Source organism: Dama dama, chromosome 9 (assembly GCF_033118175.1).
Source record: "Dama dama isolate Ldn47 chromosome 9, ASM3311817v1, whole genome shotgun sequence".
In the NCBI taxonomy this organism is placed as follows: domain Eukaryota; kingdom Metazoa; phylum Chordata; class Mammalia; order Artiodactyla; family Cervidae; genus Dama; species Dama dama.
In genome coordinates, this window is record NC_083689.1 from 55297694 (window position 1) to 55549358 (window position 251665).

A 251665-nucleotide genomic window follows, 5' to 3' on the forward strand; every position below is an offset into this window, starting at 1 on the left:
TTATACGCAGATTGTCCCCCCCACCTCCAGGCTCTTCAGTTTACACTTATTCCACCCGTGCCCCCATCTGGAACCCCTCCCGAATTCCTTTCCCAACCTCATTCAAACACCTGTCCTTTACTCTGCCCCCCTGGGAAGTCGAGGCACGGGAAATGTCTCCCGATGCCTTCTCTGGGCATCTGCTCCTCCAGATCCACCTTCTTCCTGCCCAGACCCCCAGGGCACCCCGAGTGGCCCTCCCTTCCCACTGCGCTCTGGGGAAGTCCACCCCTCCCCCTCTGGCCGAAGCCGCAGAGCGGTCAGCGTCGGTGGCCGCAGCAAGTCTTGGGGGTGGGGCTACGGAGGGGACCGTGGAAGGGGGAGGGTAATGGGACCCGGAGGCTCCGCTAGAATGAGGACTGGGGAAATATACAAGTGTGAGGATGAGGTGACGCGCCTAAGCTCGGGCTGTTAGAGGGTCCCCCAATCACCTGTCCTCTGGGCGGCGTGGAGCTGTGGCCCCAACACGTTTACCGGTGACAAACATATTCACACTGAGTCACATGGGCCCCTACCCCGCGAAGCCGCGCGGTGTCACGGCCTGTGTCACACGCCCTCGCAGTGCCACACTCTCTGTTACACTCACACCGACTCACACACGGTGTCACACGCAGTGTCTCACACACTCGATAACTCAGTTTCTCCCACTCAGTTTTGGCTCTCTGGCGCCATCTAGAGGTGGCTGAGCGGCCTGGGAATTCCTTTTCCTTCGCCCAGGGTTTGGTACTCGAGGCTCTTAAGTACGCCAGTCCAATACGACCTCCAGCCTTTCGCCATGGATAAGCCAATGCAGAGGGTTGAAGGTCAGAAGAGTGAGAAAGACTGTGTTCCTGGCAAGGCCTGGCATTGGGTGTGGAAAGGTCTAATACGGGATGACCGATATCTGTGTCTCTATTTACCTTGGCCTCTGACTCCTCCTCCCTATTCACCGGCGTTTTCCCATCGCTATCACTTTCTACCCCTTGTCTCTTTCCTCTGGCACCTCCCCTTCTGACACCTGGATTCTCGGTGGAGCCCTCCTCAGGGTAAGGGTGGGCTCTCAGGCCAGCTAAGGGCTGGCCAAGATCTCTCCGAGAGCAGCCCCCTCTCCATTGGACTCCCTTTCTGGCCTGGGCCCTGCTCTAGTCTGCACCTCTGGCCCTCAGCCCTAGAATCCCAGGTCCGGGGCTCTGGGTGGGAGATGGGGTGAGCTAGTGGTAGGCAAATCTGCCCTTTAGGTGATTTCTTTCTGTCCCTTGCAAAACTCACACTATCCCCGTCACTGAGCACAGCTCCATGGGAGGAATCAGTGACCCAGAGACAAGAAATCTTCCACAGAGGAGCTGCCCCAGCCTCCCTGCCCCCAGCATGTGCCTGCTCCCTGCTGCAGCAAACCCTCCCCGGTCTGCTTGCTGGGAGCCATTCAAAGGCTCCTCTGTTCTCCTCCCTTGCTCAGGGCTGAGCAAGATAGGCAGCCGCAGAGCTGGGCAGGAAATGCTAATCTCCCAGATGTTCTCCTCCGTCCTCCCTACTCTACCACCATCAAGCCCAAATCCTGCACCAAGTGGTGGGAGCAGAACTGGGCCGGCGCAAGGCCAGGGTGTGTCTACTCTTCTCCCTGCTGTCTATCCCTTCCTAACCCTCTGCCAGGCTGGGCACTCTGGGGGATCTGAGCATGGGACAGTGTAGAAATGAGGAGGAGGCTGTTTTCCCAAAGAAGGAAGGCAGGCAAAGGGCAGAGACTGGGAGGTTACATTTGAGGAGAGAAACCAGGTTCCTGGCCCCGTACCAAACTGGGAGGAGGACTTGACTGACAAGTAGGATATGGGGTCAAGTTCTAAACTGATGGTGCCTGAGATTCCAACTGAGACTATGGCTGGGGATTGGACCCTGGGTGATGCTTGGTGTGGGAGTGGTTGGGATGCTTGGGGCCTAAGGCTCTTGCTGTGATATGTATGTGCCTGGGATGGACTGTGACTAAGAAAGTTAGGATGGTGTAGATCCTGGTATAGTAACACAAAAAAATTGTTGCCACTGATAGCAGCTCGGACACTGTTGTGATGCTATGATGCTGGTGTGCCTAGGCTATCGCCAGAACAATCAGATTATCAGAGAGGCTGTTGTGTGTGTTCATGTGGAAAGGAGGGCTGTAACTGAAATGCTGTAAGCCTTGAAGCTGAAGATGTGCAGCTGGCGTACCTGAGACTGGCTATAGCTGAGAATCTGTTCTCTGTTCATATGACGTAGGTAGAACTGTAGCTGGATCCATTGCTTAGGTCCTAGGAGATGAGAGGCTGTTGCTAGGAGCCTGTACCTGAGAGGAAGGTTGTTACCTGGGATAAGAGCAGAGCTACTGTTGTGTATAGGACTGTAGCTGGGATGCTATTGGTCCTGAAACTATAGCTGTGATGACAGCATACTGGGGATTGGCTATAGCTAAGATGCTGTTGCCCAGGCTTGTGGCTGGTCTATTACTGTGTGCAGGACTCTAGCTGGGATGCTGTTATGCCTGCAGCCATAGCTCTGAAGCTCAAATGTAGCTGGGAGGCCATTTCCTGGTAATATAGCTGGACCACTCTTGTGTGGGGGATGGAGCCCAGACTCCGTTGCCTAGGAGATGAGAAGCTGTTCCCTGGGAAGCTGTTCTGGAAGGCAGGATGCTACCTGAGATGGGAGCTGATCTTCTGTTGGAGCTGATCTACTGTTGTACTTGGGACGGCTCCCGAGTGGCTGTTGCGTCTGTGGCTGGCTGGGTGGGGGAAGGCAAGTGAGTTCTGCCTTGAGGTCTGGGAGATGCCAGGAGCCCAAAGCTAGGCGGGGGCTGCTGCTCTGGGAGGCTTCAGCAGCTGCTTTGCTGTGAAGCTGGGAAGCCTGTTTTCATTACTGTTTTAACTCTTTTTTTAACCTTGTTTTTCTCTCGGCTGCACTTTTGCTCACTCATTAATTTTGGTATTTTTCTCACGGTGCCTCAGCCCCTGTCACGGCTGCCATGGCAACAGGAGGCAGTTTGCACAGCGCCAAAATATCTGATCAAAAAATAACCAAAATAAGCAAACACCAAAACGACTGTTCTGGGGGCTCCGGCCGAGGGAGAGCCAATGGCTCAAGTCCAGGAAACTCTAGGCTCCCAAGGGACCCTTTTTCTTCCCCAGGGAAGCTTTGCCAAACCTTCTGATAACCTCGGAGGCCCCTTCCCAAGGGAATCTCCCCCAACAAATTCTCTCAGGACTCTGAGATTTCCAATGGTCCCTGCCCAAGAGGTATTGAGAAGATGTGAGGACTGGGGTTCACTTCCCAGGAGCTAAGTCAAACCTCTAAGAAGCTCCTTCCCTGCCCTCACGTCTGCACTACTCCACCCAGCCCTCTTCTGGCCCTCCCTCCTTCCTCAGGCTTCTTTTACTTTCTCTCCTCCCAACCCCTGCTTGCCCACCTCCACTCTCTTCTTTTCATGCCCCAGCATCCGGACAGGTTGGATAGAGGGGAGAAAGCTGCAGCCTCCAGACCACCCCCAACTCTTCAACGGAGATACGAGGAGAGATGCCACAAAAGCAGCTGACACTCCTAGGCTCTGGCCACCTCCAGCTCCAGCTGCCTACGGGAAATTCCTGAACAGCCCCGAAAACCCACACTCACTCTGATTTCCCCCCAAGAGCATTCTAGTTTCCTGGGGACTTCCTTCTCTCAAGTGGGCATGTCCCCAGGAGGGGTAGAACAGTAGAGCCTCAGGTGGAAAAGGCGGGGCAAAACTCTTGCTACTACCTGTTTCACTTCTTCACCCACTAATTTCACCTCTGACGAGGCTTGTCTAGATTTCTAGAGCACTAAGAGCTGGAGCAACAAGAAGGTGCTCTTCAACTCTGCCTGAGTCACATCACAAAATTATATTTCTGGCTTCTCTTCTTCGTGCCCCTCCAGAAGTGAAAATCTCACTCCCAACAGGTCTTTGTCCCCCTCTGAGAGCTAGAACTCACCTTCTGCTCCTTATGTTCAATTCCTATAGCCCTCTCCCCACCAAGAGCAGTAGTGGCCTTGGCCTCCTGGCAGAGCCTTCCTGGGCCTGTTTCCATAGAAACCAGATAGTCTGTGCAGTGTGAGATGGGGAGGGGAGACAGGAGCAGGGAGGAGGGACCAGACCTCAGGGACCGCCCTAGAAGAAGGGACCGGGGCACTGAGAGGAGGAGGCTGCCCCATCCAAAGGGAGGGGGGACCTTGATTTGGAGAGGGGAGAGAGAATCTTTGTAGGTTCTGTCCCTACACAGCTTTCTCTGTTGCCTCCCAAGGAGGCATACAACTGTCTCCTCACCTGGCACAGAAAAGGGGAGTTCCTCTTTCCCCACACCCCTAAGACCCTTCTTTACCAAGAGCTTTCTGATCTGGGATGATTCTCTTTCCCAGGAGGCACCAGTCTTAGTCTAAGACCAGGATCATAGGATACCTTCCCTCCCCCAAGAGCTACGCAATCGCTCCAGACCAGTGACTCTGTGCTCTGAAGGCTGGGCAGCCCTGGGACCCGGTGGCCGCTGCTGACCCCGTGGCGTGCGGCTCTGAAAGGCCCCATTCATCTCTGGGGGCTGAAGGCACCATTGTCCCTGGCGGGGGGTGGTGGAGGCAGTGGGGGGTCTCGACTCAGAAGGAAGGAATGTGTCTGGAGAAGTTGCCCCCAGGGCTCCAGTCTCCAGGTCCCCACCACATCTCCATAGGGACCCCTTCACGACCCCAAGCCCTCTCCCCCACTGCTCCCGGCAGCCTTCACGCTTCTCCTAAGGGTGGGAATTGCCGCGATTTGGGGTAGAAGCCTCGCCCCAACCCTCTGGCTCTCTCTGGAGAAATATTTCTGGGGCTGGGAGCTGTCCAGCACCTCGGGTCCTGACGGACCAACGATTCGCCTAGGTGCCATCACACCAGAAGGGGCTCAGAGCCAGACTGAGCTGGCTGGGAGCTTGGGAGTTCTCCTCCACCTAGGCTAACACTGCAAACCACACCTAGCCTGGGTGAGCATGGGTGCAGCTCTGGACATGGGCATGCGTGGATGCTGAGAACTGACCCAAGGAGCAACTTGACTCCTGCCCTATCTGAGGAGAATTGAAGGGTCAAGTGCCACCAGGCCACTCCCCTGGAATGCTGTCTCTGATAGAGTTAAAGAAAAAACTGGGAGAGGTCAGGCCCTGCCTCCCTTCCCCCCATCTCTGCCTTGCCTCTGTTTCTGTTTTCCTAACTCTCTCCACCCTCCTCCTCTCTTTCCCTCCCTGCTGGGTTGGGGGCTGCTGAATTATCATTTCCCAGCTCTGCTAATGTGCTCCCTGCTGCGGGGAGGGATCATAATTCTGGGAGATGATTAAGTTTCAAATTGTTTTTCTGTGTGTTGTTGAAGATGAGGCTTTAATATGGTCCCTCCCCAGATAGGGAACCTGGCCTGGCCCCAGCTGCTTTCCCTATCCTCCTTTGCCAGCCCTCTCCTCTCTGATAGACCAGGTCTGGGAACATGTCCCTTTGTGTGCTCTCTGAACTTATACAATGGGGTGGGGCGTGGTGGACCTACCTTTGACTCAAACAGGAATACATATAATGTGGTGGTGAGAAATACTGGTTTTGAAGTCAGACAAGTCAGGATTCAAGTCCTAACTCTGCCACTTACTATCTGTGTGATCTTGGATGAGTTAAACTGTCTGAGCCTCAGTTTCTTCATCTATAAAATGGAGATACTTTAACAGTTGCCTCATAGAAAGCTTTGTGTATTTAAATCCATAATGCATGTCAAATGCTTAGCAGAGTGCCTGGCTCATGGTAAAACTTGATAAATATTAGTGGTTATAAGTATGCACATACCCCATCCTCTGTGATCCTGCCTCCCCCATCCTTCCTAACTTTGTTCTTCAGTTTAGTAAATGTATATCTAATGCCTGATATTTTCCAGGCACTGTGCAAACGAAATCAAGTTATTCAGGAGTGAGGAGGTTGGTTTTCTTGCTTATCTCCCCTTAAGTACCCCTTCATTCGCCTTCTTTCCTCTTTTCAATTTAAGTTCACTCCCAGTTTACTCTCCCACATACTTCCAGCTCTTCCTTCATTATTCCTACTTCATTCTTTCTCTGCAGTCTTATCACTTCACCTTGATTCTTATCCTCCTAACACACACACACACACACACACACACACACACACACATCTTTTATCTTCTACATGATTCTCCATCTCATTTGGGGCCATCATACTAAATAAAAGGGGCTGAATTTTCAGGCTAGGAGAGAGAATCCCAAGTCACGCTCTGTGTGTGTGTGTGTGTGTGTGTGTGCGCGCGCGCGCATGCGCGCGCACGCGCATGTGTTTGTATCTAAGGACCACACGCATTCAGTGTGCATTCAATGGTGGATCTGTAACAGACTTCTGAACTCACACATTTGAACTGTGTACTTATTTGCCTTCTATCCCCTTTGTATAAGCCTTACAGCCCTTGAAATATGTCTATTTCTTTTCCTACTATCTACCTAATCTGCCTCGCCTCTATCTTTGTTATAATCTAATTGGGAAAGCCTACTGGTTGTCAGTAACAGAAGCTGATTTATGATAGTGTATTTTTGTTTTTGCTTGACTGGTTTCCTACTTACCCTTCATTATACTGACCAGTTTGTCCAAGAAGTCATTCCACAACTCTTTGAGAGCTTGATTCAATGCAGGAAACAGAAACTACTCTAGGTGTTTTAAACTGAATGGAATTTAATATAGGGAATTGAGTCCTTACAAAAATATTTTAAAAGACTTGTTGAGTGGACTCCTAGAAGCTGTACCAAGAGGGCTAGGACATATTCCATAATCAGAAATGGGGACTCAAAAAGCCACCATTGGAACTATTGAATTAAAGAACACACTGCCAAAGTTTGCTGTCTAGGAATTAGGAAGAAGAGACCAGCAAGCTGGAATAACTATTGCAGGAGAACTGCACCTCTCCAGAATCCTGCTTACCAGCAGAAAGCCCAAAATAGTAGAAAGAAGGTCTTTTCTACTTTTCTGCCTTCCAGTCACACAAGTGCACTTAACTGTAAGGGAGTCAGGGAAATGTAGTCTAGCTTTCTAGTCTCTAGAACACAGTAGAAGAAAGTAATAGGAGAGGATGCATGCCCACTGACCCTATTCAGCACTAATTTGGACCTTGCCCTTTAGCAGTTCACAGACTAGAGGAGAAAACACCAGGATCAATGCAGGCTAAAAAGATGAGCCAGAAAGTATCTGTGACAGACCAAATTTCAGCCACATGGGGTCTGGGACCTTAATGGTCTTAAACTGAGTCCAGACCTAATTTGGAGCTCAGGCTCTGCTAATCATTGGAGGAATAAAACTGAGGTGAATGCATGAGGGAGAGGTGGGGAAAAAAGAGACCATGACCCAGTGTCCACAATAGTTCTCATTTTCTAGACAGGTCTCTACACAGTAATCCAGGACCCTAAGTGAGATTCCAAGAAAACAGAGCCCATGCTCCATAGTAGATCCTCCCTCATACTGGCTGGTTTGGGTTTATGTGACCCTGTCTGGCTCATCTGTCACTTACCTCAAACCATCAGTCTAAAATAAGCCCTCAGGATCACCACTGGGAGAAGAGAAGTCCAGAGGGGAGGCTAAAATGGGCCTGACTTTCAAGCAGGAGGCCCTGAACCCGGGCATGTTTTCCTGGGGAATATCCAGGAACTGGCACCTTCCAGCAGTATGTATCTGCTTCCTCCTACAATTCCAGATGTTTTGGCATCTTTCCTCTTCTTTGACTCTAGGAACCAGGAGCTGAGTCTAGGTGCTTCTAGGACAAGATCCCAAATAAATCCCAAGTTTATAAATAGTGTCAGTTTCTATCTTCTGAGTAAGTATGAAAGTCTAAGGATAAGGGGTAGGCTGGCATTTCCTCATGGGCTTAAAATTGTTGTTCAGTTACTAAGTCGTATCTGACTCTTTGTGACCCCATGAACTGCAGCACACCAGGCTTCCCTGTCCTTCACTATCTCCCTGAGTTTGCTCAAACTTATGTCCATTGAGTTAGTGATGCTATCTAACCATCTCATCCTCTGCTGCCCCCTTCTCCTCTTGCCCTCAATATTTCCCAACATCAGAGTCTTTTCCAGTGAGTCGGCTCTTCACATCAGGTGGCTAAAATATTGGCGCTTTGACATCAGTCCTTCCAATGAATATTTAGGGTTGATTTTCTTTAGGATTGACTGGTTTGATCTCCTTGGAGTCCATGGTCCACTGAAGAAGGAAATGGCAAACCACTTCAGTATTCTTGCCTCGAGAACCCCATGAACAGTATGAAAAGGGCTTAAGATGGAAGGTAGTATATCCCAATGGGTAACAAATTGGCCTCTAGAGTCCTGTCCTGACTCAACTGCTTCCTAGTTTGGCCCTAGGTGACCTTGGGCCAATGACATAATCTCTCTGAGCTTGTTCCCCATCTGTAGAAGGGAATAATACATACTTGCCTCTCAAGATGGTTGGAGAACTAATTGAAATAATTATATATGTAACTATTATTAAGTGCTTGATTCAGTTCTTGGCACATAGTAAGCTTTCAGTAAATGCCAGCTGTTAGTATTTTGCTATTATTATCGATGTCGTACATTCTCAGCAACAAACATCTTCCATTTTATTTACCAGGAGACATCTAGAAGAGGGCTTCCTCATACAAGGCTTGCTCTAGAATTATGAGTTCTTAGTCACGATTGGGAAAAGTGGGGAGCCAGACCAGGCAGGATGCCCCTCACGCCTGTTCTTCCAGCTGAGAAGCCTCTGTCACCTTAAATCCTAGTGCTGTCCCTGTGTGGACCCATTCAGACATCTTAACATCACCCAGGGAAGTGGACCTGATGTCACTCTGGCAGGTTAGGAAAGGCAAGACTCATGATATTCACAGGCCCAGGATTTTAAAAGTTTGGAATTATCTGCTGTGACCTTTTGTGCCCCCTTTTCTCCTTTCCTTTCCTCAAACCCTCCAACTTCATTTAAATTTTATTGAACATCTACTATGTACCAGGCAACATGTTAGGCACTGGGGGTACAGTGAAGATCAGAGAGAAAGACAGCCCCTGACCTACTGGAGCTCTCAGTTTTATTGCAGCCACAAACTATGCAACTATAATGACACAAATAATCATTTAATTACAGTTACAGTGATGCATCTAAGGAAAATGACAGAGAGTAATGAGAGTGGATGATGGAGGAACTTAACCTCCCTTGTTAGTCTAGAGGAAGAGGGAGCGGGCAGGAAAGGCCAGATCAGACCTGAAGAGTGAGTAAGAGTCAGCCAGCCACGCAGGGGGAGGTGCCCTGGGCAAAGGGAGTTCCTGCCAAAATGTTAGATGATAACTTTATGGTGTGTTGCCTTGACCAGAGGTATTTGATTCTTGACTGGGGACTCCCAAAGGGATAAATATTTAATGGTGGGAATTTTGAGAGACATGTGACCAGCTGATAGGGTCAGGAGGCCTCCTCAGCAGCCTTCGAACCACACCATGTGGCCAGGAAGCCTATCTCTGGGTATGCGTTCTGTGTTGGAATGTAAATGCATGTTTGAGACTGTGAATGTAGGTGCAGGTGTGTATGAATAAATGCAGAGCTATAACTAATAATTTTGACATCTGGGCCACGCAGCAGAAACATATCCTTAAATCCAGGGATACGCCAACTCATGGGGGAGTTGCAGGAGAACCAAGAAGGAAAACTTACCCTGCATGCATATAGGAGCCCCCATCAGTTAAACCCCGCACCCTTGACCTTGGATATCCCAGATCATCCATCTCTGCCAAGTGTCAGGGGCAGACTAAGCAGCCCTGCTAGCGAAGCATTGGTATTGAAGGTGTGGGGGGAGGAGAGGCTTTAAAATTTGCACAGTCTTTTAGAAAATTGATATTTAGAACATTGGCATCCTCCTTATTTTTGTTCTTGGGCCCTTGGTGAGTGCCATGTGCTCAGTTGTGTCCAACTCTTTGCAACCCCATGGACTGTAGCCTGCCAGGCTCTTTAGTCCATGGAATTTTCCATGCAAGAATATTGGAGTGAGTTGCCATTTCCTCCTCCAGGGGATCTTCCAGACCCAGGGATAGAACTGGCATCTCCTGTGTTTCGTGCATTGCAGGAAGATTCTTCACCTGCTGAGCCATTGGGGAAGCCCCTGGTGAGTGAGCATACCTTTATTGAGACTTTGAATGTATGCATACATCTATATGTGTGTGAATGCTGACTGTACATGCTGATGTGGATATGAATAGGTGTTTGGGACCAGTTTCAATTGTGATAACTAAGAGTCTGGGGCCGGCAGGCATGTTCCTGTGTTCTTCCTCTCCCATTATGCCTGTCTCCACTGATCTCATGAGATGCAGAGGCTAGGATTATCTGCTGGTCAGGGCCGAGTCCTTTCATATTCACGGACCGAAAATGTACTGACCACAAGGCAAGCAGAAATAATACGCTCACCTTCACCTCCATCCCATAAAGCAAGTGGAACCTAGGCCCTTTGCAGTGAATGAGCTTCAATAATTCATCCCAGCTGCGGGTGTGGTATTGACATAAAGCTAATTTAACACTGGGGAAGCCAAGGGAGGTGAAGAGCAATTATGCCTTCACCTGCAGCCTGGTCACTCTGCTAGCTCTCTGATGCTATGTTGGAAAGCAGAATCCTAGAGTCGGAAAAGGTGGGGGAGGTCACTTATCCCTTTCCCTCCTTGTAGGCAGTTGACTTTCTGAGGCTGTTAAGATGATGTTCTGTTTTCTTCTTGAGAATATTCTTGAATAGAGATTTCCCATCCCCATTTCAGGACTTGAACTTCCCAAAAGTAACAGAGATGTTTCTTAGGTCAGACCAAGTTCTCCTGTATCTCTTTCTGATGAATCAAAACCATTGGCACTTTCTATAGGGTGTAGTAGGTTTTGGAGAAGTGAGGTTGAGGGTTTTGCTGGACAGAGAGGGAATCTATGGTTAATGTTTTAAATGACATCCGACAACTCCATTTGATTTTCTTTCTCAAAAATAAAAATCACTCATTCAACATCCAAAAAATGCTCATTGAGTTCCTTTCTGCCTTTATTCAATAAATGCTTAGTAAGCACCTACAGGTACTAGAAGAACCAAACAGTCTGAATCTTTGCCTTCATGTGGTTTTATATGATAACAGGAGAGAGAAACATTAAACAGATACACACATGAATAAGTGCAAACTGTTGCTAATGCTACTTATTTGTATTCATTCACTTATTCAAATACCAATACAATGAGGGAGAGTAGTAGGGAACAGTTTTGGAAGAAAAGGCCTCTCTGGAGCCCTGAAGGTTGAGTAGCCTGGGAAAGAAGGTGGGAAGAGTAAAGCAGGGGGGGAAAGGCACGTGTTCAGTGCTTTGCTTCTTGCTGCAAGTAGATGGTGAAGCTTTCCTGGGGCCTGATGGGAGAAAAGGAATTGGAAAAGAGAGCTGAGTTCAGACTTTGCCTTTGCCACTTTATAGTTAGGTGGCCTTGGGCAAGCTACTTCTCTCTTTCAAGTCTCAGTCACCTCTTCTATAAAATGGAGATGGTAACATTTCCCACTTTATAGGACTGTTGTGAAAAATTAAGTAAAATAATGTTCGAAAGTGCTTACCAGTGCTTGGCATATGGTAAGTGTCAATAAATTACTATTATTGCTATTATGATTATCCTCAAACGCTGCAAGTTCTTTATTACCCCCAGGCTTTGGCACAGTTTGTTCCCTCTGCCTGGATCACACCCCATCCCCTTCACTCTCTTATATGCATCTGTCAACTAACAGCTGAGATGTATTTCCCTGGAAGGACTTTCCTGACCCTAGATCAATGGCTCTCAAACTTTAGTGCATGTAAGAATCAGTGTGTGTGTGTGTGTGTGTGTGTGTGTGTGTGTGTGTGTGAGTACGGCTTATTACAAAGCAGATTCTCAGTCTGACAAAGCCATGGTAACGTAAGATGAAGCATCATGGGAAACTGAAACTGAATGAGAGACACACAGGAACTCTCTACTATCTTTGCAACTTTTCTGTAAATCTAAGATTATTCTAAAATATTAATTAAAAAGTTTATTAAAAAGAAGATTTCGATGCAAGTCACAGAATAATGAGATAACACCACATACTATTAAAAAGAGAGAGAGAGAGTAATAAGCGCTGGCTAGGATGTGGAGAAACTGAAACTCTTGTGCACTGTTGGTAGGAATGTAAAATGGTACATCCACTTTGGAAAATAGTATGACAGTATGACAGTTCCTCAAAAACTTAAATAGAATTACCATGTTCCACCAATTCCAATTCTGAGTATAACCCTGAAAGAATTCAAAACAGGGTCTCAAAGAGATATTTATACATCCATGTTCACAGCAGCACTATTCACAATGGAAGCAGTCCAAATGTTCCTTGATGGATGAATCACTAAACAAAATGTGGTATATACATGCAATGGAATATTACTCAGCCCTAAAAAAGAAGGAAATTTTGACATATACTACAATATAGATGAAACTCGAGGACCTAAATGCTAAGTGAAATAAATCAGTGACAAAACAATGAATACTGTATGATTCCATGTATGCGAGGTATTTAGAGTAGTCAAATTTGTACAGATGGAAAATATAATAGGGTTTCTAGGAGCTTGAAAAAGAGGAAACTGGAGTATTTTTTTCATGTGTATAGAGTTTGTTTTGCAAGATGAAAAAATTTTGAAGAGAGGTTGCACAGCAATGTGAATATGCTTAACACTATTGAACTATACACTTTAAAAAGTTAATGGTAAATTTTTTTTTTTGGTAAATTTTATGTTATGTATATTTTACCACAATTTAAAAAATTCAGATAGCAGATCCATGGGCCCCATCTTCAGAGCTTTTGACTCAGTGAAGAAATGGAAAAGCTGACCCTAAAATTCATATGGAATTGCAAGGGACCCTGATTAGCCAAAATAATCTTGAAAAAGAACAAAGTTGGGGAATTCACATTTCCTGATTTCAAAACTTACCATAAAGCTACAATAATTAAAATAGTGTGGTACTGACATAAAGATAGACATATAGATCAATGGAATAGAATTGGGAGTTCAGAAATAGACTCATATATCTACAGTTAATTGAGTTTTGGCAAGAATGCCAAGAATATTTTATGGAGAAAGAATAGTTTCTTCAACACTTGGTGCAGAAAAGACCAGAGATCCTTATGCAAAAAGAAAGAGGAGAAGAGGGAAGAGAAGAAGAGAAGCTGGACCCCTACTTTACACTATATATAAAGATTAACTCAGTGTGGATCAAAGGCCTGAATATAAGAGCTAAAACTATTACACTGTGAGAAGAATGCATAACAGCAAATCTTCATGACCTGGGTTTGGCAATGGTCTTAAATGTGACACCAAAAACACAAGTAACAAAAGAAAAAATGGACATATTGGACATCATTGAATTTAAAGCTTTTGTGCATCTAAAGACACCATTAAGAAAGTGGAAAGACATTTTGCAAGTTATATATCCAATAAGGTTCTACATGGAACTCTTACAACTCAGCGACAAAAAGACAAATAACCCAATTTAAAAATGAGCAAAGGGCTTGAATAGACATTTTTCCAAAGAAGATTGTTCAAGTAGCCAATAAGTACATGAAAAGATGCTCAACATCATTAGTCAGGGAAATGGAAATCAAAACCACAATGAGATACCACTTTACATCCCCTAGGATGGCTGTAGTAAAACAAAACAGAGCAAACAAACAAACGAACTCACCAAAACCAAAAACAACTGTTGGCAAGGATGTGATGACCTTGGAGCCCCTGTACATTTCTGGTGAGCATGTGAAATTGTGCAGCCACTGTGGAAAACAGTTTCGTGGTTCCCTAAAAAGCTAAACATAGAATTAGCATGTGACCCAACAATTCCACTTCTAGGTATATACCCAAGAAAACTGAAAACAGATACTCAAATACTTGTGCATGTATGTTCACAGCGACAATATTCACAATAGCCAGAAGGTGGAAACAATCTAAATGCCCATCGATGGATGAATGGACAAACAAAATATAGTATATTCGTATAATGGAACATTATTTGTCAATAAGAGGAAATGAGGTGCCGGCATATGCCACAACATGGATGAACCTCAGGAATATTACAAGTTGAAGAAAACAGGCACAAAGTGTTATATGTCATTCATATGTGTATAATTTCATTCACATAAAATATCCAAGATAGGTAAATCCATGCAAAGCAGGTTAGTGGTTGCCAAGAGATGCGGGGAGGGGAACATGAGGAATGACTGCTTGATGGGTGATGAAAATGTTTTGGAACTAAATAGAAGTTATGATTGCATCACGTTGTGAACATGCTAAATGCCACTGAAATGTATACTTTTAAAGCTATTGTTTGTTATGTAAATTTTGCTCCGATGAAGAAAAAAGCAGATTCCTGGCCCCACCTTCAGAGTCATTGACTCAGTAGATCTGGTATGAGGCCCAGGAATCTGAATTTTCTGCAAAGACGTTAGATGCCTGATGCACGTACAGGTACATATTTTGAGAAACAGCACTAAACCGTCTTAAGTCTCCTGTTGATACTTTCCCACAGGACCTAAGCTTCTGCTTTTGTTCATTGCTTCATTGTTCAGTGGCTAAGTCATGTCAGACTCTTCTGACCCTACAAACTGTGGCATGCCAGGCTTCCTTGTCCTTCACTATCTCCCAGAGTTTGCGCAAACTCCTGTCCATTGAGCCAGTGATGCTATCTAACCATCTGATTCTCTGCCGCCCCCTTCTCCCCTTGCCCTTGATCTTTCCCAGCATCAAGGTCTTTTCCAATGAGTCAGCTCTTCACATCAGGTGGCCAAAGAATTGGAGCTTCAGCTTCAGCATCAGTCCTTCCAATAAATATTCAGGGTTGATTTTCTTTAGGATTGACTGGTTTGATCTCCTTGCCATGAAATGATGAAAGTAAAAGAGGAAAGTGAAAAAGTTGACTTAAACTTAACATTCAGAAAACTAAGATCATGGCATCCGGTCCCATCACTTCATGGCAAATAGATGGGGAAACAGTGGAAACAGTGGAAGACATTATTTTGGGGGGCTCCAAAATCACTGCAGATGGTGACTGCAGCCATGAAATTAAAAGACGCTTACTCCTTGGAAGAAAAGTTATGACCAACCTAGACAGCATATTAAAAAGCAGAGACATTACTTTGCCAACAAAGGTCTGTCTAGTCAAGGCTATAGTTTTCCAGTAGTCATGCATGGATGTGCGAGTTGGACTATAAAGAAAGCTGAGCACCGAAGAATTGATGCTTTTGAACTGTGGTGTTGGAGAAGACTCTTGAGAGTCCCTTGGACTGCAAGGAGATGCAACCAGTCCATCCTAAAGAAAATCAGTCCTGAATATTCATTGGAAGGACTGATGTTGAAGCTGAAACTCCAATACTTTGGCCACTGATGCAAAGAGCTGACTCATTTGAAAAGACCTTGATGCTGGGAAAGATTGAAGGCGGGAGGAGAAGGGGACGGCAGAGGATGAGGTGGTTGGGTGGCATCACTGACTCGATGGACATGAGTTTGAGTAAACTCCAGGAGGTGGTGATGGATAGGGAGGCCTGGCGTGCTGCAGTCCATGGGGTCGCAAAGAGTCAGACACGACTGAGTGACTGAACTGAACTGATGGGACCGGATGCCATAATCTTAGTAACATACTTCATAACTGAAATTATTTTTCCTCAGCTGTTTCCCCCAGCCTGCAAATTCCTGAGGGCAGAACCCCTGTCTTCCTTATATACCGTAATATTCCCAGCATTTAGTAAAATTGCCTGGATGTTACATGCACTTGATCAATATCAGGTGAATGGAGTTACTGAATTGGATTAACTAGAAAGGGTCAGAATAAAAGAGGGAAATCCTAAAGAGTCTCTGGCTCAAGAACCCACAGTCTATGCAGTGCATCCAAGGTTTCAACTCCCTTCTCTCCATGAGTTTCACTGCGTGATGAAGTGTATCCTCCCTGGTGTGGAAACCAGCAGACTCTGGTTGGGTAAGGCCTTCCCCAGGACCCAGATTGGGGTCCCCATGGGAAGGCACACAGCTAGGGAGCTCCTGGCCAAGCCTGGGGACAGCAGTTTCGGTTCCAGGACCCTTAGACGTGGCATCTAGAGGCACACACCTCTGTTGGCATCTCTTGGCTGGAAGACTCGGCCAGGTTTTCCCAGCCTCCTGGCTGATCCCAGTGCCTTTTGGCTGGGTGACTGCTCTTGTTCTTGGCTGCCTCCACGGTGTCTTGGAGCACACCGTCAGCAGAATGGCTTCCCTCGCTGTCACTCAGCTGGGCCTGAGCCATCCTCCTGTCACCTGTGCAGACTTCTGACGCCTCACCACACTGCAGGAAGCATGATGCAGCCCAGAAGGTGTAGGTGAGATACCCCAGGAACTAGCCAGAGCCTCACGCCTAGACCTCTCAGATCAGGCCTGCAAAATGCAGTTTTCTCCTCACTGCTGTTACCCCTCCCATCCAGGCTTCCTAGGGTTTCCCTCCCCTCTGTGTCTTCTCTGAGGGGGCGAGTGAAGTTTCCCAGCTCTGCACTAAGCTTATGACTGTCAATTAACCCTAAATCACCAACCACCACCCCCCACAGACTTATATTTACATACCAGATATCACAAAAATAGGAAGACAGTGTGTCTCAAAGGAAAAACCAGAGCGTTTAAAATTTTTATTACTGGCTAATTACATATGTGGCATTTCTCCAAGGCCCCCAATATTTCCCTCAACATGAAAAAAGTTACTTCCTTTGAGCACATACTGTACACTAGGAAACAGAGCTTAATACTTCTGTGCATTACCCCATTCAGTTCTCACAGCACCCTACCAGGTATGTGATACTTTAGAAGCTTAATTGTAAAATGTAACAGATACACAATGTCTAAGATGTCTAAAACATGTATATGAACTGCTTGACACATACTTGTCCCCTATAACATATTAATATAACAATATTATAACATCAGTATACCATGTATTATTATCACCTATATCTGGGGTAAACATTCCCTTGTTTTTCTTCATAGTTTTATTACCCATGTATGTATTCCTAGGGCTTCCCAGGTGGCACTAGTAGTAAAGAACCTGCCTGCCAATGCAGGAGACATAAGAGACGTGGGTTGGGAAGATCCCCTGGAGAAGGGCATGGCAATCCACTCCAGTATTCTTGCTTAGAGAATCCCATGGGCAGAGGAGCATGGCAGGCTGTATATATAGTCCATTGGGTTGCAAAGAGTTGAACATGTCTGAAGCAACTTAGCATATGCATTACTAAATCGTATAATTTTCTTTTGTTTCTTTTAAAACTATACATGAATGGAATAATACAATATATATCCTCAAAAGGTTTTTTCTTATCATGAATCTATGTGGAATTCATTTATGTTGTTTTATATATCTGAAGTTAACTGGTATTCATTGGTATATATTCCACTATATGAAATACCACAGTTTATATTTCCATTCATTATAGATGGACATTGGGGTGGTTTCTCCTTTTCGGACCACACAAGCACTCTTGTACATGAGTTCAGGTGTACGTGGGTCCATAATTCTCTAGCACACATATATAATTAGTAATAGAATTGCTGCATCATAGAATATGAGTATCTTTAGCTGTAATGAACAAGCCCAAAGATTGTTTTTCAAAGTGGTTGTGTTTAGTGTTGTGTTTATCCCTCTCATTTTACTGATGAGGACATGGATACTCATCAGTAGCTCAGGATCACTGGTTCCAAGTGGAGGGGAGCTAGGATTTATACCACATCAATCTGACTTTGAAGATCAGGCTCTTTACCAGCTCACTACCTACCCTCTGCTCTAATTAAGGTATACTCAACTGCTGTAACTAGAAAGCCAGTAATAACTCAGTAGTTTAAAATGTAAATCTCAAAAAATAAATAAATAAATAAAATGTAAATCTCTCAAATAATGGTCTGAAGGGAATGTTTCAGATCAGTAGGCAGTTCTGTTCCACAAGCCATTAAGAAATCAAGGTTACTCTAGGACTTTGTCATGAAATACATGGTTGAGGCCAGATTGCTGCCATGTTCAAGATCCAGCTGATGAGAGAGTGGAATCATGTGTAAACCCTACTGGTCCAGTGGCTAAGACTCCACACTCACAGTGCAGGGGGCCCAGGTTCAATCCCTTATCAGGCAGCTAGATTCCCTATGCCACAGCTAAGAGTTTGCATGCTGCAGCTACAGATCCCATATGCAACAACAAAGATCAAAGATTCCGTGTGCTGCAACTAAGACCCAGCACAGCCAAATGAATAAATATATAAAGATTTTATGTACATGTAAGGTTTTATGAATTTGGCTTGAAAGTGCTCTATATCACTTCTTAGTCACCTGGCTATACCTAGCTGTGATGGATGGTGGAAAATATAGACTGACTAGACAGACATATCCCAGCTCAAATCTATTACCATGGAAGAAGGGGAAGATGGATTTTGGTGGATAATTAGCCTCCTCACCAGTGTATTGCCTCCCCTCCCCCCATTATTTCTAGAGTTGTTTCTTCCTTGCTTACCTTGCTTATAATGTTCCTCTTCTTTTCTATCTCATGGCAATCTCAAGGATAAATTATGTAACCAAGTAGTAGGTTTCAGTTCAAGAAGAAGGTAATGGGGGCTGTGGGGGGTGGAAGGAGGGCTTGCCTGATAGCTCATTTGCTAAAGAGTCCTCTTGCAATGCAGGAGACCCCGGTTAGATTCCTGGATCGGGATGATCCACTGGAGAAGGAATAGGCTACCCATTCCAGTATTCTTGGGCTTCCCTGGTGGCTCAGCTGGTAAAGAATCCACCTGCAATGCAGGAGACCTGGGTTTGATCCCTGGGTTGGGAAGATACCCTGGAGAAGGAAACGGCTACCCACTTCAGTATTCTGGCCTGGAGAATTCCATGAACTATACAGTCCATGGAGTTGCGAAGAGTCAGACTCGTCTGAGTGACTTTCACTTTCAGGTAGTTGCTGAGCAAAGTGAACAGAAGTGCCCTCCTATACCATCTCATTCTCTTTAATAATATTTTGAGGACTTACTTCCTGTAAGGCACTGAGCACATACAGAGACATCAAACATTTCTATTTATCATATAAGGGAGTTCCAAAAAACAGCTTGTGTGGATGAAGAGTCAAGGACATGTGCACCTACAGAGTGAGCTTAGAACCAATCAATCACAGAGTCCCAGATATGTAGCCATGTCCTGCCCTGAGGGAGAGCCCCACAGAGCACATGCAGAGAAACTTGGACTGGATGGAATATACATAGGGAAGGAATGTGCTTCACAAAGGACGTGCTACAGAAAAATCTCACACTGAGTAATCCCTCCCTTCTACTCAGGACAGAGATACAGCCTTGGGTCTTAGCAACAAGGGCTCTTAAGGCGCTTGGTCTGTGGAAATCATGATTTGTTACATTCAAATAGTACCATTCAAGGGTCTGTGGGTTTCCTGATACCTAGAGGCACCCTCAAATAGAAGGGGCTATAAGGAAGTGAGTTTTCTCTATCTGTGGGGAAAGTCTGTATGGATTAGGTGGAAGACAGGATGAGATGCCCTGTAGGTGCTGCCCAAATTTGGGCCTGTGTTCTAAGATTAGAGGGATATTGTTCTAAGATGTCAGACATCCTGAACCATAACTACTAATCTTTTCTTCTGCCTCATGGAAAAGAGGGTGTCCCCTTTCTGCTGCAAATGGCCTATCCTGAGAAACCTGGAGGAACAGTGGGGCAAGAGTTGGGAGTGAATAGGGTGAGGATCAGAAGGACATAGGAATGTGTCCTGGCTCCAAGATAGTCAGGCAAATCTCTTAACTACCCTCAGCATCAGTGTCTCATCTGTAAAGTGTTACTGTATCTGAGGAAGAAACAATAATCATCCCCATTTTACAGGCTCAGAGTAGTTTTACAGGTTCATTTTAGAGGCTTAGAGTAGTTAAGGTGCTCAAGAATCCACCTTACAAAGTGAAGTCAGGATTCAGACTCAGGCAGTCTGACTCTAGAAGTGAAGCTCTAAGAATCACTACTGGTGTGGGGTGTGCAGGGGCGGAGGTGGGGGGGAGGAAGAGATACTCTTTATTATGTTTAATGCAGACATCTACTGTTATATGGAGAATACGTGTCTTGGCGTGAAGGGAGGGCAGTACTGTGGGTTGGCAGGAGGGAGAAGGAACAGGAGTCTCTCCTGCCGTTTCTTTGTCGGGTTTGCAGGCACCAAGCAGGGCAACAGCCATGTTAATGGGGCCTAGGTCTCCTGCCCCGCCCCAATCCCCCCAGAAGAGGACCTGCCGCTGCCTTCTCCACGGGGTGCCACTCACTCCCTTCCTTCTGGCAGCCAAGGTTTGGAGGAGGGGGGGAGGGGTACAGCGGTGGGCACAGTTTATGCTCCTCCAGAGCTTCGGAGCAAGATTTCCCCAAAAAGCCGTATTAAATAAATAAAAGGAAATTCAGCAGATGGAAACATGAATCAATGAAAACTCCCATATGAGTGCAAAGATTTATGTCAAAAAACGAAACATCAACATCTGGGAGCTGCCGCGTCTCCTCTTGGCTGCTCATTTGGAATGGATTCTCGGTGTCGCTTTCCGTCCCTTTCTAGCCCTGGGAGAGGACAGAGAGAAAGAATGAAACCCATTTTTAAAACAGTCATTTTTTAATCAGAAATGAACGCTGTTTTCCCCCTCAAGGCTGGAGGGAACGTGATCCGGACTACGGGGGGCATCGCCGGGAGAGAGGGCCCTCAGCAGGACGCGGAGGGGCGCCCCTCCTTCCCCACACCCCCGCGTCTCTCTGGGGTCCAGTACCTCCAGATTTCACAGCCGCCGCGGCCACGGTAGCATACATACCAGTGCCCACCGCACTGCGGCCGCGCTCCACGACTCCAGGCGCCCGCGCCCCGACCCCTCACGTGGGTGGAGAAGGCCTGCGCAGAGGCGGCTGGGTGCCCGCCCCTACCCGCAGTCCGGCCCACCGCCAAGGAGCTCATCTTAATCTGGGCGAGCCTCTGCGTGAGTTCCTCCAGTTCCCGGGAGAAGGACTGGGGACATGCTGAGAATAAAATGTAGGCTTTGAGAATGAAGCGCACGGATCGAAGACACCGTTTAGCCCATAGGTTGGGCCACGCAGGGATTAAGAGGGCAGGCATTGGCATCCTGATGGTTCAAATCCCATATCGGTCACTGCCAACTGGATGACCTTGAACAAGTTAACCTCTGAGCCAGGGTTTCATCATCTGTAAAATGGGAATTATATCACCAGCCTCCTGGGGGACTGTGAAAAGTAAATGAGAAAACACACATAAAGTGCTGTATTCAGTACAAATATACATAAAATTGAATAAATGTTAGCTATTATCATCAGGATAAAGGCTTAGATTCTCATCATAACCTACAAAGCTCTGCATAATCCATGCTCCAAGCTCTGTGGCCTTGGAGAAGCCACTGACCACTCCATCCTAGGCTCCAGTCATTAACTTCTGCACAGCAGCCTAGCTCCCTTGCACCTCAGGACCTTTGCACATGCTGTTTCCTGTGCTTGGAAGGCTATTTTCCACCTTCCACTTCAACCCAGGCTGCCCATTATTAGGGCTTCAGTTTACTTGTTACATCATCCAGGAAACTTCCTGATTCTCCATTACCACCCTCAAATGTAGTCTCTGCTCTGATACTCTCATAGCAGCTCTGGCTTCTTACTAGCAATGCTCCAGTTGTAATATATCATAATTTTTGTTGTATGTTTAATGTCTATCACTCCCTGGACAGTTCACACCATGAGGCCTGGAGCTCATCCTGTTCCATTCATTGTGGAATCCCCAGCCCCCAGGACAGTGACTGATGTAGGCCCTCTATTTATGGTGAAATGATGGGACTCTGAGACCAGAGAATCTTGAATCTTCTATATTGCTTTACCACTTCCTTCCAACAATAAATGTACTTACCCAAGCAGGGCGCCAAGGGCACAGATCCATACAATTCTGTTGCTGACCTACTAGAGCTCATAGTCCCATAGCAGAGACACACATGTAAATAGAGGACAACACAGATAGGGTAGAGTGTGGGGGGGGGATGGGGAAGACTGTCTACAAGGATGGGACCCTTGGTTCCAGGTGGTCTAAGTGGACTAAACTTCATGCTTGACCTGCATTATCTTACTAAAACTCACAACTATTAGCTAGGCCTATTATCATCCCTGTCTTCACCAATGGCCCAGCAGCTAAGAATCCTCTTGCAATGCAGGAGATGCAGGTTCAACCCCTGGGTCAGGAAGTGGAGGAGCAAGTGGCAACCCACTCCAGTATTCCTGAGTCAAAACTCCCATGGACAGAGGAGTCTGGCTGGCTACGGTCCAAAGGGTCACAAAGAGTTGGACATGTTTGAGCAAGTGAGCAATTATCATCCCTATTGTACAGATGAAGCATAGAGGTTAAACAACTTGCCTGGGATCACAAAGATAGCCATGGCAGAAGTGGCATTCAAAGAGGGGTGCATTCTGCTTCAGGCCCAGAGCTCTTAACTACTTGGCCTTCTGCCTCAGAGCAAAGGGCTCTCGGTGAGGTTCCTCTTCCCGCCCACGACCCCAGTTCTGGTTCTGGACCAAGTGAGAGGGGGGCACTGCCCCTCACCACGTTCCTGCTGGTAGAAATCCCGCCACTCAAGCAGCGGAGAGGAAGGTGGGAGCCAGGCTGAGGGGCAAGTGAAAGCCGTACACCCTGTTCCACACAAGAGCTTAATGAGGAGGGTTCACAGGGTGGCAAAGGAGACGTGCAACAGCTCAGCTAAAAACAGGAGTGCCTCTGGCTTCTGTGCTGCGGAGCCCCAGCTCTGGAGGGAGGCCCCAGCCTAAGCCAGCTCAGCACCCTGAGGGTGTTGTTCTCACCTTTCACACCCACCCTGAAGCTCCACTGATCCTGCTGCTTTTCCTCTCACCACCCCGGGGGCTTTTTTTTTTTTTTTTTTCTTAAAGGCTGGATTCACCTCCTTCATTTGCTTTCTTAAAGGCAGCCCTGCCTGTTCTCCCGGATTCCAAGAATCAGCCAGCTTTTGGAGGGTTACAGGGGAACTGTTCTTCAGTCTTATCTGCTTGAGCCTGGCTGAAGCTAGGTCAGAATTCCTTTGAGGATCTGATGAGACCACTCCTCTTTTTCAGCTTCCCCCTCCTCCAGCTGCATCTTTTCAACCAATGGCTCCTGCAAATTCTGACCGGAGGACCTGAGGTCACAGCAGGACATCCAGTGGAAGAGACTAGCTGGTGATGTTAGGAAAGAGAACAAGGGTAAGGCTGATAATAGCTGCCATTTATCGAGTCCTTTCCGTGTGCAGGGGTAAGCACTTCGTGTGTGCTTGCCCAGTGAATCTTCACATCAACGCTGTTAGGAAGGGACCCATATTATCCCCATTTCACAGACAATGAATTGAGGCTCAAAAATTCAAGCAACTTTCCCAAGTTCACGCAACTATAAAGTGGGGTTGGGGGGTACTTCCCTGGTGGTCCAGTGGTTAGGGCTCTGTACCCCCACTGCAGGAGGCATGGGTTCAATCCCTGGTCCAGGAACTAAGATCCCATATGCCTTGGGGCAACTAAGACTAGATGCAGCCAAAAATAAATAAATAAAAACAAACAACACAAACAACAACAAAGAAAGTGGTAGGGGATTCAAACCCAGGCCATTAGGACTCAGGAATTCAAGCTCTTAACCACTCTACTCCTGTTTAGGAGTCAGCAGCCCAGAAGGATAGTCAAGCAAAGAGCAATGGACAGAGAACTGAAATGTGGTCAATGCTGTTACTCAGTGTCAGGAGGAAGAAGCAATGGCAGAAACAGTAATCAGGAGATAAACAAACATAGGAGATCCAGTACAAGGGAAGCTGGAGAGGAGACAGATTCAAGGACCTGACACGAAAGATGGCAATTTTTACAGGACTTGTGACTTGTGACACTCTGGGGTGCAGATCATCCCCAAAGTCTCCTTCTGGAGAAATCTAGAGAGAAAACTCACTCCATGGACTCCAAGTCTACAGTCCTGGGCTCTCCTGGGATCCAGCTGCATCCTGCCTTTGGGGCTCCATTAGCTGTCCCCCACTCCTCCATATTCTGATTAGACTTTTCTAGAAAGCTAGCTTCAACGAGTTTCTAACATTTGCAGTAAGACTCAAAAGTAATGTGGGGGTGGGCAGAGAAGGGAGCTGAATGAACCCTGAGTTCAAGGTTTATTCCTGAATGGTTGGGGAAAATGATACAGTTGACAGAAATAAGAGAGATGATGAAGCAATTTGGTATGTGAGAGTTAAGGAGTGGATGGTCAACTGAGTCAAATACTCAGGGTCAAGGAGGCTGACTGAGCAAAGGCCCACGGGTGCTTAATGAGGTGGTCTTTGATGACCCTGGTGACAGCTGTGTCAGAAGAACAGTGATGGAAGCAGGGAGGCAGCTGAAAAGTGAAGGAGTCAGGAAGGAATGGGAGGCAATGTGTGTGTTAATTAAGAAATCTGACAGTGGAGAGAATGAAATAGGAGCTGAAAAACACAGGAGGATCAAATAAAGGATGTTCTCCAAGATAGGAAAGGCCTGTGTATATTTCATAGAAAGAAAAAAACTAATAGATATATGCTTGTCATGAGGGTCAGGATAATTATAGAGACAAGGTTCCAGAAGAGACAGGAAGGGAATGGGACTAGGAACAAACACAAAGTTTGGCCTTAAGACAAAGAAAAGAGACAGACCTCTTCAAATGAGTCTGTGTTCTTGTCATTTCCTTCGACTCACATTCATGCCTTACATTTATTTGAATAGCGTGCAGCTAAACATCCACATCTATGCTCATAGCAGCTCTTCAAGTTAGAGCCTCTTCATATCACTGTTTGTTGACCATGTGCCAGTTAATGATGTGTTACCTCATGAGAAGGGTTACAACTATCATTCCCATCTTACAGATGAGGAAACCAAGATAAAAGATTATAATTCACTTGACCAAGGTCACTCAGCTAGTAAGTAGGAGAGATGGATCGGAGGCCAGTCAGTCCCATTCCAGTGTTCTTCTGTGCTCTTCCTGAAATTTTAAGTTGAAAATAGTTGCCTCTAGGTAGTGTAGGATGAGAGGGTAGGGAGCTGTGTGTGGCACGGGTCTGCAGGGTTTTGTTATAAGCTGTATAAGTACCGTTTGACTTTTTACTGGAGTAGGCTTTCCTTTAACAGACCATTTCTTGAGTGAGGGGTAGAATCACTGAGCCTGGCACAGTCCCTGCTCTCAGCAGACGAGCTCTTCCTTAACACAGTTCACATTTAGTTAGGTATGAACTGTTTGACCACCTGGCCAACCTCATGTCCAGATCCTACTGGGAATAGCAGGCTTTCTGTGACATGTTTTTGTTTGTTTGTTGTTTCCCTAATACAAAACAAAATGAAAACAAAAACTTACACAAAGGAACTTCACTTTAGTCCAATGGTTAAGACTCTGAGTTCCCAATGCAGGCGGCACAGTTTCGATCCCTGGTTGGGGAGCTAGGATCCCACATGCCACAAGGCATGGCCAAAGAAAACCAACTTGCACAACACAAAGGAGTTTGCACTTTTTGATAATACAAATTCCTACTAATAAAAAGCAAAAAGAACTGGTATTGGTGCTCAGGTGATGACTCAGCCTTCTCAGTGATGAGGGTGAGGTCACTGGCTAGAAGGGACAGGATGATGATGAGGGCTTGACTTTCTTCAAACCATCCCCCACACAGCAGCCAACAGTCTTTTAATATCCTACAGGCAGGCCTGAACATGCTTATCCTTCCTTCTTTGATGCTCTCCAGACAGAGTTGAGACATGAGGTAGGGGTGGGGACTATATAAGACTTTGTGATCTGGTCTCACTTACCTCTCCAGAGTAAAGTGCTATTGCTATCCCATACCACCCCTGCCCTAGCTATAGCCTATAGATCTTAAATTTTGCTCTCTTTGCCTCCCTGGGCCTTCATACCGGTTGTTTACCCTTCCTGAATTGTGTTTTCCCATCCCTTCTTCATCTGATTAGTTTCCATGCCTCATCATTCAGTTTCATAGTTTAGAGGTCACTGCCTCCAGGAAGTTTTCCTGACTTCCATAACTAAGTTATGAGCCTCCCCTGGGTGTTCCCATAGCACTCTGTACTTTGCCTACATTCCCTAGTATTCATGCCCTTTTGTCTTCCCCTCAAACACTGATGCTCGGATGACCCTGTGAATTGCTTTAACCATCAAAGTGAAGAAGTGACCCAGGGTAGGTTCTAGGACTAAGCCTGAAGAAGCCTGGCAGTTTCCACTTCTGTACATTTAAAAGCTCTGAGCCACTATTTATGAAGTTCAGCTACCCAGCTGGAGAGGCCCTGGGACTACATGGAGAAAGAGGCCTAGTTGAGCCTTCATATGACTCCAGCCCCAGCTGCCATCTGACTGCCACCTCAGTCATGACAGATCCCAAGTGAGACTAGCAAAATTGCCCAGCTGAGCCCAGTCAATTCACAGAACTGTGAGAGATAATAACATGATTGTTTTAAGCCACTAAATTTTGGAGAGTTTGCTGTGCTGCAATATATAACTAAAGGACAATTTGGGATTTTAACTGTCTATGAGTTTGCTTACCCTGCCAGACTATTCCATGAAGGCAGGGGCCACATCCAGTTTTTAAAAATTGTTATATACTCAGGACATTCCCCAACACAGAATAAGGTCTCATATATTTGATGAATGCAAATTAAGAACATCTACAGAATGAAGGCAACAACAAATGTCTAGAACATTCAGTGTGATGCCTATACAATGATATCAACAAAAGGTGATTAACTGGACATCTGGGCAGTAAGTTCCCAATGTAAGTGAGATAGCTTACCTTTATAGAAGGATTTGCAGAGCAACCTTGGGAGCAGAAGAGAAAGGCTAATGGTTTGGGCCTGGAAGTTCAGGCCAAGGTAAAGGCAAGGGAACAAAGGTGTCATCCCCGATAGTACTCCCCTGGGCAGCACTAAATAGGTGATCTGGCATATCAGGACTGCAGCTGCCCTCGCCAAGTACCCCTCACTCAAATGGTCTGTTAGTGTTCACAGGCTTCTAGCGACAAGAGACACCGAAATGCCATTCTACAAATAGGACTAGACATCATCTTCAAAATTTTTCATCTCAATTTAAACACGGAGGGCCTTCAGTGTATGTGGAACGAATACATTTCCGCTCAAATCAATAAATCCCATGACTGAGGTCTGGTGGTCTTGTCTGAAATAATCATCAGTACAAAGTGTCTAGTCAACTCAATGGGTATCTTTCGAACACCTTCTGTAGGTTGACAGTTTGTGTCAAGCCTTATGTGGGACACAAAATGGGAAAATGCCATCCCTGCCCCGAGGGAGAGAACAGGGGAGACTAGACTTACACAAATGAGATAATTAAATAACAGGACAACATATAATTACTGCTAAATTGTATGGTTAGAAACTAAGTGCTACAGGAATTGGGAAAAGTGGAGAACAGCAAGGGCTCCAACAGTTGAGGAGTTGTCACTAAAGAAATGGAGGTGGCTGAGCCTTAAAGGAATGAAACCAGCTCTCCCTCATCTCTCGCTGAAAGGAACGAGGCAGAAGTTCTGGAGGAAGAAGAAACCCGAACCAGCACGCTTGTTATTTTACTTTGATGCAGCGACACAAGGAATGTGAAAGGTGGCTGCCCCAAATTCCAAAGCGAGCATATATCTGAAGTTTCCCAACATTCGCACTTCTAGGCCTTTATCAGTTTCTTGTGCTTGCAAGCCTTTTTCCCTTCTCCCTTCACCTGGTGAATTCTTACTCCTATTTAAAGGTCCAGCTCAAATGCAACTCCTTTTCTGAATTCTCCCACGGTATCCAATAATCCAGTGCTCATGCTTCCATTGGAACGTGTCTATGCCTTTGGCCTACTCACTTCCTCTATTGCTGCATTAACACCAACTTAAACTTACTAGGCTTTTACTATCTGTTGGGAACTAAACATTTAAAATGTGTTATTCAAGCCTCACAACAACTGCATGAAGTTATTATTTTTCCTATTTTATAGATCAAGAACCCAAGGTTTAAAATGGTTAAGTAAACTGCCCAAGAATACGAAACAGGAAGTAAGGAGGCTGGGATTGGAAGCATTTGTGGAACTCCAGAAAAGAGAGGGAAAGTGAAGTCGCTCAGTTGTGTCTGACTCTTTGGGACTCCATGGACTGTAGCCTACCAGGCTCCTCAGTCCACAGAATTTTCCAGGCAAGAGTACTGGAGTGGGTTGCTTCAGAGGCCACTCTTAAAATACTAGACCATGTCTTCCTGGAGGCTATAAATGCCTTTTACTCATCAGTCTTCTCAGATTCTAGGACGGTGGCTGACACATGGCTCAAAATTTGCCAAACAAATCAATACACCTGTCATAACACATGCCTGGGTCTAAAGGTATGTACCCCCCACCCCTGTACTCTTTTACCTCAGATAGAGACTTCTACCAACCCAGAAGTCACCTGCCAGGGAGAAAGGTGGAGGGAGAAAGTGTGAGCAACTTACATTTGAATTTGAGATCCTTTATTTCATGGATTCAACTGTGGGAAAAGAGGATTGATTCTTTGCCCAACAAAAGAATACACAGATAACACTGGCTTAGACTGAAGATAAGAGCTCTGATTAACAGGCGGCCAGGAGGGGGCCAGTCTCCTCTTTGAAAGCAGCAATTCAAACCAGAAATTTGTTCCTGTCAAACCAGGAAGGAACAGGCGAGATGACTCCATCTGACCCTATAATGGGGCTGACTGAGGCACTGACAAAGGAGGGGCTCGGCCGGAGACTACACAGTGAGACAAAGCGGAGCCAGAGCCGAACCGGAACCCCACGTGCAGTTTTTGATCTCCCATCAAGTCGAGCTGGGTCTGCAAATCCAAGCTGATGGCCTTGGGCGGAAAGCTCGGACTACTGTTTTACTCCGACGCAACCTAAGGCTCCTCTCCTCCACCCACTGGGTCTGGAGTCTCCCACCTCCTCTAGCCTCGGGGCATGGGGAAGATTGTTCCCCCTCGAGCCTCCAGGGGTCTGCAAGGTCGTCAAGCACCACGGAGGCCGCTCTCGCCCCGCTTCTCAACGGTCCTGTTTCTGAGGCGGTTCAGCTTCGCCACCGGCCACCCCGTGTCTCTGTGTGATCTTTCTTGTGCAGCCAGCAAATGACACCTCTTCTACAGGATGCTGGGCCCACATCCCCGTGCCCTTGTCGCAGTTCACCTCTCCGCTACCCCCAAATACGCCTACACCCCCACTTCCTTTCGCTGATTGCCGTCCTTCCGGCTGGGCTCCCTTCTAATTGGCTGCCGGCAAGCTTCCTAAGGGACTCGGCCACTCGGAGGGCGCCACAGCGGCCACTCTAGCCGCTGTCCCGTGGTTTGGCCTCCCTCTTTCAGCCGCGAGCTCTATGGTGCTGGCGACGACATGTGGCGGCTGCCGGGACTCCTGGGCCGAGGTAAGGGCCGTCGGAGCCCCGGGTCTTAAACGGCACCTGAGACTTGGAACTGAGGAGGGAGCGGCCAGGAGGACCAAGCTAAAAGCAATAGTGGGCGGTGCTAGAGCGGAGGAGAGGCAGAGTCGTAAGGGGCGGGGCTACAATCTGTGTCAAGGGGTCTTTGGAGTTTGAGGTGTGGTTAGTGGGAAGAAGGTGGAGCGTAGAGCCTAGGAGTTGGTAGAGTTATTGGAAGGGGAGGAGTCAGGTAACCGGAGACAGTGCGCAGAGTCCTGGAAAGACGAGCAGAGTAGGCGGAGCCAATGGAAAGACGCGAGATTATTTTAGAAACCAGGAGCGCCAAACTGAGCGAGAGTTTCTGTTTGAATGAATGGTCGTTTTAGAGCAGTGGTTATCAGGGCACTAGAAATCACCCAGGGAGCTTTTTCAAAACAGCTCAACCCTGAATGATCCTGGTTTGTTTGGTTCTGGGGTGGCACGCTGGAATCTGTTGTAGGCAAAAGATTCTTACGTGTATCCTTGTTAAAGAACCTCTGCAGAAGCAAGTGCCAGTGTTTCCTGGGTTCCTGAGGTGGGGCTCTGTCAAGGGTCAGATGGAAGACTGGTGGATACGTCCTTGCCTCAATCCCGTTCATGTCAAAGTGACTGATCCTTGCTCTGTACAGCTCTTCCCCATCTCCTGGGACCTGGCTTTCGTGGGGTGACCCCCAAGTCCTCCAGCCCAGATGGGCCTCAGGCTACCTCCTCCAATCTGCTGGTTCCTGTGCCCAGTTTTGACAGGTGAGATACTGCCATTCTGTCGTCCATGTGCTCCCTGGTCTCCCTCCACCCTCACTTAGGCCAGAACTTCATAGCCTCTGTTACATCTAGGTCCAGCCCCCACTGCCCTGGCCCAGGCACAAGCAGGGGCCCAAAGTCCCATGGATGGAAGGATGCCTTCCAGTGGATGTCTGCTCGTGGCTCCCGGAACACACTGTGGGATGCCATATCATGGGTAAGGCTTCCCCGGTCCTTTCCTTGACCTTTATGGTGGATGAGAATAATCCTGTTTGGAAGTGTAGCCTAGAAACAAGAGCTAGGGCATCAATGTCCCCACACTCAAAATTTGAATAACCCATGGTGTTGGAGCATATTTGGGGAGATATTGCTGATCCTGTTCCCCCTGCTCCCCATGTATATAATCCTCCTTTCATTCAGTAAACATTTATTGAACACCTTCATTGAGTCAGGCATTTTTTTGCTAGGCCTTAGGGACATAGCAGAGAACAAGGTAGATATGACACTTCCCAACTAAATATTACTAAATAGCTAACTTTTAATTTATTAATAGATTCTCTGTAGATTATCTTATTTAATCCTTACAAAGCTTTACAGAGGAAATATAATATTCATTTTATAGATGAGGAAACTCAGGCTCTGAAAGTTTAGGTAACACTCTTATGAGCACACAGCTATTAAGTAGAAGAACCAGATTTTACTCTGGAGCTCATGCTGTTAGCTACTATGGTCTGTACCTTGGTTGCTGTATCTAGTATAGCTTGTAAAAGCACTCAGTACACATCCTAACCTGTAACAGTACTTAGTAAATATTTGTTGACTCTGATCTATAAAGGCAGAGGTTTAGTAACATGAGCTGACAGGAGGTCTATCAAGGCAGAATCTTTGCCTCTCGTTCTGTTTTTAAGATACCCTAAATGAAGTTGGCACTCACATCATTCTCATGTCCATCATTTCTCATCCCTCTCACTTTCATGCTGTGTACTTTGGGCAGGAGGTTTGACCTCTCTGAGCCTCAGGTGTTTAATCTTTAATTTGGTGTCATCAGCAAAGCTGAGCCTGGAATGTCTCCACACCAAGGGCACTTCTGTCTAGGGAGCTGTGGCCTAGGGGCATAACACATCCTGGAGAGGCGAGTGTTTTCCCATTCTGTCAATGATATGAACCCTAGGGTGATCCTGTAGTGAGTCCTTCTAGAAACTGGGTCTGGATCTCAGGGGTCCTGATGTCACTCCTGAGCTCTGTCACTACTGCCCATGTGAAAAATCCTGACCTTGTTTATTCAGTCACTCACTCATGCATCTATTCAACATTTATTTATTAGTGCTATATATATTAGGTGCCTGTGTCTAGTAGATTATACATGTAGATAGATAGATGGGTCTATATCTACGGTCTACTAGGAATACATAGGTGAGCAAAACAGGCATGGTTCCTGCCCTTGTAGTGCTTAGAGACTAACAGGAGAGACAGACCTTGATGGATAATTGCAGAGATGACTGTTTAAGTACGAGTGTGATCTGCGTTCCACAGGGCAAGTTTGGGTGCTTGTGAGAGTGTGTAGTGGGCAAGCGGCCACAGCCAGAAATCAGGAAAGGCTTATCGAGGGAGTGACATTGGACTGTAGGAGTTGATCGATGGAGAGCTGTGTCCATAATATGCTGTCTTCCCCAGGGCACTCTGGCCGTGTTGGCCCTGCAGCTGGCGAGGCAGATCCACTTCCAGACGTCCCTTCCAGCAGGACCTTGGCGAGTGGAGCACTGCTCTTGGTACAGTCCGCTGGACCGCTTCCTCTCATCTCCCTTGAGGCACCCTTGTTCCTGTGAGTTCTCGGTCCCAGGGATAGGAGGGCTGGGCTGGGAGTTTCTCTGGGCCAGGAAGCATCTCTGGACACACCTCAGGAAAAGAGCCATCAGAGGCTCCTTGCCTTTCCTATCTGCAGTCAGAGGAAGGGGAATGGGAGGAAGTTCTATCCACCCAGGGTGTGGGCCACACCTGCCTCCAGGGTCCTCCCATGTCCTCCCCTCACCTTCCATGGAGGGAGCCATGCGGGGGTCCAAATTCTAGGTATGGCTCCCTGCCCAATTCTCAGCCAGTTAGGTTATTCTCTGGTTAGTCAGTCATTAAAAAGTGAATCTTTGTGGTGGTGGCTTAGTCACTAAGTTGTGTCCAACTTTAGCGGCCCCATGGACTATAGCCCACCAGGCTTGTCTGTCCATAGGATTTTCCAGGCAAGAACACTGGAATGGGTTGCCATTACCTTCTCCAGAGGATCTTCCCAACTCAGGAATCGAACTCTGGTCTCCTGCATTGCAAGCAGTACCCCTGCATTGCTGGTGGATTCTTTACCAACTGAGCCACCTTATTGAATGGCTGTCATGCGCCATGGTACAGAGGCAGTGCAGTGCAGTGTAATGGTTACAGGTCTAGAGTCACACTGTCAGGATTCCAGCCCAGAACTGCTGAAACTAGTTTTGTGTCCCTGGACAAATCACTTAAAAAACAAAAAACAAACTTACTTATTTTTAGCTGTGTGCAGTATTCAGTGCCCTAGAGCATGTGGGTTCTTAGTTCCCAGACCAGGGATCAAATGTGTGTTCCCTGCATTGGAAGGTGGATTCTTAATCACTGGACCCCCAGGGAAATCCCTGGATGAGCCACTTAACTTCTCTGTGCCTCAGTTTCTTCATCTGTAAAATGAGGAAATAATAAAACACACCCCATAGGTTTCTTGGAAGGACTAAATGAGTCAATACATGTGGAGAACTTAGAACAGTGCCTGGCATGTAGTAAGCACTCAGTAAGTATCACTTTAAGTTCTTGCCTTTATTATTATGACTACAATCATTATCAATATTACCATCAAACCAAGTGCTAAGTGCCAGGCTAGAAGAGTGAATAAAGTAGATGCCTCCCTGTGGCTGAAAGAATTGAAGCCGAGGAGAGATTTATGCTTGAGGGATGTGGGTATCAGCAGAAATGTGGGCCCCTTTCCACCCCAGTGGAGGGAAGCCAGCCAAGGAAATGGAGGAGGAGGCATGTGACAGACATTTCTCAGGAGTTTCCAGATTCTTCCTTTGGTCCCTAAAATCTCAGGGAGGGCTCAGTCAGTCCCAGTAGGGTGAACTGATCCCCTTCTCTCTCTTTTTTTTTAAATTTTATTTATTTGGCTGTATCACATGTGGGATATTAGTTCCCTGACTGGGGATCAAACCCACGCTCCCTGCATTGGAAGCACAGAATCTTAACCACTGGATCGCCAGGCAAGCCCTGAACTGATCCCCTTCTAATATGACTGTTCTCACTGGCTCTTTCTAGCACTGCGGAGACACATTCTGCCTAGCTCTGATAGCCCAGCTCCCAAGCACACTGGCCTCGGGGAATGCAGACTGGGCCAGGAAGAACCTTCCACTCAGCCCAAGAGCATCTCTTCACCCAGCTCTTTGAGAGCAGCTAGGCATCAGGACCCCTCTGAGGAAGGTATGGCCCCAGCTACTAAAAACAGAAGGCTGTGGCGGGGTGGGGTGGGGGTGGGGAATTGGGCAGGTGGACTTTTGTTGCTGCGTATGCCAGCTAAGGGAATTGTCATTCTTGTGAGTCCTCATGCTTTCTGGGGCAATTTGGAATTATTTTGGTTTTTGGCAATGGTGCTGGCTGGAAGGCTGGGGGCACTGGGAGAGTGGGAGAAAAAAGAAATAACACCTTCCTCCTTTGCCCTTTCCCTCACAGATCCCAGTGACATCAGCTTCCTGCATGCCAGCAGTAGCTTCAAGTCCAAGCCGAAGCCGGCCCAACCTCAACCCACTGACGAAAAGCAGGTATTGTCCAGATGTGGCCACCTGGATCCCCATAACATTTCCTTAAACAGGCAGCTCCTCCCAGGGAACTGTCCCATGATGAGTCTATGTTTCTTCCCCAGGAACAAGAGAAATCAAAACTTTCCCTCGAGGAGGCCGTGACCTCCATTCAGCAGCTCTTCCAGCTCAGTGTTTCCATCGCTTTCAACTTCCTAGGTAACTGGGTGGACCCTGCCTCAAGGAAGGCAGATGGGAAAATGGGAAAGATATGGGGTAGGTCAAATAAGGTCAGGGCAGCGAATGGTTTAATAATAACATAAATAAACATGAGAGAGTTTATTTTCTCCAAGGTATGTTGACCAAAGCTGGCATAATGGCTCAGTCGTGTCAGGGACCTATTCTCAGTCCAGTGGTTCTGCCATTCTTAAAACAGGCTAAAGGTCCAGTTTGCCTCATACGCAAATACTAGCCAGCTGGAAGGGGGAAGGTGAGAAAGCTGAAAAACCACTCCTTCACAACTTAGAAGTTGCACACATTATTGTCCAGAATGAAGACTTGAAGTTATATGTAGTCTCAGAGTAGCCTCGGAAATGTAGCCATTAGTTGAATGACCATATGCTTACCTGGAAATTCTGTTACTGTGTAAGAAGGAGAAAAATCTTGGGATGACACTTTGATTTTCTGCCATACTTAGGCAAACACAGTCTTCTGAGGTTTGGTGCAGGCCCTCAAGTGCCCTTACTTACCCACATCTGGAGACCCAGATACCTGTCCAACATTTGTCCTACTCTCCACAGTGACCTGGCTTGTTTCAGGCCTTCTCATGTGGAGACCCAGATCCCCGGCAGCATCTCTTGGAGTCTAGTGGGCCTGTGGGTGAAAGGCTGGGATTCATTCAGTACAGATGTATTAGGCAGTCACTTTTGCTAAGCCCTGTTTTAGTTGTTGGAGACACGGTGATTCACAAAACAAAGTCCTTACTCTCATAGAGCTGCTGTGTGAGCTGAGGGAGAGAAAAACAATAAATTGACAAACAAAAAAGAGAATTTCAGTTGATGATAAATCTTACGGAGAAAATTACACAGGGGGATGCATTAGTGACTTGGGCAAGGAGCAGCTCTGATTTGGAAGGCCTTGACCTGACTGAATCACAGATGGAAAGATCCTTGACCTGGCTGACAAAAATAAGCCAGTCTTGTTTCCATTTGGAGAAAGCTTTCCAAGCTGAGGGTATAGCGAGTGCAAAGGTCCTGAGGCAGGATTGAGTTTTGTTTGTTTAAAGGGAAAAAAGCATGAATGTGGCTGGAGCTCTGGGGTCACCAGGAGACCAGAAAGAGATGAAATTAGAGAAACAGGCAGGGGCCAGATCAGATCAGACCTTCTGAGCCACAGTGGGTGAGACAGGAAGCCACTGGAGGGTTTTGTACTGCAGCAGGAAGTGGGCAGTCATGTGATCTGATCTACTTTTTCAAAGATCTCTCTGCCTGTGGAACTTGCCTGGTGGTCTAGTGAGATCAAGACTCTGTGCTCCCAATGCAGGGGACGTGCGTTCAATCCCTGGTCAGGGAACTAGATTCTGCATGATTTAAGTACAGCCAAATTAAAAAAGAAAAAAAATCTCTGCCTGCTGTGTAGACAAATGTGGATCATAGGAATGCCAGAAGGGAAACAGGAAACTAGCTTGGAGCTGATGGTTAAACAAAACATGATGGTGACTTGGTCTAGGTTAGAGGCAGAGGAGCCAGTGTGGGGAATGGAGACAGGGTGGGATCCTTCGCCCTCTGGAGTCTCCTCCTCAAGGACAGAGGGCTCTGTGAACCCTCGACAGTGAGTTTTCAGGCAGCCGGGAGGTGACTCATTCACTGCTGGCTGAATGGAACCCAGCTTCCACCTCATTAGCTTTTTGTGATTTTTGATGGGCAGACAGTCTTCTGAGAATTTTCTTGCCCATTCCTTCCTTCATATACATATTCATTTATTCAGCAAGTGCTCAGCACTGTGGCAGAGCACAAAGGGAGCGTAAGCCATAATCATATTTTGCATTTGTATAGAGCTTTCACCCTATGCAGAGTTATTTCTTCTACATTCTTTTTCTGCTTCTGCCTCCGGGATTTTACAGTCTAATTGAGGAGACAGGGCTTGTACTCTTGAAACAGTTTAGTTCCTAGAGAAAGGCTTATATATGAAGTAAGTGCCAGAAGAGTGTTTAAAGCCTGAGTGTGGTCTGAAGATTCTAGAGCAGAAACAGGTTGGGATGGCCTGATGATGGAGGCAGAAAAAGGCATCCCAGTCAGGAAAAACAGAGTTGAGAGTAGGCTGTGCCCAGCCTTTTCCCTGTTTTCCTTTTTGTTCGGGTAATAAAAAGGACATGGGCTTTGGAGCTGAGCTCTCTTATATTATCTCTCATAGTTTCCTTATAAAGCAGGATTAACAGTATCAGCTGTATCAGTTACGTTATGTTGGTGACAAACAGCCTAAACCCACTTTGGTTAACCTAAGCACAAAAGGAATCTATTGGGATCTATGGATTCCTGCCAAAGAATCAGAAAGGACAGGAATCAGAGAGGCTCCAGAGATCTAGGGGGCAGTAACTGAGCATCAGTGTCTGCAGAGCGCTGCCATCAGAATAACCTGCAGGAGCTGTTCTCTCTCCTGTTGCAACCAGATCAAGATTCAGATTCCTGAGAGAGGGTCTCATTGGTTGGGAAGAGCAGAGGTACATTGATTGACAGCACTAGGGGGAGGACTGTTCCCAAAGGGAAATTAGGATGCTGTTCCCAAGAGAAGGATGGAGTACAGGAGGGCAGAACCCACGGATGTCTATGGCAAATCAGTGAAATATTCAGAGGATGGAAATACATACATGCAAAGCGTCTAGCACAAAAAAGAAAGGAAGGAGCCTCTGGGTATCTGACTAAGGATGTGGGGAAGTTCACAGAGGAAGCTGTGTTTACACCCTGTGCTTTCTTACAGGGACAGAGAACATGAAGAATGGGGACTACATGGCAGCCTTTTCTTACTTCCAGAAAGCAGCGGACCGCGGCTACAGCAAAGCACAGTACAACGTGGGCTTGTGTCACGAGCATGGCAGGGGCACCCGCAGGGACCCCAGCAAGGTACTGCACCTCCTCCTGTGTCCAGGCCCATTGCATGTGCTGCATTGCCCATAGTGACCTCCAGAAGTGAGCAGGGGGCAGGGCTTGGGAAAGTCCAGCTTCTCTCTCCAAGCCAGGAGGGAAAAATAAATGTCTCCAGCTTCTCAGAATTTAAACTCCAAACACAGGAAGGCCAGGGACCTTGTCTTTCTTCTTTGCAGCTATATCCTCATGACCTAGAATGTTACCTTGATGAATGGGTTAATTAATTCTAAAAAGTAGGGTAGGCAAAGCTGTTGTACATAAGAATGTTATTTCTTAGAATTGTATATGATGGCCCAAAAAAGGGAAGCAATTTGAAGTTCCTCCAATAGAGAACTGGTTAGTAACATCTATGTTGGCCTTAAAAATGATGTACTATATCTGTATTTATTTACAGGGGAAGGTATTCATGGTGTATTACTTTTTTTAAACTAGCAGCTTTTTTAACAGTTTTATTTATTTTATTTATTTATTTTTGGCTGTGCTGGGTCTTCATTGCTGCATGGGCTTGTCTCTAGTTGCAGAGACCGGGGGCTGCTCTTTGTTGCAGTGCACAGGCTTCTCATTGTGGTGGCTTCTCTTGTTGCAGAACATGGGCTCTAGGGTGCATGGGCTCCCGTAATTGCAGCTCCAGGACTCTAGAGTACAGGCCTAGTAGTTGTGGTGCATAGGCTTAGTTGCTCTGCAGTATGTAGGATCTTCTCTGACCAGGGATCGAACCTGCATCTCTTGCATTGGCAGGTGGATTCTTTATCACTGAGCCACCAGGGTGTAGTGTTAAGTGAAAAAAAAATAGGTTACAAAAAGTGTAATTCTCTCTATCCCTACACACACACACACACATACACACACACACACAGATATGTGTGTGTGAATACATATATAATGTCTATATATATGTTAATATTATAGCATATGGGGGAAGGCTGTACACTAAAATATTAACAGAGAATGATCTTCAGAAGGCAGGATTTCTTTGAATTTTGTTTCTATTTTTGACTTATTTGTATTTTCTGACTAATCTATTGATATAATGATTATATATTGTTTAATTAAAATAATTTTTTAAAACTTCATTCTGAAAAAATGCAGCCTACAGAGTTCTCAGTTGACTGGATGTTTTTCCCCTCACCCCAGGCAGCCTTTTATTACCAATTGGCTGCCAGCCAGGGCCACAACCTTGCTCAGTACCGTTATGCAAGGTGCCTGCTACAAGACCCTGGCTCCTCGTGGGACCATGAGCGGCAGAGGGCAGTGTCCATGCTGAAGCGGGCTGCAGACTCAGGCTTACGGGAGGTGAGTGCCATTGGTAGGGTCTTTCCTGGGTACTTGGGTCATGTGGAACTAGGCAGTAACCAGAATACCTTTCTCCTTCCTCCTTGACCACAGGCCCAAGCTTTCCTCGGGGTGCTTTTTACCAAGGAGCCCTACGTGGATGAGCAGAGAGCTGTGAAATATCTTTGGCTTGCAGCCAACAATGGGGTATGAGGTCTCCATATCCAGGCATGATGGGGATCAAATTGGATAAAGGAAGGGATTTGGGAATGGGTACCGTGCTTAGAAGAAGGTTGATAGGAGCATTGGGCCGGCTTTAAGCCTTCACTCTCGCTAACTTACTGCGTGCCCCTTGGGCAGGTCCAGTGGTGTGCTGGTGTCAGCTCACACCAGCGTAGAAGAATTGTCGTTAGTTTGAAATCAGCTGTGGGGGGAGCATTAGCACCATGGAGTTGCCAAATGCTACACAGCTGGGCTTTTCCCTTTAGAGAGCTAGTTGTTAGACATTTACTAGCATACTACTGGACTGGTCACTTGTTTTCCTCATCTCTAAGACTGGAGTAATAATGCTTGCCTGACCTGCCTACTGCTTCACAGGGTTGTTGTGAGGATCAGGATCTAACTGAGATAATAAATGTGAAAGCACTTTGAAAAGCGCACACATAAAAGGTGTACCATCACAAGGAACTTAGTCTAGGGAAGTCAGAAGACACGTGAGGTGAAGACATTGAGCAGTTTTGGGGGTAGAGGATGTCTGGTTGTTTATGAAGTAGGGATTGGCATCCAGGTAGCATGACCCAGAGTCTGTTCCAGAGAGTGTTAGCATAAATAATACAAGGAAAAAATGTTCAGATAGGTTCAGGAAATATTGAGTTAAACAGATATTTTTAATGCAGGAAATTTCAAAGCTTTATGTGACTGAATCACTGAAAAGACGTCTGTGGGTCTGCTGTATCCTCAAGTGTCTTTGACCAGTGTATATATTTTTTGAGTTGTATCTTGAAGGACCAGGAGCCCTGATTTAAAGCCAGCAGTGGCCATGTACTAGAATTTCCCTGCATAAGGGCTGCTGCTCCTCTTTGCTTTCTGGCCAACATGGTGATGGCTTCGGTGAGCTCTTGGGCATCAGAATACTTCTCCTTTTTCACTCTGTTCACTCTGTGTTGTCCAAAGTATCTGCGGCGGTGGCATGCATGCTCAGTCATGCCTGACTCTTTGTGACCTCATGGACTTGCCTGCCAGGCTCCTCTGTCCATGGGATTTTCCAGGCAAGAATACTGCAGTGGGTTGCCATTTCCTACTCCAGGGGATCTTCCCAACACAGGGATTGAACTCACCTCTCCTGCATTGGTAGACGAATTCTTTATCACTGAGCTACATGGGAAGCCCAAAGTATCTGCAGTACCTGTCAAAAGGGGACCAGTGTCACCAAACAGTACCAGCCTCTGTGCCTGCCTTTCCATGAAATAACTGCAGAGCCTTCCTAGAGCTGGGTGGGCCTCGGGACCATGTGAGGGACAATCCTGGGGACACCCTGGCCTGTGTTAGTCACCCAGCAGGCCAGGTGGAAAAGTACACAAAGGGATGTTGTATAACACATACGTGCATAACAGCATGGGTATTTTGACCTGACTGTGTTCTAACCTGGCCTGTAGCCACGAGTCTACCGTATTTATTACAAAGATTCTGGTCTACATGTTACAGAACTTTCCAGAAATTTGACTTTAGAAGGCAGAAGAGAAATGGAACCATGATTAGGAGACTGAATATAATGAAAATATTTATTATAGAGAGGGAGAGAGTATCGATGTGGGCAGTGACAAGTATGATAACAATAACACTAATCTAGACACTTTGCATGTACTGACACATTTAATCTTAATCACAGAGTTAATAAGGTTGGTGCTGTTATTAGTCCCACTTTACAGATGAGGAGACAGGCACAGAGACATAGACTGTCATGTCTGAGGTTACACAGCTGGGAAGTGGTGAAGCCAAGACTGGAACTCAGGAATCTGGCTGTACAGACTGGGTTCCTAATGCCTACCTGATACTGCTAGTTCTCAGCGAGAGAGAGAGAGAGGACCCAGAGCCAAAGGCAAAGGGATAAAAGCGTTTTAACCTTTCAAAGGAGGAGGAACACGTTCTCAGTAACGTAGGCTTTGTAACCGTCCAGGTAGAGATCAGGAAGGCATACAGGGCTTGCAGAAGCCCAGCCTCTACCCTCTATCAGGAGAAACAGCTCCTGGCTCTTTCAGGAAAACCTATGGGCCTGACTCCTTGTGCTCCCATAGCAGGACTGAGTGCCTCTCGTAGACTTCGCTTCTGTACCATCCTCAGCAAGTTTCCACACTGCTCTGGCTGGAATCGCTCTGGGTGGAGGGATCCCTGTTTCCTCTGTTCTGGGTCTCTGGCTCTTCAGAGTTGAGATCCCTTGGTCCGGTAAGGGAGTCGGGGCTGGGCCTGACCCTGCAGGCGTGAAGCGCCAGCCTGCTGACTGCTGCACCTTCCTCCTGCCCAGCGTTTCAGTTCTCAGTCCTTCCTGTCCGTGTCTTCCTTTAGGACTCACAGAGCAGATACCACTTGGGAATTTGCTATGAGAAGGGCCTTGGGGTACAGAGGAGTCTGGGAGAGGCCATGAGATGTTACCAGCAGTCAGCAGCTCTGGGGAACATGCCCGCCCAGGAGAGGCTGCGGGCCCTCTTCTCCACGGAGGCAGCAGGTACAGACGAGAATCACAGCCAACAGGTCCCTCCCTGAGCTCCGTACCCTGCGATAGAGAAGCAGGTGATGGTAGCCTTCTGTCTCTCTGTTACTTCCTGCTCCAGTGGTGTGTACGAGCCCAGCTTTTTGAGTCTGACAGATCAAACCTGAGTTTTAACCCCTGCTCTGTCACTGAACTTGGATTGCATGTACTTGCACCTCTGTTTCTTCACCTCTGAAAACTCATTAGGTTGTTTCTGTCCTTTAAGACTGCAGTCTCTGTTTTCCCCAGTACTGTGGAAGTCCTGTAATCAAATCCCACCAGCCTTCAAAGTCAGATTTCCTGGGGATTCCCAGTCCCTTTGCCAGTTCCGTGGGCTGGGAAGCCTGAAGGGGCTCAGAACCTTCACAACAGTGGGAGAACTTCTGTGATACAGTTATTTTCCAGTTTGTGGGCCACCCACCTGGCGGGTATGGGGTTTAATTTTATTGTGATTGTGTCCCCTCCTACCATCTCATTGCGGCTTCTCCTTTGTCTTTGGATGTGGGATATCTTTTCTTGTTGGGTTCCCACGTCCTCCTGTCGATGATTGTTCAACAGCTAGTTATTGGTACTCTCACAGGAGGAGATGAGGGTATGTCATTCTACTCTGCCATCTTGGAATCAATCTCTGGAAACTCATTGAGGATTAAATGAGACGACAGCCAAGGGCTTAGCATAGCCTGGCGCATAGTAGGTGTTGAATACATGGTGGCCTCTCAGATGACTCGTCAGGAGGGACACTCTCCTGAGGCTGCCTCCAGGCCCTAACTTACGGTCTAGGGCTCTGCTCACCCCTGACTCACTCTGGCTGACCTGGTGAACAATGCCAGGGGAGCCAAGTCCTTCAAGAAACCCTTGCTCCAAAGTAGAAGTCCAAGAACACAAGGTAAGAGTTGCTCTCCCCTCTCCTCACAGCCCCAGGGCCCAGCGACCTAGCAGTGAGAGGACTGAAGTCATTTTCTAGCCCCTCTCTCTGCAGCCTGAACAGGAGCCTGCTGGCAGGAGCCTCTTGCCTGCCACACGCCTCCAGCACAGGGAACCTTGGCCTCCTCTGTAGAAGCAGGCATCTCCGAGCCAGCCCTGGAGCCCCCAGCAGGGCCATCCCCCGACACCCCTACCCCTTGGAAAGGAGTCTCGTCAGACTGGGTTTTGGCTAAGGTGAGATAAGATGCAGTCACCAGGACCTCTCACTGGTGCTGGAGGGAGGGGCGGGCAGGGAGGAGGTGAGATGGCAACAAAAATAGGGTGTCAGTATCCCTTTCTGGGGTGGAAATTCCGTGGGAGCGTAGGTTTTTGAGCCATTTCAAGTACATGGCTAATAGATGACTCCGATCATTTCTCAACGGCCCACAAATGAGCTGTGGATGCATTCACAGTCATTTCTGGTCTGTGCATAAAAGATTCCTTCATTGACCTGGGGAAAACATTATACTGAAGGGGCCAGAGACCCTGGTCCTCACCTTGGCCTTTGTCTTTGAGAAATCACTTCCCTTCCCCATGGGCTGGCCTCAGTTTCCTCAGGTTCAGACTACATCATTTTTTGCCAGCATCTGATGTGTGTGCCTCCGGTGGTTCACAAGAGGATTTTAGGTAGCATTCAAACTAATATCTTTTTGTTTTAGTATTTGTATTGTTAAGATATATTATAAAATGTGATTAGCATATTATAGTTTCACAGATATTAAAAAATAGTGAATCAAGTTCGAGAAAAACCTTGCATAAAGGGAGCACAGATCCCAAGAGGTGGCAAAAGTCATGGGGTGGTTCCCCAAACGCCTACAGCTCAGGAAATGCTGAATCATGTTGCTTTTGTTCATCTCCACTGGATCCACGATTGTCTCCATTTCACCTTTGATTTAGAAGGAAGGAGCTTAGTGTCCAAATGCCTGATGTAACTGTTTGACTTTTTCAGGCCTCCACACTTCACTCAGCCCTAAAGATGGAGCCTGCGAGTTCTCAGAGAGATACCACATCTTGAATCCCAAAGAAGAGGCCAGTTATCCACCTGCCTCCCCAAAGAACCTTAAGTACCTGGCCAGCACAGTCAAGAAGAGGGAAGTGTATAAAGACCCAGGTTCTGGCCACATCCCTTCGAAGCAGTGGCCTGACTCGCTGTGTTGTTTCCTCAACTATAGACCAAGGGCAGCGGTGTCTGCCCTCCTACCCACCAGGGCTGAGGTGGGACATTTCACTGCGAAAGGCCCTTGGTGCACACTCAGGCCCGAGGAGGCAGAGTTATGCCCTGTTTCCATGGGTTTGTGAGTCATCAGGCCAGGACTAGGATCCTGCCTCTTGACCCCTGGCCCAGGGCTCTTTCGCACAGTTCTCACTGAAATTTTATGTGAAAGCCTTATTTTCGTCCTGCCGACAGGAGGGAGATTGAGCCCCAGGAGTCTTGGTACCAGAGAGTGTAGATTTCGAGATCCTCGTTTGTGAAAGGTTTGTGCCAGAAATGGATGGGAGTTTAATAAAAGAGATACTGGAGATTATCTCATCACTCTTGCCCTTGAGTATGTTGGGGAAAGCCAGGGAGACGGGCAGGGGAAGCTGAAAGCTGAGGCTCCATTCTCATATCTAAACTCTCCATTAACCAATTTAAAGGGTCTTAAAAGCTTCTCCAAGAGAGCGACATAGAAAAAAATGATTTCTGAGTCAACGCTAATGACTCCAATTACTGAATTTGTGCATAGCTGTTCCCCGGCTTCTGGATGTTAGCCCAAGTTCAATAGCAGAGATGTGGTTGAGGGTGCGGGGTGGGAAGAGACTGAGGACCAAGCCCCTAGAAACTGTTCAAATGGAAAAGACCACCCAGCATGGCTAGCTCCAAGTGGGGAGGATCTGGGGAGGGGAGTTCTCCACATTTCTCTCTCTGCCAGCCGCACCCCCTCCCACTTCTAGTGGTCTCACCACTGGAGCCCTAAGCTTCCTCCAGCTCCTGCGTCTCCCCTGCCCTCTACTCACTTTCCAGGGTTGCCCCGTACACAGGCCTCACCCTCCTGGTCCCCTCCTGTGACTTCCTCCCACAGATGGTTCCTTGGAAGCAGGGACTTTTTCTTTGGATTCCAGTATCCTCAGCACTTAGCATGAGGCCCCGTTGTGCAGGTAAGGGCTCAAGTTAAAGGGCATTGGTTAAAGCTCAGGGTTTGAAGCTGGGCAGCGCACTCATCTCTCTGCCAAAAAAAAAAGGTTTCTGTGGTCAGATAAGTTTGGGAAACGCTGCACTAGACATCCCCTTTTTATAGATTCACAATATACATCAGCATATTCAAGGTTCCAAGAAGTCCTGCAGTAAAGAACTTGGTTAACCGGGTGCTCCCCTCATAGAGCTGGGCAGAGCCCAGCACCCCACAAATAGCTGGTGAGCCTTCCTGGGGCACCCCTTTGTAAAGTGTCACTTCCTGCCTTTCCATGGAGCCACGCTTCCCAGCCTCTTCCCCTCCTTTTGTCCCTGGGGGTTCTCTGATTATCAGCTCCTCTGGTCATGCCTGGGGCCAAGGGGCAGTTCAGACAGTCTGGGGACCTTGGGCCTCCTGTGGTGATGGCCAGGTAGGGCTCTCCCTCCACCTCGGTTGTTACAAATTAAGTACTAATCCAATCTGGCATGCCAAATACAGAGGGGGGATATTTTTAAGCTCCCATTGTGGAGAAGGAAGGATGGAGAGTCTTGAGAGGAATGTTGTCAAGGGACCAAAAATCCTCGGCTGTTTCAGTCCCTGCGGTCTCTGTACAGCCCCAGGGGATGGGCTTCCTCGCAGCCCCTGGAACCGCTGTGCTTTTGCCATTAAAATTCCTTCTATTAATGACTCATTGTCAGTGCCCTGAAAGGAAATGTGAGGGGAGGCTAGGGAGGTGGCCCCTGTTAGCAGGGCCAACCTGGGTCCAGATGACCCAATGTTGGAGCCCTGGTGCCCTCAGTAGTGAGCCCTTTTGCCAAGGCCCTGCTGCCTCAGTTTCCTTATCTGGAGACGCTGTTTTCAGAGGGCCCTGCCGCTGTGGCTTCCCTGGTGGCTCAGTCGGTAAAGAATTCGCCTACTGTACAAGAGACCCAGGTTCAATCTCTGGGTTGGAAAGATCCCCTGGATAAAGGAATGACTACCCACTCCAGTATTCTTGCCTAGAGAATTCCATGGACAGAGGAGCCTGGTGGGCTATAGTCCATGGGGTCACAAAGAGTCAGACATGACTAACACTTTAACTTTTCACTGAAACTGCAGACACTGTTTGGTTCATTCTATCTTCAGTACAGGGCATTTAGCAAATGTTCAGTAAATTTCATTCAGTGAATGAGTGATTCTATGCATTATCTTCTCTCCACCTGACATCAGCCAGTGCCAAGACTACCCAACACATAGGAATTGCTTTAAAATATTTAAATGAGTCTGTGTACCCCTCCCCCCACTGCCATTCCTAGTGCTACTTCTGACCCTTTGTAATTACTCATAAATACAAAATGTTTGTTGAATGAATGTTTCTGATCATGCCTCCCACCCCTGACTCACTATGTTGTACCCACTTACTCAGTCGGGACTAGAAAATACTGACCTATTTTCTAGGTGCACACTGCGTGCCAGGCTGAGCCTGTGCTGAAACTTCCCCTCCCCTTCCTGTCTTGCTGTGTTGGGGATTCGGTTCTCTCCAGAGTACCAAGGGTGGTAGTTGCCATATCCCTCTCATTTCAGTCAGAGGAGAGGTAGGGTCAGTGAGCTGCCAAGCTGAAGTTGGGTGACAGACAGGGAGGCTGCCTGTCAATCTCGAAACTGCCCCCGGGCTCCAAGTGAGCACCGCGTTGTGGCGCTCCTAGTGCTGGAGAATGGCTGACTATTGATAAAAAAGAAATGTCCCCCTGCGCTTTCCAAATTAAGACGACATTTAACCGAGTTGCTCGCTAGCTCGCCTGCTCCTTCAGTCTCCCGGGGGACGGAGCCCATCTTGGTGAAAGATGTTTGAGCATGTCCAAAGCCTCAGCTCTGACATCTCAGCTGATGTCAAGAAGTTTCTGTAACCTTTCCGTTCAGCACACTCAGTTCTATCAGCATACGCACTGTCTCACTCTCAACTGTTTCTTGGGGGAAAGGGCTGGCATCAGACCTTGGAGGGGTTGCAAGGTTTGGGCAAGAGCACCAAGGCTCACCAACGTACACCCCAGCCCTGATCAAAGGTCAGTTGCCTCAGAAACAGCTCTACCTACAAGTTCTCCAGATTCTGTGGGGAATCGAGGATCACAGTGGTCCTTAATCTTATTTAGGTCACAGACCCCTTTGAGAATCAGATGAAAGCACTGTCTCCTTCTCATGGAAAAGTACGCATCCTCCCAATTTTGCATGCCATTCAGCAGATCCTTAGATCCCAAAGCTCGACCAGGAACCTCAGGTTAAGGACCCTTGATATATCAGAAAGAACATCATCTGAATTTCAGATGTAGAAGCTAGCTCTGCCACAAGCCTGCTGTGTGGCTCTGGGCCAGTCAGTCCTTTCTGCCTTGCTATTTCTTTGGCAATAAAGCGTTCAGACTCCTTGTGATTAAAACTGCCTGTCTGTGGAGGTTTAGTGATTTAGAGCAGTGCTGCTTACCGTTTTTATAGGTCACATGTTCCTTTGAAAATCTGACAACTCTGTATCTTCTGCCTAGAAAAAAAGCCTGTACACAAAGTTTTGCCTAGTATGCAGGGGTTCCAAGGACTACAGATTTAGGTCTTTTGAACTAGAGGGAGGCAGTGATCCAATTGTGAGCAATGGTTCCAGTTTCTTTAGGTCATCTCTTCTTCTCATCTCTTCTCTCCGTCTCCCAACATCAGCTCTGCACTGAAAATCCACTAGTGATTGGGGGTGAGCACTGTCTACTACAGTGCTATGGTTTTCAGACTGTTTTCATGTAATGGAACCTGTTTTTTTTTTTTTTTTTTTTTCTCTTTTCTAATGAAGTCTTATACCTGGATCTCCAGTATAGAGAAAAGGGAATCCTGTAGCATTTCTGTACCCACTGTTTCATTTTTTCTTCCATTCAACAAGTATTCATCAAGTGTTACTTTGGGCCAGGTGCCTTGCTGCTCAGATTGGAGACCCTACCTGCTTGGTGTCCCCCAGCCTCTTTCATTGGCTTGCAAATCATAGATCTTGTAAAGAGGTTATTCTGCCCTGGAGTGAGATGTCAGAGACCAAGAGACCCTGCTCCCAGAGCTCCTGAAGCATTTTGGGGGCCCCATTTTATTCATCTGTAAAATGGGATAATGGAATGATGATGCCTCACGACATTCCAAGTATGGATGATTTTCATTATCCCTAGATGGGAGTATGGTTGGCACCTTTCAGTGAACAGTGAACATGTGTTCTGAGTTCCGGAAAAGGACGAAAGGAGAGGCACAGAAATTTTTTCTTTAGTATCAGGGAGAGCCTCCACATTGTTGAGAAGCTGAATAGACTGAACCTTGGGAAAATATTTTGCTGTTTTTTTTCATCCCCTCCTCCCCTGGAAGGTTTGCTGCTGTCAGCGTCAATTTCATAGACCCAGTTCACACACTGTCCTCTAGGGCCTGAATTCACTGCTGTGACAGAGGAAGGTTTACCCACAATCAGTGGGTCTGGAAAGAGGACTTCTGCACCTGAAGGGCTGCTTGCTAGGGAAGGACAGGAGTCTGCAGAGGCCCAGCCTGCATCAAGTCAGTGACAAGTCCCTCTCATTCTGTGCTCAGAAGAGCAGAGATGTGCAGCCTCAGAGGCTTTGGAAATATACTTTTCAATGTTTTTCCTGAGGGGATTTCAGGCAAGTCCACTCTGGCAAAAGCCCACCTGTGGTAGCTCTTCCTTTGTTTTCCTTGGCTGGCAGTCTAGTGCCAAAGTTGAGAGCATGGGTTTTGGTGTTGGACAAGCCTAGTTCCAATTTCTGGCTCTGCCTCCTTTCTCTGCTTGATCTTGGGCAAGACACTCAGCTTCTCCCAAGTCTCATGGCCTTGTATCTGAAATGGGGATAATAACACCTCCCCTCCTTGGGTTGTGAGGAAATGAAATTAAATCCTATTGTAAAGACTGGTGCCTGGCCCCTGTTAATACTCTATATATACTCATGCTTTTCTTAGCTTTAATTTTCAGCTGGAAGCGGATTATTTGGTACTGTAGCAATAGGGGAGTGAGGGTCAAGTGTACCTGTGTCCATCATCGCTGACCTAACACTGTACACCCTCCCATCTTGGCCCACAGTGATGCTGCGGCCAGCGACTGGATGACAAAGAACCCTCACTCTACTCTTCCCTCCTCCCTTGCCCTCCTGACAGGTGCAAACAGGGTAACCACCCACTACTTTTCCTTTATTAGTAGGTCAGAGAGCTTTGCCTGGTGCCCCAGGATCCAGTCCCCAACCCTCCAGTGTGCAACCAGGCCCTCCTTCCTGCTTGAGATGCTCCTTGGCATCTGTTTTGCAAAGAGGATTAACCCTCTGTGCTCTTCTTCCATGTGTTTTGCCAGCAAACACTTAGCCACAAACTGCCTCCCTCCTCCAAAAATTCCACCAGTAGAGCCAGGACTTAACATCGGGTTGCTTTGGTCAGCCAGCTCTTTGTCCTGGGGCTCCCGCCTGCTTTGTGGGGCAGCCTCCGTCACCCTAAAGTTCTCAGGCCACCTCTGGTCAGTGAGTTCAAAGATTAGAGACACCAGTTCCTGTCCCAGAATCCTCAGGGCCTGGGCTTCCTAACATCTCCCGGGGTCCCCGGTTCCTGGATCCACTGGCCCCTGCTGCTGCTGCTGCCACTGCTGGTCCTGCTCTCGGCCCCCTTGTTTCCAGCTAGGCCCGTGGGGCCTTCGGAGCCCGCGGCCCCGCTGGTGGCCAGGTCTAGACTGAGGGTCCTCCCGCAGACGGAGAGCCGCCGCAGCACCTCGGAGGCGGCCTCCACCGGCACGGCGGGGCGCTGCTCCAGCAGCATCTCCAGCAGCGAGCTCATCTCCGACAGGAAGGTGCTGGCCAGCCGCGTGCCTGTCGGGCTCAGCTCGGGCGCCTTGCCGAACGTCTGGAAGGTCCTGGGCTCCTCCGAGGTCGCAGAGTCCGGGGAGAACACGTTGTCACGGTAGTTGGTGGAGATGGGCAAAGAAAGTCTTGCCATCCAGGCCGGATCGGGGACGCTCAGCCGGTCCAGGGCCAGGCCTGCAGGGGGCGAAGGGGACGCGGTGAGGGCGGAGCCCCGGGCGGACGGGCGGGGCGCCAGACAAAGGAGGGAAGGGAAATGGGGGGGACCGATGGGGCGGCCGGAGGGGGGCGGGAAGGAAGAGGCCCTGACAGGGAAGCGCGCCGGGCAGGAAGGCAGCGACTGAGGTTCGCTCGTGAGCTGGAGTGAGGACGCGGCCGCGGGAGGAGGAAGGCCTAGAATTAGAAATTGGCCTCTTTCTCAAGCATCTCCCAGTCTCCGGGGGCGTTTCGGGTTTAGGTGGCCTCCATCCATCCCTGAACAGCCAGGATTTTCACTTCCTCAGGACAGACACCACTAGCTGAGCATGGGGGCGCTGGAGGGATTCCCCTTTTTAGCTAATGCTGTAGTTCCTGGCTTGGTGCTGCCTTCCTTTCCTATTCATAATAATAATATAATAGTGACCGCTTATTAAGTACTTCTGTGCCAAGCAATTTACATAACTATCTCATTTAACCTCCACACACACCTTTGAAGTCAAGAGTATTTTATGGATGAGGAAACAAGTTCCAGGAAGTTCAGTCATTCATCTACCAGGCACCCAAAGCCAGATTTGACCCACAGGTCTGATGATTGGAAGCCCCCTGTAACTGTACCACTGAGACCCACTGTCTGGAGAGCTTGCCCTTCCTCTCTCCCTGGATGCTAGGTGCTCACCTGTGGTTCTGGTTTCCCTGGCCTGCCAAGGTCTGTACTGTCACTCGCTCTCAATACCGCATGCTCTCGACACTGCAACCTTCGCCTCTCAAGCTGCAGGAAACCCTGTGAAGGGGCTGGCCGCCTAAGAGCTGTCCCAGGAAAGGGACGGGGCAGTGAAAAAGTGTCCCCCTGACCCCAAATCCCACCATCACACTTCTCCTTTTGCCATCTCTTCAACAGAAAATCCTGTCTTAGGAAACCAGTCCCAGGCCCAGTGATAGAGGCCAGGGCAGAGGAGACAAAGCATAGGCCTTGTGGTTAAGCATCTGTATCTTTAAAAAAAAAAAAAAGCACAACATTTACTTTAATACTTAAGGTGAGCCGGTTTAAAATCTGTGCATAGAGTGAAAGACTGGAAAGGGATAAGTCAAAGTGTTAGCTGAAATTGCCCCGGGCAGAAATGATTTATTCCCTTTTTGTTTATCTACATTTGTCTCTATTAACCAAATATTACTTTTGTGATTTTGAACAGTTATTCCAAAATACAGCTAAATGCTGTTTCTATTGATAAATGAGTCTTGTTCTTGCCTTGTCAGTGCGGGGTTAGGCAGGCTGTGAGGCAGGGTCAGCCCCTTTCCTACTGGTCCAGCCCACACCCAGGGCTTAGTGAATGTTTATTGAATGATTGAATGAACATAAATATTAACCCTGGACATTTGGGAAATGTAAACCTTAGTTCCCTGAGACTCTGGGGTAATAAGGTTGAAACTCTTCTGGTGTTACAGAATCAGGCTTTTCCTTGTACAAGGGTCAGAGAGCTTCAGAAGGAATGAAGCTTAGAATGAGAAAATCAGTGGAGTGTAGGAGAATGGCTGAAACATGATGGTGAATTCACTCCGAGGCAGGTGGGCACTGGGCAGACCAGGGTTTGATTTCCTAGCTTTGCAGCTTATGAGCAGTGTGAACTTGGAAGACTTGCTTAATCTCCCTGAGCCTCTTTTTTTTCTCTTATAAAGTGGTGCGATAGTCACACTTATCTTGTAGGTGGCTATGAGGATGCAATGAGCTCATGCAGCCAATAAAATATGATCATCATCACATCCTCCGGTGGGGCTTTTATCTGGTGCGGCTGAGACCCCAGTGTCGGGCACATTCACCAGTAGCCCCATCACGGTCCACCCTGTGGGCAGCGCAGGCTCCGCTACGGTTGCTGTGCTGTTCATTCCCCGACTTGTTACCATCCTCCTGTGCTCCTTGCCCTCTGTGCTATGAGGAATCGGGACCACGTGGGAACGAAGCCCACAGGTTCCCGAACAAAGCTGGGGCAGAGAGCTATAACACCAGCACTGAGGTCATCTGAAATTTTCTAATAGCCAGATTTAAAAAGTAAAAAGAAAAGGTGAAATTAATTTATGTAAGTTTTTTATATTTAATATCATTTTATCATGTAATCAATATTTTTAAAATTATTAATGAGATGCTTATTTTTTCATACTAAGTCTTCAAACTCTGGAGTGTGTTTTATACTTCTATCACATCTCAGCTGGTCCAGCCATTTTCACACATGGCTATTGGTTATTGGAATGGACCTCATAGCTCTACATTCTAGACAATGCAGTCCTATAAAGTTCTCTGTATTTGTGCTGTCCAAAGCAATATCCATTAGACACATGTAGTCCTGGAAACATGGCTGGTATGACTGAGGAACTGAATTTTTCATTTTACTTAATTTTAATTAGATTTCATTTTACTTAATTTTAATTTAGAGCCACACTGCCTGGGTTAATAACCATAGGCTACACAACCTTGAGAAAATTATTAAAACCCTGGCCCCTCAGTTTGTTTTTTTTTTTTCCTTTATGAAATGGGGATAATGAATAGTCCCAATCTCAGAAGATTTTCTCATGAGGCACTTAGAAGAGGAACTAGCACACAGAAAGCACGCAATAAATGTTAGCTATATTTTTTTAACCAAGGAAAGGGAAATCCCTGCCATGCCTTCAGCACACAGAGTATGTCCAGATGAGAAATAGATTATTAACTGTGCCACAGAAAACCACAGCGTAGGTCAGACTTAGTGTGTGTTTCTTGAAGGAGGCTGACTGATGTGTGTTGGGGGGGAGGTATGGGGGTGCTAGCAGATTCTTGAGTTCTCATGGTAAAGAGATCTTCAAACACATTAAAGAAATGCAGATGAGTGGCGTAGGAAGTAAAGAGAGGTCCCCTAATGGTAGGTGGGCCCAGGTTGACTTCCATTCCATCACTGATGAGCTAGGTGATTCTGGGCAGGCTGTGTTACCTTTCTGAGCCTCAGTTTGCTGATTTCTAAGTTGGAACTCCTAATGTCTACCTCAGAAAACTGTGTGGAAGCTTAACTTGAGATAATGCCTCCAAGATGCTTCCTTAGTACCTGGCACACACCAAGAGCTCAGTAATTGTTCACTATTCTTTTATGACTTTTTAAATGCATAATCAAAGACAAATCTGGTCTTTAAACAAATGAAGACCTAAAGCTCCAGGGGAACTAAAAAATGTTGCTGATAGTCTTCTCCAGAAATAGACTGGCTCTGTTTCCCTGCAGTGGATTGGAGCAGCCCTCTGAAGCCTGGGCATAGGAAGAGACTGTAGGGGCAGAAGTGCGGTCAGGGTGACCCTGGGAAGTTCCTACCTGTGTGGGGGTCCAGGAGGTTTGACAGCTCTTCTTCTAGCAGCTGCTTCACAGAAAGGTCCTCTTCAGGGTCCAGGGGTCCTTCTTCCTGGTCTGGTTCTGCCTGGCCACCAGCCCTGGTGCTTGGGCCATCTGTGTCTGGGATTGCACTCCTGCAAAGGAAGCCAACCCATTCCACCAGTGAGGAAATTCACACACAAATTCATTCATTCCTGCTTATGAATATTCTGCTATTCATGCCAGCATTCATTCACCTGCAAACTGAACTGGGTTCCCAGCCCAGGCTTCAGAGTCAGACCAACCTGGGTTTCTTGATCCCAGCCCTCTTGCCTACTCTGAGTCTGTTTCTTCTTCTGTAAAATGGGAGCAATAAATAACATCCCCCTCACAGGGCATTGTGGGAGTAAAATGAGGTGTCACAGGTAAAGGCCTTAGCACAGTGTTGTAAGCACTCAGCAAACAGAAGTGACTGAATGCACAGATATTATTCACCATTGTCCCTCCATTCCTTCTCATTACCTAGTACAGAGTAGGAGTTTAGTAAACCTTGGTTGATCCAGCGCAGTCACCCTTCCATCTCTCCATCCCTCCATCCAAGTATGAGTTCCAGTGATGGCAGGGTTTTATTTTTTCTTAGCATTTATTTTTATTTACTTATTTGGCTATTCCAGGTCTTAGTTGTAGCATGTGGCATCTAGTTTCCTGACTAGGGATGGAACCTGAGCCCCTTGCATTGGAAATGCGGAGTCTGAGCCACTGGACCATCAGGGAGGTCTCCAAGGGCAAGGATTTTTGTCTGTGTCATTCCCTGCTCTCTCACCAGTGCTCTGAACAGAGGTTGGCACATAGTAGGTGCTTGATAAATACCTGGTGGACTGAATGACTGAATGTTCCCTCCTCCTTGTTTGAGGCTAAATCCCAGACCAGAAGAGCAGGTCAATAGAGGATGCAGCTGAGGTAAGGCATCCCAAAACTACTAAGAGTCTACTATGGGATCTCTTGCTGTCTCCCTGGCCTTTCCTCCTATGGCCCCTCTCTATCACTGAGGAGGCCAGTTCCTGGGACTACCTCGGCACAGTGGGCAGGCCTGGCTTCTCATCCCAGCATCTGGGAAGGCTCCCTAACAGCCTTTAAGGCCTGGAGTCCTTGCTGCTTTTTCTCTATGGCCATTTCAGCAGGAAGGTGGCAAGTTTGCAAGTAATGACAACAACTAATGTTTATTGAGCAATTACTCTGAGTCAGACATATGCTTTGCAAGGTATATTTGCCTTCTCATCAAACCTTTCACTTCTGTAAGGGCTTCTCTTGTTATCATCCTCATTTTACAAATGAGAAAACCAAGACTTGTAAGATTATGCATCTTGCACAAGGTTTTCACAGGTTAAGTAATGAAGTCAGATTTCAAAGGCAGGCTGAGGTGACTCTGGAGTGTGTGTGCTCACCCCTACTCTACAGCATTTCTAGCTATTTTTGCCAAAAACCAACCAAACAAAATGACTATAAGATGTCACAGCAAGAGCACTGAACTGGAAGTCAGTGTCCTGAGAGCCAGCCTCAGCTTTGCCACTCACTGGTCATTTGACCTTGAGCAAATTCACTTTAAGGGGAAAGGACTTAGCATTGTTTGTATACCTCCTTTGTTCCAGGCACTGGGCCACAGGCTTAGAACACTTGTGGTCACTAAATTCTTACCCCATCACTACAAGGAAGTGGCGACCTCCATCTCACAGATGAGAAACTGCAGGCCTGAGGCTTGATCTGACTTACTCAAGTTTACGTAGCTGGGTAGGATCAAACTACTTAGAGCCTCAGTTTCTCCGTCTGTAACAAGAGGGAGTTAAATTAGTTGTCCTCTTGAGGTCTCTTTAATTCTAGGACAGCCCAAAGAAACACACCCACATACCCATATCCTCAGCCAGGAACCTTCATATTATATTTAAAGGTCAAGAGCAAGAAGGCTGAACGTTATAGATTTAAAGTCCATAGTCTAGTCCCTCTGAAGTCAGAGGACAGATAGAGCCTCGGAGATGAAGTCATTTCCTTGACTCTGGGTCCTGTAAATACTATTAATACAGTAGCTCCAGGACCAAGCTGTCTGGGTGGGGGGATGGATGCTGTTCGCTGCAGTCTCCCAGGGGAGCAGCATCTGGAATGTGATCACCCTTCCTTACAGCACAGAGGCTGCAGGGGTGAGGGCAGGCTGGTGGGGAAGGAGCTTGAGAAACCAGAGTTGGGGCTACGTGCTGCTTACCTGCCGCTGCCAGGCTTGGCCAAGTACTTATTTCCCCGGTGGTTTGGTTTGGGCTGGAATTGGCCCTGATGCAGCAAGGACAGCAGCTGGGAGATTTGCTACAAGACAGGAAAAATCTGTTGACTCCACACAATTCCGACCCAGCACACTTCCTCACCGGATGTTTCCCTCAATGCCGGAGCTTTCTTTTTATAGTCTTTCCTCCAGCTTCAGATGTTTGTGGATTGGTTGGGGGATGGTGAACAGTGATGGTGACGGAGGCAGGGACATGTGCAGGCAGGTTCCCTGCTTGGCTTTGTGTCAACTACACATTCCCGGGACCTGGGTGTCTGAGAGAAAGAATAAGGGTCCTCTGGGGGACCCCATGAGACCTGCCCCTGGTGGACACTGTGAGATTGGTGTGGAAAAGGCATTTCCTGACTATAAATGTATTATTACTTTAATAAGGATCATCTTAAAGTGTTGTATCCCCCTCTTCAGCAGTATTCAAACACTCAGCCAATGTTGGTGGGTCAGATGTAACTATGTTATAAGAAGGCAGAGGGTGTCTTTGAATCATTTATTCATCCTTTCATTCATTCGACAAGTATTTAATGAGGGCCTGCTTGTGCCAGGGCCTGTGCTTGCTATGGAAGTAAGAATGAGATCATGGCCCAGTCGCTGCTCTCAGGGAACTCCCAGTCTGCCTGGGAGGACAGTCAGGGGAGATAGGGCATGTGGGCTACTATGGGGGGTTACATCGGAGTTGGGAAAGGATAGAGGTCAAGTGGAGCAGATGAAAGCCCCTTACCCAATTTAGAACAAGGAGGGAGTTGTGTGTGTTGGGGGCAGGTAGCTACAGGGGGAAGTCATTCACTTATTTCAACAAATGTTATCTCTGTTCATACTGCATCACAGGCCCCTGTACTGAGACCTGGAGTTTCCATAGAGGGTTAGCAAGTGGAGAGAGGGTGAGGGTCTGGGTGAGGGGTGAAAGGTCAGTCAGAAGGTGCTCAAGCTGAAAGGCCAGAGGAGACAGTGGAGTTTCAGAAAGGCTGGTGAATGGAACAGGGGGGGTGGGTGAGATGTTCAGGGCCAGGCCGCACAGGCTCTTATGAGGGAGGCAACAGACCAAGTCAAAGTCGTTTCTAGCTTGTTGTGTGATGACAGGCAGGTTTTTAGAGGTACTCTGATCTCAGTTTCCTCATCTCTAAGGTGAATCTAAAAATACTACCCAGCGCTGGCTCCTTCACAGGCTTGTCAGGATTAATTAGGTGGTTTGAAAGTTTAAAATGCTCCACAGAGTCCAGGGGTTTGGGCTGTTACTCCTAGAAATGTTGTGTCTGCCTCCCGGGCCCAGGTTACCTCCCCTCTGAGGAGATCCCTCCGCCCTTTGGGCAGCTGTGACAGAAAGGGCTGACCTCAGAGGAGGTCTGGAAGGGGAGGTGGCTGGGACTGGGGTTTCACTGTGACTTGGGAATGTCAGGGCCCCACTGCCCACCTCAGGGCCGTTCCCACCTCCTGGCCCAGGCCCAGAAGCCCTCCTAAAGCATCTGTCTCCCTTTTCTCGAGTGACAGTCAATACTTCAGGGACACTCCCTGAGTGCCAGCCCCTAGGTGATGTGCTGTCATTCAGGGTCATTTCACAGCTAGAGTCAGACTCGAGTCAGACTCAGGTTCAAATCCTAAATCTTCCCCTGCTCCATTTCCCATCCCACCTTAAGGAATCCTGAGGCTCAGTTTCCTCAGCAATAAATCAGGGGATAATAACAAGACCCAGGTCATGTGTTGGTTGTGTATATGAGGATTAAATGAGTGAAAGTCTATAAATCACTTAGTAATAGATCTCAGGATAAGCACTCATGAACTGTCCAGTGGTATCTAAAATCATGTCATTCTTTAGTAACCCAAGGAAAAGGATGCTATTATACCCATTTTGCAGATGTGGCACCTGAGACTCACAGGGGCTATCTAGCAATTAGAGGCAGGGCTGGATGGAATTGGAACCCAGATCTGACTCCACTGCAGCACTGTGCTATTGGAAAGACACAAGCATTAGGCAAGCTGCCTCTTACCCTTAAGTCGATCTCACCTGGGTGACCTTCTCTCTTTCAATATGGTCACCCACAGGGCCTGCTCTCTGCTGTCTCTGGCAACCACCAGCACCATATTTGACACAAAGAGTTTATTCAATAAGCATTTGATGAATGAATAGGTGAATGAATGAATGACTCTGGGCAACACTTCTGGGGCTGCATAGAGCCAGGGCAGGACTCCTGAAAGAGCAGCTGGGCCACCTCCAGGTGGCTTCCTGGGGAAGAGGTGGGGGAAGGAAGCTGTGTCCTTGCTCTGCAGGAAACATGAGCTGATGGCCTGGCTCACGACAGAAGTGTGCCTTGGGCACAGGGAAATGATCTGGGGTTCAGAGGAGTTGATATGGGTGTGAGATCAGGCCCCATCCCGGAAAAAGCTTTCCCATTTGTGTCCAGTAAACCCTAGGTCACTGGACACAGCCATTCATCTTCCCATTTAATCTTCAACCCCCTGGGAGGTAGACACAGGTAAGTTTGGTATCACAACTCCTATCTTATAGATGAAGAAAATAATATAAAGTTGCCCAGCTCCTAAAGTGACTGTGCCGAAATTTGAACCTAGATCTGCTGAACTCCCAAGTCCCAAGGTTGTTTCCATTGCCCTACCCAGCAGGCCTAGCTGGCAAGCTCTGGGGTCTCAGGCAGCCCCTGAGACCCGGGGGCAGTAATGCCCATGCCAGCTTGCTTCACAGGGAAAATTGCCCAAATGAGATGAAAGCAGGTACTGTTAATCACTGCCTTTGCTGTGTGTCTGCTTGTGCCAGGTGCTCTGAGTAAGTGCTCAATAGGAATTAAGTGACAATTCTGTGAGGCAGATGCTCTTACTGCCATCCCTGCTTTATAGATAAGGAAACTAAAGCTCAGAGACAGTAAGTCATTTGTCCAGGATCACACAGCTAAATTCTTTTAACTCCAGAACTGAATAACTGCACCCAATGCATCCTAAGGTACTTGGTGAGCCTAAGGAATGTATGTGAGGGTAATGGGGTCTGATGCTGTTCATGGTGGTCCAGGGGTGACCAGAGAGAGAGGTACCTGAACAGGAGGCGAATCCACGGTGAGCTCCTCTACAGGGTTCCTCTCCGCAAAGGCGGCCACAGACAGCCGGACCAGGCTCCGCAGGATCTGACGGGGGCCTGACTCTTTCTCAGGGGCTACTTTACCATTGAGATTCCTCTGCCGCCTCAGGGTTGCAGAGGAGGCTGGCGGGCTCTGCAGGGCCTCCTCGCTGCCCTGGTCTCCAGGCACTCTTCCTGTGGGGCTGCCCGCAGCCTTCAGGGGCCTTGAGCGGGGCTGGCCTACAGCAGGCTGGGGCTCGGCAAGGTTCAGGTTCTCCCGGGAGGCGTTCCTCTGCCTGGGATGGTTGAAAAGGAGGTTGACAGTGTCCTGCAGCACCTCTCGGCTCTCGGCCAGCGTTCCCTGGTTGCCTTGGTTTCGCAGAGTCCTGTACAGAGTCGGTGTGAGATGAAAGGGGGCCTGCAGGCAGGAGTCCCAGCCTGCTTCCATCATTGCTTCCTCGCCCACATGCTTGGGGGGCTGCCCGACTTCGCCAGGCTCATCCACCTGGCCCCTGAGCACAGGCACAAGGTGGATGTCCGCCTTCTGAATGTGTTTCTGGGGCCTCTTGGGCTGGTGACGGTAGGTGGACTCAGCCTCCCGACAGTTGTAGGCCCTGTTGTCCTTTTTCTCCATCCGGCAGATAGACGTGATCAGAGCCAAGATCGACCCAAAGACGGCAAGCAGTACAACCAGGCAAATCACTGTGAGTACCGATGTGCTCAGGGCCCCTGGCTCACGGGCTGAATCCCTCAAGTGGTCCACACTGGTGATGAACAAGACCTGCAGCAGGGCTCCGGTCTGCAAGGAGGGGCTGCCTTGGTCTTCCACCACAATCTCCAGCTCCCACTCACTCCCAGTGAGGCTGCTGGCATTGGTGATGTTGATGAACAGCTGCCCCAGGTGGGGGCTGAGGACGAAGACACCGGCTTCGTTCCCACTCCGAATGGTGTAGAGAAGCTCTCCGTTTGCCCCCGAGTCTGCATCTCTTGCTATGATAGTCACCAAAAGGAATGGCCGAGAGCTGGGGGTGGCCTGTAGTGGTATGTCAGTGCCTGCTGGGCCCAGGCCATTGGGATTCTCAATGGGCACCAGCAAATGACCTGTGGAGGCATTTACAAGCACCGAGAGGCTGGCTCTCCCATTACTCAGTATGGGGTGAATCACCTCTGGGGCATTATCATTGACATCCAGGAGGCTGACCCAAACAGAGACACTGGATGTGAGCTGGGGCTGCCCGCTGTCCTCTGCAATCACCAGGAACTCAAAGCTTGCCATCTGTTCATAGTCCAGTGACCTTTGAGCGGTGACCTCGCCTGTGTCTGAGTCAATAGCTACCAAGTGAGAAACTGGGGAGTCCTGGATGCGGTATGAGATTTTCCCGTTAACACCCAGGTCTGCATCATGGGCCTTGATGGTGATGAGGTGAAGAGAGGGTAGGTTGTTTTCCCGAGTGGAGACCTGGTACCTGCTTTTCTCAAACACAGGTGCATTGTCATTGGCATCACTGATCTGAATGCTGAGCTGTTCCTTGGCTGATAAGGGCTGGGGTCCTTGGTCTTGGGCCAACAGAGTGAGGGTATATTGGGGCCACTGCTCTCTGTCCAGTGTGGCGTTGGTTAGCAGCATGTATGTGTTACCATTGGTCCTTTTCAGCCTGAAGTGGCCTAGCTCTTGGCTCAGCCAACAGTAGACCAGACCATTGTTTCCTGAGTCCAGGTCGTTGGCCATGATGAGAGCAATGAAACTGTCCTTGGGAAGAGCTTCGGACACCAGCAATGGTTGGGAGGCCCACGTGATGTGGATGCTTGGGACATTGTCATTGACATCCAGAACCTTGATGAGAATCTTGCAGTGGGCTGGGATGGGATTGGGACCCAGATCCCTTGCTTGGACATCCACTTCGTAGGCCGGATTCTTCTCATAGTCTAGGTGCTGGAGCAGAGTCACCTGGCCCGTCTTAGCATCAATACTGAAGGTGTTCAGCACCTCTGGAGGCACGTGCTTACTGAGAAAGTATTCCACCTCCCCATTGGGGCCTTGGTCAGGGTCTGTGGCAGTCAGGTTTATGAGGAGAGTACCAGGGGCAGCGTCTTCTTGGATTTCTAGGGCCAGTGAGCTCTCAGCAAACACAGGGCTATTGTCATTGGAGTCTAGGACGCTGACCTTGACCAAGCTGGTGCCTGACTTGGGGGGATTCCCACTATCATAGGCAGTTAACACCAGATCAAAAAATGAGTGGATTTCCCGGTCCAGCTCCTTCACCACCACCAGTTCCGCATGTTTTGTCTGATCGGGCCCCACAATGACATCCAGGGCGAAGTGCTCGCTGGGAGACAGGGTGTAGGAGTGCAGGGTGTTGGGGCCAGTGTCTGGGTCCAAAGCTCTGTCCAGGGGGATCCGGGTGCGCAGAGAGGCGCTCTCAGAGATTTCCAGCTCCTGCTCACCTTTGGGAAACTGCGGCTGGTGGTCATTGATGTCCAGCACCTGGATCTCCACGTGGATGAGCGCCCGCTCCCCTGTGGCCAGCACGTCAAAGGACACCAGGCAGGGATCCTGCTGCCGGCAAAGCTGCTCCCGGTCCAGCCGCCTCCCTGTGCTGAGCACGCCGTCCTCAGAGTCCACCTGGATGGGGAGTCCCTGGGGCAGCTGTAAGACCTGGAAGGCAGCTCCCGCCTGGCCAGGCCCCTCCTCCCGGCCCCGTTCCTGAGGCAGCTTCCCTATCACGGTGCCAGCCGGTACCTCCTCTGCCACCTGATATCTCACAGTGAGAGTGGCCACCTCCTGACAATCCCCTGAAAGGAACAAGTAGCCACCTGGCCCCAAAAGTCCCAGAAGAAGTGACAGAAGTCGCATCATGCTTACCGCCAGAGTGCGCTAGATCCAGAAACCGCTAGAGACCTTCAGGGGCTGGGCGAGTCCTCCAGTGTTTCCTGAGGGGCTTGATTAGCCCCGTTCTCCTGCCCCTAGCCCTGTTGGCACAGCCTTGTCCCATCATTAGCTAATGGAACTAACAGAAAGAAAGGCCATCTTCATCAGAAGAGATGTGAGAGGTGCAAGGACCGATGTGGTAAAATTACCAGGGGAGGCCCGGTACAGGGGCACTGTGGGTCCCCGTCAGCCAGTGATGGACAAGAGTCGGTCCAAGAGGGACTTGACCCAGTGAAGCAGGATGTGGGGATCTGACTTCCAAACAGTTGCTAGGCCAGGGAAACAGAGAAGCAGCTTTTTCCTATGGAAACCCCACCTACAGGAAAAGGGAGGGCTGTGAGTTTCTATGCCAATTACAGAAAGAGAGTTTCCGTGAAGCTGAGTGGCCTGCCGCTGAGGAGGATGCGGCTGGGGACAGGCCGGATGGGAAGGTGCTGTCCATGTGGCAAGGCAGCCGCTGAGGGGAGGGGAGCCCCTGCTGTGGCCAAGTAAGCAGACGGCCTGAGCCCCTCCTGGACGAGTCACGCCTCGGCCTCTCTTCCTTCCTTGTCTCTCCTTGTTTCCTTCGTCTCCCGTTATTCCTCTCCCATTCCTCTTTTCCCACCATTGTCTACCTCTCAGTCTTGACTCTGCCCCCATTACCCATTTTTGTCTCAAGGGAAGCAGAGCTGATTAAGAGAGTGGCCATCAGAATCGAACTGCCTGGATTCAAATTCTGACCCTGCAACTTCCCAGCTGGGTCATGTGGGACAAGTCACTCAGCCTCTCTGGGCCTCATCTTGCAAGTGCAGATGGGAATAAGAACAGTAGACCTCTCAGGCGGAAATCTTGGGGATGAAATGGAATGTGCGTGGAGAGCCTGGCCCAGAGTCATGGGCAATGACATTGTTCCTGGAGGTGGGTGTTGTGGTCTGCACAGTTTGGCCTGCCTTGGGACTGCCTCTGGCTCCTGCACTGGCCGTGGGGCAGTCCCTTGCCCACACAGACGGGACCGTAAAGGTGCCCGTGGCCTTGGCTCCTGAAGCACAATGACCTCTCTGACCCGACGGTGCAGCCTCCCTCCCGCTTCCCTTCTGGCTCCCCAGCCTCCCGGCCCATTGTTCTCCACATCTGGTCCAGCTTGAGCTCCTATCCCGGGGAATCCCCCAGCCTCCCACTCCTTGGTCTTGGAGGTTTTTATATCTTTCCCTCTCCCACACTTTCCTCTCCCTTTCCCTCCCTTCCTCCAATTCTTCACTCCCCACTGCAGTTCTTGTCCAAGAGTCCTGTCACAGAGATGAGACCCAGGAGGGGGCCAAGGGCGCAGCTGGCTTGGGTGGCCTTGAGGTGGCTTGCTCCTTCTCATTTCCTCCTGTCGCTGCTGCCCCACCATTGTCCAGTCTTGCCCTTTACCTTGAGGTTGAGTCCAGAGGTTTGTAAAGCATTTGATGTGATGGGCGTTAAGGGCCAACTTTGCCTAGGTAGGTGTTTGCAGCTCAGCCCTTAGGGCTGGAGGTGCCTGTTGGGACAAAAGTCACTCCAGTCGGGCCACTGGCCTGGAGGCTTGTGGCCATTTGGATGGCGTGATGAGGACCTCCTTGGCCTAAGCATCACCTGTGCTCCCCTCTGTACTTTCTTTTCCACCCCCTACCCCCTGCCCCCTACTCCCTGGAGATTCCCAACAGCACAGGGTCTGAATCCAATCCACAGGGTCTGAATCCTGGCTCTGGAGGCAGACAGAGCACTCACTAGCTTGGAGACAGCACAAGTCACATAACCTCTTTGGGCCTCAGTTTCCTTCTCTAGTAGAGCATGACTATCCTGCATCTCCTGAGTTTGTGGTAAGGATTCGATGAGATGCTATAAGTGAAGGCTCAGCGCAGTGCCTGGTACAGAGAAAGCACTCATTACATGGGTCTAATTTACCTGGTATTATTTGCCAGGCTTTATACCCTGAGTGCAAATGGTAAAGATGGTCTTGCATTTGTCCCTTCACTTTTTTCTCTGTCTTCTCCGCCAGGAAGTCTCACTTCCCGGGGTGTCCTCAGCTTGGGTGCAGGCCCAGGCTACCTGTCCTGCAAAGAGAGCCAGTGTGGGCCCCAGGTCCTCTGGTGGTAGCCTGCATGGTGGCCCCACTGCCTGACCCTCACTCATCCTGCTATGTGCAAGGCAGTGAGCAGGACAGAGTGACCCCCAAGGGACTCGTAGTTTCAGGTCAAGGTGGGGAAATGAAAGAAGTGGGTCCAGTGGAGTGGCTCTGGATCCAGGTCCTCCTGGAGGACCCTTAGATGCACCCAGAAGGATGTGGAGGAGTGAGCCAGAGGAGGTGGGTGGACAGCAGGGAGGCAAGGCGGGGGGAGGGAGCAGGATGGAAGAGGCCTGAGGTGGGTGAGCTGGCTCCTTATGGTCCTACAGGAGGGTCTGTGGACAGAGGAAGAGGAAGTTGGGCTGGGATGTCAGCGGGGGCCGCTGGATGATGGCGGGCCTGGGGCCCTGTGCTAAGGACTTGGACTTTGTCCTATAGGCTATGGAGAGCTTTGGAAGGGCTCTGAGCTGCATGATGAAAACAGCAGCTACCTGCCAAGCCTTGTGCTAAGTGCTTCACATACATCATCCCACGCCACCCTCACAACAGGCCATGGGTGAAAAAGCTGAGTATTGAGATTAGGTAACTTGCCCAGGATCATGCACATTTGCCTTCCAGAAAGCCCCACAGGCTGCACTCTGGGAAATGGATCAAAGGAACGGAGAAGAGGGAGGAAAGGCGGCCAGCTGGGAGTAATGCAGGGGAGCTTTGGTACAGGAAGCTCTGGTGCGGAGAACGTTTGTAGAATGCCATCTGGTGGCCAAAGGCAGAGAGGCAGGGAGGTGGGTGGCTGGAGTTCACAAATGTCCACAGCTCCAGGGAGAAGGACATGGCAACCCACTCCAGTACTCTTGCCTGGAAAATCCCATGGATGGAGGAGCCTGGTAGGCTACAGTCCATGGGGTCGCTAAGAGTTGGACACGACTGAGCGACTTCCCTTTCACTTTTCACTTTCATGCATTGGAGGACATGGCAACCCACTCCAGTGTTCTTTCCTGGAGAATCCTAGGGATGGGGGAGCCTGGTGGGCTGCTGTCTATGGGGTCGCACAGAGTCGGACGCAACTGAAGCGACTTAGCAGCAGTAGCAGCACAGCTCCAGACCCCTGTTCTTGTGCTATGTGCAGTACAGCAGAAGGACCTATACCCGGGTGATAATCATTTCTCCTAGTGGGAAGCCAACTGTGGCCTAACACCCACAGAGATAATAGAATTCAAGATTTTACCTGAGCTTTTTTTTGGCGGGGGAATGCTGCTTAGTTCCTCAACCAGGGGTCAAACCTGTGCCCTCTGCATTGAAAATGCAGTCTTAACCACAGAACCACCAGGGAAGTCCCTTATTTGAGTATTCTTCAAAGGGCATTTGTGTGTGTGTGTGTGTGTGTGTGTGTGTGTGTGTGTGTGTGTGTGCGGCCTTGACTGGGACCCATGGATGCAAAAAATGAACTCACAGGTCATGAAAACCTTTGGATTTCGTAGGTGGTTTATTATTGTTCTCTGTTTGTTTTACTCATGTCGGGGGCAGGAAGCTAAGACAACCCTTTAAGAGTCCAAAGGCAGCAAAGGAAGCACCAGAGCTTTTAAAGGCTATTGTCTCTAGGAATGAGGTCCCCATTTAGTAATATTTCCTCCTCTTTTTTGGCTGCAGGGTCAGTTGATCTTTAGCAGCCACATGTCAAGGGGTAAAACTGGAATTTGTTTGGAAAGCCTACATCACCCTGAGTCTTAAAAATAGATTCAAAGAAGCAGAAGTTGTTTCAAATCCCTAAGTCTGAAATATTTTTAAAAAGAGGGCAGGCTTGGGCTTCGTGCTTGGAGGGCTTGTTCACCACCAGCCTCTGGGTTGCTTACACTTGGGTCCATCACTATAGGGGGAGGTCGGAGAGTGAAGTGGGAAGGGTCAGGGATCAGAGGATCTCTTTAAATACCTGGGGTCCTGAAGAACCTTGAGGGGTCAGACCAGCAGGGTGGGACTCTGACACTTAAGGGACTTGAAGACCAGTTGGACGAAGGCTAAGATCATTTCCCCACATTAGGAATGTCCTGCTGGGCTGGCTGCCCACCCCCAGGGCACCCTGTGAATCTGCCCAGCTGCTGCCGTAGTCACCGTCACCAAATCAATGCACCACCAAAGTAGCATTAGAAGCTGGGAGGCTTCATTCTCAAGACCTTTCTGGTTGGGGAGGTGACTGGACCACCTAAGATTTGCCTCTTTTTTTTTTTTTCCCCAGCAAAACCTTATTGAAGTTGGAGGCATTCTAGCCTGAGGCATTGACTGGGAGACTCAAGGACTTGTTCTGGGTCACCTGTTTCTGCCCCACAGTTTGTGGTCTCTGTTGGGGGCAGATCACAGATGTCCAATTCCACCCAACTGGGTGGATTTCTGGGCCCACTGTAGAGAGAATACTTGGCAGGGAGAAATTTGCTAAGAGAGGACTTTTCAGGAAATGGAAAGGTTTTGTGTCTTGATCAAGACTGGTATCTCTCAAAAGGGTCCACGTATCATAGTCACTTGAAAAGCTTTTCAAAATACCAGGAACAGGGCAATTCATACTTTTCTTTTTTCCAGACTGCCAAAGAGAATTTTATAATTGCCAGCTCTATTTCCCTCTCTTTGAAAATGCTTCATCTTTCATATCATTTGGGACCAGATTGGGTAAGTCGATAGGACCTTTTTGCTGGGAAGAGAGGCCTAATTGATCTATATAATAAAAGGGAAAATAGATGAGGGGGAGGGGAATTGCTGAAGGTTGAGGATATTGTGAGGGGGTACCTTAGAGAACAGCTGAGGCTGTGAAGGAAGTAGGTTGATGATAAGGACTTTCTGATGGATAGTTGTAAACTGTGTAAACTCCTGTTTATAGGAGGAAACTCCTGTAAACTGTTGTAAACTCTTTCATGGTTTTCAAGAAAAGTGCAAGAAAGGATTTATAATTTATTTTGTGCTTTAGTAACCACAACACAGCCCCCAAAACTGGACCACATAAATTCTGAGTTAATAAGGGTTATACTTATGTCTCTCTCCCTAATCTTCAAAGGAGAAGAGGGCTACTTCCAGCATGTAGGTTTCAATTCTGATATACTATAGGTCATTCTACCACACACCCCTTTTCCACCCCAACCTCATTGAGAACCACTGACATAGAGCTTCTTAAACTTGTTATTTATTTTTAAAAAGTTTTGGCTGTGTTGGGTCTCTGTTGCTGTGTGCAGGCTACTCATTATGGTGGCTTCTCTTGTTGCAGAGCATGGGCTCTCGGATGCGCAGGCTTCAGTAGTTGTAGCTCACAGGCTCACAGAGCTTCTTAGAAGCACTAACAGCCTGGTAAGGGCGAACTCTGCAGCCATCAGGCCTTTCTCACCAAGCATCCTCCTGGTCCCCACCTTTCTCCTATATCTGTATCAACGCTCAGCAGAAGCTCTGTGCACACTGGTTCTTCCATATTTCTGCAGGCTCTTCTGCCTGCTTCTCTGATTCTCCCTTTGGTTTGCCTTCCTTCTGACTCCCAGGTGTGGGCATGTCCACCAAATATTCTCTTCAGCCCTCTCTTCTAACTAGGGTTCTTAGCCCAGAAGTAGGTTGCCAGGTTTAACAAATAAAAATATAGGGTGGGGGCGTCCGTGGGGGCTCAGTGGTAAAGAATCTGCCTGCCAGTGCAGGAGACATGGGTTTGATCCCTGATCTGGGAGGATTCCACATGCCATGGAGCAACTAAACCCCTGTGCCACAGCTGTTGAGCCTGTGTTTTAGAGCCTGGGAGCCACAACTACTGAAGCTCAAGCATCCTAGAGCCCGTGCTCAGCAACAAGAGTGGCCGCCGCAATAAGAATCCCACGCATTGCAACTAGAGAGTAGCCCCCACTTGACGCAACTGGAGAAAAGCCCGTGCAGCAATGTAGACCCAGAACAACCAATAAATAAATTTTTTAAAAATATAGAGTGACTGTTAAATTTGAACTTCAGATAGTGAAAAAAGTTTAAATATTTTTATCTGGCAATCCTATCCAGACGTTAAGTATGACCTCACCACAAGTTCTTCTCTGTTTTCCTTTTTCCTCTTCTTTTTATTTTTAGAATTTTGGTTTACACAGTGAATTTGAAAATCTATCAGTAAACACAAAAATCAAACATATTGACTGGGAGCATCATCTGTACATGAATATTCAGAGGCTGACTCTGTTGATTGGCCTTGTTATGTATTCAGCATTTCTGGGTGATTCTAGGATGTAACTGTTCTCACACTAAAAGAACTACCCCTGAGGAAGCTTGGATCACATTCATTAATTTATTTGGTCATCCGGTCACTCATTTATTGGGTGGAATTCAGCATGTTCTTCTCCATTTGCAAGGTCAGTTTTTTTTGGCAAGAGAAGTAGCTAAATAGCTAAAGTTGACCCATATTTTCCTTTCCTCTAAACCATTGGTTTGGTTTTCTTTCTTCACATAGAATCTAATCAGCCTAATTCTCACCTTGCTTCAGAAAGATTCTTGCAGGAAGGAAAATGAGTCTTCCCATCGTTACATAAATTCTCATGGGGCTCCCCTTTATAAGTTTATGACAGCCAAGAGTTGAGCCCGGAGCTCCGAGAGAAGCAGCCATATGCTGATTTATGATGGCAGCTGCTGCTAAATCTCACCCCTCTTTCCTTCTTACAGTGCCATGTTACCTTGGGGTTACAAAACTCTTTTCACTGTTATTCAGGGGAATAATAATAAAGTGCCAGGTTGCAAGTATAAACATGATCATTCTGTGCCTATTATTGTAAATCAAATTTTACCTTGGATCAGAAGCACAGAAAACATTTTTATACTGTCAGCCACTGCAAGCCTTTTTAGGAGTCTGTTTTTATATAACCCTGGGATGACCTGAGGTATTGTTTGAGCTGTACTGACCAGGGAAGCTGGCCACATTGGTTAGTCTGGCTATTTCTCCTTACAGACCTGAGCACTTTCCTTGGGCAAAGTGTTAACCTGATCTAAGCATAGTATTAGGGTTAATAACGTGGGCTCAGGACTCCAATTGCCTGGGTTCAAAGCCTGGCTTTGTAATTTCCTATCTGTGTGACCATGGCAAGCCATTTAACTTCTCTGTGATCAGTCTCCTTAGCTTTAAAATAGGGATGATGATGATGGTAATACGTTACAGGGTTACTGTCATGTTTAGCTTAGTCCTTGCAGAACATTTAGAGTGGGGCATGGGACATGAATAGTGCTCCACTTGTTAATTATTTATAATTATGCTTTTAGCTCTCAATTTTTATTTTTGAGTACAAAGCCCCTGTTTTAAAGAAACACCAGTTTTTCAGCTTTCCAGGTGATAGTGGTAAATTTTTTGAGATCCACAGAGTGAGGAAGTATATAACAACAGGAGATCAGCTATGAAAACTTCTGTACTGGGATGAGGCCTGCTACTATCCAGTCCTGTCCCAGAGTTGGGGCAAGACTTTGCCTTCCACACCGCTGCCCCTCTATATGTCAAGGCTTGTTTCAGGAATGCTTGAGAGAGATGGCCATTGAAAAGGAGGCTGCCCTCCCCACCCAGGCAGGTGGGATGAGCTCAGCAAAGGCTCTGGACACCATTAGATGCCAGTGATGGACGAACCAATGCAGGTCCTGATGGAAGGCCTGCTAGACCCTACAAGACCAGACATATTTTGTGACTCACTTTTGCTTTTCTACCCAATGGCGGGGTCTTGACCTCTGGTCTAGGTCACACATCCCATTCTCTCCTAGCCCTGGACTCCATCATCATCTAGTGTTCATGAGGACAGGGGATGGAGTTAGATGTCTTTCTCTCTGTATTTTCATTCTACCTATCATGACATCATAAACTGTAATCCTGACTTCTCTGGGGCCTTCTCTTTTAATTCTTAAAGCCAGAATGACTTTATTCTGTCTGTATTTCTGTTTCAACAAACCCTAATTCTTTTACAAACTATATGAGAGGGTCAGATTGATGAGGAATTGGTCCTAATATTATAGGTCACCACTGAATGACACTGGTAAAATCATTTTACCCCTTAGCACCTCAATTTCCTCATTTGTAAAACAGGGAGATGTGATTACTTTGGTCATGGGGTCCTAGGTGTTAAAATGAAACAATGCATGTAAAATGCTTAGCACAGCAGAGGATTAGGCATGTAGGGAAAGCTCAATTTAAATGATGCAAAACCAGGCACATAAAACCAAAGCTACAAAAATCTTATGGAGTCTAAAAAGAAAATTAAGTAAAAAATTCTCTTTATCCAAACCTAACCTCCAAAGTGGACTCTGCTTAGTCCACTTTAAACATTCATCCGAACTATTAACACTGCTTTGAAATTTTTCTATTCCCTCTGTCCTGTGACCTCTGACATGCAGCCATGACATGATGTCACAATCACCTTTTACTTTTGACTTTGTGAGAATTTCCTGACTTGGTTCTTTGTATCCCTCGCTTTCAGCAGCTGGGAGATCTCTGGCTGCATTCATGGTCTCGTCTCTGAGCACTCTGCAGTAGGGTTTCACTCTTGGTTTTATTTCCTTTGGCTGAATATGAACAATATTAGTGGATGACTTCAGATATTCTTCTTCCTTCCTTTGTCTTTTTAAGGAGTACATTTCTGGTTTTGATGTCTGTTACAGGGATAGCTAGGTTTCTGTTCTGTAACAGTCAAGATTTATAGTACAGAGGATTAGGACTGATTATTTGCATTTCAAAAATTTCCCTTCTGTGGCAGTCAGGAAGCCCCTCCAGTACCCAGTTTTTTCCCACTTGGCTTTTCCTTTCTTCTGCATGCAGGACCAGCAATGTAATTTGTGAAGCCCAGTGCAAAATGAAAATGCAGACCTCTGTTTTCCAGAGTGGCTACTCCATTTTACATCCTCAGAATCAATATATGAGGATTCCAATTTCTTTGCCACTTCACCAACTCTTGTTATAATCTGGCTTCTTTTTAAACATTCTTTATTGAGATATAATTGGCATACATTATATTATATTATATTATGTTTCAGGTGTATAACATAATGATCCAATATATGTATGTATTGAGAAATGATTTCTACAGTGAGTGTAGTTAATATCCAACACCATAAATACAGGTTTTTTTCTTGTGATGAAAACATTTAAGATTTATTCTCTTAGCATCTTTCATATATAATTATGTACTATATTCACCATGGTTTCCATAACATCCTAGTGACCTATTTATTTTATAATTAGAAGTTTGTGTCTTTACCTACTTGCCCACCTCTTGCCTCTGGCAACCACCAAACAGTTCTCTGTATCATGAGATTAAAACTTTTTTTTTCTTTTTATTACAGCGGTTCTAGTGAGTGTGAAGTGGCTTCTAATTGTGGTTTTGATTTGTATTTTCCTGATGACTAATGACAAGCCTTTTTCACATGCTTACTAAACATTTGTATATCTTCTTTGGAGAAATGTCTATTTACATCCTTTGCCCATTTTTAAATTGAGTTATCGGTCTTTCTGTTGTTGAGTTGTACAAGTTCTTTATATGTTCTGGCTTTTAAACCTTTATCAGACATATGATTTTCAAATTTGTTCTCCTATGGGTTGTCTTTTCTTGATAATGTCCTCTGAAGCACATAAATTGTTAATTTTGATGAATCTAATTTATTTTTCTTTTATTTCTTGTGCTTTTGTTCCTAAGAACTTATTGCATAATCCAAGTTCATGATTTACTCCGACATTTTCTTCTAAAAGATGTTTTAATTTTATTGCTTACATTTAGGTCTTTGATACATTTTGAGTTAATTTTTGCATATGGCATGAGGTAGGGGACATGTAATTTTAATTCCCACTCAGCCTATACGCTTTGGTAAATTCTTGAACCTTTCTCAGTTTCAATTTCCTCACTTGTAAAGCAGGTTATAATGAAGTGAAAATTTACATAAAACCATGAATACAGGACTTGAAGCATCCCTATGCTTAATCAACACGGTAGTTATTACTGTTACAATATGACCAATGAGTGAATGCCTTCATAGTGGAGCTGCCAGAAAGATAGGTAGCATTTCTGAGACCGGGATCCCGGGAGGGGGAAAAGGCTTGCTTTCTCTACTTGGGGGAGCAGGTCTACCCCAGGTATTTCCCTGCCTCATGATTTACCTCTAGTGATTGGTAGAAATTCTAATTCCGACGCACATTCCCAGCAGGGGCCCCAGAATCTGCATTTGTGTCAACGTCTCCACAGGCCTACTTAAGTGTGGTGGGCAGCGATACGGTGACGGTGGCCGCGTCTGCAGCGCCGGTTTGACCCGCGGGGGGCGGCCGAGGGGCCGGGGCGGTCACGGCGTCTGCGCAGAGCCCTTCTCTCTCCGAGGCCTCCCAGCCAGATCCGCCCGGCTCAGCTGACAGCTCCGAAGACGGAAGAGGCGGTCCGCCGGTTGAGCCGGGCGTCTTCAGGCGGGGCCAGCGAGTGGAGGTGAGGGGACCCGGAGCTAGGTTGGAGGGCGGAACTTTTGAGCCCGGCGCGGTGGGGCAGCCGGAAGGTACAGTGGGAACTGCGCTCCAGGCGCGCGAGGCAGAGAAGGGCGGCCGGGCCGGGGCTGCTTGCTTAGCAGGCTTCAACTCCCCAGACCCGGGACCCGGCCCGGCTAAGGTCCCCGGGGTGCCCAAAGGAGGAAGGGGAAGTTCCAGGCCCTGCCCCTTCGAGACCCCTGGGCGGGCTCACACGCGCGCAGCGTCCTTCGTTTCCAAGCGCTGGGGCAGGTAGCAGGGCTCGGGCCTGCCACACAGTTGTAGGTGAGTCGCACAAACAACGACTCCATACGCCCCGCAGTGAGCCGTGGAGACATGGCAGCGGCGTGCTGACCACCCCCGACTCCCCACCCATGGCTGAATCCTTCATGCTGTGGCTTGGGAGAATGAGTAGGATTTTCCCAGGCCCGAGGGAAACCCGGCGGAGGAGGGGCCTCCCTCACTCTTGTAGCGGTTTCCGGTTTGCCTGAAAGTTTAATATTAATCAAGTTTAATATTAAACTTGAATTCTCTAGTCTCGTGACACCGGGGTTTATTCTTGTTCCTGTGTTAACAGCTGAAGAAACAAGGTGGTCTGAATCCCGTTTTATTTTTATATTAGTTCTGTGATCTTGAGCCAGCGTGGACTTAAAATGTCATTTTTCTGTGTTTAGTGGAAATAGGAGTAGGACTTTGTTCATGGGGTTGTGGGAATCTAACGGGTTAGTGCTTTTAAAGGGCTTACCACAATGCCTGACACATGGGAAGAGTTCACTCTTTTTGCTGTTATTGTGACGACCAACCCAACGTGCTCCTGGTGGGATGTGGCGGTGCAGTCCCTGAACCTTGATTCTAGTCTCCCATTGGAGCAACCACATCTCACCCCAGTTCAGTTCTCACTTTTTCTAATGTCTAACCTAAAGCACTGCTAGATTCTGAGAGCAATATACGCAGAGGCAAGACACTTGATCCTCACCCTTAAGGAACTAATTTAGTCAGAGAGGAAGCGCAAGTTCAGAAGAAAAACTGTAATGCAGGATGGGGTGTGATAATGTCATAGGAAAGTTACAATAAAAAAAAGTTTTCTGGATTTTTAAAGAAAGACATGCTAATTGGAAGTTTTACATGGAATAGGGGCTTTGGAGGTGGGTCTTGAAGACTGAATGAATAGAATCAAAGAAATTTATGTCAGCAATTTTAATTAAGGGACTGGGACCCATGGCAGCTTCAGAAGCTGGGGTCTGGTGAGTTGGGTCATGAGGAGCTGCCAATGGGAAACAGCTTGGAGTAGAGCTTCTTAATCCTGGCTGCACATTAGAATAACATGGCGAACTTGGATGACCCATGTTTGATTGAATTGCTCTGGGGTATAGCCTGGGTATAAATTCATTTCATCTCATTTATAATGTTTGAACAGGAAGAAACAAAAAGCTTAATTACTTTATCACCATGTACTACAGGTGGTAAAAAGCATTTACAATTATGTAGGGTGATGTGAAAAGACTTAGTATATAGTACATAATACATAGTAGTGAATGTGAAGTCGCTGAGTCGTGTCCGACTCTTCGCGACCCCATGGACTGCAGCCAACCAGGCTCCTCCGTCCATGGGATTTTCCAGGCAAGAATACTGTAGTAGGTTGCCATTTCCTTCTGTAAATTGATCCTAAATTTTGTTAGCTTATATGGAAGTCACACATCTAAAAATATGGTTTTAAAATTATTGTTTTATATTTTTTGCGTTTTTAAAAATTTTTTTGCATATTTTAAGGTATTCATAGCATTCTCCAGAACCCATCTATGGACCAGTCTCCCTTTCTCCTTTATTCCCAGTTGAAGAAGCCTGGTAAAGCATTTAGAATAGGACTTAAATGTTTGTGTGTGAGCACTTTTATTATTTTGTTTTTAATTACCCTGCTGTCTTGCTTAAATTAACCTAATGTTGAGTGTCCCTGGCAGGCTTAATTCATTAGCGGACAAAAGGACTAACTGGAGGGGTAGGAAATGAAGGAATAGAAGAAGTGGAAGAGGAAAGGAAAAACAAAAACAAGAAAATCGCAGGAAGTGGTTTGTTATGGGGGCATGTTGTGCTGTCATCTCGTATGACCTTGGTCTTCTCAGCTCCTCCCAGGGCTGAAGGCAGTCAGATAAGAAGGGCACTCTGATTACTGGGAACATGTCATTTGAACCACATGGCTCAGTTAGGCTGACCTAGGTGAGTAATATGCAGCTGTAGACTAGGATTGACTGTGTGTTAGGATGTGCTTGATTTAAGTGGTGGTTACGGAAATTCAGAATTTAAATTTGGAGAGGGTGCTAACACCATCTTTTGTATTTTTTTTCTGCAGATGGCAGGATTTCTCTAGTATATCTAGTATGAGTTCTACATCTTGGCCTTTTATCCACCTTCAGCAGTCTCATCTCCATCATCTTAAGAATAAATGAGATTTGCATGAGTTCCAAACTTGGGGCTGAAATACAAACTCCAGTGCTAATATCCTTTTCTTCTAGTTGTTATTAACAGGTACTAACTGACCTTAAATAGAATATATCACTGTGTCTTAGGGACACAGCTTAAGCAGAACCATTATCATCTGCTAGAAAATGTACTTTTTGAAAATGGAATCATTTTAAATGAATTTGAGTTCTGTAGTGTCACCTTTTTATAATGTGAAAAACCATGTCCTAACTTTTCTTTGTGCATTCCAATTTGGAAAATATTTGAACCAAGAGGGAGCATATTTGCAAATACAGTTATAGTCTAGTATTTTAATCGATAGAATGGTAATTTTTGGTGGTTGTTTTATTAAAGTAATTTTCACAGATTCTCACTACATATTTTTTGCATGTTTGAATTATCTGACTGTGGTGTATCTTTCAGTTGCTGTAATTAAAAAGCATTTGTACAGTTTAATTATAGCATATTTTCACTGTTGGTGTTACCTAAAATAGTGGTAAATCATAAAATTGATTTGATATTATTTCAAAAATTTAATGTTATTTTGCTGCTTCCTCAGTTATGTCTCACATGTTTTCATCCTTGTAACAGTCTCTAGAGGCGGTGTTCTCAAGTAGGAGCAATTTTCTTCCCCCTCCCCAGTGGCAGGGTGGTGGTGGATATTTGGTTATGTCTGGAGATGTCTGTGATTGTCACAACTCTTGAGGAAAAGGCGTTGGCATCTAGCTGGTTGGCATCTAGCAGGTTGAAGCCAGACATGCAGATTCATGTCCTCTAATACACAAGACAGCCTCCCACGACAGTTGTCTGTTACAAAACGTCAGTAGCACTGAGGCTGAGAAAACCTGCCGTAGAGATTCCTGTGGATTTAAAAAATTCATGTATTTTTAAGAAGTATATCAAATATACCTTGACTGCTTTTGTGAGCAAGGCACTTTTCTAAGAGAGCAAGTCAAAGTAGTTTGTGAATTGTCCTTGAAAAAATTTTTTATTGTGCTTTCTTTTCTAAATCATATCTAACTGATAAAGTCAGCAATTATAAGAACCACAGCTGTCCTTTTTGAAAAAGGCTGTTACTGTGCTGATCTACTGGAATGTTAGATATGTCTGTCACTTTTAGTTAGATAGAAAAGTGAGAATATTGATTAACTCTTTGCAGTTGTTTTTGAGGAACTTTCTTTAGGGGGGAATGGGGTTGAGGGGGAGGGCCATTAGACTTTTCCAGACTCTGTGCCTTTTCTGTTCTTAACTGACTTGAATGATTGTCTTCAGCTCCTCAGAAAATTAAATGTCGTCAGAAGACCGAGAAGCTCAGGAGGATGAATTGCTGGCCCTGGCAAGTATTTATGATGGAGATGAATTTAGAAAAGCAGAGTCTGTCCAAGGTGGAGAAACCAGGATCCATTTGGACTTACCACAAAATTTCAAGATATTTGTGAGCGGTTAGTTAATATTCTCTTAAACAGATTTTTTTCTAGATAAAGGTTATTCTCAATTTCTTAGTGTACCCTAAGTTATTTATCATCTTGTGTTTATAGGCATTAGTGATAGATGGTAATATTACAGATTTAATGCCTGTTTCTGTTTTAATTGAAAATAAAGGATGAACAATTTTCAATTTAATTCTGCCTTTTTGATCACAAATATTATCCTGCATATTTCATGCTTCCTGATCATCTAACTAGCAGTTCATCAGCTGTGAGTCATTGGCTGTTAAATAGGGGTAATAAAATAGAAAATGAAATAATATATGTGAAAACACTTGGAAAGATTTGGTTGTTGTTAATACTATTTGGTTTCTAGAATCTTTTCAACCACCATAAACACATGACACTACTCCTCTGTGACCTTTTGCTTCAGAAAAAAATTAAAAACTAGTGCCGATACCGTATTCACAGAAGACAAGAACACTTTCTCAATGTTTCTAGTGTAATAGCTTTAAGTAAAGAAAGGAAGTGTGATAACTGAAAATGAAACTTTGATTGTGAGGGTGTTATATGTTGTAGCTTGCCCTCAACCTGAGATCATTGCACTGGCATAAATTCTCCCAACTCTGATTCATTGGAGTTGGCACATGCTTGTCTAAGTAGGTCATGGCTTTTTGATAGAAATAATGTCTTTTTCTCTAGATTGTGTCTTTAATCATCTACTATAAAAAACAACAAAGAAAACATTGTGTATTACTTGCTCACTAGTGTTAGGAATTATACTCAGAAGTGTAGCAAGAATAAGTTGTATATCTTCATTTTAAATTTCATGATGCTTAGTAGATTTTTTTTAAGGGCTTATAAATTTTTTTAAGGTGGTGGCTCCAAAGTAAAATTAAGAACAGAAAGTGCTTTGGGGGAGGGTTTTTATCCCTTCAACTAAAGCATTACGTTTTTCTTGAGCACTGCTCAGCAGTAATGGACACTCAAGTGTTGACCAGCTGATCCTTTCTAATCTTTGTTTTTGGTTCAGGCAATTCAAATGAGTGTCTCCAGAATAGTGGCTTTGAATACACCATTTGCTTTCTGCCTCCACTTGTGCTGAACTTTGAACTGCCACCAGATTATCCATCCTCCTCCCCACCTTCATTCACTCTTAGTGGCAAATGGCTGTCACCAACTCAGGTTAGACCCAAAACTTAATTTCTATCCATTTTTAGAAACTTAAAAAATCATCTTTAATTGAAGACTACCTTGATGATCTTGAATTCAGTGCATGAAGAACAAATGGGCTTGATGTTGTAATTTTTTCCCCTTCATGAATTGTAATGTTAATAAGTTGAAAATGTTTGGTGTTTTAGAAAGGAATGGCAATAATTAGAATGATTAATCATTTTGAATTGCAGTAGGAGTAATTTTTAATCAAGTATATTGTTTCTCTCCTTTTCTTGCTATTTTCCCATTTAATCTGTATTGTAATGGAGACTATAGGTCATCCTCATTTTCCTCAGATGTTGGTATTGCTTTTTATTTTTTTATCCATTCCTTAAATGAAAGATTTAATTGTAATTAGGACTAAAATTGAGTTAATGTAGCTTTAATAAACATTCCTTAAGAACACATAAGAGCGCTTTTGTTTGTAGAAGTCTGTGTATTAGCAACAGTTGTTGACTGTGCTCACATAATGTGAATGCACACAAATAAAAGTGCATATGATTCCCGTAGATATCTCATTAAGGCTTGAGATCTTATATTACGAGCTTTCGTTTCCTCTGAGTCGTATATCCTTTTCTAGTAACAACGTCAGCTCTTGATTGAGACATAAATATGGCTTGAAGCTAATATAATGTATTCTGGAGTAGATAATAGATCAATAGCAGTTACTTTTCTACAAGTCATGATGAAGATTGATAGGCTGATGTATTAAGACAAAAGCTGTCAGAGTTACTTGACCTCAAGGAACAGCTTGTCAGTTTTTCTTTTTTGATCATGTAATTCTCATTCCCACCACTGTTCATCACCAGGCCGATCCTTAGATGAGAGTGCATTTGTTAAATTGAACTTAGAGTTTAAAAACAAAATTAAATTTTTAAAAAAGAATAATACATGTAGAATAAAAAGGAGTTTCACCGTGCATTTTAATATCTTTGTCAGAGGCAACACATGCAAGACAGTGGATTATTTATATTTAGATTACTGAGAGTTGACTAAATTATCTAGACATTTATAGTCCCATTTCTCCAGAGAGCTCTTGATACTTTATGTTCATGCATGTGTACACATGTGGAGTTTCAGATTCCAACCAAATAGCATCTACTTAATGCTGGCTTTTAGGGTGTAGGGAGAAGAGAGTTGCTCATTATTTTATGTTACATAGCTAAAATTATAGTAGGACTCTCTGTCAAGTAAATTTTTGTCCATATAATTGACATTTTAATCTGTTTCCTATGCTCCTTCCTTCAATTCTTGTTTGTTACTGGTCCCTAATTCCTTGGCTTTTTGAATTGCTCCTGTTGATAAGGAAGTTGACGCATGGACCTGTTCCTCACTGAATTTGTTTGATAGATAGAAGTGGGTTTAGTTTTCTAGTATTTTCCCTATTTCTTTTCCAATATATATATACAAATAGTGTCTTTCATGCTCTTCTCTTTCTGCCTCCCTTGTTCCTCACATGTATGTACATCTCAGATACCTCTTTCAAGAAAGGACTAGAGAAGAAAAAAGGATGGAGGAGAATGACTTCTTCCTTGGACTTGGTGACTCAAACATTCAGAGCTTCCCTTTTAGTATTTATTACATTTTAAAGATTTCATCAGGTTTCTTATTGATCATGAAAGCACATTTATGCAAATGTGTAAAAGCATTTGTTGTCCAGTCTTGAACAGTGTTTAGTTTTGTGCCCATATAGAGTTTAGTGAATAGCATTACGCAGTGTAAGGAAGAGAATGTGGTTCTTTTTCACTTCAGATGTCAAATTTACAAAATTTATTTGCATCTGGAAGGCTTATTCTTTGATGTTTACCTAAAAAGAAAAGCTACTTATGAGCCTGAGCTCTACTTAAAAATCTTCTTATATTTGCCTTTCAAATTGAACAGACCAATTTTAAGGAGGAAAAGTCAAAATAGTTTAAACTTTGGTTGCGTAACTTAGGAAATGTGAGCTTTGCCTGTGGCAGTGAAATCATGTTAAGGGCTTGTAATCATGTCCAGGTTCAATATCAGTCTGCTTTCCTCTGTTAACCAGGATCTGGTGTAAGCTCAGATTGCTTAGTTAAAATCAGCTTATAAATTGGAATAATAAGGACTCTGAGGTTAGATTCTGTTAGTGATTTTTTTCACATAAGTTGACTTCTTGATACAGCTGAAAGAATTAATTTTAAAGCTTGGATGGTATTTTTAAATTGTTTTTTGCTAATCTTTATTGTAGGGTACCAACAGTGCTAGTAGTCCAAAGGACTAGAAATAGTTCATTTTAAAACTAGATCTCTTCTGCTACATGAGATAGATAGCAATACTAAAGTAAAGAATAATAAAGAACAGAAAAAGTCCTCCATTTCAGTAGCCCATATGTAAACCTTGTTCTACATCTGGTAGACTCTTAACTGTTTCTCTTGTTTTGTGGGGCTTCTTTTAGCTTCTGACCTTGTGTCTGTGGCTCATGTTGCTGAATAGTTTAAGAAGTCCTTTGATAAGAACACTGATGCTATTGTGCAGCACAGTTTGTCACAGAAGTGAAAAGAATACTTTCTACTTCCTAATAGGAAGTATAAAGGTCTAAATTAAAAAGATTTCAAGGTAAATTAGGAGTTGACAGCATCATCATCTTTCCAAACTCAACAGCATCCTCATGTGTTTTTCCCCTAGCTTTCTGCTCTCTGCAAGCACTTAGACAACCTGTGGGAAGAACACCGTGGCAGCGTGGTCCTGTTTGCCTGGACGCAGTTCCTTAAGGAAGAGACCTTAGCATACCTGAATATTGTCTCTCCTTTTGAACTCACGATGGGTTCTCAGAAAAAGGTTCAGAGAAGGATGGCTCAAGCTTCTTCCAACACAGAGCTAGATTTTGGAGGAGCCACTGGATCTGACATAGACCAAGAGGAAGTTGTGGACGAGAGAGCCGTGCAGGATGTGGAATCATTGTCGAGTCTGATCCAGGAAATCTTGGACTTTGATCAAGCTCAGCAGATAAAATGCTTTAATAGTAAATTGTTCCTGTGCAATATCTGTTTCTGTGAGAAACTGGGTGGTGAGTGCATGTACTTCTTGGAGTGCAGGCATGTGTACTGCAAAGCCTGTCTCAAGGACTACTTTGAAATCCAGATCAGAGATGGCCAAGTTCAGTGCCTCAACTGCCCAGAACCCAAGTGCCCTTCAGTGGCCACTCCTGGTCAGGTAACTCTTCACTCCGCTGACAGCTGCTCCCTAATTCTCTCACAACTCTCCAAAGGGAGGCATTCTCTCAGGAACTTCTTGATAGGGCTCGTCAGGGCAGTCTGAGGCCTTGGAGCCAGCCCACCAGTTTTATTCTGTCCATGATCTTTATCTAAACAAATGTAAATGCTCCCTTTGCTGGCTTTGGAATGGGTGGTCCTTGGCAAGGATGAACATTAAAAAAATAATTCTGGTGATTTACTCTGTATTATCTGTTAAGAGGGGGAACTACTACCCAGTCTGTGTTGAGGTTGGGATCTGGAGGGGTTATCCCTTGGGATGATTAACCAAATGTTTACAGACTTTAAAGATAGCCTGCTTGGTTGTTTCTTCTTTAAAAAAAAAAAAAAATCAGCTCCTTTGAGGCATAAATGTACTCATTTAAAGTGTACATTTTGCTTTGTTTTGACAAATGGGTAGACCCATGTAACCACCGTCTCAGTCAAGATCTATAGACTTCCCATACTAGCTCTGTTGGTAAAGAATCTGCCTGCAAAGCAGGAGACCCTGGTTTGATTCCTGGGTCAGGAAGACCTGCTGGAAAAGGGATAGGCTACCCACTCCTGTATTCTTGGGCTTCCCTTGTGGCTCAGCTGGTAAATAAATCACCTGCAATGCAAGAGACCTGGGTTCGATCCCTGGGTTGGGAAGATCCCCTGGAGACAGGAAAGGCAACCCACTCCAGTGTTCTGGCCTGGAGAATTCCATGGATTGTATAGTCCATGGGGTCACAAAGAGTCAGACACGACTGAGCCACTTTCACTGACTCACTCACTCATACTTGGTTTGATTTTGAAGTGAGATACAGGGTTTTATTTTCTGTTCATCTGGTTTTTATGCTTGCTTCCTGAAGATCTCCCTCAGGATCAGCTGGTTGGGAAATCATCAAACTTAACGATGTTTATGTTTCCCTCAAGGTCAAAGAGCTAGTGGAAGCAGAGTTGTTTGCCCGTTATGACCGCCTTCTCCTCCAGTCCACCTTGGACCTGATGGCCGATGTGGTGTACTGCCCCCGCCCATCCTGCCAGCTGCCTGTGATGCAGGAGCCTGGCTGTACCATGGGCATCTGCTCCAGCTGCAATTTCGCCTTCTGTACCCTGTGCAGACTGACCTACCACGGGGTCTCTCCATGTAAGGTGACAGCAGGTAGGTTGTAACCATGTGAACTCAGTCTCCCAGCCCTCCCCCACCCCCTAGAAAAGAGACTTATCACTTCAATTCTGAATTTGGAAGAATTGTGTTCTTCTCTGTTGGTTCAACAGATATTTTTGTGTCAGTTGCTGCCTACATTCTGGGAACATAGTAGTGACCAAATGCCCTCATGGAACTTACATTCTAATGGGGGAGATAGGCAAACCAAATAAATAAGACTGTTAGATGGTGGTAAATGCTGAAGAGGTAAAAAAAAAAGTAAAGCAGAGACAGTGTGCTCTGAAGTGTTCTGAAGGGGAAGACATTTGGGATTTTATTTAGAAAAACCCAGCGGGCAGAGTGGTTTGAGTAGACTTGAAGGAAGTAAGGAAACAAACCATGCAGATACCGAGGGGGAGCATTCTATGGAAGCAATGACAGGGTAATTTCTATCTGTGAATATGGAATAATGTAGATCCTGGCAAATGCAGATCATCTGAGCTATCACTGTTGTTTCCATGGTGCACACATTTGATCAAGTGCTTTCTCAGTGAGCCCAAGAGGCCTCAGAATCTTCCTCAACACAGTGCTTTAGAAAGCCACCCTCTATTGATGTAGGCACAGGAAGTGAAACCTGTTAGCCATTTCTAATTTAGATAAGGATTGAGAAATCAGGCCCTTGACATCAATTTGACTAGACTTTGGTGACTTAGTCTTTCTCAAACTAACAGGGCTGATGATAATAGCTACTTCATAAGGTTATTGTAAGTTTGAAATGACCTATTGTAGTGCTACTCAAAGTTGTTATAGCTGTTATACTGGTCAGTGACAGGGTAAATACAGAAACTGAGAGTCAGGGTTTAAAACTTTTGTAGCAATTTCATTATTGCTGGCCACTGACTAAATTTTATGTCAATCAAATACAATAAGAATTCAGGCTTGGGGATCGGGATGGGGAATATGTGTAAATCTATGGCTGATTCATATCAATGTATGACAAAACCCACTGAAATGTTGTGAAGTAATTAGCCTCCAACTAATAAAAAAAAAAATAATAAGATAATAATAAAAATAAATAAATTAAAAAAAAAAGAATTTAGGCTTATATTTTTTGTCTTTTTATTCATTTTTATAATAATTCATCTGATTATATTTTGCAAAAGTCCTTGACAGAGTGGGAGGAAAAAACTGGTTCTTCACTGAAGTTTGAGAATGGGCATTTTGCATGTGTAATGCAAAATGGTAACTATTTTTTTTTAATTTGTATATTATTTTTATTTTTAAAGTATAATTGATGTATAATTTGTGCTAATTTTTTCTTTACAGCAATGTGATTCAGTTATACATATATGTACATTCTTTTTTATATTTATATTCTTTTTTATTATGATTTATCACGGGATGTTGAACATAGTTCCTTGTGCTATACAGTAAGACCTTGTTTATCCATTCATATATAACAGTTTGCATAACCCCAACCTCCCCAATCCATCCCACTCCTGGTTTCCTTGGCAACTACCAGTCTGTTCTCTATGTCTACAAGTCTGTTTTTGTTTTGTAGATAGGTTCATTTGTGTCGTATTTTGGATTCCACATATAAGTGGTATCAAATGGTATTTGTCTTTTTCTTTATGACTTTACTAGTAGGATAATCACTAGCTGCATTGATGTTACTGCAGATGGCTTTATTTCATTGTTTATTATGGCTGTGTAGTGTTCCTTTGTACATATGTACCACACCTTCCTTACTCATTCATCTGTTGATGGACATTAGGTAGTTTCCATGTCTTGGGTATTGTGAATAGTGCTGCTGTGAATATAGGAGTGCAGGTATATTTTTGGATTATAGTTTCACGTGGATATATACCCAGGAGTAGGATTGCTGGATCATTTGGTAATTCTATTTTTTGTTTTCTAAGGAACATCCAAAGTGACTTCCATAGTGGCTGCACCTTTTACAGACCCATCAACAGTGTAGGAGGATTCCCCTTTCTCCACACCCTCTCCAGTATTTGTTATTTGTAGACTTTTTATTTATTTATTTATTTTTTGTAGACTTTTTAATGATGGCCATTTTCACTGCTGTGAGGTGGAACCTCATTGTAGTTTTGATTTGTAGTTCTCTAATAATTAGTGGTATTGAACATCTTTTCTGTACCTATTGGGCCATCTGTTTGTCTTCTTTGGAGAAATGTCTATTTATTCATAGTTATTTTGCCCATTTTTCCATTGAGTTGTTTGTTTTTGTTGTTGACCTGTTTTGTTGTATGAACTGTTTGTATATTTTGGAAATTAAGCCCATGTCGGTTGCATCATTTGCAAATACTTTCTCTCAAACCATCTCTTTTTATTGATGGTTTCCTCTGCTGAACATAAGCTTGTTAAGTTTGATTAGGTCCCATTTGTTTATTTTTGCTTTTATTTCTATTACCTTGGTCAGAAAATGTTTTGCCTCTGTTCTCTTCTGAAAGTTTTATGGTGTTATGTGTTAGATTTAAGTCTTTAAACCACAAAATGGTAACTATTAATGCCAGTATTGCTAGTTACTGATTGTTAGCAGAGAATCATCTCCAAGAAAGGACCCTGACAGGAGAATGAGTAAATGGAGTACTTCCAGTCACCTGTGGCAGAGTTTTGTAGAGGTTATGGGCAGATGGGATGGAGAACTCACCAGAGTATAATATAAGCCTTTACTTGAGACTTTGGTATCCTTATCATTGAGAGGCTAAAGTACCTTCCAGGTATTTCACAATGTTTGGGAAAGAAATCAAAGATAGACTTTGGGGGCTTCAGCAAAATTGGGAATCTCTTTCTTAGTCTCTATATCTATATGTTAGATATTACCATACAAAATATATGATACACTAATAATTTTATTATTTTGAGAACATTAGAGCAGCATCCTCTGTCCTTAAGATGTCTCGGAATACAAAAGCGCTTTGAATTAGTAGAGGAAATACAAATGAAAGGATTTAAAAATACATGTCTGCTGCATCTCAGTAGAAGTGTTGAAGTCATGGGAATGAACAACACAGAGAAAGGATTCATAGGTGAAGGAAAAATGCAGATATAATTCTGCTCCAGAAGTTGTCTACTTCTAAATAATATGAGGAAGGTAAAATAGTAAAAGAGCCAGAACATTGTTGAGAGAGGTCTTTAATTAATTGTGTTGAAAAGTTAAGGTAATAGAATTGTGAGCAGAAGCCTTTGTTGACAAATAAAGCCTTTGGAAATAGCTGCCCATTCCATGTGATAAAGCAGTAGAAACCAGATTGTTGAGAATTAAGCAGAAAAGTTGGTAGAAAGGACTTTTCCATTACCTGTTGGTGGTAAATTTTATTCACTGGCTTTTTTCTTATATATGCAGAAGTGAACCATTGGTCTTTGCCCTTAAATCAAAGGTGCTTTTGTTTAGTTTGGCAGGTCTTATTATTAAATGGTGAATGATGCTGACTTAGTAGAAAATCAATGTCTGTTTCAACCTTTGTGTCATTTGATAAGTCAGCCTTTAAACTGTACTACTAGTTGTACTAGTTGCACAAAAATGTCAACATTAATAAGTTAAAATCAAAGGAAAAAGATAAGCTATTATTCTGTCAATTTAAGAAGTCCAGCTTTTCTACTTGGAGAATTCCTGTCTGTTCTTTGTCTTTCATGCATGTGTAATTTTTACCTAGTTACAACCTAAATATACTTTTTGCTGGCTTCTGTAATGAGTATTTTAATTGAGTTGTAGCCATCCTAATTACAAGTTTTAATAACTAAATATTATGTCATTAAGTGGTTCCACACATGATTATTCTCTTGGACATTTAATTTGTTTGCCATTGTTATGTGTGTCTCTTTGCATATAATTTTACTTTGGATTAATTCCTTATGATAAAATCCCAAGAATAACATTATTGAATAGTCAAAGGTTATGATAATTTTTAATGATTTTTTAATGAGCTTTACAAGTTGTATAAAAGTTAATTTTCCATTTCACCTTCTAGAAAAACTAATGGACTTACGAAATGAGTACCTGCAAGCAGATGAGGCCAATAAAAGATTTTTGGAACAGAGGTATGGTAAGAGGGTGATTCAGAAGGCACTGGAAGAGATGGAAAGTAAGGAGTGGCTAGAAAAGAACTCAAAGAGCTGCCCATGTTGTGGAACTCCCATTGAGGTAAAAGTTTGGGGACAGACTTGGAGACCTACCTACTTGCAAGCATGTTATGATTTCCTCAAGAAGCCTTTTAATTTTGAACTAATTAAAACACATTTTGGTATTTATTAAACCTTCTTGGAAGATTCAAATTTACTACTAATTATTGTTACTGATATTAAATATATGTAGACTTCCCTTTTCAGAGTGCTTTCCTACAGTGATGGTTTTTCTCACCTTGTATCCACCTCAAAATTGAAGGAGTTATGAGGAGGCCATACTAGAACTACAGTCAACTCAACTCATCTATGTTATTTTAAAAAAAAAAAAAAGGCTGACTTCTCCAAACTATTTATCCTGGAATTTAACACGTCTTTTTAACAAGTTCCTGCTTATGAAATACAGATATAAGTCAAAATAGACAGATAAATCTATTGCTTCTTGACAAAACCTTAAAAAGGTTTAAAATCAAAATATATGTTTTTGCATTTGATTCTGTTGTTCCAATCCATTATATCTGATCTAACCTGGATGATGATGCCCCAATTACTCCATTGAGGAAACTGGCCTTCTATTTAACCACTTTGACATGCCTCAGCTCTGATAGAATGGGAGACTTGGGTACCAAATGTTTACTTAGATTTATGTAAAAAGTTTAAATACCACATATTAAAGCCAAACATTTTCATATCAGTCTAACTACATAATTCACATATACATGTTTGGATTGTTTTTACTATTTATCAGAAGAGATTTTGCTTAGTATCTAAGTATTTCCTGTATTTCACTTGTAATGCCAAAGAGTTTAGGCATTAATATTTACCAGTGTGTGTTAACCTGTGTTTCTCAACCCTGCATTAGAAAAGGGAGACGATAAGGAGAATGTTGTACCAAATCATTTTGTCAAGTGCATTTCTCTTTTGCTTTTATAGCCTTGATATTTTTCTCTCTTTCCCACCAGAAATTAGATGGATGTAACAAGATGACATGTACTGGCTGTATGCAATATTTCTGCTGGATTTGCATGGGTTCTCTTTCCAGAGCAAACCCTTATAAACATTTCACTGATCCTGCTTCCCCGTGTTTTAACCGGTACGTTTACACAGAACTCCTAGTCTCAGCAGTTTTTGGTCCTTGATTTGCAGACCACGAGCCCAATAAGTTTTAGCTTTGGTACTTTGTTTATTTAGAGGATTTTCTTGTATTTTTAAATATTTTCTTATATTTTCTTTCATATATTTTTTATATATTTTCCCCATATATGCATTTTCTTGAAAATGAGTTTTATGATGAAAATATACTATCTGAAGATTTTCTTTAATTTATTATCCTCCTCAACTTTTTTAGTGAAAAATTTCAAACATACAGAAGAGTTGAAAGGATAGACTATGATATCTTTCACCAAAATGAACAATTGATAATATTTACCATATTTGTTTTCTAAATTTATTGCTTAACTACTTGACCATAAGTTGGAGATATGATGTGTCATCTCTATATACTTCCACACATCTTTCCTAAGATATGAAAAGTCTTGTACATAACAGTAATACCTCAAAAAATTTAACAATGGCATACTGTCATCTAATAAAATATTTAAGACTTATCAACTATTCCTCAAAATATCTTTTAAAGCTGTTTTATTATACCAGGATCTAATCAAGTTTAATTATTTTATTTGATTCTGTTTCATAATAGAGAAAAGTATTACCCACTTTTTGTTTGTTTGTATTGAGTGGAACATTGACCTTTTGAAGAGTCCAGGCTGTTGTCCTATATAACCTTACCTCCTGGAGTTTTGTTTCTCTATGGTGCCTTTTAGTTTGCTTCTCTTTCCTCTCTATTTTCTGTAAAGTGGAAGTTAGCTGTAGAATGGAGTTTGACTAGATTTAGAGCAACATTTTTGACAGGAATACTTAACAAGAGGTGGTGTACTTCATGTTGTATCACGTCAGATCCATAATGTCAGGCTCTCTCACTATTAGCATGATGTTCAGTTCTATCATTTGTTCCATTGTAAAGGTAAGGTTTTTCTTTTGTTATTAGTGAGTGATCTGTGGGGTGATTCCTTGGCACAATGTGAGTATTCTATTCTCCACCAGCTTCAGTTTCAACATCAGTTGATAATCTTTATTAATAGACATCTGTGGGGTACCTTCAATCAGTCCTTGACGTTATGAAACTATGAGTTGAAGAAACCAGCTCTGCCTATGAACCACTGGAAATAAAAGTGTTGAAAATACAAATGTTAAGTAACATAAGAGAAGGAAAAGAAATTGGCAACTGTAAAACATTCTACTGGTGGAGAGTACAAGCACGGTGAAGATGGAAAGGATGGAGTGATTAGTATGTAGTAAAGTTACAGTGTTTTGAAGGAGTGTAGCTTCTAGACTGCCTGAATTTTTCAATCTTGACTTATTCCACATATTATACACATTGAGTGTCAGTTTTTGTGATACCTGTCTCCCACTATTGTTTCTCCTTGGCCCTTGAGAATTGTCTGGATCCTTAAAAAAGGGTTGTTCGTATAAACTTTAAGGTAGCTTGTTTAGAGGGATTCACATTTCAGCCCTTCCCAGTAGAATAATTAAAGGAAAGGAAAAGATATACAAAGATGTTATCAGAATAGTGCAGAAAATATATTTGAAAAAAGGAAAGAAATTATATTCAGTTTCTATCAGGTATATTAAAATGCACCTTGTTTTATGCGTCCAGGTTGTTCCATGCTGTGGATGTTAATGGAGATATTTGGGAAGATGAGATTGAAGACTAATTAACTTCTGCTGCTCAAGATATGGAAGTGGAATGGTTTGCCCTAATCTTTTGTCAAGTATACAGAGTAACTTTGTAGGATATTTAGGGTGCCATTGATTCAGTCTTCCTGTGTAGAAAATATGGAGGAACAAGGTTTTATTTTCACGTGGTACTACTGATTAAGGCACATGTATACATTTTTTCATTGCAGCATAATTGAAGAAGTATTAAGCCAAAGGTTCAGAAAATGAAAAATAGAAAATATTAATATTACGATGTGCCCAAAGCTTTGAGTAGTTAAAAATTAAATATTTATTTTCTTCTCCAAGCTTTAGGGAAAGAGAGACGGGTCAAGAGTTAAAGACCTTTTTATCTCTGAGAAGCATCCCTCTAAGACATTCTGTGGGAGCTGTCTCAGTAGTACTCCTTAACACCTGGGGTGGGTAGAAGCCTTACTAAAATTGTGCCGAGAGCCTGATCTTATTTACTTCATATTACATTCTTTCCAACCTGAATTTCTGCTGATTTTATTTGGAGGAAGCCCTTTACTTTAACTGATTGGATGGCCCAGTGTCATTTTGATCTGCTGCTTTTCAGAATAGAAATTTACAGATAATTTAAAAAATATTTTTTAGTACATAAACACTGTAGGTCACCTGATATATTTATCAGTGGTCTATAGTCCACTGGTTTTGAGCCAAGTCTAGAATTTATTGATAGTGGCTTAGAAGAATTTCAGCCCTTTTAAACTTTGCTGTTTCTTCTAGGCAGTAGAGCTTAGATTCAGAACGACTTGTCTTTGCTACCTTTTGTTCTACATTCTCTCCAGTTGACCCTTGCCCTGTCTTTCATTGGTAAGGACAATTTTAATATTAGCTCCAAAAGCTCATAGTTTTATTTCCCCTGCTGGGATAGGGGAAAGCCTAATATGTTCCCAAGCTGAACTTTAATTATCTGCGTTTTGAACACTGCACCACCATAGTTCCAGTGCTAAGTTTCTGAATTCTTTTTAAAGGGCTTCTCTAATGTGCTATGGAAATTTGTTTTCCTATCCTCTTTTTTTTTTTTTTTTGGCATCAGCACTGTTCCAGGGGATGATTTTGGCTTGATACCTAGATCCCTGTTCTTGGGTTTTGTTGGCTTTTTGAAAAATTGTCTTTCCATATGGTTTGGTGAGTGGGTTGGTAGCAAAATAAGATTTTTGGTAAAAAGGACAGAAGAATTCAGCTATAGCTGTGAACATGTTCTTTTTTCCTACCTTGTCATTGAAAATTGGGGAATCACTTTTAACCATTTTATGTGTGTATCCAAAGAGCACGGACTGTTTCTGGATTGTCAATGAGGATGCTAAATCTTAAAAATAAAAATTATTTAAAACTTGTCTTATAATTAGAGCAGAGTTGCTGCTGTGTGTTCTGTCACCAAGGCAATGATCACATTTAAAAACTATATGGTGTATAACACATATTCTTAAAGTGAGCAGAAGAAAGTGATGGAACAGCATCTCCTCTTTTACCTAAGCTTGTGACTGAACTTAGATTTTAGGGCCCATATTTTGTTTAATCTACATGGACGTTAGTTCAGCACATTTTATATAAGAGCTAAAGTTAACTTAAAAAATAAGTTGAAGATAAATGGAAATTAAAACAACTAATTACGTATAGTACATATTTAAGAAGACTGACTCTTCTCAATGACTGGGTAAGATTGTTCATTTCATACCTTTCACTGGTAGCCTCTCAGAAGCTCTTAGGTTCATGGGCTAATTTGATGTTGCTAGGGGTTATTTGGGGCTGTTGTACATTATGTTCATGATGTATTGAAAGTAGGAAAGACGTCTTAGTTTTGTGAAAGAAATGACAGGATTTTTCTCTATGATTTGAAAAAAACACAACAGGTCCTTAGCCTCAAAGACTTGTTTGTTCAACTGAGTGTTTTTTCTTTAGGTACAAGATCTTCACCCTTTAATTTTCACAAAGACAGTAGGACTTATAAAGTCTTATTTTTATTTATTTATTTAATTTACTTATAATTTGCCAATCTGATAGGGCAAAATGGTGCACAATTAAAATTTTTTTGCATACACATTGATTACTAATGAGTATAATTTTTGGAAATTTTCATTCTGTGAATTGTTGTTAAGTTCCTTTGAATTTTTAAAAAATTTTTATTGGAATATAGTTGATTTACAGTGTTGTGTTAGTTTCAGGATGAAGGCCTTTTTTACAGTTGGGCTGAGATTTGCCATAAATTGATATGGACCTTATGAGTCCTTTTGACGGGAATGAGAGAGCAGAGGAGGATCCCTTTGAAGATTGCTAAAGCAGTTTTGAAGAGGGTGCATCCCTTGATTTTATAGAAAAGGTTTGGATCTAGAACTGATAAATGAAAACAACCTGCAAAATAACTTTTAAAGTCAATATAAAGCTTTTGTGACTTTTAAAGCTTGGGACTGAATCAACTTAAGGGCCTGCTTTTGTCACTTGAGGTAAATCTTGTCTCATTCATTTTTTCTAAAGTAAACATTTTGTTTTACAGTAGTTTTAGATTTTCAGAAAAATTGCAAAGATAGTACAGAGTTCCCACCTACTCTACACCCATTTCCTTACTCTTTTTTTTTTTTTTTAAATGTGGACCATTTTTAAAGTCTTTATTGAATTTGTTACAGTATTCCTTCTGTTTTATGTTTTGGTTTTTTTGGCCTCAGGGCATATGAGATTTTAGCTTCCCAACCAGGGATTGAACTTGCAAACCCTGCACTGGAAGGCGAAACATTTCCTTATTCCTTTTTTTTTTTTTTTTCATTTCCTTATTCTTAACATCTTATATTACTATGATACATTTGTCACACTTAATGAACAGTGTTATTAACTAGTCTCTATACTTCTAATTTCCTTAGTTATTTTTTTTCCTAGACACTTTTATCTGTTCCAGGATCCCATCCAGGATACCACATATTACTTTTAGTCATCCTGTCTCCTTAGACTCCTCTCGGCTATCACATTTTTATTAGTAATATTACATAAACATTGTATCTTAATGCACCTGTATTGGTCAGAAGCCAAAAATTTTTGCCTGAAGACTGATTACCTGTTCTAGGTAGGCTCAGAAAATCAGTGAAATTCTTTTTTGGTTGAGATCTTTTTCTATTTTTTTCTGAGGACACTGGCTATCTCTGGAGTTTTAGGCTGTGTGCCTGTTATGGTCATTTTTCTGCTCAGTTTCATAAGGAAATCATTAAACATTGGACAAGTTGATCAGACTTGTGGGTCATCTGGACTCACAGAGGCTCTGCACTAGTGTGAGAAGATGAGCCCTGCCACCTCAGCTGAATACTGAATTGAATGAGTGAGCATCTAGTGGCTGCACGCCTTCCTGTTGAGGAGATGGGTAAGAGAGAAAACAGTTGGCAGCCATATTCCCAGACCTATAGTATTATCAACAAGGTCATTTTAGTAAAGAGGGTTCTCATTTTTTTTGTTGTTGTTCTCATTTACATTAGAAATTCATTAATATGCCTACTTTTTATTTTTAAGAGAAAATTAATCAAATCTGATAATCATAAAGTCCTTCATATGGTTGCCTGATCTAGAAGGGGATTTCAAAATTTTGACTGGAATTTTGGAGAGCCTAACGTGTATTAATTTTTAAAGTAAGTCATAAGCGTCACCAGCAGGCGGCAATAGTTCCCATGGTATAAATGCAATAACTAGTTATGACAGGGGTGTATTTTGTTGTAGAAGCAGACGTATTTCTGGGATTTTAATTTTTCTCATTGTGTTTCATTACAGTCTGTTACACACTTTGCTAGGTAGAATAACATCTGATGATACCAGCAAGGCAGGAACAGCAGTATTACCAAAGACTGTAGGGCCACTTAAAACTGTACTTGAACCATAGTTGACATCCAATTGTGATGTGATATTAAAATGTCACCCCTGATAGTAGTGCTTGCCTGAAACCACTGAAGTGAAGAAATTAAGTTATATCTGAGTAAGTAAGACCAAGGAATTTTAAACTGTGGTGCCATCTCATATTGGTGAGAGTGGCTAAGTAGTGTGTTCCCTGAATTTTGGCTCATTAAAAGTAAACACTGGCCTGCAGGCCAGGTTGAGAGGTTGTGGTCAGAAAGCTGTTTATAATATCAACTTTGAGCGCCTATAGTCTAGTGTCTGCATAATTACTCAAGTAGCCTGAAGATTTACCACTCCAAATAGTACCATATTTCTCTGAGCCAGAGGATGCTTTGGAGAGCATTGTGCACATTGAAAACTTAGTGAGATCTGATGCCTAAGTTGGTAAGTACAGTCAGCGTAGTTATTTCTTTTCCTTGACTCTCTTATTTTTTTCATTGAATCAACAAACTAAGCTAATATTAATATAACCTAAATGCATATAAATATGAGATGATTGTGTGTCTTAATTTCAATCCCATTCCAATACAAACTTGTTGTGTTTCTTAGTATTTGTTCACTCATTTAATGAATATTTATGAAACACCTCACAATAGGGTGTAAAGCAGATATAAATCTCCTTGCCCTTGTAAAACTTAAATTCTGGTGGAAGGAAACAGACACTAAGCAAATTTCATGATTTATCAGAAGATAAGCACCATAGAGAAAAGTTGGAAGAAGGAATAGGGGAGGCTATTGGGGAGGCTGAGTGATGTTGGAATTTTAAAGAGTGGAGAGGAGTTCATCAGCATAGCCCTTGAACAAAGGCTTGGCAGTGTGGAAGTGAACCTTGTGGACACTGTGAGAAGAGAGTCCAGGCAAAGAGAACAGCAGAAGCAAAGGCCCTTGGGATAGGAGTATGTTAGAGGACTCCGAGAACGGCATGGTAGCCAGTAAGGACTTAGGCAGACTGAGAAAAGGAGAGTATTAAGAGGTGGGATGGCAGTGGGTGGTGCTGCAGACTGCTTGGGCCTTGGGTGAACTTTGGCTTCTACTCTGAGATGGAAGCCCTTGGAGGACTTTGAAGTGTGATAGTGTCTGGTGTATGAGGGAACAGGGTGAGCAAGGGCCGAAACAGATTAATTAGGAAACGACTGCAGTAACTCAGGTGAAACGTGCAGGTGCCTTGGACCAGTGTACCAGCACTTGGAATCTTGACAGATATTCAGATTCTGTACTTGAAGGTAAAACTAACAGGATTTCCTGATAGATTGGACATATAATGTGAGAAGATGAGACATCAGAGTCGATTTCTAGGTCTTTGTGAATAGGCGATATGGAGAAACCTATAGGTAGCAGAAGTTTGCCAGAGGACTTGAGTTGTGGACAGAAGAATTTGCTATGTCTAATGGTTATCTCAGTGGAGATGTTAGGTAGGCAGTTGGATATTCTGCTTTTCAAGGGAGAGATATAAATATGGGAGGCTGGATATGTAAATATCAGTCTGGAGATGTAAATATGGGAGTCAATGTATAGATGGTATTTAAAGCTGTAAGACTGGATGAAATTACCAAGAGAGTGAGTTTTAAGAGAGAAGAGGTCTGAAGACTGCATCTTATGACACTCCAAATGCTAAGAATTCAGGGTGATGAGGAGGAACCAGCAAAGGAGACAGAGTGACCAGTGAAGTAGGAAAACCAGCAGTGTGATGTCCTGGAAGCCACATCAGATGTGAAGGACAGAGTGGTCGGCTGTGTCAGATACTGCAAATAAATCAAGTAATATGAGCTCTGAGAATTGACTTGGCAATCCATTTAGAGGTCATTGGTGACCTTGGCAAGTGCTGTTTTAATGGAGGGGATGAAAACCTGGAGTGTGTTTGAGAAAGAGCGGAGTATTTTCACAGTAATAAATAAAATGAACAAACTGAAAATCAACTTTTCTTAGCTCTACCAGAGAATTGAGGTCACAGGGCAAACTTCCATAAAAACTAGAAAGACAGGAAAATGCAGAAAATACAGATCTGCTTACCCAAAGTAGAAGTTGCTGGAGGCGATAATTAGACTTTAAATGAATTGCTAGGGGGCTGAGTGTGGATTAGTTAGAGTTTAAAAGTATGGGGAGCAATTTGTAACACATACCATATAAATTATTACAACTTAATTAAGAAACCTCCTGGGAGCTCGTTTGAAGGGGACCCACCCATACGTGGGTTTTACCACCAGGAGCTCAATCCCCTTGCCACTCTGAGGATGGCAAACGAATCTGCTTCTGTCCGGTATTGGCTGGTGGGGATGGGGGGTGGGCTGGAGGGACTAACTTTTGAAATAACCCCAGAGATTTGTTTCCAGGACAGAAGCCTGCCCTCAAGGAAAATTACTTTGCTGGTGTCCGAAGAGATGAAGCAAGCACCAGAACCAAACTCAGAAGTGGCAGAAATTTTAGAATTATCAGAATGGGAATTTAAAACAACTAAGATTAATATGCTAAAGTCTTTGATAGAAAAAGTGGACAACGTGCACGAACAGATGAGGAATATAAGCAAAAAATGGAAAACTAAAAAAAGAATGGAAAAGAAATGCTAGATATAAAAACTATCAGAAATTAATGCTTTTGTTGGGTACATGGGTAGACCTAACACTGCTGGAAAAAGAACCTTGCACTTGAAGATATGTCAATAGAAATGTCCCAAACTGAAATTTAAAGAGGAAAAGGAATGAAAGACAAAAGATACAGGAAAGGTACAGAGTATCTTAAGAACTGTGAGGCAGTTGCAAAAGGTGCATAATGTGCATAATGGGAATACGAGAATAAAGAAAGAATTGGAGAGAGATTGAAGCAAGAGTATAGATAATTCCAGGAGTTTCTTATTGCAAAGGGAATCAGAATGAAGCTATTATAGGAGGGGACAAACAGTAAAGAGTTTTGTTTTTAAAACTTGTTTTGTATTCTTGTAGGGGTGATTCAGGACAGTTTGATGCCGTAGGTATGAAAGGAGAGTCTTGCAGGGGCAATGCCTTCAAGGAGGCAAGAAAAGAAGGGATCTAGTGCACAAATAGAGGGATTGGACAAGGGACAAACCACAGGAAGAGGGCAAACAGGGCAAGGCTAGCAGGTGGGTGTATGTGGTGGTGGGAACCTGTGGAAGTTCTTTACCACTTGCTTCTATTTTCAAGGTCAGAGAAAAGCTGGAGGAAGAGGGATTAGAGGCCTGAGACATTATGAGTTAGGTCTCTTTAAGGAGACTGAAAGGACTAGGGGGAAATAGTTGTTAAGGGCACTCTTGAGTTCCAAATTACTGTGTTGTTTTATTTTTCCATTATTTAATAATCAAGGATTCTATCACAGTCTATTTATTGGAAACTTCTGCACCTTTCACTAGCATCTCATCACAGTAAAGATGTTAGTTCCCTGGAAAGAAGCATCAGAAAATATCTCAGAGAGGCATAGGGAATCAGGATTGCTACTTTACACTGGATGACCAGGGAAGATATCTCTAATAAATGACATTTGAGCCAAAGACCTGAAGAAATAAGGGAGTAAGCCATGGATATATTGACCAGGGTTGGGTGTAGATAGTGGACTAGTCTCTTGTATCCATCTACAGTTTCTAAACATGTATTTAATAGGAGGCATGACAGCCATTTGTCAGCATGCTGCTACTTTTTACTAAATGAAACTTTAAGCACATTCCATCCAACCCCTGAAATACAAATTATATATATACTATCTTTTCCTTTTTGTGTATCACACTAAGGGTTTTACAGATAGATTCACCTTTTTCTAGTTAGCTGTATTTTTTTTTAAATTTTATTGGAGTATAGTTTACTTACAATGTTGTGCTAGTTTCAGATGTGCAGCAGAGTAATTCAGTTGTACATGTATTCATTCTTTTTCAGATTCTTTTCCCATATAAGTTATTATAGAATATCCAGTAGATTTCCCTGTGCTATATAGTATGTCCTTGTTGGTTATCTATGTTATATATAGTAGTGTGTGTATGTTAATTCCAGGCTCCTAATTTATCCTGCGACCCTTGCCTTTTCATTGTGTTCATGGAGTTCTCGAGGCAAGAATACTGAAGTGGTTTGCTATTTTGTTCTCCAGTAGACCACATTTTGTCAGAACTCCCCACCATGACCCTGATGCTGGGAAAGATTGAGGGCATGAGGGCAAGAGGAGAAGGGGGTGACAGAGGATGAGATGGTTGGATGGCATCACTGACTCAATGGACATGAGTTTGAGCAAACTGGGAAATAGCAAAGGACAGGGAAGCCTGGCATGCTGCAGTTCATGGGGTTGCAAAGAGTTGGACACAACTTAGTAACTGAATAAGAACCCTGACATTTCCCTTTGGGTAAATATAAGTTTGTTTTTGAAATCTGTGAGTCTTTTTCTGTTTTTTTGTTTGTTTGTTTCTGTTTTATAGATAAGTTATTTGTCATTTTTAAAAATTAGATTCCACATATAAGTGATATCATGTGATATTTGTCTTTCTCTTTTACTTCCTTCACTTAGTATGAAAATCTCTAGGCCCATCCGTGTTGCTGCAAATGGCATTATTTTGTTCTTTTTATGGCTGAGGAATATTCCATTATAAATGTACCACACGTTCTTTATCCATTCCTCTGTCAGTGGACATTTAGGTTGCTCCCATGTCTTGGCTGTTGTTAAGTAGTGCTGCAGTAAACATTGGAATGCATGTATCTTTTTGAATTATGGTTTTCTCTGGATATATGCCCAGGAGTGGGATTGCTGGAATTTATGGTAGTTCTGTTTTAATTTTTTAAGGAAGTTCCACACTGTTCTCCATAGTGGTACCAATCGACAGTCCCACCAACAATGCTGGAGGGTTCCCTTTTCTCCATAACCTCTCCAGCATTTATTGTTTGTAGACTTTTTGGTCATGGCCATTCTTAAAGCATCCTTGTTTTCTGGCAACAAAATATTCCAGGCCTACTGTGGTCGCTGCCCAAAACATACATTAATGATTGCTTCTCTTCAAGAAGCCCTGAGTAGCATCAGAGGCCCAATCTGGCCCAGGAGTATACATCCCACCTGATCTGCACAAGAGCTGGTTGAAGCATGATGACACTGCTGCTGGGAAACCCAGGCCTTGGAAAGACAGATTAAAAAAAAAAAATTATTATTACTATTTTTAAAATTTTTACTGGTGCATTTACTTGATTTATAATGTGCTGTACAGCTGTATAATATCTGCTCTACAGCAGAGTGAATCAGTTTTATATATACATATTTGTTGTTCAGTCACTAAGTCATGACTTTCTGTGACCTCATGGACTGCAGCACACTAGGCTCCTCTGTCTTCCGCTGTTTCTCAGAGTTTGCTCAAATTCATGTCCATTGAGTCAGTGATTTTATCTAATCATCTCATCCTTTGCTGCCCCCTTCTTTTGTCTTGATTCTTTCTCAGCATCAGGGTCTATTCCAGTGAGTCAGCTCTTTGCATCAGGTGGCCAAAGCACTGGAGCTTCAGCTTCAGCAGCAGACCTTCCAATGAATATTGAGGGTTGATTTCCTTTAAGATTGATTGGTTTGATGTCCTTGCAGTCCAGGGGACTCAAGAATCTTTTCCAATACCACAGTTCCAAAGCATCGATTCTTTGGCACTCAGCCTTCTTTGTGGTCCAGCTCTCACATTCATACATGACTACTGGAAAAACCATAGCTTTGACTATAAGGACCTTTATCAGCAAAGTAATGTTTTTGCTTTTTAATATGCTGTCTAGGTTTGTCATAACTTTCCTTCCAAGGAGCAAGCATCTTTTAATTTCATGGATGCAGTCATTGTCCACGGTGATTTTGAAGCCCAGGAAAATAGAATCTGTCACTGCTTCCAATTTTCCCCCTTCCATTTGCCAGGAAGTGATGGGATCAAGATGCCATGACCTTAGTTTTTTTAGTGCTGAGTTTCAAGCCAACTTTGTCAATCTTCTCTTTCACTTTCATCAAGAGGCTCTTTAATTCCTCTTCACTTTCTGCCAGTAGAGTGGTATCATCTGCATATTTGAGGCTGTTGATATTTCTGCCAGCAGTCTTGATTCCAGTTTGTGATTCATCCAGCCCAGCATTTCACATAATGTACTCTGCATATAAGTTAAATAAGCAGGGTGACAATATACAGTCTTGATGTACTCCTTCCTCAATTTTGAACCAGTTGTTCCATGTCTGGTTCTAACTGTTGCTTCTTGACCTGTGTTCAGGTTTCTGAGGATACAGGTCAGGTGGTCTGGTATTCCCATCTCTTTAAGAAATTCCCACAGTTTGTTCTGATCCACACAGTCAAAAGCTTTAGTGTAATGAAGCAGAAGTAGGTATTTTTCTGGAATTCCCTTGCTTTCTCCATGAGCCAACAAACGTTGGCAAGTTGACCTCTAGTTCCACTGCCTCTTCAAAACCCAGCTTGTACAGCTGGAAGTTCTCGGTTCTCATACTGCCGAAGCCTAGCTTGAAGGATTTTGAGCATAGTGCTAGCATGTCAAATGAGTGCAACTGTATGGTAGTTTGAACATTCTTTGGCATTGTCGTCCTTTGGGATTGGAGTGAAAACTGACCTTTACCAGTCCTGTGGCCACTGCTGAGTTTTCCAAGTTTGTAGCACTTTAACAGCAGCATCTTTTAGGATTTTAAATAGCTCAGATGGAATTCTATCACATCCACTAGCTTTGTTGACAGTAATGGTTCCTAAGGCCCACCTGACTTCACACTACAGGATGTCCAGCTCTGGGTTAGTGACCACATCATCATGGTTATCGGGGTCAGTAAGACCTTTCTTGTATAGTTCTGTGTATTCTTGTCACCTCTTGTTAATCTCTTCTGCTTCTGTTAGGTCCTACTGTTTATGTCCTTTATCGTGCCCATCCTTGAGGAAATGTTCCCTTGGTATCTCCAAATATTCTTACAGAGGTCTTCAGTCTTTCCCATTCTCATATTTTACTTTTTTTTTTTTTTTTTTTTGCATTGCTCATTTAAAAAGACCTTCTTATCTCTTCTTGCTATTCCCTGGAACTCTGCATTCAGTTGGGTATATCTTTCCCTCTCTCCCTTGCCTTTCGCTTTTCTTTCCTCAGCTATTTGTAAAGCCTTCTCAGTCAGCCACTTTGCCTTCTTGTATTTCTTTTTCTTTGGGGTGGTTTTGGTCCTGCCTCCTGTACAATGTTATGAACCTCCATCCATAGTTCTTTGCACTCTACCAGATCTAATCCCTTGAATCTATTCATCACCTCCACTGTATAATCATAAGGGATTTGATTTAGGTCATACATGAATGCCCTAGTAGTTTTCCATACTTTCTTCAATTTAAGCCTGAATTTTGCAATAAAGTCTCATGATCTGAGCAACAGTCAGCTCCAGGTTTTGTTTTCACTGACTGTATAGAGCTTCTCCATCTTTGGCTGCAAAGAACATAATCAGTCTGATTGCAGTATTGACCATCTGGTGATGTTCATGTGTAGAGTCGTCTCTTGGGTTGTTGGAAAAGGGTGTTTGCTATGACCATCAGGTTCTCTTGACAAAACTGTTAGCTTTTGCCCTGGTTCATTTGGTACTCTAAGGCTAAACTTGATTGTTATTCCAGGTATCTCTTGACTTCCTACTTTTGCATTCCAATCCCATGATGAAAAAAATATCTTTTTTGGTGTTAGTTCTAGAAAGTGTTGTAGGTATTCATAGAACCGGTCAACTTCAACGTCTGCATCAGTGGTTGGGGCATAGATTTAGATTACTATGATTTTGAGTGGTTTGCCTTGGAAACTAACTGATACCATTTTGTCATTTTTGAGATTACACTCAAATACTGCATTTTGGATTCTTTTGTTGACTATGAGGGCTATTCCATTTCTTCTAAGGGATTCTTGCCCACAGCAGTAGATAGAATGGTCATCTGAATTAAATTTGCCCATTCCCATCCATTTGAGTTCACTGATTCCTAAGATGTCAGTATTCAATCTTGCCATCTCCTGCTTCACCACATGCAATTTACCTTGATTCATGGACCTAACATTCCAGGTTCCTGTGCAATATTGTTCTTTACAGCATAAGACTTGACTTTTACCACCAGACAGATCCACAACATAGCGTCATTTCTGCTTTGGCCCAGCCATTTCATTCTTTTTGGTGTTATTCATAATTGCCCTTTATTCTTCCCCAGTAGCATATTGGACACCTTCTCACCTGCGGTGCGGGAGGGCTCATCTTCTGGTGTCCTATCTTCTTGCCTTTTCATACTGTCCATGGGGTTCTCCAGGCAAGAATACTGGCGTGGGTTGCCATTTCCTACTCCACTGGACCATGTTTTGTCTGAACTCTTCACTATGACACATCTGTCTTGAGTGGCCCTGCACGGCATGGCTCATAGCTTCATTGAATTATGCAAGCCCCTTTACCACAACAAGGCTGTGATCCATGAAGGGGACATATACATCTACCCACTCTTTTAGACATTTTTCCCATGACATATTTTTTAAAGATCCCGAGTTCATATAGACATCTCCGTTTAGCATTCATCACTAAATCCTTTCTCATTTCATTCTGATTTTTTTCCTATCAACATTGCCTACTTATAATGTAATCCCTTCTTTACGAAATAAACAAAATGTGGTATATCCATACAATGAAATGCTCTTCAGCAATAAAAAGGAATGGATGGTTTGCTACATATTATATGGATAAACATCAAAATATTATGCTTAGTGAAAGCAGCCAGACCCAAACGATGTCATGCTGTATGATTCCATTTATATATGAAATGTCCAACAAAGGTAAATCTATAGAGACAAAGCAGATGAGTGGTCACCTGGGCTGGGGTAGGATTAGGGAGCTGTGGGGGATGATGGAAGGGGCTATGGTGAGGAATTGTACAACTCCACAGACTTAATAAAAATCCTTGAATTTATATTTAAAACAAGTGAATCCTATGGGCGCATATATTAATAACAGTTGTTAAAAAAGTAAACCTGTCTCTCAACTTCTATTCATACCTCAGTTGGTTATGTTTACCCAAGATGTTCCACTGTATTGACTTTTAACTTAAAAAAACTTAAAACCTGTTTTCCGTACCTTGCAGTTGATACATCCCTCCTGGTCACAAGTCTGCCTTATTCTATTTAACAGGCATATATTCATTTGGATGTCAAGCAGACCCAGAATCTGACCATTTATTGCTCATCTGTTCATTCCTACCATTTTTTCACACAGGCACTTCATTTTTGTGAAATATTTTGGTTATTTTCCTCTCTGGTGTTTGAAGAAGAGATCAACAGTTGCTGTGACTGTGACTTCCTGCTGAGCTGCTATGAGGAGTGAGTGTGATGCTTTACTCACTAGCTGTTCTCAAAACATAGAAATATCAACCCAGGCCAGCTTCTGACCTCTGGGGGAGGAAGTCCACAAATGACACATTTTACTTGAAAATACTGGATTTAATAGAAAATAGCACATTGTAAACAAGTCCATTGATCCACTAGCTTAAAACCGAATGGCAGCACAATCACGTATAAAAGCTAAAGGTAAAACACTGGTACCAAAAACAGCGCTTAAAGAGAGGCCTGAGCCAGGCTCTGAAAGATCTTTCCCAGAAAAGAGGTGGCAGCAGCTTCCAGCTGGCACAAAAACAGGGAGGAGGAGGCAGCATCCAAACCGTCAAGGCATAGAAGTAAGAGGAAAGAGCAGTGGACTGATTTTGTGATCAAGGAACAGAGGAGAAAGGGGCAAAAGCATTGTGTTTCCTGATGTTCTGGAAACATGAGGCCATGCCACAGGAGCCCACGAGGGTTAGGATAGGGTGTTTTATGTGGGGAAAGAATATTGGGCAACTTCAAAAGAAGTTGGTATGTTTTTGGCACTCAGCTCTTAGGGGTGTAGAACATGTCACTTGTGTGTTTCTAAATTCAACTGAGCTGCTTGCCCTGGCCCCATAACTTTGGCTGAATACAGCTTTGAATTTGACAGTGTCTGTTGCCCCTGTGGACCTCGTCCATGTGTATGAGAGGTTCCACAGTGAGACTCTGGAACAAAACACAGGACTCTGGTGGGGAAAATGTTCCGCCTTCCAGTGCTGGAAGGTCCCTGTGGGAGGGGAGTGTGACGTGGGTGGGTCCCTTTAGGCTCTGAGTTTATCAGAGAAAGCCTTCTCTCTAGCCCCACCCACCCAAATCCTCCCTCAGAGTCCTCTGAGTTCAAGGAAGGGCCAACTCAAAGAGTGGGGGGAAAAAAATGGGGAAAAGAAAGGAAGGGATAGTTTCCTTCCCATGGCCTCTGTTATTGACCAAAGGGACTGCTTCCTCATACTGATTTTAGTTTATTCCTTAATCTAAAACAGTGATTCTCAAATAAGGGGCAGGTCTGTTCAAGGGGGACTTTCAAGACTCTCCAAAGAGGTCCTATCCAATATATATAAGCCCTTAACTCCCTCCCCAGTTGAGAATCAGTGCACATGGTAGAACTTACTGATGGGAATGTAGTATACATGTGAACAGTGTCAGAGACAGAACAAAAAGCTAAAAACCCCTAGTCAGTGGGGCAGACATCAAAATTATGGATTTTTTTTTTCCTGATTAAAGAGTAAGTTACAAACAAGTAGCTAAACTCCATGACCAAACTCCACGCTGCATAGCCAAGAACAGTTCGCCCACTTATCTGGAGTAACCATACTAGATTAAAGAAATACAATTCTGTCATCCTAAAGACAATTTCCAGAAAGATCTGCCTGTTCCAATGAGGTACTTGATACCAGGATTAGCACAGACTAATCACTGTATGGTTTCTTAGAAGACTGGCTTTTCTCTATTTCTTTCTCTTTGATACTGTACAAGGGGTCCACCAATTTGTTATGAACAAGCATTAAACCTACAAAAAATAAGAACAAAAGTTGTTAATGCAGGTAGAGGCAGAGTTCCATTATCAACAGTAACGTCCAGGAGCTCTCAAATTTTGTCCTAGAACTGGTACTCATCATCATTTTTCTGTGGGCCCAAATGATAGACATCCTAAGAATAGGAAAAGAATTTGTTATTCCTATTGAATGCTAGAATCCATGGGACTTTTATAAATTCAGTCTCTAGGACAGTTGGCCATTGTAAGTTGGCCATTTGTTCACCAAAGAACAAATTCCTATTTGCCTACTCAGTAAATGAGGATTTTCATGTTTGAAGCAGTGAGTGTCCTCTTTAAAGTAGAAGAAAAAAGATCTTCATGACAGTTCAGTGCCTTGACTAGAAGTAAAAGGCCTGTATGAGATCTGAAAAGATAAAAAACCTGAGGCTCAGTATCACTGCAAGGAGTTTACCAAATTACCCTAGAACTCCAACTTTCATTTCATTCTTTTCTCCTTCTCAGAGCAAGCAGGTCTCCAAAAATGGACCCTTCCAGTCATGGATGGAAGAAAAAACTGTATTCTGAGAGGAGGGTTTGTTTTTTTTTTAAATCACAGTTGTGAATTACAGTGGCCAGAGCATGCAAGCTAGATCCACTCTTCACTCCTGGCACATCTGAAGTTGGCTACCTACTCTCTGACCCACCTCACCCTCACCTTTGAAATACTTGACGGTCTTCACTTTCAACTCCAGGGTAGCATCCTCGTCACACACAAACACTGTGCGGGGATGCTGCTGGAAGGCAGACACGGTCCACATGTGGTTCACTCCCTCCTCGATGGCCTTGTACAGAGCAAACGCCTTGTGAGCACCTGTGATGAGGATCATTACCTGGGGATCAGAAAACAAGCCTGTGATGGAGGAGAAAGAGCAGCGAAACTGGAAGTCTAGACACCTGAATTCTAGTCTGGCTACCCAAAATGATCGTAAGGACTGTTTTTATGTCACTGTAAGTCATTAGCACAGGACATACTGTGCTCCACCCTCTATGTGCTTTATCATACAAGTAGCCTGAAGTGGGGAGCGTCAGTATCCCTACATTCTAGGATAAGGAAGTAGGTTCTGTGATGGGGGTTTAAGTAGCCTGCCCCAGGTCGTTTCTAACCTAGAGTCCGTGCTCTTGACCACCACGTAATTGTGTCTTCTGGCACCTCTGATGATGTCTGTGAAAGTGCCCTGTGGACAGATGTGCCGTGCACACAGAGGCCCACACCTTATCCCAACTGTTCTGACACCAGGTCCCAGGGCTTCTAGGCTGGGTGAGTTTTCAGTGACAAACTGAAAAAGAGGGGTCACCATTGGCACTGCCTACAAGGAGGCCTTGGAAGCAATGGTGTGAGTTATCTGTATGGCTGCTAAAGTTGAATCCCAATAAGGCTGCCCCTAAGGTCACTTTTCAATTCAGAGTATTAGACCTGCTCATGTGACTTAGAGTAATGCTTTTTGTCTAAGTAAAACAGGCACAGACTCCCCTCGACACTTAAAATATCAAGATATTAAGTGTTGGAAAGTGATTATAAATAGCTCTCCATACACCCTTTCATTGTAATTCACTTGTACCATGGAGTTGTGAGCAGGATCTACTGTTCCTTGCTTGAAAGATGAAAAAACAGAGGCACAAAGAGAAATGTGACTCTTTCTTCAGGACGCCAGAATTCATTTTTAAAAAGAGAATTTCCAGCCCCAGGTCCTTTCTGCACCTGCAGGAAAAGCCCTCAAACCACAGTATTTACCAAAACCAGCAAAATGACCTCCCTAGGTACTGATCAAGGTTTCCCAACAGGAATCTGCTGCCATTGATCATTTCACAAAAGCTCATTTTAGACAGGGAAACTTTTTCACTGATTTACATGTTTGTGTACAGACTTGGGCAAGGAAAGTTGAAGCTAAAATTTCTGTAGCTGCTTCTCACTGAATATATCAGAAATGAAGAGAAAAAGCTTCTAATGAAAGTAAGGAAACTGGAATCACAAAAAATTCAAATGATACCCAGATTTCTATAGAAAGACTCACTAAATTCAGGTCAAGATACTATTTCCATCACACTTCTCCACATTTATGAATCTCTGCACACAGGGCTATAAGCACAAGCATCTTGCAGTTGCAGGGGGAGCTCCCTTCAAGCAGTGACTGACCGCCACCAACGGCAGGGAACCAGAGGGCCCCCTCAGTGCCTGGGCAGGTACAAATTCATATTCTGACATTAGTGGTGCTGGGTAAGCAGAGACTAGGAGCCTGCGGCTTCCTGGGCAGTCACTGCTGAAAGGTTTCGCCTCACACTGGGAGGAACGGTTACTTCCAGAGAAGAAAGAGTACAGAGAAGGGTCTCAGTTGGGACTTTAGCCTTATTTATAATGTCTTCATTTTTAATAAAAGTGAATTCAGGTAGTACTTGTATAGTTAAAATTAACAGCAAAAAGACAAGTCTAGCACCCCCAGTGAAAGGCCTGTGAACCCCTTGCACCCTTACCTCTCTAGCATCCATGACAGTGCCCACGCCCACCGTCAGGGCCATAGTGGGCACCTTGGCAAGATCTCCATCGAAGAACCTAGCATTGGCCAGGATGGTGTCCATGGCCAGCGTCTTCACACGGGTCCTAGACACCAGACTGGAGCCCGGCTCATTGAAGGCAATGTGTCCATCAGGGCCAATGCCTGCCCAAGAGAGACGGGGCAGCCCTGTCGATGCCAGGGATCCAAGACTTCAAGAATGGACAATCTCTCCTTCCTCACTTAGGGTCTGAAAAAAATCCTTGAAAACCGTGTCTCTTACCTCATTCAGTTAAGGTACACTTTAAGCATCTGACCTTCCCCCCTTGTTTCTAGCTGAGGCATACACACACATTGTTAACTTGCTAACCCCCTCAGAAAGCTAAGGAGGGAGCAGTTCAAAAAGCATCTGCCCCCCAGATCATCCAAGTATAACTTTTCTCTCGTCTGCCACTAGTCCTGGGTCCCACTGCTTGGACAGAGTCACACTGAGTAAAACATATACAGGGCCTGGAAAGGGGCTGCCAGGTTTATAATATCTCAAAACATGAGCATTCCTAGCCTCTTCCTCCCCACTTTGAAGTAAAGAAGGGTTAAATCTGGAGCAGTAAAAAAACTGTTCAACTTCAGCCTCCCACCTCCACCCGCTGTGGGTGACTCCAGAGGCCATGACAGACGGAAGTGTAAGAGGGCAACTCAGGGTAGGGACACCCTAGGTCCCCACCCTCTCTCTGCTGCTCTGACTGGCTGACCCAGGGCAAGTCACAAAACTCTGGGGTTCAATCGCTATTTATAGTGTGCAGGGGTTGACGGTAGAGTCTTTTGGAACTACATGAGTCTGATTTTTAATGTCTGACTGATCAGCCAGTTCCCATGACTGATCCATAAAACTCTGTCTAGGGAACAGAAAGAATCTGAGTCTGAATCCAAATACCTCACTTTAGGCAAGACGTTGAAGAAGAGGAGATGTCCCATATCACAGTTTCTGAGCAGCAGGGGCTCCCACTCTGTGCCTTCCCTGCCACCTCAGGCTAACAAATGACCCCTGTCACTGGCACAGAGAGGAAGCTATTTGGGAGACAGGCATGGGTCTTGTCCTCCTCATGTGTTCCAGCCACCCTGGACACCTGCTGCAGTGTCGAGCTCACCTCCAACAAACAGCTCAATCCCGCCTGCAGCCTTGATCTTCTCTTCAAAGGCATCACACTCAGCCTGCAGGTCAGCTGCATTCCCATCCAGGATGTGAGTGTTTTCTGGGTGGATGTCAATGTGCTTGAAGAAGTTGTTCCACATGAAGGAGTGGTAGCTCTCTGGGTGGTCTCGAGGAAGGCCTGTGGGGCAATGGCTGCACTCAGTCATGCCAGGCTGAGCCAGAGTCCACCTCCCAAAGATGCCAGGATACATCCTGACCCCCAGAGACACATTCAGGGAAGAGCCTATCAGGGAGGCTGGAGCCCCAGCCCTCCTACCTCCAGCCACTCAGGATAGGCTGAGCTGGTATCCTTGTCTGCTCATGACCATGGGACTAGGCCCTCATTCTGATCTCCTTTCACAGGGGAATGCCCAGAGGCTGCAGGCCAGGGTCATTCTGGGCCTCTAGAGGTGGGCTAGCCTCCTGGGGGGTAAGGACTGGGTCCATCTAGGGAAGGAAGCAAGCATGCCCCTTACCCTATGCCTCCTACCCCACCATTCATTCCCAGTTATACCCTGCTCAGCCTGAACCCCAACTTGAACACCAGGTGGCTGGCGAGAATTAATTTCAGGGCTTCCCAAAGAGGATATTTTTCAGTCAAGAAGAATGTTTAAAATGCATGTTTCAGGGGCTGGGTATGGAGAAGGAAATGGCAATCCACTCCAGTATTCTTGCCTGGAGAATCCCATGGACGGAGGAGCCTGGTAGGCTACAGTCCATGGGGTTGCTAAGAGTCAGATACTACTGAGTGACTCCACTTTCACTTTTCACTTTCATGCACTGGAGAAGGAAATGGCAACCCACTCCAGTATTCTTGCCTGGAGAATCCCAGGGATGGGGGAGCCTGGTGGGCTGCCGTCTATGGGGTCGCACAGAGTCGGACACGACTGAAGTGACTTAGCAGCAGCAGCAGGGGCTGGGGCTGGGGTGGGGAAATGGGTAGTTGATGTTTAATAGCTAGAGTTTTAGTTTTGCAAGATGAAAAGAGTTCTGGAAATTGGTTGCACAACAGTGTGGAAGTACATAATGCCGAACTGTACACAGAAAGACAGTTAAGATGATAAGTTTTATGTTATGTGTAGTTTACCACACTTAAAAAAAAAAAGAATCTTTCAAGTGAAACCATTACAAGATGATGGTAGGTGGTACAGAGGGTGACAGGAGTCCAAGGTGCCACTTTTCATCAGTGGGACGGACACCAGTCTCAGCTCCCCTCCTGGTATACGTGGCAGGAAGGGGACTGGAAGATGAATAGTAGAAAGTCCAGACACAGACACGGGGGGACACACCCCAGCCATGGGACCCCAGATCCCACCTGCAGCCATTTGTTCCAGAAAGAAATGGCATGGAGTTGGGGAGGAGACAGAGGGGGCAATATGCTAAAGTTTATCAAGTGTCTGCTCTGTACAAGAAGCTTCCACATCTGTTATATCACTTAATGCTTACAGCCCAAAAAGTCAGCTTCATTAGCTTCATGTCATAGCTGAAGAAACCAAGGCCTGGAGGATATGGTATCACCAATTGAGCCTACCACCAAATGTCACTGGTTCCGAGATGTCCCCAATCCTCTCCTGGCTGATCTGTAAGGCGAGGAGTACGACTTTCCTGGAATCAGGTAAGACCGTGAAAGACAAAGACTCACCCACATACTCATCCATGTTGAAAGTCTTCACATACTTGAAGGACAGGTCTCCATTCTTATAGTATTCAATCAGTTTCTTGTAGCAGCCAAGTGGGGTGCTCCCTGCAAGAGAGGCCACAGCAATGAACCCCCTTCAGCCTCCCACTCCTAGAAGCCCAGAGGGCAACCAGGAATGAATGAGGGATGCTACACTAGGAATACCTGTCAGATATCTGAAGTCCTACCTAATGCTCAATCCCAACTGCCATCCATTAAGTTGCTAGTTTAACAACCTATTCTCCCCCTAGACTGTAAGCTCCAGGAGGGCAGGGCTATGTTTGTCTTGTTCACTGCTGAATCCCTAGCACTTAAAACACTGATGATTGAAATGACTGTGATTAGCACCTGAGTGAATGTCAGACTTAATTACCAACACGATATTCCCTGAGCAACCAGTATGTGAGACGTACATTATGGGCATGCAGAGAAGTGACAGACTCAGCAGCCACCCTGGAAAAGCTCACTGTCTAGGGGAGGGGTCACATTACACCACATAATGTCAGCTGTGGTACAGGCTAGCCTGTGGGTTCGGGGAGACTTCCCCTTGGAGGAGCAAACTCTTGTGTGCAGTCTCATTAAAAAGTCAGTCATAAACCCATAAAGAGGCAAGAGGACTGCTGTAGATTAAGAAACTAGATATGCATGAAGCCTGACTGGACATTGGATTAATTTTTTAAAAACTACAAATAATAAATGTGGACAATTAGAGGGAAAATTAATATAGTTTGTGTATTAGATGACATTGTGAAATGATTTTTAATTTCCTTAGGTATGATAATAGTATTGTGGTTATATAAGAGAATGTCCTTATTCTGAGGAGTTATGTGCTAAAGGTCTTAGAGGTAAAAGACTTAGAGGATCTCTGGACCTTTCAAGTCACTTATAAGGAGTGTGTGTATGTATAGAGAGAGAACATGAGCCACAAGAGATGAAAGTAAATATGGCAAAATGTTAACTGGTGAATCCAGGTAAATGGTACCTATTCTTTCAGCTTTTCTGAATATGTGAAACTGCTAAAAATAAAAAGATGGAAAGAAAAAAGCCCCACCCAAACTAGGTCATTCTTTTCATAACCCACTAATGGCTTCTTATTTCACTCTAAATAATAACCAGTCCTAACAAAAGCTGTATATAACCTGGCCCCTGGCTGCCTCCCACCTGCCTTAAGAATCCTGCTTCAAGCAGTTTCACCTCAGGGCCTTTGCACATGGGGTTTGTTCCCTTTGCCAACAATGCTATCCTACCAGTATCTGCACAGCTCACTCACCTCTTCAGGGCCTTTACTCAGAGACTTTTCCTGCCCCCATATCCAACACTGTAACTCCCACCCTTCCTGGACATTCCCTATCACTTTCCCTGCTTCATTTTCTCCTTCCCTCTTATCACCATCCAATCTACTCTGTATTTTGCTAATTCACTTGTTTATGATCTGTCTCTCCCACTATAATTTAAGCTTTAGGAAGGCAGGAATTTGTGTTCTTTTTATTCATTGCTGTATATCTGGCATCAAGAACAGTTTGGCATACAGCAGGTATTCGAAAAATATCTGCTGAATGAATGGCAGCAGCAGCCCCATTCACACAAAATAACCAGCCTGGCCCTGTGACATGGTCTTAGCTATGCCTGAGCTACACAGCTTCCCTGTCCTCCCCCTGAACTTCGTCATGTCCATTTTCCAAACTTCTAGCCTTCCCATCAGCCCTGTGTGTTGTTGTTGATCAGGCACTACGTTGTGTCTGGCTCTTTGCGATCCCATGGACTGTAGCACACCAGCCTCTTCTGTCCTCCACTATCTACTGGAGTTTGCTCAAATTCATGTCCATTGAGTCAGTGATGCTATCTAACCATCTCATCCTCTGACACCCTCTTCTCCTTTTGCCTTCAATCTTTCCCAGCATCAGGGTCTTTTCCAATGAGTCAGCTCTTCGAATCAGGTGGCCAAAGTACTGGAGCTTCAGCTTCAGCATCAGTCCTTTCAATGACTATTCAGGGTTGATTTCCTTTAGGACTGACTGGTTTGATCCTGTGAGCTCCCCATTATCTAGCCAATAAATTCCTTTTCTTCTTAAATTAGCCAGAGTAGGTTTTGGTAGCTTCCACCCAAATCCCTGACTGGTGCTTCATCTAACAGAAGGACTAGTCCAAGGAACCCACGTGGAAATGCTGTGCTAGTTCAAGTGTGATAGTAAGGAAGGAGCCATGTCTTCGATGGCCCTGAATACCACTCTGAGGGGCTGGATCTATTTTGCAAATGACAGGGCAATGGGGAGGGGTTTCAGCAGAAGCCCAGACTCCAATCTAGCCTGGCTGTACAGTTAGAAAACAGGATGTTAGTGTAGCCCCATCCTAGTCTAGGATGTTAGTGGTTTCACATGCACCTGCATATACTGTTCCCATAAACCTCTCCAGCAGAGATGGGGAAACTTCAGCTCACAGGCCAAATCTAGCATACTGCCTGCTTTTGTAGCATTCATAAATTAAAGGACAGTTTAAAAAACAAAAGAATATTATGACATATGAAAGTTATATAAGCTCAAACTTCAGTGTTGGTAGTTTCACTGGCAGTCAGCCATGCTCATTTATGTATTGTCTATGGCTGCTTTTGAGCTACAAGGGCAGAGTTAAGTGGTTGCAATGGAAACTGTATGGCCAATGAAGTGTAAAATATTTATTACTTGGCTGTATATAGAAAAAGCTTGAAGACTCACCCAGTAGTATCGGGGCCACTGAGGCAAATCCACCCCACCTCTGAAAGAAATAATCAGAACATTTGCCTTGATGAGCTAGAGTCAAAATATCCTCTGATAAAGGCAGCATTCTGATTTTTTCTCCAAAGAAATTGGGACTGTTTTTCACTTAGGTTCTATGTTTAATTAAGCCTTACAGAATTGCTTTGAGTGACTATCTTCTCAATTCTTCCAAAGACGGTGCTTAGTTACTAGCACTATAGGTGCAGAGAAGAGAAATTAATTCATTACATAAAATGTATGTCTTAAGGTATTAGGACTTAATTCTGTTAAGGGCACTTGGCTCCCAGGGCTGATTTAGAGAATATAGCCTAAAAATCAAAGTTTTTCATGCCTAACCAAGATCTCTTCTACTCCAGGATTCTTAAGGAGCAGGCAGCAACAAAACCAACCCCAGAGGAAGCTAGGTCCTCTGTTTTGTATGCCCAGGGCGCAGGGGAGTTGTTCACTCATAGGGGCAGTACCTCAGAGCCCTCCTTGCAGTTCCTTGGCTGAATGAGCCTACCTACCTGGACCGTTGAGAGCCCCTAATGCCTTTGCCCACTCTCCCCATTCCACAACGCACCAGTAGGGAGCCCCAGGGTGAAGTACTTGTCTGGCCCTGGGTTAAACTGGATGATGCGGTTCCTGATGTATTTGGCCGCCCACTCACTGGCCTGAGAATAGTGGTCCAGGATGATGAGCTTCATCGTGTCCTGCAGAGGCAGGTGACAGAAAGAATCATTGGTAAGCCATAAGGAGAAAGGGGTGTAGGTGGTTGGGATGGAGGGGTAAGCCCGTAGGCTAAGCCAGGAAGAGGAACGCTCTTTCAGTTCACAGGAATATCAAAAAGCTGGGCCAAGTGGCTCCACCACCCAGCAGGAGGCGCTGCTGCGGGACAGACCTGGGTTCTAATCTCGGTTCCTCTATTTATCACTGCAGGACCTCGGTTAAGGACCCAAGTTCTTTGAGCCTGTTTTTTCTTAACGTGAAAATGGGGACAACAGCGCACCTACCTGAGAGATTTCATGATGGTGAATATTAAATGAGAAAACGCCTGTAAACCACATAGTATTCAACATAATATGTTGGCTAGTATGTTGTAGCTCGACCCAGGCCCCCATTCCCCTTCTTGACGACCCTCACCTGGCTAGATGCTATGCTCTACCCTTGAACAACTCCTCACTAAACAGGTCACGGGATCATCTTCGATCACTAGAGTAGGTGGGGGACTGGAAAGGTGTGTTCTCTCAGTACCAGAGAGAGGTGCTCCTACCGGCCGGCCTTGCTTTGTGAATCCTGTTTCCACCAAAGAACTCAGGAATTAGGGCGTTTACTCCTCCCCCAGCACTGCGGTCAAATCAGAGTGGGAAGGCCCGAGGCTGAGGTGGCTGGGTCTGCGATTCATGGGGTTTCCCCACGACCGAAGTTTTTCCCCCACCCCAATGGCAATCCCATCGCCCTCCCAGGGAGGAGGTCCAAGCAGATCGCTGGGAATCCAGGCCCCGGGGTACCAGAGGCTGGGCAGCGCCCGGACCCCGCCCGCGAAGAGCGTCCCTACGGACCCCGCGCTCCCCACTTACGCGGATGCCTCCCGCGGCGGCTGCAGCGACTGCGCCGGCAGCCCCGCCCCGCGCGGGTCATGTGGCTGCAGGTCACGCGGTGGCGCGCTCGGTCTGCGGGGCTGATTCCGAGGGGCCGCGGCTCAGCGGAAGATTCTGCCCCGCGGGCCAGGGCCGCCCACTCTTATCTGAGTTCCGGGGCCGAGTAGTTCCGGGCCGAGTAGGCCCGGGGGGCGGCGGAGGAGGTTGGTGGGAAACGGAACTTGGAGACTGGTTTGGTGGGAGAGAGAGACGGGAGGGGGATTCCAGCTTGCTCCCAGGGATGCAGTCCCCCGGGCGGGGGTTCTGGGACCAGGTTTTCAGTTTTGGGGGTGAGGCCGGGAAGGAAGAGCAGAATCGCTTCCTCTAGGGCTGAGCTTGGCTCCGACCTTTATTTTTTTAGATACCATTTCTTTACCTAGATAGTACTGCTTTTTGTTTGTTTGTTTTCAATATAATTGGATTTTTTTCTGCCTCTAGGGGAAAAAAAAAAGATCAATCTTTGCAGCAGTATAAACTAGAGAAAAATGTAAACTCTTGGTCTCCTCTATTCCTCCATCCTGAGATAATCGTGTTAACAGTTTAGACTACATCCTCAGTGAATTTTCGTTAAGATCCTTATATTATATTTCACAGAAATGAGAACATGCCGAACGGGCCATCCCAAGGCAGCTGGGCGCCCATGTCTTGCAGTTCCCCTGCCTCGGCTCGCCCCTTTCCTTTTGGGCCCCGCTGCGGCTCCATCTTCTGGTGAGACCCTGATGAGCTGGGACTGTGCAGCTAACACAAGTTCTGGGTACTTGTACTTTGGCTTCACTGTTGGTGTAGGGTTTTTTTATTTGTTTTGCTTTATTTATTTTTTTAATTTAGTTAGAAATCTCATCTCAGCCTGAGGATTGCAGATGTTTCTCAGTGAGGTTCCCACCCCATCTCCAAACACTTATTATTTTAGATAATAAGCTAAAGAGTCGGACACGACTGAGCGACTGAACTGAACTGAGTCAGCAGCTAGTCAGTTGCCTGATAGGTCCAGGAAGTGACCTTAATTGGGCCTGTTTCCACACAGTTGGGCTTCCTACATAGCTCAGTCCTTAAAAAATCTGCCTGCAATGCAGAAGACCCAGGTTGAATCCCTGGATCGGGAAGATCCCCTAGAGAAGGAAATGGCAACCAACTCTAGTATTCTTGCCTGGAGAATCCTGTGGACAGAGGAGCCTGGCGGGCTATAGTCCATGGGATCGCAGGAGTCAGACATAATTTAGCAACTAAGCCACCACCACCACCCCAGAGTTACTCTTTCTGTAGGGAACCAGTGCAGGTGTCTGTTAACTCTGGAGACTCCGGAGTCCGCATGGGGACTAATCAGAAAGGCCTGGGTTTGAATTCTGTTCTTGCCAAATTCCACTTCTTGAGTGAGTGACTCTAACCAATGACTCCCCTTCCCCAGTTCTTAATTTTCTTCTCTGGAACTTGGGAATTGAGTGGAAATTAAGTAATACTGACCTCATGTGGCTATTTTGAGCATTAAATGAAAAACAGCCCTCCATGTCCATGTTTCCACATGCACAAATTCAACCAAACTTGGATAGAAAATATTCAAAAAATAATTTCTAAAAGTTCCTAAAAAGCAAAACTTGTGTTTTTCTGTGTGCCCGGCAACTGTTTACATAATATTTAGGTTGTCTTAGGGATTATAAATTATCTAGAGGTGATTAAAATATATAGGAGTTTGTATATAGGTTATATGCAAATACTGTGTCATTTTATGTAAGAGACGAGCTGGTGTGGATTTTGGTGTTTGCGGGGGTCCTTGAAGCAATCCCCTGGGAAACCGATGGCTGACTATATTATCATAGATCCATGATACCCCTTATTTCCTCCTCCCCTCCTTACAGAGCTCTGAAATACTCTCTAATCTAACCTTCTGCCCTCCTCAGGCTCTGCCCACTCCATGCCTAGGTTTAAACTGTTACCCATACTCATCCTTCCATCCTCTTGTTTTGGAACTAAAGTTGTCTAATTAAAAGAATTGTGAGTGCGCTCCTCACCCCACTTTTTTTGTTTATGAGTTCATCTGTATAGTCTCTGCGCCTTTTCATTTCTTCCTGTCATGAAGGCAGTTGTGATGCCTGGAGCTAGGGAAACCATATTATAACTGTGAGGCAATGAGCATGAAGTCTAGCTTGGAGGATAGAAAGAACTTAAGTCTTTGATATTTGACAAGTGCTAGACCTCCTACTCCTGACTTCCTCTAAGGAAATAATAAATATCTGTGTGGGATATTTATTTAAGCCACTGCTGGTGGAGTTTTCTGTGACTTAAGATCAAAAACATGACTCACTGTTATAGCAGATGACTCAGGTCAGAAGAAAGGAGACACCTTTCTTCTGTATGAATCTTTCTTCTAATAAAATCCAGGGAAGTTTAGAGCTGTCAGTGAGGGATGTAGAACCAACAGAAAACAGACACAAAGCCCGGTTGACATCAGTTGAACTGTCTAGATCTAACCATATCCGAAGCCAAATATACTCTGTTGGGTTTAAGTTGGGTGAATGACTGAATACAAAAATAAATATCTTTTTCCCCCTGAGGCTAGTTATGGGATACTCTGGAAGAATTTTGAGCTATCTATTGCTGCATAACAGATTATCCCAAAACTTAGTGGCTGAAAACAATAATTACAATAAAGGCTAAAAAGAAATATGCTATCAAGTCATGAGACCTGGAGGAAACTTAAAATGTGTGTTATTGAAAAGACTATATATCATAATATTCCTTTTATTCCTTTTTCTTTTCTGATTGCTGTGGCTAAAACTTCCAAAACTATGTTGAATAGTAATGGTGAGAGTGGGCACCCTTGTCTTGTTCCTGACTTTAGGGAAAATGCTTTCAGTTTTTCACCATTAAGGATAATGTTTGCTGTGGGTTTATCATATATGGCTTTTATTATGTTGAGGTATGTTCCTTCTGTACCTGCTTTCTGGAAAGCTTTTATCATAAATGGGTGTTGAATTTTGTCAAAGGCTCTCTCTGCATCTATTGAGATAATCATATGGTTTTTATCTTTCAGTTTGTTAATGTGTATCACATTGACTGATTTGTGAATATTGAAGAATCCTTGCATCCCTGGGATAAAGCCCATTTGGCCATGATGTATGATCTTTTTAATATGTTGTTGGATTCTGTTGGCTAGAATTTTGTTGAGGATTTTTGCATATTATTATAATATTCCAACCATATGACTTTCTGGAAAAGGCAGAAGTATGGAGACAATAAAAAAGATAGTTTCCAGGAATTAACAGGAAACAATGGAAACAACAGGGAGGCTGGGATGAATGGGTGGGGTACAGAGATTATAGGGTAGTGAAACTATTCTATATGACACTGTAGTGATGGATACGTGTCCTTCATTGTACTTTTGTCTAAACCCTTGTAATGTACAAGAGTGAACTCTGATGTAAACCGGACTTTGGGTGATTATAATGTGTAGGTTCATCACTTGTTACAAGTGTACCACTTTGATCAGTAGTATATTGAATGAAGTCTCATGAGAGACCCTGAACCAGAATCACTCAGCTAAGTCAATCTTGAATTCCTGACCCACAGAAGCTGTGAGGAAATAAACATTTGTTGTTTAAAACTGCTGCGTTATGAAGTAATTTGTTATGCTGCAGTAGATATCTAACACTCAGGAAAATTCCATAGGTGGATAGATGTTGAGCAAGAGATCCAACCCCTGTTTTCTCTCCCCCGTGCCTGGAGGTGCATCGGCTGACCCACCAATGACTCGCCATTCCTCAGACCACACCTTCCCACATTGTGCTGTCTTCTGCTATGTTTGTGAATCCCCTGCCAAGACTTCTGCTGTTACTTGCTGTCTTCTCATTATCTGAGGCCATGTCTTAATCTCTATCTCCTATAGCTCTTTCTCACTTTCTTTCTGATCTCACAACTTTCTCACTGATCTTTGCATTTCCCATACCACCTAGCTCAGTACCTTGCATATAAAAGTCAAAGCTCCACATGTTTCAGAGCATTGTCTGTGGAGCCCAGTGGGTTCAGATACTAGATCAGCCACTTATTAGCTGGGACGTTTTCTTAATCTCTGTGCCTCAGTTTCCTCAACTGTGAAGTAGGGAAAGTCATGGTAACTGTTTCATAGGGTTATCATGAGGTTTAAAATAGATTGTCACATGTAAAGCATTTGGAACTATGCCTGAACACGGCAGCTGCTCCATAAATAGCACTTACTAGGTTGAATCATACAAAAATTGTCATTTTTATGGATTAGGAACCAAATACTGTCCATTTTACAGTTTAATTCCATATTATTATTGTTGTTGTTCTTTCACCAGAGTTATATTGAGAGAAACAGTCTGGTGACCAAAAGCAACTAGAATTGTTGTTAAGGTCTCTAGAGGAATATCAAAGACAATCCAAATCAGAACTCAGAGCACCTTTTAAAATTCTCCTTGCCTCATTCCTTTTACTGCTAACCAGGAAATCTTTTTCCACTGCTCATTCTAAATTCCTAACTAAAAAAATCTGCCCCAACACCCCATCACACATAACCAGCCAAAGCAGTGACTGCCTCACTCTTCCTTCAACATCCATTCTCCTTTTCCTTACAGTAAATTTCTCTGTCTTTTTTGATGCAGATACCAGAGTTTGGCTTCCCAGTTATTCTCTTTTCCTCTCTCTCTCATTCCAAAAACCCAGATATGATACTCCCAAAAACTGGCTTCCTAGAGAGCAGGTGAGAGGGGAGCGACCAAGAAGGCAAACGCAAAATTCCTTTTTCTCTGTTTTAAAAAGTCTGTTTATGGTAAAAACAGCATAGAGTTTACCATCTTAATCATTTTTAAGTGTTCAGCTCAGTATGGTTAGTACACTCATGTTTTACGACTCATCTATACAGCTCTTTCATCTTGCAAAACTGAAACTGCATACCCATTAGACAACAGCTCCCCATTTCCTCCTGCCCTGAGCCCATGCAGCCACTACTTTCTGTCTCTACCAATTTGTTTACTCTTGTTCCCTCATATACAAAGAATTATATGGCATTTGACTTTTTGCAACTGACTTATTTCACTTAGCATATGTTCTCTAGTTCCATCCACATTGTAGCATGTGTCAGAATGTCCTTCTTTTAAAAGGTTGAAAATTATTCCATTGTGTGTGTGTGTTGTGTATATACACATATATACATACATATCTTTTAATCTGTTCATCTGCCCAGGTACACTGGGTTGCTTCTACCTCTTGGCTATTGCAGAATTCCTTTTAAGCAAAGAAATGTGAACAAGTTTAGTAATTTCAGGCTCCTTCACAAGAGATGACAGTATAATAAGCTGCATGATTGTGTGGTTCAGATATTAGATGGGACAGCAGCTCAGAGCCCCAAGAAAGCCACGAAGATCAAAGCCGGAGAGACCTGGGGCATATCCACAAATGCAGGCCAGAGCCACTGTTTGACTTTGATTCCCAGCTCTACCACTTACCGATTGTAACTTCTGGGAAGTCACTTAATTTCTTTCTGCTTAATTGCTTCATCCATAAAATAGGAAAAATAACACCTACCTTATGGTATGTACTATGATTGCCAAGAGTAGTTACCTCAGGGAGGAATAAATGATTTAATACATGTAAGGCACTTAGAACAGTGCCTGGCACTGAGTTAGCTGTCACTAAGGTATCGTTATTATTACTAGAGTTTTGAGATGGGCCTTGAAAGAGAGTTAGGATTTGGTCACTGAAGAGGAGGAGGGTGGCATTGTAGACAGGGATGATCAGAAACAGGAAGCCACAGAGGCTGGAAGAATAGTGTTTCCAGATTTAAGAAATATAAACAGGATACCCAGTTAAATTAGAATCATTTCTACTTTCTTATGCATATATACTTTGAGATAAAAGAAAATCCTCCATGAGATATACTTATTCTAAAAGCTTTTTTTTTTTTTTTTGGCTGCACCATCTTTGTTGCTGTGTGGGGTTTTCTGTAGTAGCAGGGACTGGGGGCTATTTTCTAGTTGTGATGCACGGTCTTCTCATCGTAGTGGGTTCTCTTATTGCAGAGCACAGACTCTAACTGCATGGGCTTTAGCAGTTGCAGCATGTGAGCTCCATAGTTGTGGCTTTAGTTTTTTCTTGGCATGTGGAATCCTGGACCAGAGATCGAACCCATGTCCCCTACATTGGTAGGCGGATTCTTACCTCCTGTACCACCAGATAAGTGTCTCTAAAAGCATATTTATTTTTGTTTATCTGAAATAAATTGCATCTAAATTAGAGACCTCTTTCTTTCTTTATATTTCCCTGGTGATTTGGCTCTTGTTTGTTTGTTTTTTATTTTTTTTTTAATTTGGCTCTTAGTAGCTCGTTGTTTTGCAGGATTTTCTTATAAAATTCCCAAAAGTGACAGTCTATATATGTTTCATTTACATTTATAAAATTTTACATATTTATTTTTGGCTGTCCTGGGTCTTCATTGGTGCGCTCTGGCTTTCTCTAGTTGCAGCAAGCAGGGGCTGCTCTTTCATTGTGGTGCATCAGCTTCTCTTGTGGAGCATGGGCTCTAGGTGCTCTCGCTTCAGTTGTTGCAGGAAGCAGGCTTGGTTGCCCTGCAGCATGTGGGATTGGCAGGTGGATTCTTAACCACTGGACCACCAGGGAACTCCTATTTACATTTTAACATGATTTCCTTAGTGGTCACAACCAAGTTAACTTGTCCTTGGCCATTGAACTTTCTCTAAGGAGAAATCATGCTCAGTGTAATGTAAACACAATTATAAATTTAGTTAAAATAGCCAGCATTGAAGATAAAATTGTTCTGTTGTGTCAATAGAAATATATATTTTGGTGAACCACAGCTTCATTATAAAAATGATGTGTTTACTAAATTAGCGATGATCTTGGAATTGGTTGTCACTCACATGTAATTTATTTTTTTTTTAAGAGGGAAGATAGTTTGGATTTTTAAAAATTTTTTTAATTAAATTAAATTAATTCATGTTTTTGTTGTGCAGATTGTGGGTATCTTAGTTCCCTGACCTGCGATCGAACTCATGCCCCCTGCAGTGGAAGCACGGGGTCTTAACAACTGGACCACCAAGGAAGTCCTTCCCTTTATTTTATACTAGAGTATAGTTGATTTACAATGCTGTGTTAGTTTCAGGTGTAGAGAATAGTGGTTCAGTTATACATATACATATATTCATTCTTTTTCAGATTATTTTCCCATATAGGTAATTACAGAGTATTGAGTAGAGTTCCATGTGCTATACAATAGGTCCTTGTTGATTACGTTTTATATATAGTAGTGTGTACATGTTGAGTTTGTTTGGTTTTGAAATACAATTGACCTACAGCACTGTGTTAGCTCCTGGTACACAACATAGTGATTTGATACTTCTGTATGTTACAAAATGATCACCACAATAACTCTAGTTACCATCTGTCACCATATAAAGATGTTACATTATTATTGATTCTATTCCTCACACTGTACATTTCATATTTCATATTTCTTATTTTGTAACTGGAAGTTTATACCTCTTAATCTCCCTCACCTATATCTCTCATTCTCTCACCTCTCTCTGCTCTGGCAATCACCTTTTGTTCTTTGTGTCTATGACTGTTTGTTTTGTTAAGTGTGTTCATTTGTTTTGCTTTTAGATTACAATTCTACATATAAGTGAAATCATACAGTATTTGTTTTTCTCCGTCTGAAGTAGCATAATGCCCTCCAGGTCCATCCATATTGTCACCAATGGCAAGATTTCATTCTTTTCTTATGCTTGAATAATATCCATTATGTATACATATATACCACATCTTCTTTATCCATTTATCTCTCAGTAGGCACTTAGATTGCTTCCAGATCATTGTGGTTTTGGTTAGTATTATTAACTTTTTAATATATATGCAAAAACTACATATATTTAATGTATATATTTGATGAGTATGTATGGGCATATGCATTCCCTGGGGAACAGTCACCACAATCACCTCCAAAAATTTCCTGTGTCCCTTTGGTTTTAGTGTGTGTGTGATTAACTTAACTCAGTAAGACTGTTGCAAAAAATTGCTACTGTTTTTGAAGTCTCATCTGGAAGGCATTCTACTTGCAATTGCCTTATATACAGGTTTTTCTCATGAGAAAAATATTGCACAAAACAAAGATAATTTCTGCACTGTGATTCTTTGCATTTGGTTCTGCCATAAAAGGGGGCTTCTCAGGTGGTGCTAGTGGTAAAGAACCTTCCTGCCAATGCAGGAGATACAGAGATGCCAGTTTGATCCCCGGGCTGGGAAGGTCCCCTGGAGAAGGAAATGGCAACTACTCCAGTATTCTTGCCTGGGAAATCCCATGGACAGAGGAGCTTGGTGGGTTACAGTCATGGGGTTGCAAATGGTCAGACACGACTTAGCAAGTAAACCATCATCACCACCACCATATACACAAAAATAGATATCTGATGATGTGTTAATATTCAAAATATATAAGGAACTCATACAACTAAATAGCAAAAAAGCCTGAAACAATCCCATATAAAAAATGGGTAGAGGATCTGAATAGATTTTTTCTAAAGATACAGATGGCCAATAGGTACATGAAAAGATACTCAATACCACTCAATCATCAGGAAATGCAAATCAAAACCACAATGAGGTATCATCTCACACCTGACAGAATGGCTGTTATGGTAGGAAACAACAAATGTTATCGAGACTGTGGAGAAAAGGGAATCCTCCTGCACTGTTTGTGGTAATGTAAATTGGTGCAACTATTATGGAAATCAGTATGGAAGTTCCTCAAAAAATAAAAAAAAATAGAACTGCCATATGATCCCGCAGTTCCACCCCAAGGTATTTATTTGAAGACAATGAAAACACTAATTCAAACAGATATATGCAACCCTGTGTTCACTGCAGCATTACTTACAGCAGGCAAGATATAGAAACAACCTGTGTGTCCATCAATGGATGAATAAAGATGATGCAGCATAGATGACACAATGGAACATTATTCAGTCATAAAAAGAATGAAATCTTGCCATTGGCAACAAAATGGATGGGCCTTGAGGGCATTATGCTAACTGAAATAAAACAAAGACAAAGTAGCCTATGACACATACTTAAAACAACAAAAAACCAGGCTCACAGACATAGAGCACAGATTGGTGGTTGCCAATCTGTGAAGGAGTGAAGGATTAAGGAATAAGGTGAAGGAGTAAGGATTAAGAGAAATGGGTGAAAAGGGCCAACAAGTACAAGTTTCTAGCAATAAGGTAAATAAGTCATGGAGATGTAATGTAAAGCCTGATGACTTTAAACTTTATCGCATATTTGAAACTTGCTAAGAGTAAATCTGAAAAGCCCTCATCACAAGAAAGAAATTTTTCTAACTGTATGGTGACAGTTGTTGACTAGACTTGTGGTGATCATTTAGCAATATTTACAGATAGCAAATATTATGTTGTTCACCTGAAACTAATGTTATATGTCTTTTATACCTCAAGAAAAAAAATATTTCTGGAAGGTTGAAAAAAGTAGTAAAAACCACTGCAAGAATCAGAGATTGATAATCTCACAGCTGTGACAGACTACATCTGTCATTCACAGGTTCAAACTCTCACTATAAACAGCTGGGTCTAACTGTTAAAGGGGCTGCAAAACTGCAAACTAACATACATTGAATTTAACGTCTGATGATTTTTTTTTTTAAGGTGAACTTCCTGTTTGCCTGAAAGTGGGAACTGCACTTTTAAGGCAAGGTCCCTCCAGCAAAGCCGGAGCTGATTTTATGAAAGCGTCTGGGAAGCCCGGGAGCGGGGTCTGGTGGATTTTCAAAAGAGAAAGTATTTAGGGATGTAAGGACTTTTCAGCTGTGTTAATGTATCCGTGGAGCAAGGCTGCCTTTGGCTGGCTGGCTTTCCAGAAAGGTCCTGGGAGTGAGACGCTTGCTGATTGGCTGTTGTCTAACAGCATGGACACTGTCACTGATTGGCTGGCTTTTGGAGGCTTGGGACAGGCCTGAATTTGCTCACATGCAGAAGCATAGGGTGTCGCTGACTGGCTGGTTCTGAGAAAGAAACAAAAAAAAAAAAAAAAACACTGTTATTTCTTATTAACGGTGGTTACTGTTCACGGCATGGGGCTATGGCCAAAGAACAGTGTTCTCCTTTCCTGAATGTGCAAATAAATACATTTAATTCTCAGTGACCCCTTTTATTTCCCTCCACCAAACCTGCAGGAGATCATAAGAGGTTGCCCGAATCTTTATTTGTGGAGATACGTTTTTCAGCTGGTGTTGCCATTTAAGTGATTCAAGCACCAATTACTGTGGAGGAAAAATGGCTCTGATGTATTTCGGTACTTTATTGGAAAAAGCTGAATACAAGACATTCAGGGTGTCCTGACAGTACAGGACACAGGACAAAGTAATGAACACGACCTGTCTGTATAGGCAACTGTATAAGCAGAGTGCTCAGGGAAGAGGAGGAAGCCACACCTCATCGGAAGGAAGTTGAATTCTCATTTCCTTCCCGAAAAGCATTCATTGTAGCCTGCTTGTTAAAGGAAAATACTGGAAACAGCCTAAATATCAATCAGTTGTGAAGTGGCTGGATAAATCTTTGGATACCTTTTAGATGGAATACAGTGCAATCATTAAAAATGAGATCAAGTTCCGTGAACTAATATGAATACTATCATGTTAGCTAATTTTTTAAAAGAAAACAAGATGTGATGATTAGGGTATCACTTTCTTAAATATTTGCAAGGATTCCTCAGAGAAGCCATTCAGACCTATAGTTGTATTTCTGGGAAGACTTTTTTTTTTTTTTTTTTTGTCTTTTGGAAAAAGGATTTAATTTCCTTAATAAATATTATGGTATTCAAAAAAGAAAACAAGATGCCAACTCCTTGTAAGGTATCATTTATGGTAGAGTATGCGTGGGCGTTATAGAAGGAGGAATAAGTATATGTTCCTATATGAGCAACCTGTCTCTGGAAGGGTATATAGGAAACAGTCATGATGATCTTGCAGGAGAAAAACTGAAAGGATGAGAGGCTGAAGGGCAGGGAGCAGAAGAGACTTCCTTTTCATGACATATTCTTTTATATATTAAACACTTTAAATTATTTTTGAAATAATTACTTTTTAAAAATCAAATGTGTGACCTGTGAGAAGCACAGGTTTGATATGTTTAGGGTGTGGACAGGATGTTTTTTGAACCTAGTGACCCATCTGGACCAGGGTGGACATCTGAGGTTGGCCAACCAGCTGTGTGGGATGTCCCCCACAGCTCCAAATCTCCACATCACAGAGCACAGGAAATAGCCTGAGGCTGGGAGTGGAGCAGTGTCATCCCACGTAGCAAATGACCGAGAAACAGAGCTAACAATAAATGCACTAAATTACTCAGGCAGCCAAAGGGAACAGGAACCGCTCTAATGATTCTGTGTCGGACTCACTTCCTGGGAGTTCTCCACTGCTGATGGAGATTAAAAACCAGGAAGGGTCCTACAGAACATATTTGGAATTTCATTGCTGGAGATGTCTTCTCTGGGGAGTCAGTCTGCTCTGAGGAGAATAGCTTCTTTCCTGGCAGAAACATCTCTGTAGCATAAAATGTATTAGCAAGTGTGATGAAAACTTGAAAATGGAGGGGTTGGAAGCAGTGAACTCACTGTAGCAGACCACCATCATCATTATAGCAGCTGATATTTACTGGGCATTTATCATGTCCTAGGAATTGTTCAAGTGCTTTGCATGCATTATTATCTCACTTAGTCCTTAAAATAACCCTACCAAGCCAGGCTTCAGCAATACATGAACTGTGAACTTCCAGATGTTCAAGCTGGTTTTAGAAAAGGCAGAGGAACCAGAGATCAAATTGCCAATATCTGCTGGATCATCGAAAAAGCAAGAGAGTTCCAGAAAAACATTATTTCTGCTTTATTGACGATGCCAAAGCCTTTGTGTGGGTCACAATAAACTGTGGAAAATTCTTCAAGAGATGGGAATACCAGACCACCTGACCTGCCTCTTGAGAAATTTGTGTGCAGGTCAGGAAGCAAGTTAGAACTGGACATGGAACAATAGACTGGTTCCAAATCAGAAAAGGAGTACATCAAGCCTGTATATTGTCACCCTACTTATTTAACTCATATGAAGAGTACATCATGAGAAATGCTGGGCTGGAGGAAGCACAAGCTGGAATCAAGATTGCCAGGAGAAATATCAATAACCTCAGATATGCAGATGACACCACTCTTATGGCAGAAAGTGAAGAACTAAAGAGCCTCTTGATGAAAGTGAAAGAGGAGAGTGAAAATTTTGGCTTAAAGCTCAACATTCAGAAAACTAAGATCATGGCATCTGGTCCCGTCACTTCATGGCAGATATATGGGGAAACAGTGGAAACAGTGGCTAACTTTATTTTGGGGGGCTCCAAAATTACTGCAGATGGTGATTGCAGCCATGAAATTAAAAGACGCTTACTCCTTGGAAGGAAAGTTATGACCAACCTAGATAGCATATTAAAAAGCAGAGACATTACTTTGCCAACTAAGGTCTGTCTAGTCAAGGTTATAGTTTTTCCAGTAATGTATGGATATGAGAGTTGGACTATAAAGAAAGCTGAGCACAGAAGAATTGATGCTTTTGAACTGTGGTGTTGGAGAAGACTCTTGAGAGTCCCTTGGTCTGCAAGGAGGTCCAACCATTCCATTCTGAAGGAGATCAGTCCTGGGTGTTCATTGGAAGGACTGATGTTGAAGCTGAAACTCTAATACTTTGGCCACCTGATGTGAAGAGCTGACTCATTGGAAAAGACCCTGATGCTGGGAAAGATTGAAGGCAGGAGAAGGGGATGGCAGAGGATGAGATGGTTGGATGGCATCACCGACTCAATGGACGTGGGTTTGGGTGGACTCTAGGAGTTGGTGATGGACAGGGAGGCCTGGCGTGCTGCGATTCATGGGGTCGCAAAGAGTTGGACATGACTGAGTGACTGGACTGAACTGAACTGAACGAGGTAGATACTCTTATTCCTGCTTTACTGATGAGAAGACCAGCATCCAGAGGTTTAGAAATTCACCCAAGTTCATGACGTAAGTAGTTGATCTGGGGTTTGAATTGAGGCTGTCTGTGCTCCAGCTGTTTGACCATACTTCCTCCAAAAGAGGACTTCTCCAACACATGAACAGCATCAAGCATAAGTGTCTTGGGAAACATTTGGTGTTCCTAAGTGTCCGCATAGCTCCTGGAATATGACTTTTTTTTTAATTTAGGTAAAATTCACATAACAAAATTAACTGTGTTAAAGTGAACAATTCAGTGGCATTTAGAACACTCATCTTGTTATGTAATCATCACCTCTATTTAGTTCCAAAACATTTTCATCCCCCCAAAAGGAAACTCCCTACCCATGAAGCAGTTTTTCTCCATTTCCTCCTCCCCTCAACCCCGAAAACCCCCAACTCTTGTGTTCTATCTCTGTGAATTTATGTATTCTGGCTATTTCATATAAGTCAAATCATACAGTATGCGACCTTTGGTGTGTGGTGTCTTTCCTGTATGTTCAAGGTTTATTCATGTAACATGTCAGTGCTTCATTTCTCTTTATGGCTAAATAACAGATTCCTTGTATGCATCTGCCAGTTTGTTTACCCATCCATTCATTGATGGATATTTGGGCTGTTTCCTTGTGTAGCCATGAACATGTGTGTACATGTGCTCATTTGGGTAGGGTTGTCAGGTCTTTGGGTATATACCTAGGAGTGGATTGCTGGGACATATGGTAATCCTGCTTAGCTCTTAGAGGACCTGCCAAATCATGGTGTGATGTTTTGAAATTAGAATATTTCCTTGGTATCTTGGAATTTCTCCTATCCAAGAAGAGGAGAGTTCCTTTTTTGGGTGGATAAGGGAAACATAGTGTGGTGTAGTGGAGGGAAGACTCAAGCTGATCTGGTTTTGAATCTCTGCTCTACCACTTACTGTTCTCTCTGGACTGATTGAGCCTTTTCCCTGGGGGGCAGTTGGGCTTCCCTTGTAGCTCAGTTGGTAAAGGATCTGCCTGCAATGCATGAGACCCAGGTTCAATTCCTGGGTCGGGAAGATCCCCTGGAGGAGGAAATGGCAATACACTCCAGTGTTCTTGCCTGGAAAATACCATGGACAGAGGAGTCTGGCGGGCTACCGTCCATGGGGTCGCAAGAGTCAGACACAACTTAGCGACTAAACCACCACCAAATGAGTTATAAGCTTCATTTTCCTTATCTTTAGAAATGGAGATGATCACATTATCCATCATTCATTCAGTGAATCCACTGAGGGCTTCTTGTGGGCCAGGCACTGGGGATAGAGTAAGCCATCATGAAGTTTACAAAATGAGGGATGGGAGGACCCAGAAGTGAATTATTTTGCAAAGGGAAGACTCTCTTTTTGTCATGAGAATAATCACTCCCTTTAGTCACAAGAAGTCAGTGAGCACATCCAGGTAGGCCTGCCTGTTCTTCCTCTCTATCCCCAGCAGCCAACACAGGGCTCACAGAGATAGGTCACTTAGGGTTCTGGGGTAGTAAGAAACAAACTCAGTGGCTTGGTATAATACAGATTACTGGGAAAAGACTGGGGTAGTTCCTGGAATGGAAATAATAGCTTAAACAGTCAGTCCTCTGGGAGGCTGGGAGAGGCCAGCCAGTGATGGGCATCTTGGCACCAGCAGCTCGTAGCTGGGCCTCCCCTGGGGCTCTGCCTTGGACGATCCAGCTGCAACCTTTGTTGGTGTGGCAGAGTTCTCCCTTATCACAGCAGCTTGAGCTTTGCAACTAGGGGGTTTCTTCCCATCATAGTCATCAGAGGATTGACTTCTCATTAGGATAATTTTCTAGCAAATGACAGTCAAGTGTTTTGAGGACGGGTGTCTTTGTACAAAGCCACAGTTGAGGCTGACAGTGAAGATCAGCTTGGACTGCGAAGTAAAGTTGGCTGGGAGGACAGGGGAGATAAAGTCAGCTGCAAAGCCACAGCTTTGTGTTTCTCCCACAGTCGGGCAGCAGTTGTGACATGCCGCAATGACCTCTCTTGGGATGACTGCTGCTTTCTGACTTCTGACCAAAGGCAAAAGCAAAGGCCTGCTTTGTTATTCTCATCTCTTACTGAGAATAACTAACTGCTCTGAGCCCTCACCTCATGACAGCACTCCATCCCTAGTTAACCTGTGCTTTTCTTAATCCTGAGACCAAAACAGCAACCAGTCCAGAACTGATTCCCGCTTCTCCTTGACTCTCCTTGGAATCCTTGAGGTGGAATCCAAAACTTACGCAGAAGAACTGCAGTCCTTCCTCAAGTCCTCTGGATGCCCCACCTTGCTGCTTGGTGACCTCTGGCTGGTTAGTCAGGAACTATTATTTTTTAATTTTTTAAAAATTTTATTATTTTATTTTTGGCTGCGCTGGATCTTCATTGCTGCGTGGACTTTACTTGGAGCGAGCAGGGGCTACTCTCTAGCTGTGCATGGGCTTCTCATTGTGGTGGGTTCTCGTGTTGTGGAGCACAGGCTCTAGGGTGCCTGGGCTTCGGCGGTTGCAGCACATGGGCTCAGTAGTTGTGGCTCCCAGGCTATAGAGCACCGGCTCGGTAATTGTGGTGCACAGGCTTAGTTGCTCCATGGCATGTGAGTTCTTCCTGGATCAGGGATTGAACTTGGGTCTGCTGCATTGAAAGACGGATTCTTGACCACTGAACCACCAGGGAAGCCCTGGAATGATTTAGTAATGACTGTCAGGAGCTGGAATAGAGCACTGTGATGGGCAGCCCTCCTTGAGCCACAGGACAGTCTACCTACTAGGATGGAGGGAGGAAGTTCCCCAGAGAAAAATGAGATGCTGTCATCAGGAAAAGGTGAAGGTATTCAGCATGCAGACCCAAGAGATGGCTCTTGGAGTAGGTGCTCAATACGAATGACTATTACTGAGGTCTTGTGTTTAGAGACACATAGCAGATATCTTATAAATTAGAGATAATAACAATGTCTAATAATGGTTGAATATTTACTCTGTACTGGGCTCTCCACTACTTCCTTTCATTCTTAAAGTGACCTCACATCTACCTTATGGATCTCTGCAATTTCTAGGATGCACTGTCTGTGCAGGGGGAGTCATCTGGCATAAATAACTGGTGACAGGTTGTTTCCAGCTCTGGGTACACCTTGGTGATGACACTGGCCTGGCAGTGTCCTCTGTATTCCTTTGCATCTTGGTGGGAACGTGTGAAGTCAGAACTGGCTATAGGCTCAACTCTTGCTCTCCTTTAGTATAGGGGACTCAAACTCTACTCAGGCAGCAACAATGATAATAGCAACCATTGAAAATACTTATAACCTGGTTTTACCACAGACTGAGGACTGTGCTAAGAGCTTTGCACGTATCATTTTCTTTAATTGAATGAACAGGCCTGTGATGTACATGCTGCCTTATTTCTCAGATGTACCCACTAAGACCTGGAGATCTTCCTTGCTAAGGTCATATAGTTAATGAATGATAGAGCCAGGACTTGAACCTGAGGCTGTCTAGAACTTGCTAAAACACAAGGCTACATTGCTTGACTGACTTGTAATCATCTGTAAATACAGCCTCAGTTTTTCTTTTGTTCATGTTTACTTATGTAAATTTATGTTTAAATCAAGTAAAGTACTTAGCATAGGGCCTGGCTCAATTATAAACGGATGTGTTCTTGACAAGTGTGTAAACAGAATCCTATTCTCTGTCTGTGCCTTTGGCTTGTGATTCTGATATTATCTTCATTACTCAGTGAGATACAGTTTGCCATGGATCTTAAATGCTCTCCATCTCTCCCCTGAATGCCATCTGCCAAAGTTCTTACACTCTTAATCTGGCAAACAAATACTTACAAGTACCTGAAAAGTGAAAACATCTTTTAGCAAATTCTTTTGTGGAAGGAAGAGTCCTGGGTCATGGGATAATAAGTCATTGTCCCCTAATTTTTCTGTTCATCATCACAGGAATCATTCACAGTATTTGGGGAAGGAGAGGGGAGTAGAGACTATGATGGCTGTCCCACAGACTGGGGATAGCCCAGGGGAATCTCTGCCACTGAGAGTATCCAGAAGGGTTCAAGATATGGGCTCTAGCCATCGACACAGCTTTCATCTTGGGCAGCGGAGCTAAAATACAGATCCTCAGGCCCCACCTGGACCCACTAAGGATGCATCTCTGAATATGGTGCCTGGGAGTCTGCATTTAGTGTGTTCCTGGTGTAGAGTTATAGTCCTATTCAAATTCTAGAGGAGGGAACCTGGGCAGGGCTGGGGTTACTATCAGAAAAGCAAGTATGCTTAAAAAGTGTCTCGTGGATGGCTGTCATTTTAGGGGATCTCCTGATTTTATTCTCACTTGTCTTCCCTATACAACTTTTCATCATGGTTGCACTTGCCTTATTAACATTACCTTCCTATGCTGTGTTCTAAGATTCTGCCTCTGGAGAACGTGATGGGGGAGCAATCACTCTTTCTGTTTCTTCCCCCAGACGTGTTTCTGCACCATGGAAGCTGCTTGCACAGGACCTAACATCTTTCCAGGCCCCTCACTCTTTTTCTCGTGTTTTCTGGTGCTTGCTGCTGCTGTTCCATTGTGGGGAGACCAGGGAGGGTGCTCCTAATGTGCAAAGACTCATTCCTCTTGTCAGGTTCAAAGGTGAAATTTATATAAATCACTTCACATTTGAATCTGAGGCACTGACATTTTGTGGCTAATTTAGTAAGGACTGGCTGGAGAGAATTAGAGCTAGTTTGTTTATCTTCTTAGCTGGCCTTCCCTTCCCTTTCTGCATTTGTTTATTTCATGTTTCTAGCTACTGTTGCAGATTTTATTTATCAGTCTGAGGTGCCTTGGGGCATTAAGAGGAGGCTCTGGGAGCATTATGGGAAGAAAGGAATAAACTCATGTAAGACACCTTGCTATGAGTGAGTGAGTGAGTGAAGTCGCTCAGTCGTTTCCAACTCTTTGTGACCCCGTGGACTTTAGCCCAACAGGCTCCTCCGTCCATGGGATTCTCCAGGCAAGAATACTGGAGTGGGTTGCTATTTCCTTCTCCAGGGGATCTTCCCAACCTAGGGATCGAACCCAGGTCTCCTGCATTGCAGGCAGACACTTTAACCTCTGAGAACAACAATACAAACAGCTCAAATTAAAAAGTGAGCAAAGGACTTAGATGCACGTTTCTCCAAGGAAGATATACAAATAGCCAATAAGCACACGAAAAGATGCTCAACGTCACTAACCAGTAGGGAAATGCAAATCAAACTCAGTGAAATACCAGCTCACACCTGTTAGGATGGTTACTTTAAAAAAAAAAAAGTAGTAAGTTTCCGTGAGAATGGGAAGAAATTAGAACTCTTGTGGTGGGAATGTAAAATGATGCATTGCTATGGGAATGCAGTATGGAAGTTCCTCAAAAAAAAAAAGAAAATGGGATTACTGTATGAACTAGCAATTCCACTCTTTGGTGTATATCCCAAAGAGTTAAATGCAAGGATTTGAAATGATGGTTGTACACCCATGTTTGTAGCAGCATTATTCACCATGGTCAAAAGGTAGAAACTACCCAAGTGTCCAGGTATAAACAAAATGTGGTATATATATATATGATGGAATATTATTCAGTCTTGAAAAGGAAGGAAATTCTGACACATGGTACAACATGGATGAACCTTGAAGATATTATGGCTAAGTGAAATAAGCCAGTCACAAAATGATAAATATATAATTCCATTTATATTAGGTACTTAGACTTGTAAATCCATAGATAGAAAGTAGTATGGTGGTTGCCAGGGACCAGAGGAAGGGAGAAATAGAAAGTTATTTTTTAGTGGGTATGAAATTTCAGTTTGGAAAGGTGGAAAAAGTTCTGGATAAGGATGGTGGTGATGCTGGCCCACCAGTGTGACTGTACTTAATGCCACTGAACTAATTACTCTAAAATGGTTAAAATGATAAGTTTTATGTATATTTTACCACCATAGCAAAGAAAGAAAAGAACAGGGACAATAAGTAAGGATACCTACGTAAAGCTTTATAAATAACAGCCAGTATTTATTGAGCCTTTACGTGGTCCTGTGCATTGCTCTAAGAACTTTACACATTTTGTTTCATTTAATCCTCACACAAACCTTTAAGGTAAATTCTTTGTAAATTTCTTAGCTGGAGAGACTAAGGCCCACAGGGACTACTGGTCGGTCATCTAATGAAAAGTAGTTTTAAAACCCAAATCTGGCCCAAGGGAAGCCTCTGGCATAAGTAACTTCTTAGAGTAGGGTCGTGGACTTGGCGCTGCTGTTTCTCCAGTGACGGTGCAAGGTGGTAACTCACTGTAGTTTTGATTTGCACTTCTCTAATAATTAGCTATGATGAGCATCTTCTCATGTATCTACTGGCCATCTGTATGTCTTCTTTGAAGAAAGGTCTGTTTAGGTCTTTTGCTCATTTTTTTGTTTGGGTTGTTTGTTTTTTTGATATTTGGTGTGAACTGTTCTCATATTTTGGAAGTGAAGCCCCTTGTCAGTCCCATCATTTGCAGATACTTTCCTCTGATCTGTGGGTTGTCTTTTCGTTTTGTTTATGGTTTCTTTTGCTGTGCAAAAGTTTATAAGTTTGATTGCAGCAGCTGCTGCTAAGTCGCTTCAGTCGTGTCCGACTCTGTGCGACCCCACAGACGGCAGCCCACCAGGCTCGCCCCAGGTCCCACTTTATTTTTGCTTTTATTTCTATTGCCTTGGGAGACTGACCTAAGAAAACATTGGTATGATTTACCTCAGAGAATGTTTTGCTTATGTTCTTTTGTAGAAGTTTTATGATGTTATGTCTTTTATTTAAGACCTTAAGTCATTTTGAGTTTATTTTTGTGTATGGTGTAAGAGTATGTTCTAAGTTAGTTGACGTGCATGTGGCTGTCCAACTTTCCTAACACTACTTGCTGAAGAGACTGTCTTTTCCCCATTGTAAATACTTGCCTCGTTGGTTTAAGGTAAATTGACCATAGGTGTGGGAATCCCCTTACTTGTGAGCAGTTAGGCTCTTGGCAATTTTTCACTATTGTAAAATATGTTATAAAGGGCATCCTTGACCTAGAGAACACTTGCTTGGTGAAATAAGTCAGACAAAGACAAATACTATGTGATATCACTTATTTGTGGAACCTAAAAAACAATACAGATGAGTCTATACAAAACAGAAACAGACTCACAGACATAGAAAGCAAACTTATGTTTACCAAAGGGGAAAGGTAGGTGGGGCAAGGACAAATTAGGAGTATGGGATTAACAGATGCAAACTACTGTACATAAAATAGGTAAGCAATAACGATTTACCGTATAGCACAGGGCTTTTCATTTTGGTTTGTTTTAGTTGCCAAATCATGTCTGACTCTTTTGTGATCCCATGAACTATAGCCTGCCAGGTTCCTCTGTCCATGGGATTTCCCAGGCAAGAATGCTAGAGTGGGTTGCCATTTCCTTCACCAGGGGATCTTCCTGACCCAGGAATCAAACCTCCGTCTCCTGCTCAGGCAGATTCTTTACCACTAAGCCACCAGGGAAACCCCATAGCACAGGGAATTACACCCAATATCTTCTGATAACCTATCAGTTCAGTTCAGTTCAGTTGCTCAGGCATGTCTGACTCTTTGCGACCCCATGAATCGCAGCACGCCAGGCCTCCCTGTCCATCACCAACTCCCAGAGCTTGCTCAAACTCATGTCCATTGAGTCGGCAATGTCATCCAACCATCTCATCTTCTGTCGTCCCCTTCTCCTCCTGCCCTCAATCTTTCCCAGCATCAGGGTCTTTTCCAATGAGTCAACTCTTCGCATCAGGTGGCTAAAGTATTGGAGTTTCAGCTTCAACATCAGTCCTTCCAATGAACACCCAGGACTGATCTTTCGGATGGACTGGTTGGGTCTCCTTGCAGTCCAAGGGACTCTCAAGAGTCTTCTCCAACACCACAATTCAAAAGCATGAATTCTTTGGTGCTCAGCTTTCTTTATAGTCCAACTCTCACATCCATACATGACTACTGGAAAAACCATAGCCTTGACCAGACGGACCATTGTTGGCAAAGTAATGTCTCTGCTTTTTAATATGCTGTCTAGGTTGGTCATAACTTTCCTTCCAAGGAGTAAGCGTCTTTTAATTTCACGGCTGCAGTCACCATCTGCAGTAATTTTGGAGCCCCCCAAAATAAAGTCAGCCACTGTTTCCACTGTTTCCCCATCTATTTGCCATGAAGTGACGGGACCAGATGCCATGATCTTAGTTTTCTGAACGTTGAGCTTTAAGCCAACTTTTTCACTCTCCTCTTTCACTTTCATCAAGAGGCTCTTTAGTTCTTCACTTTCTGCCATAAGGGTGGTGTCATCTGCATATCTGAGGTTATTGATATTTCTCCCGGAAATCTTGATTCCAGCTTGTGCTTCCTCCAGCCCAGCATTTCTCATGATGTACTCTGCATATGAGTTAAATAAGTAGGGTGACAATATACAGCCTTGACGTACTCCTTTTCCTATTTGGAACCAGTCTGTTTTTCCATGTCCAGTTCTAACTCTTGCTTCCTGACCTGCATACAGATTTCTCTTTGACTGTGTGGATCACAATAAACTGGAAAATTCTGAAAGAGCTGGGAATACCAGACCATCTGACTGCCTCTTGGGAAACCTATATCACTTCATGGCAAATAGATGGGGAAACAGTGGCTGACTTTATTTTTCTGGGCTCCAAAATGATTGCAGATGGTGATTGCAGACATGAAATTAAAAGACGCTTACTCCTTGGAAGGAAGGTTATGACCAACCTAGACAGCATATTAAAAAGCAGAGACATTACCTTGCCAGCTAAGGTCCATCTAGTCAAGGCTATGGTTTTTCCAGTGGTCATGTATGGATGTGAGAGTTGGACTATAAAGAAAGCTGAGCACAGAAGAATTGATGCTTTTGAACTGTGGTGTTGGAGAAGACTCTTGAGAGTCCCTTGGACTGCAAGGAGATCCAACCATTCCATCCTAAAGAAGATCAGTCCTGGGTGTTCATTGAAAGGACTGATGTTGAAGCTGAAACTCCAATACTTTGGCCACCTGATGCGAAGAGTTGACTCATTGGAAAAGACCCTGACACTGGGAAAGATTGAGGGCAGGAGGAGAAGGGGATGACAGAGGATAAGGTGGTTGGATGGCATCACCGACTCAATGGACATGGGTTTGGGTGGACTCCAGAAATTGGTGATGGACAGGGAGGCCTGGCGTGCTGCGATTCATGGGGTCACAAAGAGTTGGACACGACTGAGCGACTGAACTGAACTGAACTGAACACAGTCAAAGGCTTTGGTGTAGTCAATAAAGCAGAAGTAGATTTTTTTTCTGGAACTCTTGCTTTTTCTATGATCCAGTGGATGTTGGCAATTTGATCTCTGGTTCCTCTGCCTTTTCTAAATCCAGCTTGAGCATCTGGAAGTTCACGGTTCACGTACTGTTGAAGCCTGGCTTGGAGAATTTTGAGCATGGCTTTGCTAGTGTGTGAGATGAATGCAATTGTGCGGTAGTTTGAACTTCTTTGTTCAATTGAGGAAACACTGCCCTGGGCCTGAGAAGAACTCTTGGACTCCAATGATGGTTTACACAGAGATGATGCTTCTCCAAGGGCTTCAGGGGTCAGAGTCTTGAATAAGTGGGGCTGAAAACTCAAATTCTTTTGTTGCTTTGGCTCTGTCTCTTTAACCATGGAATTGCTTGTTAACAGACTGATATGCATGATTTAAAGGCTGTCAAATTGTCACCCTAAGCAGCTCCCTCCCCACCCTTGACAACAAAAACCTGCTATCAATGAATGCCAGTTTGAAGGTTAGGGGAAAGAGAATCCTCTCTAGAACTTACTCCTTCCTAGGTCTAAAGTGCAGAAGGCACTGCTTCCCTAAGAATGCTGGATCATCTATATTGCAAAAGCACAGCCAGGTCACGTTCCTTTGGGGCAGAGGGAGAGCTGTTGGGTTCCCAAGAACTCTTGGGATACTTGGATACTCCAAGGATACTTGGAGCAAGGACAGGAAAGCTCTGTGAGAAGACAAATGCTAACTCAAAGAGTCAGAGAGACCAGAGGGCTCTCAGGTTAGGTTAAGAATGGGGCTGGCAGAGCACCGTGCTTAGCTGCTCTTCATGCTGATGATCCACACCCCTAGTAGTCCCTATAGGTCTCCATGCGTTTATGTGGGACATTTGCTCTGTGAAGGGAGAATAAGTGTCTATAAGTAAATAGAGGGGCTTGTGCCTCCTGTCCACTCCTTTGGCCTGGACCTGAGCACCCTAAGAGAAGGGGCTTATAGCAAGACACCGATGAGACAATTCAAGAGGCACTTTGCGAGATTCAGGGAAAAGCGGATCCATATGAAGGTCCAGGTGGTAGTAGTCAGGGGCAGCCAGTTCTGCCCCCCAAGCCCCAGGAAACACCCTGCTCTGAGGCTGAGAAGAACTCTTGGCCTCCTGTGATGGTTTACATTGAGACAGTGCTTCTTCAAGGGCTTCAGGGGTCAGGGTCTTGAATAAGTGGGACTGAAGATTTAAAAAACACTTTATTCAGTTAAAAGTTACAAATGCAGTTGACACTCAAGAGGAGGGGAATTAAATTCCATCTTTTGAAGGGAAGAGGGTCATAAATTTGCGCATGTATTTTTCAATAGCAACAGCAAGGAAGTATATATCCTCCCAGCCTGCAGCTCTATAAAACATTACTGGGTGTGAAAGGAATTAGTCAACAAGTGTTATTGTGATAACTGATTATTTTGAGGGGAAAAAAAAACCCAGTAAAAGCTTAGATCCCTACCTCACATTTTACACCCAAAGAAATTTTGGGTGTTTAAATATTTTAGTTTAAATATTTAAGTGTACAAAAGTATTAGGAAAAAATTCTGATGAAAACTGAAGTAGAGAAGGACATTGAGTCATCACACAAAAACTTAGACCACACACAAAAAATGATTGATGGATATGATCACATATGACAATGAAATACTTCAGAAGAGAAAAACAAAAGACAAAGCAGGAGAGAAATATTTGCAACTTATGAGATAGACGGGAACTAAGAGCTCTTAGCATAAAGGGATCTCTTACAAATTCACACGTGTGCCCACGTGTACACACAGACACCCACACACACAGGCTGCAAAACATGTCCCAGAAGCATGTCTCCTGTCCTGCGGGACTGGATTCTAAATGTGCAAGGAGAGAATTGTGCCTGAAATGTCTCTGTTCTGCCCATTGGACATTACACGTGGTTAGTACTCAAGTGGATTCTGTTCATTTCAGCTGTTTATTGCAGTTTCAAAAATGTCTGCACCTCTTTCCTCGCCCTTAAGAACTCTCCTCTCACTCAGAAAAACCTCATTAAGAGGCTTCCTGTGCTGTTTGTGACTCACAGCTGGAATATGGCACCCGCAGTGCTTATTTCAGCAAGAAGCCTCCCCCAGGCATAGATTGGACTCCTGCAATGCCCAAAGAAAGAATTAAAACTGGAAATTCTTTGCAACCATTCAGCACCTTCTTCTTATGCCCTTACTATGTATCTGGAGCCTTTTTTTTTTTTTTTTTTTTTTTGTGGTTGTGCTGGGTCTTTCATTGCAACGAGGGCTTTCCTTAGATGTGGTGCATGGACTTCTCCTTGAAGTGGCTTCTCTTGGTGGGGGGCACAGGCCCTAGTGTGCAGGGGCTCAGTAGTTGTGGCAGGGGCTTAGTTGCTCCAAGGCATGTTGAATCTTCCTGGACCAGTAATCAGACCCTTGTCCCCTGCATTGGCAGGCAGATTCTTATTCACAATACCTCCGGGGAAATGCTAAATTTTTTTTTTTTTTTTTTAAGTTTGTGCTCATAAGGGAGAGTTGCAGACAAGAAGAGGCCCAGTCAAGAAGGGGCATGGGCAGGGAGAGCTGGTTTTAGTAGCTCTGCCACTTCTTATCTGTTTGACCAGACAGGCCTCTTACAGCTCTGGGCCTCAACTGTTCCCTGAGTAAAATGAGTAGGGGAATTAGGTGGTCCTCTCAGGGTCTTCCAATTTTCACATCTAAAGATTCAGCTCATTTTCTCTTTTGAATGTGTGGGCCGTAATAGCCATTTAACTTTATTTGAGAAGTTTTGGAAGTCCCTTGAGAGTTCTTTTCAGATTTTGGAACCCACCAAGAGTAAAATAGAAAATGTTTTCAATTACTGAAGTTCCTCCATTTTCTAAAAAAGATTTTGTTCCACTCATTTGGAAAAAGTAAAATTGCAACAGAATGAAATAACCAAGGAGGTGGTAATCAGGTTAAGTGGTGGGTCTGCCCCAGTCTCCATGTGGGCTGCAGTGACATGTATTGCCCTGTAATTTGAAAAGTGCCTGTTGGCTTTCCAGGGAAGCAGTGTCCTCTGTTACCCCAGGAGACTGTCCAGACCAGGGCTGGCTCTTGACACAGAATAAGCTCTGGGATTGTTGTCGGGTCCTTTCTCTCCCACAATGGCCCATTTGCCTATGATCTTGGAATTTCCATGATGCCAGAAATGTCTAACACTAGCACCTCCCCTTTGAATGAAGGTCTTTGGCAGTGATTATTTTTGGTTGCCCAGCATGTCCCTCTCACCTCCTACCCTATTCGTCTATTTCCCTATTCCCCTCCTGAACTGGCCACAGATGTAGGTGTGAAGCCAATGTAGGCCAAACTTTAGATTTCATTTTCCTGGACACATGATTGATCCAGATGGAAATAATACACATGATGCTAGGAGAGAGTCCCTGTCCCTAGATCTAAACTGTCCCTGGGGCTGCTAAGCTGGGAAGATGGAAGTCTGAGTTGCTGGCAGCCATCATTCTTGCACATGGAAAGAACCTGATGTGGAATGAGACCAGGTTGAGGCTACAGAGTTGAGATATGGAGAGAGTATCATGGAAGGAGGGAACCAAAGAAGTAAGAGGGAGACTTAGAAAGGTGGGGGTGGGAATAACCTTTCTATTAGGTTATTAGAGAGAGAGAAAGAGATTGACTGATTCACTTTGAAGCTGAAGCTTTGGCTCCTGTAACTCTCCCTTAGAGTCTGTAAGCTGCCTTACTATCTTCCCAGCTATACAAGTAAATAAATCATCTTTCTGCTTCAGATGTTTTGAATTTGGATGTGTCCTGAATAATGTATTATTGTATCTCCGGGAAACTTTTCTTAAATTGTGAATATGTTATCCAGAGAGATGACACATGAAACCAGTAATGTAGGTTAGGTTTTTAGATGAGCTGTGACTAGTACTTGGAACAGATAACTTTTGACCAGGAAGATAAAGTAAGGGTATTGCTAGAGAAAGGTAGTGCTAGAAAAGGGCAGAACCCTTATACATTGCTGGGGGAGGAGGAGGGGGCAAATAATGTAAAATGGTGCAGCCACAGTGGAAAAATTTGACACTTCCTCAAAAAATTGAACATATGTTACCTTATGAGCCAGCAGTTCTACTCCTATATATCTACTGAAGAGAACTGAAAACATAAGTCTTACACAAAAATGCATACATGATTGTTCATAGTAGCATTATTCATGATAGCCAAAAATGAGAAACAAACCAATTTCTATTAATGGATTAATAATGGATAATCTATTAATAATAATATATTAATGGATTAATGATGAATGGATAAAAAGATATAGTATATCCATACAATGAAATACTGTTCAGCAACAAAAAGGAATGAAGTACTGATACATGCTACAACATGGATGAACTTTGAAAATATTATGCTAAGTTAAAGGAGCTTGTCACTAAAGGCCACATGTTACATAATTCCATTTGTATGAAATGTCTGAAACGGGCACATCTATAGAGACAGAAAGGGGATTAATGGTTGCCAGAGGCAGAGTACAATGTCTTATATACTCTAAAAGGATAAATTATATCTCAATTTTTTTAAAAAGATTATTACCGTGGTTATTCCCATCCTTGAATCATACTATCCAGAGTTCATTTTGTGGTTTAGCTCTGCTTCTCCCCAGACATCCCTCCTCCAGCTCCCCATCCCACCCTGAATCCTCTGCAATATTTAGAACCCTTGGGACACTGCCTGAATGAACAGGAGCTGGAGCTGACTCTCCTTTCAGCAAAGCTGGACTCTTCTCCTTGCTCAGTTATTTTGCAGGGGTACAAGACCAGTCTTATCAACTCAGAGGAGGTAGGCAGCAGTGGACTGAAACTAATTCACAATTTTGCTTAAATTTACTTGTCAAAGGAAGAAATATTCAATTTCATGCCTACTCCCAATTCCCTTCACTGGGAGCAGATTTCCAGAAGGCAATTATGTAGAACAAAATGTAATGGGTAACAGGGGGTGCCTTGTGAATTATTCATAATCCGATAATGATTTTAACCCATTTTTAACGTGACTGGTGATTGGTGTTAGCTTCTGGAAAGTTCCCAAAGTAAGCAACAGAGGCTTCCTTTAGCTCCACTTATATAGCCATAAACCTCCTGCCTTTTCCCAAACCACCTAAATAATTAAAATCAAAAGAGGCGCGGATCGCTTTTCCTTCTTAAGTCTTCAGAGCAAAGGGAAATGCTGCCTTACAGACTTCGTCTCACTCACCCATCACTCCTTCTTAGAGACTTCTCAGGGAGGTTGGATACCACATCATGCCCAACAGATGGGCTGGCTCTGGGAAGGCCCACAATACTTATTTGTTTTTGATTGTTTGAATGAATGAATGAATGGTGGAAAGAATGAGGTATTTGTAGCAAAGAAGACTTGGGCTAAGTGGTTTTACTACTTACCAGCTGTATGATTTGAACAAGTTTCTTGCTCTCAGTTTTTTGGTTTTTTTTTTTAATCTGTAAAATGATGCCTGCTTTACTGGATTGTTGGAAGAATTTGAGAGCATAATATGTGCTCAATAAACAATAGCTGTTACTGTAGCTAGTCTTTATAGTAGCAGCAGTGGAACTTCCTTAAATCTGGTAAACAATGAGAGAGTCAACCAAAGCTTCTGGAGCCAAAGGTTCCCAAGTCCGGCTGTGTAGCAGAATCACCTAGGGACGTTTTTAAAAATATAAATTTCCAAATTCTACCTCTGGAGATTCTGATTCAGTGAGAATGGGATGGGGTCGGAGGATATATTTTTTAGTTTTGTTTTGAAATTAAGCTAAAATTTATCTACAGTGAAATACACAGATCTTCAGAGTATAATTGTATGGGTTTTGGCAAATGTGTAGATATAGAACATTTCTGTGGTCCTGTGTGTGTGTTAGTCACTCAGTCATGTCCAACTCTTTGCGACCCCACGAACTGTAGTCCACCAGGCTTCTCTGTCCATGGAATTCTCCAGGCAAGAATACTGGAGTGGATTGCCATTCCCTTCCCCAGAGGATCTTCCCAACCCAGGGATTGAACCCTGGTCTTCTGCATCGCAGGCAGATTCTTTTATCACTTGAGCTACAGGGAAGTCCTTCCATGGTCCTAGAAAGCTAAATCAATCCCCACCCTGCATAGATACCGGTGTTCTGATTTCTATCACCAGAGGTGAGTTTTGCCTGTTCTTGAATATCAACAGAATCATACAGTATTCACTTTTTTGTATCTCATTTCTTTTACTTCTCAGTGTTTTCCAGATCCATTCTTGCTGTTGCATGGATCACATCAACAGTTCATTACTTTTTGTTGCTGAGTAGTATCCACCATGGGGCTTCCCCGATGGTTCAGCAATACAGAATCCACCTCAGTGCAGGAGACACAGGAGATGTGGGTTCGATCTCTGGGTCAAGAAGATCCCCTGGAGAAGAAAATGGAAACCCATTCCGGTATTCTTGCCTGGGAAATCCCATGGACAGGGGAGCCTAGCGGGTTACAGTCCACAGGGTAGCAAAGAGTTGGACACGACCGAGCAGACGTGCATGCATGAGCACCCACCATATGGCAGTGCCTTGATTTGTCTCTCTCTTCACCTCCTGAGGCGACTTTTAGGGTTGTTTTTGTCTATTATGTATAAAGCTGCTATAAACATGTTTTTATTTGTCATGAGTAAACCCCTAGGAGAATTGTTATGTAACAGCATTGAACTTCATTTTTGCTTTATTTTTTAAAAATCCTTCAAGTGATTCTGATGATCAGCCACATTTGAGAACCCCTAAGGTGGCAAAAGATCAACCTGGGTGATTTGGCTGATGATCTGCTCGGCTTTTGTTTCTCTGTGCAAGTGTCAGAGACGACTTCTCTCACCAGGGGAGCATCTTGTATTCCCCATCTTGGCTGCCTAGCTCTCCTCTTCCACACTTGGCCAATTTCTTACCAGAGAAGAGAGTTCCCAGCCAAGGATCCCCTTGACTATGTCATCCAGCGTTCTAGGAAGCATTGAGGGTGTGAAGGAAGTCAGATGAGGCTGCCAACCCAACAAAGACTTGCTCTAACCTTGGGATCACTTGATCAGGAGGAAAGGCCAACCCTTAAGCCCCTTGGGAGTGGAAGAGTTAGCCCTTTCCCTCTGGGCCAGAGCAATCCCACCACCGACACAGGGGCAGACCTGGGGCCGTTTGGCTCTGAGGCCTTTGGTAAACCACGTGGAACTCAAAGAGAAGTGCAGTGGCTGGGGCCCAGTACACTTATCAGACTCAGGAAGTTAGAGTTAAGAGTTGGGTGCTGTAAACTGCGATAGCAGAAGAGAAGCTGTCAAAACAACAGCAATTTTGTTTCAAGGATCATGCTGGCTGTTGGCTCAGGAATAATGTATTTTCTCTTTCTGAAATTGCTTTTCCTTTGTGGGGTTATTAGAATTTCACGATAGGGGTGAAGATATCAGGAACCAAAGTGGCACTCTAATCCAGTGTTTCTGAAGGGTGTTCCGTATGTTTGGTACTCAGGATGGTTTCGGGGATTTTACAGGTGAGTGTGATTAAAAATAAATATTTGTTTTACAACATAGTCAAGAAAATAAAACTGGCACCGTAAATATGTGGTTTCATGGATGTATTGCTTAGCGTGGAGCCAAGTTATTATTCAGAAAAAAAAAGATTAAGTATATAATAGGACAGGAGATACACAGGTGTGACAAAAAGTATGAAGGTGGAGATGAGTGGCTATGATTTAGAAAACTATCAAGCCTTGCATATGACAGATGAGCAAAGCAAGGTTCTGAGATGTTGTTGACCTGCTCACTGTCAGACTTTCTCAGAGCTAGGACAGATCACCCAAGTTGCCTGCTTTCTGCCCATTCCACTAACCTGCTCTTCCCTCTTGTAAGGAGGGAAAGTGACCTCAAGACCATGTCTCTAGCCCCTAGATTCAAAGTCAGATGCATTTCCAGAAATCTTCAGTCTGCTTAGGCCATGAAGTCAGGAGGGGTCCATAATAAGACTAGGCTCTAGGGAACCTGAGCTTATGAGAAGGAACCAGTCTTCTATAAAATGAGCACCAGGATCTTGGTAACTCCTCATATGAACTTCTAGGGGGGAGTACAGGAGAAAAGTAGCATGGGTAGCTGGTTTCCCCATCCCTGCCCCTCATCCTTCCAGATTAAAAATAGCCTCTAAGACAAGGCTCTTGAGCATGAGGGCCCTTTGTGGGCAGTCTACCTCTGCACAGGTTTTTGAGGTCACAGGGAAGGCTCTGATTATTCACAGAAACAGCTTCAGGCAGCTGGAAACATGTAAGGCACATCTTCCCAGATGACTGTCATCTTTGAATCTTTACAAATCCAATAGAGAGCTGTAGAGGAGGCAAGTCGGTCAGCATTTACTGAGCCCCACGGCACTGAGGGTGAAGAGTTCAGGCGTTGGAAATGCAGGCACGGATTTGGACTTTTTCAGCTGGCAGTATTACTGACAGTGGGAGGGAGGACCTGTTACCGCGTTGGTCGACTGGACTCACGCTGCGGTCCTCGCCGAGAGCAAGACCCTCTGTCCTGGCCAGGAGGTTCTTTTTCTGATCAGATACTTGTAGCTGATAGTGAAACTGATGCTGAGACTGAAGCAGCTCTAGCTTTATTCAGCAACCAAAGAATGGAAAAGCAGGAACCTCTCTCACAAATCAACTTCTCACCCCATTTCCGGTGGAGACACCAAATGTGGGAGGGTCGAGGTAAAAGGGAGGGAATTGAAAAAAGAGTGGGGGGAATATTCATGAGTTATTTGAGAACAGGAGTGTGGTTTGGATCTGGAAGGCAGCTCTCCTTTTCAGCCCTTGTATGGGCTTTTCAGTTGTTATCATGGCAATTGTCAACTGTTGTGGCACTGGCAGATATGCCATTTAGCATGCTAATGTATTAAAATGAGAATATAGAGGCTCACGGTCTACTGAAAGTCAAGTCTTCTGCCATCTTGGGCTGAGTTGGTTCTAACCAGTTGTTTTTTTTTCTTCTTTGTAGCTTCCTCCTGAACCTTAGATAAGAGTAATTGGTTTCTATTTGAGGAAGGGAGGGTATGATTCTGGGGCAATAACCCTGGTAACAGAGCCATGTTACTGTTTATCTTCCCTGAATGGGATCTTGTGTCCCTTGCTAAGGCAATTCCAACCTCTGCAGGCTGGGAGCCACTGGTCCTTCCTCTGTGTCACCCTCTGGGTGTTGAGTAGTGTGTGACCTTCTAGCCCATCCCTGGAGGAAGTCTCAGGCATCCAAGCACACGACCCCATCTAACCTCTGTCACCTTAAAAGGATGCACAACATGAGAGTTGTGAGTTAAATTTTATTTGGGACAAAATGAGGTCTGCAGCCTAGGAGATGGCACCTCAGATAGCTCTGAGAAACTGCTCCGCAGCTGCAGTCCTCATTTGGCCCCCAAATAAAACTTAACTGGCAATTCTCACATTGTGCCTCTTTTTTAAGTCGTCACCTCAAAGAAGGCCTAGTGGAATATACTGTATGTAAATTTTCCCAGTCAGACTTAGAAGAGCTCAGCACTGAGGAAGGAGGACAGGCCTTATCCTCGGGTCAAATCGGAGTCTGTGGGTGAACTCCTCTGCCCCCACCTCCTGTCCTTGCTCTGGTCCTTGGGGATGGGAGCCCTAAGCATTTGAGAGTGGATAAATTAAACCAGTAACTGCAGTTCCAAAGCTTCTCCTGTCCTGTGTAGGCTCAGCATGGAGATTTTTTAGTTGAGCAAATTACATTAGTGTGTTCTTAGGATATCCAGAGTTGGCTTGGGAACCTGATTTGAGTGGAAGCAGATAGCTGAACACCTCTGCAATAGAAAGTAATAAGGAAATTGCAGGTGCCTGCTGCGAGCTTGGTGTGTGGTGTGAGATTGGGAGGGAGGGGAACCATGTAAGACCCTCAGGCTGAGCTCTAAGGATAGAAGATGGTAAGAATCGGACCACAGGTTGCTCTTATTCTGAACAATGGGGTGTTTGGTCTCTGTCACCCGCAGACCATCAGTAAAACTTGCTGTCCCTGCCTGTGTTGATGGTGACTTGTTCCTCATGCATGAAGTGGGTGGGACTCCACATGAGGGCGACACAGGTGAGGCGGGCAGAGAAGCCCCCAGATCAGAGGGTTACCTTAAGAGCTGGGACTGAACTGGGGCACAACCCACAAAGCTTCCTCTCTGAAATAGAATTGAGGCCATAAAAATATGAAATGGGGTGGGGTGAGGCGAGGGTGAGGGAGTGGAGGGGGGCACACAGTGGTGGGTCTCACTTGGTAAGAGTGGTTTAGACCCTGGGATGGTCTGCCTTCCCCCAACCACAGAGCACTAGCCAGGAACTTAGAAGTCTCCTTGTCGTACTCTGATCCCATCCTTGGCTTTCACTGGTTAGACCAGGCCTAACCTGTCCCGGGCCTAACCTGGGAACCTCTCATCTGGGGCAATGAGTCTCTGCTCTTGGTGTTTTGGTCTTGAAATGGAAGAGTGCTTGAGGTAAGGCTGTCTTCCATGACTGAGGCTGTAAAAGTAAAACTCATAGGTTATGTCAGCAGCCACACTTCCTGTCTTGTGGGAAAAGCCACTGCAATGAGAAGGAAAGATGCTGATGTCCTGAGAGGACACAAGGTGAGGATGGAGTCCTGGTAACTGTCAGGCCTCAGATCCACAGCTGTGTCACTGCCTAAAGAACCCCTCTCCCTGAAAAAAAAAAAAGAAAACAAAATAAAAAAGAACCCCTCTCCCTGAGGTTGGTCTTTGCCACTTTCATCCAGAAGTGCCCGCTGGACACCAAATACCATCTGCCCACCCCCTCCTCTGGAGGGCCCCCTCCCTCCACAAGTTGAGAGCTTATATGAGCACAAAGGGAAATGTCCAGCCTAGGATTGGAGCCCCTCAGCTCCTGCATCACAGCTCCTGCTTCCACAAATTTCATTTATTTGTTTGCCTGTTTGCTTTATCATCCCTCTTCCCTGGGGAAATGTAAAGTTCCATTCTGTCTTGTTTAACATGGTAACCCTATTGCTTAGAACTTAGTAGGTGCTCATGGCTCACTGAATGAATGAATGAAGAAATCAGACTTGAAATCAAGCCACTGTAAACCCATATAAGATCACGACTGCAGCAGAAAGATCTTGGTGCCAGATAGTTCAGTTGAAATTTGTGTCCAAGCTCTCTGAGCATCGACTGAGTGCATATTCTGGGGGCCAGGCTGGGTAATACAATCAGTGCTTCATAGACCACAAATAAAGAGCCAGAGGCCAAGTATGAAAAAAAACGGGCTCTTGGGAGGAGGAGTCCTTTAATGCAGATTACAAAGGTTTCCAACAGGACTAGGGAACTGAAAGGCAGCTGTAATTAGAAAGCGTAGGCATTCAAAGCTGCCTGGAGGTCAGAGGGGCTAGCTAGCAGGCTGGGGAGCTGGACAGGAAATGGACACGGAGGCACTGCAGTTCTGGGCTGACATAATTGGACAGAGATCAGCAGCCAGTTGCCATGGTAGCAGCCAATCTGAGGGGCTGCTTCTGTGGCGTGGAGTCAAGGTTTCTAAAGAAGGGGCTGAAAAAGCTGCCTTTGTTCCCACTCTGAGCGAGTTGCCGTCAAGATCCCTGTGGGGGTGATGCGACTTGGGGCCTGAGCCAACAAGTGCTGACCGCTGGGGCCAGGATGGGGCCATGTGAGGACCCAAGGGGGTTGGCTGGGGCCAGGTGAACTCACTGTGGTCATTTCCTGGAGCTGTTGGTACCTCCCAGTATAGAGTAGTGGCCACAGCTTGGGTTTCAGCATCTGAGAGGGCAGTGGTCAGATGACAATTTGGCCTCTTAGCAGCAGTGTGACTCCAGGAACAAGGGAGCCTCAGTTTCCTTACATGTAAAGAGAGACTATAGCACCTTCCCTCCAGGGCAGTTGTGAAGATTGAGAGAAGAGATATATTCACACACTCAATGAGTGGTAGATACTATTGTCATCCTTTTGACACGTGACACAAACTTCTCAGCAGCTTCTCCAAAGGGCATTTAGCTTCTGGGGAGCAAAAGCGAGGTTTTTGCTTCTTTAGGGATACCAAAAAGGCAGCCAACAAAGCCTCAAAAACTCCAGGAGGTGACCAGTTAGACCAACAAAGTGGTGTTTAAAAAGAAAACATTTTTAAAGCAGTCTTGAGAGCCATGAGCCCTCAGAGAGCCCTTGTCCTTTGTTCTTCTGGCCAATTTGTGGGCCTGGATGGGATACAAAGATGAGGCCATCCCTCCCTTCTCCTTCCCTGACAGAAGAGAGAACACAGCAGGAGACTCTGAAGGGAGGTGGGGGTAAGAGGCAGAGGAGGTGATTTGCTTAGAGACCAGGACAGACCAGAGGCGGACAGAACCAGGGCATGACTGTGGTCTGACCGCCCCTCCCCCTTCTCACCCTCCCCAGAAGACGTGCTGGGAGATGCAGACATCCCTGTTTGGACTCTGGCACAGTCCTCTGTTGCTATGGCAACTCAGTGGGCTCTCTGGTGGGTGGAGGAAGGCAGCCGCTGTGTGGTAATCAGCATTGGAGACAGCAGCTCTGCCCTTTCCCTGAGGCAGTCGAGGCGTTTCTGAGTGATGGGGAGCCATTCCCTCTGCCCTCTCCGGAAGCCGCCGGAGGCCCCGGAGAGTTCAGGGCTGTCACTCCTGGCTCCCATCTACACCTGTCTCACAGGGAGGAACTGGGCTCCGGTAGGAGACAGAGCTCCCTAGGGACCCCACCCTCGGAGTGTCTCCACAGAACACACGTTCTCCTGGAAATTTCCTCCTCATTTTCCTGGTTGATCTGTCCATCAATGTTTGTTCATTCATTCAATAAGTATATATTTTGTGCCTACTCTGCCAGGGGAAGGGGGCAAAACAGTGAACAAGACAGATCACCTGCCCTCAGGGAGTTCACAGTTTTGTGGGGGGAATACAGTAACAAATGAATACAGAGAGATTTGGAAGGTGGTAAACAGGGCAAGATGATACAGAGAAATTGGAGGGGGTCGGCTGAGCTAGAGTGGGTGGTTGAGGAAGGTTTTTCTGAGCAGAAATTGTCAAGCTGAGAAGGAGCCATGGAGTTGTCACAGGGTATGAGGAATGTTCCAGGGTTTTAGAGGAGGAGAAAGGAAGTGAGTTGTGAGAGCAGCGGGGGATGGAGCTTGAGAGGCAGCTGCAAGATCACAGCCTCTCCCCAGAGCGTGGATTGTATTCTGAGAACAACAGGAAGCTCTGATGGGTTTTAAGTAAGAGAGGGAAGTGATCTGACTTAGATTTTCAAATGGCTTTGCTAGCCTGCTAGACAATGGAATGCAGGAAGGCAAAAGCAGAAGCCAGGGGTCCAGCAAGGATTGGCTGCAGTGGCCTTGGTGCATGGGGCTGGCCTGGGGGAGGGGTATGTATAGAGAATTTGCTTGTAACCTCAAGAAGGCTTGCTGGGGGTCTGATGGGGGTGGGGAGAGGAGATAAGGTAAAGGTGAACTCACGGATGACTCCCAGGCCTTGAACCCCTGGATGGGTGCAGGTGCCATCCATGAAGTGATGGGTAGCATAGGTCAAAGAGGGGGAAGGTTGTACTGAATCTCTGCCTTGTGGCCTGGAGGAAGAGCATTTAAGTTGCCCAAGTACCTCTTTTACCATTCTTCATGAAACCCCTGAGAACTAGTGCATTTCACAAGCAACATCCCTAAGGAGTTAAACTGAAGGAAGCTTTTCTACGACACACTAATAGGAAAGAAAGTAATATTTAAAAAGCCAGCTGCTAGTCGATCCCTGGGTTGGGAAGGTCCCCTGGAGGAGGGCATGGCAACCCACTCCAGTATTCTTGCCTGGAGAGTCCCCATGGACAGAGGAGCCTGGCGGGCTACAGTCCATGGGGTTGCAACGAGTCAGACACATCTGAGTGACTAAGCACAGCACAGCATGTGTCCCAGGGTGGAGGCAGAACTCAGGGCAGTAACAGCTCTTCTGAGCGGTAAAGGCCTCAATGCATCATTTCCCAGCATGAGAGAGGGTGTCATGATGGATGCCTAGATCTAATGTACCAGGGACTGTGCTAAGCACTTCAAATACATTTTGGTGCAATCCCTGTCACATACTAAGAAACTGGAGCTGAGAGAGGCTGAGTACCATGCCGAAGGCCACGTAGGCAGTGGTAGCAGGGCATGGATGTGAACAGATAGGACCGGTCAACCACTCCATAAGACCAGGAGAAGTCCACTATGGGGCTGAATAAGAAGAAAGCAGTAGGAGTTGAGAAGCTGTTCCCTGGATGGTGCAATTGAAAGAAATCTGGGGAGATGGCAGAGGGCCTTCGGAGAGAGGCAGTGACCTGGCAAGTTGCCATGAGGCCAGGGCCTGAGAAGTTCAGTCAGCAGCTCCCCCAGGGAACAGTGGTCAAGGAGTTGTTCAGAAGAGTGGTGCCTGGTATTTGTTGTAATGTTTTCTGTTTGACATTGTGTTGTGACCCTTCTCCTTTACCCACAAACTTCAGAAGAACGTCAGTATTTGGGAAAACTAAAGAAGGAATAGCAGCAATGATGAGCATGGAGAGAGGTATGAGAGCTGAGAGGCCAGGAGCAGATTCAGGAACAGGACAGGGACAGGAAGTAACCAGGGACACATAAGCAACCCTGGAACCCATACAGACCATGAGAAGGGAGGTGTCTTTGCCACAGGATGTGAAATAGGGAAAGCCGTCATTTTTATTGGTTATTGAATGAAAAGGTAATGTCTGAAGGCTAGAAGACTTGGGGAAATCAGGATGCTCATGATTTTATTACATCACAAGCTGAGGAGCGGAGCATCTCCAGAGAGAAGCCCGTGGCATGCAAACTTCCATCTGGGTCAGTACAACCAGCCACTGGCAGTTTGCTCACAGAGTCTGGTGATGGCAGCCTCTTGAAATCAGTGTTAGTTGTTTAGTTGTTCAATCATGTCCAACTCTTTGTGACCCTATGGACTGCAACATGCCAGGCTCCTCTGTCCATGGAATTCTCCAAACAAGAATATGGGAGTAGATTGCCATTTCCTTCTCCAGGAAATCTTCCTGACCCAGGGGTCAAACCTGCATCTCCTGCATTGGTAAGCAGAGTCTTTACCACTGAGCCACCAAGGAAGCCCCAAAGTCAAATAGCACATGCCAATTTTTGCTCTCAATTGCCCTGTCTGAAGCCCTCCTCTCCCTCTCCCTTCATATTACTTTATTCAGTCAGATAATGGGAAGGAACAGGAACACAGCCTGATGGAGGAAAAGGGGAGGAAGGGGTTGCTCTTCTGACAAATCCTTTATGCTCCCCATTCTCTACCCCCAATCCCTGATGACAGTGAAAATGGTGCTTCATTTTTTAGAGTTTGTATTAGTATATGAATTTGCATGCCTCTTTTTGCTTGTGAACATTATATCAGTTTTCAGTTCAGTTGAGTTCAGTTGTATCCGACTCTTGGCAGTTTTAGGCCACACAGTCTCCAAGAGTACGTACACAGCAGTCCTGTGTAAGCGCGTCACTGCCTCGTGGAGATCCCTGAACTTTCCTCTTGGAGGGTAATTTGGGAGTATCTCTTAAAATTTTATATGTGTATATATATGCTTTACCTCAAAAATTCCTCTTCTCTGTTTTAGAGAATTTGTCTTTACCTGTGCATAATTTTCACATACAGCATTGGGTGTAATAACAAAAGATCAGAAAATCAGCCTAAATGATCATTCAGAGGAAAACCCATCCATAAAGTATGATACACCCATTCAGTGGAATCAGAATGTGGTGATTACAGAGAACAATGTAGATCTGCATACCCGGAAAGGGAAATAGGCCAAGACAAAATGTCAAATGAGTAAAGCAGGTTGTAGAGTACAGAGAATACATCCCCTGTAGGAAAAGAGCAAAAACAACTTCCCCACAAAACAAAAGACACAAAATACCAAATGGCTACAGTGGGTACTTCTGAGTAGAGAGTGGATATTGTTTAACATTTTTTCTAGCAAAAAATATATTCATGTTTTTGCGGTCCAGAGAAGGCCACCCCCAAATGTGCCTCTATGACATATTGATTCTTTTGAATTAAAATTACTTTAGAAACAGCCAGTGCAAGAGGGGCTTCCATGATAGCTCAGTTGGTGAAGAATTCGCCTGCAATGCAGGAGACCCTGGTTCAATTCCTGGGTCAGGAAGATCCGCTGGCGAACGGATAGACTACCCACTCCAATATTCTTGGGCTTCCCTTGTGGCTCAGCTGGTAAAGAATTTGCCTGCAATGCAGGAGACCTGGGTTCCATCCCTGGGTTGGGAAGATCTCCTGGAGAAGGGAAAGGCTACCCATTCCAGTATTCTGGCCTGGAGAATTCCATGGACTGTATAGTCCATGGGGTTGCAAAGAGTCAGACACAACTGAGTGACTTTCACTTTCAATGCAAGAGGGACACCCTGACTTCCTTATTGTCTCCCTGGAAGCAGGAAATCCATCTCACATGAAAGGTGCCCTCCCTGCATCTGGAGGTAGAAGAACGCCCTTATCACCAAAGATAGGAGGTCAGGCCAAGAAGCCTGTGTATACAAACTGTGTTACTTCTTTACTGCCCCAAGTCCAAACTGGCTCTTTAGATTCTTCACTAATTGATCACCCCAAACCTACTTTCTTTGTCCTGTTTGTTCCTTGCACATTATTGTTTCTTTGTGTAAAATCTATAAAAGCTGCTTGCTTTGGCCACTTCTCAGGTCCCATTTCTATGGGACCTCCATGTGCATGAAATTTTATTCTTCTTCTCCCATAATATCTCTTGTGAATTTTATTTTTAGTCCAGCCACAAGAACTCAAGAGGGGTAAAAGGAGAAATTTCCCGCTCCCCAGTGGTATAGTTCCTGTGTAACTGAAAATGATGAAGATCTCTAAAAATAAACAAGTGTCCCTGAGTAACGTGAAGAGGAGGGCTGGCACTGACTGCTTTAAGTAATGACTCAGTTTCTCCCAGTGCGCCTCAGAATACTCTTTCATTGCTCCAGGAATCTTCTGGAGGTTGTGATAGAGTACCTCTTCAGGCAGGTCATTTTTTAGTTTACTGTCGGAGTTTTTGGGATAATAAAATACTCATTTATTATTATTTTGCATTGTAGTTGGTTTATATAACAGGATTGAAGTTTTCAAAGCATAGCTGAGAATGCTTCCCATTGTTGCCTGCCCAGGAAGCACACTGAATACCCAGCTGCTCCAGTCCCTCGGTGGAGTGAGTCAGGACCTACATAAATATACATGAACAAGACATATACCCTACTGTGTATCAAAGGGAGCCTATACTATTGTAATGTCCCAGTTTAAGTATCGTAAGCCATCCTCCCTTGCAGGAGTGTGTGTGTATACACGCATGCACACACTTCCACACACTGTCACAAGTAAGCACTCTTTTCATCAGGTACCAAGGACAACAGGAAGCTGTTAAAGGGCTTTGAGCAAAGGAGTGACCCAGTCAGACGTATGTTATCAAAAGATCTCAGCTTGCAGGGCAGAAAATGGACGGGGTTACAGAGAGGCCAGCGTGGGTGAGGGGAGAAAAGGTAGGAGGGGAGAAGAGGTGGGAGGGTAGGTACTGCTGCGGTCCAGGATGGAAGTGTTGGTGGGGATGATGTGTGAGCATGGTGAGATAACAAATGTGCTGTCATTTGTAAACACCTTACATGGGGACTCACCTTGACCACTGTTTCAGCCCTTTGCAGCTCCACCCCACACTCTTGTCCAGGTAGAGATGACAGGTTCTCTTTGGAACAGCCAAGGAGAGGGGAGGAAGTGTGTGCTCAGGTTGCCTCAGCTCTTGCAGTGAGGAGGAAATGTGAGTCATGCTAGAGCCCGAGTGGCTCCAGATTGCAGACCTCTAATGTGTCACTGATGAAGGGGCTTGTGGAATTGATACACAGTGAAGGCAGAGTGAGACAGAATTTGACACAGAGGGGCAGGATCATCCCCCTTTTCCTTGCATTTATTTCAGTTCAGCTCAGCTCTCTTCTTCAGAAGACAAGCTGTAATGGAGCTGCAGAGTGAGAGACATATGAGACCCCAGCCTAAATAAGAGGGAGGATCCTGGGGCTTACCCCTTCACCTCTTTGGGCCTCAGCATCTGTAAAATGATGATGATCATGCCTCTTGTGGAATTTCATATGAACAAATTACTAAATGCTCTCTGGTAACACAGAAAGCCACAATCCCATGAAGTGGTGATGGTTCAGGCTGTGCTCCTAGTACCTCTCTGATGAGTGATGAGGAGGGTGAGTGGGTGGGGCTCTAGACTACTCCCTACCCTGTTTCAGGGAGGGCAGCCCCATTCCAAAATATTGGAATATCGAGACTTCCCTGGCAGGTGGTTGTTAAGGCTGGTTAAGTGGTTAAGACTTCCTGTTTTCAGGGGGCACAGGTTTGACCCCTGGCTGGGGAACTAAGATCCCACATGCCATGAGGTGCAGTCAAAAAAACAAAAAAAGATTTAAAAAGTTGGAACATTGAGTAAGATTTCATCTTCGCAAAGAGTTCTGCTGCTAAAACAGCTTCAAAATCTTTATTACAGAGCTTTCCTCACTGGGTAATTCAGGTGTCTGACCTGAACCCAGGGATGGCAAGCAAGTCAACAACCATGTCTGAATCCTGTGCCTGAGGCAGACATCACTAATCAATCACAGGCCCTTTCCTGCTGAACCTTAATAAAGCCTCAGGATTATTTATAACATAACACTTCTAGCAGCCAGTTCCACAGTGGGCATATGAGATAAAATCAATTTTCCACTCTTTTGACTTCATTGTAGATAGACCTTGAGTGTTCAGTTGAATTGAGGACACCAGATGCTCTAAAACTTCATTTGGATAAAGAAGTTTAAAACTTCTTTGAAATCTTTGGTTTTGTCTTAGGCAGTTTAGACTGCTATATTGCTGCTTAGTCAAACTGAACAAGAGGCCATAGGCTGGGTGGCTTAAACAACAAAGATTTCTCAGTTCTGGAGGCTGTAAGTCTGAGACCAGGGTTCCAGCATGGTTTGGTTTTGGCAAGGGCTCTCGTCTTGGCTTACAGATGGCGCCTTCTTGCTGTCTTCTCATACGGCAGAGAATAATACCTCTCATGATTCTTCTTATAAGGGCACTGATCCCATCATGAGGGCTCCACCCACGGGAACTCATTACTTCCCACAACTCCCATCTCATTGAGGATTAGAGCTTTAACATATGAATTTAGTGGGGACAGAAGCATTCAGTCTGTAGCAGCTTTTGGACTTTGTTTTACCACAATGTATATTAGAAGATAAGGTCAGTTACTTTTGGTCAGTTACAGACTGCCCTCCACCCCAGTACGTTGAACCCTCCTCTCATTTTACATGTGCAAATCATACTCATCCTTTAAATCTTAATTCAAATGCCATCTAGTTACCTCCCCCATGAAGCTGAATCTTCTTCTCTGATTTTACCACAGCATTCCTTCTGCTTTGTTCATGGTGTTTCATTCCTTAATTTTTTTCTATAAATGCTGTACATTCCCATCTAGACAGAGAGTGCTACCTTCATTCACATTTGTATTGCTCCAGAGTAGCCCAGTAACCTAGTAAATATTTGCTGAAAGAACGTATCAATGTAAAAAAATCTGAATACTACCTAAAAGGCTATTTCATTTTGTTAAACCACAAACTGAAGTGTCCTTGGGTTCTGTTGGTGAATTGAAAGAAGTTGCTAAAATGTAAATTCCAGGAAGACAAGTGATCTTTGTTTTGTTCATTCTTCACTGATGTCTAGAACAGTACTGGCATACAGTAGACCCTCAATATATTTTAGTTAAATGAATAAAAGAATGAATGAATAAATAAAACATGGTTTGAGACAATACTGACAATGACTTCTCTTGTGTTTATCTCACTTGAGGTAAGGTGTTAGATGATTAACAAGGTCTAGCCCCTTTTGAGACCAGTTGGACAATTGCCTGGTTATTTGTACAGAAACTTGCACATTTCACATTTTTTCAGTTAAGAGTTGGAGGGCCACTCCTGTCTTCTGAGATGGACTGCATTCTGCCTATGAAATGTGTCTCTCTCTAGATAAACTTGCCTTCACTTTAAAAAAAAAGAGTTGTGGGAAGGAGAGGTTATTGACATGTGACTTCCATCTCTAACTGGAAGTTACTTATTCTTGCCTTGTGGAAATCTGAGTAGATGTGGTCCTTTTAAAGGATGAAAATATTCTGTATTTTTTCAATTTATATTTATCAAAATAGCTCCTAAAAATTCTGTTACTTACCCTATGTTTGGCAAATGAAGATTTCCATCTTCCAGGGTCATCCTTTCAAGAGAGCAACTGTTGGATTTTCAGTTTCTCTTTTGCTCTATGAAATTGATAGTTTGCTATCGAGCAAGATTGATGGTTTGCTGGTTTGCTTTACTGCTCGTTTTGCACTTACTGTTGAAAAAATCCATGTTCAGCCTGATGTGGCAGCATTTCCAATGTCCAGGCAAAATATTGATCAGAGAAATGTAATCCACTGTCTGGCACATCGTAGGTGCTTGAGTAAACATCAAATCTTTGTATTTAGTCATTCGACAGATGTTGATCTGCTTCCTGCCCTCCACTGGAAATTACCAACATTAAATTCAGGATCTGGGCTTCCCTGGTGGCTCAGTGGTGAAGAATATGCCTGCCAATGCAGGAGATCCATGAACCTGGAAGCTCCCACATGCCAAAGAGCAACTAAGCCCGCTCACCACAATATTGAGCCTGTGCTCTAGAGCCTGGGAACTGCAACTACTGAAGCCCACATGCCTTAAAGCCCATGATCCGCAACAAGAGAAACCACCTCAACAAGAAGCCTGCCTACCACAACGAAGAGTAGCCCCCAACTCGCAGCAACTAGAGAAAGTCTGAGCAGCAACAAGACCCAGCACAGCCATAAATAAATAAATTTTTAAAAATTCAAGATCTGAGAACATTACTGGTGCTGTCTCTCAGAGTTGAGTTGGCTGTTTAATGTGGGCATGCTGTTTTTTGCTTGTCTGGCCTAGTACTGCCAAATGGTTCAATTTAAGCCATAAAACTAAAGAGAGCTTAATCTGACTTTAATATTTGTCATCAACAGGGGCTCAGTACTGTGCTAAAAAGGCCTGAGTAGAGATTTTATTGGGCCCTTCGCCTGTTCAAACTAGTGTATAACCATTATCTAGTTAATCCAAATCGGTCCTCTGGGAGGCCTGGCAGAGTCATTATCTTTACATCTCTGGGAGCCACATGGCTTTGCTTGAGGCTGCAGAGAGTAAGGTCAGAGCTGGTTTACCATGGAGGAGGCCTGGAGTTCAGCTCTTCTTTGCCAAAATTGGTCAACTGCACTCTCCCAATGCACTCAAAGTCATTGGCACGTCTGTCTTTTTTTTTCCCTACAGAAGAGGAGCTTCCTTTTGCTACCTTCAAGCCCTGTCCACTGGTGACCTCACTCCAATTGTCCTCGCTTCTTGAATACCCTGCCTCAAAGATGCCTTTTGGTAAAAAGTGCTTGCCCTTGAAAGCAAGACTTGATGGCCTTCTATCTCAAAAACCATGCCAAATTCATGTGCAGACATCAACAGCTAAAGCCTTGGAATCAGGTAACTTGGGTTCAAATCTTGGCTGCATTACTTTGTAGTCATATGACTTCAAATAATATGCTTAACCTTTCATAAACCTCACTTTCCTTCGCTGGAAAGTGGGGGTGTGTTAATAATATTACATAGGTATGATGACATTGCAAAAATGAAATGACATCGTGTGTGTCAGCATTTAGCACGTTGCTTGGTATATGATAAGTGCTCGATGTATTGTTGTTTCTCAGTTGCTCAGTCATGTTCAACTCTTTGCAACACCATGGACTGCACCATGCCAGGCCTTCCTGTCCCTCACCATCTCCCAAAGTTTGCCCAAGTTCATATTGGCTTGATGTGTAGTAGCTACCAAATTATGAGGCCACCATTACAAATTGCCTCCAGACAGAGAAATAAAAGACTTCTAAATCAGTCACATCCGGTCTTTTCAACAAAATGCACCTGAAAAATCTATCAATAGAAGAGAAACCAACCTATCAAAGTGACATGGAGCAGATCTGACCTGTTTACATATGTGTTGCCTAACACTTGGGCGAGACATGTATGTAATGAAAGAGGGGTATTATAGTACCTAGATACAGCAAAGTGAAGAGAAAGCAGACCCCCTTTGGAGAGATGCATTTATTACCTTTGGGTAGGCTAAGCTGAAGTATAGCTGAGCGATCAGTATTTTGACATTTATCTGTTTTCCTGATGCTTTATGGGTTCTATCTAAAGCCAGTCTAATGACCTTCCTACCAAGGCTGAACAATTTGCTGATGGAGCTGCAGGTTGCTGTGGGCCTTTTGTGTGTGTGTGTTTGAGTGGCTTTAATTTCATTTCTGGAATAAAGGAAGTGCAAAGACATTAACTCTGAATCCATCAGAGAAAGAACTCTGTAATTGCAACTTGGCAGCAAAATGTGCTTGTGCTGTGTGCACTCTAAAAGCCAGTGATGATTAATCCTGCACATTTATCTGAGCCCAAGAGCAGACACGCAATCATGACAACTGCAGAAGGCAAGAGAAGGTTGTGCTTGATCATTACAGCCTTGGGCCTGCTGGATGGACATGGGTAGCAGCATCCACCAGATCTCAGCCAAGACATCTGGACCCACACGTCCACTGCACTAGCCACCAGCCAGGTGTGGCTGTTTAGCACTTGAATTGTGGCTGATGTGAATTGAGACGTGCCTCAATTGTAAAATAGGCCCTGGATTCAAAGACTTAGTATGTTAAAAAGAATGTAAATATCTTCGTATTGTGTATGTTAAAGTAATCATATTTGGGGTGTGTTGGATTAAGTCACTATATTATTAAAATTAAGCTCACCCGCTTCTTTGTACTTCTTTAATGTGTCTGCTAGAAAATTTTACATAGCGTGTGTGGTTTACCTTTGTGTCTGGTATTGTATTTGTCTTGGGCACTGCTGCTCTAGAGGTGAGGCAGATACCTCTTGGGTTTGTCCCTGGCTCACAACGATTCCCCTTTTCCAAGTGACTACCTTTGTCTTGACCTCAGGGTTCAGTGGCCTCCCAGAAGCCCTGGTGCTGTTTCTGGACCTGACTCAAGTCTGTCAATCAGAGAGCTTCCCTGGGAAGCTGAACGAGGAGTTCATGATTGGAGCTATACCATGTAACATGAGTGGTCATGGTTTTCTGCCCTATGGTTCAGAAGAGCAGATGGAGCTGATCTTCCAGGAGGAAGGTAAGAATGAAATACGTGTCCATGCTAGAGAGGTAAATGAAGCATGAGGAGTCCTACTGGTGTTTAAGTCTCTGGATGCAGTACAGATTTGGTCCAGCTAGATGTTCATCCTTGGGTCCTGTCATCCTGGATTCTTAGCATAAATATCAACTTTTTTCACTCTTTCTAACTCAGTAGGCTTCTGACTACCAAAAGAGTCTGAATAAGCTATACTTCAATCTACTTTTTCTTAAAATTTAATTTTATTGTTTTTTATTGCAATGTAGTTGATTTACAATGTTATGTTAATTACTGCTCTACAGCAGAGTGGTCTGTTCTCTATGTGAGCCTGAATCTGTTTCATAGATAAGTTCATTTGACTTTTTCTCCATAATGCCAGACTCATAATAACTACCTTAGAGCTTTTGATAAACCTCCCTCTGTCAGCAATGTTTCCCCCCCAGAGTTGCCTCCTTACAGATCAGATTTTACTTTCAAGGTCACCACCTATAAGAGGCCTTCCCTGTATACCCCACCTTAGGAGATCTTGTGACTCTATCACATCATCCTCTTTATTTTCATGACCATTTCTTCTATGTTGTTCCTCTCCTGCTGCTCCTTCTAAAATGAAGGTACCCTAAGAGCAGGAACGTTGTCTTCATGTCTGTATTTCCAAGCATCTAGAATAGTGCCTGGTACATTGTAGGCATTCAGTAATCATTTTTTAGGATTGTATTTTTTAATCAAATATTTATAAAGTGCTTCTTATGTGCCAGGCATCATTCTAAGAGCTTTGTTGCTGTTGTTTTAGTCGCTAACATGTCCGTCTCTTTTGCGACTCCATGGACTGTAGCCCACCAGGCTCCTCTCTCCATGCGATTTCTCAGACAAGAAGATGGGAGTGGATTGCTATTTCCTTCTCCAGGGGATATTCCCAACCCAGAGACTGAACTTTCATCTCCTGCTTGGCAGGTGGATTCTTTACCACTGGGCCACCAGGGAAGCCCACTAAGAACTTTACAAATGAACAAATAAAGTTCTTAGCTTTCTGTTATGAATTCATGCTCTCTGAAAGTTTCCAGTTCCGTCTTACTAGGAAGAAGATTGGAACTCTTCAATAAATATCAAGTTATGCCCATGTTTCAGGCACCGGGCTGAGTACTTGACAAACAGTATCTTGTTTGACTTCTCATAGTAACCCTATAAGATGGTATATTTGCTTGAGACTACAATTTGGTTCCAAATAGGAAAAGGAGTACATCAAGGCTGTATCTTGTCATCCTGCTTATTTAACTTATATGCAGAGTACATCATGAGAATTGCTGGGCTGGAAGAAGCACAAGCTGGAATCAAGATTTCCGGGAGAAATATCAATAACCTCAGATATGCAGATGACACCACCCTTATGGCAAAGAATGAAGAGGAACTGAAAAGCCTCTTGATGAAAGTGAAAGAGGAGAGTGAAAAAGTTGGCTTAATGCTTAACATTCAGAAAACTAAGATCATGGCATCTGGTCCCATCACCTCATGGGAAATAGATGGGGAGACAGTAGAAACAGTGTCAGACTTTATTTTTTTGGGCTCCAAAATCACTGCGGATGGTGACTGCAGCCATGAAATTAAAAGACGCTTACCCCTTGGAAGGAAAGTTATGACCAACCTAGACAGCATATTAAAAAGCAGAGACATTACTTTGCCAACAAAGGTCCATCTGGTCAAGGCTATGGTTTTTCCAGTGGTCATGTATGGATGTGAGAGTTGGACTATAAAGAAAGCTGAGCACCGAAAAATTGATGCATTTGAACTGTGGTGTTGGAGAAGACTCTTCTCGTCCCTTGGACTGCAGTCCTGGGTGTTCATTGGAAGGACTGATGCTGAAGCTGAAACTCCAATACTTTGGCCACCTCATGCGAAGAGTTGACTCATGACTGATGCTGGGAGGGATTGGGGGCAGGAGGAGAAGGGGACGACAGAGGATGAGATGGCTGGATGGCATCACCGACTCGATGGGCATGAGTTTGAGTAAACTCTGGGAGTTGGTGATGGACAGGGAGGCCTGGCGTGCTGCGATTCATGGGGTTGCAAAGAGTCGGACACGACTGGGTGACTGAACTGAACTGAACTGACAATTTGGTTACATATACCTAAATCCCAACAATGGTGGCTTAACCTGCTAAAGATTTGTTTTTCTAATGCAACATGAAATTTAGAGTATGAGGGCCAGGATTAGGACAGCATCTCTATGAAGTCATCAAGGATCTGGTTTCTTCTGCTTTCTGGCTCTGTCACTCTTAATGTGTGGCTCTTGTAGCTGGAAAGATTGCTGCGGCTCCTCTAAATATCATTTCCGTGCTTTAGGTGGGAACAGAGGGAAGATTTAAGGGCAGAGAATATATATCAGATGAGTATCTCCCTTTTGATCAGGTATATGCCAATTTTCTTAGAAGTTCCTTATATAAGAAACATATGAGTACTGCTTATATCTCTTTGGTCAAACTGGGTCACGTGGCTACCCCTAACTGCAAGGAAATCTGAGAAGTTAATTTTTTTTTTACTGTGTTGGGTCTTCATTGCTGTGCACAGGCTTTCTCTAGTTTCAGTGAGTGGGGGCTACTCTCTAGTTGCTATGCATGGGTTTCTCATTGAGGTTGCTTCTCTTGTTGCAGAGCATGGGCTTTAGGGCACGTGGGCTTCAGTAGGAGTGGTGCTTTGCTTTAGTTGTCCCGCAGTCTGTGGAATATTCCTGGACCAGGGATCAAACCTACATCCCTTGCATTGGCAGATGGATTCTCAACCACTAGACCACCAGTGAAGTCCGAGGTGAGCATTTTTAATTGGGCGCATTGCTGCCCTGGGTAAAATCCAAGTGCTGCTGGTAAAGAGAAAAGGAAGTAGATATTATGTAGTGAATTAGTTGTGTTGGCATGGCAAGGTTCCATTATTATATGCTCTAAAGAGTGACAGTCACAAGCACTCTAGGTATTCTGTGTGTTCAAGGTAAATGGAAACACAAAATGTTCTGAAGTTTGTGTAGAATTTTGGGTGATTGGATTAGGGAAGAAGCATTTTATTTTACAGATGGAGAAACCAAGGTTATAAGTAGCAAAGTGTTTTGCTTAAGATATAGCATCTAAAAAGATTGAAAGGAGAAAAAAGAGATGTAAAACTAAGATTTAAACCCAGCACTGACTAATTCCTAATTTCTTAAAAATTAGGCTTTCTGAGATTTAAATATAGTTAAATTGTGATTTTTCTGGAATTGAAAAAGCTATCTTTTCAAGATAGATTTTCACAGTAAAACATTTATCATTGATTGAGCACTTACTATATATGATTTTTAAATGCATTATCTCATTTTGAAAATGGCTTTATGTTTTTTAATAAGTATTCTTAATTGTTGTAAAAAATGAAGTAATACACACAAAAAAAGCCCCTTAACTCCCCAAAGCAAAGCTACCCAAGCAGTATGGAGAAAAATAAAGGGAAAAATATCTTAAGAAATCCCACCCCAGGACTTCCCTGTTGGTCAAGTGGCTAAGACTCCACACTCCCAATGTAGGGTGTTGGGGTTTGATCCCTGGTCAGGGAACTAGATCCCACATGCTGCTAATAAAGATCCCACATGCCACAGCTAAAATCTGGTGCAACCAAATAAATAAATGTGAAAAAGAAAGAAAAAGAAATCTCAACCCCAGAGGAAACCAAGATTAGCATTTTGGTAAACATCTTCCCAGACATCTCTCTTTGCAGATTCACACATTAGATGTGTGTTTAAATACATGAGTGGGAGCAGACCATGTGTCTTCCTATAGACATAAATTGTCGCAGTTGATCATTCCAACAACCTGTAGTCAAAGCTATGGTTTTTCCAGTGGTCATGTATGGATGTGAGAGTTGGACCTTAAAGAAAGCTGAGCGCCGAAGAATTGATACTTTTGAACTGTGGTGTTGGAGAAGACTCTTGAGAGTCCCTTGGACTGCAAGGAGATCAAATCAGTCCATCCTAAAGGAAATCAGTCCTGAATATTCATTGGAAGGATTGAAGCTGAAGCTCCGATAATTTGGCCACCTGATGTGAAGAATTAACTCATTGGAAAAGACCCTGATGCTGGGAAAGATTGAAGGCAGGAGGAGAAGGGGATGACAGAGGATGGGATAGTTGGATGGCATCACTGACTCGATGGACATAAGTTTGAGCAAGCTCTGGGAGTTGGTGATGGACAGGGAAGCCTGGTGTGCCGCAGTCCACAGGGTTGCAAGGAGTCAGACACGACTGAGTGACTGAACGGAACTGAACTGATGGGTTAGGTATTATTATTTCCATTTCATAGGCTTAGGATAGGCCCAGGACACACAGTTAGAAAGTGGTAAAATAAGACTAGTTTCAGTTTTACCTGAACCAACCACCCCAAATCCCTGGCAGAATCCCAAATCCCTGGCAGAATTAGAATTGGACAAAGCAAAAGTCTCTTTGCCTGAATAGTTTAAAAAATATAGATAGATAGATAATAGATAGATTGGCATACTATCAAGATACCTTGGTGATAGGAAAGTACAGGTGGCTCAGTAGACTCAGCAGTTGTCATGAATAACTCATTATGAATAAATTAAAGTATTTTCAGTGCCAGAGACTTCTGAGACATGTTAATCAGAAGTCTGTGTGAAGCGGTGCTGCACTCAGAGTGACCCCACCTGGCCCCATCAGGTGACTGAGTCTTCTAGGACTGTCAACATTACCTGCTTATGATCTTTGCAAGTCATCTTCACTCTGGTGCATTACAGATGGTTTTTTTCATACCATTCCCCCACCCCTAGTTCTGCTGATGCTTTGCTTTCTAGTTGTATTTGCCAGATGTTCTGGACCATGCTGAAATAATCTTTGGATCTGTAGGAGTTTGAGTGAATGAATGAAATAAGGGTCCCTCCGCTCTTTTTGCTGAATAGCTTTATCAACTGCCAAGAGGCCCACTGAAGTCATTAAAAGATGTTTTGACATTAATAGGGTACTGATTAAATTATGACATGTCCATACGTTGGGAAACCATATGCTGATAAAACAAATGGGGTGAATCAGGAAAGAATGCCAAGATGTATTATTTAGTAAGAAGGAAAAAAAAACAAGGTGCAGAACATAACATAGAGCATTATTTCTCTCCCTTTGTTTGGTAAGTTTTTAAAAATGTGTGTATACATATATAGACTTTTTCTGAAAGGACACATAAAAATTATTAATAGCTAATAGTTGTTACCATTAGAAAAGCTGAACAGAAGTTATCACTTGTTATTCTATACTCTATTTTATATTTTCATACTTTTATATTATTTTATACTTTAATATTTACAATCTTGAACCTTATACATGTATTACTAGTCCAATATTATAATAATTATCTAATATCAATAGGAGTGATCTAGACAGTGAGAAAAGAGGCCATTAAATGTCTTCTCCTCCACACTTCTCCATGCTTAAAAACTATTCAAACTTATTTTTAAAAAATCTCTTCTGACAGATTTCCTTCCTCCTTCCCTGGTTGCTCAGATGGTAAAGAATCTGCCTGCAATTTGGGAGACCTGGGTTTGATCTCTGGATTGGGAAAATCCCCTGGAGGAGGGCATGGCAACCCACTCCAGTATTCTTGCCTGGAGAATCCCCGTGGACAGAGGAGCCTGATGGGTCACAATCCATGGGATCACAAAGAGTCGGACATGACTGAGCAACTAACACTTTCATTAAAAGAACGGGAAAATTCATAAAACAATCCAAAGGAACACAATCTGAGAAGCAGTATAACTGACTACAGTTTGAGGAACAGATTTATTTTTTTCTTTTCCAATTACTGTAATAAATCAAGCAGGACAGCCAAATAGTGCCAGTGAAGTTCAGTGGTGGTGGCTGCCCTAACCTTATGGGGAAGAACTTAGAGGCTGTGTCCGGGCTTGGCTGTGATTGGTGAGCCGTGGCTGTCCTGGGGGTGAAGGTGGGGAGTCAGGAGGGCAGATTTCCCATGGGTTGATGTCGCTCAGGGACAAGTTCTCCTCAAGTTAGTTCCAGCCTCTTCCCAACACCCAGCATGCCAGCCCATCACAATGTGCTCACCACAGTGTGCCCCCCACAATGTGCCAACATCCCAGGGGGAGAATCTAGGTTTAATGGAAACACGAGAGAACACGAAACCCGATGGTGCATGACATTAGCAGTGAACGTAAGTCACTGGGAAACGTAAGTCACAGCTGTTTGTTTTAGGACAGGGTGAAAATCACCATTGTTTCATGCCAATAGGGGCTAAAGCCAGAGAAAACCTGAGTACCTACTAATCAAAAGGGCCAACACCCCCCTATCAGATAGTGGCCCTGCCATATCCCTCATCCTTAGTGAGCTTCTCTGGCCGAGAAGGAGATAGAACTAGGGTGGTGTGGGCTGAGACCAGCAATTTCATCTCTAGGGTCTCCAGGTATGTGTGAGGCACCTCTGAAGAGGTGACATCTCAACTGATTGCCAATAATACAAAGGAGCCAGCCACTGATGCAGCGTGACTGCTGCTTCAAATTGAGGTACTGTGGGATTTTTCAGGCACTTCCAGATCAACATGTCACCTCTGGCCTGGTAATGCTGCCAAGGTTTCACTAAGGGCAAAGAGGCATTTCCTGAAAGGGACTTTTTGGACTTTGCTGCAGCTTTTCTTCAGTGTGTCTGGTGGAGTACACGGCTGTCTGGACTATGAAGGTGCTTCTTGCGCTGCCTGCTGCCAGCACTGACTAACTGGACTTAGTGTTGCTTATTATAGCAGCACTGAGTGGTCTGTTTATCCTGTTTCTCCCAGAGCTACAATTAGCCGGCACTGAGGGGTCAGGCAGCCCTGGGAGGAGGTTTGGGAGCTTACAAGGCTAGGTCTGTTCACCTCCAGAGGCACCTTTGGGATTTCGTCAAGTCGATTTGATTTAGTATTTAAACTCTTTTGTTTGCTTTTATTTTTGTTTCTCAGTACAAACAGCAGAGGATGACAAAAAAAAAAAAAAAAAAAAAAATCCCTCTCCTTTCAAAATTGGCAGATGAAAGATATGAGTCAGCAGGGTTGCTTGATTTTCTACTATGGGTGCCCCATCCCTTCCCGAAAATGCTAGAGATAATCCTCCATCTCCCCTGCCTTGGAGAGACCATAATTTGTCCCTTAGAGTTGGGTGAAGCCAGGGTCTCCAGGGGAGCATAAACAGCATGATGGGAGTAAGTGACTGGGACAAAGACTAGAAATCTTATTTCTAGACGCACCTTGTCTCATTCTTTCTCTTAACAAATATAGTACATTTATGGTGCCACAAAGATGTAGCCCTGGTTTTTCAGCACTTAAGAGTCTAGCAGGGGAATTGCTTCTGTTAATAAACTGTGTCTACCTTTGTTTTTCTTGTTTGATTTCTTTCCCCGAACCTTTCTGTGGCAATCCTGCTCATGGCAGGTTTAATGGGCAAAACCTATTGAATGTTTAAGCTAGTTTAAAATTCGAACCTCTAGTACCTAAATAAGTGAATGAAGGCACTTGGATCCTGTTCCTGCAAAGAAAAGAACTTAAAAGGGGTAGTGTTAGTGAGTCTGTACACTGTACTTCAGCATCATCCCCATCTTTATCACCATATTATTTTGAATCCACCTAGCCATGTCCTTCACCAGACTGCCATTTTCTTAATTAATTTCTTAAATCTCCTTTGCTTAGTGGTGGTTCAGATTAGCATAGACTGACAAGATCAAGGCCTCTGCTATTGACATTATATTTGGCTTTAAAGAAATGAGGTTAGGGAATTCCCTGGTGGTTTAGTGGTTAGGACTCTGCACCTCCATGCAGGGTGCCTGGGTTTGATCCCTGGTCAGGGAACCTGAAAGCCAAAGGAAAGAAACAAGGCTCAGAGGAAATAAACTTTTTGATATCCTGAACAGATAGCACATGGAATTGGTATGACAAGAAAGTACAGGGCTTTATATGACTTCCCTGATAGCTCAGTTGGTAAAGAATCTGCCTGCAATGCAGGAGATCCCAAGTTGATTCCTGGGTCAGGAAGGTCTGCTGGAGAAGGGATAGGCTCCCCACTCCAGTATTCTTGGGCTTCCCTGGTGGCTCAGCTGGTAAAGAATTTGCCTGCAATGCAGGAGACCTGGGTTCCATCCCTGGGTTGGGAAGATCTCCTGGAGAAGGGAAAGGCTACCCATTTCAGTATTCTGGCCTGGAGAATTCCATGGATTATATAGTCCATGGGGTCACAAAGAGTCAGACATGAACAACTTTCACTTTCACTTAAACAGGACTTTATACAGAAGATAATTCCCCTTTTAAAGGAAGTGCAGAGTTCACACAAAAAAAGTGAAAGGGAAGTCATTTAGTCGTGTCCGACTCTTTGCGACCCCATGGACGGTAGCCTGCCAGGCTCCTCCATCCATGGGATCTTCCAGGCAAGAATATTGGAGTGGGTTGCCATTTCCTTCTCCAGAGGATCTTCCTAACCCAGGGATTGAACCCGGGTCTCCCTCATTGCAGGCAGACTCTTTACCCTTTGAGCTACCAGGGAATCCCTTAGCAACATTATTCCTAACAGCCAAAAAGTGAGGACGATCAAAATGTCTATCAACTGATGAATGGATAAACCAGCTGTGGTATATCCATACCATGGAATATTCACTAACAATAAGAGATGAAGTAAGGATACACATGCTATAATATGAATGAACTTTGAAAACATTATGCTAAGTGAAAGAAGCCAGTCACAGGTCACATGTATAATCTATTTATATGAAATGTCCAGATTAGGCAAATCCATAAAGATGGAAAGTTGATCAGTGTTTGCTGGAGGCTGTGAGGGGTGGGGGAGAAGTGAGGAGTGACTGCTTACTAAGTGCAGGGTTTCCTTTTGGGGTGGTGAAAATGTTTTGGAACTAGATAGATGTGATGGTTGCAGAAGATAGTGAGGGTATTAAATGTACATTTTAAAAAGAGTTAATTTCATGTTATATAAATATCTCAGTTTAAAAAACTAAGTAGAAATATATGCTAATATATGGATAAACTTTGAAAACATGCTAAGTGAAAGATGCCAGACACATAGGACCATATACTCTATGATTCCATTTGTATGGTTACATTTGTAATGAAATATCCAGAATAGTCAAATCCATAGAGACAGCAAATAGATAATGGTTGCACAGGACTGGAGATCTGAGAATGTAAAACTGTTCCACGCTGCATATATCCTTAAAACCATTGAATTGTACATGTTAAATGGATGAAGTGTGTGGTATGAGCGTTGGATGTCAATAAAGCTTTTACATTAAAAAGGGATGTATACATTTAAGCTTTTGAAAAATTGAATCATTTCAGGGATAGTTAGGGTAGCTCGCTATCTATAGCTTGAAGAATCCTATCTCCTTAGTTTATCTAATTTGTGTGCTGAGTTTGCGAATTGAGTTTTCTGAAACGCAGGAGTAACAATGAGCATATGAACAGGTGACTGAAAAAAGAACCAGGGGTTCAGAAATAAGCATATGTATATAAGGAGATTTTGTATATGATAAAGGAGATGTTCACAATTTTTTTTTCCAAATTTTATTTACTTTTCGGCCACACCATAGAACACGTGGGATCTTAGTTCCCTGACCAGGGATGGTACCTGTGCTCCCTGAGTTGGAAGTCTTAACCATTGAACTGCCAGGGAAGTCCCAAGGAGAATTTTTAAATGATTATTCAAAAAAAATGGTATGAGATCTAGCTTGCCATTTAAAAACCACCACCACCAACAATAACTGAATTTCTACTATATTCCTTGTTCCCAAGTAAATTGAATTGGACCAAATAAGTATACGTTAAAAAGAAAACCATGAAGTTACTGGAAGTAAACATAGGTGAATGTATTCACGATCTTGGGGGTGAGAAATATCTTCCTAAATTAAAGCAAGACTTTGTTTTGTTTTTAAAGGAGATGTAGATTTGACTACATTTTTTAAAAATGCAAAGGACTTCAATACAGCAAATAACCTTCTCTCTCCTCTTTTCTTTTACTCAGTCTTTCAGGGTAGAGCTAAAATTTCCTTCCCCTGTGGTATCTTTCCCAAACATTCTAGCACATACCATCATTTCTTCCTCTCCTGATCAGAAATACAGGAGTGGAAAGAGGAGGTGGATGGATTGTATTTTCAGAGCGCTGTGTTGAGGATTCTGAGTTGTGTTGACCTTGGTGGGAGTGATGGAATTGATTGTCGCTAACTGTCTGGGCCTGGGGTAGGTGGCCTTTCCTCTGCCTTTGGGTATCCCATCCTAAGTACCTAAAGCTCAGGGAGCCACATCTTAGACTTCTTTTTTTTTTTTTAAGTCTTAAATTTTGCTACCATACTTCTTCTGTTTTATGTTTTGGTTTTTGGTCTCAAGGCATGTGGGATCTTAGTGCCCTGACCAGGGATCAAAGCCATGCCCTTGCATTGCAAGGCAAAGTCTTAACCACTGGACTGCCAGGGAAATCCCCACACTTCTTGTTCTTAGTGATATGTCTTTGTGTTGCTGTTGTTGGTACTGCTTTTATATTCCCTTAGAATCGCTCGTGGAGCTATGTACAAGAGTGCCCAACAAGTATGGCAAAAACCACTACAATATTGTAAAGTAATTAGCCTCCAACTAATAAAAATAAATGGAAAAAAAAATAAAAGTTCTGTTCTAATAAAACTTTAATAAAATAAGTGGATATTATAAAAAGTATGATTAATATAAATGCTATTATAAAGGAAAAAAAAAGAGTGCCCAACAAATACTATAATGATGCTGTAAAAAAAAATACTATAAACAGAGTATGATGGCATTCTGAAACCAGTGCTTTCCAGGAGCTGAGTGGTTCCCAAACACAGAAAATACCCCCAAGTGACCTCTAGTGTATGGTGTGGGGGCCAGGAGGGTGGCATGGACTGGGTGTGCTGGTCAGAGCACATCTTTACTTTTTATTTAAACAAAACCTGTTTACCTTCAACTATACCCACTACATGTGGGCTTTGTATGTGGGCAGGAAATGAAAGGGTTTGTTGAAACAGAGAAAGCTGCCCATGAAGTAAGAATTAACAACCTATTTACTGAATGAATGAATACGTGAATAAAATAAAAGAACCCAAAACAGCTCTAACATGACAAGGTGTTCCATGGAGCTCAAGCATCACATGCTTCTGGCAAGAAGCTAGCGAACAGGTCTTTGCATTAAGACTAATTCCAGGTTAACACAGCAGCAGAGACTCAGCTGGCAGGTCTGCCCACAGCTGAACAAGGCTCTCTTCCTGTCTTCTCAGTTCTGCTGGTTGGTTGAAATTCATTCCTACTCTTTCTGGCGTCTTGCACCCTGTTTTAGCTGGCATCAGCCCAGCCTCAGGACTGCTTTTTTGCAATGGTTGGTCTTAATCTCATCTCAGCACACAAGGAGTTAGCCATAGAAAGCACAGGCCATGAAAACTCCCTGGGTCTCTGCGGCTGGAAAATCTGTGTCACCAGAGGTATCACTAGAGAAGTCACTTCTTCCGCTCACTGCAGTTCTGAAGATGCAGGGAACACAGGCAGAGGCCTGTGATAGTTCCTGGTATTTGCAGGTTACAAAGTACTTTTGTATACATTGTCCCTTTTAGTTGATCTTCAGGAGGTAAAAGACTAAGCCCGAGACCCACACCTTTTTCCTTGAAATCTGTCTATTTTAGAAGAGCAGTTTTTGCCAAAATTCATATGAAAGGTTGTTTTCCCCTGCTTTCAAGACATTTTTGTCCCTTCCCCAATAAGGGAAATCCAGACTCCTGGTGGGAGGCAGGCTTCTGTTTAGGCAGCTGCTAGGTTAGTAAGGAAGGGCTATACCTGGGGTAGTGATGTCTGTGTTTGGAAGGGAAAAGGGAGTGACATTTTTAGGCTGCAAGCCTCTTCTGGGAGAGTTGAGGACAGATCTATTTTTAGAGGCATTCTATGCCACCCACAAAGAACTCAAAAGGTAACCAAGCACCTGGCAGGTTTCCTGCGGGGAAAGTTGTTAAGAGCTGGAGAGCTTCTGCGTATTCTGAGTCATGATGAAGTTTGACTTCATCATCAATCTGATGCACAGAGAGCACAAAACGCCCCCACCCCCACCCGCCCCCAGCCTTGTTTTGAATCATATTTGGTTGCATGATGACAACACACTTGGAGATGGCACAAATTCTCAAATCATGAAAGATTGGGCCTCATACTCACAGAGAGGCCAAGGTGATGTGTGTTAACACCAAATGGTAGGTGGTATAGTTCCAATATGGAAAGAATCTTGTATCGGGTATCAGCTCTGCCACTTCCAGGCTATGTGATTATGGGCATGTGATTTAACCTCTCTGAACTCACTTTCCTCATCTGTAAAATGAAGCATCAAGTCAAATGATTTCTAAAGTCCTTTTAGCCCAAGTCTTCTATGACACACACAGAGGCAAGATAATTTTCAGGCAACTTGTTCCCTCATCTATAGAAAAGATGGATATAGACTCTACCTCATGTATTTACTGTGAGTGGAAAAAAAAGATAATAAATGTAAACTGCTTGACACACTCCCTAGCATAAAATCAGTGCTCAATAAATGTTATTAAAGCAATGTTCATGTGAATAGTGACATCACAAGGAGCTTTGTTAGCCCAGTGGATAATAAAAAGTGTGCCTGAAGACTTTTTATGGTGACAAACAGCAGTGGGAATTTAAGCTGGTATTCTGGATGGCCTACAGATGAGTATACTGACCATATTTGCCAGTGGAATGACACTGGCTTAACAGGAAAAGGGAAGACTAGGTAAGAGAATGTTTGGTGTTTCAAGAGCCAACTGTGCAGCTTCCATTCCACCACCAAGTAGATAGCCAGTTAGACCATTTAAAATCAAAATCTGAGGTTTTGTGACCTGTTTTGTCATCATCAATTCCGGAAAGGCTGTATTCCCAGGGCGCCATCCACCTAGTACCACCATCCTATTAGAGCACTGCTGATACAAGGCAAGGAATTTGGTATACAAGCTGGCTTGTCTTTGTTCTATCTACAAGTTTTTGTTACTGAAGATGTGGTGATGTGGGCGAGACCCACACAGGAATAATGTTAGAGAGGAGTTCCTGAATAGTTTGGCCTGGATGTCAGCACTGCTTAAAAACCAAGGTATTATTCGCAGGTCTGTATGTAATCTAATTTAAAACTAGAGATTCTCTCTTGTACTTTGCCTGAGGTCTGCTCTAAGTCGCCTGGGAAGAGTTTCCTGAAGACCTATAGGAACCAGCATGCAGGCCCACAAGCTGCTGCTGAGTTTAAACCAACATCAGTGTCTTCCAGAGGGCGCCCCCGCCCCAACAGGTCGCTTCTCTTTTTTGTCATAATTAGCACACACTGTTTCTCCCCTGACGCACCACAGGCATAAATATGAGCTTTAGTATTTCCCTTGTGTAATGGTGTTTTTTATGATACTCCCTAAACACAGTAAGGAAACTACCAGCCTGGGAAATGTGAGAAGCCCTTTTCTTACCCTTCCAATCAGCCTGAGGGTTAGAGATTTAAGCATTTCCCTAATCACCTTGTTCTTTTTTCAAGGAACTAGTTCATGCAATTGGTTGGTACATTGTGTCCAAAGATGAGGATCAGTCACTTGATTTCCTTGTGGACGCTTTGCTGTTCCTCATTCCTTTGCCACCCACAATGCCCCTAAATAAATTGTGAGCCATTTGTCAGGGGAGGATCACTCAAAGGTTTTGTGGGATCACCTCCTATGGTTGCACAGATTGTATATTGCCCAAATGCAGGGTGGGGGTATCAATTGCATAGACCACAATGGGATGGCCATTCCTAAAGTGGGGCAGTGCACAATTTGTACAATCAAGTATGACAGTAAATACATGGACCAGCTGTAGCATCATTCATAGCAGGGAAGATTCTCAAAACTTAAAGCATATATTTTGTTCAGGACAGAGGGATAGATCAGTTTAGCATCTTTGTAATTAAATATTAGTGAAGGCTCTTGGGAGAATTTTTTCCACTGGTTTCAGTATCTTTCTTTTGTTTTGTTTAGCTCAGGTTTACTATCAATTGTATAACCAATGAAATCTTTACTATAATTGGATGACAAATTAATGGTTCACCTGTAAGATGTGTATTACTTCATTTTTGGGTCATCCTCATTCTTGATGTTATTTCAATCGGACAGAGGCCTACTATGTATCAGGCTCTGTTCACACAGAGACAACAGTGAACAAGAAGGCAAACTCTATTTCATGTTGCTACTCTTGTCTTGCTTCTTCTTTCTCATCTACTCTAATCTATGATTTATTATACCATAACCACTGAAATCCTTTTTAGATCAAGACAGTGTAAAAAATAAGTGAATACTGTAAATATCTATGTACCTAACAAGGCACTAAAATATATGAAACAAACCTGACACAACTGAAAAGAGGGATAGACAATTCAGCAATAATATTTGAAAACTTTAGTAATCCACTTCTAATAATAGCTAGAATAAATAGGCAGAAGATTAACATGAAAATAGAGGGTCTGAATTAACTGTAAGCCAACTAGACCTAATAGACACCTGTAGAACACTCTACCCACCACCAGCAGAATATACATTCAAATAAACATGGAACATTTTCCAGGATATACCATACACTACAGCATTAAGCAAATCTCAATACATTTAAAAGGATTGAAATAAGGCAAAGTATGTTCTTCAACTATAGTGGAGTGAAATTAGCAATCAATAACAGAAATTTGGGAAATGCACAATTATAAGGAATTAAACCACACATTTCTAAGTACCCAATGAATCCAAGAAATCACAAGAGAAATTAGAAAATCCTTAGAGATGAATGAAAATAAAGCCATAACATACCAAAACTTATTAGCTGTTAACTAAAATAAGTAAATAACCACTCTTAGCATTTCTTATGGAAAAGGAAATGGCAACCCACGCCAGTATTCTTGCCTGGAGAATCCCATGGACAGAGGAGCCTGGTAGGCTACGGTTCATGGGGTCGCTAAGAGTTGGACACAACCGAGCAACTTCACTTTCACTTTTCACTTTCATGTATTGCAGAAGGAAATGGCAACCCACTTAGGTATTCTTGTCTGGAGAATCCCAGGGACAGAGGAGTCTAGTGGGCTGCCGTCTATGGGGAATTGGAATATGACTGAAGTGACTTAGCAGCAGCAGCAGCATTTCTTAATATCATTTTAGAAAATAAATGAAAAACTATTCTTTTGTAGTTTCAAGTTCTAGGCAGAAAACCTCAGTACCTGCCCATATTAGTGCTAAATTAATATTTGTTGAATGAATCAATCAGTTGCATTCCAGTGGCCGGAAGGTAAACTAAGGAATCAGGAGTATATCTCATGTTAGATTCCTACTTGACTAATCCTTTTCCTCTGACTTACTTTTTTGCATAAGCCAATTACTTTTTAAAAGCTTTTATAAATTCCCATCCTCTTCACTCTTTCCCTTTCTTCCCCTTAGGTCTTCTGCATTACTCTGTGATTTAAACTTCCTACTCAAGTTCTTAGCACAGAAACTTTTTTTTGTTCTACTGTGAAGCTAGGAATTGGACCACTGCCTGATTGTTAAATCCAGTCCACCACCTGCTTTTGTATGACCTGCATTAAGAATAGGTTTTACATTTTTAAATACTTGAAAACAAAAGAAGAATATCTTGTATTTCACGTGAAAATCATAGGAAATTCAAATTTCGATGTCCGTCAACAAAGCTTTACTGGAACGTAGCCACACCAATTTGTCCAGTATTGTCTATGACTGTGTTCATGATACAATGGCAAAGTGGAGTAGCTGTGACAGAAAGCTTGTCACAAAGCCCCAAATATTTATTAGCCCATATTACTATTATTTTGTGTACTCCTGTTCTTAAGCTTTGGTATTAGCATATTTGTGACTTGCTATGCCTTTCTCTCTTCCCATCATGACTAATCCTTATTCTCATTCAAAAACCTTTCTCCTCAATCCTTACTTTATTATCACACCTGGTTACATACTTCTCTTCCCCAGCTCTTGGCATTGTTTAATATAGGCCAACACAACTATAATTAACTTGAGATTTTTATATTTAAAAATATGTCTTGAATATGTGTTTCCTATCTGCTCTATCTCATTGTGAAGACTCCAAGGTTCTTCTATGTTCTGTATCTCCCTTCATATACAGAGCAGTGCTCAAGTTTAGTTGTCAGACAGATCTGAGTTTGCATTTTGGCTCCACAACACCTTAGCTGAGCAAGCGATGTACATTTCTTGACTCTCTTCATTTGCTGAGGGTTTAGCTATGAAGGTTACAGAGATGATGTATGAAAAGGTCCAAGACTCAGGAGATGCTCCACATGCAGTAGTAATTATCAGTGGATAATTTCTTTATTTGCAATAGCAAGACAATACCTTTGCCCTTAAGGAAACTCATAGTGATGTAGTGAGAATTAAAAGAAATAGTAAGTCACTAGAAATGGCAATGCATTGTTCAGCTGGAGCCCTGAAAAGATAAACTGGAGATACTCAAGGCCTGAAATGAGATATTAGACCAGTGTGAGACTTTGTTTAAAATTTAACAAACCCTTCTTGGTTACTCATTGAGCTTAGTACTGCCTTGGACAGGCCTCGGGTGAAAGACAGAAGACTACATTGTGGATATTTTTGTTCCAAGTGGGCTTCAGTTCAGTTCAGTCGCTCAGTCCTGTCCGACTCTGCAACCCCATGAACCACAGCACACCAGGCCTCCTTGTCCAATTGGGGTAGGGGTGGAGAAACAGACATGAGCTGTGTTCTTACTTGTCCATAATCTTTCTCTTCTCTCTCAGGATGGATGATTCAGAACCAGCAGTTCACATAAAAAGTATTGCACATGGAAAGTATTACTGCTATTCTGTGGGGAAATAAGATTCTAAGTGCTGCAATATGAAATTAATAACTTGCTGTGTGGAAACTCTCTTGACAACACCTCGAGATAAAGCCAAAGAGTGCAATTTTTACAGCCTTGGATTATCTTTTCTGACTGCTTGGCTGGCAGCAGGCATGGATCGGTGAGTCAGAAATTCAGAGTTTTCCCCTTCACTGTACAGTTTGCTTGCCAACTGCAGACCTTATACAGCGGTGACTCAATATCTCAATTCCCCAGCTCACCCAGCCATTGAATCAACACACATCACCTCAGTTTACTTACAAAAGGCTTTTTTTTTTTTTTTGCCACACCATGCTCCTTTTATGGAAGTTTAGTTCTAGGGATCAAACCTGGGTCCTCAGCAGTGAGAGCATGGAGTCCTAACCCCTTGATCTCCAGGGAGTTCCCAGTTTACTTACAAAGGGCTTTGGGGGAACTCAGAGGAAAAAAACCGTCTTCACGGTTAACACAAAACATTTTGGTTCAGGACATCAGAAAAAGAGTACGAAAGGGAGATTGGAAGCTGAATATCAACTTTTTTTTTCTTTTGAGAGAAAATATTCCTGTGAGAAAACGCAGTATTTATCTTATGATAAATATGTATGTCCACATGCAGGGAGTATATATTAATAGCTGTTGAGGGAGAAAGTAATTTAGGAAAGAAATAGATGGGAAGGACAGCAACTTCTTTTCCACAAAAGCCACAAAAGTGCTGCAGACACGCATGAAGATGGCAGCTGTTGCTCCAATAGCCATATGTTTTAGCACAGACATCTTTTTTTATTCCTTCTTACATGTAAATTTAGAAAATCTGGGCAAAGAAGTCTGGATTTCTACTTTCCATTGATGAGATTTTTTAAAATTTCAAATTAGACTTTTTTTTTCCCCTTATATAAGACCACAAGGTAGGATTATGTTTGGATTGATTCACTGTATACATCATTACATTTGAAAGTTGTTTTTCCAGATAAAAATGAACATTTGTGGGACAGACTAAGGAGCAGACCACTTGGAAACACTCAGATTGGCATTTTGCTGGATTTGTTCACTCTCCCACAGTGAAAATTTGTGAGACCAGTGCTTGGAAATAGGAACTGACTTCTTGCAGTTTGGATACTGGCAAGAGGCACAAGAGACGCAGGTTCAATCCCTGGGTTGGGAAGATCCCCTGGAGAAGGGAATGGCAACCCACTCCAGTATTGTTGGCCTGGGAAATCCCATGGACAGAGGAGCCTGGTGGGCTGCAGTCCATGGGAGTAGCAAGAGTCAGACACGACTGAGCACACAAATAACACACACGTGCGCGCATACACACACACACACACACACACACACACAGAATTGGAAGTGAGGAAGAGAAATATACAGAATTTTTGATTCTGTATCTGTTGATTATGACTGGCTCCTACATACAGAGACCTCAGGGTAGGCTCAAAACACACAGTTGTGGTTTAAAACATGTAGTTACCTAAATTTGAATATTAGAAAATAAAACAATAATGATAGTAGTGCCAACTCTAGACTGCCAACTTGGAAAGGCAATCAAGTAGAAATAGGAATAACAACAAGCTTCAGAGATCAAGTATTTTTCTGTGTTGGCCATGTGGGTAGAAGCAGTTCCAGATGGCTGGGTATGATAGAAACAGCAGACCTCAAATGCCTGCTCCAGGATCAATAACTATACTGTGCTAGATGCTATGGGAGATATTTCATAGATAAAATATTTCAAATATTCAAAATATTAAAAGATATTCAAAATATTTCAAAGATAAATAGTGTCATCTTTACAAAGTTTATAATTTGATTGTATGATAATGGTTAAGAAAACTAGCTTGATGAGTTTATAACCCAACTTTACCCTTTACCAGCTGTGTTCTTAAGTAAAATATCTAATGTCTTCAAGCATAACTCCCCCCATCTGTGACACATCAATAATTGTATCTCCTATATGGCCCTTCCCCTGCCTCCTTTCCATTCTTCCACAGGGCAACCTCTTACTTTCCTCACCATCTTTGCATATATGTTCCTCTTCCCTGGAAAGCTCTTCATAAGTCTACATCTTTAAAGTTTTGCCTTTCATGACACCTCTTCAGAGAGCTTTGGTTCAGAAAACATCGTGTCTATATCCACAGAGGCTGTTAAAACACTAAAGGACTACATAAAAATAGGGGATGCTATTATTATCACCCAGGGGTCAAGAAGTTTTCCAGGATTTAGGATCAGCAAACTTTTTCTCTAAACGGCCAGATAGCAAGTAATTTAGGATTTGCAGGCCATAGTAAACAAACGGGAGCGGCTGTGTTACAAATAAAACAATTTATGGACACAGAAAGGTGAATTTCACATGCTTTCCACAGTCACTGAACCGGATTTAGCCTCTGCCCTTTAGTGAACTGACCCCTAGTCTACGGAGGATGGCAGATAAGAAGGAAGTGGATAAGAACTGAGATACTGCAGCCAGATAGATACTAGGGGTCAGATGGCTGCTGTGGGAGCCTGTCAATCTCCCTGGGCACCAACGACCTCTAAAATGGGGCTATGGCCTCAGTCTGGGGTGTGTGAGGAGGATTCAAAGTAGCACGCAGAGAAAGCTTGGTGCTTAGACCCAGGCACCCATCACCAGCGTCGCCCTCTCTGCGGTGACCTGCAACCTGTTTCGGAAGAAACCGACTCCGACGCCTCAGCCTCGGGGCGCGGAACGACGGGCGGAGCCCACGGCGGGCTGCTGCACCGCCGGGCGAGGCCGGGCCTGACGGGCCGGGCTGCGCGAGTCGGGGGCGGGGCGGCGGCGCAGCGTCGTCGCCGTTGTCCCCGCCTCCTCCCCAGGGGCCGCGTCTGAGCCTCGGCGGCGGCGGCGGCGGCGGCGGCGGCGCTCACTACCCGAGGAGAGCGGCTGGCCTGGTAGCGGCGGCGGCCACCGAGACCCACCCGAGGCGCGTCCCAGTCGGCCTCCCGACGCCCCCAGGCCGCAGCGCCCGCGCCCCTTCAGCTCGCTCGCTCGCCCTCCTTCCCTGCAGCCGGCTGCGCCATGGCGTTGGCGTTGGCGGCTCTGGCGGCAGTGGAGCCAGCCTGCGGCAACCGGTACCAGCAGGTGAGCAGCGCCCAAGTGCCCCCCCACCCCCGCCCCCGCCCCGACCCCGGCCCGGCCCTGCCCGCTGGCCGCTTCAGGCCTCCTCTCCGGCCCCGCCTGTAGCCAACTCGACGCCGTGGCTTGCCAGGCCTTGCTGGGCCTGGGCCGGCCGGGCGGGCCCCGGGCTCGGATTCGAGGCGGCCGCGGGCCGGGACCGTCCCTCCGCGACGCGGGGCGGGAGTTGGACGGTGGAAAAACCTCCCCCCTGCAGTGTTTTCCGCATTTCCCACGGCGGGCAGGTCGCCGGGTCAGAACCCGAGACCCTCCGGAGGCTTTGACCTGAGGGCATTCAGTTTGCCTTTTTCCACCTTGAATTTGATGTCACTGGAAAAGGGCGGGGGGGGGGGGGCGGACACCAAACCAAAAACGTGAAATGTAAAGGAAATTAGGTGGAGAGAAGATTAAAATCCCTGCTGCCGACAGCTCTCCGCAGTGAGATGCGATTACTCAGGGTTTCAGAGCCTAGTCTGCTCGTCAAAACCCAGTCCCCTCGCTTGCGTTTAAAGACAGAAGTCAAAATGATACGAGGGACTAGTCCCAGTTCGCAGTAGATTTGGAAAACGCGATGTTTAACTAGTGATGCCCCTAAAATGTCGAACTACGTAACGTTGCAGGCTGCAGGGCGTGTGCCCGGCTGTGTGTTTTCCAAGCTTGGAAGTGACGTTTAAAGAAATTGAATAGCATAGCTGGGGAGAAAATGTATAGGGGATGGGTGGATTATTATCTCGGGTATCATTTCTTAATTGAAGCCCTAGGGGAAAAAGCTGCTTGTTTTACTCGCCTGTCTGTAGCCTGATTCCCCTCGGAAATTCGAGGGAGACATTTTGCAGGGTTTTTAGAGGTATTTAACACATCGTAATTGTGGGAACTGATCCAGGTGGCTAACTGATGTTGACTGCAACCGCAGGTATCTGCGTGCATTTTTTTTCAGATGCTTTCAGTTTAATTTGCATATAAATGGATTGTGCGTTTATGAAATTAAATGTCCTATCATAGATGATCTACAGTTTTATATTTTATAAGTGAGGAAAACCAATATGATTAAAACATGTAGATTAATCCTGGTGGGGCCAGTTGCTGGGTTTTTTGCTATCATCAGCTCTGTGTTGTAATTTCCTCCCTCCTACAGCCTGACTCCTCATATGACTAATTTTAAGAATTTAGCTTTTTGGTTTCATAAGCACGCTCCAATTGTGGCAATGCAGTCTAGTCCTTAGTTCTCTCACAGCCTGGGCTACGTGCTTTTTTGTATGACCTTGGGCAAGGCCCTGGGTTCGTCTCTGCTTTAGTAAAATACGAATGACAGGTATCACTTATCTGTCACCGAGGTGTTCACAGATCACATGTATCCCATATTGTGATCTAGTTCATTCTTTCATCTTGCCTAGGATAAAGCAAACAAGCAAAAAGCTGAGGCTTTTCTTTGTACTGCCATCTTCTTGAGCTATTAGGTAATGTTGACATACTGCTAGAAACAAAAAAAAAAGGTGAAGTATTAAAATTACGTATTTCTTGGTGTAGTGGTTAATAGCTTTAAATATGCAAAATTGAGGTATGTTAAGGACAGGCCATCTTTTTTACTTTTAAAAAAATCATTGTTTTGAAGAAATGTTCAAAAGAATAATGAAAAAAGGAACTGACATTCCTAGAAAATTTGCAAAATACGAAAGCCAAAAAAAACAAAAACAAAACCCAAAACAAAACCAAAACCCCACACCGAAAACCTATCACCTATTGATAACCAAAGTTAATATTTTGTGTATCTGTGTGTAATTACAGCTGTGTAAATATATACAAGAGTAGATCAGTGTATGTGTCCAGATAAGGAAAGTTAATATTGATTGAGCATTTACTCTGTGCCAGTCATGGTACTAAGTACTTTACATCCATTATTTCACTTAATCCTCACAGAACCCCTTTGAGACAGCATTTGATGTTGTATAGATGACGTTAAATGATGAAGCCAAGACTCTCTAGAGGCTCGATAACTTGCTCAAGGTCACAGCTTCTAAGTAGTGATTACAAGGGTAAATACTCAACTACTTAAACACAGGCTTAGGGCCCAAATATAAGCATATACATTAGCAGATACATATACATTTGTATTGTCTTATGCACCCACACATATGTACTCAGGCACATCTTTGTACATACATGCAGTTTTATGGGCCCCTGATGATACTTTTACACACTTTGTGCATATGTGTACATGAATGTTTACATACCCACATGTTCTGAAACACATTTGCCTTCTCAAGTTTGCATGTGTGTGTATTGAGCACATATATGTAGAAAGGCAGACACTATAGCTGTATAATGAGATGGGTTCATATTTTAACATCTGCATAGCATGCAATTGTATGGCTAGACTGTAATTTAATCAGTTGCCTGTTGTTGGTCTCTAAGGGTGTTTATAGTTTTTTTCAGTCACTAAAGTTTCTTTTACATACATTTTCAACTGTTTCCTTAGTATAAATTTGTAGTGGGTGGAAATGCTTGGTCAGAGAATATACGTATTTAAAAGGCTTTCGAATTATGGAATGTTGTTGAATTGTCTAGGCAACCTGATAGAAGCATGGTACTTTTTGGTTGTCACAAAGGGACCTCTGACTTCTATTTGATATGGTTAGGCAAATTGAGCTGGTCTTCTAATGAAGTAAATGTAGGAGAAAACTATGATTCATTCATAACTGCAAGCAATGGTTTTGCCTTTATGGTCTTTTGATTGGTAGAGCAATATGTCCCTAATTTGAATTTAGCATCACCCCAGACTATACAGATAGTCTGGGCTCATAAATTTCCTGTGGCTTTATTTTTTTCTCTTTGTGTTTTAAAACATGAGCTTGTGTCTCCATCCATTCTGAAGCACTGTTTCAGAAAGCTCTAGGTAGGCCCAGTGTTGAGAAACTTGTGTGCTGCTCTCTCTCAGGCCATTTACCCTATTCATCCATTCCAAGCTACCTTTGCCTCACTGTTATAGATCATGGGCTATATCGTGCATTTTCCCAAATACTTCCTGAAATGTTTTGAGATATTTGGATTTAAAACCAGTGAAAGTAGGCAATGATGACTCTGCTGTATCTGCTTAAAAACAGGCTGCAGAATGTTTGTTTTAGATGACTCCCTGCCTGCTAAAGAAGTGAGTTGCTTGTGGCATCACTAATAAGTTTGTATTGTAGTCTGCTGGCGTTGTAGATCAGCTTTGGGTAAGTTCTTTCAGGATTGTGAAGTAAGGTTTTGATAAATGAGGGAAAGAATTTCATCTCTGGCAGGCCAAACATTTGGCATGTTCAAGTGTTAGATGACGTCATGATTCTAGAGGAAGGAGTGAATGCTTCCCCTGTGGTTCTTTTTTTAATTTTTATTTTGTTTAGTATATTCACGTTGTTGGGCAGCCTTCATTTCACCACCCTCCATTTCCAGAAAATCCTTACCCCTTAGACAGTAACTGTCTTATTTCCCCCTCCCCAAGCCCCTGACAGCCACCATTCTGCTTTCCATCGGTGAATTTGATTACTCTGAGTACCTCATATAGGTGGAGTGATACAGTATTTATCCTTTTGTGATTGGCTTATTTCACTTAGCATAATTTCCTCATGGTCCATCCACATTGTGTCATGTGTCAGAATTTCATTCCATTTTAAAGCTAAATAACATCCATTGTATGTGTATACTGTATTTTGTTTTATCTGTCAATACATTTTAGCCATTGTGAATAATACTGCTGTGAATAATGGGTAAATAAGTTTCAAAAGAGTCCAAGCTTTGAATTCTTTTAGGTATATACGCAGAAGTGGAATTGTTGGTTTATATGGTATTGCTTACCTGGTAGCTCAGCTGGTCAAGAATCTGCCTGCAATGCAGGAGACCCCAGTTTGTTCCCTGGTTCAGGAAGATCCCCTCGAGAAGGGATAGGTTACCCACTCCACTTTACTTGGACATAGATGGTAAAGAACTCGCCTGCAACGCGGGAGACCTGGGTTTGATCCCTGGTTTGGAAAGATCCCCTGAAGAAGGGAAAGGCTACCCTCTTCAGTATTCTGGCCCAGAGAATTCCATGGACTGTATGGGGTCCAAAGAGCCGGACTTGACTGAGTGACTTTCACTTTCACTATGGTATTGCTAGTTTTAATTATTTGAGAAACTGCCATACTGTATTCCATAGCAGTGCACTGTTTTATATTCCCACCAGCAGTGCATAAGCATTCCAGTTTTGTCACATCCTCATCAACACGTATGCTTTCTATTTGTGTTTTGTTTTTGTTTTTGATAAAGCCTGGGTGTGAAGTGGCATCTCATAATGGTTTTGGTTTGCATTTCCCTGATAATTAGTGAAACTGAGCATCTTTTATGTGCTTGTTGGCCTTTTGTACATATTGGAGAGATGTGTATTCAAATCCTTTGCCAATTTTTGAATTGGGCAAATTCAAACATTCAAATTTTTGAATTGTTTGCTTTTTGTTGTTGAGTTGTAGGTGTAATTGCTTTCTTTTTTAAAATTTTAATTGGTTTACAATACTGTGTTAGTTTAAGGTGTATAGCATAGTGGTTTGGTATTTTCTCAGGTTATAGTCCATTATAGATTATTACAAGATAATGAGTATAATTCCCTGTATATGTATATTCTTGTTGCTTATTTATTTTACATATACTAGTTTGTATCTGATAATCTTACACCCCTAGTTTGTGCTTCCTTCCTTCACTTTCCCTTTTGGTAACTGCAGGTTTGTTTTCTGTATCTGTGAGTCTGTTTTCCATATACATTCATTTGTATTATTTTTCAGATTCCACATGTAAGTGATATACAGTATTTGTCTTTATCTGACTTACTTCACTAAGCATATTATTGTCTAGGTTCACCTACTTGCTGCAGATGGCAGTATTTCATTCTTTTTTGTGGTGGAATAATATTCCATTGTGTGTATATATTAAGAAGGTGTGGGGGGGTGTGTGTTTCTATCTCACATCTTCTTAATCCAGTTGCTGATGAGCCCTTGGGTTGCTTCTAGGAGTAATTTGTTAGTATTTATTTATATTTTCAACTTTTTACTTTGAAAAGTTTCAAGCATATACAAAAATTTAGTGTAATAAAACTTATGCACCCGTTACTCAGCTTTAACGATCAACAAATAGTTAACTTTTTCCATTTATACTGTCTATTTTGTAACAAATTCTAGAAATCACATCATTTCATCCATAAATATTCCTGTCTGTAACTCTAAAAGCCAATGGTATGATATTTTAAGCAGATATTATCACAAGGAAATACATCATGAGAGCACTTTTGTATAATTTGTTATGAATGCAGAACCAGGATTTGTGAGTGAACAGGAGCTGCAGATCTTCAACTATCCATTGTATCTGACTCTCAGTGAAGTCCTCTAGGAAATTCTGGCATTGTCTAAACTGATGCCACCCATTGGTTTCCCTACATATAACTTCAAATTACTTTATCCTGAACATCACCAATATTATATTACTCTATATTAAATTAAATTATAAAATAATCCTACCATGAGAGTAATATTGTATTTTGCTAACTAAAAGAAGAAAGACTTAGAGAAATTCAAGTGACATTCTCTGATTTACTTGTTCTTGGGCTTTAAAATGATTACTCTGATTTCTTAATAATTTATTCTTATGTTATCTTTGAACAGTATAACTGTTTAGTGGAACCATATTCTTGTAGTAATGGATAATGCTCATTTAGATAAAGCAACTTTTAACACTTTAATTAGAGATTAATGCAAAGAATCAACTTGGTGATCTCATCCTTATTCTCAAGTTACTTTTGCCAATATACCAGGCAGTTGGTGAATATCCTTTATTGAATCTGTTGAATTTTACACACTCCAGTTGTGATTCATTGCTTCTTATGGCTGTGTCGATAGATGTGTAATGTATGTTGTTGCCTTCATCAACTGAGTGTTAACAGACACCCCTTTGCACATCTTGCTGTTACAATTAGACTCACTCATTTTTTGTCAGGCAGATTCTTTACCACTGAGCCACCAGAGAAGCTACAGCTCACTCATTTTTTTTCTGAATACCACAACTTAAAATTTTATATACCATCTCTCAGTATTGATCAAATTTAAGAACATTTCTAGTGAAATATTTTCTTACTGTATTATATATTTTTCCCCTAGCAGTTTAGTATAATCTTTGACAGTTTTTCTTTTAAATTTGTGTATTGCAATCTTATCAGTTGGTAATCAGTGGCTTGAATGTGATTTGGAGGTCTTTCTGGAGATTGGATAGTTTATGAATGGAAACATAAAGGTTGATGGGACCTCCCTGGTGGTCCAGTGGTTGAGAATCTGCCTTTTAATGCAGGGGACACGGGTTGGATCCCTGGTTGGGGAACTGAGACCCTACATGCCGTAGAGTAACTTAGCCCGTGCACCGAAACTACTGAGACTGCAGGCTACAGCTAAAGCCCTTACGCTGCAACGAAATATCTCCCGTGATGCAGCGAGGATCCCTCTTCCTGCAACTAAGACCTGATGCAGCCAAATAAATAAATAAAATACAAAGGTTTAGGAGTGGTTTCTGTTTAATAACAATTTCATTTTGTCATTCAGTACTTAAATGTGGCAATAACGTTGAACATTTCTTGTTACAGAGTGGCACACAGATACATTCTTCATATTCTAGAGTCAAATAGTAACTTGTAAAGGAAAGCTTGACTTCCCTCCCATTCTTTTCCCTAGAGGCGTGACTGCTTTGCAAGTTTGGTGTGTGTTCTTCAGGCTTTTTTCCTTTCCTTAAAAAAAAATGTTAAAAATATTTTTTAAAAATAAGCTTTTTGTAACATTTTTAGATTTTCAAAAACATTGACAGTAGTATAGTTTCTGTATACACCAGACCTAGTTTTGCCACTAATGTCGTATATTAGTATGATATATTTGTTGATAATTAATGAACAATTAATTAATATTTAATTAAACAATTAAGTTAATATTGATATGTTATTATTAACTGAAATCCATACTTTATTAAGATTTTCAGTTTTTATCTATGTCTTTTTTTTCTGTTTCAGGAGTCTATACAGATTCCACATTACATTAGGTCATCATATCTCCGTAGTCTTCTCTTGGTTGTGACAGTTTCTCAAGTTTTCCTTGTTTTTGATGACCTTGACATTTTTAAGGAGTATTAATTATTTGTAGGATGTCCTTTCTTTGGGATTTGTTAGATGCTTTTCTCATGATTAGATTTGGGGAGGAAGCCACACAGAGGTAAAGTGCTGTTTTCATCACATCATATCAAGAATGCATACTGTCAACAGTATGTCAATGTACTGTCAACAACTTAACATGGTTGATGTTGACCTTGATCACCTGGCTGAAGTAGTGTTTGTCAAATCTCTCTACATAAAATGACTCCACCTTCCCCCACCCTTTTGTATGGTGCTTTTTGGAAGGAAGTCACTGTGTTCACTATGTACAGCTTATACTTAAGGATTAGGGAGTTAAGTTCTACCACCTCATTGAAGGTAATGTGTCTACATTAAGTTATTTGGAATTTTTCTGCATGGGACATTTGTCTCTTCATTATTTATTCATTGATACTGGTATGGGCTCATTAATTTTATTCTTTGAGTTATAAGCCAGCACTATTTTGTTAGGTTGTTCTAGCTTTTGCCATTGGGATCTCCTTCAGTTGGTACTTTTATCCCTTAGAAAGAGCTCCATCTTTGTGGGTTTTAAAGCACTTCTTAACTTTTTGACACCAGGCTCACCATGTATAGTTCCTGAGCCATCCTGGATTCAGCTGTTTCTCCAAAGAACTCTGGTTCCTTTTATTGGAGAATGATGTTAGAAACCACGGTCTGTGTTCATTGCACTTGAAGACTGTTGCTTTTTTTGTTCTCTTTCCTTCCTTTTCATTCTTCCCTTACTCTTAGTAACCAGCACAGGTTTTTTTTTTTTTTGCATATAGTAAGTATTCATTAAATACCTATTGAATGAGTTCAATCCCTGAGAATGTATTATGGTATGTAATATTAATTATATTAATTAAGAGAATAAGATAGTGGATAAATGGCATCGTTTTGAGATGGAAGAGATCATCTCTTCCAGAGATTTGCAGGAAGCTTCTGAGAAGATGGAGCTTGAGCTTGGCCTTGAAGGACGGGTAAGAGGTAGGTGGGGACACCAGGACTTGGGAGAAGGGGCTGGAGATGGACTCTCATGATTTGTTGTTTCCCTGGGGAACTTGTTCACTTGCTAGAAAAATCACCTGTCACCTTTTCTGGCCAGGATCCCTCCTTCCTTTACCTGGAATGCTGCCTTCTTCCCAGTGCCCCTCTCACTTTAGGTAGTCTGTCCTAAGGGGAGTTTGAGTTCCTCCCTTCTCCCTCAGTTAAGTTAGTTTCCTGTGAATACCAGATTCCCCTTTCATGACACATTTTGTAACCACATTTTAAATCTTTTTTCTGTTTATTAGGTTGATAAAAAAGTAATTGTAATTTTGCATTGTTGGACTTTGCTGTTTGACATTGGAATATATTCTTAAATGTGATATAAATCATTTTAATGTACATTTTGCACTTTATATTTTTTTTGCTAATGACATTACTTGCTGTTTATTTTGTATTTATTTTAGACTAGGAAAATGATGTTAGACAAAATGCAAATTCGAGCAATTTTCTTATGAGTTCAAAATGAGTCATAAAGTGTTGGAGACAACTCGCAACATCAGCAACATATTTGACCCAGAAACTGATAATGAATGTGCAGTGCAGTGGTGGTTCAAGAAGTTTTGCAAAGGGGATGAGAGCCTTGAAGATGTGGAGCATAGTTTCCAGCCATTGGAAGTTGACAGTGACCAACTGAGAGCAATCATTGAAGCTGATCCTCTTTCAACTACACAAGAAGTTGCCGAAGAACTCAGTGTTGACCATTCTATGGTCGTTTGACTTTTGAAGCCAATTGGGAGGGTGAAAAAGCTCGATAAGTGGGTGCCTCATGAGCTGATTGAAAATCAAAAAATCGTCCTTTTGAAACATTGTCTTCTCTTATTGTACACAACAACAACAAACCATTTCTCTATCAGGTTGTGACGTGTGACACAAAGGGATTTTATGCAACCAGTGATAAGCAGCTCAGTGGTTGGACTGAGAAGAAGCTTCAAAGCAATTCCCAAAGCCAAACTTGCACCCCAAGAAGGTCATGGTCACTATTTGGTGGTCTGCTGCCGGTGTGATCCATTACAGCTTTCTGAATCCCAGCAAAAGCATTACATCTGAGAATTATGCTCAGCAAATTGATGAAATGCACCAAAAAGTGCATGCCTGCAACCAGCGTTGGTCAACAGATGCTGGGCCCATCAAGGGCCCAGTTTTACTTCATGACAACCCCTGACTGTACGTCACACAACCAATGCTCCAAAAGTTGAATGAATTGGGCTACAAAATTTTGCCTCATCTGCCATATTCACCTGACCTCTTGCCAGCTGACTACCACTTCTTCAAGCATCTTGACAACTTTTTGCTGAGAAAATGCTTCCACAAACAGCAGGAGGTGGAAAATGCTTTTCAAGAGTCTGTCAAATCCCAAAGCATGGATTTTTATGCTACATGAATAAACAAACTTATTTCTCGTTGACAAAAATGTGCTGATTATAATGGTTCCTATTTTGATTAATAAAGATGTGTTTGAACTTAGTTATCAGTTCAGTTCAGTTGCTCAGTCATGTCCAACTCTTTGTGACCCCATGGACTGCAGCATGCCAGGCTTCCCTTTCCATCACCAACTCCTAGAACTTGCTCAAACTCATGTCCATTGAGTCTGTGATGCTATCTAACCATCTCATCCTCTGTCATCCCCTTCTTCTCCTGCCCTCAGTCTTTCCCAGCATCAGGGTCTTTTCCAATGAGTCAGTTCTTCACCTCAGATGGCCAAAGTATTGGAGTTTCAGCTTCAGCATTAGTCCTTCTAATGAATATTCAGGACTGATTTCCTTTAGGATTTATTGGTTTGATCTCTTTGCAGTCCAAGGGACTCTCAAGAGTTCTCCAACACAACAGTCCAAGAGCATCAATTCTTCGGCGCTCAGTTTTCTTTATAATCCAACTCTCAATGACTACTGGAAAAACCATAGCTTTGACTAGATGGACCTTGTTGGCAAAGTAATGTCTCTGGTTTTTAATATGCTGTCTAGGTTTGTCATAGTTATAGTGACATATAACTATATAGAACTTAGTTATAGTAAGTTAAAATTCACAGTCCCAAGCTGCAGTTACATTTGTGTGTGTGGGCTCAGTTGTGTCTGATTCTTTGCAACCCCATGGACTGTGGCCCACCAGGCTCCCCTGTCCATAGGTTTTTCCAGGCAAGAATATAGCCCTAAAAAAAAAAAAAAAGAATATAGCCCTGTAGTTACATTTGCACTAACCTAAATATTTAGTTTTTATATCTTACATACAGTTATTCTTACGTATAGGTTAGAATCAGATATTACGGGCTTGTTACCAAAAACAGCAGTCTCCTGCTTACTTTTGCCTGTTTCTTAGCTCGCTCTTTTGCTGTTTTGTTATTATTTGTGAAGGTAAAAAACATAAGATATTACTTCTTGATTTCAGTTTTCAGCATTTTAAAAATTGACCACTAGGAGATTTAAGGCTTTAGCTCTCTTTTACCACAACTGCATATGCTCCCATTTCCTGTCTCTATATCTTTCTAGTATAGTTATATCTGTATTGTAGTTAGATCAATATTCAGTATTTACAGTAATTTAAAATAATAAATAATGTTCACAGCTGAGATATATTGTATGCTGTGATTAGTTTTACTTGCCTAACAGTACCTTATTTTCCCTCAAGTTAACCACAGTTTTTTGTTTGTTTGTTTGCCTCATTTTCTGGGTATATATCATAAATTGCTTATAGCATGACTCATCTTCAGACTCTCACTTAAACTCAATTTTTTGATATGTTCAAACACATCAGGTATTTTATTGATTTCATTGTTGGGTGGGGGATGTGTGGCTCTTTTTTGGGTTGTTTTTGGCTGCATGCAGGTGTTAGTTCCCCAACTAGGGATCAGATCCAGGCCTGTGTGGTGGAAGCATGAAGTCTTAACTACTGGATTGCAAGGGAAGTCCGTCTTTCCTGTTTTTTTGAACTGTACCATAGGCTGCTTTCAGGGTCTGCTGTTTAGTTGTCATCCTAAGATTTCCTTTTCCGGTTTTTAAAATCGAAGCCCCTTGCCTTGATTCACACTTTTTTTTTCTTGATTGTCTCATTTCTATAGAATACACCCTCAGTACTTTTCTGAGAAAGAATGCATGAGTGGTTGTTGTTGAGACTTAGAACATCTAAGACTTTTCTTTTTTAGTCTGCACCCTTACCTTGATTTCCAGGCTTGTAGGTCGAAAACAGTTTCCTTTAGAATTTTGAAGCCATTTGTTCCATTGCCTTCTGGGTTCCACTATTAGGAGGACTAAAGCCAGTTGTGACATCTGATTCTTTAAATGTGGCCTACTTTCTGTTTTTCTGGAAGCCTTTAGGAACTTCTTTTGTTCTCAGTGTTGTTAAATTTCACTGTGTTGTACCTTGGTATAGATCTGTTTACGTCTGTCGTGCCAGGCACTCAGTGAGCCCTTTTGGTCTAAAAGCTGATGTCCTTCAGTTCTGGGAAATTTTAAAAAGTGTTTGGTTGACCTTTTTTTTCCTCTGCTTTTTTTTTCCCCCCCTTTCTCTCTTTGGATCTTGAATCTTTTATACTAATTCTTAAAATTTTTTAATCTCATATTTTTCACCTTTTTCTCAGCTTTCTATGAGATAGTCTCAATTTTCTCTTTGATAAAATTTTAATATACTTTAAAAATTTTTCAAAACTCTTTAATTGCCTCCTCCCCCCCCTTTTTTTTTAGTAGCAGGAAATGGCAGCTCACTCCAGTATTCTTGCCTGGAGAATCCCATGGACAGAGAAGCCTACCAGGCCACAGCCCATGGGATCACAAAGAGTCGGACACTACTGAGTGTCTGAGGACAGAGAATGGAGTTCAGCATATAGTAGATGCTCAGTAAATGTTAGAATCTTTCCTTTAGTAGCACACTGTCCATGTTTTATGGTTTTAATTTTTTTCTCTTGTTTCTCTGAAATTATTGAAAATTTTTTCTTTTTAAAGTTCATGCTTTCCTGCATAGTTCTTTCCTCTGTGTTGCCTTTATTCTCCTTGCTTTGGTCTTTTATGATCTTTGAGTTAGAAGTAGGTGATCTTTGCCTGCTTGGTTAAAAGTACACAGCTGGTAGAGAAATTTGGAAGCTCACTGTGGTTGATGGAGCTTCTTGACAGACCTTACTACCTTTTAATCTAACTAGATTGTTTCTTTGAGTGACAGTGTTTTTCTGTGTCTTTTCCTAGGCTGGTCAGTTTCCCCAGCGCTTAGGCCTGGCTGCTACTATTCTAAGAGCTGATTGGCAGAGGTAGACGGGGGGATCTCAAGGTTTAGTACCTAAGTCTCTCACTTAATCACTCCTTTCTGACAATCCATTCTTTCTCCAAATCTCTGGTGTCTCCAGTCCAGACTTCTACTGCCTCACACTCTCCAGAGAGTAAACCTCCAGTCTCTTAATGGGGATTCTGGGAGCTGTGTGTGTTTAACTGGGTCTCCATCTTCTCTTTCTGCTTTTAAATCTCATTTTCACTCTTCCTTTCTCTGGTACCTGCTACCACCGGTTCTTAAGCGTTGAGAGGGTACGGTGCAAGAGAGGTTGCTTTCCTGCTTTCTGGTTTAGGATTCAGGTTTCTTGGGTCTGCTGTGTAAGTTCTCACCTATCCTGCTTCTAACTTGCAGGATTTTATTGCTGCTTCCTCTCCTGTTAGTAAAGTTTTGTTAAATTTGAGGCAAAAAAGAAATTAAAAAATGACTAACATTTATATTTGAGAGGGTTTTGAAAGGGACAGAGGGGCTTTTCTGGTGACTCCGGTGGTAAAGAACCTGCCTGCAGCGCAGGAGATGCAGGTTCGATCCCTGGGTTGGGAGGATCCCCTGGAGGAGGAAATGGCAACCCACCTCAGTATTCCTGCCTGGAAAATCCAATGGACAGAAGAGCCTGGTGAGCTACAGTCCATGGGGTCACAGAGTTGGACATGACTGAGTGACTAACACTTGCACTTTTTTTGAAGGGGTGAGGCAGATCTGTGTGTTCAATTTTTAACTGGAACCTTATGATTGTGATTACTTCTTTTGATTATCTTTTCTTTGATAAGCTTTTGACTTAATGAGGTCAAAAGCATCAGTCATGGCCTGATAAAGTCTTTGAGTGATGTTAATTATAAAATGCAAGCAGTTACACACTTGCATAGTAGAACATTCTGTGATGAGGTAAAAGCAAAGATAAGAAATGCTTAATGCATCTCCCTCTTGGTTCTTATTGTTCTTCCAAGAGAAGGAAAACTCCAGACAAGGCCTGAGTTACAGCAAACTTTTCCCGCCTATAATCTCTGCCCCATTGTGCTCTACTGTAAGCATCATCATCTGATGATAAGCAAGTGTAACTGAGAGAACTCTGGTAGCTCATGGGGCCCGCAGAGCCAGGAAGGCTGCAGTTAGCATGAGTGTCTGGATTCTGGACATGTCTGTCACTTTCAGGTTTTGTGTATTTGAATATACTCTTTTTAATTGAGACTATTTCATTTTTTGATATACCAATTGGTTGTTTTTAGAACGGAGGACTTTTTAGGAATTACAGTGTGATCAATTAAAATACTAATTTTCCTTCATATGTACCACAAACATTTATTGAATACCTAGTTGTACCCAATACACTATGCTAAATATTTTATTTCTAAAGGTTGGAGAGGTTATTTCTCCTTTGTTTCTTATTTTTGTTGCATGCATGCTAAGTCGCTTCAGTAATGTATGACTCTTTGTGACCCTGTGGACCATAACCTGCCAGGCTCCTCTGTCCATGGGATTCTCCAGGCAAGAACACTGGAGTGGGTTGCCATGCCCTCCTCCCAGGGGATCTTCCCGACCCAGGGATCAAACCTGCGTCTCCTGCATTGCAGGTGGTTTTTTACTGCTGAGCCACCTGGGAAGCCCTAGCCTTGTATTTATTTGGTGAATTGTAAAGTAATATGAATACTTTTAAATAAATGCAAACTAGTAAGTTAAGATGGCATTAAGATTAGCTGCCATTTCTTTAGGTAGGTTTCTGTTAAAGCTACACCTCCATGCCTGATTTAGTCAGCATGTGCTAATAAAGTATCCACGATATGCCACTCCCTGTTAAGTGCTGGGGTGAATACAGTAGTGAACCACGCAAAGGTCCCAGTCTGCAGAGGGCTCACAGTCTACTCTGTTAACTGGTAATCAGGCAAGGGTGCATATTCCTGTGGTGCAGAAAGTGAGGCTGACAGCGGGTGTTTACAGAAAAATAAAGGTTTATTTGCAGGTTTCAAGCGAGAAGAACCGGGCAGCTTATGCTCAAAAGACCCAAACTCCCTGATGGCTTTCAGGCAAGACTTTTTAAAGATAGGTGTTGGATAGGAGGGTGGTAAGATATGTATGTGATTAGATCCTGGACCTCCTTCTGATTGGTTGGTGGTGAGGTAGCAGTGATATTTTGGGAAAATCTCAACCTTCTTGTTCCAACTGATTTGGGATCTGCTACCACAAACTCTAATCTCAGAGTCACTAAACTCTACTAGTTTCTGCAGAACAGCTCAAAGGTATGCATCAGATTGTTATCTCTATTCCTTCAGGAGGAACTAGGAGTCCCCTGACTATTCTAATCATTAAATGCTTGAGTCTGGTCTTTGGAACTTCGGGAAGATCTGGGAGACTAAAGCCTTTCTACAAACAAGAAACAGGATGTAGAGAGGGACTTTGGTATCTAGAAAGGCCCCACAGGGTCCTGCTTTGTTCCATCCTCCCCCCCTCCCCCTGCTTTTTTTTGATAGCCTTCAATTCTGAGAGGAACAGGAGCAGGACAAGAAATAAAGTTTAGGAGAGAGATTAATCATAAACTGAGCAGAGGAACTCAGTTTTAGGGGGACTCAGTTTCACAAAGCCTCTCCTAGTCTTTTCTCAACCCTTCTGGAATTGTTAGTGTGATTTATCTGCAGAAACATGCACAAATCATAGGTGTGTATTGTAGCTCAGTGAATTCACAAGCTAATTGCACCTTAGCTAGTACCCAGTTCAAGCAGCAGCGTATCCAGCACTCCAAAAGCTCGTATCAAGTGCTCTTCCAGTTGTGTCCCTACCCAGGTAACAACTCAACTGGCAGGTTAGGTTTGCCTGGTTTTGATCTTTATTATATAAAGTATAGTCATACAGTAAAAGCTCTTGTGTCTGGTTTCTCTTGCTCAACATAATTAGGTTTATGAGATTCACCTGTGATATTATATGTTGTTATAGTTTGTTCATTCATGTGACTGTAATATTCCATGCTGTGAAGTTAACATGATATAGTAACCCATTCTGATGTTAATGGGCATTTGAGTAGCCTCCAGTATTATGAATAGTGTTTCTTTGAATACCCTGGTATGTCTTTTGGTGAATATGTGTTTCTGTTCGGATGTATAACTAGAGTAGAATTGCTAGGTCATAGAGTATATATGAATTCATCTTTAGTAGATATTGCTAAACAGTTTTCTAAAGTGGTTCTACAAATTTACATTCCAAGTTTGAGAGTTCTGGTTATATATATGTGTGTGTATAAAATCTTAATGGAGACCAGAAATGTTCTGTATGCCAAGTCCAGAATCCTTTCAGTTCTGTTGTGAGTTTATAAATAGGAACAAATAATTTTTAAAAATTGTTCTTGAAATCTAAATAGATGCCAGTTGTAATCCATATTCTGTTGGGACAAAGTTTTTTTCATAAAGCTTTGATTAATATATTAAATGATGAATGATTAAGAGTTCTTCATGATGGTATTTTAGAGCCTTAACACATCTTAGAAGACAACATCAGGATTTTAAAAACACAAAAGAGTATTTACCATTCACGGACTAGATTTTATATAAATTATTTTAAAATGTGTGCTTAGTTGCTCAGTCATCTCCGACTGTTTGCAGTCCCATGGGCTATAGCCCACCAGGCTCCTCTGTCCATGGGGATTCTCCAGGCAAGAATACTGGAGTGGGTTGCCATGCACTCCTCCAGGGGATCTTCCCAATCTGGGGATCCAACTCAATTCTCCCACTTTGCAGGTGGATTCTTTACTTTCTGAGCCACCAGGGAAGCCCATCTTAAAATGACTCTTGTCTAATTCGTATTTTCATATTGTTTATTCTGTAAGCAAAAGATGAACTGTCCTGTCAAAGGCAAGGAGAACAGGCTAGGAGCTTAGTCTCCAATTCAAGTTATCTTTGCTAGGACTTTTAATTCCTTCTCCAAATAGGTTCTGGAGCTCTGAACTAAGAACCAAGTTTTCATATGGAACTAAAAAGTGGAGAAAAGGTAAGACTCAAGACATAGATTGGATGCCACTTCTTAAAGGATATTATGTTCAGAGATAGAGGGGCTTACCTAATTGAAAACTGTGTGATTGTTCCTTATTTCCCCAATCTTTATAAAATCATGAAGAGTGGTAAGGAGTGGGGGGCACTTATCGTTAACCTGAAAGGCTCTTGGCTGTAGACTTTGCCTAAGCTAGGTGACCCGAAACATTGGGCACCATTTACTTGACAGGGTCTTGATGAAAGCCATCAGTGAAAATATTTCAGTTGGATGTAAGACGTGGATTCCAGGGGTTGGCAGGTTGATGGCAGTTTTCTGGTGCCACCCAAAAATCTCACAATGCACTTCCCAGGTGGTGCTGGTGGTAAAGAACCTGCCTGCCAGTGCAGGAGACATAAGATGTGAGTTTCATCCCTGGGTGAGGAAGATCCCCTGGAGCAGGAAATGGCAACCCATATTATATTTGCTTGGAGAATCCCATGGACCGAGGAACCTGGTGGGCTACAGTCTATGGGGTTGCAAAGAGTTGGAGCATGACAGTGCACAGAGAAGATATGGATCCCAGAGGTGGTCAAGTTGATGGCAGTTTTCTGGTGCCTCCCAAAAATCTCACAGTGCCACGATCCTAGCCATAGTTGTCTAGTTTAGTGCCTTAATGAATGAGGAGTTATTTCTCCTGGTGCCTTGGCTTCTTAAGAAAGTTGAAGGGACTTCTGGGTGGTCCTGTGTTTGGGAATCTACCTTGTAATGCAAGGGACTTGGTTCGATCCCTGGTCAGTGAACTAAGATCCCACATTATGCAGAGCAACTAGACCCGTGCCCCCACAGCTGCTGAGCAGGCACACTCTGAAACCTGCGCGCCACAACTAGAGAGAGTCTGTGCACTGCACGAAGACCTGAGTGCTGCAGCTAAGTTCATTTAAGAAAAGAATTGTTTAAAAAAAAAAGTTGAAGTTGGAGATAAGTGGCTACTATCTTGCCTTCCTCTCTTCTCTCTCCATGGTATGCCTTTACGTGTTACTTGGACCTCAGGTGAAAAATAGAAGAAAAGCCATCGAATTGATGATCATAGTTTGAAGTATTTGCTCTCATTTCTAAGGACTAACATAAATATTGACTTGGAATATTTTCTCTCCTTCCAAACCAAATTGTATTCATCAATTTATTTATACATGTTAATGGTGATAACCACAAAAATCTTTACATAGCTTTACAAACTGGTGGCTGTTCTAAGGATATTTACTGTGGTATTCTTTTCATCTGTTATTGCCATTGTCTTATTTAAAGCATTATCCTAATTACTTTGCTTTTCCTTTACTTTGGTAAGTTTTGATTTTTTAATTGTGTTTTTAATTTCCTAGTAAGAGGATTTGCATTTTGTCTTTTCCCTCTGCCATGAAAGATGTTTAGGATAGTCTAGATCTGGTGGTAGTTTGTTTTTTAAATTATCTTTAGGTAAACAATAGAAAAAAATAATGATGTTTATTCTTTGCTCTTAAAAGAGATTGTTGGTCAAACTGTCTTTTAATTTCTTGATCCTAATATTTTTCTTTTCAGGGAAGGGAAATATTAAGGGATTTTTTAAAAGTGTGATTAGTTTGCAGTTCAGTGTGTTATTTTCCTTTATTATTTTTATCCATTCACTTATAGGTGTACTGTGTTAAACTCTGAAGATATTGATGGGATCAGGACCCATCCCCTCCCGTTAAGGGACATAGACATTGATTTAGCAAGGAAGTACTCATTTGGAATAGTTGATTTTCAGTGTCCTTTTAAATAAATTGTACATTATATAGATTTGCAGTTTTAATATTAGAAAATACTCTTCCTATTTTTGAGTTGTAATCCACATGCCATATAGTTCATCTTTTTGCAGTGTACAGGTCAATGATTTTTACCGTATTTACAGGTTTTGCCACCGTTCCTACTATCTAATTCCAGAACACTTGAATCACCTGCAAAAGAAACATAGTCCTATTAGCAGTCAGTAACTCTACTCCACACTTTTCCATTTCCTAGCACTTGGCATCCACCACCCTTTCTGTCTTTATTATATTTGCCTTTTCTGGAGACATTATATAAATGAAATCATACACTATGTGGTGTTTTGTGATTGGCTCCTTTTTCTTAGCATAATGTTTTCAGGGTTCAATCAGGTTTTAGAATGTTATCAGTGCTTCATCGTTTTTGTTTCTTGGTTTTTTTTTTTTTTTGGTTAGGGTTATTTATTTCTGTCCATCCTTTTTGAAAGTGTGTGTGTTAGTCTCTCAGTCGTGTCCAACTCTTTGCGACCCCATAGTCTGTAGCCCACCCCCCAACCCCCAAGTCTGCTCTGTCCATGGAATTTTCCAGGCAAGAATTTTGGCATGGGTTGCCATTTCCTTCTACAAGGATCTTCCCAACCCAGGGATTGAACCTGGGTGTCTTGCATTGCAGGCAGATTCTTTACCATCTGAGCTACCAGGGAAGCCCATCGTTTTAAATGGATATACCAGATTTTGTTTATCCATTCATCATTTGATGAACAATTTGACTATTATAAATAATGCTGCTGTGAAATTTTATGTAAGTTTTTCTGTGAAGATATATTTTCAATTTTCTTGAATATGTGTCTAGGAGTGGAATTTGCTGGATCCTTTTTTAATTCTGTGTTTAACTTTATTTTGAGAAACAACCAAACTATTTTCCATCTTGTGTATGAGTGTTCTAATTTCTCTGCATATTCAACACCACTTGATTTTGATTTTTTCCCCCCCTTTTTTCCTTTTGTTTATGGCCATATGCTTGGGTGCAATGTGATATCTTGTGGCTTTGATTTGCATTTCTTGATGACTAATAATGTTGAACATCTCATGTATACTGGCTGTATATATCTTTTTCGGAGAAATGTCTGTTAAAATTAGATGGTCTTTTAATTACTGAATTTTGTTGTCAAAATTACCTTATATAAATATCATCCCCTAGTTAATAGTAAGTTAGTAGAAAACTATTCTTGAATGTATAGAATTTGTTGGTGGTGGAATAATTTATAGTCAGTATATTATATACAAGTATAAGATCTGCAAACTGGTGGTTGCCAGAGGGGAGGTGGATTGGGCGGCAGGTGAAATAGATGAAGGTGATTAAGGGGTACAGAGTTCAAGTCATGGGGATGTAATGATATATAGCATAGGGAATATAGTCAGTAGTATTATAACAACTTTGAATGGTGACAGATGGTAACTAGATCACGGTGATCGTTTTGAAATGTATATGAATCTTGAATTACTATAAAGTGCACCTGAAACTAATATATGATGTTGAATGTCAATTATACTTCAATTACAAAAAAACCCACTATAGTCTATATACAATAGAAAATTTTTAGTCCTCACAAACTGGCTGTTTCTGAACAACAGAGTAAAATAGCACACCCAGTTGTTTACCTAGAGAAATGTGCTTTTACTTTCTGGTAATTATACTCTCATTTGTTGAGATTTAAAGAGTATGCAAAAACAGTGGGTTGATAATTAGAGGTTTAAAATATTGCATTTTAAGGTAAATGTTTTAGAAATTAATGCTAAAATTAGAAGTGTAAGTAGCATTTAAAGCTGAAGTTTAGGATTTTCTGAGACTGTTACTATCTAAAGAAGGTATTTAAACTTACCAAAATTTTCTTGCTGTTTAAATAGGATTCACCCAATAAAAAAATGAGTCGCAAAAATACTGTAACTTTATGGATTTATTGGATAAGTTCAGCATTATTTTCCACATACTTGTTATGTTTGTGTGAATTATGAGGTATACTTTGATAGTGCTTCTCATGGATTTATGAGTTTTGGGGTTGATCTTCTCTTTGATGTTTAGTAGAATTTTTTTTTTTAATTGTTCTTCCATTCTTAGTAGAGAGAATCCAAGAATGACTTTTATGTGCCTTTAGGTACTGCCATCCTATACAGTTGTAAATGTTGACCTTAGTTTGGCCTAATCTGAGTCCTTGTTCTTCTGTTGCTTAAAAACAGCTCATTTCTAAATTGAAGCTCATCTTTAAAACTACTGGGATTTCCCTGATGGCTCAGATGATAAAGAATCTTCCTGCAATGGAAGAGACCTGGGTTTGATCCCTGGGTTGAGAAGTTCCCCTAGAGAAGGAAATGACAACCAACTCCAGTATTCTTATCTGGAGAATTCCATGGACAGACCATGGGATCGTAACGAGGCGGACATGAGTGAGCGACCAACACTTTTCAGAACTGCTTTTGGGAGGGTAGCGAGAAGCCTTTTTACTGTGGCGGGAGCTCAAATAAGAATTTAAACTTATAGGGTTTGTGTCTTTAAACTTGTTAATTGAAGTTTGCTTCTCTTAGAACTTGAGTTATGTATGATTTCTTTATGGGAGATTCTGTTGTTTAACTAAAACACCATGTATTTATTTCTAATAGGAACAGTGTGGATAGGATATAGAGGAAGATAGTAACAAGGAAAAACATCCTTTATTTTAGTTGTACTCTATTTCACAGACTTAATATACAGGACAAAACATTTCAGCACCTGTTGGTAGGTGGTTTTTTTTTTTTTTTTTTTTTTTAAACTGAGGGATTGAAGGCAAAAGGAGAAGGGGGTTGCAGAGGATGGTTAGATAGCATCACCTACTCAATGGACATGAATTTGAGCAAACTTTGCAAGATAGTGGAGGACAGAGGAGCCTGGCATGCTACAGCCTGTGGGGTCTTGAAGAGTCGGACATGACTTAACGAGTGAACAACAATCAAGGCTAAGAAGTACCTAGAAGATTGTGTCATATAAATAAAGTGGGGACGTGGAAGAGTTTTAGGGTTCTTCTGGGGAGCCATAACAAAGTCTGCTCATGGTATAAGGAGGAATGCAAGTAATCAGGAAATAGGAGTGAGGGCACTGTCAGGAGTGTGGTGAAGAGAAAGACCATCTGAAGTTTTACATGATTCAATTATTCCTTGATCAGCAGTGAGGACACAGTTTTGTACTCAGTACTTTATATGGCATGTATAGGTAATTGTATAACCAAGGGAAAACCACAGTTTAAATCTTATTTGGAGATAAGTAAAATTGATGAGAATTGTTTAAAAAAAAATTATGTGACAGAAAAGAATCCAGAGCCCCAAAGGTATTTATTAACTGTCACAATCAGTCAACCCCCTCCCTGGCAGGAGCATAGCACAGGGGGAGGGCAGAAGTCCCACCACTTTTCAAACTTGTCTCTCCACAGCCCCTGCAGAGGAATCTGTAGCAGGTGGGCTGGAATCAGGCTTCCACTGACCCAGCTGCTAGAAGAGACTGGGCATCTTTCCAGCGACAGCCTCAAATTGACAATGACACATATTCTCTTAGAGAGCCCTGGGAGAGCGTGAGGATCCCCGAGCCCCAGGGATATGTTAGGGAGGACTGCATAGGAAAGGTTTCCAAGGACAGAAAAGGGGAACCTTAAGAACATATTATGGAACCATATAACCAGTCTCACAGCCTTATAGATAAGGCCCGCTTGAGTTGTAGTGCAGTATTTCCCAATGCCCCCACAATCCCTGTTAGTGAGTGTGTGACTTGTTTGGCTGGCAGACAAATTAATGGCAGTAGATGCCCCCAAGGTGTAAAAAGATGTACACCTAGGGATTCTGTTGTATAGCATGTTATTATTCACACTCTGATGATCACTGAATACTTCCTGAAGGTGATTGCCTCTTTCCCTCCAACATTGTAGTGTTTTATTTTAAACGCCTTTCTTGATGGAGCCTAAATTTATCACCAGCATTATAGAAAAGAAGTCAGAGTTGCAAACCCTGTATAGTGAGGTCCTGAGATCTTCCTAATACATCAGCCTCCTTAATCATAGTAGGTGTCTTTTTGTTGGTTGTTTTTTCAGCTAGAAATAATATTAGTATGATTGATTACTAATAATTACTTACTATTTATTAATTAATGATTCAAAAGTGGTGAATTTTAATGTAGTAAAAAATTTTACCTCGAGATGTTTCTTTTTTCCTCATTAAAGAGAAAATGGGGGTTTCTGAGTCAATTGGAATTTCTTTGCTCTGTTATCTGTTACCCTGATGTGGGATGATCAAATTTCACATTTCTAGGTTGCTAGGAGACAAGCAACCTATCTTGCAGATACACGTGTTAAAACTCCTTTATGCTTTATTTCTTAGAATTCTGTATTTCTTAGAATTGTCATGCTTTCTTTCTGAAATCTTAATTATGCAGAGGTAACAGGATTATTTGACCAACCTCAAGAAATAGAAAAAAAGTCAAATAAAAAATGAGAAATTAGGTTTAAATAAAGAACATGACTGGCTGTAGTAAATTAAGGCAACATTCGTAAAACTCTTTTTGCCTTTGCTTTTGCTGCTGACTTGCTGCTTTTTGCAGCTTTGTTTTTACTGGGGTTTTTTTGCACTTCCTGCAGTGCACAAGAGTGGTAAGTTGGAAGTAAATTGAGAATGCTTTGTCTGGAGATATGCAGGTGTTAAAACTGTTCAAGTGAACCTGGCCCCAGGATCTCTATTTAAATAATTTACTGATTTGGTCTCCCAGAAACATTTGAATTTACTGTAGCTATTTTGCCCAGAAGCCTTCTTCTGAAGGGCTTCCCAAGTGACTCAGTGGTAAAGAATCTTCCTGTTAATGCAGAAGATGCGGGTTTGATCCCTGGGTTGGAAGATCCCCTGGAGAAGGAAATGGCAACACACTCCAGTATTCTTGCCTGTAGAATCCCATGGACAGAGGAGCCTGGCAGGCTACAGTCCATAGGGTCACAGAAAGTCAGATACGATTGAGCAAACATACATGCACTTCTTCTTACATTACATCTTACATTACAATTACAGTTGTAATTGTAATGTAATGTAACTTACATTACAATGCAGTTATTTTGGGAATGCCTTAAGTTTAATGTTAGATAACTAGTGTTCAAAAAAATGTGCCCAGGTGGTAGATAATGATGAAAATTTGGCAGAATTCACTTGAAACAATGCTTTGCAATATTACTCTCCCAGGTAAGGCTAGTGGTAAAGAACCTGCCTGCCAACGGAGTAGACTTGGGTTTGATCCCTGAGTCAGGAAAATCCCCTGGAGGAGGAAATGACAACCCACTCCAGTATTCTTGCTTGAGAAATCATGTGGACAGAGGAGCCTGGTGGGCTACAGTCCCTGGGGTCACAAAGAGTCAGACATGACTGAAGCAACTTAAAACACACACGTGCTTTGCAGTATTGATCCGAAAGGTGGTGTTTGCTTCTAATTTTGAATAGCGTGAGAATTGAAGACAGATCTTTCAGATTTAATATCTACTTCATGTGAGGACACGTCAGCCTTTAGGTTTCAATTCAAGATAGAATTCTTTGCAGCAGTTGGTTTAGAAGGATTTGTATTTTACCTTTGACTCAGTTGGCTCTATATGTCTTTTTAAAAAAAATTAAAAAGATATGGGCCGTTTTAAAAATAATTTTATTTATTATTTTATTTTTGGCTGTACTTGGTCTTCGTTGCTGCATACTGGCTTTATTTGCAACTTGTGGGGGCTTCTTGTGGTGGTTTCTCCTGCTACAGAACACAGGCTCTGGGAGTGCAGGCTTCAGTAGTTGTGGCACACGGTCTCAGTTGTCTGCTGCATGTGGAATCTTCACAGACTAGGGATCGAACTCGTGTCCCCTGAATTGGCAGGCGGATTCCTATCCACTGTACCACCAGGGAAGTCCAGCTCTATATAGCTTGATGGTGTACATCTGGTACCCAAACCCCCAAATCAGTTACAGTGATAAATACTATGTTAGTACTTTACAGATTGACTCCCATTCTCAACCAGTTAATCTTTTTTTTAAATGTTTTTAATTTTTTCTTTAAAATTCTTTTGTAAAATACAGACACAGAAAACTGAATAAATCTGTAGCATTTACTAAACATGAATGGCATTAACATCCACAAAACCAACACCCAGATCAGGAAGCAGTCCTTCCATCACCTCTGAAGCATGTTCTCATCTGCCTACCGGTAGACTAACTCTCAGCCAGTTCATCTTTTAAATGAGCTGTATTCTGTTGTCACAGTGGAAAGTTAAATCACATGTTTTTGTTTATGAAGATGAGTTGGGTAGACTGTCTAGACTGGTAGTGGCAGAAAGACAGTTTCAGTGTCAGTTATGTAAAGTAACTGGAGCTATAGATTTGACCAGTGAGAAAGTTACTGATACAGAAGAGGAAGATGTATTGACAGAGGTTATATGTTGAATTTTATGTTTTTGTAAATATCTCAATTATTTAAGATACAATCTTTGTGCAGACTGAGTAGACCTTGGTTTTACTGTGATTTGTCTTTGTCTTAACAGATTTTTATTATTCTAACTGGAAAAATTATACAAGTGATAAATGTTCATTACAAAACATATGTATACACAAGGAAAAAAATCTCCTCTGATTGCATCTCCTAAGATAAACAGTGTAAACTGTAGATGTCTATCATAGACCTGCTTTCCATCACATAACTGTCTTTCAAAACCAAATTATGTGATTCATATGGTTTGATAAATTCTTTTTTATGTAACAGTACAACACAAATCTTTCTGTTCAAGTCATCGAATTTTCTTCATTTTCATTTTTGTTGCTACTTAGTAATCCTTTGTGAGATCAACTGTAATTTAATAAGTCCCCTATGATTGGTATTTAGGTTGTTCCTGAATAGCATTTATTTGCTACCTTATTTGCATCTTTCTGATTATTTCCTTAGGATAAATCCTGGGAGTAGATAAAAGGAGCTGCACATTTTAACACTTTTGAAACCCACTGCCAAATAGCTTTCCAGAAAAGCTATTCCAGTTTTCAGGTTTTCCTCTAATTGCCTTTATATTGCATTAAAATGTGAAATTTTTATTTAGTTGCAGAATGAAGAAGAGCCTGGAGAGCCTGAACAGGCCGCAGGGGATGCTCCTCCACCTTACAGCAGCATCTCTGCGGAGAGTGCAGGTAGGTGACAGGGTGAGATGACTGCTGAGCTCTTGAAATGGGTTAGCCAGAGACTTTTGTCTACTAAGTATTTGTTGGTGTTTGTATTTGGTTCAGCTTTCTGTAAGAAATCTTTAACATTATTTTTAGTTTGTAGCCTGAGGTGAAAAAAACTCATGTTACTGTTCTGAAAAACAGATAAAAGCCCCATTCCAGTGTGCCTTTTTTATGGAACTTAATTTCATCCCAGCGGACTCTTAATATAAGGGTAGAATTCAAAAACCAAGTGATCGCCTGTTTTTTTCTCTTGTTCTTTTTATAGTTTTCTTGTTGATTGTTCTGCCCTTTGATTCTAGTACCTGTGACCTGGAACATAATATGTTTGATTTCTTTTATAATAAATAAAAAGCTAATAAATCCTTAAATAAAAAAAGCTAGAAGTCTCCCAACTTTTTCATTTTCTTCCTCATAGTTCAGAACCTCCTTAATTAATTTTTTTTCTTTCCATCCTGTCAGATTATCTTTATAATTTTCACACATAAGTTTAGAAGAGATGGGGAAAAGAAATAAAATTGTGATAGTTTAGGACTTTTGGTAATTAAATCTTTGTGATACCAGTTCTGCTTTAATTGCTGAAAGCTGACCAGTTTTGATGGAACCTCTCCCATATTCTCTGAAACAGAACTGTGGCAGAGTGGCAAGTATGTGACTGATAGTTAGAAGTGGAGTGGTGCACACGTGTTGGTGGGGAAAAGTCAAAAACCACCTTTCTGTATATTCAGTTTACCTGTTTTAATTTGTGGTATATAAATTGTGGTAAACAAATACTGGATTTTTGTTTTGAATGTACTAAATTAGAAAAGATTGTCATTAAACTTTTCATGGAAACTTAAAATTTTATGTAAGGTGTCTATATTGATGGATCCCATTTTTAAAAAATCCTTTGAAATAGGGAAATAAAAATATTCTTGATTTCCCTCAACTTAAGGTAGTAAGGAGAGTTCCCTGGTGGCCTGCTGGTTAGGATTCCAGGTTTTCACTGCCATGGCCCAGGTTCACTCCCTGATTGAAGAACTGAGGTCTTGCAAACTGTGGTGTGGCCAAAAAAAGCTTTCCTTAAAGTGGTAGATACCAGTTTTGTTCATATATTCAGAATTACTATGGCTATGGGCAATTCAGATTATACCCATCAATTTGTAATACAATTTTTGTATGATTTAATTAAAAGTAAAATTTTAAGGAAATTATTTATGCATGTATATGTGTGCATATGTATGTAAAGTAGTTATTTTGACAGAGAAAAACAAGTTTCTTGAATTGGATTAGGTGGCAGCTTTAGTTTCAATAATACATTTTCCTAATTTTATTCTAAAAGCTTTGATATTTTATTTTTCTTGTTTAGATAGGTCTGCATTCCATCTGGAATTGTTTTTTTTCTGTATAGTATGAGGTAGTGGTCAAGATTGTTTTTCCTTACGGATATCCATTTGGTCCCACACCATTCATTGAAAAGACCATTTTTCCTCCACTGTACTGCAGTGTCACCTTTGTCATGAATCAGGTGACCATATATGTATGTGAGTATCTGTTTTCTGGATTCAGTGCTTTCTTTGGTCTGTTTATTCACCTTTGTGCCTATACTCCACTGTCTTAATTCCAGAGCTTTATAATCTTGATATCTGGTAATTAGGTCCTTTAGTCTTTTCGTTCTTCAAGATTGCTTTGATACTTCTTGGCTTTTTGTATTTTCATTTACAGTTTAGAATCAGCTTGCCAGTTTCCATAAAATGGGAAGAAATAAAAACTCTCCTGGAAGTTTAGTTGGGATTGCACTTAATCTGTTTATTAATTTGAAGATAATTAGCATCTTTATAATATCATGTCTTCCAGTCTATGTTAAATCCCTCCCATTTATTAAGATTTTCTTTAATTTCGCTGAATAATATTTTGTGAGTTTCAATATAGAGACCTTGCATCTTGTTTCTTACATATGTTTTTCTTACATCTTTTTAATTAGATTTATTCCTAGGTATTTTATTTGTTTTGATGCTGTTGTAAATGGTCCATGTATACTTTTATTTTCTGTTTGTTGTTGACATAGAAAATATAATTGATGGTTTATTTTAACTCTGTGTTCAGAGACTTTCCTAAATTCATATATTAATTCTAATAATTTGTAGATACTCTTGGATTTTCTACATATGTAATTATGTCTTCCATGATTAAGGATAGACTTAATAGACTTATTCTTTTCCAATCCTTTCGTCTTGTATTCTCTTTTCTTGCCATACTGCATCAACTAGTACTAGGTTGGTGCAAACAAAGTTTCAATTTCAGACTGTGAGTTTTAAATCATTATAACTAGGCTCAAACACATCTTTATTAATCAAAATAGAAACCGTTAAAATCAACACATTTTTGCCAAGGAGAAGTTTGTTTATTCCTGTAGCATAAAAATCCTTGCCTTGGGATTTGATGAACTCTTGGAAAGCATTTTCTGCCTCCTGCTGGTTGTGGAAGCATTTTCCCTGCAAAAAATTGTCAAGATGCTTGAAGAAGTGATAGTCGCTTGGCAAGAGGTCAGGTGAATATGACAGATGAGACAAAACTTTGTAAGCCAGCTCGTTCAGCTTTTGAAGTTTTGGTTTTGTGATGTGCAGTTGGGCATTGTTGTGAAGAAGAATTGAGCCCTTTCTGTTGACCAATGCTGGCTGCAGGCTTTGCAGTTTTTGGTGCATCTCATCCATTTGCTGAGCATACTTCTCAGATGTATTGGTTTTGCTGGAATTCAGAAAGCTATATTGGATCAGACAGGCAGCAGACACCAGACAGTAACCATGAGCTTTTTTTGGTGCAAATTTGGCCTTCGGAAGTGCTTTGGAGCTTATTCTTGGTCCAGCCACTGAGCTGGTCATTGCCGGTTGTCATATAAAGTCTACTTTTCATGGTACATCACAGTCTGATTGAGAAATGGTTTGTTGTTGTGTACAGTAAGAGAAGGCGACACTTCAAAATGACAATTTTTTGATTTGCGATCCACTCATGAGGCACTCACCAAGGTTTCTCACCTTTCTAATTTGCTTCAAGTGCTGAACAACTATAGAATGGTGGATGTTGAGTTCTTATTACAACTTCTCGTGTAGTTTTAAGAGGATCAGCTTTGATGATATACAGTCCATGGGTTTGCAAAGAATGGGACATGACTGAACGACTTTCACTTTCCAGTATCAAACGGCAAAGTCCAACCATGGAAAACTGCAATTACTTTTGCACCAACTTGATTTGTACGTCTAAGATAATGTTTGATTAGAAGTGGTAATTGTGGGCCATTTTTGTCTGATTTTCTAATCTTAGGGGAGAAAGCTTTTAATAACTTAGCATTAATTATGATATTTACTCTAGATTTTTCATAGAGATTTGTGAAAAGATTAAAGAATCAGATTTAGGTATTTTTAAAATCCTTCTGCCCATGTGAAAACAATAAATTTTTATCTTTTTTTGTTAATGAGGTGAATTCTATTGATTGATAATTTCAGTAATATACTACAGTAAAATTGGAAGTTAATTATAGTTAAGCAAGGTGGAGAAAAAAATGTTAATCTTGACGCATAGGAGTTTTTTCAGAATTCTTAAGTTTTTAAAAAAATTGTGTAGAAAATTTAATCCATTTGTAAATAGATCTGTTCTAATAATACATATTGAATCTATTATAATAGAAATCAGTGAGAATGAAGATGTAAATTTAAAAAGAGGGGATGCTAGATTCCACTCAATGACTCTAACTGAACCTGTGATTACCTTAAGCGTGTCATAGGAAACAATACATGGTAAAAATAATGTGAAAGAATCAAAGTGCAAAAATCTATGAAATATTAATTTTAACCTTTTTTTCAAGTTAATTTTGATGTTATAAGTGGGAGGAAACCATGGTACAGATTTCCAAACACACAGGTGAATTATTTTTAGCTTAAACTTTACCTTATGCTATTATTAATATTCCATGCTTTTGTGAACACACCACATGCATGCTGAGTTGCTTCAGTCATATCCAACTCTTTTGGACCCCATGGACTGTAGCCCAACAGGCTCCTCTGTCCATGGGATTCTCCAGGCAAGAATACTGGAGTGGGTTGCTGTGCCCTCCTCCAGGAGATCTTCCCCACCCAGGGATAGGACCCGTGTCTCTTATGTTTCCTGCATTCACAGACAAGCTCTTTTACCACTAATGCCACCTGAGAAGCCACCACATAGTGAGCCAGAAAAAGTGTTCAAAAGCGTTTGGCAGGGAAAGGAAAGTGAATCTGGAATTGAAATAATCGAAAAGCCAATAAGTTTAAAAATCATTCCCAATCCCATGTTCAGCATCTTTTGATTCAGTTATTCTACATGTTATGTTTGAGGAGGGCTTCCCTGGTGGGTCAGTGGTAAAGAACCCACTTGCCAGTTCTGAAGATGTGGGTTTGATCCCTGGGTCAGGAAGATACCCTGGAGAAAGAAATGGTAACCCACTCCAGTATTCTTGCATGGGAAATCCCATGGACAGAGGGGCCTAGTGGGCTACAGTCCATGGAGTCACAAAGAGTCGGACTTAGCAACTAAAACAACAGCAAAATTTTAGAGGAATGGTTGGTTTTTGTTTGCCAGAGTTAGCAGAAATCCTTTTTCCTTATTTCAGCTAATCACTGGATAAGTGTGACTTCCTTTTTATTTTGCAGCATATTTTGACTACAAAGATGAGTCTGGGTTTCCAAAGCCCCCATCTTACAATGTGGCTACCACACTGCCCAGTTATGATGAAGCTGAGAGAACCAAAGCTGAAGCTACTATCCCTTTGGTTCCTGGAAGAGTAAGTCCAACTTATACCTTGTTATTTGGTACTAGTTTATGGGAATTAAGTTCTTTGCATTATCAACTTTGTGATATTACTTAGATTAAATTGATTAGTAAAAGTACAACTAATCTTTAAAATCTGATACATTTTTCTTTTGGGATAATAGACTCTTATCTTTTCCTGAAGATAATGGAGGTAAACAGTATAAAAGAGCAGAAAAATCACTAGTCAAACCAGTTCATTTTTCCTGTATCTCTACTACTACCCTCACTTTCTCAAGTCTCCTTTCATGGCTGAAACATCTTGGAGCAGAGCTGATATAGGAATATACCAATTTTGCCTTGATCCTGTCTACTTAATATTTCGGTGTTAAGTAGATAGCTGCTTAGGAATTTGTGGAGAGAATAAATATGTGCAGCTTCATAACATTAAACTCAGAGGGGGCTCTAACAATCATCTGGTTGAACCCTATGCCACCAGCAGTCCAGATCATGCCATCTGTGGAGGCATAATGATTTCAGATTCCATCTGGCCTGATGTTACTTCTTGAAAGGGGAGGTGGGATGTAATGAAAGCCAGTGGAGAATTTTGGGCACTCGTGATTCATGATGTCAGACCCATAAGTGATACAATTGTGGTTTCACATGTATTCATTCAGGTTGAAGCTGGTGCAAGTGGGACCGTGGGTCTGATACTGGGGGAAAGGAGAGCAGGACTCAGTCCCTGGAAATGGGACAGTCAGGGCTCCAGACCCTAGGCCTAGCAGGAAGCTAGAGTAAAAGATAAGAATAAGAACATAAGTTCAGTCTGGGCAGTGCAATGACTCAAGGCCTAGAGGTTCAGGCCTTAGGATGATAGACTGCAGATCACATCTTCCATGACGGGTAGCACTCCTAAAACCACTGCTTGGCAGAAGTTACAGTTCATAAGCATAGTCTAAGCTGATTCTGCATGGTGACATGCATTCACTTCTTACAGGTGCAAGGAAGAGCCCTCATGGAGCTCAATTGTCTAAACAGAAAACAGTGTTTTTATAGTTAACATGTATTAGAAGCAAACAACATGGTTGACACTGTGTTTTGTGCTTACATATATAATACATATTATTTTCAGTCCTCACAATAACCTTGCAAGGTAGAAATTATATTATCTTCATTTTACAGATGCAAAAATTGAGACCCAAAGAGATTAAAAATTTCCCAAAGTCATATAGCTAATTAAAGTAGCATAGGTGAGTCAAGCCCAGACATTTTAGACTCCAAAGTCCTTGTATCTACTCTCTAGACCTTGAATTATGGTAACTGTCCCATAGAAATAGACCAGGAGATTAATGCTGCTTAATCACAGAACTCTGTTTTATTTCACAAATATATGCATTTAAGAACTTCTTAAGGGGTTCTATTATTCGACAAATATGTATGGAACACTTTTATATACAATTTGCTATGTATTTTGCAGTGGATAGATAGAAGGCTTTGTATAAGGCAATGCTCCTGCCATACAAGAGCTTAAAGTCCAACTAGGGAAAAGGCCCACAAAGACCTGTATCTTAAGGGGCAGCACAAGAGCAGTGAGCATTAAGAATTGTGACTTTAATCTTGCGATCATGGGGAAGATGGGATTTGAAGTGGGCCCTGAGTTTTGATGGAGAAGAACATTCCAGAGGGGAAAGCTCAGAAAGCAGATGTGATTCAGCCAGGTACAGGTCACTTTCTGTGGTTGTAGTGATTGGTGTTGGTTCAGCAAAGAGTTTGGCCAGAACTGTAGGTCGTAGAATCTTCCGAATGCTAGGCTGAGACATTTAGACTTTACATGTAGATCTCACAGAATCCTTCAAAGTTTTTAAGCGAGGGTATGATAAGACAAGTGTGGTGTTTTAGAAACAGTAACCTGGTGACAATTTAAGGAGGAATTCTGGGACTAGAGATACCAAGATAGAAAGAATGGTTAGAAGACATTTATAGTCTTACTAGGCATTACTTCCATGTATTTTGGTAGTTTATTTTGAATAGTTATGCACAAAACAGTTCCTCTCTTTTTATTTTATTTATCTTTATTTTTGGCTGTGCTTGGTCCTCGTTGCTGTGCTGGCTTGTCTCTGGTTGTCGTGAGCGGGGGCTGCTCTCTGTAGCAGTGCACAGGCTTCTCATTGCAGTGGCTTCTCTCGTTGCAGAGCATGGGCTCCAGAACACATGGGCTTTGATAGTTGTGGCACGTGAGCTCAGGAGTTGCAGCACCTGGACTCTAGAGCATAGACTCAATAGTTCGGGCACATGGGCTTAGTTGCTCTGCAGCATGTGGGATCTTCCCAGATCAGGACCGGAACCCATGTCCCCTGCATTGGCAGGCAGATTCTTTACCACTGATCACCAGGGACTCCCACAAAACAGTTACTTTCGAATTTGGCAAAGCCTGTTCTTCCTGCTAATATGAATTCAGAATACTAGGTATTTCTTATTTTAAAAAATATGAGAGAACCCATTCTTGTATAAATTTCAAACATTAGAGGAAAGATGGTAAATTAGATGAAGCTGCTACTTCCACTTCTTTGTTTCCCATTCTTCAGGGGCATAAGTTAACAGTTTATTAGGAATGTCCCCATCCCTTTTCTGTGTAGGGCAACTTTTGGTTCTCCCTAAAATTTTCTTTATTTGTTTATTTATTTTTCATTTGAGGAACCCTCATTGGATTGTGTATAAATCTACCACTTTAAGTGTGTATTCATTTTTTTTTTCCAATATTTCAACACATACCTACAATTAGTTGAAAAGGTAGGGGACTTTCCTGGTGATCCAGTGGCTAAAAATCCATGTCCCAGTGCAGGGTACACAGGTTCAATCCCTGGTCTGGGAAGATCCTATATGGAGCAGGCAAACTAAGACTGAGCCACCACAGTTGCTGAAGCCCGCACACACTGAAGTCCGTGCTCAAGAGAAGCAACAAGAGAAGTCACTGCAGTGAGAAGCACATGCATCTCAATGAACAGTAGCCCTTGCTTGCCACAACTAGAGAAAAGCACGTATGTAACATCGAAGGCCAAGCACAGCCATAAATAAATAAGTTTTAAAAATTAAAGAAAAAGGTAGGCTACATATGTTGGTGTCAGTGTTGGTCAAGATCATGTTCCTTCTAGACTTGCAATTCTGTTTTCTGGTTAGGATGGAAAGGATTCTCTCTGCCAATAAGATTGGAAGTGAGGTTGTTTCAGACCTGTATACCGATATAAATAAACAGTTCCAGAGTTGAGCATGGGCAGCACTGTTAGACTCTTCATATATGTTCACAGTATCTTCTTCCACCTGCCCCCACTAAGTCATTCTCATAAAACTCTTGAGCTAATCAATGGTATCTTCTAAATAGGCCCAGGATTACTAATATTCTGGGCTAAACAGGCCCTGTATTACTGATATGCTAGCATTTAAGTCAAATGTGTAAGAGAATTTTCTCCTTTTTCTTTATATTTCTTTATGTTTATATATATATGTATATATATAAGGAAGAGTGAATAGTTCTTTGTGAACTTTATAATTTTTGAAATACATTGTTAACTTGGGTTAGAAAGTGAAAAATTCCTTTCATTTCAGAAAAAATTTTATCTTAGAAGACCAATGAAAAATTTAATGTATACTAAACGTTAATGCTCTTAGTTTTTAAATTGAGCCAAAGCAGTACATTTTCTCATTGGAAGTCACTTTTGTCCCTTTCTCAGTTTTTCTTGATGTCTTTCCTTGTCTTGAAGTAATTTATTGTGAACTTACCTTTTCTTTTCATTTAGGATGAGGAGTTTGCAGGTCGGGAGGAGTTTGATGATCCTGATCAGATGAGGATAGGAAACGATGGGATTTTCATGTTAACTTTCTTCAGTAAGTGTATACACACAGTAGAGCCCCTCCCCCCAAACCAGAGTGCTTTAGATTCTGAGTGAATATGATGAAATTAAAAGAACTAATTGAGCTAATATTTTAATAATTTTATGTATTTGATGCTTTTTACTGACACGTTCAAAGCACAGTACACTTTAGTCTTAATTTCCTGTCTCTATCTTCAATTTCCGTGAGTATCTATGGAAAATATAATTAAAGCAGTTATGGGGGATGCTACATTTTTGCTTGAGCTGAGCTTCATTTTTCTGATCTTCAGAACCCCTTAAGCATTCCTCCTACTCATTCTTGACCTATAAAATAGGAAGTAAATGCCTTTGTCTGATGAATTCTGTTTTGCATGCTTCTATTTTCCAACACATCAAAGTCAGCCTAATTTTTCCCACTTGATGTTATTTTGCATTTAACTTTCCATATGCCTGACTTGGGACTGAGCAACTATTTCTTTTATTTGCTGTATTAAAAAGATATGAAGGAAGTGCAGTGTTTTTAGAGATAATGCATTGTGTAAGCTGTCAAAGTTTACAGAAGCAAGAGGATGAATGACTTGAATCAGATTATTTAGGGGCACTAATTTAATGTTCAAATAATGTTTAATTACTCAGGTACAACATATACAGTAAAGGGTGCAAGTCATAAGTATGCAGTTTGGTGATATTAAGTTATTTCTTAAAGTGTATAGCACTAGATGTAATAATAAAACACTTGATATTTAGAAACTGTGCTTTCTTGTTTACTTTTGGGAGGAAGACAGAGGATGGCAATTTTGGGGAAGTGAGGTAACAGTTGTGGAGGGTGGGCTCAGCTCATTTATCCTTGGGAAAGCCATTTAAACAGAAGTAAATGCAGAGTGCACCCTTAGAACTCTTGCTCCTTGGATAACAGGACATATCTGACCTGCCTCTTTTCTTCTCTCGGCTTTTACAGTGGCATTCCTCTTTAACTGGATTGGGTTCTTCCTGTCTTTTTGCCTGACCACTTCAGCTGCAGGAAGGTATGGGGCCATTTCAGGATTTGGTCTCTCTCTAATTAAGTGGATCCTGATTGTGAGGGTAAGTTGTACACCAGCAGTGATAGTCTCTGGAGAAGAATGAGTGGAATAATTTTGAATATTTAACTTTTTTTCATTTGTTTTTTTGGAATTATCTCAACATTTAAAATGATTTTTTTTTTGTTTGTCTTTGTTCTGGTTTCATAAAATTGAACCTAGATCAGGTGTAGCTGGTTCATCCACACAAGTTTTGTAGTCAAGTCTACAAAATACCAGTGGCCCTAGGACATCTATCCTTGTTCAGCTGCTTTCTCTGTTTTTAATGTTTATAATGTGATAATACATGTATTTGTTCTGAAATTAGTTGTTTTTATAATAAGAGTCTATTAACTTTCTGGTATCCATCAAAAGCAGACATTCCTCTCATTAATGCAACTGAAGTTTTAGTCCTTCTCCTCTCTTCCCCTCTCTTCTTTTCTTCCCCCTTCCTCTCTCTCAACCTCCTTCCCTTCCAAGTTTGGTTGTAAGTAGCATCATTGGTTATGCCAGGATGTTTGGAGAGCCAGAACTATTCAACAAGCCCTACTCCATTAGGGGCCCTTATCTCTAAAGTAAATAAGAAAGAGATCTTAAGTGATGTAGGAGTTACCAGTTAGTTAGAATTGCATGAAGTAATTTAAAGTTGTAATAGATCTAGTCTCTTAAAGTGTCCTCTGATTTCAGATAAGTTTACTGCCATTGTTAACTTTATAATATAAAACCAAGGTGTTTATCATAAATTGGCATTATTAACTAATGGGTGTTGACTGAGCCATGAAGTTTTTCAAAGTTATTTATTCTAAGGCAGTTAGCATTTTTAGAATTCCAAGTTCCTTTGAGAATCTGATAAAAATTATGGGCTTTTCTCCTAGACAACTAACATATATTCTCCTAAAACATGGTCTTTAGGTTACGAACTCAAGCTATAAAGAAGTTTTTCATTCCTTCTCTAAATCTTATTAATCAAGAAATAAAACTATTTTAATGCTCAAACTGTGCTAAACTCTAGACTGTGTTAACGTCTTCAACGGAAGCAAGATCAAAGTAGTTACCAATCTTTTTATTTTTACTAAATTTTTAAAAGAATTAATCAGCTGTTATCAATTAGGATGGTCTTTTGAGTAACAGAATATGTAGCTCAAAAATGGCTTAGAAAACGTTGGGGAAATTTTATTTTCCATGAAAATAAGTCCTGACATGGAGGTCAGTTAAATGTTTCACTGACATCATCAAGGACAGTTGACAGGTGGCTCAACATGTTGGTATAGCTGCTCTTCCCTTAGGGTTAAGATAGCCATGGCAGTTTCAGGCATCGCATCAGAAACACAACAGTGCTCAGCAGAAGAAAGGAAACTATTTCCTCTCCCTTTCTTTTTAAGAGCTAAGAATATTTCCTAGCAGCCCTTAGTTCCCACTGGCCACAATGGTATCATGTGCTATATAGTCCCTGGCAAAGGAATGGGATTATCATCATGTACATGGTAAAGCTTCCAAGGTCAAGGCATGGCTGAAAGGGCAGGAACAAAATCAGGGACCGTTAGAAAGGAGGCCAAATATAGTTGAGTTTGGCACTGCGTAAGCAAAATAAAAGTATCATCAAGACATATTTCTGGGGCTTCCCTGGTGGCTCACTGATAAAGAATCTGTGTGCCAATGCAGAAGACACAGGTTTGATCCCTGATCCAGGAAGATCCCACATGCCACAGAGCAACTAAGTCCATGTGCTGCAACTAATGAGCCTATGCTCTAGAGCCAGGGAGACTTAACTCCTGAGCCCACAGGCCACCAGCTACTGAAGCCTGCGTGCTCTCGAGCCTGTGCTTCGCAACAAGAGAAGCCACAACGGTGAGAAGCCTGTGCACCGAAACTGGAGAGCAGCCCCAGCTCTCACAACTACAGAAAAGCCTGCATGGCAACGAAGACCCAGCAAGGCCAAAAATAAATAAAATTTCTTTTAAAAAAAGACATATTTCTAAAAGGGGAAAAATATATTTTAAAAAACAGGTTTGAGCACTTCCAAAACAAGGAGTATGTAAAGCTGAAAGCTATCATATTTCAGGATTGCTTTTCTATGAAAGGAAGTATATTAGCAAATACCGTAATCATTTCAAATCTGTACTGTATAAAATACTTTGACTAAATTTTGAGAAATTTTTGTAAGCACTAAATGAGCAACAGCTTTTGTGTACAAGATAAGATCTTGTGTTTTATAAACCCTTAAGCTGAAATGTGAAATAATACCTGCAGAGGTTCTCTAAAGTATTTTGCTTTATTTTTCAGTTTTCCACTTACTTCCCTGGATATTTTGATGGTCAGTACTGGCTCTGGTGGGTGTTCCTGGTTCTAGGTAAGTGCTTTTAAAACAGACAAAGGAGAGAAAAGATGATGTTAAATTTTAGAAGTAAAATTACTTTTAGTAAAGCTTCATCTCTCTTTCTATACAGTAATATATTAGCGATAATAAGTATACTTTTTAAAATATGTCAAAGATTAGGCTGTTATCACCATCAGAGTAGCATACATATTCATAGAATGTCTCTTAGTGGTGGTAAATTTTTCCTAACCCGTCCATACACACTTCTCACATTTTCCGTGTTGCCAGAGGGGCACACCAATAAGATGACTTTTTATAGTCCTGAGGTTTTTTTTCCCCCTTGTGAGTTATTGCCACAAAGGGTTCACAAGCTCAACCCCAAACTGCTTATAGGTATACTGTAACCTACTGAACTACTCATGAGTGTATGTGGCCTATCTTCAGTTGGATATATCAGTAGAAAACAGAAAATATATTGTCTTGCATAACTTCTGGAAGAACCACCATTGGCTGTCCAGAATTCTTTAGTTTGCTCTTGATGAGAAGAAGATTTTTTTTTTAAGGTTGTTTTTTTTTAAAACATACCAGCCATTTCAGGTAGTTGGTCTTAAGATTATACTTATTAGTGTAACTTTTTATTGTAAAATCTTTTCTTCCAAGACATCTTAAAGAAATGAGCAGTGTTGCTTCCTCATTCTTCGTAGAGAAAATTTGTATGATATAATAGCAGACCATCATCATTGCTGTCATTTCTACAAGACAATAGAAGGGGCATCTTGCGGCTGTTAAAGGTGGTATAATTGTCTCACTCTGCTTCTGTGGCATCATTTTCTCCTTTCCTAACATTTCTTCTGTCTCAGGCCTTTTTGTTATCTCCTCAATTTGGATCTTTGGTTCCCAGGGTTGCTAATGGGTCTGGCTAGCACAGTGTAGAGCCCATGACCAAAAGCTGCTTAATATATTCAGGGCCTACCTGCTTTGCCTTGGGTAACAGAGTCATGCACTGATGACTCTAAATTTTACTTAGAAAATACAAGTCATTCATGATGCCATCCCCTACCTCCCCAGTAGCATCATTTTATTCTACTCTTGGTCACAGCTTTCCAAGGAAAGATACATAGTGATTTTTACCCCTTCTCTTGATTACTGAGAACCTTAATAATTAAAAAAAAACAACCTACAGGAGAGTTACTTTAGAGAAGTAGTTCCTTGACTTGCTATTCTCCAGACTGTATCTTTAAGAGAAAGTCTGACTCCTCATCTTCTCCCAAGCTTAAAGTCCAAGCAAATCCTGAATAAGCCAAAGAGGAGCCATTAAGCATAATTTTAGGTTGATTGTTGACAACATAGATAATTTAAAGAAATCTAATAGGCTGATTTCCTTCCTCTATTAAAGTTTCATGGGAGATGAGTTTATAATATTTTATAATTGATCATTCTTGCTGTCTTACTGCTTAGTGGTAAGCAGAAAATGGTGAGACTTCAGATGTACTTAGTACATTTGGATCCAATGTTTGAGTCATCTTTGGCACTCCTTGCAGAGAGAATCTTTTGTTGTTGTTGTTGTTACTGTTTTTTTATTTATTTAGTTTTTAAGCGGGGGATGGTTTCCTGCAAAGACCAGGTCTATACAAAGTTCTTGAGCTGGCAGCTCATAAGCTACATCTAGCCTGTAGTTGTGGCTTGTATGTTCCATAGTTATTTTCAGAAGTTATTTTTTTTAGTTGTCATCATTAAATGGGCTTCCCTGATGGCACAAGTGGTAAAAAACCTGCCTGTTAATGCAGAAGACATAAGAGATGTGGGTTCGATCCCTGGGTCAGGAAAATCTCCTGGAGGAGGGCATGGCAACCCACTCTAGTGTTCTTGCCTAGAGAATCCCATGGATAGAGGAGCCTGATGGGCTACAGTACACAGGGTCACAGAGTTAGGCATCACTGAAGCGATTTAACCCACATACTTAGCGCACACACGTCATATAAAAGCCAAGAACTTTCACATAAAATATCTGATTTTTTTTTAACCTTTTTAAAATTGAAATATCTAGCAAAGCTGACCTATATTCCCATATGGCACCCATCCTGTGACTGGAGTTAGGTTGTATTGTCGCTGATTTTGGTGCCAAACAAGGTAGTTTTCACTGTGCTCAGTGCTGATGACTCTTGGTTGCTGCCTGATATCATTTCTTTCTTTTTTTCTGATATCATTTCTGACTGAGTGCAAGGCATCTTCCATTGCATGAGTATATTTTAAAATGTATCCAAAAGAAAGTTATTGCTCAGAGCCGGTGAGATGGGAGGAGGGTAGGAAATGGGGAATGGCTACTTAATGGGTACAGATAGTTTTAGGGATGATAAAGAATTCTGAAATTGGATTATAGTTTTAACTACTAAAAGCCAGTGAATTGTACACATTAAATGGGTAAGCTTTGTGATATGTAAATTATATCTCCATAAAGCCGTTTGAAAAAATGTGTGTAAGACCAGGGGCCATCTCTGGAGGAGGAGGGCCAGGAATGTATGAGCTACCACTGGAGGGAGCTCATCATCTTCCCTGCTGATTCCTAAGTTAAGAATAGAGAAATAGAATTTAGAGTTGAGACAGAATTCTTGTAAAGGTAAGGGCAGCCTGACATCTAGTGGACAGCATTGTGTACTGTTGACAGAAAAAAAAGAAGCCATAACAAGAAGGGATGACATTTTTTTATTTGAGAAAAACACTGTTTATAACCTCTCTGTTTTTACTGTTAATTATCTTGGAATACTTTTTGGAACTCAGAAAGTAAGTTTTGGAATCCCTGGCTGTCCAGTGGTTAGGACTCCACGCTTTCACTGCTTTGGGCATAGGTTTGGTCCCTGGTTGAGGAACTAAGATCCTGGGGTGGGTAAGGAGAATAGGTTTTGATAATGCTTCTCAATGAGGCTTCCAAAAGTAAATGATGTAAATGTTTGGCCCCATCTTGTCTTTTGTTTTCTTTTAGACTAGTTAGATTCTGAATGTGCAAAAGAGACTTTTTTTTGGCTCTTGAGATTATATGTTCTCACTGAGAAATGGAAAATTTGGTGTAAAATCAAATCCTTTGAAAATTTTAGAGGAAATTATGTTTTGATAGCTTTTCTGATAACAGAAAAATGAAGTTTTTGGTATCAGGAGGGGTATTTCTGGGGATTGGGGTTAATGTGTGAATTCTAAACTCATTCTTGACTTTTCTTTTTTAAATTAGGCTTTCTCCTGTTTCTCAGAGGATTTATCAATTATGCAAAAGTTCGGAAGATGCCAGAAAATTTCTCAAATCTCCCCAGGACCAGAGTTCTCTTTATTTATTAAAGGTATTAAAGAATAAAACTTTATTCCAGTCCCAATGTAATCGTGTGATGCATGGGTAGATTACTGTTCACATTTAGAGTAGAATATACAACCTGTGGTAGGGGATATAAAGGCAGTAAGGAAGCCATAGTCCTTTCCTTTTAGTTTCTAGTTTAGTAAGGAGTGTTTCTATGAAAAAACTTTCTTAAAAGGCAAGTTAGAAAAACTACCAGAGGAGACAACATTATCTCATGTTTGGACAATGCAGAAGAGAGTTGACTAGGACTCAGGGTCCTTAATCTTTGAATCATGAATCCTGAAGCCACTGCTTAGGTTGTACTAGTTCCAGAGGTAAGTAGTGAGAAGGAACCTTTCAGGCCTAATCATCAAGCTCTGTTTTGTGGGGCCCCTAAACCCAGAGCTGGGAGAGTCCACAGTACTTGAGGAACTCCTTATGGCTACTGACAAGCCTACCAAGGATTCCATCTCCTAAAATCAATGAGGGACTTTCCTGGGCTTTTTCTTCATGTTCACAGCCTGATGTTACCATTCTGGTGGGAGGGTCAAACCCAAGGAAAGGAAGGGGAGAAAAGGGCATTTTCTCCTGCCTAGAACAGAAGGACTAAGCCTTGCCAAGGCTGTTTGGTTCCCCCATGGATTTCCCCAGAGGCTGACTCCATCTTGCATCACCAGCTGCAAAAAGGAGGAGACAGGGAATCTTGGGAAAGAGTACACCAGAGAGAAGTCTCTGGTAACAAAATCTGATGGGCCTTCTTGGAACTGATTCTTTGTTCCTTAAGACTGTTAAGGACAGGTAGAGCCAGGCTAGTTGAAGACATCGGGCAAGGATTTGTGAAGGTTGTAACAGTTGAGATAAACTTTGAGATAAACCTAGAAAGTGTAATATGGAAAATGATAGTGGAAAATGTTGGGTGGGGAAGCCTTTTAGAGTCACCTGAGGCAGTATTGAATAGGAAGAGAGGTAGAGAAGTATGCAGCTGGCTCAAAGGAAGCATCTTGTAACATAAAGGAGTGTTGAGAATTAAGGCTGGAAAGTCAAGCTGAGAGCATTCTCAAATATCTTGAACACTAAACCCATTTGCAGTGGAACCTTCGAACTCACAGAGCAGCCGTTTAAACCCAGTCACGTATTGGCTCAACACAAGGCTGATTCCATGTGAGCCTGTATTTGCTGTTGGGTTATTTCATAGTTTTTGTAAGTAATCATATGCTAAGAGTGGAGTTTTTGGTTTTGAAGATTTGTTGTGGTCTTAGGGTACAGAGTAGCATTGTCAGTTTTGAAGATTTCACGGTAGTCTCAGAATATGTGCTTCTAGAAAAGAAAATATCTATCATATTTAATTTGCCAGATTGTGAGAGGGTGTTGAAAGTCTTTAAGCAACAGAATAATACTATAACTTCTTAAGTGAAATAAAAATGTTTTCAAGCATGGCATAATAGTAATAACTAATATTTGTCAACTTTTCAATATGTCAGATACTGAAATAAGCATTATACATGTACTTGTACATATACGTGTACAATGTGCTTGTATAAGCAACAAAAGGTTATTAGTGACAGATAAGTTCAGATACATGCATGGTAGAGTATATTCATAAAGCATTCTTAAAAAGTTAAAGCATGTAAAGAACCTAGGTTCTTTTGGTTAAAGTCAGTTTCTTCAAAAGAGTGTGTACTTTTATTTGAGAGACAGTTTTAGTCTTTATATTTATGACTGTTTTGTTTTTTTTTTCCCCAAGAAAAGGAATGTTTTATTACATGTTTAAAATGTCCTGAGACATGGTGTGTCCTGAATTTGAATTGGGTTACATAGTCTGGGTGCAGATGGACATTGACACACTCGCCTGTGCCCTAACCCCTGTGATGTATCTGTTACATCCTGACTTTAAGAAGCTTGTCAGATGTTTTGTGTGGTTTTAGTAGTTTTATGTAGTTACCATTGTCATCTTTTTTCTCCTTCTGTATGTCTGATTATAATTTATAGTTACTTCTGATCCTTTGCTTTAACTCTTACCTACCGTAGGTTCAAAGTTAAGTCTTTGGGGGTAGTCACAGTTCTCCTGATGATGAGCTTCTGAACCCCCCTCCACATTTCCCCTCATCCATTGGTGCCCACAGTACCCTGAGAGGACAGATCCCTCCCTCCCTCTCTGCCTTCCTTCCTTCACAGATTCTGTAGATCTGGTGTATTGGTGGCTTTGAATTTCTAAATGAATGAGGCCACACCTCTGTCTGGTCACTTCATTCTTCTGGTCAAAGGCAACTTCTGGCTTCATTAGGGGATGCATACATTCTTTATCTTGCATCTAGTACAGGACAGGTTGATGTGACAATGGAAGTGGAGAGAAAGCCTGAACTTTGCAGTTTTCCTGTATTGTTAGGGACTTTGAGGATTTTTTTTGTAAAATTTGTTGTTATTGTTTTGACTTCCTAAAATTTCTGAAATGTTTTATGGATATATTCTAAATGTAAAACAATGCCTATTTAGAGTTATGATTTGAAGTAGGCAGCCCTTAGTTAAGCAGTAATGCTGTTGGAGCTGTGAAGGGGTATTATAGATCTGGTATTCTCTGTGTTTTGGAGTCAGAAGCATTACAACACTTTAGGAGTTGTCAGAAACTTAGAAGTGTTTCAGTGGAGGGCATAATGGGGTTTCATTGCTTTCCTGTCTGACTTTGATATCCTAGTTGATTTGAAATCATCCCTCACATGCCTAGAGGACTCAGAGCTCTAAATTAGGGGTTTAGAGACTTAGAGCAGCATTTAGAATTTTAATGACTTTCTTACTAATTTTCAGCATCCTCAGAAGGAATCCACAAAGCTATAATACCCCATGGGACTGAATTTCCTTTATTCATTGACACAGGTAGGAACTGTCCATCCAGAACCAGAAATAGAATGTTTTCTTTCTCTAGTTCATAGGAAATTTAGTTTAGTGTGAAGATGTGGTAGAAAACCATCATGTAAGATATGAAGATTTTCTTTCACTGAGACCTCTTACTTTCTTTACTGGAGGTATCACTGGTTAAAAGCTAGCTGTGGGCTTAGTTTTGCCAGAAAGCCACAGATAGGAAATTGCTAAAATAACTTTGCTGTAGAGAAAAATAACTCAATTCCCATGCTAAGGTCTGGCATTGTACTAGAAAAATGTATGAGGATAGTGACTTTTCTAGTTAGACTGCCCAAAATATAGTGTACACACACACACAAGGCTGCCCAAAATATGGGATACACACACACAAACCTTGAAATACCCTCAAAAGATCTTCTTTCTTACCAGCCATAATAGGTATTATAAAAGCTGAACACTAAAGCTCATATACTATTATCACAGGGTAGCTCTCGGGTTCCCTTCTGGAGCTCATTTAAGCTTATAAAGGAAATCTGGTTTCCTGCCTCACAGCAAGAAAAGCCAAAAGACACTGCTAGAGCTAGGCACAGTGGCATCAAGAAGTGTGTGACTATGAGGAAGCAGGAAAAACAATATGTTCCTTCTATGTTGTATGAAAAGAAACAGATACCTTTTAGAAACATCTTTATCTGAAATGGTCAAAAATATAAAGTGTCCATACTTTATCTTATTTACCAATTAACTGGAAAATAAATTTCATCAAGTCCTACTTCCTTTGATGCTGCCAGATAATTGAGGAGTTAGCTATACATAGTAACTATAAGGTGGTAACACAGTTAACCTGATTCTAACTCTACTCCAAAAGTACTTGTATATGCAAAGTATAATGGATCTTAAACTTGATACCTTAACTACTTCTGAAATAGGAGAGGAAGAAAGTTTATAAGCCCTGACAGCATTAATGAGATGGGGCCCTTCATAATTAGATAGTGATTGCTGTGATATGGTGAGTTATACATTCTAGGCATCAGATATCTTCTTACCTTTTTTGCATATGATGATAAATGTTTTCATTTTCTTTTTTTCTATAATCTTCCCCCTCCTCCTTAATACATCTTTATTTCCAGTTCACCTCAAGTTAGTTTGACTTATTTGGGCTGTGTTGTAAAGTACCAGTACAGTAGAAAATATTTCCCGTGGAATTTTTGCTTAAAAAAAAATCACACAGGGTCCAAGAAGAAATCGCGTAGGCTGCTGTATTCCCTTGTTTCTGAAGTGATCTGATCTAAAGTTTAGTGGTGATATTCACAGTCCCTAAAACCTGTCTGTTTGCCAGTTTACATTCCATCATTGTTTTTGTAGCAACCTGTGAGTAAATTGATCTCAACAGGCCTCTGAGTTGTAGAGAGCAGTGAATACCTCTATAGCAGTCTTTTTCATTTGGAGTTTGTATGGTGAATGAGATCACCGATTAATAAGACCTATCTAGGACCTTTTAATGGATTTTTTTTAATACTGGAGAATAGTTGATTTACAATGTTGTGTTATTTTCAGGTGTACTACAAAGCGATTCAGTTACACATACACATATATCTATTATTTTTCAGATTCTTTTCCCATATAGGATATTACAGAATGTTGAATAGTATTCCTTCTGCTCTACAGTAGGTAGGACCTCTTAATGGATTTTTTAGTGTCTTTTGGGTGGCTCTGACTTTGAGGGATCTGCTAAAACTAACTTATCTCCATGCACATAGTGTGAACTAAGTGACCTGGTAGTTATCTGGACTGTATCTCATATTCTTGCAAAACTCTAGTGTTTTTACCTAATAGTACTTATTATATCAGTTTTTATTTATTAATGGTAACTGATAAAACTGAATTTACTTAGACTTATAATGAGTCTAACTAGCCTCATTGCAGAAATCTATTTGTCATCTGCCTACCAGACAGATTTTATTTTTGGTTCAACTTGGCTTCAGGAATCCTTATATTCCTGTGTCTTTGTCCTTGCACATTCTGAAATCTCCCTAAAGAAGAGTTGCTCTTACATCAGTATCATTGGTTTGCTTCAGATCAAAACACCAACTGAATTTGGAGTTTGGGAAAATATTAATGTTCAAAAAGAATATGTTGATTTCTTCCAGACTTATAGCTTCTCTGCATCTTGTCAACTTTTTAAAGATGTATGCAGTAGTCTAATCAGTCTATAAAAGGGCTGCTTGTGGCTTTTACAGTAATTTTGAAAGATGGAAGGGCCTAGGTATCAGCCCATCCAACTTTCACTTGGTGTAGGGTACCACAACATAGTTTCTCAATAAGCTTTTGTTAAGTGTTAATATATTTCTTTAGAGTATTTTTTTGGCACTAATACAGGGAGTTATTTGTATTTTTTCCATAAGAACCAAACCAGTTTATATGCCAATACAAAAATTCATCAAAGTGTTACATGAAAATTGCATTTATAATAAATGGACATCATTTTGAGAGTATTTATTTGAGTCATGTAAATTGCTTTATAAAATTGGGGCTGCATACACTTTTTTTTGTCTACCAGAGATACCTCCCCCAAAATACAGTACCTTTTTCCCCCTAATTATTGGGAAGAAGTACCTGTGGTTCCTGTGAGTTTACATCTGCTTTCTAACTTTGCTGTGCTCCAAGGATAGCATGACATCACTGGCATCCTTATTGGAAATCTTTCATGTGAGATCTGGCAGAACTGGCAGGGTAAACAGCTTCAAGTGTGTTTGGAAAATTGCCTACGCATTTGGATTCTGCTGTCTCTTTGTCCCCAAGTTTTAGTCATTGCCGTTGGTGTTAAGTGTGGGATGAAGTGCTCCTTGAATTCTGTTCTTGTGTTAGGTTGAGAGAGAGAGAAAACGATCCCTGACCTCATGGGATTTAGAGAAAGCATTTAAGTCTTTCCTAGTTCTGGAGACCTTGATAACTTTAAGAACCAAAAATGTAATGTTTATTGAATACTATGATGTCAGTGTATAGTAATCTTAAAGCTATGTTAAAATGTACTTCTTATGTCTCCAAACATCCTGCCTTCTTTTGTGACTACATCCTTCTTTTAGCCAAAATAACAACCTAACCAGAGTTCCAATATTCAATATCCTTCTCTGGCAGATGTTTTCTGGCGAAGGCCTTCCTGCATTTATGAATTCTCTCCCAAGAAGCAAGAGAACACCTGCAGGAAGTGAATCAAGATGTGGAACACAGAGGAATCATCATCTGCTTTAAAAAATAAAGTACTGTTGACAAAGATCATTTCTCTCTATTTGTTCCTAGGTGTAAAATTTTAATAGTTAATGCAAAATTCTGTAATCATTGAATCATTAGTGGTTAATGTTTGAAAAAGCTCTCGCAGTCAAGTCTGTGATGTATTAATAATGCCTTATCTATTGTTTGTAGTCATTTTAAATAGCATGAGCCTTGTCCCTGTAGTCAGTAGGGGGCAATCTTGCTTTTATTCATCCTCCATCTCAAAATGAATTTGGAATTAAATATTTTAGTGTAAGATATGTATAATGCTGGCCATTTAAAAAAGGGGTTTTCTCAAAAGTTAAAAAACTTTTGTTATGACTGCATTTCTGCACATAATCCATTTTGCTGTTAAAATTAATCTAGAAATTTATTTAATTGTACTGTGAAAACCTGGAAGCAAAATCATAGTGCAAAATACATTTAAAGTGTGGTCAAGAATATGTTCTTAATTGGTAAAAAAATAAGTGTTAATTTCTTATAGTCTGTATTCTAATTTTGCAGTACCTTATTCTGTGTTGTGTACCTAAGGGATTGTAAAGGTGTTGTCACTGTATAAAATAGAAAGGACAAGGACAAATGCAGCATAATTACTAATAAATTGCAATTCTCGACACTTTCTATATGATTGGAATCCCTGCCCCCTTTTTTCTTTTTCTTTTGTCTCCTGATGATTAGGCCAGGGGCTAGAGTAGAGAGGGGATTAGGTACTAGGAGCAAAGAAAGAATTAGCTTGGAACTTTTGAGATGATCCCTAACATACTGTACTACTTGCTTTTACAATGTGTTAGCAGAGACCAATGTGTTATAAATGTAGAGTGATGTGCTTTCTGCCAAGTGATAATTCACCCTGGTTTGCTATGTTAAAGCTGTAAATACAACAGAACATTAATAAACGTCTCTTGTGTAGCAACTTTTGCTGTGGATTACTGTTTAATTTCTTGGTTTGCACTTATTAATTGCCAAGGCAGTTTTTTCTAATCTTCATTCATATAGATACATACACATTCATTCAGTAAACACAAAAACTGGTCTTGGGCCAGTTTTTTTCTTTTTTAGCACGGGAAGTTTCTTTCATATCATATTCAGTATATTCCTTAAAATGTATTAGTTCTTCAAAAGACGATGGGCTAAAATAAGGGAGGAGTTGTAGAGATTGTAAGTCATTCTGGAATTCCAATTATGCTTCATTTTTAGACATAATCTTAGATAATTTATTTCCAATGTTTTCTGCATGTTCCCTGCATTTGCCCTTTTTCTCAGTTGAACACAGTCAACTGGTTTAAGTCCTGTGAGCAAGTGCCCAGGTGAAGCTAAAGCTTTCTCCTTCCTCCTGATTTTCTATTCTTGTCTCAGTTGTGTTAAATTTAGAGACCAGTAGTTTTTATAATATCAGCTGTTTGGTTTTCTCCCCCTCCACTTAATATATAAAGAAAAAATGTAGCAAGATGGTTAAATAACTATACAAACCAGCACTAGCATGGTGTGATAGCTGCAAATGTTCATTTATTTGCTGCATGTGAACATCCAGGATCAGCTTAGGAAGTGAGTGTTCACGGGTATCAGTAGGTAATGCATAGAAGTGTGCATTATTTGAAAGCCAAACAGGAAAACTGAGTGCCTCCTGGAACAATGTTTCAAAGACTACTTATTCTAACTCATTTATTGATTACAGTAAGTACAACTCATTTATTGATTACAGTAAGTAATATAACATGTTCTTGTTTACAAGTTATATTTTACAACAGATACAGTCTTCAAAGTCTCTGAAGATTTTTTTAATATTTTGAATTAGATTGTACCAACCATAGACTTTGGAGGAGTTTATAGCCTATCATGTTCTAATAGTCTGAATAAATTTGGACATTGCAACAGAGAGAGCTATTTAAATTATCTTACAGGACAAAATAGAGGGGCCCTAGATCACATTAACTAAAACATTGTAGTTTTGCTTTGTGTTTACTCTATAGGTCTTATGCCTTATTTGACTTTGTGTATTTGAGGGCTGAAATATTTGGAATCCTTATTTCTGCAAAGTCCTTAAGACTTTGTTATACGTAAACCTAAGGTTGGTATGCTTTAAAATTAACTAGGATGGTGATTTCTCTCTTTCTTACATGTTCTAAAAATTCAAGTCTTTGCAGATATATAAGTTACCTGGGGTCCTCACTGTTAGGGTGGAAATGTTTGTTCTGCAGTATTACTTTATTTTTCTTTCTCGTTTCTGTGTCCCTTTGGTGGGTTCATTATTAAGAATAACCCTTTCAGATAAAGGAGAAGTGTTTAAATTATTTGAGAGAGAATACTGAGGAACCACTGTCATTTGCACAAGGTTATGGAATAAATTGGCTTTGACCTTGGGCTGAGGGACAGCTGGGGCTCATCTATGACTTCAGAGGTCCCTCTTGCCTCTGACTTACTGTTGCCAGTTGGAATGATGCAAACGAAGTTATCTGACTTGAGCTGTGTCCCGCTGTGGGTTATTAGTATCCCAGATGAAATTTCTTTTGGCCTTCATTATATTCTTACACTATATTTAAAGGTAGAAAGAACTCCTGAAAGGGAGTTTCAGGGCCAAATGATAGTAAGGGGTTGCCTGAGTTGTCAGTTCTAGGTGAGAATCAGGAAAAATATACCCAACAAATGGAGTGCTGGCCTCAGCTTTGAGTCCAACTCTACCACCTCTTACAGATATTGAGGGGTTGGATAGTCCACGTTGAAAAATCACTTGTTCCTAATACTAGTAAATACAGATAGTCAAATTTTGACTTAAAACATGCCAAGAATAGACACAGAACTGTACGTCTATGTAAAATACGAGAGAATAATTTATGAAAAAGTAATGTGGGTCCTACTACCTACCTGAATCTGTTTTTTTTGTGAAACCTTAATGATGAATACAGGAAAACCATGTAGCTTAATAATTTTCAAGTTTGGCTGATGTTTTTTAGCTAGTTAGATTTTCACCTTTTCAGGCCTTCTGAAGATAATTTGAGGAATGATGAGAGGTGTAGCAAAATGCAAATATGTTTCTATAGATGGTTTGTGCGTTAAAAAAAAATTATTGCTTTGCATGTTTTTAAGCCTAAATAGCAGTTACAGTCTCTAAGGCCGATAAGGTGAGATAAGTGAGAGCATTTGGTGCACCACCAGTACTAAAGGTAAGTACTGGAGGTGTAACTTCTGTACAGTGTGTGGTTGTCTCCATTTAGAGCACCCACAAAAAGTGCTGTTTGACAGGGTACTTCTGAGTATTGGCTCTCTGTTATGTTCTGCTGCTGAAATGGAGGACATCCAAAGACACCAAAATTCTTTAAGGGAAGGGTAAGTTCAGGTCGAGAATAAAAGACTTTCAGGAGGAAAGGAGTTACAGAAACTGATTTTGTGTTCTAAAAAGGGGCTCTTTGATAACCAAGTTCCTTTCTGACGTACAGCTTTATGACCTATAGAAAGAACCTGCTCTTTGGACAACCTAAGTGGAGAGCTTTCCTCCTGAGGACAGTTTCTCTATCTAGAAATTTGAAATAGTCCCATCTGCTTCGTGGCTTTTTGGTCCCTCAACCCTCCAGTTAGTCTCAGATGTTGTCACTTGTAGTATAGATACATTATTTCAGTTTTGTTTTGATGCCTCTTTTTGCTTAAAAGTCTGTTTTATTTACCAAGAAGCATTGCATTCTGATTTTGAGAGTTTTAATTCAGTTGGCAAATTTGTAAGATGTAAACTTAAAGGCAAATTATTAAACCTGAATATGGAATATGTTAAATAACGAGAATTATCTTATGTTTATGCAGGATTTCATCTAGGTCAGAAACTGGGATGTAGTTTTGTGAAATAGACATCTCCCTACCCTGCTTTGTAACTTGTTCATTCTGCTCTGAAAGTGATTTGTTTTTACGAGTTATGTGAGAAATGAAATATTTCACTGACTTTTTCTCATCCTTATGTGATTTCAGGTTTATAGACAACAAAACGGAGAAAAGCGGTTTCCCTAAATCTTATACAAAGATTAGTGCTGAACTGCTGAGAAGTCTGTATTCATTGTTATTCATTAGTTACCTGGAAGGTTCACCAGTGGGTCAAAAACCTAAAAAAAACAAAACAAAAAACTCGGATATAGGGAAGGTGATTTCTCGCCACAAAGGATTATCAGCTAAACTATAGAACTAAGGGAGTGCTGCCTTCTGACTCTGAAACCCCGCCTGCTCCTCTTCTGAAATTCATCCTGGGCTGCCCTGATTTTTCACCTTGCTAGTTAGGGTTTGCATTGACATCCCCTACTGAGAGCCGCTTCCCCCAGTTACTTAAGCCAGCTACTTCCCGAGCCAAGGAAAGAGGATTGGAGCAACCTATTATCATAACTCGGCTAGAGTTACACTTGACGAAACATTCTTCTTTTCATTTGCACAAGAGTCCGAAATGCCTTAAGTATCCCCTTAAGTAAGATTTTAGAAAGAATTTTGTCATCTGCTTCCTGATTCCACATCTTATTTTGACAGAACATTTCTTAGGCTATATGTGGCAGTCACTAGGTTTAGATGTCATTCTGGTCATTTTAGTATGTTGGTTTTTTTCTCTTGATTATTGACATTGAGGGGTTTTATACTCGTGGTTTGTTTTTTTTTTTTTTCCCCCAGTTTGCCTTTTAACTAGGATTACAGATAAATTACTAAGTGAGCCACTGGATGGATCAATATTTTCACCAGTCCTTTTATTACTAGCATCATTTGGTACTGTGTATGTAGTTCTTTTAAAAAGTGATTACTGGTGGGCTACAGAAGCAAAAGTAGCATTCCCTTTTTTTGGTGGGTGGGTTTGGCTCAGTGAGTGTCTAACCCTGGATCCCTGTAACCATGGTCATGTGTATGAGAAAAGCCCTTTCTGGGATAGTTGTATTTGTTTTCCCTGTGGCTATATGTGTGAGATGCATTTTAATCTGTATGTAGGTCTCCCAATTATTTCTGTCCTTAAATACTTCTGTGATTTAGCAGTTCTCTAGATTTAGGTATTAAAACTTAACTTGTTTTTCTAATCCTCATCCTGTAGAATTTAAAAATGGTCAGACTTGGTTCCTGCTGCAGTTCCACAGAGCTTCCAAATAAGGATAATGGGTAAGTACTCAAACCTTCACTTTTCATGGAAGAAACCTGAAAAGCATGTTTTGTTGTTTAGTCGCTAAATCATGTGTGACTCTTTTGCGACCCCATGAACTGTAGCCCACCAGGCTCCTCTGTGCATGGGATTCTTCAGGCAAGAATACTGGAGTGGGTTGCCATTCCGTCTCCAGGAGATCTTCCCAACCCAGGGTTGGAACCCATGTCTCCTGCAATGGCAGGTGGATTCTTTACTGCTGAGCCACCAGGGAAGCCCAGAGCGTGTATGCTCTGCTAAGTCGCTTCAGTCGTGTCTGACTCTGTGTGACCCCATAGACGGCAGCCCACCAGGCTCCCCCGTCCCTGGGATTCTCCAGGCAAGAGTACTGAAGTGGGTTGCCGTTTCCTTCTTCAATGCATGAAAGTGAAAAGTGAAAGTGAAGTCGCTCAGTCGTGTCGACTCTTAGCGACCCCATGGACTGCAGCCTACCAGGCTCCTCCGTCCGTGGGATTTTCCAGGCAAGAGTACTGGAGTGGGGTGCCATTGCCTTCTCCGGCATGTGTACCTACACTTAAAATTATGAGATAATTTTTCGTTAGGGTATTTTCACAGCATTGACTGTTCAGTAAAATTAAGAGTTATTTTGTCTTCATGTAGGTCTTCTCAGAGCTCATGGCTACCATATTTTCTTCTTTTTATGGCAGCACTATGGGAAGGAATGTGTCAGCAGAGCCATGGGGAAAAGCCACAGGGAAAATAATTTCTGAATATCTGGCTGTCTAAGAATGATCATAGACTCTTCCTTGGAGGTCTTAAAAAATAGGGTCAATCCTTCTTTGGATTGGCTTAAGGGTAAAGGAAAAGGAATGGACCAGCAGGCCCCTGAAAGTCCCCGAGAGCTCATGTGGCCCATGTCCGTGACAGATGGAAGAGTAAGTTCGACAGATGTCATGTCTGCTGTTCCCAGGCTATGCTCCCTTTAATGTGGTGACCTTCTGTGAACACTGTCCTAAATAGTCTGCAAGAAGGAAGGGAGTGTGTTCAAACTTCTGGGAAACCTAAGTTGGGTGGCTTTTTACCTGCTGCTACAGTTTAAGATCCAGTAATCAAAAAATTGTACTTTGTCAGAATCCCAAAACGAGGACTCAAAAAAACACACTCTAATTTCCAAATTCACTTTCAACCTTTGCATATTCTGAAGGATTTTAGTTAAGATGGCATTCCATAATGTTACCTTTAAGACTCCTTTTCCTAAAGGACCATGGGAGGAAGAAAGAAAGAAGATTAGGTGGGTAGGGAGGGCCCTGGAGGAAATGAAGTCTGATTTGTTAAGAGAGGGGACCTGCAGAAGAGTGTAGCAAATACATTCCTTTTGTTTTTTGCTTCTGCTTTATTTCTTCAAACTCACAGGATAAGATTGCCAACTAATTGCTGGGAGCCACCTATAAAAGAGAATTGGTCTAAATTGAAGAATAAATTTAAAGAGTGACTAAAATTTAAAAAAAAAATCCTTTTGTTCGAGTCTTTTTTTTTTTTTTCTTTTTTTTACATGTCTCCAAGAAGTGGTTGGATACCTTCTTGAGAGGTTTTCTTTAAAAGAGAAAGAAAGGGAGAAGAAAATGTTTGACATTTCAAAGACTCTTTTTCCCCCCTCCACTGTAGGATTTATGTAAGCGTGTGATGAACTAAATTCATTAGGCTGTAGTTTAAACTTTAAGAAAAAAAAAGACTAATGTGTTTTATGGTGGCATTTTTATACAAGTTGCTCACTGGTAGAAGTATGTTGACCATTTTAAAGTGCAATTTGATCTTTTAGGGGGAGACATTTAAATTCTCTGAGTATACACACTGTACTTAGGACAAATTATTGTGTTTTTACTTTGGTGCCAATCTCAATCGTGTCCTCGTTGGGTGCTTATTTTCAAATAGTACCAGATCCATCCAAAAACAGTATACTAAAAATTGTCATTAAAAACATATCAAGTTTTAATAGCAAGTCATGGATACTTTTACTGCCTTTTATTTATTGCCGGGTGTATTTTATTAGAAGGAAAGGTAAATAAATGTGTTTTGCAGAAAATATGTAGTGTAAGTCAGCTTCAGTAGCAGTTATTATTTTTTAATTTGATGATGGAGCATTTACACACTTAGTTTATTAGTGAACTTCCCATAAAACTTTTGGGAACACAAGGGCAAAGCAGAGGTCATGAGTTTACCCAGGCTGGCCTTCTAGAGCACTGCTTTGGTGACATCAGACACCCGAAGGGAAGCCAAGACACTTTCCTGCGTCCTCACATACCAAGTGGCTTTGGCTTCACCTCCATCTGCGTATTTTATTCCCCTTGTAAAGAATCACAGATGAAATTTAGATAATTACCTGTGTGTTAGAAGTGATAAAGTCCACCTTCTGAAAAATATGGTTTCTATATATTATACATACTTTTGATCTGGATTTTAAATTTGTATTTCTTGTGAACTACTTTATTGAGATATGATTGACATACAAAAGCAGTATATATTAAATGTATACAACTTGATGAGTTTGGAGAATGGTTTACATCTATGAAACTGTTATCACCACAATCTGTGCCATGAACATATCCATCACCTCCAGAAGTTTCTTCCTGCCTCTTTATTACCTTTTTTTTTTTAATGTTAACACTTAACGTAAGATCTACCCTCTTAGCAGATTTTAAAGTACACAATAATGTTGTCAACTATGGGCACTATGCTGTACGGTAGATTGCTGGGACTGATGTATAATGAAAATGCTCTGGCTTCTTGAATACAGATGTTTCAGGCCATCCTTTGATAAATACTCATTTCTCTTAGTTGGCTATGATGTGTATGACCTTGTGTTGGCTATGGTGTACACATAATTTGTGCAAGGGAGCCCCTGGGCACAGGGAGGTTCTGGTGAGGGAGAAGGCAGCACATAAGACAAAGTGCTTTCCTGTGCAAGAAATCCTGATACACCAGCATCTTCTCTGCCTTATTTGCATAGAGGTGTAAGAAGTTTACTGTACTTTGCAAGTTATGATGACCTGCTCCTAACTTAGTTTTCAACAGAGGATCACTGAAGATCTTCTTACCAAATACCCTCCAAGCAGGGAGAGACTCTTACCACCTGAGGAGCCAAGAAGGATGCGTGGGAAAGCATCTCTGGGCTCTTGTGAAGCAGGAACGTGGAAAACCACTGCCAGGGGAGAAGCACTCATGAGTCCACTCGCCTCCCACTTGCCAGCTGTGTGGTCTTAGGTCATTCGTTTGCCCTATTCAAACTTTGGTTTCCTAATCTGTGTTCCAGAATCTTTTCTCACAAGGCCACTTTATTTCTAAACAAGATAATGTAGTTAAAGAACCAGTCACCAGGAGACAGCTCTTTACAGCTCCCCAGCTAGCTACAGCACTGGATCCAAGGGCAGGATGTTAAAAACCCAAACCCATTGTTCAAACCCGGGCATTCATTTCCTTTTGAGGACCACATAGCTTTCATAAATTCTGCCTTTCCTCATTCCTTCACTTTGTCAAGGCTGTCATTAGACCATCCCTGATAAATCAGACTGCTCTTTTCCGCCTAGAGTGCTGCTGCCCAGATGAGAGTATGACTTACCCTTGCTTCTCTGGTAATACCATCATGTGTTTCTGTAGGCCCTTATATTTATATCCATGTTCATTTGATCCTCACAGATTACTATAAAAGGGATCATTGCGCGTTCCTTACCGCCAAGCCACCAAAGTCTCCCTCCCCTTGGCAAATGATTTTTCAACACTCAGTCGCATCAAAACACTCTATAAATCCAATAAACTCTGATTCTCATTTTCTTTCCTGAGTTCTGTAGGCTGAAATTCTGGCCTCCTTTTTTCTCGGGCCATTTGTATTATGTGACAAGATTTGCCATACACTATCTTTGTGTGGATTTAAGTCTTCAAAGCATCCTTTGAACTCCTTATCCTTCACCTTATTTCTTTCTGCACTTGCCTTAAATTCTTTGCTACTTTCCCAGCTCTTCACCAGATCTTCTTTACCTGCTGCTCTGCACCTCCCCCTAACAAGGTTTCCAGTACTTCGTGGATCACTCTCCCTGGCTTTGCCTTTGCCTGTCCCAAACCCTACAAGTCTCTTCTCTCCCACTGTAGTGAGGGCCATCTCCTTGCCTTTCTCATCTTGCCTGGGCCATGGTGTCTAGTTACTCTCTGCCTTCTTCACCTTCCTGCTGAGCCCCACCCAATAAGATCACATGCTTTATTTTCTTTCCTGAATCCCACCAGTTAGCATCCCTGAATGCCCCCAGGTAGATGCTTCCAGCCAATCCACTCCCACCCCATATGCCTGCCTGTTTTCTCCTTTCATGTAGGACCTGGGGAACTTTGCACAGATGATGCCTTTATGGGCTCACCTCCTCTCCATGCCCCTCTGTGTTAGTTTGGTTTGGTCATTAAACAGAAGACATTGGGGTGTCCTCTGCTCACTGTTCCTCCCCTCTCTGCATGGACACAAATGACTGACGCATGCATCTCTGGAAGACATGGTCCTGATGGAAAAGCTCCTGGCAGTTGCCTAGCCCTTATCTTCACAATCCTCTCGATGTTCCTGAACCATCTTCCAACAAATACTAGGATTCTGTGTTTTTATTTGAAATTTTATCTTCTAAAAATATCTTTAACCATTAAAAAATCAAATAAAATGTCTATTGAAATGTATATGCAACCGATACACATTTGTGCTCTCATTTACACCTAAGTGGAATAAGGAAAAACTGAACCTGTAAATGAATTTATTCAATAAAAGCAGTATTCTATCTGCTTTATAGATGGGATCTCAATAAGATTTTGTTTACAAAAATGTTACATAACTTAAAAAAAAAAAGGGCTTAAAAACCACTGCACACCCCACATCCCCCTGCAGCAAATCATCTCTCACTGTGCCTGAAACTATCAGATCATCATACATTTCCCCACCTTGATTTTACAGAGCTTCAGAAGATACCCTGATTTTGCAAAAATAACCAACAAATCAAAAATTCAACTCTAATCCCACTACTCGCCAGAAGCAACTGTTTGGTTTTGGTTTTTGTTTTTCAGCCTTGTTTTTGTGGCTTTATCATTTTTACATAGTGTAGTACTAGCCGCCAGGATAGTCTTGTGAGATGAGGTCTCTTATTAAGCCATTCTGCTTGTTAGCAATTAAAAAAAAATTTTTTTTTTTTTACAGTCTTGCTGCAGTGGAGATTATCTTGCCTCTCCCTGCTTTTCAGCTAGTTCTGATGAATCCTAAAAGGTAATGTCTTTAAAGCCAACTTCTAATGCCTCTTTTTTCCACTGTTTCATTCCTAAGGAGACTGATTAGGATTTTGCAACAATTATAACAAAGACTTCCCATAATCTTAGTCTTTCACTCATTGTGTGACCAAAACATTTCCAGTTCTCTGTTCACCTGATATTCACATCCAACTCCTTGGCCCTAAGGATTGAACCTACTGTAAGATAGCTATGTTACAGACGTCTATCATAGATACATAGTCATGGGTACTATTTATGGAGCATTTACCATGTGCTAAGTACCCTGCTGCTTCGTTCTTTATACACGTTACCTCATTTAATCATCGTCCCAAATCTTTGAGGTGGGTAGTACTATTATCCTCACTTTATACTTCAAAAAACAGAGGCCCTTTTTAACCAGGGAGGTTAACAGACTTCCACCTTAGAGCTCCAAAGCGGTGAGGCCGAGGTTGATTGGGTTGGTGTTGTTAGATTGGGTTAGAGTGTGAACTGCTAACAAAGATGCACTACCTGTCCTGGGAGTGCACCTACCCCATTCCCTCTTTTTATTCTCTTGCCCTTTCATGATCTACAAACACTTACTATTTCATTGCCCCCAGGCTCCCAGCCACCAAGCCAACTCCCCTTTGCTGGAGTGGGAGTGGATTCTGGCCTGAAGGCACAGAACATCTGCTACAACAGTGGCTGACCTTGGCCTCAGGCTCCCCAGCTCATTTCACAGGATTCTTTAATCCCCCCTCTAAGCCGGTGAGGCAGGCCTAACCGATGATGTGGGTCTTTCTAGTTACTATTAGAGTGAGGTGATTCCTGCAGGCTCTTAGAGCTAATGCCAGGCAGAGACAGGACAAGGCCCTCACTCTGTCTCTCAGATTACACAGAAGGGCATCTTAAGACAGTATTTCAATACTAATTTCTTCTTAATGGCTTACATTTATTCAGCACTTTGTGTATCTAAGTGCTGTTATAGTACTTTTCATGCATAATAATCTTTTAATCCTACAATAATTCAGTAGTAAAAGTTCTATTATCCCCATTTTACACTGAGGGAGGTGGCTCAGAGAAGTTGAATAACTTAGGTAATGTCACACAGCACACAAAGCAAGGATCCAAACCTAGGCACTCTTTTATTTATTTATTTTTTTGGCTTACAAGTTTTGTTTTTGTTCTTGTTTGTTGAAGTATAGTTGGTTTACAATGTTGTATTAGTTTCAGGTGTACAGCAAAGTGATTCAGTTATACATATATATTCTATATATGTATAACATATTATATATATTACATATATATTCTTTTTCAAATTCTTTTCCCTTATAGGTTACTACAAAATATTGAGTGTAGTTCCGTGTGCTATATACATAGGTCCTCGTTGTTTATCTATTTTATATATAGTACATATACACACTAAGCTAAGCTAAGTCACTTCAGTCATGTCCGACCCTGTGCGACCCCATAGACAGCAGCCCACCAGGCTCCCCCGCCGCTGGGATTCTCCAGATAAGAACACTGGAGTGGGTTGCCATTTCCTTCTCCAATGCATGAAAGTGAAAAGTGAAAGTGAAGTCGCTCAGTCGTGTCCGACTCTTAGTGACCTCATGGGCTACAGCCTACCAGGCTCCTCCGTCCATGGGATTTTCCAGGCAAGAGTACTGGAGTGGGGTGCCATTGCCTTCTCCACATATACACACTACTATATATAAAATAGATAAACAACGAGGACCTATGTATATAGCTAATTCAAATGTGTACACGTGTGAACCTTCATGGGAAGAGCATATAATCTTTGGACTGCTAAGCATAATCCTGTTTTCATGTCAGAGAAGAGTGTTTGAAGCTGCCCAACTGATATATATATTGAGCTATTTGTGAGAAATTGCAGTTCATGGAATCGCGAAGAGTCAGACACAACTTAATGACTGAACAACAACAACAAATGTCTTCATTTATATTTGAGAGCTGATTACTGAGAACAAATTATATCAACAGGTCTTCTGTTATTAGTCTCGTTCTTTTACATTGAACTTTATTTTTTATACTGATATTTAGGTTAAGATCTGTCGCAAACTTGAAAAGAAACAATCCATAATATTTTATTTTCATTTAACAGACTTTTCGTAGAGCTTTATAAATACTCTAACCAATGCTTATCAAACTGTAACCAGCATATGCATTGCCTGGGGATCTTGTTAAATTTAAGTGCAGATTCTTACTTAGAAGTTTGGGTCTGAGGCTCAAGCTTCTGCATTTATAACAAGCTCCCAGATGATGCCCAAACTACCCATCCAGAAGAACCCTACTTTGAGGAGTGAGGCTCTTATCGTCTTAATATTCAAGAAAGAAATTCAAACTCAGAATGTGAATTTACAAACTTTTTTTGCTAAATAAACCAAAATTCAAACAGTTGTGAGAAACAGCTGCTGTCCTTTAGCTCCATAGCATCTGACTTTCTTGGAGTTTCTCTGGGCTTAACCTTGACTCCTGTTTTGATTGATATTAAGGCACTTGGGGAAACTCACCAGCTCCCCACTCCTTGCTTCTTTGTGAGATAAGTCAGTCATCGCTTACCCACTGGTGTGATATGGGTAGGTCATGGCTTGAACTAGCTCATCATATGTCCTGCTTGAAGGATCTGCAGTGAATTTTCTAGAAAACATCTCAATCTCAGTTGCTCAGAGATGGCTGTGAGAGGAGCAGGGGGCAGAAAGAAAGATTTGGAGCCCTAGGATTGAAGATCAGCTTGGTCTTCCCTGTGTACACTTGTCTGATAAAGAGCAGGAAAGCTTTGCCTCTCTCCCACCCCCACTCCGGCTACTCCGAGCCTTGGCCATGTCCAGAATGGACTCCGGATGGCAGTTGCAGATGCTCAGAGCACAAAGGGTTTCTTGTTTGCGCAGGGGTCTATCAGTGTTTAAATAGAACTGGCGGAAGCACAGGCACACCGTATCAGCAGCTTATCAGGGCCCCTGGTTTTCCATGTACATTTGCTGGTCTCTTGAGTTTACCCAGCTCCATTAGCACCAAGTTAAAAATTGCAAGGCCAGGCTGTACTGCACTGAGATAGGGTGGGGAGAACAAGCCAGTTACTGAGTGTAGAGGGGTGTGTAGGTCCTTGAGATCTTATTTGCATTCTGCCCATGTAGAGAGTAAAGCTGTGGTAGCCTTTGTGTTAGGCAGTCAGAGAGAACCAAAATCCAGTTTAGGAATGCATCCAGAAAATGGGATGATGCCAGGCCTCCCTGGGGCAGAAGTAGTGGAGGTACCTCTTATAATCCAGCTCTCCATCTTAGCTGACCAGGTCTGCAGTCAGCTCAGGAAACGGCTAAAGGTGTCAGCCGTGAATACCTTAGAATTTATGCAGTTTGGGGATTTGTATGTGTGTCTGCATGCATATTTCTCTGGGAGCAGATCCATGACCCAAAGGGCTAAATGTTCCTGTACTATTTGGGTTGCATTTTCCTGGAAGGAACTCTTCAGGACAGATTGATGAGTAACCTGCTTTAGCAATGAGTACTTTCCATTTATAATCTTTTGAAGTTCTTGCTATATGCCAGGTGCTGTGCTAAAGACTTTACTAATATTACCTCATTTAACGCTCAGAACACTCTAATGAGAAAGGAATGTTCATTTCTATCTTACAGATGAAGAAACTGTTGCTTAAAGAGTTGGAATTTGTCCAAGGTCACAGAGCTAATGTAACGATAGAGCTAGCATCTGAACGTTGGCTTTCTGATTCCGTAGCTCTTAGCATCATGGAAAGCTGTTTCTAGTCTGAGCTTTTCATATACTTTGGTTAATTTGTCAGCTGGCACAGAATGGTCCCAAACTTTGGTCATTTAAAAATTGGCTTCATGGGATTTTTGTCCTATTTCTATATCACCTATATTGTTAAATTAGTTTTTAGTTTAATTTTTTTATTATTACTCACTTTGTTATCACTTAGCCTCATCCTAAGCAACATTCATGAAATAACCATTGATGTACTAATTTCATTTTTCTCAAATTCACACTAAAATACATAACCATTAAAATGAAACATGTTATGCCACCTAACATTATTTAAGGTACTCTTAGGGTATGGGTCCTACACTTGAAACAATCCTTGATGTAAGATGTAAAAGCTGTGTGTCTCTGTTGCTGCAGAATTGCTGGTGAACTAAAATAGCCTTTCCACTCCCACCCCAGGCAGCCTTTCTCGCCCAGGCCCACCTCATGGAGAATGGTGCTGGGAGCCTCAGAAGTGGCTGGGTTGACTCCAGGGAAGACGCTCTTCTGTGTCTTTCAGGGCATGTTTTCATTGCTCTAATGAGGCAGCGGTGCCAAGAAGAAGCATATTATACTTAGCTAGCCTTGCGGGGTTGCAGGATTCCAGAGACTGAGGCAAGAATCTGTACTCAATGCTGTGTGCTCCTGCTGAAAGGAAACTGTTGCGATCCTGGGGATTATGGAAGAAATAGCCTTGCCAGGGGCAGAATTTGGGTGGTAAGGGGTCCCAGCCTTGGATGAAAGAGGCCTCTAACCAAACCCCATTTGTTCCCGTTTCCATTCTAACCAAATGTCCCTCCCCAAATTCCAACCCTCTTGGCTGTAAATTAAAGGGAAATTTGCAGTCCTATTTCTGGAATTCTGTGTGCATTTGACCTACAATGTTGTGTCTTTAATACAAGCAGCTGAAGAGTAATTCTTCATTTCCTGACTTGACTGTTGTGCCAAAAGTGTGCTAAGACCCTCAGAAATGGAGCATCCCCATTTCCCAACCCCACCCCCCCCACCCCTCCCCCCCGCCTCCCAATAAAGTTGCAGTTTATGTGTTAAACTTCCCGGTCTTGGATTTTTAGCAACTTTGTCATTTGGCAATCCCTTCAATGGGCAAGTAAAACAAAAGAGGGCCTGCAGTGGGTGGAGAGTGGTGGATTCTGGGAGTCTTATCTTCTTTCACCGGCCTGGAGAAGTCATAGTGGGAAAGGTTCTTTTTGGGGACCAGTTGGTTCCAGTCTCTCAGACTAGATGCACCTGTACCGGAAGTGACGTTGGTCTCTGCGCCACAGCTGATGTGGTACTTTCCAGACGGCTACTGCCTCCCCAGGGTCAGACAGGCTGTTAATATTTCAGTGTCAAGATGTGAAAACGAACCTGCAAGAAAACGAAGAAAAAAGACATCTGCTTTTGGACTGGGCCTGGGCATTTTGCATTCTGACTGTCTTCATCCTTGTAGTTCAGCAGTAGCTGACTTGGGGTTCTTCTCTGGGAGCTGCCATAGCTCCAATTCCGCAAACAAAATTCTAGCTCTCCAGGGGTAGAGTTCCTCTGCTGACTGTGCCCCCAAAATGGCACAGCCTGACCAAGGAGTCCCAGGTACAGAGATTTTAAAAATGTCTCTCACTGGCCGCCATCTCCCACCGCCGCCCTCCTCTCCTCAGGAGCCCACGGCTGGAGTTTACAGGAACACCAGGCGCACATGGCGCGCTGCCAGTCGCAGGAGATTCCGAGGGAGATAAAAAGCACATCTTTGACCACTTCTTTACCAAACAGACCTGAGATGTGTAATTAAAGGCCCCGGGACTCTGCTGGAAATAGGTTTAAACTTGAGGTAATCCCTTCTGGCACTTCCTCTTACTAATAACCATCAACAAAAATCAAACAAATCCACCTGGCTCCAGCCAGTAAGTCTGTAACCAGTAAAGGTCACGGGAGGAGTGATAAGAGAAGAAAGCGGCCACAAACAGCGTTACTGGAAACACATGTCGGGACCTGTTAAAAAGTGGCTCCTGCCAGCACCATCCTGGCCCTGAGATGGGCCAGCTCTGCTGTCGAGAAACTCATTCTCTGCCCCTGGGAAGGAACGCCAGTGACACACGCTGGAGGGGAAGGCAAGTTTGGGGAGCTCCGCCCAGGCTTCATCTCTTCTCTCTGTAAGATGTGACTCAGCCACAGAGACTAGAGGTGAGGCAATTCTAAACGTTCTTTTGAAGTTAATTTCCTCCTCTTACCAAAAGTAATGCATGACCGTTATTGAAAATACTGGTGATAAGCAAAAAGAGGAAGAAAATTATTTCCTCCAATTCCACCACACAGTGACTGCCCTGGGAACATTTTGGTGCATCTTTTTCCAGGATATTTTTGGCTCTTTCATATGTATCTAGATGTGGGATGCATAAACACACAGGCATGGGAAAGGTTTTTGAACAACTTTCAACCTGCTTGACTCTGCAGGTTAAACTCTTTTTAGCCTGCTTTTAGTTTTAGCCTATCCTGAGAATCTCTTTTCATTGCCTGGCATCGTATCATTTTAAATGTGGGTCGTATTCCATCACCTGATTGTTTCATAATTTACTTTAATCGTCTGTCAGTGAATATTTAGATTGTGTCCCAGTTCCCATCCCTCTCCTCCCCCACTCAGGCAATGTTGTGGAAACACCCCACATATTGGGATTTGGGCTGAAAGGGCAGGCGGCTGGCTGGCCCAGCTGAGCTCCACAGCTTCGACCTCTGCTTTGAGGGGAAAGAGACTTTGGTTTCTCAGAGAGAGCTGGACCCTCACTGGGTGGACTGTGCCCAAGGCACCTTGAAGAAAACACAGGGTGACCCTGCAGGAGGAGGTCAAGGGCCAAGCAGGCCCTCCCAAGTGCAGGGAGGCATTGACTGTGGAAACCAAGGTTATGGAGGATGATGTGGCTTGTGGGGTGGGGGTTTGCTAAGGGCAGTGAAATGGAGACCTTTGAGAGCTTGAAAGAAAAGGAGGAGTCTTCCTTCCCTTCCTATGGTCCCTTCCTAGGGTCTATTCCAGACTGAGGGTCATGATGCTAAAATAGCATCCCCCGGGTCACCGGGGAACTTGGCCCCCAAGGTCATGCAGACCACCTGCCCACTTGTCGCCCACACGTATTCCCTATCTGTGACTTCGGCAGCATGGGATTGCAAGTAGGGAGAACTGCCAAGTTAGGACAAGAGCAGAACAAAACTGATAGTGAACCACATATGGAGCCTGAGGCCTGTTAGCATCTCTAGTTTCCAGGAGAGGAACCTCAGGCAGAGAAATGTTGAGTTGCTTGCCCAAAGCCATAGATCAGGGAGAGTGGAGCTGAAGTTCCAGCCCTGGTCAGAAGCCAGAACTTGCCCCAAACCATCATGCAACACATTAGGAAGCATTCACAAAAGCTTTCTGGCTAGAAGGGTTTAGAGATAGAACAATTAGAGTTAACAGGGCAAAACGAAGTTGTGAAAAGTGCTCTTGTTCAGTGGTATTTAGACAACTAGCTTTGCAAAAAAACTGGTGTTGGGGGCAGGGCAGGGTGGGGGCAGGTCCTGGAAGCAGCCTTGTCACAACGGTTTTATATGAATTTGTCACAATAGGAAGTAGGACTAATGAGGCTTCACTGAGTGTTGGCATCTTCGGCTAGGATGCAGCTTCAAGTGTTTACTATTTTGAACTGAATCTCTTAGTTCGAATATCTTTGAGTATAAATAGATAATGTCAGAATTGTTCCATCTGAAATTTGAGTATGTGTTTAAAAAAGTTGGAGTGTGACTTTAAAAACCAACAAAGACAGAATTCCAGATTTGTGCTTTTCCAGATTTTCTTCTGCCTTGAAATTTGGCCTGTAACACTAATAATTTTGACGTGATGGACCAAAATGAAAAAAGACTTTGGAAGGCAAGAATGTACTTGGCAGTATGTATGTACTGTAGGTTCTAGAAACTGTGTCGGTGAATAGCGTATGGTGAGGAAAACTGTGGAGTCATTACAGCCACGTGGGAGCCTGGAGACTCCCACGTGTGTTTTCAGTGCCATCCTGGGAAGGAGGCAGGAAACTGTGGCACTGAATGAAATGCCAGCCTACAGAGGCACGGACACTGAGGGAGGGAGGTTTTCTTGGGAGAAGCTGTTGTTGCTGAGATTTTCATTTGCCCAGCCACCGCCTCCAACAGAAAGACAGTGGCTCCAGGTCTGAGAGGGGTTATTTGCCTGCTTAGGGGCACTTAGGGAACCCACGTTCTTGGAGCCTGAGCACCTAGAAGCTGTGTGTCACACTCTTCTCCCACCAGATCCCAGAGAACATGCTGAGGTGGGCAGGCCTGATCCAGGAAATAGTCTTAACTGCGTCACTCTGCACACAAACAAGGCTTTCTCCCAGTTGGGGTGGGGGTGGGGGCTTCTATTGCTCTCTCTGCCCACTTTCCCGGGTCTCAGGGCTGGATGAGAGATAGCTGATCCCATCTGCCTGGTGAGTTCCCATCCCTCAAGGAGAATTGGATGGCCTAGCAGCCAGGGGCTGGGGCAGATGGGGACCAGCACTGAAAATGTACCCACCTACTTAAGGACAGAACAGTCAACAAAGCTTAGTGCCTGGGGTTGACCTTCAGTCAGAAAATTCCTACAGGGTCCTTAGCATCTCTGTGCAGCTCTGGCAGAAGTGACAATACCCCTCTCCATCTGGGGAGAAAGTCCAGGGAACCTGGCTCCTTGGAGGAATTCTGGAATGATTGGGATGGGGGGGAGTAAGACCCAACCAGGATAGATAAGATGGAGAATTGGCACCATCTCTGCACATCTGTCACACTCTTTCCCATCACATTCAGTTTGCCCACACCTCCCAGCATTGCAGGTGTTAAGTGTATAAAGATAAGACAAGATCCTGAGCTTAAGGAGCCTATAGCCATCAACTGCTGAGATAGAGATCCTCTAAATACTTCATCACATGCACAGTAGCAAGAGGAACCAAGTGCAAAAGCTGCTGCTGGGGAAAGAGCCTTGCAGTGAGGTTGGTTACTCCCTCACGTTTCTCAGTGTTGTCTCCACAAAGGGAAGCTGCTGGGCTGCCGTCTATGGGGTTGCACAGAGTCGGACATGATTGAAGCGACTTAGCAGCAGCAGCAGCAACAGGACAGAGGCCAGGTTTCTGCCTCTGAGCCTTGCAAGAGCCTAACCCAGTTTAGAGTTCCTAGTAAGTGGGGGGTCAATGCTTCTAAACTGACCAACCTGCCTTGAGCCCTGAAGCAGGAGTGGGGGTGGGACTGATGTATTTAGAGATGACAGCCCCACAGTCTTTTTAGGGGAGAGGCAGATTAGCTTCCACAGCTGGTGAACTCAGGCTCTGCTTTCTGAAATGCCTGTTTAAAGTCTATTGCACATCAGCTGAACTGCTTTGGGCAAGTTACTTAATAGTCTCTGAGACTGTTTCCCTCTCTGTGAATGGAGAACGATGCTGACTTCACAGGATCAGTGCCCAGCTGTGATGGACACTCCAGGCAGGGCTTCACCAGCCTCCAGCTCTGAGTCTCTTTCTCTTCTTTCATCAGGCACTGGGTCTGTCTAGAACCGCCCTTCTCCCCTCTACTCTGAGCCAGATTCTGTGGAGATCCAGAAAAGGATTCCTCCTGGAGGTTTGCTTTTAAAGAAAACAGGAGGATTAAAAAAAAAAAAAATTTGCTTTGCCCTCCTATTGGCTTTTTGGAAGATGGGAGGTCTAACTAGGAGTAAAGACCAGAGGAGAGTGGGAGTTTGCTGCCAGCAAACAATTTGTGAGGTGAGACTTGGGTCCCATGTTGAATACTGTCTAGTTCCCCCCAAACCTGTGCATCCATTGACAATCCCTGTCTGAACCAACTATGTCATTGGTGTTGCAAAAAGTGATTTCCTGATTTTTTTTTTTGTTCCTGCTACATTTATTACCTAAACTCTGTAAAGAAAAGCTCTCCATCGTTGCATGGGACTATCTGATTACCCTGAAATACAATGCCTTCTGAAAAGGTGGGGTAAATGCTAGATTCTTTCCTTTTCATGACCAGTTTTTAAAGTAAGGAGTTGAGGACATCTTTGGGGCTGAAGATTGAGTGTGATGAAAGGTTAGCATTTTGTCTTCCTTCATTTTCTCCATGTTCACCTATAATCCCTCAAGTTTTCAGAAATGGGCTGAAGCACTACATGGGGCTGACAGCCCTTCCTCAGCAGTGTGCCCACCTCACCAGTGGACCCTCTACTCAGAATTTTCTCCTTCCAGGCGAGGTCCTTGGGTGGGGTCTGGGGAGGGGAGGCTTCATTCCTGGGTCCTGTGTTTGCTCCATTTTTGGAATGAGCTGGGAGGGCCTTTGGAGGGAGCGTACTGTCATTCTTTCTCATCCTGAATCTCTTCTTGTGGGAGATCATAGATTTCATCAACCTCTTCCTGAATGTTCAGATGTTTCCAGCCTTTATTTTTGCCCCCTTCAAAAGATTAACAGTGGGATCAATGGATATCTATCCATCATTCACCTGATATTTATGGAGTATGTCCTGTGGGCTTCATCCTAGGGCTAACTCCAGAGGAGGTGCCCCTTAAGGAATTCACCATCCAGTTTGGGGGGAAAGACATGTATACATTGAAAGTGGAGTAGCAAAACGTGTCAGCCCAAATACACTTGTAGAAATAAGCACGAGTGGATTGTCTGGCTTGATAGCGATTATTTATTGAACACTTCTCCTGTACTAGGCACTTACCTTTAAAAACCCTGGAGGATAGGTAAACATTATCATCCAATATTTCAGTGAGGAAACTGGAGCTCAGAGAAGTTACATAATTTACCGAGGGCTTCACAGCTCTTAAATCCAGGAGCTCAGCTCTACCTGAAAGTTCATGCTCCACTCACCACATCATGGTGTTCTATTTCCAGCAGTTAAAAGAACCAGGAATTTAGAGAAGGTAGGAGACTAACTACAGTTATTATCCATAAGGCATTTGTTACTTTGGAAATTAAAATTTTTCCTTTTTACATGTGATTGTCAAAATAATATTGTGCTAGCAGTGTACTAAGTATACTATAATAGTAAAGAAAATATTTGTAGGAAAAAATATGTTCATAATCTCATTACTTGAATCTGATAAGTGCTTCCAGTCTTTGTTCTTGGGTATTCAAACATGATGTTAATCATAGTACCTGTATTATTTCATTTTTTTTGCTTGGCTTTATATGCATTATAAACATTTCTATGAAGTCTTTATGATTTTAAAGACTGCATAATATTTCATGGAAGAGATGGAGCATAATTTACTTAGCCAATCTACTCTTTTGGGAATCTAGACACTTTTAAATTTTTGTTATCTGATAAAGTCCAAAGGAGGACCTCTGTGCAGTTTTCCTTTTATCATTTTTATGATGTATTTCCTCAATGAATTCCCAGGAGTTGCTTACCTGGTTCACAGATCTAAGCATTTTTATGAATCGCTCTTATACACCATTCCTTGCTACCAGCAAAAGATGGAGTGCCATTTCTTCCACAGCCTGATCAGCCCTAGGGAGGCTCTTGTGGTTTACTCTCTGCTGATATGAAAGGTATATCATGGTCCTTAGACTTTTTAATGTATATGAATACATTAAATACATTGGATAAATGCCCACCATTTGTTCACTATTGTGTACTTCTTTCTTATAAGCTATCTGTTTCTAAGCTTTTTTCATCATTTCTTGGGGCCTTTGTCATAGTTTTATATTTTGTATGAGAGGTTTTATATGAGATGTTTACACAAATGAGTCAGGTCCGGACAGGATGTAGATGGTACATTCAGCTGGATAGTTTGCAAAGGGTATAACAAAGGACCAGTTTTCTTAAAGAGATGGGAATACCAGACCACCTGACCTGCCTCCTGAGAAATCTGTATGCAGGTCAGGAAACAACAGTTAGAACTGGACGTGGAACAACAAACTGTTTCCAAATCAGGAAAGGAGTACATTAAGGCTATATATTGTCACCTTGCTTATTTAAGTTATATGCAGAGTACATCATGAGAAATGCTGGACTGGATGAAGCACAAGCTGGGATCAAGATTTCCGGGAGAAATATCAATAACCTCAGATATGCAGATGACAGCACCCTTATGGCAGAAAGTGAAGAAGAACTAAAGAACCTCTTGATGAAAGTGAAAGAGGAGAGTGAAAAAGTTGGCTTAAAACTCAACATTCAGAAATCTAAGATCATGGCATCCTGTCCCGTCACTTCATGGCAAATAGATAGGAAAACAGTATAAACAGTGACAAACTTTATTTTGGGGGGCTCCAAAATCACTGCAGGTGGTGACTGCAGCCATGAAATTAAAAGACGCTTGCTCCTTGGAAGAAAAGTTATGACTAACCTAGACAGCATATTAAAAAACCAGAGACATTGAATTTGCCACCAAAGGTCCATCTAGTCAAAGCTGTGGTTTTACCAGTAGTCACGTATGGATGTGAGAGTTGGAGTATAAAGAAAACTGAGTGCCAAAGAATTGATGCTTTTGAACTGTGGTGTTAGAGAAGACTCTTGAGAGTCTCTTGGACTGCAAGGAGATGCAACCAGTCCATCCTAAAGGAAATCAGTCCTGAATATTCATTGGAAGGACTGAAGCTTAAGCTGAAGCTCCAATACTTTGGCCACCTGATGTGAAGAACTGACTCATTGGAAAAGACCCTGATGCTGGGAAAGACTGAAGGCGGGAGGAGAAGTGGACGACAGAGGATGAGATGGTTGGATGGCATCACTGACTCAATGGACATGAATTTGAGTAAACTCCAGGAGTTGGTGATGGACAGGGAGGCCTGGCATGATGCAGTCCATGGGGTCGCAAAGAGTCGGACACGACTGGGCAACTGAACTGAACTGAACTAAGTTTTTGACAGTGTGAGTTGGGTTTGAGGAACAGAGATAAAGTGTCAGCCTTCCCAAGCACTCTGGCACCTCAAGGAGCAAAGAGGGAACAGGTACCAGGCCCCAATAAGGGTGGTATATGCAAAGGATCCCTGCCAGAAGCTGTGGCTTTGAGGGAGGGCCCAGCCAGCTCAAGAGGACTCTACAGGGAGGAAGCTTGGAGAATAAATCCCCGCTCTACTCTCCGCTCTTGCTGGTGACCTGAGCTCAGACCCTTGAGCCCTTTCATCTGTGTTTCCCAAATTGTGAGATGACTTCAAGAGATACATAGATAAATATTTTTTTAAAGTTTAGCAGTCATGTGTTAAAATATATACACATACACATTAAATGCTTGTATCTTATCCATGTAAAAGCATGTTTATAAAATATTATTTCATAGATGTTTATGTTTGGTATAAGACTAAACTGTGCATTTAAGTTTAAAAAAATGGATTTGCTTTGGTGGACTGTATAGAATATAAGAGTACAGGTGCTACAGGGGTGTGGCAAAACTGACTGAATGTGGGGAAACAGGCTCCCCTCTAGGGACTCTCCCGCAGCATCTGATTCTTTGATTTTCAGTTTCACACACACATATCTGAGGTGACTATCCTGGGAAGTCAAGGATTCTTGGTCACCGGTGGTCATTGTTCCTGATGTCCCCACATGACAGAGGGGATGCAGGAATGCAAGGGAAAGGTTTCTGAGTCACCATCCCAGAGTTTCCCTCACCTAATAGGGGAGCCAGAAGGGTGCCCTCTGTCTGCTTGGGCTTATCAAGGCGGGCTGCCCTGAGTCCCCTGGGTCCTGACACTGAACCCTGGGCTGCAGTGAGCTCCCACAGTAGAGCCAGGGGGACAGAGAAAGAAGAGCTAGGAGCTAGGCCCATATTCTGCTCGGGGGGAGGGCAGTTAAGTACCACCCCATTATTCCAACTGCCACTTCCCTGGAGCATGTTGGTGCACCCCAAAGGGCGACACTCGAAGGGACTCTACCTGGTTATTAGTGGCTAGTCTCCCTCCCCTTCTCCACCTGGGAAAGTTGGTTAAAGGCCCTGCCTCTCCCTTCTCCCCACCCAACACCCCTCAGAAGGGGCAGTACCGACAGACGACTTCAGTAGCACAGGCCACTTAGTGTCATCAGTCTTCTCCTTTGTGGGTGTTCTGCCCTGCTCAGTGGAGAAGGAAATGGCAACCCACTCCAGTACTTGCCTAGAGAATTCCGTGGACAGAGGAGCCTGGTGGGCTGCTGTCCACGGGGTCACACAGAGTCGGACATGACTGAAGCGCCTTAGCAGCAGCAGCAGCCCTGCTTGGAGAATGCTCTTGACATGCACCTCTGTGTAGAGCATCTACAGAAGAAACCAGAGGACTTCAGGCAAAGGCCAGATTACATCATAATTTATTATGTATCTTATTATGTTATTCAGAGAAGTGGTTGGCCAAAATCTTTATGAGAAGTGGCTATTTCTTCTGGAAAAGTTTGAACAGTGTTTCCAGGTCTGGAGTTAGGCAAACCTGAATTCTGGGGAAGTGTTGCTTGCCCTCAACCACATCGACAGAGGGACCAGACATCCCAGTTTGCCAGGGGGTAGGCCCAGTTTATGCCTGTTTGACTCCTTTTATTTAAAAAAATATCTTGGTTTGGACAATAAATTGTAGCCACCTAAACTGTAGATACCTCTGACTAGCCTCCAGAAAGAACATAAAATGTTGGGGTTGGAAAGAATTTCCTATAGTTCTTTTAGTCTGTTGTGTTGCTGGAAGACCGCAAGCAAGCCCCCCAGCCCTTCCATGGGAGAGGAGCCCTGTGCTTCCCTCCCAGGTCCTGGGTCCAGGCCTTTACAGGTGTCTCAATGGGAGGATGCCCCCACCCCCATCAGCCTCAACCAGCTCCTTTCTGCTCAGAGTTTTTTGATAAGAGAGAGAGGAAAAGCTGGGACTTCTGAGGAATGGCCTCTTGTTCTGACAGGGAGAAAGCCCTTGGCCTTGAAGACAAGCCCAGGAAGTAAATTGCTCTGCTGACTTCCTTGGGATAAAAGCAAGGAGGTCATGGAGCGCCCCAGAGGGGAGGCCAGGGAGTGGCCTGTAGGAAACCGCAGGAGCAGGAGGACTGCGGGGTCGGGGTCACCACCACCCAGAGCCGAAATGGCCTCGAGCCACTTCAGCCTGCGCAGCACCTGCCACCACCAGCACCTGCTGCAGAAGGGGGGAGGCCACCGCCGGCACTCCCTGGGCCTGGACCCCTGCCTAGCCCTGTCTGGGGAGGAGTCTGCCCGGTCCTTTTCTTCTTTTGGCTCCACCCATACCCCGCTGGTCAGTCCCTTCCCAGAGAGCCGAGAGGGGACTAGAAGGGGCGTGTCCCTGGGTCAGGGTGGGGGATTGTTGGGAAGGACGTGTGTGATTTCACTTAATTGCAGGACTTGTGCTGGGCTCGTGCTGTGGGGCGGGCAGGTGACCGTGCTAGGTGCTGGAGGTACAGTGGCACTGGCTCCGGACCGTGCTTGGGCTGTCTTGGGTTTGTGATGCTCAGGACACAGAGCAGGGCGGGGGTGTTTTTCCTGGGCTGTGTGGGGCAGGGGCGAAGGGAGTGTGGCCAGGGAGGCTCCAGAAAGGAGCAGGATTTGAGTACAGTCTTATAAGTCAGGAAGGGCTTTCCAGGCCAAGGAGTGCTTACACACAGGTCCTAGGTGTTTGAGGAATGGGCGCAGTTGGGTAGGCTTGGAACCTGGGACGGGTTGGAGAGATGGGGTAGGAAGGCCCTCTGGGGTCTCACAGACTGGCTGTGTGGCCTCAGTCAAGTTATTTCACTTCTCTCGGCCTCAGTTTATCTCTATAATGGGAGTAACATAACCTCCTTTCATCCTTGTGATGTAAATCAACCAGCATGAGGCCTGGCATATAAATGTTCACAAAACATGAATTATTGGCACTGTTCTTACTGCTAATAAATAATGTAGACTGGGAAAAAAAATAATGTAGATTGTTCTTTTCTGAAACATGTGGCTTGAGTCACTGGAGTGAGCCAGCAGTGCTGCCCTCCTGAAGCAGTTCTGGATTTGTGCTCTCATTTAGGCATACATATCCTGTTAATATCTGGTAGGAGATGCTGATGGAAGAAATCTCACATGGCTGGCTTGCTCCAGGCTCTGCTGCCGTCTTACTCTGACAGTTGCATAGGGCCAGCATATGGCTCCTGATGTCAGTAAATGCATTTTTTAATTACTTTTTATTCCACAAGTATTTAATGCGAACCTACTATGTGGTGTCAGGTTTTTGAGTTCAATGTCTTAGTAAAAGTATGTGGGTAATAGGTGAAGGGATTAAAGAGAGAGGAGAGATGAGAACTCAGTTCTTTCCAAAACTGATTTATAGAATTAGAAATGAGTTTGGAGGCTGAATTTAACTGCTTTTTGTGACCTTGCACTTCCCTTTATAACTTGCAGTTATAAAGAATCTGCCTGCCAGTGGAGAGACAAAGCAGATATAGCTTCAGTCCCTGGGTCAGGAAGACCCTGACCCAAGAGGAGGAAATGGCAGCCCACTCCAGTATTCTTGCCTGGGAAATTCCATGGACAGAGGAACCTGATGGGCTACAGTCCTTGAGGTCTCGAAGAGTTGGACATGACCGAGTGACTGAGCATGCACACATACCTAGAAACTTACTGAAAGGGGAATTTCTTTTGATGTGTGCCTT

At 42.8% G+C, this 251665-nt stretch overlaps 6 protein-coding genes and 1 long non-coding RNA gene across 15 annotated transcripts; 5 read left to right on the plus strand and 2 right to left on the minus strand.

Annotated features, from left to right (window-relative positions):
• The first annotated feature begins 29356 nt into the window (after nucleotides 1-29356).
• DELE1 (DAP3 binding cell death enhancer 1) lies at nucleotides 29357-43730 on the plus strand. 4 transcript variants are annotated; one of them, XR_009694178.1, is made up of 13 exons: nucleotides 29357-29512; nucleotides 30175-30289; nucleotides 30380-30503; nucleotides 31961-32108; nucleotides 33605-33766; nucleotides 34016-34104; nucleotides 34206-34299; nucleotides 37057-37199; nucleotides 38358-38516; nucleotides 38610-38702; nucleotides 41058-41217; nucleotides 41822-42127; nucleotides 42221-42357. XR_009694178.1 is itself a non-coding variant. In XM_061151586.1 (13 exons), the coding sequence occupies exons 1-12, from the start codon at nucleotides 29482-29484 to the stop codon at nucleotides 42396-42398; spliced, it is 1560 nt and encodes a 519-aa protein (XP_061007569.1). In that variant the 5' UTR covers nucleotides 29357-29481; the 3' UTR covers nucleotide 42399; nucleotides 43154-43730. The 4 variants fall into 4 exon arrangements, 2 of the variants coding, with proteins under 2 accessions (XP_061007569.1, XP_061007570.1); XM_061151586.1 differs by lacking the exon at nucleotides 41822-42127 and adding an exon at nucleotides 43154-43730 and having other exon boundaries at nucleotides 42157-42399; XR_009694179.1 differs by having other exon boundaries at nucleotides 41058-41669; nucleotides 41822-42299.
• Nucleotides 43731-47198: 3468 nt separating this feature from the next.
• PCDH12 (protocadherin 12) lies at nucleotides 47199-61287 on the minus strand. Of its 2 annotated transcripts, XM_061151588.1 has the most exons (4): nucleotides 58078-61287; nucleotides 54971-55068; nucleotides 52720-52871; nucleotides 47199-49372 (listed from the first exon to the last, which is right to left on the minus strand). In XM_061151588.1, exons 1-4 carry the CDS (start codon nucleotides 60955-60957, stop codon nucleotides 48906-48908), a joined length of 3597 nt encoding a protein of 1198 aa, XP_061007571.1. In that variant the 5' UTR covers nucleotides 60958-61287; the 3' UTR covers nucleotides 47199-48905. The 2 variants fall into 2 exon arrangements, with proteins under 2 accessions (XP_061007571.1, XP_061007572.1); XM_061151589.1 differs by lacking the exons at nucleotides 47199-49372; nucleotides 52720-52871 and adding an exon at nucleotides 54257-54540.
• A 10314-nt stretch (nucleotides 61288-71601) lies between these two features.
• RNF14 (ring finger protein 14) lies at nucleotides 71602-89301 on the plus strand. 4 transcript variants are annotated; one of them, XM_061151591.1, is made up of 9 exons: nucleotides 71953-73772; nucleotides 73906-74081; nucleotides 75288-75457; nucleotides 76476-76627; nucleotides 79307-79834; nucleotides 80791-81019; nucleotides 84997-85169; nucleotides 86110-86240; nucleotides 87864-89301. In XM_061151591.1, the coding sequence occupies exons 3-9, from the start codon at nucleotides 75304-75306 to the stop codon at nucleotides 87919-87921; spliced, it is 1425 nt and encodes a 474-aa protein (XP_061007574.1). In that variant the 5' UTR covers nucleotides 71953-73772; nucleotides 73906-74081; nucleotides 75288-75303; the 3' UTR covers nucleotides 87922-89301. The 4 variants fall into 4 exon arrangements, with proteins under 4 accessions (XP_061007575.1, XP_061007576.1, XP_061007577.1 ...); XM_061151592.1 differs by lacking the exons at nucleotides 71953-73772; nucleotides 87864-89301 and adding exons at nucleotides 71602-71843; nucleotides 82168-82246 and having other exon boundaries at nucleotides 84997-86236; XM_061151593.1 differs by lacking the exons at nucleotides 71953-73772; nucleotides 84997-85169; nucleotides 86110-86240; nucleotides 87864-89301 and adding exons at nucleotides 71602-71843; nucleotides 83891-83913.
• An 11913-nt stretch (nucleotides 89302-101214) lies between these two features.
• Nucleotides 101215-112488, minus strand: GNPDA1 (glucosamine-6-phosphate deaminase 1). 2 transcript variants are annotated; one of them, XM_061151595.1, is made up of 7 exons: nucleotides 112360-112488; nucleotides 111363-111492; nucleotides 108012-108113; nucleotides 106326-106508; nucleotides 105158-105342; nucleotides 103344-103518; nucleotides 101215-102661 (listed from the first exon to the last, which is right to left on the minus strand). In XM_061151595.1, the coding sequence occupies exons 2-7, from the start codon at nucleotides 111484-111486 to the stop codon at nucleotides 102561-102563; spliced, it is 870 nt and encodes a 289-aa protein (XP_061007578.1). In that variant the 5' UTR covers nucleotides 111487-111492; nucleotides 112360-112488; the 3' UTR covers nucleotides 101215-102560. The 2 variants fall into 2 exon arrangements, with proteins under 2 accessions (XP_061007578.1, XP_061007579.1); XM_061151596.1 differs by lacking the exon at nucleotides 112360-112488 and adding an exon at nucleotides 112053-112210.
• Nucleotides 112364-174943, plus strand: LOC133062894 (uncharacterized). Its single transcript, XM_061152245.1, has 5 exons — nucleotides 112364-112583; nucleotides 113014-113127; nucleotides 156181-156381; nucleotides 157875-158060; nucleotides 174873-174943. The coding sequence occupies exons 1-5, from the start codon at nucleotides 112364-112366 to the stop codon at nucleotides 174902-174904; spliced, it is 753 nt and encodes a 250-aa protein (XP_061008228.1). The 3' UTR covers nucleotides 174905-174943.
• Nucleotides 174944-177816: 2873 nt separating this feature from the next.
• Nucleotides 177817-225873, plus strand: NDFIP1 (Nedd4 family interacting protein 1). The gene is made up of 8 exons (XM_061151597.1): nucleotides 177817-178043; nucleotides 203390-203477; nucleotides 208172-208302; nucleotides 212063-212150; nucleotides 213096-213220; nucleotides 215479-215545; nucleotides 218736-218841; nucleotides 224826-225873. The coding sequence occupies exons 1-7, from the start codon at nucleotides 177981-177983 to the stop codon at nucleotides 218837-218839; spliced, it is 666 nt and encodes a 221-aa protein (XP_061007580.1). The 5' UTR covers nucleotides 177817-177980; the 3' UTR covers nucleotides 218840-218841; nucleotides 224826-225873.
• On the plus strand, nucleotides 178433-191803 carry LOC133062505 (uncharacterized). Its single transcript, XR_009694180.1, has 2 exons — nucleotides 178433-186228; nucleotides 186693-191803. It is a non-coding gene; the product is annotated as an uncharacterized LOC133062505 (long non-coding RNA).
• Nucleotides 225874-251665: the final 25792 nt, after the last annotated feature.

Bases quoted from the DNA above. Each gene is read 5' to 3' on its own strand.
- RNF14 (XM_061151591.1), top strand. From the start codon at position 75,304: ATGTCGTCAGAAGACCGAGAAGCTCAGGAGGATGAATTGCTGGCCCTG. The intron at 79,835-80,790 runs GTAACTCTTCAC...GTTTCCCTCAAG, and splicing joins CAGTGGCCACTCCTGGTCAG to GTCAAAGAGCTAGTGGAAGC. The intron at 85,170-86,109 runs GTAAAAGTTTGG...CTTTCCCACCAG, and splicing joins GTTGTGGAACTCCCATTGAG to AAATTAGATGGATGTAACAA.
- GNPDA1 (XM_061151595.1), bottom strand. From the start codon at position 111,486: ATGAAGCTCATCATCCTGGACCACTATTCTCAGGCCAGTGAGTGGGCG. The intron at 103,519-105,157 runs GTAAGGGTGCAA...TCTGATCCCCAG, and splicing joins CTGTCATGGATGCTAGAGAG to GTAATGATCCTCATCACAGG. The intron at 102,662-103,343 runs GTGAGGGTGAGG...TATTTTTTGTAG, and splicing joins GACCGTCAAGTATTTCAAAG to GTTTAATGCTTGTTCATAAC.
- PCDH12 (XM_061151588.1), bottom strand. From the start codon at position 60,957: ATGATGCGACTTCTGTCACTTCTTCTGGGACTTTTGGGGCCAGGTGGC. The intron at 55,069-58,077 runs GTACCTCTCTCT...CCTGTCTTGTAG, and splicing joins TGGATTCGCCTCCTGTTCAG to CAAATCTCCCAGCTGCTGTC. The intron at 52,872-54,970 runs GTAAGCAGCACG...CTTCCTTTGCAG, and splicing joins GCCAAGCCTGGCAGCGGCAG to GAGTGCAATCCCAGACACAG.
- LOC133062894 (XM_061152245.1), top strand. From the start codon at position 112,364: ATGCCTCCCGCGGCGGCTGCAGCGACTGCGCCGGCAGCCCCGCCCCGC. The intron at 112,584-113,013 runs GTTGGTGGGAAA...TATATTTCACAG, and splicing joins CCCGGGGGGCGGCGGAGGAG to AAATGAGAACATGCCGAACG. The intron at 113,128-156,180 runs GTGAGACCCTGA...TTTTCCCTACAG, and splicing joins CGCTGCGGCTCCATCTTCTG to AAGAGGAGCTTCCTTTTGCT.
- DELE1 (XM_061151586.1), top strand. From the start codon at position 29,482: ATGTGGCGGCTGCCGGGACTCCTGGGCCGAG. The intron at 29,513-30,174 runs GTAAGGGCCGTC...TGCTCTGTACAG, and splicing joins GCCGGGACTCCTGGGCCGAG to CTCTTCCCCATCTCCTGGGA. The intron at 30,504-31,960 runs GTAAGGCTTCCC...TGTCTTCCCCAG, and splicing joins TGTGGGATGCCATATCATGG to GGCACTCTGGCCGTGTTGGC.
- NDFIP1 (XM_061151597.1), top strand. From the start codon at position 177,981: ATGGCGTTGGCGTTGGCGGCTCTGGCGGCAGTGGAGCCAGCCTGCGGC. The intron at 208,303-212,062 runs GTAAGTCCAACT...CTTTTCATTTAG, and splicing joins TCCCTTTGGTTCCTGGAAGA to GATGAGGAGTTTGCAGGTCG. The intron at 213,221-215,478 runs GTAAGTTGTACA...TTTATTTTTCAG, and splicing joins AGTGGATCCTGATTGTGAGG to TTTTCCACTTACTTCCCTGG.